Raw genomic sequence first — 219,999 nt, forward strand, 5'->3', positions numbered from 1 at the left:
ATTATAATATTAGGTAAAGGGTCTCTTGGAATGACAAGGCCATGATTTGAACTACAATTCATATCTGATGAGTTTGTACTTCAGTCCTAAATCATAGCAATATCTTGTTATAATTGTCTAGGTTTATATGTGGGAAATGTGAAAAACATAAAGGGACATTTTATCATGCATCATAGACTTGCGAAAAAATATTGGAGACAAATATGTATGATGATGCCCAGAATTTAAAATTTTAATATTCACTTGAAACCAAGACATGAAAATTACCAAGAGATGTTTTAGTTTCATTTTGTAGGAAGAACAAGAGATTACGTTTTTGACTGCCACTTCAAATCTAAATTAAGAATGGAAAATATAGATATAATTGCTTTGTAGGAAATCCCTGTCAGAATCTTAAGAAAAAAGAAAGTCTTTCCTCACAGATATCCTGAAAAGGAGAAAAATCGCTTTTTGCTGGGACAAACTTGAAGGAGTGATATTTACCTACCAAGAGCAAAGATTCAGACTGAATTCTATAGAAAAAGCCAAGTATTTCATGATTAAACATAAAATAATTTTGGAACCAACTGAAGAAATGGATACAGACAAGCGATTAGAGATAGATCAACCTCAAAAACCTGATATCAAAGAAGAAGCAGTTGAGATGGCTGCACATGGATTTGCCACATTATCTAAAAATGGAGAATAATATTATAATGTAGAATATTAATAGGGCAAATGCTCCATCTAAATGTAAAAAATACTTCATTATCTAAAGAAACTAAATGCTGATATAATCTGTCTTCAAAAAACACACATTAAGATACAAGATAAGAACCGTTTAATAAATAAAAGATTAGGGGAGGAATTTATATCAGCTGGTTTAACAAAGATTAATGGAGTCGTTTTATATATAAAACCCAAGTTAAACCCAAGTTAATTCTATCAGATGAGTATGGTAGATATGTAGCTGTGGAAATTGATCTTAATGGAACAAAATTAGTACTAGTTGGACTTTATGTGCCAAAGAATGATAAACTAAACATTTTGAATATCTTATGGATCAACTATTACCTTTTTCTTATGAAAATTAGCTTATTTTGTGAGACAGGAATGGAGTGATTTCTTCAGTTTTGGATATAACATCTACTAAAGGGATTAAACTTCTTCAGGGTAAATTACCAAAGACTTTTTTTTTGAGATGATGGACAATTTAGCGTTGACAAATTTGTGGAGGCAAAGAAATGACTCTGCTAAAGAATTTTTTTTCTCAGAACAACATAAATCCTTGTTGAGAATCTCTATGATATGGATCTCTAAAAGTGTTGCAAATAACATTTTACAATTTAATATTTTATCTAACTCTTTCTGTGATCATAACCCAGTTCTTTTGATACTTAAAAAAAGACCTTAAATTATAGATGGATATTAAATGAATCTATTTTTCAAAAAGAGATGATTGTAAAGGACTGTAAAAAGAAACCAAATGAATATTTTGATAATCACCTGGGTAAAGGGACAAATTTGATGACTATTTGTGATGCTACCAGGAGTAAAGCAGTTATGAGGGGCTATTTTACACAACATAGTCATCTAGTGAAGAAAAAAATCTCAGGAAAAGATGCAAAAGATATTGGATGAAATTAAACAGAAAGAAATTGAATTGAAGAAGACACCTACAGACTCGAAAATTTTACATCAAATTAAACTGTTACATCAACAATTATCTATGTTAACAGTTAAAGAAATAGAAATGAATTATGTGAAACAAAGACATTTTGAGTTCACAAATAAACCAGGAAGATGGTTGGCATATAGATTAAGAAAGGAAAGGGAAAAGGGAATGATCGATAAAATTTATGAAGGTGACAATGTAATAACAGATAATGATCTTATTAAAAAGATCATTTCTATTCCAATCTCTACAAGAAGCAGGAACTTGACATGCTTCTTAGACGAATAGACGAAAATCTGGTAAGACAACGCTTACCTAAACTTTCACAAGCTCAGAAACAACTTATAAGTGATCCAGTAACTACCTTTGAAATATCAGTAGCTATTAAAAAAAATGAAACCAGATAAAACTCCAAGTCCAGATGATCTTCCAAGCCAATATTATAAATGCTTTGAGGATCAATTCCTTCAGCCACTAAAGGATATAATGAATGGAGTATTATAGGGAGCAAAGATGCCTCAAACCTGAAAAGAAGCTAATATTACGTTATTACCAAAGGAGGGTCAAGGGTTTTATATCCTGAGGATATAAAACCTACAGACCAGTTTCATTATTAAATAATGACTACAAACTTTTTGCTGCAATTTTTGCAGAAAGATTGAAGAAGGTTTTACAGCGATATATTCATTAAAATCAATCTGGCTTTTTGCCAAAAAAAACAGTTAAGAGACTGTTAAGAGAAATGTAAAGACTGTTTTGAATATTATTGAATATTTCAATATCATAATGAGAAACAGGCAGCTTTAATATGTTTGGATGCAGAGAAGGCCTTTGACAACTTAGATTGGGTTTTTATGTTAAAGTATTGAAAGATACGGACTTCAGAGAGCATTTTATTCAAGGGGTCAAAGCCCTTGAATACACCCCTTATTTCTCTTGCTGTTTATATTGGTATTAGAAGTTTTGAACAGGGATATTAGACAAGATTAGAAAATAACATATGTAAATATCAAAAAGGAAGCTTACAAATTGAGAGCATTTGCTGATGACTTAGTTATATTTTTGCAAGATCCAAAAACTAATATAGAATATTTGATGAAAGAAATTAAATGAGTTTGGAGCTTTAGTGGGCTGTAAAATAAACAAACAGAAAACAACAATACTTATTAAGAATATGACATCTCAGTTTATGAAATATTGACTAAAATGTTGGGTTTTTAAGGTGGAGTAAAAGGTGAAATACCTGGGGTTATATTGACAAATACAAATGTTAAACTGTTTCAAAATAATTTCACACTCTTTGAAATGATGTTAAAAAAAACTTATTAAGGTGGAATAAACTGAAACTATTGTTACTGGGTAGAATCTCTGTAATTAAGATGAATGTTTTACTAAAGATGCTTTTTTGTTTCACACCAATACTTGTAACCAATGCTCTATTTAAACAATGGCAGATGAACATCTCTAAGTTTATACAGCAAGCGAAAAAAAAGAATTAGATACAAACTATTGCAAAGTACTAAGGAAAGACGCAATCTGGTTTTACCAGATTTGAAATTGTATTTTGAGGCTTGTTGTTTGGTCTGGCTAAAAGAGTGAGTGGGTTTCCAAAATAAGAGGTTACTCAAGCTAGAGGGCCATGAATTAAGATTTGGATGGCACGGCTGTTTATGATATGACAAGGTTAAAGTAAATGTTGATTTTAATAATTACTCTGTTAAACATGCCATCCTAAGAGTTTGAAATAAAGATAAGGATCTCTGCAAAGATGCCTCTTTGGGTCCCTCCCCAGGAAGCTTTTTTTTTAGAAAAGAAATGGTGGTGAGGCCAGACTGTTGGGGTTTATGGTAAAATAATACCTTTCAATTATTGACCCTATCCTCAAATCGAAAGAGGAGTTAGTATCAGAAGGACATGTTTGCCATTGTTTTATATATTTACAATTGAAAGAAAGATTTAAACTAGTCAAAAAAAGTTATGGATTTGATTTAGTGAAAAATAAATTGGATATCCTACTGTGTGGTAGTGATGAACACGTTGCTAAGTTTTATAAATTGTTATTGAATTTGAATTTGGAAAACGAGTATGTAAAGCATTGTATGATTCAGTGGGCAAAGAACTTTGGATATAATGTAATGCTTGAACAACAGGAGAATATGTAGACGAAAGGTCTTAAATTCACATTAAACTATAATTTAAAAGAAAAGTTTTATAAGATGATATATCGTTGGTATCTAACACTGGATAAATTGTCAAGAACGGATAAAGATATCTCAAATGATTAGTGGAAATGTAAATATAAAGAAGGAACTATTTATCATTCATGGTGGACATCAGGGGTGGCTTCTACTTACCTTTACTACCAATTCACAATGGGATCGCACGCACAATCCACAAATATCCACAATGGAGGAATGGGCTGTTAAGATAGTAGAACTTTCTGAAATGGCTAAATTGGTCTGTTTGATTAGAAAAAGAAAATATTTTGCAAAAGACCAGAAATCCTTTCTAGGCTTGTTGAAAATAGAAAAAGTGAATTGATGATTTGGAGATTTACTGATTAAAAGGTGTTGTTTATGGGAAGAAGGGAACCATATTATGTAATTTGGGAGGGAGGAAATCTGCTGCAAAGAAGATTGGAAACTGCTTCTTTAAATATTTTTCTTTTTCTCTTTTTTCTTTTTCTTTAACTTTTACTGATTTTCAGTTTTTCTTTTATTTCTGCATACTTTTTATCTATTCTAATTTTCTTTTTATGTTTTTGTAGTTTTAAACCTATACAAAATTATTTTTCAATGAAAATGTATTTAAATTAATAAGTGGATAAATGTTTAATATATGCATTTTCCCTAGACTGAATTATCCTTCAAGCAATTATGACTATTCTGACCATTATTCTGACCAACCTTCCATTCTAAAATTCTGTTTGAGCCTTGCTGGAATAAAGATCAAAATAGAAAATTTTACTCATTTTTTAAAATTTTACATTTGACTTGGGATTTCTCCCCGATATCCGGAAAACAATATTCTGCAGAGAGAAAATAATAAAGATCAGGTTACCGTTTTTTCATTGTTATCCAGGGATAGAAGTGTTCTCAAAATACATTGCAGGATTATTATCTGGCAAACTATGTGATTCTCCTGTGGCTTCAATGCCTGCTTTTATATTGCACCAAGTGCTGGGATAGTGACCAATATATAAATTCATATATTAATGTCAAGGAAGAAATTGGAAGAAACAATTTCCTTGATTGTGATGGTATTGTACAGCACCTAGCTCTATTATTCCCTTTTTAGTTGGCTCAAAAGTTATACCATAGATCAGTATTTCTCAACTTTGACAACTTCAGGATGGATGGACTTCAACTCCCATGCAGACTGGGGAATTCTGTGAATTGAAGGCAAGCCATCTTAAAGTTGCCAAGGTTGAGAAACATTGCTGTAGATATTTCCTTATTTATATATACATACGTATACATTCTTCTCACATTCTACTCACTGAGTACTCTTTAGTCCTAAAAAGAATCAAAAACTGATTTTTATTTTCACAACAATCTATAAATGGGGAACAAAAAGTTTTTAAAAATGTACTTTTACAATCCTGTTCTCAAACATGAAAGAGCAACAGTGATGCTGCCAGACAGATATTATAGTGTCAGAGAGTTTTTTTCTTAAGCATAGCTATTCCTGTTCTGCCCCTATAAAGAATTAATCTAGTGAATTGCTGGACAGTTTCTCCCCTACTAGTACACTGCCTGGAAGAGGCAGGCAGAGGAGAAACTGGCCAGCTGTTCACCAGCTCTTCACACTTGTGCACTAGCATCATTGGGCACTGTCACTGTTGAAGTCCTCTTGGATCCAACCTGGCCTGATGGCAACAATATCTGGGTCTTAACCAAATTCTGCATGGAGGATGAAAACCTGAAGATTCTGTTCTGATCTGCTTTGGAAATGATCAGGCACTTGTGGGTCTGACTTCAAAGAGAAGTAAGAACTGCTTTTATTCCTCCAATACTCTCTCTCCTTCTCTCCCCCTCCACCCCTCCTGTTTTCTTTCTTTCGTTCCCCTTTGATAATCCCTCCCTTCTCAGTAGTGCAAAGAATTTTTTCCCCTCCAGAAAGCACAGTGTCTCTGAGAAAGGGGACAGAAGGAAGAAGAAAGAGAAGGGCTGCTTTCGGGATTTGGTTCAAGTCAAGATGAGAATATAGTCCATGAAGGTTTTCAGTAAAGCTTTTCAAATGACATTAGAAGCCAAATATTTGCTGCTAAAAGAAGAAGAGGACTGCATATCTACTACCTCTTGAGATTGCACAGGAAATTGTGAGATTGTCTTCTGATGATGCTATACATTATACTGATTTCTTCTACTCTCATTCCTTTTTTTCAACTTCCAACCATACTCCCACCCATCCCACTTTTTTCTTTTTTCTTGGACTAGAGGATTTATTTTGATTGTGCCATTTGCTTTGGAGAAAAAAACAAGAGGTTAATCTCTCTCTTCTCCACTAGAAGTGACTTAAAAAGAAATGTATTACCTTTCCATTTTTGACTGGATTTTTTTTCTAAAATCCTCTTTCTTGCATTGCTAAACAAAACAAGGTCTTCTCTATTGTGGAAGTTAGTCTTGGAAAGAGAAAGCCGTTTTACTAGTGAGCTGGAGTGGCATACAGATGGAACGGTGTATTTTTGGATTCTATTGCTTAGTTCTTATGGACCCAGGACAAGTTTGGACCGGAACACTTAATCCTCAGAAACGTGAGTCAGAACTGCAGGTGGAGGTCAAAACCAATACCACTTCGGGTCCCATCTTGGAGGACACAATTGTAGCCCCCACAGAGTCCATCTCTGGGGGAGAGCGGTGCCTTGGTTATTATGATGTGATGGGCCAGTGGGATCCTCCATTTAACTGCAATTCAGGGATCTATAATTTTTGCTGTGGAACTTGTGGTTACCGCTTCTGCTGTCAATTCACAAGTGGAAAACTTGATCAAAGTGGTTGTTCAAATTATGAGACACCAGAATGGGTCAACACAGGCCAACCACCACCTCGAGTGGATGAGACTCCTCAGAATCCTACCAAGGACAAGACCAACATGATTGTATACATTATTTGTGGTGTGGTGGCCATCATGGTGCTGGTGGGTATCTTCACCAAACTGGGACTGGAGAAATCCCAGAGCCCTCAAGCTGAGATTACCATGTCCAGGTAAAGCATTATAATACATTTTCACCTGGTATTCCTTATGTTTATCTTATTTGGAATTTCCCCCCACAGCATTGGATATTCAAAAATGCTCCTCCTGTACTTTAATTTAACTTTCTGGGTGTTAAATTTTACAAAGTGAATTAAAATCTATTATTTTTCTCCACTTTCACCCTGTCCTGAGTTACCTTTTTGTTTAGGTCCAAATTCTCAGAATATAGACTAACAGAAGGGCCTTGTAAAGAACAACAGGATCATACAAATAGATGGAATGAGTCAAAAATGATATTTAGCAAAAACACATTATTTTAAAAGGGAGGGTGTATAGATAGAAAAACTCCATATTTCTATAAAATATATATATTGTGAAAAGTTTCACAGTAAAAGAGCTGAAGTATAGTGCTACCAGGACAGGTATACTCCTTAATTGATGAGATTGGAATTAAAGTTAATGCTGTCATTAAGTAAATGAAGAGGGAATCTCAATGTTTTAACATGCACCGTATTTCCCCACACAGTTTTAAAGCAAACAAATGTAGAAAACTGAGCAAGGTTTGAACGGTCCGGTGCCTGTGTTTAAAGGGACACGGTTGTTCTAAGGAAATATGCTTGCATACAGATGGTTGGTAGATTGCAAAACAGTTTCAAAACGTGGTACAAGCAATGCATTCTAAGCTGAATTTATTTGAAGGAAGGGGTGAGAAAGTTTGAAAGGCACTTTCCCAACTTCGTGGCCAGAAAGCCTTATAGGAAACTGAAGGGGATGCAATGAATGGAATTTATAATAATGGAAGCAAGAAGGGCAGGGGTTAAGAGATTGTACCTCTACCATTTAAGAAGGCAAACAACTTTACGGTCTTAAGATGCCAGCTATTTGGAGGTTGGGCGAGTTTTGCTCTGGTTCTGGCTCTACTCTACTCCCCATTATATTCTCTAGCATTCCGGCTACTGCAAACTCTTTCTGCATCATACAAACGGGTGTGTGCGTGTAGCCGTCTTCCCACGCCCTCGCCTTTAAACCTTGTTTGGTGGTGTTATTGTTGATGATGCCCCCCCCCCGCCCCGCAGCACTTTAAGGGAAAGTTGCATCTTCCGACGCCGCGAGGGCTGACGAGTCACGAGCGCGGCCTGCCTAGCAACCTGCTCTGGCGTTTTTTTTCCCCTCGGTGGTTGCGGGAGTCGAGTAGGTGGAATCGGGCGCGATGAACTACTAGAGCGCGGAAGAGAAGCGGGAGACGCCTCCCTCCCTCGCCGCATCGCAACCTTTTTCAATGCGGTTCTGGCGCCCGGATGGAGTAAGCGGCTTTTTCCTCTTCCTTCCCGGCCATCCCCCGAGGCTTCCTGCCCCCACATGCACCGCCTGCCTCTGCTGACCCCGCGGCTGCCCACGGAGCGGCTGGCAAGCGGAGGGCGGGCAGCCGCGAGTGGGGAGCTCGGCAATCCTAGTAGCGCCGGGCCCCAGCATCCCGTGAAGGGCGACCCCCGCTGGCAATGGCTCTTCTCTGTGAGGGAGCACAGCGCTTACCCAGCCTTCTGGCTCTTTTCGCGGGAGCCCTCTTCGCTAGGCTAGGGTGTAACTTCTGCTCTGTGGTAGAAATTCAAGTTGGTGGGTAATGGCTCTGTAGCTGTTTCCGGAGAGATTACTTATGTATTGCCAATCAAAAGGCAATAGGCTTCCACCCACCCGCTCCTTCCTTCCTTCCTTCCTTCCTTCCTTCCTTTCTTTTCCATTCTCTTTCTTTCTCTTTCTTTCTTTTTTCCCTCTTTCTTTCTTTCTTTCTTTTCCATTCTCTTTCTTTCTCTTTCTTTCTTTTTTCCCTCTTTCTTTCTTTCTTTCTTTTTTTCTTTCTTTTCCATTCTCTTTCTTTCTCTTTCTCTCTTTTTTCCCTCTTTCTTTCTTTCTTTCTTTTCCATTCTCTTTCTCTTTCTTTTTCTTTTTCTTTTTCTTTCTTTTCCTCTTTTTCTTTCTTTCTTTCTTTCTTTCTTTCTTTTTTCTGAATGGATTTCAATAACAACACAGGCGGAAACTTTGGGACGATTTCAAGAGGGAGTCTCTCCTATGATTTGGCAGTTCTCTCCATAAAGTATCTGCCTTTTGCTTAGAGGGGAACCAACCCCTCAAAAAAACCTTTTAAATGTATACAGAACAGAATAGAATTCTTTATTGGCCAAGTGTGATTGAACACACAAGGAATTTGTCTTTGGTGCATACGCTCTCAGGGTACATAAAAAGACAAGATATACTTGTCAAGAATCACAAGGCACAACACCCAGTGACAGTCATACGGTACAATAAGCAATCAAATCATACTAGGAAACAATCAACATCAATATAAATCGCAAGGATATAAGCAACAAAGTTACAGTCATGCAGTCACAAGTGGGAGGAGATGGGTGACAGGAACGATGAGAAGACCAATAGCAATAGTAATGCAGCCTGAGTAAATAGTTTGACAGTTTGAGGGAATTATTTGTTTAGTAGAGTGATGGCGTTTGGGAAAAAACTGTTCTTGTATCTAGTTGTCGTGGTGTATAATGCTCTATAGCGTCGTTTTGAGGGTAGGAGTTGAAACAGTTTATGTCCAGGATGTAAATATTTTCATAAAACAACTCCCTTAAAAAGCCTTCTCTGATATCATGATCCTGGTCTCTGGTCTATAGCCACTGAGAAAATACAAATAGTCCTTGACTTAACAACAGTTCATTTAGTGACCATTCAAAGTTACAACAGCATTGAAAAAAGTTGTTCACACTTACGATCTTTGCAGCATCCCCATGGTTACGTGATCAAAATCCAGATTCTTGGCAACTGATTCATATTTATGGTGCAGTGTCCCTGGGTCATGTGATCAACTTTTACAACCTTCTGACAAGCAGTCAATGGGGAAGCCAAATTCACTTTACAACTGGGTTACTAATTTAATGCCTGCAGTGATTCACTTAACAACTGTGGCAAGAAAGGTCGTAAAATGGGGCAAAACTCACTTAACAAATTTCTGACTTAACAGATATTTTGGGCTCAATGGTGGTCGTAAATCAAGGATTACCTGTAACTTTTTTTAGCTGACACCAAATGACAGCCTCTCCTAATCCAGGAGAAGTTCCAATTCTGAAAGCAGAGGCTCTGTTGTAGGGTGAGCAGCATTAGTGGTATGAAACCTAAGAGCTATCAATTGTACTATTAGATATGCAAAATATAGCTTGGGCTAGCAAATGGGTTTGGAATTAAGGTCAAGGTGATTTTGAGCACATGGCCAGCCCAGGAATTTCTGACCAGCTTAAAGAAAACACAAGCAATTCCAATTTCTTTTTTATTTTTCTCTCACACCTGGAATTCTTTTTTTCAACAACCTAATTTAAAGGGAAATTTTTCACTTGTACCTATCAGACATTTGGGGATTAAATCAGGCCAGAATCTATCAGCATACAGTATATTATTTATCACTTTCTGCTATCCCTGGCTTTTAATTCATATAAAGTTTAAGGCGTGTCCTGTTACTGAAATGTTGAGAACTGTACAGAGTAGATCAGAACTTTTAAAAGAGGGCTGAGCTTGCATGCATAATGGAGAAGAAATAGAATCTTGTTTCAATTAGATTCTGTGAGTAATTGAAGGAGCCCAAGAAGAAGGCAAGATACGGCAGTGATAGAAAAAGAGATAGCAAAGTAAGGGTAATCTAGGGATTCCCAGGTAGAGAAATGGCAGCTGCTTTTCTTGGGGGTTGGGAGTTGTTGCTCTGGAGAGAATAAAAAAGCCATGTTTTGCCAGGTAAATTTTAGATGTTTGGGGAAAAATATTGAATTGGCATAATGTACATTGAACTAAAGCATGGTTTTGTTTTAATAATGATTTGTATAACTCAGTGGTGAAATGTAAAAGCCTCTGATGATCCCAGTTGAGCTGCGTGATCATCAGAGGCTTTTTTTTTTTACTTTTAAAAGCATTTTTTCAGCTGAAGAGGTTGTAGAAAAAATGCTTTTAAAAATAATTTTAAAAAGCCTCTGATAATCGTTCGGCTCAGCTGGGCATGGGGGGGGGCAGGGATTTTTGCTACCAGTTCTCTGAACCACCTGCTGTCATCGCTACCGGATTGGGCGATCCGGTCCGAACCGGGAGCATTTCACCCCTGGTATAACTATAACAATTTGACACAAGTTACCATTGTCATTTACAAACCATAATAGCTGTATTGACACGTAACTAAATTAAAACTGAACAATATAATGCCTTAGGTTATTACCCAAATTTTGCTGCTTCAGACATATAAGGACAAATACCTGAAGATATATCAGTGCACCTAAGGATACAGTGCTAATGTACTACTGGCCAGCGAAACATACCAGTACACTTTGTTGTACTCCAAAATAAAGGCATACAAATGAAGGCATACAAATACAAATATTGTAAAGGTGTTATTTTAATGACCTAAATTAGTTCATGCAACATTTAGATACAACTGTGGCCAACATAACTTGGTTTGAATGAATGAATGAACACCTAGAACTTGAAACAAACATATTTTTCTATGCTTGGCAGAATTGCAGCCTATTTGAAAACTGTTTTAGTCTACTTTTATAATAAATGAAAAACATTTATAGATATAGTTTCTCTAATATGAAAGGAAATTGGGATCTGTGCTGAGCTATTTTTCCATATCTGACTGGAAAGTAGAAATTTAAATGAAGGTGATTTGGTCAACCTTGATGCAAAGAGCAATTGCTGAACTTTCTTGGAGTTTTGTATGGTGTAGATAATGCAGATGAAGAGAAATATTCTGCTCAACAAAGGACAAAACTAGTGTTTTATTACCTGCATTTTGCTAGGCAAGAATGAGGAAGAACCAAGCCTTTTAATTTATTCACACTTTGCATCTAATCTTCGCTAACTTGGTAGCTTCCAAGTACGTTGGACTACAGTTCCCATCATTTTCACCCAACATGGACTCTGGACATCCATCCAGGGATAATGAAGCTAAAGACCATCATTCTGATGGGTGCCAACAATGGGGATTCTTATTCTACATGGTTTACGTTTCTTAGCTTATGCTAAGAATCATTCATGTTAAATGAAGTCAGAAACTATTTGCATTTAATTCCATGCGCAAAAATATTTAGACCCAGTCTATAAAGGCTTAAAAACTGCACTTCTAAAACCATTTATTCTGGAATAATGAGTAGTTTCATTTATCTGGAGTTGTTTACAAAATACCTAGTGTAGGATAACTCATTTTGTTTACTTTTTGCAAGGCAAAGGAAGACTATTAAAGTACAGTTCTACATTGACTATTCACACATTTCTGTACGGTAGTAACATACCTATTAGCTGGTAGCTAATTTGTAATTATTTAAAAAATATAATAACCAATAAGTCTCTAAAACCTATAGAATATTGGGGAGGTCAGTTTATGAAGCTGCAATGGGAGGAAATATACTTAACATTTGACACTGCTAAGGAATTTGTCTCTGACGATATTCTGAAATATTCCAAATCAAAAAGGTATTAGAGTGAGGAATGCTGAAATTAGTCATTCACAGATATCAGATCCACATGAGAAACGAAGACCTTTGTGAATCAGTCCATGGTGTTGTTGAATGGTTTAGATCAGGGGTCAGCAACCTGCGGCTCTGGAGCCAAAGGTGGCTCTTTCACCCCTCTGCTGCGGCTCCCTGCCACTCAAAATATTTGTCACAACAACCAATGTGCGACACCCATCATCATGCTATTTCTTGAGCTTTTCAATCCCCGGTAGGCCAATAATGGATAAATCCAAGAAAATAAAAGTTTCAGAAGGAAATAAAACATTTAATTCAACTAGTTAGGCCTGGCCTAACTCTCCCTTTTAAATTTAAATTTAAATTAAATTTTTAAATCGTTTAATCTGTTTTACAAATTGGGTGTTTTAAATTTGTTTCGGCCAAAATATTTAATAATTTTAATGGACTTTTAATGTTTGTATTATCTGTATTTTATCTTGGCTGTTCACCGCCCTGAGTCCCCCGGGAGTAGGGCGGTATAGAAATTTGACAATAAATAAATAAATAAACAAATAAACAAATAAACAAATAAACAAATAAACAAATAAACAAATAAACAAACAAACTACATATGCTAGTTTTGTGGCCACTCAAGAAATAGTCAGGCACGGGAAGGGTTTTGTGGCTCCCGGTGTTTTCTTTTCTGTGGGAAACAGGTCCAAATGGCTCTTTGAGTGTTTAAGGTGGCAGACCCCCTGTTTAGATTATGTCAAGCCCTGATGTTCTCCATTTTGGGACAATGATTTCAACCAATCAGCAGGAGATTCAAGGCACTTGCTGAATGACTTTGAAAACATGTTAGGAAACCTAAATTATATTATTCTGGAAAAAATTCTCCAGTTGGTCACAGATAAGCTTTTAAAAGGGAAGGAAGCAGCTCTTTTTTGTCTTTGTCCATCACAAGAGAAGGTATTTCTTCCCATAATCTTTGATCAGATAAGAAAACTGTTCCAACCCAGAGAAGGGACAGAGAATCAGAAGGCAGTCATCATTAGGATCAATACAGCTAAATGAAGATTGAGATCTTTTTGCTGAATTATTTTATTAATTGAGCTGTGCTGTGCCTTTATATCCCAATCCCTGCTTTGTTCTGTATGGGTGTGTATTGCTGCCAGAGTCATCATGGTATTTCCTTTTTCTCCCATTGTCTTCAAGTCTCAATGGTTACTCTGCCTTAATTGGTATAATATAAGCCTTGTTGTATCTTCTTCTAGAATCAGTACTCTCATTCTGATTTAGCCTATAACATGCCCTGACCACAACAATTATAACAAATGGAAGAAGCTGATAGAGGACAGGAATTCCATTTCTTTCTTTGAAGAAATGGTACAGGAGCTGCTCTGGTATGGAATAAAAGTGAAATGATAGCAGCACGTCTAACAGGATTTTCCTAGGAACAGGCGAAGATACAAGAATGAAGGCATATCTTGTAGATGAAAATGCAGGAGTTTATCTGAGGAGTATCTAGTCTGCTATAATTGCAGGCATGCATGTACATTCAAGCAGCATAAAGTTTACACATGCCGTAAGTCAGTCACATAAGTCACATATACCCTGCGATATCTGGATTTGTGCATAACATAAGCTAAAACTAAATATATCACACTCTTAAGCTTCTTATGACATTTGAATCAGAATCAAGGCTGCTGCAGACATAAATATGAAGGTGTAGGAAGTGGTCCTACATCATAAAAAAGCAAAATAAGATATACATAAATATAATGCCTTGGGCCTAAATAATGCTGTCAAATCTGCCAATAGTGTTGTGAGAATTATGGCAACAAGCTCTGTTGCCCAAACAAGGGAAGCTTTGATTGGTAAAGGTGCACCAGTGCTTTATTTGTATGGTGACATATGTGCAGAATGAAATCTATTTAAAGGAGAGGTGACAAGTTGGTCTAAATGGCAAGAAGAGGCAAAGGAAGGATCAAAATAGCATCATTATGATTTATGCACGTTTTACAAGTTATTTTATTTCAGGTACATCTGTATTAAATTAAATGTGTAAGGGTAACATTTCCCAGAATTAGCCAAGTGCTAAGAATGATGTCAGAGTGAGAGAGTGTAGAATTGAGTGTTAAACAAGTTTCCTAAACACAGTCCTGTATTTTTTTTTAATCCAGTGGTGCAGATAATATTCTTATTTACATTAACCTTGATGTTTATCTGGGTTCCCAATATTCTCCAACAAATTTTCTTAATGAAGGTTAATATAATGAAAAAAATGACATGTTATCCGAAACCAGGAAAGCCGGGGAGCATTTCCACATGCAACATCACAAAAATAGAATAACATTTGTTATGCTTACTATATGCCTGCCTTGAAAATGTTGCTATCATAATGAATGTTTATACATTAGAATAGATATATTTCTGAGTTACAGATTTGAATTCCTGGGTGACAGGTACAGTCATTTTCAATAGAACCAGAAATGATAATACTGTACTGTCCTATTTTGCATAACTACCGAGAGATAATGATTCTCAGATAATAGTGGACTTAATTCTCAGGAATTCCTTGTTCTTCATGCAAAATTCAACTCAGCAGAAAGCAAAATAGCAAACACATGTTGTTTTCTAAGCCCATTTAAGCATCTAATTATCATTGTCCAGTTTTGGTACAACTTTCAGCTAATCTCAGAATATTCAAAATATCCAAAAACCCCATTCTTATTTCTTCCACTTTGCCTGCTTTTGAACTACTTAACCTGTTAAAGAAGAATTGTGGGGAATTCAAAAAGGTCGCATACCCTCTTCCAGCATAGAGTAGCCCCATGGTGAGTTAGGCAGAAAATAAATTTAACAAATAAATAAAAATAAATAAAAAGTATTGTTTGTTCCTAATAAAAGGAATCAGCTAACTCTGAATTTTGGAATCTCTTGTTTCTCAGAAAAAGTTGATATACAGAACCCAGGCAACGTATTTACCACAGAATTATATTTTCTGAACTAGGTTACTAAGACACACTTTTGACGGTAAAAAGAAATACATCCTTAAATTTTTGTTAATGTTAGGGACTCTCTAGGCAATGTGTGGAATTCTGTTCAGAGATGGAAATGGAGGTGGCTACTGATAATGTCTAAATAAGGACTGGATCACTGAGATGCAGCTGGGATCAAGCCAGATAGCCTAGTAATACAAGCCAAGAAGTCAACAATGAAAGGTAGTAGGACTGATAACCAATCCCCAAGCAGATGGTATGACTGTGGGGTGGATTATAATATACATGTATTTCTAAAGTGAGTAAAAGTACATTGTGGAACTGGATGAATGAAGAACAGCAACTTATAAGTAGTGATATAGGAAACACATTTCTGTTCTTTACGTATTTAATCATTCAATCACATTTCTAAATTATTGTGCAGTTAAAAAATAATTTTGAATTTATTTTTTGTGTTCACACATATTTCTCTAATACATATATAATTACACAAAACTTCCTTGAGAAACTGAAGATCTGCAGAATCAATATCTATGTTCTCTCTACAAATTAATCCGGTAAATGTTAGACATTGATTGTACCATTTGCTTAAAAATGTGGACCAACCCAAAATTTCTAACCCTATTATGACCATGTATGTCACTCACGATTTCAAAATATGATTTGATGAAAATTCAAAACTATGTATATCTAATGAAGTATAGCTGTAGTATTATTATTTATCCTTATTTACTCCCCTCTCTTATTAGCATTATATGATTATGGTGATCATTATGATTATCGTTATTATTATCCTGTTGCTTTGCATGTACACTGAGAGCTTTTGCACGGGAAACAAATTCCTTGTATGTCTAATCACACTTGGCCAAATAAAGTATTCAATTCAGTTCAATGTAATTCGACTAAATTCAGTTACAGTGTTCAGAATGGAATCAGTTTTGCCATTTTTGTGTTTTCAAAATACCATTTCCTGTAAGTCATAAAATAGAAAGAGTGAAAATAAATACCGTGTAACAAGAGAAGTACCTATATAAATAAACCTTAATGTTGTTTTCAAAAAGCATTAAAATGATATAAATTAATATTTGATTATATATTCTGAAAATACACTTCTAAATATGTTTTATAACTTTGCATATTTCTAACTAGATTTATAATCAATTACTTATTCTCGAACACCTTTAATATTTTTTACAATACATTACATTACTTTTCCTGTATCTTTATACACTGCTCAAAAAAATAAAGGGAACACAAGCAGAAGACATCCGAGATCTGAATGAATGAAATAGCCTTATTAAATACTTTGTTCGTTACATACAGTAGTTTTGTGTTCCCTTTAGTTGTTTGAGCAGTGTATAAACTACTGTATGTAAAGAACAACGTATTTAATAAGGCTATTTCATTCATTCAGATCTCGGATGTCTTCTGCTTGTGTTCCCTTTATTTTTTTGAGCAGTATATTTGTCTTAATATTATCTTTAGCTAGAACTTGGCAGTGCTGTATAGTTGCCCGAGGAAATGGCTTGATTGGTTGGTAGTGACATGATGCCTCAAAGAAATTCAATGCAAGGTGCTATGTTGTTAGAGAGGCATCACATTTAGGGAATGCTGTAAAATAAAGTGAATATAATAAGTTTCCTGTCCAACTGGAAAAGAGTGGATTCAGAAAACATAGGAATAGACAGACGAAGGAAAGTCCTTTGATCCAGTGCTTTAGATACATGTAGAGAATGTGGATTGGATTTCCATTAGAACTTTTTCCTAAAAGCACAGGATCAGGAATCAATGGCCCTCTAGTTGTAGCTGGGCTACAGTTCCCATTAAATTGTGCTGTTATCGAGGACAGATGAGATTTGGCATTCAACAACAACATAAGTGCATTAGGCTCTCTAACTCTGTTAGGGAAATTTAGTCTATTAATCCACTTCCTTCCTATGAAAGAAGAAGTCATAGGGTTCTTTACTTGCAATCTTTTTTTTAAAAACACTTTATTAAACTTTTATTAAATTAAAAACATAACAAATTATTTCACTCAACAACAGCTAATTGTGGTGTTTTTCTTGTGACAATAATTCATGCATTATTTACAAAAATTAAATTGTGCATATTTACATTCTTCTTTTATCTATTACTTATACTTAATAACTATCTATCTTCAATCTATCTACATTCTATCCAGTTATACCACTGTTCCCACACACTGTAAAATATCGATGTCTCTATCTTTTAAACTCAGTGTTAATTTGTCCATTTCTGCGCAATTCATGACCTTTTGTATGACCAGTTTCTCTGCGGGTGTACATGGCTGTTTCCAACATTGAGCATAGGCAATCCTGGCAGCAGTTAATACAGTATGTGTAGTACTAGATATTTTGTGCCCTTCACATTTTTTTTTTTTTTTAAGATCCCCAATAGGAAGAGTTCCAGTTCTAAGTCTAATTGTTTGTTAGTAATTTACTTGCAATCTTTTAATAAGCAAAACTGTGCTTAACTTTTCGGTTAAAAGAAAGGTCGCTGTGGGCAGTGCAATGATGGAAAGTGAACACGGCCAAGTTTTCTCTTTTTTCCAGGGTTTTGATTAAACAACCCTGTAATTGTAGTACACATTGATAATCAGGCTTATCAGGCTTCTATTGGGTTCTTAACATTGCAGCTTATGTTATGTCGTTGTGTTCATGCCGTTTTCCAGATAGAGCTTTTACCTAAAATCACATTGGATCAGTGATTGTGTGTGGAATTGTTCTGCAAAACGGCAGGTGTGCACGTAGCTGTCTGACAGGAGGAGGGCTATATATAAACCACAGCTGCTAACATGCAACCACTGGAAGTGAATTTGATGATTCTGGGAAGAAAATCTCTACAAGCACTGAAGATTTAATGGATGAGGCAATGCTCTTATCTGTACATTTTCTAGTGTCTCAGCATTTTTATTTTATTTTTTTGGTGATCTGGATTCCAAGTCTTACCAGAGTAGTAGAAAATGGTACTAACACTTCACATGATCTTAATACTATCTCTCTTTTGATGCAGCCTAGGACTGCATTAGGTTTTTTTTTTTTGGTATATGTATCACACTGCTGGCTCATATTTAAGTGGTTGTCCACCATCTAGATCCCTTTCACAGTTACTGCTGCTGAGACAACTACCATCTTCTATACCTGTGCATTTGGTTTTTCTTGACTTAAGTGTAAGACTTTACTTTTCTTAATATTGAATTGAATTTTGTTGAATAAGACCCTGCATTTACTTCCTATATTTATCTGACTTCCCTTCTTTCCTAGCACACTATACCACACTACACACACCACATTAGAAATGGAGAGACCTTGAATTCTACTTTTGCCTTAGTTACAAGCCAGCTTTGTGGGTTTGGGCCAGTCACTCTGCCTCAGCCTAGTAAAAGGCAGTGGCAAACTACTTCCAAAACTGTTGCCATGGAAAATGTATGGATTTGTCCAGGCAGCTTCCAGGAATCAAAATTAATTCAAAGGCAACAATAAATGTCATTAAACACAGCTGAGATATATAATGTTGTTTATAAATTGAGAACTGGAATAGAAGCTAAATGTACTGTAGTTTACTAATTCCGGACTCATTATGATCTTCTTCCAACCATCAAATTAAATCAGTTGTTCTGATATTAAGTTCCTACTCATTTTTTTTTTAATTTGATTTATATGCTGCCCTTCTCCAGAGACTCAGGGCGGCTTACAATGCGTTAAGCAATAGCCTTCATACTTTTGTATATTTATACAAAGTCAGCTTATTGCCCCCACAATCTGGGTCCTCATTTTACCTAACTTAGAAAGGATGGAAGGCTGAGTCAACCTTGAGCCTGGTGAGATTTGAACTTGCAGTAATTGCAGACAGCTTGATGTTAATAACAGTGCTTTAGTCTGCTGCGCCACCAGGCTCTTCATTTTACATTTTCCTGTTACATTTTTCTTCCTCTACCAATAGCATCTCTTGCTTGATAGTCTTGCTTCGGAATTCCTAGGACCTCTTCCATTTCTCCCATGTGTGTGATCCCAAGTAATCAGAAATAATAGGCAAATGATGAAACAAATGTTTTTTGCAGTTAATCCAAATGAGCTTCTAAGACATTGATATAATTAGCTCAATGAAAATTCAATGACCCTTAATTCATTAGCTCGTCACAGCATCACTGGTATGGTCTAGCAACTGGAATGTTATACAGTATCTTATTGCCATGATTTTGGTCATCATGTCTCATCTCCCAGCCCATGTTTTACATATAATTTAACCACTTTCTGATGTTTTCTGAATTGTCCATGCCATTTCCTTAGTGTGTTATTTGTGTCACTTCCCTTATTGTTTGGGGGGAAGTGTTTCAATTGAACAGACTAACTTTGATTGTCACTGGTAAATTCTTGTGGGTCAGAATACATTTTCACGAGCACACTTCACGAGCTTCACTTATCCTCCTGGAAGGAGGATAAGATAGAGATGCTATTGGTTAATGAATAGCCAATCGCTGCCATTAAAATATTTACCCATTCAGTCATGTGGACTTTTGTATGACAGCAATGAGAGTCAGGAGAATATGTTACTAACTGACAGGAATTTTTATCAGCATAACAAGGACTGCATTCTATTATAATTTATTGATGTGAAAAGGCTAGAAAAATAGCACATAAAATATGAAATATTATTATGAATGCTGCTTATTAAATTATGTTGACTTCTAAATGTGACTCATGTCTCTGAATTTATTGATATTTTTCTGATTTCTTCTCCTCAACCCTAGCAGAGCACTTTCCCAACCTAATAATTCAAAAGTCAGTGTGAAGCCCTCATCAGTAAACTGCTTCTCTGTGCCAGTACTGATTATGCCCTTCATTGTACCCTTGCTTGCCAACAGCCCTTCACTCATCTGGCAGTGATTCATGAGAGGTCTGTGACCAGTTTCAGCTCTAACCATGCAGGCAAGGAAGACCTGCTGAAGGCAATGTCATCTTCTGCTGTTAGATATTTACTATTTCTTTGATGGACGGTTTATCGCCGCCACAGAATTTCTTCTAGCTTTATTTCTGAGCTACACAGAGACGATACGAACTTTTCCTCCCCTATGCCAGTTTAGATCAATTCACAAGTTCAAGAGATAAACAAGCCTCATTAAAATAGGAATGCCTTTTAGGTCTAAGCTCAGAACAACAAATGCCCTAGCATTAAAACCTTTGCCAGTCGATGAGTCTTCTTCCAGGAGAAACTGGAAGAAGAAGAAGCTTTCTCCTCAATTCCCACGGGTCACAAGAGAAAGACAAGCAATACAGGTCCAGCAGTCAACACTTGTTTCGTACCAGACAGCCATGGTGTTTTTCACATCAGCTTTGCAGCTTAGCTCAGCAGAGAGCAGCGGCACTAATAAAGTCAAGGCAGGTATTGCAGCTGCCTTGGGGTCAGCTATGCCTTCAGTCTTTGGGGAGGGAGAGAACAAATATGGATAGTCCTTGAGTTATGACCACAATTGAGCTCAAAATTTCTGTTGCTAAGTGAAACACTTGTGAAGTCAATTTTGCCCCATTTTACCACATTTGCTAAGTGAATCACTGCAGTTGTTAAATTAGTAACACAATTGTTAAGTGAATCTGGCTTTCCTTGTTAGAAGGTCAGAAAAGGTGATCACATGACCTTGGCACACTTTAACTGTCATCAATATGAGTCAGTTGCCAAGTGTCTGAATTTTGATCACATGTTCATGGGGATGTTAAGGCAACCAACAAGACAACCATCCACCCTGTTGTACTGAATGCTAGACAGCAACAACAGGGACCAAAAGCTATCTCAATGCCATGGAAATGTGAATGCTCCATTGGATATTGGGCATCTCCCGTCTTGACCACATCACAAATGACACCATTCAACAACATTTTGGTGTGGCACCAAAGAAGATGAGAGAAGTCTGGCTCCACTGGTATAGACGTCTTGAGAGCAGCACCTTCCACCATTGCTAAGACTGCCTACCAACTAAAAGTTAATGGCCAGCGACCTCACGGGCGTCCAAAACAGAGATGGCAAGACACCATCAATAAAGTTATGCAAGCTGCGGGCCTGTGCCCTGGAGACACAGCTGACTGTGCAAAGTGGTATTTAATGATCCAAAAAGCGGACCCTACACTAGCGGGAACATGCTAGGAAGAAGAAGAAGATCATGGGAATGTTGCAATGGTCATAAGTATGAAAAATATAAGACATGAGAAACACATCACTTTTTTCAGCGTCATTGTAACTGTGAATAGTCACTAAATGAACTGTTATAAGTCGAAGACTACCTGCATGGTCATCTTCTGCTCATTATGGATCAGTGTGACCCATACAGGAACTAAGGCTCTTGCCTAGGACAACATGATGGGATGGGTGGGTGGGGGCTGGCCAGTGAAAGAGGGCTGCAGGCAGTGATGGGATTCAGCCAGTTCGCACCACTTCGGGAGAACCGGTTGTTAACTTTCTGAGCAGTTTGGTGAACTGGTTGTTGGAAGAAATCATTAAGGCAGAGAACCGGTTGTTAAATTATTTGAATCCCACCACTGGCTGCAGGCAAGTGTAGCAGCCTCAACATATACTGTGAAAAGCAACCACTAGAATAGTAAAGATCTGTAGAAAACTCTTTGTTGCTGTCTGGTGGTCATCTAGATTCTTGGTGTCTCAAACTGCTGACCACAAAAGTGACAGTTCTGCCAGCACCTCTTTTCCACCCAGAGACAGCCCTTGAGTGCTGCCATTGCTGTTCCTCTTTGAGACAGGCTTTTATCTCCATGCTCCAGGTATAAAAGCTTTTGAAATGAGATCTAAGATCTCCCACCTGAGAAATTTGCCATGCGACCCAGAGAGCTTTATTTTCCTCAACCCTCCGGAAGAGAGAGATTTCCTCTTTCAATATGTGCATAGATGCATCACATCTATGTGGCTGTGCAGGAAAAATATATTTAAATAAATAAAACTACAGGCAATGTGTGTGTACACACCCACTATCAAGAAAATGTACTAAGCGGGAATGGCTGGTATGGAAGCTATTTTCCCTGAAACGGGAGGATTACACACTCTGAGGGATTAATTGAGTGATTCCTTGGTTTCCCTTAGCTATTTTGCTTTGCACCTTAACACCCTGGTCCCTTCTTTTGCCTGCATCAAGGAGGTTTATTGATTTACATAGTTTGTAACAAGTTTTTGCCATTGGGTTTTTTTTTTTAATTCATGTACTGTTTTCACAAACCTATTAGCAACCCTAGGATGCCAACACCAGTGCCATCATCACTGGCACAGATGATATTGCCTACTTTGGGTAACAAAATGTCTGCAAGAAAACAACCAAGCTCAGAGACCACTAAGGACCCTTCATTTCATCCCTGAGCAACATTATTACTTTCTGGTTGGAAGGATTGTTCATGATAGTTTGGCCCTCTGTAGTGGGTCATTTTTGGAGAGCTCATAAATAAGTTGTTTAGTCAGTACACAACCTCTCATTACAATCAGCTCTACAGTAAGCCAAACACCTACATGCATGAAATTGCTTATGATTCCTAAACAGGTCTGTAAATCTAATACCGCTTGTATGTCTCTGCCACCTTTTTATGAATTCTTTAATGTACCTTTGTATGATAACTTCAGCTATTTCTTAGGAAAAAAAATAATACCATAAAGACTTCTAAAAAACAAATCTGCTGTTAGGGGAGTCACAGTGTACTTCATAACACACTCCTGCAGTAAATAAGAGAGAGCTATTTTAAATTCAGTAGAGATGTACTATGAGGTCTGCTGCTATAAAAAACCTATTGTGTATTTAGTGCAGGGAATTCACAGGAATCAATTTGAGAGTGAGGAAGTGGTGCTTGTTGCATCAGTCTCCTTTATCTGCATGAAAACGATCCATTTGCATTAAGCAAATGCGGTATGAATATATTAATTTTGTCTCAAGATCTCTTTGTGCACATGTGTGAACTAGGACAGTTAAATGCATAGTTTACAGTCACAATGGGTAAAGTTGGTTAGTTTTACCCTTAAGGAATTGGTTGGTTTATATGGCTTAACATGTCATATGTACCCAGGCCCTTTACTTTGTTTATAGTTCTTTGTTTATAATTCAGTACTCTATGAAAGCAGAAAATGGGTTAATTCAAAAGTCAGATTAAATGTGTTAGCCAAATGCAATCAATTCTTGGCTGGCATGTGGTTAGTGACAAGCTAAGATTAGCAAAAAGCCAGAACTACAGATGGTTTTTTTGAGAAGATAAGAAGTGGTCTCATGTGGTATTTCTGCAGAGACTGGGTGGTCACCCATTGGGGATGCTGCAGCTGCAAAGCCCCTATCTTGAACCAAGAATGGAGAAAATGCCCTCTATGATCCCTAAGATTTTATCTTGGGAATTTTGGGGAAATTTTAGGAATTTTGAAATGTTGCCAAGATACAAACAGTCAGATCTTCCCCCACTGTGAAACAAACACTTCTCATTTATCACAGGAACAAAGGTCCTTGCCACTTGAAAGCATGAATGTGAGTCACAGACTGATTGAATTTAATATTGTTTATTACATTTATGCCACTTGCTTGGTTGTTCCCGGGCTGTACAGACTCTCGTGTTTGTTCCCAACAATGTTATGAGGAAAGAGGGAGGGCAAAAGTTAGTGACTTCAGGGCAGGAGAGAGCTTTGAACTTTTGTCCTTCCAGTTGTAGCCTAACACTCTACAAAAATTGATTAAAATTAGGTAAATAATGAGAGATTCAACTCCCTGTAAGTACAAATTAGCACCTATTAAAAACATAAAGTCATAGAAGGGAATAAAAAATGAGAATCCAAGACAGATCCTTTAAAGACAATTTGGTATCTTTCAAATATAGAATTTCCCCCTATATGTATTCCATAGTTTATCTTATTGCTTTCAAATCATCTCTTGCAAATTGTCATCATTTTCTTGCAAGGTTGTTCTGCAGCTCATTCCCTAAGTGCCCCTGAAAAGTATGTAGCACTTGTGCTGGATTTCATCTGACAAAAGAATAACATTGTTCAGCAGCAATCATTTTAACATGGTTGGTTTGAATTGGGTTAACCCACTATTTGAACCAGACATATTTGTTTGTAAAGCAAGTTTTATAGCTCAATATATTGTATGAACCCAGTCAACTGTGGTTACTATTAAACCTTTGTTCATTGTGTGAATCTAACTGTGGAGTAGAATGTAGAGTAAATTGTGTAAAATAGTATTGGGTTGTGACTGGGAAGATCTAGATCTAGGACTATCACATTATCACACAATTTATGGCTATTGTGTTGTGGTGAAGCATATATTCTGGTTCATATCCTCCAATCCTGTCTCTTAGCTTTCTGACGCTTTCCCAACCAGTTATCAGCAAGGTATTCTGAGAGATGCCTCTTGGTTCCAAAGTAAGTTACTATTAACTTTTAAAATGGGAAATGGATCTCTCCTCTCTAGCCAAAAGGAAATTATGCACATCATACAGTATATAGGTTTCAAAAGCCACACAACTACCCGGTATCAGGAAGCCAAGAAACATTTTCTATATCTCTTTACAGTCACCTAGTGGTCAACTGGAATTTTGCAGACCATCTATAGTATTTTTTCATGTTCTCACAATGGAAAATCTTGGAAAGGGAAAATCGTACGGTTGGGCCTTGGCAGTGAAATGGTCCTCAATGCATTAGTTTTTAATAAGAAATTCAAACAAAGTTCATGCATGTTATTTTGTATTAATTTTTATTCATCCAAGAACAACATTTGGGGGAAAAATAAATGTGTAGCTGTAGTGGAAACCAAACATTTGAATAAAAAAAGATAATCTGGCATATTCCTTTCTATAATTCTTTTAATAAGATAATTGAATTTGTTCTGTTTATATATTCCATCTACTGTTAACCACTTTCAACAGCCAAGTGTCCTAAGAGACAGCTTCTTTTCCTTGGAGCCTTTCTCCTCTCATCCTTTCTGATAAGGGTAATCCTTCAGCAGCACTCAGCAATTATCATCCCAGGCTATTTCACAACATTACTATTATTATTATTATTATTATTATTATTATTATTATTATTATTATTATTATATTTGTATACTGTCCTTCTCCAGCAGGACTCAGGGCGGTGAACAGCTGAGATAAAACAGACCATACAAAATTTAAAAAACAGTTTAAAAGATAATTAAATAATTTCGGCCCATAATTTAAAACAACCCAATTAAAATCAATTTCAAAATTAAAATCTTGTCAAGATAAAAATGATGGGAGGCTGTTTTTTTTTCCTCTTTTTTTTGAGCTCCCTAAAGGAAAAGCAATGCATAAATTGAAATAAACTTGCCTGTCAATGTAGTGAGTCTGCTTTGCAACACCCTGATAGATAGTTGTCCATGTTCTGCTTAGAAGCCTCCTAGAATACTTCCAATGTTTCAAGTTCTAAGAAAATATACCATCCATAACAAGTATTTCCTGGGTGCCCAAGTAAGCAAATGAGCAGCAAGTGCAGCTGGTAATACAATTAAACAATGGTACAAAAAGTGGATACCAATAAATAAGAATCTTTTCATGAGACGGTTGGCAAGTAACTTCTTCATGCATCTTTTCTAGAACACTCACAGATCTTCTAAAGCAACCTGGACATAGCTCATCTGATCACTTGCCTGATGGCCATATCAGCAGTGTGCAGGTCCAGATTGGTGATAGCCTTTCTCGGGGATCTCCCTCAAGTAACAAAGGTAAGATAATCGGCCTCCTCACCTCCTTGCAGTCACATATACACACATCCATATCTATATCGCTTCTAGACAATAGGTAGTCTGAAAAGGGAATGCCATCCCTATGCTTATACCATGCTCTCCCTTCCTTCCACCTCACTATACCAGGTTGGTAAATGGTACTTTGTGGAACTTTAACTGTTTTTATTTAATTGATATATGACAATTTTTTCCAACCTGGCAGGCTCTGGTTATGTTTACATTGTAACATCCAGATAATAAAGCCACTCTGACTTTGAATTGTGGAAATAGCCATTTCAACATATCAAAATAAGTGGCTTAAGCTTTTATAATTCATCTACAATACATTAGTTGTACTGTTTAACTTCTTGCTGTGGTTGGCATATCTACAAGTAACTAAGTAAACTTTAGAAATACTTATCAAGGTATGTTGTTAGGGAAGACTTGGGCATAGTTGTGTCCCTTAAATCATTCCATTCTGATGTTCTGGAGCAGTAGAATATGGGTCTTTCCTGCAGAGACATGCAGCCTATTATCATGAGAGTAGGTAACCAAGTCAGTCTCCATGCATCCATAGATGACTCTTTCTGCCAGTATAAAACAGATTCTAGTCAAAAGATCCAATCTTTCCAAATAATACATGCTTAAAATTTCTATCTTGAAAATAAGTGGATGGGGATGTGTCTTCTTATTTACATTATACAAAAAGGGGTGGTATATTACTATTTCTTTGGCATTCTTACTATTGTTACTCAGTTCACTGTTGGGCAAAGCTGTCTCTTCCTTTCTCATTTGCCCATGGTATTTAAATGCCAATTTCTGATTTCCTTTCCCCTGCCCATCACCTCTGACTATGGCAAAATCTAAGAAGTACCAATGCATGTTACTTGTTTGAGGGGCTGGCAAATGTCATGTAAACTTACTTGAGGTGGGCTATCGAAATTTACACTTGCCATCCTTTTTTGCCTTCAGATCAGAAACACCTGAACAATGCTGTGATCAACTCCTCCACAGTCTCACAGATTGGGCTGTCACACTCACATAACAATCAGCTGCAAATGACAAGTGTTTTGCCTAACCAGGCTTCAGATTATGCCAAATATGCCACTCTAAAGGCTGTAGGTAGGTGCCATTGTGTTTGCATGCTCATTGAAATAGCATTGACAAGAATCGTGGTGGCGCAATGGTTAGAATGCAATACTGCAAGCTACTTTGGCTGACTGCCGGCTGCCAGCAGTTCAGCAGTTCGATTCTCATGGGCTCAAGGTTGATTCAGCCTTTACCATCCTTCCGAGGTTGGTAAAATAAAGACTCAGATTGTTGAGGGCAATATGCTGACTGTAAACCACTTAGAGAGGTCTGTAAAGCACTGTGAAGTGGTGTATAAGTCTAAGTGTTATTGCTATTGGAATATTTGGACCAAATGCAGTGAGAACTGGAACACTGCCTTAGTGTTTGGGCTGAAGCTCCCTGTTTTCCTGCTGGCTCACCCCCATTGTTGTGCACCAGATGACATCACCTCATTGTTGTTGACATTCTGGGTTGTAGCTTCTGATTTTCACTAATGTCAGAGAGGATTAGATGAGGTGGGAAGAAATAGACACCCCTGATTACAGGGGAAGAAAAAAACAACAACAGCTAGAACTAAAAATGTAACAATTTTAGAGACATGAAAAAGGCTTGAACAGGGCAAAGAGTATGTGCCTCTTAATCTTACCGCAGTGGGGGTGTTTTGAATACCCAGGAAATGACTAAGAGGTGTTCCCAATTATACTTTAATGTTTATTAGCTGCTCTTTAACACATATTAATCACTACATTATGCACCTGTACATGTGGGTTTTTCCCTCCCTCTTTGGGTAAGTTTTACACATATTAAGCAATGAGTGGCTAAGCTGTAGCATGCCTGCCATGAATAGCTCAGGCTGTAGCTGCTGTCATATTTCTGGAAATAAGTTGAAAGACTTAATTATTGGTTAAATTAATTATAACAGTCTTAACCCTCTTCTGACACTAACAAGAGAGGCAAACAAAAAAAACAGAATAGAGATGCTAGGGAGGGTAGCCATCAGGAAAGCTACTAGAATCTCTATCGACTTAATAATTGCTTTTCATCCCCTCCCCTCCCCACACCCATATATTCCCCTATAGAAAGTGCCCCAGAAGAATTCTACAAGAGGTTTCCCATGGTGGAGATGCCATCATCAGGCACCTTGTCATTTTCTCCCTTAACACTTCATCGAAATGATCTCCCACCTTTTCCAGAAGGCACTGCTCTCATTGGCTTGGGGACACCAGGACAGAAAACTAAAGTGATGAAAACCAATGCAGGCAGCCCTGTCTTCAAAGGGGGCTGGGATCACAGCCATCCTGAATTTCGACGACAAGCTTATGCCACCAGGCGTCAGTTCAGTATTGAGAAGCTGCCTGAGGTCTTCAGCCAAACCCCCACTCATTATGTGCAGCAACAACGGCTTTTTTCCACTAATAGCAAGACTGAGGTCACTGTCTAGAATGGATTTATTGTTCATTCCCATTTTCTTCCCTTTGAAGCAATTGGTGAAGTGGGGCCTGACAGCTTGGAATGAAGTTGCTTCACTCAAGTGTCACTCCTAAATTCTGGAAGGAAACATAGAAGATATAGAGAAAAGTAGAATGCTTGCCAGAGCTGATGATCGTCTACAATTGTAACAGAACTCATCTGTTCAATTAGGCCAATTTGACAAAACCTGGTTAGCGTGCTTGGTGAAATCAGTATGCCTGTACTACCCTATTGCTTGATGCACTGCTGTTGTTTCCTAATTCACTTTTTCATTATATAATGCCAGAATCATCAATACCAAGAGAAACCTTCAGGACTCTGTTACTGCATGGAACTCCATCAAAAGAGGGAATATATTTTTGCCCTTCACATTCCTATAATGCTCTAACAAAAGACAAAAATCACTCATGCAATAATTAATTGGTACCTTGTGTTTGGACATTCACTCTATATTATATTACTTCTCAAATTTCTATGTGGTTAAATTTCTGGGGGAAACAAAGACAGGATACAAATCTAATAATAAATGAATAAAAATAAACAGTCTGAAATGGAAGCATTAAGGACTGTTAGAAAATATATGCCATTTCTTTCATTTTTAGCTTCACTTTTTCTCTCTATAGCGTTTGCTTTAATCGTATTTTAATAAGTCATTTTGGGGTTTTGTATATACATATTCTATACAATGAACATGGTTTGCATTCCCTTAATGCTTTAGAGGGTTGAAAAGATCTGGGCAGATCATAAAGTATAATTCCCACAAAATTATGAGATTCATGTAAAGTATTTAATAATATCATAATGGCATCTTGTTAAATCACAAAACGCATGTGTGTGATCATGTAAACAAACATATTTGTGAACATATATTTGTAACATCGTAAGTCATTCCCCATTACCCATATATAAACATTTATTTATTAACTGTATAGTAACAAATTCAAAATATTGATATTTCAGCCACCATACTTCACTTTATATCACTCTGGCTCTTTTCATTGAGTCTTTTTTCATGATCTCTGGTCCACCAGATCAGATACAATATGATCCACCAGTTGATGTGTAATTGGAATTGTAGTCATATTCTGATGCATCTTCTAGCATGAAGAAAATCTTTTCGAGTTCCCGCTATTAAAATACAAATGCTGATTTCCCCTGAGATGCAGCCAAAGCGTACTTGTGGTAGATACCAACTAAGTGCAGCTGTGGCATGGTGATTTAAATTCAGCCACTACTCATTCACTTCTGCTTCTGAGTAGTATTCCAAGCTCTGACTGCAAACAGACACATGTCACTAGGAATTTTACTTCATGATTAAATCATTGTGGATGTCCAATTTCTTTCCAAACAACAAAAACATCACCTCATATTTTCACAATATAGCTGCTATTTTAGAATGATTGATACCTGGAATTGAAGTTTTATATTTTAGACTATACTGCTGGATATGTGTGTGTCATCTGTGTGACACAATAATGTCTTTTGATCATTATTATTATTATCCATTTTATAGTTTTGTATGTTAATAATTCCAAGGCATGTGTACAATTGTACCAAAATCCTGTTCAGCAATTAATATAAAGCCAGAATTGGCAACTCCTTCAAATAACTATCAACAAACTGAGATAAAAATTTCTAACAAATTAAACTTCCATGCAGACCAGTGGTGGGATTCAGCCAGTTTACACCTATTTGGGAGAACCGGTTGTTAACTTTCTAAGCAGTTCAGAGAACCAGTTGTTAAAAGAAATCTTATTTTGGTTTTCTTCCACTTTACTAATCCTGTAAGGAAGGCAGGAAGGAAACATTCTGGTGTTGTTTCTAGCCTAATCTTTATTGCCCTGCTTACAGAAACTGCCTCTCTGGTTAACCCTTATTACATTGTAACAGCTAAGGTGAAGCGCCCATCGACATGAGTGATGTTGAGTTGGCCATGCCCACACGGTCACATGACCACCGAGCCATGCGTATCCAGCTGGTCATTACGGCAGAGAACTGGTTGTTAAATTATTTGAATCCCACCACTGATGCAGACCAAGTGATATGGAGATCACATCATCAACATTAGCTCAATCAGCAATTGGAGGGAGGGTGGAAGCAAAGGTGGCCAAATGTCAGTTAATCACAATTTCTAATCTAGTCTGCTTTTCTTAAGAGCAGGGAAAGGCCCTGTTCTGTCATACCGGCACTGAAACACGATTCACCTGCTAGTCTAAACCGGTTCCATTCATGAAAAATGAATTGTGGGGCAGAAGTTGAGCAGAGAGATATATTGATCCCTGCCCACCCACACCCACCTGATTCAATATGGTAGAACTAACATTAAATGTAACATCAAAAATTCCAGAAAGGGGATAAATATATTTGGGGATGAATGGCAAGGGCCTGGCAGCTTACAACAGTAATAAAACATAACAGAAATAAACCACAGTAAATTCTACCACAATCTATGACAACATAATGAAATAGAAAATAAATACTAAATGTAAATTAATGTAAATTATGGTGGAAAGCAATCAATTCCCAAAGGCCCTACAGAACAGTTCATTAACTGCCTTCCAGAAGGCCCCAACCATGGGTATCACTCTAAGTTTTAGGTGGAGACTGTTCCATAGAACAAGTTCAATGGGAGAAAATCTTTTATTTCCTGGCTTCAACCAACAGCTTTTTTTGGGGAGGATCACTCTGACAGATTGGCTCATGGACTAGGTAGTCCTATACACAAATCATTATTTCAAAAATAATTATATGTACTACTGTTGTCAGTCAACAACTTTGAGAAGTCATCTGCTTAATTCTGGCTTTTGATGGATAGTTAAAAGACATTCTGATTTATCTCATAGGTTTTTGTGCAGAACCTCTTAATAGACTGAAAGGAGGGAGAGAATTAAAGTCTTTGTAGGTTCAAAAGATCTCCAACTTCGTGAAGTAATTGTTTGCAGCCAGTTTAACAACCATTACAATTTGTTTCCTGGGAAAACATTCGTTTATGGTTGAACCAAGCATTAGATGTGGGGTTTTACATTAGATATAGAAAATAATTTATAATATATATTATTTAATTTATAAGGAAGTCTCATTTTATGCCCATCGAAAGTAATTTATATTAAATTGACACCCCAAACTTTCTTCCTTTCTTGGCCTACAGTGTCCTCTCTGGATAGCCCAGCAATAAGCTTAGAAATAAAGAAGATGAAGGATTAGCTAAACACATGTGGATTTTTTTAAAAAAGTAAATTTGAAAAATTTAGGAACATTTCATTGTGGTCTCAAACCAAAATGCAAATTAAAGCACGGTTGTAAAAAAAATGCAGGTTAATAGAAATATGTAATTGAAGTGAGTATTCTGATACTTTTTTAAAGTAAAAATTACATGACTGATTCTGATCAATTCTTGTAAATATTTACAAGAATGTCACAATTTTGCAATTAAGTAGCTTTAAAATACAAAAGCCATCTGGTGGCTTGGAATTTTTTTCACAAAACCTCAGTTAGCCTTCTCCAGGAGTCTGAATAAAATGTACAAGGTAAGGAACCTATAATTTTTTAAAATCACTTACTTGATTGTATTCAAGTTCTTAAAAAATCCATTAATACTTAAGGCGGGTTAAGGATAAATGGATAGTTTTGAAATTTGGATTAGGGTATTTTGTATCCCTATATGCTCTATCTTCTATACCTACAAAGATCAGAATCATGTAAGCCATGGCATTCCTTGTGACATTCTATGGAAGTGAAAGTTGGACTTTAAGAAGCAGGCTAGGAAGAGTATTTTTATGCTTTTGAGCTTTGGTGTTGAAGACTTCTCTGTCAATGGTAACTGTTTGTTTGCCTAAAAAGTGGGGAATGTGATTAAAGGACCACGATATGAATGTTTCTTGACCTCTGAATGTAATGTATAACTCCATGCCCCACAGGTATGCAGCAAACCAGGTGGGACAAAATTAGAAGAATGACAAGTGTTTTATCAGCTACAATCAGCTGTTGCCAGAGCACTTCTTTTCTTCTTTTTCCAAAGGGTTTTGTAATCCCTTTTTCCTTAATTATGAACATCATTGTTGGTAATTGTAGATTTTATTTTGTGGCAAATAAAAGTGTCATAAATTGCTTTTTTTAGCAACTGCATAGTCCTGGACAAACCATTTCTTAAAGTTACACTAAAGCAGCTTGGTGTTCAAATGCCTGAAGTCTCAGAATAAATATTTTCATATAAATTAAATAACTTTCTAAATTGTAGTTATAGAGCTGTGAGTTATTATAACAGAATAACAGAATTGGAAGGAACCTTGGAGGTCTTCTAGTCCAAATCCCTGCTCAGGCAGGAAGCCCTATATCATTTCAGACAAATGGTTGTCCAATCTCTTCTTAAAAACCTCCTTAAACCTCCTTAAAAACCCACAATTTTTGGAGGCAAGTCATTCCACTGATTAATTCTTTTAACTGTCAGGGCATTTCTCCTTAGTTCTAGGTTGATTTTCTCCTTGATTAGTTTCCATCGTTTGTTTGAGTAGCTTTTTATACAGAGAAGTACCCTCAAACAGATATAACTAATAAAGCAACTGAAGTCCTTCCTGTTTAATTTCATTTTCATATGATTGTTGCTAATCTTCATTATAATTTCCCATGAAATATCTTCCTTAATTACACTAAAAGACTGCAATTGTTTATATTCCATTTTTGAAACTTTAAGGCACATTTTAGATACAGTATAAAGGGCATGTAATATATATAACAATCCTCACTAATAGAAATGTTCATTATTTCAAAGGTGACATTTATAATCCTTTGTCAGCCTCTATCCTTTTCCCACACCCCCATTTCTTGCCATCAAATTGACATATTTGAGGTATTATTTTTGTGAATTTATCCTCCTAAAACAGGGGTGTCTAACTCAATTTCATTGAGGGCCACATCAAGGTTCTGTTTGACCTTGGGGTGGGTGTGGCTAGGATGGGCGTGGCCAGCTTGACATCACTCATGTTGGGGGCGCCTGTGGTGACCCGAGTGCTCTGCCAGCAAAAACGGGCTCCCGAGCTCCATTTTCGGCTGCAACGGCCTCCTGCAACCCTCTGCCAGAGAAAACACAGCTCAGGAGGTCCCAAGCTCCGTTTTCACTGGCAGAGGCAATGTGGGCCAGTCCCTCTTTATTTCAAGGGTGGTCCTGCGGGCAGGATCTAAGCACCATGCGGACCAAATCTGACCCACGGGCCTTGAGTTTGACACCCATCCGAAAAGAACATAAGCCCAGCAACAAAGTGGGAAATTTATTATTAAATATGAAAGGCTACTAATAGACTAAATGGGCATTGGGCAAGAATTACAGTAAGGAATATTCTTACAGAGGAACTTTCTATATGCCATATGCCCATCATACGTTAGCAAATGTTCTCAGAGCCAACATACATTCTTAGCAGTATGTTGAGAATGTTGAATGGTGGATTCTATTGAATATATTTTGCTGTGGTATTTCTGCCCTCTGCTGGTCAATAGAGAAGTAAAATACAGAAAAAAATTGACCCTTCTATACACGATAGCTGTATATACAGAGAACAAGGAAATTAATATTACCGTTGAATTCCCAAATTCACTGAGGCTCATCTTTATAATTTCCTCTTGATCATGTTTCTGAATAAAACAAGCCATTCACTCCGTTTCCAAACTATAACTAAAACACAGCTCGGCTATCGTTGCCTAAATATGCTGAAAAATTAAATTTGACATAAAATTCCAATAACCAAGATGAAGCAATAATAAAATTGAAGTTTAATAGGCAAAGAAGGTTTTCTCTCACATTTCAACTTATTTCATTTCAAATCCAGACACTTCATAGTATGCTGTTCTACAGTATTTATAGACAGCAGGCAATATGGGGGTGGGGGGATGTTGGGAGTTTTCCTAGCACAGAATCCTTAAGAATTGTCATATATAAAGGTAAAGTTAAATCTTTCTTATTCCAGCAAGTTGGCTACAGTAAAGGCCCATTTTATATAGTATCCTGATACATAAAGGGAATACAAATACACAACTCCCAGAATTTTCCAGCCACCACACTGAATTGAAGTCCACAAATCTTATAAGTTGCTGAGTTTGAGAAACATTGCATCGAACAGTATTCCTAAGCAGTGATACACTACAGGAGAGGAAGAAAGTAACACTTGCATTATATAACTATTCTTAAACAAGTATCACATTTATCAAAAAGATAACCGATTTTAAGATAGTACCTCAACACAGACCAAAAAACGTAGAAGTGGCAGGAAAAAAAACTAGGCTCAACTCAACTACAGTGTACTTACCATATATGTCAAATTACCATTGCCAAATGGTAAAAATTATCCTAAAAATTCTCCTCCTGCCTAATAAATGTTTCCATGTGCCACACATATAAGTGTGCACGTTTATGTGTACGTTGTGTATATATCTATTTCTCTCTCTGCTAAAACCATACCTCCAAAAAGCAGGGCAGGATTAGGAAAAAATACATATTGTGAGGATTATTTTCTAAGAACTGCACTAGAAGGTAACTAGACACAATGCTTTATGACAGCCAACACCTTCCATAATAGGCTAGTGCCCTGGGTTAATTCCATCCTCCTGTTTTGCAAGAGTCACTTTGAAATGAGATGCGTGGCAAAGAAATTTAATCTATCAATAAATAAATCAATGTAGCCATGTAATTAAATCTTTGGTGCTCTATCCTCAACTGGTAAAAGTCTTAAATGGCAAGCGGCATACAATCTTTCCCTCCCTCCAAAGGTTCTTGCATTTGTGGAATTAGGTCCTGCCTCACCATGATTGTTCCTGTTCTGGTTGCAGCCAAGCTCCTAAGCCATGTTGCTATTGAGCACTACAGCAGAGGTCCCAAGCCACGCTCCAGACAGGAATCACACAACGGGTTGTTTACCATAGATTGTGTTCCTGGAAGTTGACTGACATCCCTCTTGCTTACCTGTAATGGTTATAAAAGCCTGGAGCTGGCTTTCCTCTTCCTCATCTGCTTGCTGTCTTCTCCTTATCCTATTTTCTCCTACACACCCACATTTTGTAGGTTGAAGGTCTGGATAAGATGATGCTGCCCATGGATGTCAGCATGATCCTAAAAATGCCAGGGTGTGGCTCAATTAACCAGCCAGCTGGAACCCCAATGTGGGTGCTTCTGAGTGGATTGTTTTCCAAAGCAAACTATGAATTTGTATGAGGGAGAAATGAGCCCAGCTGCTTTTCTCAAATGTAGACAGCAACTTCAGTTTCGCTCCTCTTTCTCACAATTACCTATAACTGAACTGGGTTGCTTGTTAATAAGGAACCACATTTACAAAATTAATGATTCTTATATGTACAAGCCAATCACTCTCTCATAGACACATGCAGAGAAACATATAAATATATACATATACAGCATGTATAAATAAGTTGGTTAAAATATTTAAAATCCTGGTTAAAATCCCAGCTTAAAATCTTCTAAAAATCCTTACAGAGCACTCTGCAAGGTCCTTTAAAACCTCAGCTAAAATCCTACCAGTGACTTTAAAAGTTTTTCTTAAAGCAACATTTCGACAGGCTCACAACCCTGTGATCTTCAGGCTCTGTTTCATGTAGAAGCTATGGGTTCTCTGTTGCGGGGCCGGAGCTGTCGCTTATCTATATTTGCTGCTGCTGACGTATGCTGGCTAGCCTGCAACTCTGTGTTCCAATTGGAGGACAACAGTTTTTCTTCCTGCTTCCTCCTCCTAGCTGCTTGGCTTCGTGTTACAGGCCCAGCTTTCTCAGATTCTCTATTATCTGTCTGCTGTAGAGGGGAAAGGATTCTGGTAGGCATCACAGCACCCTTGATTGTTAGTTGAAATCTCACCCTATCTTCTGGCTCGATCCTCTCTCTCCCCCTATTGCTAGCCACCCTCTGCAAAGAAGGAAGAATTCTGGCAGGCCTTATACCACCACTGGTTGCTTGTTGGAATCTCTGCCTCTCTTCTGATGTTAACACTCGAGTTTCTCTCAGTGCAGGTCCCCAAATACTCGATAACCTAGAGGTGTCGTCTCGTCTGTTCATATTCTGCGGCCTCTTTTCAATTTCGATGCCCTCCCTGATTATTCTTTTGTTGAGATGTTCCTCTTTCGCCACTGTTCTGGTTTTATTAAAAACAATATTGTGTCCCGTGGCTTTCATGTGTTGTACCAAAGAAGAAGTTTGCTCTTCTTTCCTCACTGCATTTTTATGTTCTTCTAAACGCACACTTATTTGTCTATTTGTCTGTCCAATATAAGGTGACTGACAGGAGGCACATGGCACTTCATATATCCCCTGGTTTTCCAACTCAATTTTATCCTTAGGGTTTCTCACCATTATCGATATTTTTCTATCTGTACGGAACACTGTTTTTATTTTTTGTTTCCGTAATATCTTACTAATTTTATCGGTGGTCCCTTTTATATAGGGCAGGATGGCAGTTCCCATATTCTGTTCTTCTTCTTGGATTTTGCTCTGTCCTACTGTCCCTTGCTGGATTATAGTTCTAATTCTATTTTCGTGGAACCCATTTTCCATTAATACTTCTGTGAGGGTCTTAAGCTCTGTTTGTACATGTGCCTCAAATGCTAGACATTTAGTTCTAGTGATTAAAGTTTTTGCCACTGAACTTGTGAGGGATGATGGTGTGAGTGTGCGTTCAGGTAACGATTTGTATGTGTCTTCTTTTGGTAAACACTGTGTCCTAGGGTGCCATCAGTTCTCTTATATATTAGTACATCTAGGAATGGGAGTTGATTTTCCTTCTCCATTTCCATACTGAACTTTATCTTCGGGTGCATGTTATTCAAGTGTGCTAGAAAATTGTCTAGCTTGTCTTTTCCATGAGGCCAGATGACAAATGTATCATCTATATATCTGAGCCATAATTTTGGTTTATAGATAGTTTGTTCCAACGCTTTCCCCTCTACAGCAGACAGATAATAATAGAGAATCTGAGAAAGCTGGGCCGGTAACACGAAGCCAAGCAGCTAGGAGGAGGAAGCAGGAAGAAAAACTGTTGTCCTCCAATTGGAACACAGAGTTGCAGGCTAGCCAGCATACATCAGCAGCAGCAAATATAGATAAGCGAAGCTCCGGCCCCGCAACAGAGAACCCATAGCTTCTACATGAAACAGAGCCTGAAGATCACAGGGTTGTGACCCTGTCGAAACGTTGCTTTAAGAAAAACTTTTAAAGTCACTGGTAGGATTTTAGCTGAGGTTTTAAAGGACCTTGCAGAGTGCTCTGTAAGGATTTTTAGAAGATTTTAAGCTGGGATTTTAACCAGGATTTTAAATATTTTAACCAACTTATTTATAATGACGCGGGAAAACACCCGAGATTTTAATTTTTTGCATATATATACATACATACATACGTTGAAAGATGTTAAATGGCCATGGTGGGATGAAATCTCTATTCATCACTTTCAGGCCTGTCAGACATTTTATGTTGTTTCTTCTGAGACTTATGGGAGACTGGGATAGCACTATTTCGGCCTTCTTGGGCCTCTTCAGCCAGACACACCCATATTTTATGACTCCTCTCTGTAGAGGTCAAATATTTATTTCTTTTAATTCATAGGTATAAATGTGTGATATTTTTGCAATCAGGGTTTTTTCCTATGTTGAAAGATGTTAAATGGCCATGGTGGGATGAGATTTCATCCCACCATGGCCATTTAACATCTTTCAACATAAGAAAAAAACCCTGATTGCAAAAATATCACACATTTATACCTATGAATTAAAAGAAATAAATATACATACATACATACATACATACATACATACATACATACATATATATATACATACATACACATTCATGCTGCTTTCTCCTCCTAGCAGAAACAACAAAGAATAGAAAAAAAAATGAGGTAAAAGGAAGGGAAGGAAAATTAGGAACTGAGCTAGCTGGAAATTAGGTGAAAATTAGAGCCAGAGACAACTAAGGATAAATAAGGATAAATTTTATCCTTATTTAAGGATAAAATTTATTTATTCTTAAAATAAATTAAGGAAATTTATTTCCTTAAACAAGGAAATAAATTCAACAAGTTAACATCCCCTCCACAATTAACAGCTAAGCTTCAAAGACATCCATCAAAGACATCCATTCTTTGCAGAAGTAATGCCACATGCATCTCTGATGTCTATTCATCTTAGTTAATATAAAATTACCTTTCATCTCAAACGCACATAATACTTTATAATATATTTCTATTGGCCATAAACATTTTGGCCATAGTTCTTTCAATTGTTTTTGGCTCCAAATCCTTCAGAATGGTTGAATAAACAAAGTCCATCTCTAGGCACCACAGCATTTTGATGTTGCCTAGAATCACTATTATTTATATATTGCAATCAATGAACAAATACCTTTTGTGGGAGATATATTTTTTGGACATTTTTTCTATATAACTATAAAGACAGTTTGTTGACAATAATATCAGACCCTGAGTTAAATTTTGTCTTTATTAGATAAATTACATAATGATCCATACCAAAAGGTCACAACTGAGAATAACAGACACTCTCATCTCCTGACATCACCACCCACTACATCTTCATGTATCAAAGCATCTCTATTTCTAATTTTATTGGGATAAAAAGACACTTTTCATTTCATATAAAAACAGAAAAGTTACCATTATATACACAAAACATATATAGCGCTAGATTAGGAGGAACAGTTCCATAAATACATTAAGTATATAAAACTGCCAAAAATATGCAAGAAGGTAGATTTCTTTGTAGAGATCACATCTATGCAATTGTAATTTAAACAAGACAGTAACCTCATTCTTATGGCTGTGCAATATTTATTTAATTATTCTATTTTTATAGCCACCCATCTCCATCCAATTGACTGATTAATATGAAATTTTTATATTGTAATGGCCATTTGCTCTTTTAACAAAAATAAACTACTTTCAATGTTTCAAATTCAAGAAACCATGAAATGCTCAGAAAGAGATGGGTATTTTTTTACATTTTTTTACAAATTAATTATATTGAATTATTTGCCCTGAGAGCGCCCAGATGGAAGCATTTGCAAGTTCAAGCCTACTTAATCAATCAGTTAGACTCTTTAAGAATTCACACTGTCTTTGTGTTACTCCTGGGCTGATTATTTTGTTTTATAATAAAGCAAAATGTGCATGGCTGTAACAGCAGTTGGGGGCATAAATTAGCAATGACCTCTAATCTCCTCAGTCCCAATAAGTTTATTATTTTTCCTACTTAGTTGCTACCTGCATTGAGAATGCCATCATTAAGATCTGATAGTGAATGGAATGATACTTTATTCAGCCTGCCAATTTAAATGTACCTCTGAATCAGCAGCACCCTGGGACACTTATTCTGGCTACCTACGTTTACAAGAGAAGCAGGCAGAATTGCAGTATGCATATCAGTTGTAAGAAATACAAACTTAAATACACTTCCATCAAGGAAACCAGCAATACCAAAACTTTTTTCAAATAGCATGGTCAAATATTAAATTTCACCATGTACCAGAATGGGGCAGGATATACAAACCAAACACATCCACTCACATATGTTAGGGAGAAACAGGAAAATTGCATTAAAATTTAACATTTCAATAAATGCAGGTTGACTGAGAACAGACCTTCAAGATGTCAAGGCCTTCGTGTGGAATCTGTTTCTGGTTAACTATGGAGCATTAAAACTGTATCATCAGCATGATTTGCATCTCTTATCGAGATGTATTTGAACTCTAACTATGAAATAGCAATATTTAAAATTTCTTTACCACCACAGCTTCACATTTGGGGGCATCGGAATAGAAAGTTTAAAAGACCTGTCATTATTGAGAAGTTTAAAAGACTTTTAATTATTGAGAATCCTACCTATGCAGCCAAGGATCACCAATCTCATTATTTCAAGGAATAATAATTAAAGTTGGTGAATTTCCAAATTGCTCTTCTGTATGTGCCATTAAATAGGAGCTTCTATTGAAATTTAGATCAATGCAATGAAAGACTAAAAAAAAAAAAAATAAGCAAAGAAGGAGAAAAACATGGTTTGCGGACCTTAGAGTTCCATATAATATAAAATTTGTGTGATTCTACCAGAGAACGTTGAGCTGTACTTTGTTTCCTTTAACACTAAAATACTTCATCCATTCTATACATATACGTTACAATGCTCCCAAAAATTGTGGGAAAGAACGTAAGTGTCACTTCAGTTGGTAGTATAGCTATCTTACTACCAGTTGGTGAATATGGAACTAATATTTATCACTAGGTGGTAAATCTTACGTGGATATAAACAGCTTCGGGGGGGGGGGGAATCTGTATTTTTTGAGGGTCAAACTAGATGATTATCCATATGATCTAAAAGTATGGCTAGCTTAGCTACCTCTTTGTTTATAACAAGCAGGCATCTAAATCAATGTCTTGAGGAGGATCATTTCATCCTTGTCCACATTTCATCTTGCTCAAAATCTCTTTCCAAAGTGATTGAAGGTGGGATTTCCTTCAGTAAAACAATGCTGGAAAAGATGTTAATGTTTACTTAACCATTTTTTAATTAATGCTTTTAGTTGTTTTTATTTTTCCTTGTTTTCCCTATAAGGAAGAATATATAAAAGGAAGATTCAATTCCTGGCCTTACAATGATGCTATAGACCAGTTTTCTACAACCTGCTGATTTAGATGTTAGATGTTTCTCATATCTTCTTCAACCAGTGATATACCTTAGTCACATAATTCCAAAATTTAGAAGGGCTTTATCCTTGGCCAGATTCACTGTCCTTCCAATAGTTGTTACTGAAGGGAGACACTTAAAAAATCCTCTTCAAACATAGATTTGTCCATGCTGTGAAGGAACAACTGAAATATGGAACAAGTTATTTTGTATTGTCTCCTCTACGAAATGTTCACCAGGAATTATTATGTCTATTCTTTATTAAGCTTCTGGATTGTTCTGATTTGTTTTAACTTGTTTTACTATTATCACATCAATCTGATTTTACTTCTTTACAGTTAAGTACTGTTTTATAGTTTGAACAGTACATCAGGTTTGTTTTCCTAATCCTTAAGATTTTTTTTTCTTTTTATCCTAATTAATTGCAATTTTTCTTGTTTTATTTGCTGGTCTATGACTGAATAAAAATTGATTAATTGATTGATTGAAATTACAGTTTCTATCATTCTGATCATCATCAGTTTACGAAAGACTACAGAAAGAAGAGATACAGAATGAGATGAAGAATATGAGACAAAAAGAAACTGGTATTTTTATAGTTTGCAAAGTTATAAAATATAAATAACTGTAACCCAAATAGCATAAAAACCATAATGCACTTCTCTACAGAACTGGCCTGACCTCCTAAAGCTTCTATTTTATAGGAAGGTATCAGTAAGTAGGACAAACATATACTGAGGAGAAAAGAAGTTAAACACAATCCTATCTTCTTTGAATCTATATATTACTGGACCAAGAACCATTGCAAATGCCATCAAATGAGACTTTGTAACAATTTTTTTGTTTTTTACTAACTCCTTCCCCCAAAGATGTTTTCAAAAGAGATTGTTTTGTAAAAAGGAAAAGCAAATTCCTCTTTCAAAGACATCCTAGTTAACCAGTCCAAGATATCAGTCTCTGCCAGGGGAAAAAAGAACTTTCTAGCACCAGCATGAACAATCTTTTTGCTTGGAGGCAAATAATTCGCCACTTGCTATACACCAAGTCACTGTCTCCTATTAGTATAATGAAACTTGCACAAATCTGGAAGGGTTTTTAAGAAAAAGGAAGAGAATGGGACAAGAATTCATTCAATGTCTGATGAAACTATTCCTCTAGAGTTAGGAAGCAGCAATAGCTGTGCCACCACTTAGTTTCACAATCATCTGCTGACAGTCATTGCAGGAACGCATGTCGCCAACCTTCTCCAGTGTTCGAGCTGCTTCTGCCAGCAGGACAGCACGCTGGCCCGGAGATGACAGAAAAGACAGCGGGAGGTAGCGGCAGGCTAATAGAATTGCTGTAGCTCGTTCTCTTTGTCCAGGAAGAACATCCAACTCACCTAAATATGAAAAGAAAAAACTAACAATAAAAATCTTAGTAATGAATATGTAATTAATGTTTTTAAGCAATAAATGTATTGTAGAAGTTACTGAAATAATAAATACACTGGCTCCACCTCAAATTTTCTGCTAGAATATTCCAGTTTTGTTGAATTCTGATAACAAAACTCTGAATGCTCAAGTGTTCCATTTGTTGAAACAAAACTCAATGTAGGCTGAATATTGTAGTTACTAAAAACAATGGTACTTGGCATAAGTCCCTTGTTTTTAATGTCAAAATTGGTAAAAAGGATAATATTTTAAAAGTCAAATTATAGCATCTCACCCAGCTAAAAATACTACTGCATGAAACTAATATTGGAGCTCTTCTTTTGTGGTATAATGGAATACTTGAGAACAGAGATATTTCTTTGGGCACAGAACAAAAAAAAAACACATCACAAAACAAAGCTATATATGCTTCTATCTATCCATCCATTCATCCATCCGTGGTTCTGAGTGTAAAAATACAAAAACAGTATTCTATATTATATATTATACATCCAAGAATAATTCAGGCTTCAAGCATTAGGTGCCTCTTATACATCTCTCAAAAAAAAAGCATAGGTCAACTAGAAATTAAGACCAAACTGAGATCAGCCAACTTTCCAAATGTAGCAGCCTTGTCCTTTTAATAAGCACTTTTACAATTAGGCATAACTCACAGAAACATTAATATTTGTTGTTATTGTTCTAGTATGTTTAAATATGTGAATTCCTAAAATCTACGAAGGAAGATATATTTCCCATTATCAGTTGCCACTTCTCTAAATCTTATGAGCAGTTCATCCCATTATATCTCCTTCTGTTTAGCAGGTAAGAAAGAGAATAGCACAAGAACCTACTGACCTTGCTTGGTACTCTGTGGGGTCCGACGTCTGAGACTATGCTCAAGCAGCTGATGAGTACGTGTGGGGCTGGCTCCTGCCATCAAGCGGACAGTGGCCTCATGAAGAAAAACCTAGAAAATTAGAAAAAAACTGAAATGCCATGGAGATGACTTTAGCAGGCAGACTTCAAACTATCATTTCTTAGATGTTGGCCAGATGTCCAAAACTGTGAAGGACATTTTATAGATTTTAAAGTTTGTCTTTTATCCACCTTCATCCTCTTGGAAGATTCACCTACTCTCTGTATATTTTGTCTGTTCTGTTTCTATACTCTCTCCCGCAGAATTACCATAGCAGAGCTGCAAAAATCTGGACAAACACAAAATGGTGGCAAAGTCTTTATGTTCTGTATATCTCTGCTGACATCTAGTGGCCATTAAAATTGCACAGCCAATGTATTGTCCAACTCTCCCTTGGCAGATGGCCTGATACAGGTGCAAGGCTGACTTAGCTGGCCTCTAAAAGCTCATGCTGAGAAGACAGAAGAATCTGGGTTGCAATTTATTCCCTTGGGGAGTGAGGGGAAATAAATGGTGAGCCCTACAGCAAACTTTTAAAACCACTATCTTCCTTTCTTAAGAGTATTTTAATGGCCTCTTTATCCTCTTAGCCGCTTTCTGGTTTAAACCAATGTAGAAAGAGTAGAAAGCTAGGAAATTCTCAGTTCATATCACAACTATATCACAAAAATAAGCCTTATGGGGTGGAACAAAGCATGTGCGCACACAGACACACACACACAATTATAATTATAGAATTGTTTTAAGGATGTAAAATAAAGTGAAATGTTTTAACTTTCACAAAGCATCCTAATCCTCATCATTTTGTGCACACCTAAGTATCATGAGCAAAGCTTACAATAGTAGAAGTATATCCAGAAGAAAATATGTGATAATAAATACTGCAAACAATGTTAAAATATTTATGTAAAACAGATTCTGGCAGAGCAATTTGTTCTTCTGGCTTACAATACCATGCAGGCACTCAGAAGAAAACAAATATGCAAATATGAAGAAAGCCAACATTTTCTCACCCTGAAGTTCTCTCAATACCATTCACAGATTCTTACACAAACACGTTTGTCTGCCTGCCTGCCTGCCAATCTATCTGAATTTTTTCCCAAGTTAAAAGACAAATACAAAGAAAAATAAGAAAGAAAAAGGAAAAAAGTGTTTAACACAATACAAAGACAAGAAAAAAAAGACTAGAAGAAGCGGTTTCCAATCTACTTAATATTATTTCCCCCTTTCAAGATTATATAACAGTTCCCTCTTCCCCATATACAGTTCTTTTTAATAGATAAATCCAGAAATTACCAGTTCCTTATCATCCATTTTTAGCAAAAAGTCCACAGAGGGTTTCCAATATCACAGATTCTTACCTTTCGGTAAGCGAGCCTGAAGCTATTTGCTAGTTTTCGCAGGCTGCCAAGATCACGCTGGAAGCCAGTCAGCTCAGAAGCAGAAGCATGGTGCGTGTCTCCCAAAGCTAGACTAGCATTTGTCTGTTTCTGCCACAGAGTGGTACGGAGAGACAACAGTAGATCGCAAGCTAGCAGCTGGATCATCTAAAGAGACAGAGTCTCATTCAGCAACAAGAATACAAAAGTATTCAAAGAACAATAATGGTGGGGGATGAGGACTGCAGTTAACTCTGCTTGAAAATTTCTGATGGTCACAGTCAGTTTTGAACAAGTACATATGGCCCAGGAATCCCAAAAGCCATGTTCTAGTTACCAAAATGCAGTTTTTAATAGCCATTATCATTACTATATACTGTTGCATTACAGTAAAAATATATTTATTATAAAAACTAAACAATAAACAGGAATTCAAAAGTATGTTAGATTAGAATATAAAAAAATAAACAGCCACATTAAAAACCTAGACAACTCTAAAGGAATTAGATAACCCTATTTACAAAAATAATAGATAAAATAGACCCTATAAAACCCATTAACAGTATATAACTACTTAAATCAAATAAAATTAAGCAATATGCAACATAAAAATCGAAGAGGCCTTTCACCAAGGCCAGTCCTTAAATTCCAAATCCCCAATCAAAGGAGCACCCCATTCCCCAGTCAAAAAAGATTTAAGCTCAGATTTAAAGACAGAAAACCAGTATCTTCAATTGTATTATTAAAAAAATCTAATCCATCTTACATCTAAGAAGATATCTCAAAGACATTGCCACCAAATATTAAACTTCTTTATAATACATATATCATTGCTTAATCATTTGTTAACAAATTTTTGTTTCCTGTTGCTTTGTGAAATTAGAATATAGTGAAACCACATTGTGTTCATCTTGAATTGCATTAACAAGAGACAACTGAAAAATTGATTTATTTGTGCATATATTGAAAACTTATCCTAAAGAATGTGCACTTGACCCAAGAATTCCCCAGAAACAGAAAGCAATATAATGTTGGATCAAAATAAAAATGGCATCAGTGTTCACAGAACTAAATTGTTGCACATTATCTGATGGTAAAATAAAGCTTTATAAGAAGCATACAATTTGATTAATTTCTTCTTTCAAAATACAAGCCATAAGCAAAGTGTTAAATACAGTACAACAGTTATATGTTTACCTTTTCTTTGCCTGGTATTCTTTGGGTTGCTTTCCTGAGCCCTTTCAATCTACAGTATTGACTCTACATGTTATTTCTTGCACTTGGTCTCTTTTTGGGGATACAGTAATCCATATTTCACTCATATTTAATTCACCAACCCTGCAAGAGGGTTGGTGAATTAAATACTCCTTCCTACCTTTGGATGGAGGGCTAGATTAAATGGTCCGTGAGCAGGGGGTTGGACTAATGACCTCCAAGGTCCCTTCCAACTCTGTTACTGTTACCTGTTACTTTGGCCTCTTGATCTGTGGTGGTATTCAGCCAGTTTGGACCGGTTCAGGCGAACTGGTAGCGGAGATCACGGGTAGGCCTGCCCACCCGACCCAGCGCTATGCTGTCCTATTTAGCCACGTTTTCGTGGCTGGCGCATGTGCAGAAGGCACACTTATGAGTAAAGCGCATGCACGGAAGGTGCACGCCAGCTAATCGGTGATAAAAATATGTGAAACCCACCTCTGCTCTTGATCCACTTTATATAAAGTTCCTAAGAATTTCTTCCCATACCAACAAAAACTTTGAAAACCAAGGCTCAGGAGACTTGACTTGTAGTGCAGAGATCAGGCAGGCCTCTGAACTGCACTGCAGAAACATTGCATGAGTATTTCCAGAACATGCAATGCAACTACAATGCACTACAGTTGCCACCCAACAGGTATAAACAAAGAATCTGAGTTTAACAAACCTCCATGCTTACGAAACTCAAAGTGCACTTAGTATTAAATATAAAGATAGGAAGAAAGCCAATTTCATGATGCAAAAATAGAGAATCGTTCTTAGCTATGGAAATCAGTATCCTTATCCTTTGGTGAAAATAATTCATTTAGGATGTACAATTCAAGAGAAAAAGGAATGGGTCAAGCAAGCACTTGTCCTGTTATTTGGGCAGAGCTAATGAACTGTGATCAGATGTTATCCCGACTGCCTTTCCTTTGGAAATAGGTACAATGCAGCTGTATTTGCTGCACTGGAGGAAGACAAAAGAAGGAAGAAGACTCTTCATTTTTTCATGGGTGGGTAAGAAGAAACTAGACTTTCAGTCTCAAAGACATTTAACAAAACCCATATACATTAAGAAAACGGTTTGTTACCTTAGTTCAAGTGAGTATGCACGACTTACATTGTTAAGACTTGTGCTTGAGACCCCACTTCTCACGTTGAGACTATTCCAGAGATGAGTGCTAGCTCTTTCACAATGACTAAATGAACTGTGCTGCCCATCTGCCTTGCTAGACAACAAGACATTCATGGCTTTGCATACATGGAAGATAGCTCGTACAAGGGCATTCCTAGAGGCATAGAAGGGGGAGGAGAGACAGAGCAAGGAAGATGATTAATGTCTTTTAAGTTTTATGAACAGTAGATTTGTTTGTATTCCGCCTTCATTATTTTTACAAATAATACAAGGTGGGGAAAATATCCAACATACCTACCTCCTCCTATATTCTACACAACAACAACCCTGAGATGAGTTGGACTGAGAGAAGAAACTGGTCCAAGGTTACCAAGCTGACTTTCATGGCTTCAAGCAGCCCTTTTTTAAAAATGTATTTCCAGATACTTTGCTATATAACTGCTTTGGTATATATTCTCCCCATAAAAGTGCTAAAATGAGCCCTATAAATGAATTATCACTAGATAATGATGTACAAACTAGTATAGTAGATTTCTAGACTAATATTTTGCATCCACTACTTCTAGGCAAACTTGGGATACCCAATTCTGAAAAGTTAATTTAAAAACTATTTAAAAAAAAAAAACAAGTTATAATTTAGTTTCATGGTACCCAAGAGAGATTTGTGATATGTTTATGGGAGATCAAAGTTAAAGATTAGGAAACTTTTCTATTTTATTATGTCCCTTTTAGATTTCAGATACACAATTGTACAAATAATATAAAAGACCACACACTCCATCATCTCCAAGCATTTAGGAATTCGTTCCACATTGATAAACTGAGATTTCACAGCTGTATCATCACCCTTGAGCCAGCTGATTATCATTGTGATTGTTGATGACCACCATCTGCAGACTATATCAGGACCTACAAAAAAATGAAAGATTGTTAAGGGCCTTATATCTCTTTCTCCAAAAAATTATTGCAGCCTTTCAAAACGTGAATTCAGTCCAGGGTACAAAAATAGAGCCAAGAGATAACAGGGGAAAATGTAGCTTTATTTCTTCATTCTGTTGTTCTACATTCCATTTTCAATCTTGTGGACATATTTATAATTCTGAGGTCATACTGTGGATGTTGAAGCAAAAGAGCTACTGAGGGGTTTCTCCATTCATTGATTACTGGCAAAGTTATCTGCCTCACAAAATGCTACCTATTACCCCTGCTTACTTTCATTTTCTAGGCAGATGAGTACATTTCCAAACAAAGCATAAGCAGCAACCAATCTTATTTTCTAAGAAAGCTTGTGGGGATTTATGAGGGATCAAAAAGTTATTGATTGATTGATTGATTGATTGATTTATAAAATGTGTAGGCTGCCCATTTTACCTCAAAGTAACTTTCAAGATTTCAAAGTTATCTCTGAAATTATACTAAAGACACTTTGCGGAGGAAGACAAACTGAAATAAGAAAAGTATAAACCTTCTACCGCCTTCTACCGCATAGCTCCCAGCGACCGGTAAGATCCCAGAGAGTTGGTCTCCTCCGGGTCCTGTCAGCTAAACAATGCCGGCTGGCAGGCCCGGGGGGAGGGCCTTCTCTGTGGCTGCCCCAGCTCTCTGGAACCAGTTATCTCTTGAGATCCGGACCATCCCCACCCTATTGGCCTTCCAAAAAGCGGTGAAGACCTGGCTTTTCCGGCAGGCCTGGGGCCGTTGATCTCGCTGCTGCAATCTGGCAAGATCCGGCCATGAATGATGTGAATGGGTTTTAATTGTTTTTAATGTTTTAATTTTTAATGTTTTTATATATGGCTTTTAAATGCATTGTAAGCCGCCTTGAGTCTTCGGAGAAAGGCGACATACAAGTTGAACAAACAAACAAACAAACAAACAAACACATAATCATTTCACCATTCTATTCGAAAGCTGATTTTGTATTTTAAAAAACAATATTTAGTCTCAGTTAAATATCCTGAGCCATTTAATCAATCAAATGATACCAGGACCACAAAACAAAAGATGCATAAACTTGGAAAGCAAAACCTTTGAATTACCCCATTCAAGACTTGAACAATATTCCGGTAATCTGAATAATGTGACACCATTTGTTCATATGAGAAATTGCTATAAAAGATAATTTCCAGATACTGACTAGGATTGTCCAGATCTTACTGGAAACATAAAGCATCTTATTTTTGCCATTTCTCAGTGAAGTCTTCTTTATAATAGGCTTACTATCTGATCACTGGAATAAATGGAGGGGTTGTGAGAAGTAGTCCAAGAAAATCTACCCTATTTATAACTGACAAAGTGTTTTACACCAAAGGTAACAGACTTAAAAATCTGTTCCTCTTTTTGTGTGATCAAGACATAATCTTAAACCTTGGCCTGCAGAGCTAAGAGCCAAACACCTATTGCTGTTTCTCACATATAGGATGTTTGGACCATTAGTAAGAGTGAAAACAAACATCTGGCCAAGTCAAAACAGACCTGCAAGTAATCAAGGCAAGAACACAAATCAGTACCTGCTCCTAGATCAAATATCTTCTTTATTTATCTTATATAAATGTTTTGCTCTTAAAGTTACTAACTATAATTAACAAGACACATCGAGCTCTTGGTTGAATAGGACGTTGGTCTTACCTGACACGTCTCTTCTCAGTGCACCGCAGGAGAATCCAAGCATTGGGTTATCTTCAATCCTATTGCCAGAGACTGAGTTGCTAGAACTTTCTTGGCCACACCTCCTCTGCTCGGCTGAGCTCCAGTTTTTTGACAAAGGCATGGCTGTGAAGTGCACGTGGTCTTGGTGATGATGAATTTCACCCCGGACCCCTGGACCAGGACAGTTGGCAGGGCGAGGTTGGATTCTCCCACAGTGCACGGAGAAGAGACGTGTCAGGTAAGACCAACATCCTTTCTCCAGTGCGCTGCTTGGAGAATCCAGGCATAGGGATATACCCAAGCTTAAGGAACTAAGGACAGGAGACCAGCTGGTCCCAGGCCTCCACGGTGGAATAAACTCACTGAAGTACTCTCCATACTTCAGCCGTGGCAAACATGTCGTTTGTAATGACGGATAAATGGTGATGGGGATGACCAGGTTGCCGCTCTGCAAACATCCTCGATCGGAGCTTCCTTGGCCCATGTGGCTGTAGTAGCTGCACTCCAAGTGGAATGAGCCGTGATTCGTCTAGGAACGGGTCTCGCTTTTAGTTCATAAGCCTTCGCAATACAGGCTTTCAACCAGCGAATTGTGGGATGGTGCGTGAGGGATTGCCTATTCTCACAGGATAAAACTGTGGATAAGGCTGCCACCTGTCCCCAAAGCATATTGGGAGACAGTCCTCTGTCCAATCCGTGTTGAAGGAAATCCAGTATCTCCGGAACTGATGCCACTAAGGGATCAATTTGTCCTTTGCCATACCATCTGCAGAATGCTGTCCAAGTTGCATTGTAAATTCTATTTGTTGAGAGGCGTCTAGACGCCTGGATGGTCTGAATGACTTTCTCAGATAGCTTGTCTCTCTTCAGGATGTACCTCTCAAGTGCCAAGCGGTCAACTGGAGCCCTGGGGTTCCGGATGTACCATGATCCCCTGGCTGAGATGGATCCTGTCCTGGGGAATTCTCCAGGGACGGGAGATGGAGAGACTTAGCAGATCGCCGTACCAGGGGCGTCTGGGCCAATGTGGGGCGAGAAGAATGATCTCTGCCCTCTCCTCTAACAGCCTCCTGATGACCCTTGGAATGAGGGGAATCGATGGAAAGGCGTAAAGCAGACCCTGAGGCCAGGGACTGCGGAGGGCATTGACTCCTTCCGCCCCTGGTGTCGGGAATCTAGAGAAGAATCTCGGCAACTGGGCATTCAGTTAGTAGAACAAGTCTACTATCAGGTGGCTGAATCTCTGGGATATTTCATTAAAGAGATCCGGATGCAGGCGCCACTCCAATTGGTCGATAGTTGTCCTGCTCAACCAATCCGCCTGCACATTGCTTGCTCCCGATATATGTTCTGCTCTGATGGAGAGGAGTCGCTGCTCCACCCAGAGCCCCAGCTTCTCTGATGCCATCATAAGGGACTTGGAACAAGTGCCCCCTTCTCAATTTATGTGAGCTTTGGTGGCCATGTTGTTTGTCAAGACGAGAACATGGTGTCCCGTCACTTCTTCCTGGAAGTGGCATAGGGCCAGATGTACTGCCCAAAGCTCTAACCAATTTATGTTGTTCACAAGGTCTGTCGGAAGCCATCATCCCTAGACCACCTGGGATTGAAGGTGGGCCCCCCAGCCGAAAAGGCTCGCATCCGAAGTTAAGGTGATGCGTTGGGGTTCTTTGAATGTACTCCCCTTTCCTATGGCCAGGAAGATCCACCTGTGAAGGGAGCGAAGAACCTTCACCAGGAGTCTTACTTTGGTCTTTGAGTTCCTGTTTCCGGCCCTCTGATGAGGCAACAGAAACCATTGGAGTGGCCTGGCGTGCAGCTGCGCCCAAGGCACTATCGCTATACAAGAGACCATTTTCCCTAGAAGTTGGGAGAGAAGATCCAAGGGAATCTCAGAGACCGGATTTTGGTCACTAGGTGTCTGATGCTTTCCTGTCGATCCAGAAAAAGGAACACCTCGCATGAGGTGGAATCTATCACCGCGCCCAGATGAAGAAGGTGGGTAGTGGGGACCAGATGGCTCTTTTTGGTGTTTATCAAGAAACTGTGTCAAGTGTTCTGGGCGGTGACGGTTGTACCAGACGTGCCGGGGGGGGACCAGCACCTCCCCTCCGCAGTGTGCAGGTTTCAATGGGGGATAAAAGCCTGAAACCAGCTAATATTGTTCCCCTCTCCTTCTGTGTTGGAAAATCCAAGCTGCTGATTGAATTGCTGGAGCAAACTTTTCCACATCTCTCTCAGTTGGACTGAGTCAAAAAACTGGAGTTCAGCCGAGCAGAGGAGGCGTGGCCAAGAAAGTTCTAGCAACTCAGTCTCTGGCAAGCAGCGCACTGGAGAATACTATTTTTTTATAGAATGTTCCAGAAAAATTTAGAAAACAGATTGTCATAGCATTCATCTTCAGATCATAGCAGGGAAGACTATACTGATTGTTATGCTTTATTAGAGAAAAAGTATGTGATTTACTGAATCACTAAACATTTCCCTGTGTTAAGGTGACTTAGCATGAATAGTGATAATCATAATAAATAGAGGCATTTATAAATAAAAGCAGAAAAAGGGGGATTGGCCAGGCCATTTTATTTCTTGAATTTGATTCAATAAGACTGCAGTTGTTTTTTTTTAGCATTAGAAAGAGTTATTAAGACTGAAAAAACATGTAATCTACCAATATTTCAGTATTGGCCAAATACATAATTAATCAAATACATTTAATCAAATGTATTCTGATTGTTAATATACAGTTGAACTGTTTTTAGCTGCATGTATATGGAGAGAGATTATATAATATAAATGTAAACTACATGGAAAGAGCACTCCGAGCCACCTTGAATTGTGAGATGGGCGACAAATTTAATAATAATTCAAACATCCACAACTGCTTATCCAAGTCTATGGGAAGAACTCAGTAAGTGGATAAAAATGCCAATTTCAGTCTGAATATCTGGTTGAATATGTGATGAAATAATAATAATGGAAATTGAGATAAAAGCAGAGTTACCGACATCTCTGCAAAAATATCATTTCCATCAAGCTAGTCTATCAATTATCACCTAGCAGCATGGGTGAAATAATGAAGTAGGTTACTCCATCAGCTAAGACTTAGGCTTTGTTTTTAAATGTTAATTACAGTATTAACTTATTATTATAATGCTGAATTTGCTTTCTTTCCTTCCTTCTACCTTTTTCTTGTTTTGTGTTTAGTTGTTAACTACACTGAAGGAAGGCAATGTATTATTAGTGATATATAGTGATAAATCTTGAAATTGAACAGTGGATAAAAAAGCAAAATTGATTATAAAAGATTTAACACAAGAAAAATAACAACTGAACACTGAATAAGTGCAGATATATTTAGGATGGGAGAGAAAAGAAAGACGAAGACAGAAAACCACTGAACAAGTCCTGTATCTTTCACACATACCTAGAGCAGACTTCAGCACCGAATTTCCAGAGAAAGGTGGTATCTCACTTCCCAAAGAATCCACAAAAGAACTTAGTAATGTCAAGTATTCCAAAGCATTAGCGAATTCACTGCAAGTACAAAGTCAGACTTTTAGTAGTTAGGACAATGTATCATATTTTTACAATGAATTGTAACAAACTAAAGTTGTATTTTAACACACTTTTTAAGGATGATTCTCTGCACAAAGGTATCACATTCACACCCGCATTCAGAAAGGCAAACAATGTTCACCATGGTAATCTCATTCTTGCAGCATTGTGATAATTTTTTGTATGGCTTTCTCCCAACAGAGATAATGATGAATCTTGCCATGAACATTTCAATGATAAGCGTAGGCAAGATGGTAAAATTAAATAATGTTGGGCTTCAATCCCAAATAATTTGGTCAATGGATGAGAATGATAGCAAAATGATAAAAAAAACTTCTTACTACCATGGTACAGGCTACTTTATATACTTTTTATGCTAATCCATTTTTTGCAATTTGGATAAACTGTTTAGAGAAACTGTACTATGTCGTATATCCAAATAGTACTGTGGATGGATACAATCTAAGTGATGTATTATGAGAAAAGCAGTACTCAAATAGGTGTGTCCTGTATCATATTGCTTAAAATTGGGCAGCTGAAATATATATTGCCATTCTGCCTCCAATGTTGAACTATAGGTTTTATTAGAACAGTCAAGGAGAATCCTTCAATATTTCCAAGAAAACTGCCACTAGGACATAAATATGGCTCACCAAGGTGCTTCATCATCATGGCTTGTAGCCCCTTTGGGAATCTGAGGTTTCACAATGGATTCAACAGCTCTCTCCAGTAGGTTCTCACAGAATGCCTGGTGTACCTGTGCAATGGGATCAGCTATATATGCGAAGGCAAAACAATCAGCTTATTATTTTATTCACAAGTTCAACAATGAATACTTCAGGAGTGTAAGCCTTTCTTTTTTTGTTTTTAGATAGAAAACTGTATTGCAGAAAGAATGCCAGTTTATGGAAAACTGTCCTCTTGATTGCTTTCACATATTAACATTTAACAGTTTTTAAACCAAAGCATGTATAAAGCTAGAAGAAAGAAAATGCATACACATAAGTATTGTCCACTATACTGATAACAGGCTTAAAGAAAATATCTTCTCTAGCTACTGATCTTCACCTGGGTTCCTCTGAGTGGAGTACAGACTATCCTTAGCAGCAGCTTTCACTGTCCAGCTCCGTTCCACAAAAAATTTCTGCCCCAAAGGATGGCACAACCAGCGTAAGGAGTCAGGAATGTCATTATGCTCAGAAGTACACAAGCTTTGAGCTTGACTTAAGAAATAACTCTGAGAAGAAAACATGCAATATTTGACTGAAAGTTAGCAATCTATGGATAAAATTTTTAATGTACCAACACAGAAGTCACTTTCATTTATTTTAGATGCAAATCCAGAAAAATAATTTAAATAAGCCACAGTATTTAACCTAATACAGGTAGTCCTCACTTGGGAGCCACTTGAATTTATGCCCATACTCTGTAGCGCCTTCCCATAGCACACAACCTTCATAGCATCCGCGCACACATGCCTGCCCATACTCCATAGGGCCCACACATGGCATCCACACACATGCATGTACTTCTTAATGCCCACCCATCCATTTGCCTGGGATGTAGTTTTAATAGCACAAGTAAGCACTTCTAGATTCCTGCCTCTTCCCATGTCAGTCATGGGAGTCCCTCACTTAACAACAAAAATGGAGACTAATGAGATTGCCTTCACTAAATGATGCAGTACTGTGACATCACACTTTACAACTACATTATTTAGCAGTGGAAATTCTGGTCCCAATTACTGTTAAGTGAAGACTATCTATACTGCTAAGTGGCTCAAAACAATCCACGTACCGCCAGGAAGCCCAGTTTGCCACCATAGCGAGTCTTCAGGCCAACTGCAGCAGTTAGATGAATCTCTGCCAGGGTACTTGGTGAAATCTTCTCCTCTGCACATTCTGCCAGGTTTACAGCACACAACGCCATGTGCAATCCTGAGTAAGCTGAACTGGACGGAAGTTTACCTGCACCAGAAATTTAAAAAATATTATTTGTATCCTGTTGTGAATCACCTTGTACAAGTGATGCACTGCATGGTTTCATCTGAAAAAGCTCTTTTAGCTACTGAAACTTAGTACTATTCACACATCGCAGTATTGCACAATACCCTGTTATGCAAAATCTTGCATTATCAAAAATAAGGAGCACTCTGGAGATTCTAAGATACAAAATTCATTAAAAAGTAAACTTTTATTTTGCATTAAAAAAACAAACAAAAAAACTACATGAAGTAGGCAGCCATCAGGAATCAAGCTTAACCTGAGGGAATCGTTACCTTTTAAACCACTAAGTTAATTTTTTTTCATCTACCTGTAATATGGAGTTGATGAAGTTTATGATACACTAGTGCTGCATCTCGCGCACTAGTCTTGGCTTCATCTTCAAAGCCAAGAGGTGTCTCTGTTGCTCGTCTCCGCTGTGATGTCTTCTTTAGCAGCCAACGTACTAATCCCAATTTTTGGAGACTGTAACGAATAATGTTCCAGGAAAGGCTACAGATCAAGTCAAAACGAGAAGTAGGCAACGCTCGGCCCAGAGCAGAAAGACAGATCTGTAAATTTGATGAAGCAGCAGCAAAGTCCCCCTGCAAACAAAAGAAGAAAAACATGGGATAAAGTTGAACAGGGGACATTTGAGTGTTTCATCACTTCCTAATATTCAGACTATTCTGAGTCATCATGGAAGACATAAATTTTATTCTCCATCTTCACTCATTTTTAAGCTTTAATTCTTTTTGATAATTTCATTTGTTACTCAGATTTTGGAGAGTCTAGTAAACCTACATTTGTCTCCTCAGCCACTGATAAACTAGCTAAATTGCCATCGTATTTAAATATACTATAGACTTTTTCTCAAATTTTCTTTCTTCCTCATCTGCATCAATTTACTTGAACCATGACATATCAGAAACACAAAAAATCTGGATCTGTATTACCTTGAAATCCTGTTAGATTTCATGTCCAGTTCAGTTAAACTTCAAGTCTCAGTCCAGTTAAACAAATATTCAACCACATAATGGAAAAGAAATAATTTACTCTTTCCAATTAAAATCAGCATTTAGACACAGAAGACACTGTTCTGTTCCACTCAAAAAAAACCCTTTAATTTCAATAGTAAAATACAATAGGAATTGCTTATTATGTTCATCAACTAATTATTTCAAAATTATTTTTTCAAAATATAACCTATAATCCCAGTATTAATATTGCTCCCCTTTCCCATTTACAACAACTCTATATTTACAAATGGATTGCAAATTTCACAGTACATTTTTATTTTGTTCAAATACATTATCACACATAAACAAAGGTTGAACAGTTAAACAGCATAATAAAATATTGTTCTTTTTACTGAACAGATTACCTTTAGCCTGCATGCATTTAACAAAATCTGTAGAAATCTGCTCACCTTTATCATTCATTTCAATTCTAGAATTCAACCTGATTCCCCCTTTAAAAATTACCTACCTATAGAACAGAAGCAGAGTTTAATCCAAAAATGATCTGCATGCTCTCCCAAGGGGAGGTGCTTTAAGAACCCATAGTTCAAGAATTTTGATAGCAGAATAATGAGATGTAAACCTAAATGTTTAGTAGTTCAAGAGAATTGTTCTACATTTTAAAATATTCACTCTTTAGGTTATGCAAATTTCAATTAATGCAATACAAATAAATGAGCACAATAACATTTATCCTCAAAGCAACGAACTATCTCACCTTAGCTAAGTCCAGGTCTGCCTGTTTCCGGTGCCGCCAAAAAGTCACAGAAGAACGGGAATGCAGTCGTGTTACTGGCTCTCCATGCACTAACAGTTTTATGAATACACTCAAGATAATGACACCGTTCACAAGCCACAAGATCAAAGTGGGCATCATCCAGCCAAACCAGCCACCTGATTCTAACAGAATTAATCAGAATTAATCATGTCAAAAAACATAAATCAGATAATAAATAACAGTTCACATCTTAATATAATAATTCTTGGGAGAACCTTGATTATGTAAAGATCATGCTAAGTTTAATCAACTTGCTTTCTTCTCATCCTATTTATTCTTCCCTGAAATAGAACTGTTTCCCATGCAAAACTCCCGCCCTAAGTATATAGATGCAAGAAAATATCATTTTACATAAGATAGAAATGTTCAGAAAAAATACACAACTTACATAAATCAAAAACCTTTTTCAAAATAAGAACCTAACATGATTCAGCCCATCCCTCATAACAAATACAACATGTATGCTACAATTAAAAAATCTGAAAGCTCTACCACACACAGAAACAACAATAAAATCCTCACAAATGCACAGGTAAAATATAGATTCCATACAGGTAAAATTTCAATTCATTAAAGAAACCAAGAAACATACATGTCAAAAGCTCACAATCCTTTTGTACATAAATACCCATTATCTGAGTCATGGATACTACTATCCACTACAATTACCGTATTTATAAATTATCACAATAAAATTGTAATCACCTTTTAAAACAGAATATTCCAGAATATATCATTACCCAACAAATCACCATCTATTGTTTTCTTCCCCTTTCATCATTTAGTTACTGTACTTGTCTTTAAAAAATTTGAAAGATATCAAAGGAGTACTATTGGAAATATACCTGGTTTTATTGCTTGTATATTCCTCTCAGAACCATGATGCACTGTGCTGTAAGTGTCCGATGTTTCTTTGCCATCCAAAAAAGATGTTAAAGGATTAAAGGAGAGACAGAGGAATGTGAGAGCACAAAGCAGCATCCGTGAGCGATCAACCATTCCAAGAGCAACAGGTGGAGAATCAGGTTCATCTTTAACCTAAGTCAAGGGTATGGAAGAGTTATTTCTGAAACACTTAAGACAAATAGTTGCTCTATATTGCACAAGGCTGACTTTTCAATATCTTCTTTATAGCAGATTTATTCTTCTTAGATAGCTTTATAAAAATGTTCCACCATTACAAAATCCCCCCAAAGGTCACTGAATTGGAAATAAAAGAAAGTCTGTAGATCTATTCATACTTTTCTCCAAGTGATGGATTTAAAAGACTTAAATACTGTAAACATTTACAATTTACTAAAATCACCTTTTATTTCAAATGTTATAATGAGATTGATCTTTGATATGTCTAAATATGATGCTGAAGATCATGGAGCAACCTATGAACTAATCTATGAACTAATGATACATTTTACATCATACATGCAAGTACAAGTAGTCCTCATTACATTCAAGTACAATGCATGTCTGTTACCTGACACCCACCAAAAAAAAAATCTGAAAAACTTTATCTTTGTTGTAATTTATCCATCCATTCCAGGCCATTTCAATTTGAAGTTTCAGTCTAAAATTACCCATATACCATTTCTCTTGCAGATACCTCTGTTTATTTTATTCCATCTCAAACTTGCCCCAAATATACTGTTCAATGCAATTATGGTGTATCTCCAACATTTTGGCAACTAGCAGGATACAACTAGCAGGATATTGTGAAAGCTGTACCCCTTTGAATGTTCTTGTTTATTGGGCTTTATGATTTCTTTGATATAAAGCAAAATATTGCCCTGCATGTTATTGTACTTTTAATGGACTTTGGTACAGGATTTCTTATGTATACACACACACACACACTTTATGATATTCCTTATTCATGTGTCTGATTTTAGTTGTGTTACCCATTGTGTGATTTTTTCAAAAAAAAATCAATTAATATTTGAATCTCACCTTCCTTTTAAAAACCATAATTTATTATATAAATTTAATGGGACGCAGATGACATATCTCCATCTGAATTAGCATGCATGTAACACCAATGGGATCTTGTCTATGCTTCCCAGTGCAGATTGTCTTAGGAATATTAGCTACCTTTGCATCATCCAATAATGGACTTCCCGGTTCTGAATCAATTGAATAAGGGGAAAAGCCTGCTGGTGATCCTGAGTCAGAAGCTGGTGGAGACATCAATAGAGCATTTTGATTGAATTCGTCCATCTTCAGATCCACATCATTGTCCACCAGACTGCTTAAGTCAAAACCCTTCAACAACTCTGTGAGAAAAGATCACATAGATTAATTATTCCATTCACAGTACCTTGTGTAATTAAATACATCTTCTTATCAATTCTACATCTAGCCGCTAAAAGCATAATCAATAAAAACATCAATCAATGCAAGGGGACACAAAATCATTTAATTAATAACCTTGATAGTACCTGCTTCACTTAAATTAAAACACCGGAATGTAATATTTAAAACACTTAACTGTTTTTCTGGCTAGATAGCTTAAGGATCATGTTCTCCTGTCGCAATTTATGATTAACCTGCTGTAGATATTTAATGTAGTCAATAGCCTTCCTCAATACACCAGACTTGTGCATCTGAAAAGAATGCATATGATTATTCAGCTATCTTATGATCTCTTAGCACATTTTTATTTAGTAGTAAAGGTTTTCTTAAATTTGTGTATGTATGTAGGATGCATGTAGTTACCTTGAGGTAAAGATGGGCAGCCTATAAATTTTACAAAGGAAGGAAGGAAGGAAGGAAGGAAGGAAGGAAGAAGGGATTTAGAATTAGAGAACCAGTTTGATATAGTGGTTAAGGTGCTGTTCCAGAAGCCAAGAGCCTGTAAATTCTAGGCCTCCCTTAAACATGAAAGCTGTTTGGGTGACTTTGGACCAGTCATCCTCTCTCAGATCAATCTACCTCAAAGAAGTTGTTGTTATAGGGAAAGTAGGAAGCAGAGATATTAGATATGTTCACTGCTTTGAGTCAGTGGTGGGATTCAAATAATTTAACAACTGGTTCTCTGCCCTAATGATCAGCTGGGTGGGCGTGGCTCAGTGGTCATGTGACCATGTGGGCGTGGCCAACTCAACGCCACTCACATCGATGGGCGCTTTGCCTTAGCTGTTACAATGTAATAAAGGTTAACCAGAGAGGCAGTTTCTGTAAGCAGGGCAATAAAGATTAGGCTAGAAACACCAGAATGTTTCCTTCCTGCCTTCGTTACAGGATTAGCTCTGTAAAGTGGAAAAAAACAAAATAAAATTTCTCCAAACTGCTTAGAAAATTAACAACTGGTTCTCCCAAATAGGTGTGAACTGGCTGAATCTCACCACTGCTTTGAGTGATATGTAAAAAGGGCAGGATAAAACTATAGTTCGTCACACAATCAGCAAGATATTCAGACTGGATTTGGCATTTTTAACCACTTATTGAGTCCTTTCCAAAAATTGTTGTGGTTATTTAGATATTTAATTCAATGGAAATGGACACAAACAAGAACATTAAATAGCATGTCAACTGCAAATATGACAAATAGATTTATAGCTATTGCAAATATTTTTGCTTTTCAACTAAGCAATTCTTACTTTAGCATCTGTTCCCATGACTAGATCTTTCAGTTCTATGATCTTGTCATTTATAGATGATCGATATCTCTTCTCAATAATATTATGAGTTGTTCGCCTTTCTCCTTCCTTTGGTGGTTCTGGCTGCTTGGTGTTATTAGGCACTTGTTTAATGGGCATCTTCTCCTGCCCTCCCATCATCATAGGCATAGTTGTCAAGATGGCCCCATTGCTACCAACCAAGGTCTAAAAAGTCAACAGCAGAAATCAAATAGCAATTAATTTTTCATGTAAGATCTCTGACATGGTTTTCATATGTACAGTTAAGAAAAAGATTTAAAGTAAACAATACCATATTTAGAATTGAACAATGTAAGACAGAATTTGAAACTGGATTATGGGCAAATGATGAATACAGTATGTAACTGCTAAAATGTATATAAGCTTTTACTGAAATTTGAAATGAAAACAAGTTAAACAGCATATGATAAAATGGACACTGCTTATAACGTACAGATGCAACAAAGAGAAAGCATGTGGCAGAAATGACTGAAATTCATGTTTATAAAAAGAATTTTTATAAAATGATATACCACTGTATATGAATGATACCAGAAAAACTATCTAGACTGTATATAGGTATTTCAAATCTATGTTGGAAATATGAAGGGTTGTTTTAGCATGCTTGGTGGACTTGAAAAAAGCTAGTAAATTTTGGATTCAAATGCATATAGCAATACAAAAATTTTAAAGATTAATATTCAACTGAAACCAGAACTTTCATTGCTGGAACGGTAACTACAGTGAGATTATATATAAGAAAGATGGAAAAACTCTGTAATACCCACAATGAAAGAATAGTTGGTGAAGATGACAAAAGTTGTTGAAATGGCAAAACTGACTTGTTTGATTAGGGAAAAGACAATAACTCCTTTTGTTAGTGAATGGAAACTTTATGGGTATGAAAATTGGAAAAAATAAACGTTTGATGATTAGAAAGGATAGAATATGGAAAGAAGGGAGCCACAATGTAATCTTAATGAGGATAAACTAAAAATGCACTTATAACTATTGTAAAGAATATTGGAAACCACTGCTTTACCTGTTCTTTTTCCTTCCCTCTCTTCTTTCTTTCTTTTTTACTTATCACTTTTACTTTTCTTCCTATTTTCCTTTCCTTTTTAAAATTTGTATTGTTCAGTAAAATTCTTTAATTAAAATTAATAAAAAAATATGTGACCAAAATAAAATTCCACATTTTACAAAACAACTAGGAAACAAGGCTTACAATTCAGCAGTAATACTTATGTTCTATATGAATAAGATTTCATATTCTCTATATCAAGAATCTGGGTAAAAAGTTTGGGAAACACCCATCACAAAAAACCAAGAACAATTCTTATTTACTACAAATCCAAAACAAACTAGATAAACCAGTGACAGTTATACACAATGCACTCTCCTATGTTCTTAAGAATTCATAAATATTTCTGGATCCCAGTGGAGTAACAATGCTACTATTTAGACATAGTGACAATGGCACTGCACTTTCTCATAAAAATCATGATCAGTGGCTTCCAACTGCAAAGACAGAACTATGAACAAAAAAGACTGGATTATGAGATAAGAATAAGAAAGTCTCCTAATCTAAAAAACTTTTCTTAGGTATGTAAATGTTCTTATAGTCACTTGCATACTGGGGCAAATAAAATGCTTTCAGAATATGACCAGGTTCTCACCTGTTTTGTAAATTAAACAGCTATTTGTCCAAATATTCATATTTTTCAAGCTGTAAAGAATATGTATTTTTTACAGACCATACCATAACAAAACTATTCTCAGAAAGATAAAAAAGAAATTTAAACTATACAGCACAAAATGTATCATTAATGGATAAAAACAAGAATAAGAAAATAAAGGAAATTTAAAAAGCTAATATCAAGTTATACTATACAGTAATTTAATACGCCTGTGGGGCAAGAGACATTGGCCTGGCAGAAAAGGAAATCAGAATCAAGTGCCAGGCTGATAGCTTTAGAGAAAATAGTCTATTGTTGGAAAAAAGGGGCTTTTTACAAAATGGTTATCTCTCAGAGAACTTCACTTTCTAAAATTGGTCATTTTTAAATTCTAACTCTTTGAAATTGTAACTGAAACCATGACTTTTTATTTATTTATTATTTTATTTATTTATATCCCACCTTTATTATTTGTATAAATAACTCAAGACAGCGAACATATCCAATATATCTTCCTTCTCTTAAAATAGGAGGTGAGATAGGCCAAGAGAGACTGATTTAGCCAAAGTCACCCAACTTGGCTAAGGCAGGACTTGAACTCACAGCCTCTTGCTTTCTATCCAGTTCCTTAACCACTAGACCAAACTGGTTTTTGGGAAAACAGCAATCAAAGGAAACCATGGAGATGGGGTGTTGGTCCTACCGTAAACGCCGTTTCTCCGGAGGCTGCGGAGTGGGTTAGGAATGGGTTGATACAGTTGATCTGCCTGGAGACTGAGTCATGATATTTTTGGCCATGCCTCCATATGCCTCCATCAACTCCAGTTTGTTTGACGAAGATAGGCCTGAAAGAGAAGCTCTGCCATAACATTAGTAAGGAGTCATATCCAGCTCACTAGGCGGGAGGGGCTGACCCACTCCGCAGCCCCCGGAGAAACGGCGTTTACGGTAGGACCAACGCCCCTTCTCCCAATAGGCTGCGGAGTGGGTCAGGAATGGGACATACCCAAGCTAGCCTGTCCTAAGGATGGGAAGCCGTGAGCCTGGATCCCCTGAGGCTAGGTGTACCTATTGCAAGACTCTCCTGCCGAACGAAGCCTCCGCAGAAGCAAAGACATCCAGCTGATAGTGTTTAATGAAAGGCGAAGGAGTAGTCCAGGTAGCTGCCCTGCAAATTTCCTCGAGGGAGCCCTGCATGGCCCAAGCAGCGGTGGTAGCTGCACTGTGCATTGAGTGTGCAGTAATGTGTTTGGGCGCCGGTAATGCCTATACATCATATGCCCGAGCAATGCATGCCTGGATCCAGCGGCCAATGGTGGCCGAAGATATTTTAGACCCTAACAAGGTAGGTTGGAAAGGTACAGAGAACCTCAGATTGTCTGGAAGGCGCAGTCCGAGAGTTGTAAATTATGAGTGCTCTGCGGACATCCAAGGTGTGCCACTTGTGTTCCAAGGGATGGGAAGACCTTGGGCAGAAATTAGACAAAGCAAGCTCCTGGGCCCAATGGAAACAGGAGTTGACCTTGGGAACAAACGACAGATCCAATCTAAGGATCACTATGTCCGGGTGAATGATACAGAGGTCGGGCCTGATAGAAAGAGCCGCGAGCTCCGATATACGCCGCGCCAATGTAACGGCCACCAGAAAGGCCACTTTAAGAGTGAGGTATCTGAGGCTCGAAGTACCTAAAGGTTCAAAGGGGGATTCAGTGAGAGCCCGCAGTACCCGGGGTAAATCCCAAATGGGATAGCAGTGTACAATGGGGGGGACAGAGATTGCGTGCACCGCGCAAGAACCTGTGGATGTCCAGGTGATGAGACAGCGACGCGCCGTCCCTGGGTGTCAAAACTGTTGAAAAGGCTGCAACCTGGCGCTTGAGTGTGTTGTGCGCCAGTCCTTTGTCGAGTCCAGCCTGTAGGAAATCAAGGACCTGCGGAACAGAAGCTGAGACAGGGTTAATGTCACGTGCATAGCACCATGAGATAAATACCTTCCAGGTGATGTTGTAGATTCTGATGGTTGACTTCTTCCTGTCCGCTTGCATGGTCCGGATGACCTTTTCAGAATAACACGCCTTTCTCAGGAGGAGCCCCTCAAGAGCCAGGCGGTCAGGTGGAGCCATTGGGGCTCCGGATGGTTGATGACCCCCTGGCTGAGAAACATCCTCTCTGGAGGGATCCTCCAAGGGTGCGACGCCGAAAGGGCGATCAGATCCAAAAACCATGGCCTCCGTGGCCAATGAAGAGCGATCAGAATTATTTCCGGGGCCTCTGCTATGACCTTGCGAATTACCCTCGGTATTAAGGCCAGAGGGGGGAAGGCATAGAGGAGACCGGGAGGCCAGGTGCATCGAAGGGCGTCTGTGTTTTCCGCTCCCAGAGAGGGGTACCGCATGAAGAACCGAGGGAGCTGCGCATTCAGGGGAGATGCGAACAGGTCCACCTGTGGTTGTCCGAATTGGTGACATATGTCTCAGAATAGATCGGGGTGGAGTCGCCATTCTGACGCATCCACCATGGTCCTGCTGAGGAAGTCCGCCTGTGTGTTGGACTTCCCGGCGATGTGGTCCGCCTGCAGGGAGATGACGTGGTTTTCTGCCCAGCTCCCCAGGCGGAGGGCCTCCTGCATCAAACGTTTGGACCGTGTCCCGCCCTGTCGGTTCACGTGGGTTTTCGCCGTGACGTTGTCCATGAGAATCAGGACATGGCGTCCCTGTACTGTCTGTTGGAAGTGTCTTAGGGCCAGATGGATTGCCCGAAGCTCCAATAAGTTGATGTTGGATTGTGCTTCCGTGGGAGACCAACGACCCTGCGCAACCTGAGAGCCCAGATGGGCTCCCCAGCCGTAAAGGCTGGCATCTGTTGTAATTGTGACCCTCTGGGCGTCCGCGAAAATGCACCCCTTGTCCAGGGCTGGAGAGGCCCACCAGTGTAAGAACCGGCGGACAGATAGTGGAACCCTGACCTTGGTGAGGGAATTGGATGTCCTGGTCCGTTGATGTGGGAGCAGAAACCACTGGAGACTGCGTGCATGGAGGCGGGCCCAGGGTACGATATTTATGCACGATGCCAGCTTTCTGAGCAATTTTGACAAGGTGAGGAGGGTTACCGTCGGTTACAGGAGGATTTGACGGGTGAGTAGTCTGAGATTGTCTCGTCTTTCCTGAGAGAGGAACACCCGTCCTGATCAGGTGTCGATTATGGCCCCCAGATGGGTCAATCGGGTGTGGGGAGACAACTGACTTTTGGGTAAGTTGACCAAGAACCCATGGTACTGTAAGACCCGTAAGGTGAGACGTAAGCCATCTTGAGCCCTCTGAAGGGTAGGGGCCTGGATTAAGATGTCGTCCAGGTAGGCCTGAAGCTGTACCGGGATGGATCTTAGGTGGGCTACGAGGGCTGCCAGGATCTTTGTGAAGCTGTGCGGAGGTGGCGCCCCGCGTAGCTGAACCTGAGGTATCACCGATGGGCTGGCGATATGGGGATGTGGAGATAGGCCTCAGAGAGGTCTATGGAGGCTAGAAAGTCCCCAGGACAGATCCCTTCCAAGATGGACCTGAGAGAGTTCATCTTGAATCTCCGGTAGACCAGGTGGGTGTTGAGCGATTTTAAGTCTAGGATTGCTCTCCAGCCCCCAGAGCGTTTCGGTACCACGAACAGGATTGAGTAAAATCCCTGCCTCCATTGATCGGGAGGAACCTCCTCCACCGCCTTGATGTCTAAGAGGTGCTAGATGGCAAGCTCCATGAGGCTGCGCTTGTGATAGGACTTGGAGACAGGGCATGGCACGAAGTGGGTCAGGGGGCTGGAGAGGAACTCCAGAGATAGTCCGAATTTGATGGTGTGGAGGACCCAACAATCGGTCGTGATGAGAGCCCACCGGTTTATAAAGAGGCTCAACCTGCCTCCTATGGAAGCGTTGAGGAGCGAGTCATTTCTGGCGACGGAACTGGTGGTTGCCCGTTCTGCGAAATGACCGCTTTTGGGTGCCAAAGATTTGGGTTTGTCTCAAAAGGAGCTCCTATCTTGGTGGCGAAAGGTGCTCTGAGTATAAGGGCGTTGGGCATTGCTCTCCTGTGTGGAGAAGCAGGAAGGTTGCCTGCGGTAATAGGGGGTGGCCCTGTGGTCCGCCCGCCTAGTGGTGGAAGGAAGAACCTTCCTCGTCTTTGTCTTTTACTAATAGTGGCTCAAGAGAGTCGCCAAATGATTTCAACCCCGTGTATGGGGCCATGGCTAGACGCCATTTGGCTCTGAGGTTAGCTGGCCATTGGCGCAGCCACAACAGGCGCCGTGACGTGACCGATGAGGCCAGGGCTTGGGAGGCGAATTTAGCGGCATTGAGCATGGCATCGGCTGAAAATTGGGCCGCGGCAATGATCTTATTGAGGTCCTGATGGATACGGACCTCCTGGACTGTAGTTGTTGAAGCCACAGCAGGGAGGTGTGATTAAAGAATGAGGCCGCAGTAGCGGCCTGAATCGCCCAGGCAGAGGCCTGGTGTATTTTCTTAAAGGACAGGTCAAATTTCCTGTCCTCAGGCTTAAGGCCTTCAGATGTGTCCCCTGGGAGATAAGGAGCAGGGGATGAAAGGGCAGCCACTGGGCCATCAACAGGGGGTACACCTGTAAGAGGTTGGTGAGCGCAGGCTCCATGTTGTACTTGCGACGGTCCGTCCCGCTGGGAGTAGGCAGAGAAGCTGGGTGTTCTGCCCCAGCTACGGAACCCAAGAAATTGTTCTGCCCCAGCTCTGGATTCCCAAGGATTATGACACACACCAATGGTCCTTATCAAAGTTATAACGTACCAAGAATAAACAAAGTCCGTCAAAGATTGGCAACCAGCCCAGAAAACAAGATACGATAAGACACTCACTTCTTCAAAAATGCTCTGTAATAATTACAGGTTGTTTCCAGCAAGAAATTACTAATTGCGTGCGATTTAAATAGGCTAAGGGAGTGGCCAATTATCCTCAAACCTTAATCTCGAGACCTCCTCCTCCTGAGTAGCCACTCCTGCCTTTTGGCAGCCCTGCGTGCTCGAGCATTGAGGAGAGGCTCCTCCATTTTGCTCTCTCCTCTTGAAGGAGCCTCTGGAAGTTCTGAAGGCCCAGGCTGAGTCTCTGCCTCTGGCACCATATCCTCTTTAGCCTCCTCGCTGTCCGACCCGAGCGCCAGATACGCAGGCTGCTGGCGTGACCCCACACCAGCCTCCTCATCGGGATAGCCTGATCCGCGCAGGCCGCTGGTGGGTCACAACAGAAATGTAGCACACAAAACTCCGAACAACTCCATTTACTACAAACACAGTCTTTTTCAAATGCAGGCTATTACTAAAAATGTCCTTAACAGCCTGCCAGAAATTCCGAAGATTAGATAAAGGCTTACAAGAGTTGGCAATCAGCCCAGAAACCAGGTTTGCTTCACTCTCAAATGCTCAGCGAGACGAACATGCATTGTTTCTTGCAACATTTGCCAACTGTGTGCAAACTGAAATAGGCTAAGGGAGTGGCCAATTAGCCCCAAACCTTACACTTGAGGAGACCTCCTCCTGAGTAACCACTCCTGCCTTTTGGCAGCCCTGCGTGCTCGTGCATTGAGAAGAGCTCCTCCACTTCACTCTCTTCACTTGAAGGAACCTCTGGAGGTTCTGAAGGCCCTGGCTGAATCTCTGCCTCTGGCACCACATCTTCTTCAGCTTCCTCGCTGTCCGACTCGAGCGCCGGCTGCACAGGCTGCTGGCGCAACACCACACCAGTCTCGTCATCGGGATCAGCCAAAATCCGCACAGGCCGCTGACGGGCCACAACACCGGGCTGGTCCACTGTTTCTGAACAACATCAATGAAAAGTTTGGAAGTAGGGACGAAGAGTTGTTCTGTCAACCGGCTCCAAGAAAAGACCGTGGCTGGTTCCTGGAGTAGTGGTCGAGGTGGAGGCAGCCGCTCCAGGGTCAATTAGGCCGGAGGTGAGCTTGGCCTTGTATAATAAGGATTTAAACAATCCATGTGGAAAAAAGCCGTGAAGGCTGGAATGTCAGGAAGAGCGCCTTCGTCAGAAAGGTCAGGATCCCTCCGTGCCTCCTCCTCCAGGAACATGTCAATGCTGCCCTTGAGGAGATCCTGTAAGGCTAACAGAGGGAGAGACACGGTGCTGTCGTGAAAGAAGATCTGAGGCCAGAGAGGGTGAATGGCGTTCCCGAATGCCCACGGCAATGCGTTTGGTGATGGCCCTGGTAATCAGGCTCTGGACAGTCTCAGGTAAGTCGCCCAATTCTAGGCTAGGAGGATACTGCCCAGGTTGAGGATGAGGATCGCGAGACACCACTGAGCAAGCAAAGCCCCCCCCCTTTGAGCGGCCTTTTTAAGAAGGAGTGTCGTGAGGGGAGCTCTGGTCAGCTCTCTTGGGTGACAAGGCTCTGGACAGGTCCTGGTCTTCAGCTGGTTCTGGAGCGTGGAACCATGACCTGGGGCTGATCAAGGATTGTCATCGAGAGCAGCGTGATCCTTTTCAGCCTGTGAGAACTGACGTTCCAAGGCTTTCTGCCGTCTCTGAAGGTCCTTAAGTTCTGCCTTGGATAGTTGCTGGACCTTGCGGCCTGAGGCAGACTTGGAGGTGGCCTTCCTGCCAGAAGAAGCCTGAGCCACCTTACTGATGGTGGGCTGCTCCGCCATTGTAATGAAGTAAATGGCGTACCAGTGGCAGCTGTACTGGGTACGGTGTAGCCAGCGCACACAGTGAGGTCTAATAGGGCGGCTTACTCAGGGATCCTGGGAGATGCCAGCTCCTGAAGGGCCCCCTCCCCTTTATGCGGTGCAGGATCCAATCACAGCCTCAGCCGTAGAACAGGACCTCCGCATGCGCTTAAGGCGACATTGGTAAGTGGGAAGTAGCCGGGTAAGCCGCGCTGCTGATAATAGCCACCCAAAAGGTTTGAAGTAGCTCACGGGAAATAAAATGGCTGCCCCACGAGGTTCAAATCAGCTCGTGCTGAACAAAATGGCCGCCAGCAATGCTCTATAATGGCGGCTAGCTCAGGAGAGAGGCGCGCCTTGCCTGCAGTTGGGCCGACAGTGTCCACCTCAGCGATCGCTACGCGACGGCCCTGAAGGGGTTGCTCAGCTGGCAAACGGCAAGGTATTGATATGGCTGATTGAGAATCCTGAGCTGCAATGGCTCGCTCAAGGAGCGGCACACCATATGATCATGAAAGCACCTCTCAGCTGGCAAGCGGCTATGAAGTTTGGGGGGGGCGGCGGGGCGGCAGCGTTTCCAGCCGAGACTGAAGTGGCCACCACGCAATAATCCACAGAAAGTAAATTAAATAAACCTGAAGTCAAATGTGTCAGGAATGAGTTGAAAGAGTTGAAAGTTGAAGAGAAACTGCCAATATGTCTCGTCAGATCGACTGAGTTAAATAAACTGGAGTCGACGGAGCATATGGAGGCATGGCCAAAAACATCATGACTCAGTCTCCAGGCAGATCAACTGTATCAACCCATTCCTGACCCACTCCGCAGCCTATTGGGAGAAGGTGTGGTTCCAGAAGCAAACTTAACATTTTTAACAGGGACATTAGGACTTCAATTTCTCTGATGTCTACTGGAAAGAGAAACTCTGCTATGCATGACTACATTTGCTGACAGTTTCTCCAATGACAATGGAAAAGATGGCTATCTTTGACTTTACATCACGGCATAAAACATAATAAAATGAAAATATCAGGACCACGGGGTAAAATAAATGTGTAACAATAGATTTCTTTCTTTTATGAATAATCAACTACATATTGTGGACTCCCCAAAACCATATTTTAATAAATTCAGAGTGACAATAAACAAGATTATATGGCAGGAGAACATAATATTATTGGCAGAGAAAAAGAATTTTGAGATGGATGGGAGGTCCTAAAAATATACTAAAAGCACTATTGCAAATAATTTCAGTGTGGGAAAAAACTGGAAGACCAAGAGATAATAGTACTGTGGCAACACAAAAGTCAAAATTTGAACACATAAAAGAGTACACAAATAAGAGAAGAAAAGACAAACTGGTTACCAAGAAGAGACCTTTCAATAGTTTTCAACTGTAAGCTCCTATAATTCCCTCCTCCCAATATTTACAGATATATTCTGAGGAATTACATTGAAAACAAGTATATGTGCACAATACATACACATACTGTAAATATAGATATCTTTTTTCATTCCAAGAGTGATTATATAGGCTCAATATACCATTTTTTTTTGCAAGGAGATACTACTGTATACCATATGTACTATAATGCTCACATGCAGTTTGAAGAATCTCAATAAGAAAGAACCCTAATAAATAAAAGGAAGAAAGCAACCATTTGGGAGATAACGTGTGGAGCCCTACTATGTATGATACCTGCAGAGCTGTTGTCTGTATGGGCGTGGTTATTGCTGCCAGGGCTGGATTTTGAACAGCAGCCATAACAGGATTGCCATCAGTTTTCAATGTCGTTAAGACAAGAGAATCTGTCTTGATTATCTGTGGCTGGACTAGAACCTGGAAGGAGGCAAGACAGTAAACATTTAATGAAAACAAATTCAGAAATGGAAAGTTGTTATTACTAGTCCCTATGTTACAGTAGAGTCCCACTATGCAAGAAACAGCCATAATTACTATTTCAATATACTTCTTTCCAGGCTTCCTTCTATATATACCAGAGGCCCAGATTATACAGCTACTAACCTCATATAGGTTACAAATAGCTTTCACTGTGACATTCCATCAATCAATCCAATCATTTCTCTTAATTAATAAATTGCCTTTAAAGAGTATAATCTCCACCCGATAAAAGCTTTTAGAAGTGAAGTAAGGAATGTATTCTTTGTAATGCTCACCCCATCCATTAACAAAACTGTTGTTATAAAACACCAAAACCGCCACTGCTGAAATTATTATAATAGCAGCATGGAACATGATCCATTCTTTCCAAAATTTATTTACTAATTTTTTTCCAATACCAGTACTATAATCACTTTTTCTTTTCTTATGTTTAGCCATCAATGACCTATGGGCTTTGGGTATTTCATTGCTTAAAAGCCGAACATTATATCAGTGAAGTTATTTCTTGCCTTGGAACAGAATATAAATATATACTTCTCCCTTAAGATACTAAAAGAACTCACTGGAACCTGCTGAACCTGAGGGGCAGCTACTGCCTGGACAGTCGCTGGAGTTAGTGTCTGGATGGTGCCGTTGGTACTCTGTGTCAGTACCCTCTGAGCTTGCATGGTCTGCATCTGCTGTTGAATGGCAACTGGTTGAACTTGAGAGGAAGTCACCAAGCTTTGAACCTGAGGTTGCAGCACTAGAAAGAAGATAAGAAAAGTTTGAAACTGCTCAAGGGAAATTATGACTTCCACAATAAGAATTGTAGCCTCTGATCTTTGGTGATAGGCTGTGTTTCAACAAAAACATACAGGTAATTGCTGTAGTTTTTTTTCCTAAAAGTTATCATAATCTAACAACTAAAAGCAAAATTCACCAAAAATATCTTCTATTCAGTTTTAATATTACATTAGGACAGTACTGCCTTAACCAGTGATATCATAATTCTTGATTTTTAATTACAAACTTGTCCACCAGCATGAGTTTTTATTACTTTAGTATTCAAGTTTATATTTTAAACATTATATATTTTATTGATTGTTCTGTTTAATTGTATTTCTCTGCTATTTAATTGTATGTCTTGTAAACAGTTTGAAAACAGAATATATATTTTGACCAAATAGCAAAATCTTATTGCAAAAGAATTAACATTACAGGCAGTCCTTGAATTAAGACTGTCACTGCACCTGGAATTACCGTTGTTATGATGCTCATTAAGTGCATCATTATGTGACCATGCCTGATTTTATTACCTATTACCTTATCCGATTAAGTGAATCACTGCAATTGTTAAGCAAATCCATTGTCTGAAATAAAAATGTTTCAATAGAAACAGAAGTAAATGCCAGATTTCAGCAAAAAATGTTATAAATTCCAATCATATGACTTCAGGATGCTACCACGGTGTAAATATGGAACAGTTGCTGAGTGCCCAAAATGTGGATACATGACTGCGAGGGGGTCAGCCATGGGAATTTCAAAACTGGGCTTTAAGTATCTTTTGGGGGAAGGGTCTTTTGTAACTTTGAATGGTCACCGAGCAACCAGTCTGGCAACATGGATATATAATGCTGTATTCCAGATATTCTCATCTGTGAAGATGAAGGTAAGGATATTTTACCCTAGTGCTTTATAAAATTGTGTTCCTTATTGCTTTGAAGACCATGGGAGTTACCTTGAAAACTTGTGGCTGCATTTTGGTATATTACAGGTTGCTGGATGATCCGGGTCTGGGGAGAAGAGCTGAAAGTGGGAGTGATCATCACTGTCTGTTGCTGAAGTGGGGGTTGAACTTGGGGGCGAGGTTGAAGAGGGGGTGCAGCCCGTTGTGGAGCAGGAATTGTGCCCGTTGACTGAGAGGTCTTCACTTGCACTGACTGAAGCTGTGGTGGAGAAGCTGCACTAGGAGAAGAGGATTGCAACTGTCCCTGGTTGTAAGCTTTCTGTGAAGTATCTGATATTCTGTCTCCATTACATGCATTGTTGCTCTGGAATGTGCCATATAACTGTTCAGAAAATAAATCTGGAAAATCTCCAACTTGATTGCTGACAAACTGTAGCATTTCTATTAAAAAAAAACACAAAAATGGAAACCGCAAGATTACTTTTCAAAATTAATCAATCTTAAAATGAAAAAAATATACAGCAAGGACATGCATTCTTTTAGATCTAAGAATCTAAGAAAAGATGCACTTTCCTCAAATGACTGGTTAAATTTGTTTTATGGCCTTATCACTGGATGCTTAAGTGGTATATGTAAATTCATATATCTTTTCATTTTAAATTAGGGTATGAACTATTTGTAACCATACTTTAGGAAACCAAGTTTTGCCACAATTATCTACGATTTTGTCTCGTCACAATTAAATTATCCCAATGAGTCATTTGTGAACTGCCTTTCTGGAAAATTGAAATGATTTAAAATATGATGCCTTATTATTAACCAGATGTAAAAACGTTACCAATTTCAGTTCAGCAGCTATACTTCTCCTGTAGTAGCCTATTAGAAAAGAATTGAAAATATGGACCTTTCCTTAGATATTTAAACCTGAATGTTTGGAATTCCCATCCAGAGATAAATATTAAATTTGAGTCCCTAATTATCAATTAATGGTTGTTCCTTGTTTTTAGTTGGTATTGTTTATTTTATTTTTATATTTTTTTGTTTATTGTATGCTGCCAGAGTTGCATTGTTCAAGTTCAGCAGCCATTTAATTGCTCTAAATAAATAAATAAGGGATCCCAAACTGGGATTCCACTTACCATATATACTCGAGTATAAGCCGAGTTTTTCAGCACATTTTTTATGCTGAAAAAAGTCCCCCATGGCTTATACTCAAGTGAGGAAAAAATGCCTTTTTTCCTGCAACCCATTTTGGCTTCCAGGGGCTGCAGGGAGGCTTACTAAGGCCAAAATGGGGCATGGGGGGTGTCTAGCAAGACTCCCTGCAGACCCCTGGAAGCAAAAACGGGCAGGGGGGGCTTCAAGGGAGAAAGAAACAAAGAAATCCTCACTGTTTAGGGAGATCCCCCACATGCACGGGCTGCTAGCTATCCTTGCTCAGGCTAAGCTAATCAATAGTGGAGCTCTAAGAATGCCAGATGAGAAGGAGAAAGCTATCCTTGCTCAGGATAAGCTACAAAATGTTTCAAAATGTCTGGCTTTTCTTCCTCCTACCAAAGACCTTCTGGGATTCTTCACAGAAAGGGAGAAAGGAGAAAGGGAGGGAGAAAGAAAGAGAGAGAGAGAGAAGAAAGAAAGAGACAAAGAAAGAAAGAGAAAAAAAGAAAAAGAAAAAGGAAGGGAGAGAGAGAGAGAGAGAATGCAGGTATCTCTTAACAGAGGCTTGAACTTGCCTGAAATTAGATCAAGCCCTACATCACTTAACCCAATGTATCAGATTAAATTGTTATTAAATTATTTTTGGTATACCGGTATATACTACATTCTCTTGTGTAATTTAGTTATAATGTAGTTTACACTATGCCCTTACAGAGCTAGTTTACTGTTTTTCTTTGAAATAAATATTCAAAAACATTTAACCTACTGATGCCTCAATTAATGTAATTTTATTGGTATCTATTTTTATTTTGAAATTTACCAGTAGCTGCTGCATTTTCCACCCTAGGCTTATACTTGAGTCAATAAGTTTTCCCAGTTTTTTGTGGTAAAATTAGGTGCCTCGGCTTATATTCGGGTCAAAGTACAAAAAGTACTTTGCTACCAGTTCGCAATGGGAGCGTGCGCCTGCTTGCTTCTTCTGCACATGCGCAGAAGCTTCTGTGCATGTGCAGAGTGTCCGTGATGATGTCTGGGCAGAGCCTCCCGCCACCGTTACTACTGGCTTGCAAGATCCGGACTGAACTCGTAGCAACCCACCACTGATCCCAAATCGCTAATTTCTACTAATCACAAACACTAAAAAGTTACTAATTTTCTATGCAATAAGCTTAGAAAATAAATCCTGTAATTGATGAATCATTAAGTAATAAAACTTAAAATTCTGTAATAGTATCAAGGAAATGTTTAGGGCACAAATACTCGACCATGTGCATTTTTTCTGCCTCATTTGTTATTCTGCTGTCTCCATCAATTTAAATCAATATGAGCTATTTCCAGGAAAAAGGATTGAAGATTAGATTCAATTAAATGATATATAATATATAGCAGAAACTTACTAAGCAAAAAAAATGGACCAAATGAAAACAAAAATTCTACTCACTTGACAGAGCTCAATTTAGAAGACATATCTAATTCCATAAAAGCATCATCACTCTCCATTTTTTAAAATACCATAACTATGAAAGCCAAAGAGGAAAATTCTGGATAATAGACTATTTCAGCATGGCTGGCTGGGGAATTCTGGGTGTTGGAAGTCCATATATCTTAAAATTGCTGAGGCTGAGAAACATTCTTCTAATCCTTACGACCCAAGGATTTGTTCCACATCTGACTGGGTTAAGCTTTTAAAGACTTTTAAGATTTCAAAGTTAATAGTTTCCCATTAAAGAGATTCCTTTATCTAAGTACCGGTAATGGAAATATAGGCTGCAGAGTTTGGAAACTTATCAATTTACTTCAGGAACATCCAACAATTATTACTGTTACTGTTAAAATAAAAACTCATTGCCAATTTATCACCTGAAATCAACATGATTTGATTGCTAAAAAGAAAGTTATGTTCATTTTATGGCTATCAGATCTGGGCTGCAAAAACCTAAACATTAGACAGCAGGAAAGAGTTGATTTTCTTGCTGATATTTAGCAGTCATCAGAATTTTTGCAATCCAGGTTTGACAATCTAATTGTCAACCTAATTATATTGTTTTAAAAGATATGTAAACATTTTAATTTGGCATGCAAAAACAGCTTCTCGTGATTTTAAAAACGTAAACAAAACAATAATTACATATTTAAATAAATATGCTTCTTATTTAAACAAGCTCACTTCTGTTCTAAAAAAAGGGTAGGAATATATTCTGTATTTATGCTAAAAATATTTGTTCTAAGTAGCTTTTCACCTCTAAATATGCTGCTTAATAGAAAAAATAGTAATATATAGGAAAAGGTGTTCTTCAGAAAAACAAAACCTAGGAATAAATATTTTTTCAAACAAAATCGGGAGAGAACTTCTTAAAATGTGGCACATTCTAAGAATTTGAAATATTTTTCCAGACCGGACATTGTCATGTCTTTTTGATCTAAGACTTTTTTTTTTTTAAATTTGATTTATATGCTGCCCTTCTCCGGAGACTCAAGGTGGCTTACAATGCGTTAAGCATTTGATCCATTCTCTCCTGAAAAGTAATAGCAGAGACCTATTTCCAATAAACCCATTGCTTTTGTACTTTCTCCCTTAAGACTCCCCATTTCTTGTGAAGATGTATGTTATGGAGCAAAGTAACACTCAGATAACAAATCCTAATTAATCATCTAAACAATGAGAGTTGAAGCTAGTTGAGCTCTCCCCAAAACTGAACATACAAAGAGCACAAGTTCTGCTGGTCTCCAAATGATAAGAGCCCATCACCAAAACGCTTAGAGAATCATTACATTCATAAGTAATGCTGAAACAGGATTACTCAGAAAGCACTATACTTTAGAGCAGTGTGTTTCAAACTTGCCAACTTTAAGATGTGTGGACTTTTCAACTCTGACAATTCTCCAGTCATTCCAGAATTCCCTAGCAAAATTCCCCAGCCAGCATGTTGGGGAATTCTAGGAGCTAAAGTCCACACACCCGGAATTTGCCGAATTTGAAAAACATTGCTATAGACTATCCACACCAATCATATTGTCTATGTCAAGGGCAGAGCACTTTAACAGAAACCTGAGCAAAGGCAAGAAACATTGAATACTCTCCTAGAAAGTGCTGGCAAATGATGTGGGTGGGTGCTAGAGTGCAGCGGGATGGCAGGTCCATGGGCAGGTGCTGCAAAGCATGAGATTCCCATGCTGCCTGGGGGCTTCTGGGAGAAAAAGTTGTGGGAGCAAGAGTGACTTGTAACCTCCTGCTGCTTTCCCATTGACTTTGCTTGTGGGAAGCCATCAAGGAAGGTCACAAATGACAAGTACATGATCATGGAATGCTGCAACCATCAAAACTGCAAGCCAGTTGCCAAGAGCCTGAAACACAATCACATGACTTCTGGGGCCAACTGCAACTTCAAGTTTGTACTCCATCACTGTAACTCTGAACAGTTGCTGAACAAGTGGACATAACTCAAGGACCTCATGTATTGTTGGCACCAAGTAAAAATTTTCTCAAACTCAGCAATTTATAAAACAAACACATCTAACATAATACTTGTTTTTAACACTTATTTCTATTTTCTACTCCTTTTCAGTTATTTGATTAAGTGCTTTAACTTTGAAAGCTACATTTTAAGTACAAACTTATTTTTCTTTAGCAAACAAAATATATTCTCCATTCACATAAATACATGAAAATATGTGAATAAACATAAGGGGAATCAAAAATGTGTAAAGGTGAGTCAAATCACTACAAGCAGAAATCTGTTTTTTAGCAAAAGAAAATTCAAATAATGTTAAATAATATTTTGATTCATGCTAAAACTGGGCAGAGAAAACAAATTGTACCACCTTTTTAAAGTTGGGCAAAAAAGACATGGCATTAATTGCCCAAATTGTACTTTAGGATTTTAAATTTAGATTAATTGAAATGTCACTGGAAAAAATAAGCTATAAAAATTAGGAACACAGAAGCAACATATGAATCCAAGAGAGAATAACTATATTAATGTTAATATTAGTCATCTTAATCAGGGGTTTCTTTGCCTGCCTGAAGTATTAGTTTTTATATGTTTCTTATATTCAGGCAATTTTGGTACATACGGCATTTTTTCCTGTTTAAACCTGAGACCTCATGATTATATGCAGCCTCTAAAACTATGATGGTGAACCTATGGCACACGTGCCACAGGTGGCACGCAGCGCCCTCTCTGTGGGCACGCGAGCCTTCACCCCAGTTTAGCTCTGCTACGCATGCGTGTGCGCCTCCCACCAGCCAGCCGGTCTTTGGGTCTCTGCTGTGCATGTATGGGGGGGTGCACACACATGGGGGAGGTCATGTGGTTGGGTACGTGCGTGGGGCACATGTGCGGGGGCTGCACACACATTGCATTTTGGAGGTTCAGACGCTTTGGACACTTGGCCCAGAAAAAGTTAGCCATCACTGCTCTAAAAGCTTTGGTCTATCTTTCTGTGTGTCTAAATGTTGCCATCAAATTATTATATTTAAAATAACAAATAGCTATTTTTAACAGTAATTAGGTGAGAGGATGTCACTGTTCACCAATATCTATTAAACATAAAATAGACCATCATGAGTAATTTGCATAATGCATCATTTATGTATGGTGTCATCATTCCAATTGCACAAAATATGTCATTTGTTACCAACAGAAAATAATATTTGTAACTCAGTGTTGAACTGTGGAGTCCTTGGTGCTCTCTAAGCTTGGTTGTTTTCTTGCAGACATTTTATTACCCACTCCTACAATATAACAGAGAGCAAACCCAATTCCCTTCTAGGGCTGAAAATGTTACCTAGTTAGGTAATGAAAAGAATCAAGCTCAGAGAGCATCAAGGACTCCATACATCATTTGTATGATGTCATAATGCAAATCGGCAGATTTGACTCATTGCATGTGGTCTAGGTCTGCTAAACTATGGTTTCACTGAACATACATTAACTGCAATTATTATATTACATTTAAATTAGATATCAGATTAAAATAATTGTTCATTCAGGTCATGCCCAAAGAACCCCAAATTTATCAATAAGTACAAAAATAGAAGCAATGTTAAGAGACAAAAAGCTAGTATGCATCTGACAGATTAAAATATCAATTCTATTCAGTCATGTTAAAAAATATCTTGTACACTTCTTAATTTTGACTGCCAAAATGACAAACTTTCTCCCCCCACCCCCAATTGTACCATTTTGATGTAGATAGACCAAGTGGCTTATTTGATTGATTGATGGTTGTCACTACCGGGATGGGGGGTTATTACTTTTTTATTGTTTTTATATTGGGTTTTTAATCTTTGTAAGCTGCCAGGAGTCAATGAGTGTGTGTGTGTTGGGTGGCCATATAGATGTTCTTAAATAAAATAAATTTTCATAAAACCCTCCAGTCCCAAGCACCCACAAATCATACAGGTTCACATACAAACCTGTTCTTTGTGGATGAATGCACTCAATATTTTATAAGTGTCAATAACACATGCCAAGAAATACAACTGAAACAAACTATTTCACTAATACACAAGGAAATGCCCAAGGGCTTCTGATAACACCCACAATTCTAGATATTATTTTTGTCTTCTAAGGCCATTTTGATGGGCTTAGAGCTGGCATAGATCTAAGAGAGTCCTAGGCGTGAATGTTAAATAATAAAGGCAACTGAATTTGAGGGAGCTTACTTCCAAATAAGGATACACTGTGTTGCACTATATATATAAATACACACCAATGTTCAAACAGTGTATTTATTCTGAAGCAAGGAGGCATCACAAGCATACCTGAAATTTAATGTAAACAATAACTCTCAAATTTCCTATCCTAAATGATAGGCATCTGAATTTGGATGAGTTGAAGGGGACACAGAAAGCTAACTACAGCGTTGCATGCTAAACGCACTGGGCGACACCTGCCAATTCACGTGTGAGGTTGCTGTGGGAATCCCCAGCCATTTAAACAGGGATATAGTAGTGTATCTGTGGCCAACAGGCAAATACACTTAGCGGCACTTCGCCTCTCTGGGCCGGGTCCGCCCCGAGCAGCGCCTTCCCTTTCCTCCGCGGTTGCTGTATCTGAGGGGGGCGATAGTGGGCACAGCCGAGCGGCCGCCTCGTGCGCACTCACCATCGATATCGCCCAGTGTGAGCTCGTCGCCGAGCTCCGTCAGGGTCTCCATAGTCTCCATGCCGCTCAGCTCGCCGTTTTCCATTGCCGGCGAGGCGCGCCCGACTCAGCTACAGCGAGTCACCTCGTAAGAGGGCGAGTCACCTCGTCAGAGGGAGCGGCGACACCCACCCCCCGCATTAACCCTTTCCCAGGCGGGGATTGCTGCTTCAACTCGGGTTCTCCGGGCTTAGAGCCCCAACCGGCGCCATCTTACTCTAACTTCTGTGAACTCCACCCATCCACCTGCGGGGAGCCACCGCCGCGCGCGGCTGGTTGTCCATGAGACCAGGTCTCCCCCGTCCAATCAGCGGACAGAGCGGTTCGTGGTGTGATGGCGCGTCAGCGATCAGCAGCTTTCATTTGGATGCGAGGCATCTTTCTCTTGCCTGGACCGCCCTCCCGCTTTAAATATGTATGAGAAGGCGGGAAGTTTATGAAATATTACGCCTGAAATTGAAAACGGGAGGGCGCTATTGATTTCACTTACACAGCTACGGCTTGTTTTGGGTACCGTAGAAACGAACGCAATAAAAAGAGAACATTGTGGACTCTCTTAGAGGAAAAATTGAAAAACTGGAAAGTACCTTTCTTTGGACAATCCAAACTTTGTTAAGACTGCCATGAAGTTTGATGTTAAGAAAGATGGGAGCTCTTTATAGGAAGAGAGAGTTTTGTCCATTTAACAGTGAAATCTACGTATCTGTTTCGGAAATGACATACAACCCTGTGGCACCTAGATTGTCTTTAAAATTAAATTATTGGAACGCTTTGTTGGATCACAGCCCATCTTAGCCACCAAAGGTTACGCAATAGAAAGTGTTGATCTCTGGTGATCCTAAGACTGCTTTTGCAAAAGACAGATATAGTCACTTCCCTAGAAACCTTCATAGTGTCTGGGATTTTCTTATTTGTTTAGGGAATTTTTTTTCAAAATTGTATAAACAATCTCTATTTGGCTTTACATTTTTGCTACGCATTTTGTCTCAGTAGGCATATGTTAAATCTGGTCAAACCTGTCTGGGCTTGGAAGCTAAGAATGGGATTTAGCAATACCAGGGCAAAAGGTAAAACTGGGAAGTGGCTATGGGTGTGTATTCTTCAAAAAGGAATTGAACTATGAAGATTTTACTTCTATCCAGGTAATGCACCTTCCATCTTCGAATACTGGATCATGGAACCAAGAGAACCTTTGCCATAATAAAATCTGTTAGTCATTAAACTATGTTCTCTTTAATATAAAAATAAAAATCATAGGACAAAAATGAGTTAATGCTCCATCTTCTCCCATTAAAAATACCATTGGGCATTTCTGATGTGGACATAACTTTACAGTTAAACATTTGCTCCACTTGGTGCTCCGCTTGATTCCAGGACTTTATGCTATTGAGCCACAATGTATATGAGTAACTAAAGCAATTATCATAGATTAAGGAAATAAATCTTTTCATTAACGGAAAGTTCCATATAGCAATAACAATAGCAGTTAGACATATATTGCTTCACAGTGCTTTTACAGCCATCTCTAAGCGGTTTACAGAGTCAGCATATTGCCCCCAACAATCTGGGGATTGCTTTATGAGTTTTATTGCCTGAAACTGTGTCCCATCAGGATGGATCTTCTAAATGGACAGCAGTGTGTTGGATATGTTTGCCACTGTTATGTTGTTTATAAAAAAAAGTTGAACAAAAAAGATAAATAATCATTCAATTTATTTATTTTTGTTCAAAACCCATCTTTCAGTACTCCAATGGAAAGATTACGAGAAACTAGAACAAGTGTAGAAGAGATTGATGAAAATGACTAGGGAACTAAAAATTAAGTCCTATAAAGGGAAATTCAATGAGCTGGGCATATTTAGCTTTGAAAATAAATAAAGATTAAAAAGGGATATAATAGCATTTCTTGAGGTATCTTTTCAAAGGCTCATACCATGAGTTAAGACAACCTGTCTTTTTATGAATTGCTACCAAAAAACAAATGAAAAACAGAATAATAAGAGTAAATGGGCAGTTTTCTTAGTGGAGAGAAGCAAAAAATGAATATTTTTAATGATAATTTTATAAATTTTTTAAGCAAAAAAAACTAAAATGAGCTCATAATTAGACAAAAACAGAAAAAATAAAGAGAAAATAAAACCCAAAGTGCAGATATAAAACAAAGAGGGAAGAAATGACTTGATTTTATTTTACAATAGTTACATGTATTCATTTAAATTGACCATTTATTCTAAGATTGCAACATAGCTTTAATTTTTCTATCATCTACTATTTTTTCTAATCATCAAATCAATTTATCATAATTCCATTTTTTTTGTTTCACACAAAAAGTGCAAGAGAGATTTCCAAACAGCATTAAAATTAATGCTGTCAGTTTTGACATTTCAGCAAGTTCAATCATCTTTACCATCCACTGTTCCATTGTGAGTAATATTAGATCTTTCTGCCATTATATATATAAATGTCTTGCTGCTGTTACCATATATAAAAACAAAATTCCATGGGATTTTTTTAACTTTTAGTCAATTAATCCCAAAAGAAACATCTTTAGCTTCAGCTTTATATTAATCTTTAAAATCTTCTGGATTAATTATGCATTTGAATCGTTTTTTCAGCTTGTTTACATGTCCACCAAGCGTGATAAAAAAAAATCTCTTGTTATACTTCCAGTATAAATTTGAAGCTTCTTTATACATTTGAGACAATTTTGTAAGTGACAAATGCCAACAATATATCCTTTTATAAAAGTTATCTTTAAAATTATAACTATGTGAATTTCAATTTAATTCTATGTGAATTTCAAGAACATACCATATATTCTCCCACTGTTCAATTTTTATGTTATAGCCAAAGTTTTTACACCACTTTATTATACATTCTTTCTTCTTCTGTTTCAAATTTTAATAAAATTTTATATATATATTAACAAAAACATGTTAGTTATTTATACATCATTATGTTTCAAATTCAGCCTTACAACGATCAAAACACAAAAATCCTTTTATCTAAATCTTTCCAATAATTGTAGATAACAAAGCCAGTAACATGTATATTCTTCTGATGTAAAATCTGGTATTGATATTATTTTTAAATCTCCCTGAGAAAATTCTAATATGTCACCATAGGTTAACCATTTATATTTAGTTTTCATTTCTTATACAATATGTTTATGGTGAGAGCCATCGAAGTATTTTCAGAGACAACCTGGATTTATAGCTATTCCATATTTTCAGTGATGTTGTGTTGTGGCCCGTCAGCAGCCTGTGCAGATTGTAGCTGATTCTGACAGCAAGGAGGCTGGTGTGGTGCTGTGCCAGCAGCCTGTGCAGCTGGCACCCGAATCAGACAATGAGGAGGCTGGAGAAGATGTGGTGCCAGAAGCAGGGATTCAACCAGAGCCTTCGGAACCTCCAGAAGCTCCTTTAAGTGAAGAGGACGAAGAGGAGGAGCCTCTTCTCAATGCACGGGCGTGCAGAGATGCCAAAAGGCAGGAGTGGCTCCTCAGGAGGAGATCACCTCGAGAGTAAGGCTTGGGGCTAATTGGCCACTCCCTTAGCCTATTTAAGGAGGAACGCCGACTGAAGCAATTTGTAGGGAACAACTTTAGTTCATTCTCCTTCGCGTCTGGATTCTCTGCAAATTGTTTCTGGGCTTTCTGCCAACCTTAGTAAGATTGTGATTACTTTATCTTTGTTTTCTTGTAGGCTGTTAAGGAAGTTTATTAACAGCCTTTGTTTGGAAAAGACTGAGTTATTTTAGTAAATTTAAGTTTTGTACAAACTTTGTGTGTGCTGTGTTCTTTGGGATCCGTAGTTGGGGCAGAACATGATGATGCAACTCTTAATATGGCACGTCTAATAAAATGACTTTTAAAATTGACATTAACTTTAATTATCATACCATAAATCATCATGCCACCCAAACCTCAAATTATGTCTTTCTAACTCCAATAACCTTCTATTTGTCAGCATCAACTAATCTTTCATCCACACTATAAACAAGCTGCAAAATATAATTTCAAATGTCCTCTTTCTTTTAGCATCTTGTAATACCATGTTTTCCCGAAAATAAGACAGGCCCTTATTTTCTTTTGAACCCCAAAATAAGAGCTTGGCCTTATTATCGGGGGGGGGGTATTTGGGGGATGGAGGCGGTGAGCGTGGAACTGGATGTCCCGTCGTTGCCGCCTCCCCTCCGTTCTTCCCGCCGCTGCCCTGACGTGTCCTGCCACTGCTGCTGCCTTGTGGAACAGGCAGCGCTGGCCGCCACTGCCCTGACGTGTCCCGCCACTGCCGCTGCCTCATGGAGCAGGACTCTGCAAGGCTTGTTGTGCCATTGCACGCACGAACTGCAGCACTGCAGCAAGCTTCATCATACCGGCACAGCTGGCATCCTGCCACTCATGGCTGCACCGGTATGCTTCTCGCCCGCCCCACTTGCCACCAAATTGCATCCCTAAAGGGGGCTGGTGGCTAAGCAAGGGGCAGGAGCCCTGCCATGCCTGGCAAGGGGGGGGAGAAGAGATGGCAAGGGGAGCCACGTCTCGCTCCACGCATCTCGCTTCTCCCCCATCCCACCTGCCAGAAATGAGTCTTTGTGAAACTCATCGTGCTGCCGCCTCATGGAGCAGGACTCTGCAAGGCTTGTGCCATTGCACACACGAATGGCAGCACTGCTGTGAGGTTCAACATACAGGCGCAGCCGCGAGTGGCAGGACGCCAGCTGTGCCGGTATGAAGCTCGTGGCGGTGCTGTAGTTTGTGCATGCAATAGCACAACAAGCCTTGCCAGAGTCCTGCTCCACGAGGCAGAGGCGACGGGACACGTCAAGGCAGTGGCAGCCAGTGGCTCGGGCGGTGCGAAGAACAGGGAGAGGAGGGCATGTTTCCCCCCTTTTCCTCCCCCTCTGGCTTCACCTCCTCACCTCATGTTGTTTGCGTGGCAAACTATCAGAGGAAATGGCGGGACCAACTGTGCATGCATAGTAGTTGGTCGGGGGCATATTTGGGGGGAGGGGCTTATTTTAACGCATGCGCTGAAAAGCCCGATTGGGTTTATTATCCCAAGAATATCCTAAGAACTTAGTTTTGGGGGGAAATTGTACTTTGTACGTAACTCATGTTTTTATTATTCTCCCACACAAACCTAGATATATCTTTCTGCCATTTTTAAAAATGGTACATCAATTGTCACACATAGGCAATGTTTGAAACAAAAAATAACATTCTAGGTAAAACATTCATCTTAATCATAGAGCTTCTCCCCAACAAAAACTGTAATGTTTCCCCATCTTAGCATATCTTTTTTAACTACATTTCATGTCTTAATATAATTGTTTTGAAACATACAATATGTATTTGTCAAATTACCACCCAAATATTTTACTTTTTTCTCATTTTATTCATCAATTCAGTTTGATTTTATATCTTCATATTTTTAACATTTTTGTCTTTATTAATATTAGACAAACTAAAACATCAAATTCTTTTAATTTTTCTTATTAATAATTCAATTCCCTTTACAGGATCTTCCAAAACCAGCACCCAATTGTCTACAAAACTTCTCAACTTGTCCCTTTTTAAATTTTTACATCCCAGTGTGCAGTAATAGGCAATCTTGTTCTTTTTTATATATCAAAAATTTTGTTAAATCTCCATTATTTTTTACCCATTTCATAAAATTATCTCCAAAGTTCAAATCTTCGAAAGCTTTAAATAAAAAAGGCGAAAATGATTGTTGTGCATTGCCTAGAACTTCTTTTGGTAAAATGGGCAGCTATACAAATTTGATTAATAAATAAATAAAATAAATTGTCAAAGATTGCCTCTGCGTCTTTACAAACTAGTGAACCTTGTTTTTCAGTATGCAGTTCCAAGTATTATTTAATATCCAATTCCATTCTAACATCATCTTTTCACGGCCTTTTTGGTAAAAATCAACATTGATATTTATGAATAAATTCTTGCAAAATTATTTTCAATCTCTGCTAAAATTGTTGTAAGCAATTTATAGATGATTCAATAATATTTGCCTATAATTTCATGTTAAATATTGCCCCACTTTATGTATTAATGCTATATTAGCCTGTTTCCAGGTTTCTAGCCTCTTTCCTCTCTGTAGTATAAAATTCATTATATTTTGGAGGGGTGGTAAAAGTTCATTATCAAAGCATTTGTGATAAGAACCTGGTAAGCCATTTGGTCTGTTTTCCTGGTTTACTATTTTTTATAGCTTTAGAAACCGCCCTTATTGTTATATAGTGGTACCTGGTACTCAACTGCTTCAAAACTCATCAAATCTGGTACTCAATGCATTTTGACCAAAAATGTTGTCTTGACACACAAGCAAGAACTTGTCGGTGTGACTGCCTTATGTCTGACATTATTCTTTATGGGAAAAATTTGTTTGGTAATTATCATTGACTCATCGCCCCTCCCAGAACAAATTAACAATGGGTACTGGGGTACTACTCTAGGTCCCTTTGTATCTGTCTTTGGTTCTTTGTAAGTGTTGTTAAGTTTTTTTTTAAGTAATCATCTATTTTTTCCAAGGGAATATTATGTCCTTCATACAAGTTAGAATACTGATAAAAAGTTTTTGAATTGCCACATAGTCTGTTGATACAGTAGCTCTGTCTTGAAGTTTCAAAATCATTTTCTTTTTTCTTAATGTCTGCTAACCTTTTCCTGGTTTCTTCACAAATTCAAAAATCATTTGCTTAGCATATTTCACATCTATTTCCATTTCTCTTACTGTTAATATAAATAATTGTTGCTGTAAAAGTTTAATTTGATGTGAAATGCTGATCTTTTCTGGCAAGTTCTTTCATTCTTCCTCTTTTCTTTTTCACTCATCCAAAATAGCCAGAAGACCTTGAATCTTTTTACACTCAATATTATGTTGCATGAAATAACCTCTAATAAAAGCTGTTTCCCAAACCATTCTTAAATCAGTACCTTTATTTAAGTGGTTTTCAAAATATTCTATAAATTATAAATTCTATAAAATTTATAAATTTTCCACAATTAACATTTTTTTTTGAAATATCATTTCATTTAATTGACATATGAAAGAGGTAGATTTACTTTTTAAAAAATCAAACTCACAGGATTTTGGTCAGAAAATATGTATAATCTCAAATTTAGAAATCTTAATAGCCAGGATTTTGAGTTCCAACTCATATCTATCAACTATAAAAAGAATGACTTTCTCTTACATAAACTTCTAAAAGCAGTTTCTTTTAAGATAATTATATCTGCATTATCAATCTTCAATTTTCTATTGGAATGGTGATGCAAACCTTGATCCCTTTTTTCCTCTCAAAGTGCACTAAAACAACCCCTAGAACGATTCTCTTTCTTGCAAAACACGAATTTATTCAATAACGTTGTCAATCTTTGCCTTGGTAGTCTCCTCTTCCCAGTCCAAGAAATATGCCAATGCTTCATCAGAACTCTCTGAAATAATGCTAAATCACAGAGAATTATTTTCAAGTTCCAGCAGACAGATTATTCATCTCTCTCCAAAATTTCTTATCCCTAACTTTTGATTTACTCTCCAAAATTTCCATCCTATCAATAACTTGTTTTATATCTCCAGACATTTGTTTTAAAGAATTTTCCATTTTATTAAGCCTTTCCTTTATCTTTTTTTCAAGGATTGCGAATTTGGCTTCAAGTGACGGATCTCAATTCATCAAATTTTAACTGAAGTAATCTTAAAGGAATCACTTTATCTTCTTTATCATCCTTCTCTAATGGTTGTTCTGAGAAACCTTTCTAGCCTCCATTCTTGCTATTTTTTTGTGTTGTCATTATTTGAAAGTGTATGTTAAACACATGATAAGCACAAACTTCACTCCTAGTGAAGAAGGGAGTTGTAATTGCAGGCGCATGTCACATCAGTGTTTCCATAGTTACAGCCTAATACTCAGTCTTTTCAAATTATTTTAAACTTTTGTATTTTAAATCCCACCAATTATATACAATGTTTAGTACAAAAGAAATAGCATTCCCATGGCAGGTTTGTCAATTAGAGATTCAGTTAGCATATTTAAAATGCAGTTTGTATTCTTTTTTTAAAGTCATCTTCCTCAACTGTTTTTAATTTTTATATCATTCCTTATTAAGCTTTTTGCTAAGTATACACAACATATTCTTTTAAATTTATAATCATCTCACATGAAAACAACCAAGAAGTACAGGTAGTCCTCTACCTACGACCATAACTGAGCACAAAATTTCTGTTGCTAAGTGAAACATTTGTTAAGTGAATTTTGTTCCATTTTACGACCTTTCTTGCCACAGCTGTTACGTGAATCTCTGCAGTTGTTAAGTTAATAACATGGTTAAGTGAATTTGTCTTCCCCACTGATTTTGCTAGTCAGGTCATAGAAGCTGATCACATGACCCCAAGGCACTGCAACCATCATAAATATGAGTCAGTTGCCAAATTTGAAATTTGATCACGTGACCATGGGGATGCTGCTACGCTCAAAAGTGTGAAAAATGTTCATAGGTCATTTGTTTCAGTGCCATTGTAACTTTGAACAGTCACTAACTGAACTGTTGAAAGTCAAGGACTACCTGTACTGTTGTAAAAGGAAACTTCTCTCAGGCAGGATTATATCCAAATATCATAAAGAAATGAGGATTGATGGGTTCTAGTACCAATAATGGCTGCATCACAGTTGTAAACAAAGATAGAAATCCTGCATGTCCCGGTTGCTCAACTTGTGATCAAATTACAAAAACATCCATCTTTGCAGTTAAGCCATGGGGAAAAGCTGTCTGGTGCTAATAGCTTCTTGATGCTAATCTCAACTGTGGTGCGATTTCCCCAAAATACAAACGAAATTGCAATTAATCCTCACCAAAAGTCATTAATAGAGATTCTCAAGGTTTTGTATTGGGACCAGTGTTAAAGTTTTTCAAACATGTTCTTGAATTACAGGTTTGTTAGTTAGTGATGTGGCCAAGTTTGCAAATTTTATGTAACCTCACATATCTAATCTACTCTCTTTATCTAATGAAGAAAATATATGTTGGGATCATTACAGGTAGCAAAATGAAAATGTTGATTCAGTCAACTAAGTCATGGAAATGGTATATTTCATGCTAGGAACCATTTGGAAAAGAATTGAAAACAAAATTGTCTAAATTATAATTTTATTATACAAAATTATAATATATCTGCATGCGGAATACCATCTTACATGTAGTTTTGGCCATCACACTTGAAAAAGAATATAACAGAGCTAGAAAAAGACAGTACAGGGAAACCAATATAATTCAGGGCCTTGAACAAGTTCCTATGAGAAAATTCTAAAATGTTTTGAATATTCTGTGATTAATTAGTTTGGAAATCATGAATATAGCACATTATTAATCTGTGGAAGTCATTTCCATGGGATGTGGTGATGGTTTTAAAAATGGTTTGGATAAATCTATGGAGGAAAAATGTATCATGAATTAAGATGAACTTTAACCTGGGTATTCCTGGTCCTGGTCTGATACTAACCATCCATTGACCATTGGCTTTTCACTGGATGTATTTAATCACAGCCATTTGTTGAGGGTGCTTTAATTTCGATCCCTGCACTGAACATAGGATTGGACTACACAGCCTAAATAATTGAATCCAATTTTACATTTTTGTGAAATACCAAAAGACAACACAAAAATTAATTAAAAGATTTTGCTCTTCCAGAAATTGGGCTGAAATTCTTCATAATTCTATTATTTAGGGGAAGGGAAAAACTGAAAAAGTATACTTTCATATGTTATATACTGGCAACAAAGAGCAGCTCAAAATAATCAGGTAATTCATATTGTTGAATCATGTCCATGTATTGTTGAACTGTAAAGAAAAACTATCAAAAGTAATTACGTTAATTCAAATCTCAATTTAAGATCATTTTTTTAAAAAATAAAAACATTCATAGCTGTGACCATTGAGATTGCAAAGGATGTCTATATCCCTGAACAGTAAAATTCCAAAATCTTGGTCCATGCAGCACAAGTGCCTCTTGTATTATAGAACAATAGTGAGTAACCCTGGGCATCAGCTTCTAGTACTAGATTTATTATTACTTGAGGGATTGTCTGGCTAAAAAAAAAACCTGCTTGGACTACTATGATGTGATATATGTTGAAAGTGGTCCACAAGCTCCATCTAGCATTGTGTATCTACATGGACTTTAACTGATATAGCCATGTGGAATCACATTATGCTCATTCTGAAGGAGCTGCACTTGCTATTCTAAATTTGATTCAAGACACATATCCGTACTTCTAAAGACCTACATGACTTGGTACCTAACTATCTGAAGACACGGCCCTCTCAATATTAGTTTGCCAATGCCTTAGATTCAACCACAATTTGCGAACTTAATAGTTCAGTGAATGAATTATACTCTTAGGCTTTTAAATTAAAAATGATTAGCAAGGCTACCGATTGCAACAGTTTTCAACTGCAAAGCCAATTAGAAAAAACTTTTATAAAACTAGATGTAATTGATTAAAAATATTGTTACCTCATCAGCTAAATTAACAATATTAAAGCAGCCTTTTCTGAATATAAGAACTACCTAACCTAAAAATGATAAATCCCTCTCTCCTCTTCCTGTGACACACTGACATAGCTCACAAGAATGAGAAGTCAAAGTGGTTTTTTTTAAAAAAACTTTAGTTTTATTCAAAAAAAGCAAAGTCAAATTCCAATTTAAATACATATCCTTCCCCAAACCAAGCATAGCTGGTTCTCTGTTTAGAAAATAAATTTCCAGCCTTGTCAAAATGCAGTATCCCCTGAAACCCTCCTTCTACACAAAAGAATCCCCTGCCAAGAGCAATGCCACCAGAAATGTGGGATGTATAATATTCCAGTTATTTTAATGTACAGAGAGGTCTCCTACTTCCACTCAACTTCAGTCCTAAACAAAAACTACCCATTCTGCCAAACACTGCAATGATTCTGTGCCAAATGCACATAGCTTGATTGTGTGTGGATATGTGCAAATCCATAATTTAACTCACCAGTGAAGAACTACAGATTGGGAAAAGAACAATAATCATATTTTGATCCCCAAACCAGCTGATTTCTAGTGTAAAATTAACAGTTAAGGTGAAATCTGAACTCTGCTTCAAGTGTAAGCCATCATAGAATAACAATAGCAATACCACTTAAGACTAATATACAATCCCATAGTGTATTATAGCACTCTCTGGGTGGTTTACAATAGAACGCTTGAAAATGTTGAGAAAAAAGGCAACTTCTTCCTATGAAACAATCAGACAGGCAGTAGGAGTAGCAAAAATATGCTTCCATAATTTCACTACCCATATGTTAAACTTACTGCTGGTCATTTTTTGTGGTATAATGGTAAAAACAAACAAAAAAAGAACAAAAGCCGTATGGTTAGCTTTTGCTTTTTTATAGTGTTAGACCTAAGGCCAAATAGGTATCTTATAATAATCAAGATAAAATTGATTACCAGACAATAAAGATAAATGTATATGGTTTACAACTAGATCTACATATACAATACTACAAATGAAATTCAAAAGTAGTCTTGCAAAGCTAGTAACTAAAAACTGACACTGGAATTTTGTAAGCCTTTCAGTAATTTTCATTTATGTAGTGATAGCAATACTGCATTATGAAATTATCACACAGATTCACTTTATCTTGGTACTTTATTCTCTTGTTCAAGTAAAGTTATTATTTGATGGAGCACAGCCTTATTGACTTTCTTCTCAACCAAAAGCTTTTCTTCCCTTTTAGGAGAAAATACTTTAACAGCCTTATGAAATGAAGGAAGCTTGACAACCAGATAAAACTTGATATTACCTACAGGGGCTCTGAATTATAATTATTATAATGATGATGACATTTTAAGGAACATCTTTGATGTATCCCAGCTCCCAGTCACATTTCATACAATTTAAAGAAAAAGTGTTCAAAGAGTACTTTATCGCTAATTAATATTTCCAAGTTTGTGCATCTCTAACAGAATTCAAAAGTTTCTCAAAGAAATTGTTTGCTGCCCAGGAACAAAATCTGTTGCAGCAATAATATATTACTTTTTTGATTGCATAATGATACATAGTATTACATGTCATAAATGGCAGACATGGCATATACCACAGAATTAATTTCCTCTCTTCTTACCCCATTTTCCTAAAACTCTTAGCATTACAAACTGGCAAAGCCACGAGAGATAAAAATACACATGAAGAACAGTCCCTGACATACTCTATACATTCCAGATACTTGGAAAAGTCTTTCTTCCCATAAGGAAATATGCACTGAAACTCTATCTAGGTATTTAGTAGGTACCAATGTCTTGTTGAAAGAATGTCACTTCCAAGCCCTGCCCTTTCAACAGCTTGTCATTTTCCTGAGGTCACAAAGGGGCATTGCTTTTCAGATGTTTTAACTCCCAAAGTTTCAGTGATAGGGCAAATGACATTAGAATTACAACTCAGACTGTGAGCGTGAGATGCGAGGCCCCTTACGAATTTCCTTTCGTTTCTCCTCTTTCTTTCTTCGTTTCTCTTCCTCCCGAAGAGCCTTCTGGAATGTGTTAGCACCAGGAAAAAACTAAAAAGTAAACACAATGAGTTTAGGGATTCTGGCATCAAAAGTATGGATAACACTTTTTTGGTTGCTAACTCTCTTCCTTTTAGCTGCACCAGTTTTTTTCTCTAACATTTCAATGATCTTCAGGAGATAATAGCTAGCTACTAAGCAAAACACCAGGTTCCCTGTACTTTTGCTCCAAACATTTGGAATTGGTACAAGAAAGGGAAAGTCTATGGAGATTCTCAGTCATCCAGGCCATGGTTGTCCCAAAGGTACTTTTTGAAGAGGCAACAGGATTTTCTGGTTTTTCTTTGAAGACATTTCACTTCTCATCCAAAAAGCTTCTTCAGCTCTTAATTTTTTGAGGAGTTGGAGCTGTGCTTTCTGCAGGATGTTTTCTGCTCTGTATCCCTTCAGAGGTGCAAGTTGCTGGGGATGAGTCTGTCCTGTCTGCATCTCAAACTGAAGTGCAAATGGTTCCTGCAGTCTGCAATTTTCCTGGAAATCCGTTCATATTCCCTCACCATTCAAAGGGTGTTCATCCCAAAGTGTATCGCTAAATGTCTATGTAGATTCTCAGTTGTCTAGGTCATGGTTGTCCCAAAGATGCTTTTTCAAGGGGCAACTGGACTTTCCGGTTTTTCTTTTCTTTCTTTCTTTTCTGGTTTTTCTTTCAGAGCTGAAGAAGCTTCTTGGATGAGAAGCGAAACGTCTTCAAAGAAAAATCAGAAAGTCCAGTTGCCTCTTAGAAAAACTAATATCTGAAGCAGAACCTGTAGGGGGTAATCATCTGTGCTACTTATAGGTAATATAAGCAAACATGCATTTGATTGGCTATATAGGATCACTACAGAGAAAATTTCTGATTTAAAGCTGTCGAGAAAAAATACTGCCATTAAGCAAGTGCTACCCCTTTCTTTCCTTCATAAGAAAGTTGTAATAACCAGAGAGAAAAAAGTTAGGAATAATAGATAAGATGGACTCTTACTTCAGAATTGTCTGCTTTAAAGGGATTCTGGTAGTCTGGAGATCTTTCACTAATTCCTAGCTCTTGAGCCATCTGTGGAAGAAAATATATTAAAATAATTCTCATCTACAGTATATTATTATGCCTCCTTCTCACCAACTGTTAGTCCTGGCTACAAGCACCCTTAAGGAATTATCTGCTTCAGAATTCATCAATGTTTTTTCAATTGTTTTTATGTGATGTTAATCCCCCAGGGTCACCATGGGCAAATTCATAAAATAAATTAATAAAATAAAAATACATCTCCTAGTTTTCTCATTTGGTATTTTAAGTGCAAATTCTCTCAAAGCAGCAAAATAAAGCATACTGCATGATACCAACTTTTGCATGAAACGTCTGAGTTGACCTATTAATCTGACAACTATCTATGCTACCAGCTATGCAAATTATAAAGATTTTAAACAGACTTCGTGTATTACAATGTGAAGAGGAAAAACCAATCTCCTTCTACCAATCTTCTAAGCTCAATTCCTGGTGATTTTATGCACATATCCAAGATATTTTTTTGCATAACAATACCAAAGTTGTTGATTGCTGTCTTTGTCCTGACTGCTTTTTCAACTTCCCAGTTTAGAAAGTACACACGTGCTAAATCAGTAGACCAAAATAATAGATGCTAGACCATGCAGATATGCTATTAAGATGGTATCAATATATTTCTATATGCCTATGCATATACTAAAAAAAGCAAATTATCTGTTGTAATAAGTATGCAACTTTTGTATAAACCAGTCATCTAAGTCATGGGTCCCCAACCTGTGGGCTATGAGGGGATTGCAACCAGCCACCAAAATGGCTGGCAAGCACACGCAAGCACGCACATCCTGACTTGCATGAGTAGCATGTGAATGCATGCAAGCGTGCTCCATTTGCGTGAGCGGCAGGCATATATGAATGCTGCTCACACAAATGGAGCTGTATGTGTGCGCGCGCGCTTGCTGGCTGTTTTCGTGCAACCATCCCATCCCCCCATCTGCAAAACCGGAAATATTGGGGAACTATATATAAGCATTTATTTATTATTAAACAAACTTATATACTGCCCATCTATCAGAAGAAACTCTGAGCAGTTAACTATGTGCAGTTTCTCCACAATTTTTTGCTATAAAAACATCCTGAAACATTCCAAGCAAATATTTGTTTTCCTCAAACTTTAACCCAATTTCAATGAATTACTACCAAATTCTAAAGGATAAACAAACTGAGAGGAGGTGCCAAGCAGGCATGCTGCCTTACCAATCCTAATACTTGTGAGTGGGGTCCTTGATCAAATACGCCTGTCTGGTTGCAGAAGCTTATCCCCCAGCGAATAAGGTTGTTCCAATTGGAACTGCGATCAAAGTAGTGATGCACTATTTTTGGAAAACGTAGGACTACATCCCCAAAGAAAGCAGTATTCTCCACCACATGGGAATAGGCTAAGAAAAAAGAGTTACAATGAAAAACTCAGACCAATTTGATGTTTTTGAGAACAATCTAATTATTCAACACACTTGAACCATTGCTTTGGATTAAGTATTAATTAAAAGAAAACATTTTTTCCTAATCTTTATCAAGAGAAAGAAAAGAAAGACAGAAGAGTAAGGATTCTCATCTATATTAGTGATTAAGCATAAAAATAAAGGCCTATCATTAATCCAGACTAATGAGGTGCAGCATTTGGAAATTCAAATATGTTACCTAAATGCTTAGAAAAAGAGCACTGATCTCTGGCTTAGAACATAACTTCTTTAATACCGACATGTATGAATACCTAGATACCTATTTATTTATATATATCTATACCTGGGATTAAATGGATATTTAATTGAAGAAATCCAAAATTAAATCCATCTTGTTATTGGCCATCTCCTAAAATATTATTTTCCCTTCAAACTAAAGTAAAATAATAAGACTGGTCTGTTTCAAGTTTTATACATCATGCATGTGGCTCTATTCACAACTTATAATGATCTTATGACTATTATAAATAACAATGTACAAAAACAGAAGTGACTAAGAAAGAATAGCCAATATGACAGAACTTTATTGCTTAACAACTCAAAGCTATACATTTAATGGATAAAAGATGACAAAGAAACTGTGATTAGAAAGCAAAAAGTTTGTACCATCCTTTATCTTCTCATCATGAGAAAATGGTCCATCTGGTGAAACATCTGCTGCTATAAGTACTGCTCGTGAGTCTTCAAGAACCTGCACATCATAATAGAAATTCATGTCAATTTATGCCAATTCTGCCCCAGCAAGGGTGTGTGTGCCAATAAGTCCCTTCTTAATTCCCCTTGTACAATCTTTTCTTCTAATCTATTGGATGAAGATACCTAGCTTATATAACTTTAACAGACTAGAGAGTTTAGGAAAGGTCCGTGGCAGAATAATTTGCAGAATAATAAAATAAATAACTTATCCAGCTGGCTCAAATTCAATGCCCTCTGGATAGGAAATATGGAACTTGTATTATAAGATATCTGAAGGGCACCAGGTTAGAGGCTGCCCTGGTATCTGAGGTACCGTGTACATTTTACCAGGACATTAAGACTAAAGTTCCCTCCACTATGACCAAAAAATCATTATCCCAAACTTATCAGGGTGCTGTATTTTTATAGTAAGAAAGAAATAGGTTTTGATGCTCCATACTAGGACATAGAACATAAGAGTATTAAGTGAATGAAGTCAAGATATATTGATGAAATAACTGTTGAAAATGTCCTTCTGTATTAACTTTTGCCATGGAGATGAAACTCATGAAAAGGTAGCTGATAAAAACATTTACAGGTAAATGAATAGATATATCTGATAGATATAGATATATAAAAAATTATAAATAAATAAATAAATATCACATTCACAGGTAACTACTGTAAACTCCAAACTTTCCCCATGAAATTACAACCATTTATTTAGCGATCGTTTGAAGTTACAACAGCACTGAAAAAAGTGACTTATGACCCTTTTTCACACTTACAATTGTAGCATTCCCATGGTCACATGATTAAAATTTGGATGCTTGGCAACTTACATGTATTTATGACAGTTGCAATCTCCTGAGGTCATATGATTATCTTTTGTGACCTTCTGACAAAGTCAAAGGTAAAACCAGATTCAACCAGATTACAAATTTAACAAATGCAGTGAATCACTTAACAGCCATGGCAAAAAAGGTTATAACATGGGGGATAACTCATTTAACTGTCTTTGCTTAGCAACATAAATTTTGGGCTAAATTGTGGTTGTAGATCGAGGACTACCTGTTCATCCAAGAAACATGATCTTTTCTTCCCAAACACTTGGCTGCCAAATCATAAACAAGAACTACTCAGAATGGCTGCTGATAAATTTTTCATAAGTCTACTTTGTGGGATGGTGAATGTTCTTCCTCCCCCTGTTGAATTAGCTCAAAGTCCAATTAGCCAATGACATGGGGGCTAAACTTTGCATTACTTTTCTAATACTGATTTAGGAGTATTCAAGAAACATTCTATAATAAAAAAAAACTGGGGATCAGTTAAGCAAGGCTTACCTTGAAAAGACCCTTGAGCATGATGTCTATAATTTTGTACTGCTGGTTGACATCATTGAGTTCAATCAGGTTCTTCAGTGCATTCATTTGGTCTTTGCGCTTTACTTCAAACAGTTTCTTATCTGTGTCTTGGTCAAGCGAATCATACAGAAGTCCCATATTTTGTTCTATGGCCTCATCAACATAATACACAGTATAATCCTCCAATCTATCTTTTTGCCTTTAATTATACCTCTTCAAAGATAAACATTTCACCAAGCTGTTTATTTTAACTACAGAATCTAAGCACATATCTTAACAGAAATCTACAAATGCCAACATGAAATATACTAGTCACCCAAATTCAGGTGACTGGTGCCTCTGTGTTTAGATCTTATTGGTAAATACCAGACCTATGCAGAATAAGATTGCATCCATCTATGACAAGATGGGAGACAACCCATGAACCCAATACATATCACTGAGACTTGGTTGTACAAAAATGGGTATGGTGGAAATTTGTCAGATGATTTTAGATCCTACTACAGTCACAACATCAAAACCAGAGTTTTCTGATTGTTCATGAGAACTTTGAAGTGACAAGGAGCACTTCGCCAAGGTGGCATAGTGGTTAGAGTGCAGTACTGCAATCCTAGCTGCAGTTCGGCAGTTCAAATCTCACCGGCTCAAGGTTGACTCAGCCTTCCATCCTTCCGAGGTGGGTAAAATGAGGACCCCGATTGTTGGGGGCAATATGCTGACTCTGTAAACCACTTAGAGAGGGCTGTAAAAGCACTAAGTGCTATTGCTATTCCAAAAATGATTGGTTGTGAGTGCCTACACTTTGAAATGGGCTAAGTGCTGACCACCTAGCTCAGTAATCTGTGGCTCCAGAGCCACATGCAGCTCTTTGGGCCCTCTGATGTGGCTCCCTGTCAGGTGATCCCACCATTAGCTGGCCCCGTTCCTCGCCCTCCCCTCCCAGTCAATCCTCGCCTGGCCTGAGAAGGTAAGGGCGACAGTGGGGAATGGAGAAGCGGCTGCGGTAGAGACAGAGAGATACAGAGAGAGGGTGAGAGAGAGAGAGGGGAGGGAGGGGAGAGAGAGATATGTCAAAAGGGTTTTGTGGTTCCCAGTGTTTTTTAACAACTGGTTCTCTGCTCTAATGACCAGCTGAGTAGGCGTGGCTGGGGGGGGTCATGTGACTGGTAGAAGTGAGTGACATCGAGTTGGCCATGCCCACCCAGGTTTTGTGGCTCCTGATGTTTTCTTTTCTGTGGGAAACGTGTCCAAATGGCCCTTTGAGTGCTTAAGGTTTCAGATCCTTGACCTAGCTGTTTAGAAGTGGCCCTTTATGAGCACCTGAAACTCATCTCAAGTTGATATTGGAGTTCCCAAGACTTTCAATTTGGGATGACTTCAACCTCCATGACTGGGGGATGGGATAGATTTTCCGGTGTTGATGGATTCTATGGCAACCATGGGATTGTCAGAAATAATTGCAGCTCCAACACACATGGATGAGCACACACTTGATTTGGTCTTCATTTTGGAACACATTGGGTAGGAAGACATTAATGTTTTCTTTTGTTATGGCCAGATAATTCTTCGTCAAACTGCAGATTATAGCAATCCTGGAACTCTGTAACACTGCAGACCCTTCAAAAGGGTCTCTAATGAATCCAGAGGGATTCCACATGATGCCTCAAAATTGTCCCAATTTACTAGGGAATTCCATCTTGCTCATAGTCTATCTATGAAATAAGGAGGTAGCCAATTTCAAATCCAAGACCCAAAACTGGAAGAAGGATACAGATTTCCAATCCTGAATCTGAGGTTTTCTTCTCTGTGTCAGTAGTCATACCTCTTGGTAATATCAGTGTAAAGAGGAATGTGCAAGCCACAAAATAATCCATTCTTAAAATCCTATATTGGAGGGGGGGAAAAGATAGTGATAGGGAAATAAGAGTTTTACATAATTCACATTAAAAACATATCCACCCCATAACAGACAATAGCTACTCTCTGTCAACCTAGTTAGGTCTCATTTATAATCTGTAAATAGTAGTAAAATACATCAGCAACTTGGTCTAGTATTAAGGTACCAGGCTAGAAATCAGGAGACTGTGAATTCTAGTTCTGCCTTAGGCATAAAAGCCAGGTGGGTAACTTTGGACCAGTCACTTTCTCTCAGTCCAACTCACCTCACAGGGTTGTTGTAGTGGGAAAAATAGGAGCATTAGATACATTTGCCACATTGAGTTATTTTTAAGTACAATAAAGGTGGGTTCAAAATAGATAAACAGGTTCCATATTTTAGCCATGAACTCTTCTCCAACCATTTTTACTTGCCTCAGAGAAAAAAACCTCAGAAAAGTACTGGAAAATAATACATCAATTTATTTCGAAAAATCCTTAAAATAAAATATAAACTGAAACCAAAGACACTTCAATTAGGTATATTTCCAAAAAACATAAATGAGAAAAATCGCAATGTGCTAAGATATATCTTAACAGCTGCAGGAATAAACTTTCCAAAGCAGTGGAAAAGAGAAAACTTCCTAAGGATATTACATTGGGAGTAAAAAACAATAAAAATGTTTTGGGCAACCAGAGATATACAAAATCAACACAATCTATCTTTCTGAATCTGATTCGCCAATACATCTAATCTTTAATCTAGTCTTGGCTGAAGGTACAAGAATCACTGCACAAAACCCAATGAAAGTTTTCATAAGATAGACAAGTAGAATTTGTCAATGATAACAACACAAGAGCCTCAAAAGGTGGGGGAAGCTATGAATTCAATAGTGCACTTATAGATCCTCAGGAAGAAAGTCAATATAGTAGCCACTCTATTACCTCTAAAAGTTAATGTTATTTCAATGTGGAGGTAGACAGCCCATGTTGAAGCTAAACCCAAAATGGTAAAACAAATTAAGTTGAATGCCAGTACAGGTGGTCCTCGACTTATAATAGTTCATTTATTGACTTTTCAAAGTTACAATGGCACTGAAAAAAGGGACTTATGACCTTTTTCACACTTTGTAGTATCCCTATGATCATGTGATCAAAATTCAGATGCTTGGCAACTAGTTCATACTTATAACCGATACTGTGTCCCAAAGTCATGTGATCTTTTGCAACCTTTTGACAAGCAAAATCAATGGAGAAGACAGATTCACTAATATCAACTGCATTGATTCACTTAACAACTGTGGCAAGGAAGGCTGTAAAATGTGGCAAAATTCACTTAACAAATGTCTCACTTAACAGCAGAAATTTTGGGCTCAATTGTGATGGTAAGTTGAAGACCACCTGTAGTTGTCTAAGAATTTTATAGATTCAAGAGGAGGCTCCCAACTGAATATAAAGACTGTACTTGCAAATAACTACAGCACTTAAAGCTTTTTCCACCAAGCAATCAAGCATTTTAGGTGAACAGATTTAAATACGTAGGTATTTTATTTATATTGCCTTACAAAATATATTCATATAACAAAAAATAATTTTTATCTAGTTTGTTGGCAAAATCGCTACACTGACACGTCTGTGAAGCCACCAGTAGTCAAGCTGGGCTCGAAAGTAGTTGTATTAACCTGGTGGAATCTTCGCTTTTCTAAGTCCCGCTTCAGGCAATTTAATTGTATTCCTGTTTTCCTGAGAGTGGAGTGGCGAGTCTAAAAGATGCCGATTGAATTATGGCAGTTTAGGTCCACGATTAAAAACGGAAAGGAATATAAAAGAATGGGGATTTTGGCACATGGGCTTAGAAACTGCCTAACCGTCTACTAAACAGAGAGACCCTATATCAACAGGCGGAAGAGAGGGAAGACCTTCTGTCTTCTACTTGTCGCTCCTAAGAGATTCATTAGACTCCACAATACCTCATTTAGGCCTCTCTTTCCCCAGCGCTGTCCTTTTCTACCTGCAATATTCTACGACTCAATATTTGAGTCGCGGAGAACCGGCACTGGGCAAACTATGAAGTATTTTCCCGCTTGCCCTGCAGTTCAAGATCACCTCTCAAACTCTGCAGTTCAACAGCAATATACCCTGAATATTTTCCCCGCATCAGATCGGGAGAAATGCTCGTTATCCAACCAATCGCTGCTAGACCCCTAACAAAAAATCCTTACCAGCTGCCTCAAGCAACAACCATTCGTCACTGCAGGACTTTACTCCGAGGAGACTGTCATGCTGCAACATCTCTTCCTTTTCCCAGGAGCTTTTTTTCGGCTGACTGGCCCCGCTGTTAGCAAACCACATACCCTACACTAATACGTCACTTCCTCCACCAGCTTCCCAGGGTCCCCTGTATTGTAGTTCCGCCTGTAATTTTGGCGGAGCCTTCTCTCCCCACAACTTTACTATAGTCGTTGGTTCCTTCAAATTGCAGTTTTTTGACTTGCAGTTGTAAGGCGCTGTTGGAAGATATGAGAAACTCAATATTAAAAGAGCAGGGAAATTCCCCTAAAAGAAATAAGCAGAAACTCAGGCAGAGTTTCAGCCCCCACCTTTATCAATGGGCCATTAAGAAGCTGAAGCCACCCTATTTTCCACAACAAAGGAAGGACAAAATTACAGGGGCCTGCAACATCCAAACAGATATGGGACACAGGAAAGAAAAACAAACACCCAAAAAGGAAAAAAAATCAAGCCAAAGTAATTTAAACACATGAGAAAAAGGAGAAAACACAGAAATAGCACGCTGAATAATTATAGGGAACGAACAACTACAAAGGGCTGGGAAAAACAGAGAGTGGACTATAAAACAATTATTTATTTGCCAGATCCAGGACGGAAGAACCCAATCACAAACAAAAAAAGGATTTCAACACCATAAAACAATCACACACACAAATCAAAGGATTCACACGCCAAATTAAAAGAATTTCAAAAGACTTTAAAGGGTCACATAGAAAATCAAAAGACGTTTTAGGATATAAAAAAGGGTTACTCTTACAGTTCAAACAGGCTAGCCTCAGAACGCTGTGCTTGTATTTGTTTCTTGCCTGCCTTCCTATAAACAATAAACTAATTCTGCTCTCAAGCAGCTGACCTCCAATCATTGGCGAAGTAATCTCCCAGCCGGGAGTTTTGAATTTAAGAAGGGAAAGCTCTGCCTTCCGACAATCCTTAAAGGGAAAGGCGACTTTTTCCTTCCAATAGTGCTTTTCTGAATTACAGAAGCAGAAGCAAAAGCAGAAACGTGAATTGAAACACACTAGACTATTTTCGAAAGCTTTTACGTTAAAACACCAGAAGCATTTGAAAGAATTAAACTGTGAAGAGTTAATATGGTAGCTGAAGGAGGAGGAATACAAATATTAATAAAAAACATGCCTGGTGTCAAATACTGTTTCAGTACAAATTAATATTCTTGATGGCGATGCTCTCTGTTACTTCTAGTGATTTGAATTTCACAGCTCCACTGCAGAAAGAACAAATCATTAGGAGATCAGATATGTAGGTTTGGGACTTGTATGCAGAAAAATAACATGAGATTGCACCTTGAGGTATTTCTAGAGATGCTATAAAGTGCAGTTATTCTCTATACCTAAATGGCACCTATTGTTCCAGCCTAATCATATTTTCTCAGTAATAAAATGGTAATAATTATTTACCACACTCATTGATTCTTGGATTGTGGAGAATGGTTGAGCAACTTTCAAAACTAGTGAACTATACATCATACAGATGACTCCATATTTTTTCCCCAGTCTTAAGAGACTGAGCATTTGATCTGCATAACAGAAATGGCATATTGTAATCAGCGTTCATCTTGTATGCAAAAATTATATTTGTTAAAAAAAGAGAACTAAAGATTTAATTATGATCAGTTTAAATACTAATCACTGAGCTAGAGTTAAGGATAAATTATTGGTTTGTTCAGGTTATTTTTTTCATGTTACTGCAGACAGAAAGTTGAAATTGGGTGTCCACGGGACAAATGCCAAAACACACATCAAGATGCAAACTGTGCAGCTTATACACTTTCATTAGCCTATTAGACAAAAGTATATAAGGACAGTTTCTATCCTAACATTGTCATTTGTGCATCATCATTTAGACATAATCATAGTTTGTTGCATACTATTGAAGGAAGTTAGCACTCAGCCCACTCCTAGAAGAATGAAATATTTTAGGAAATGTTGGAAAGGTAGAATATTATATTTCTTTGGATGAGAAAGGGAGAAACATGTTTTAAAGACAAAGCAGCTCCCTGCCCCCCCCTTCAGCTCCAGGGTGATGGGATTAAGACATGGCCCTCAGGACATAATAAGATTAGCCCTCTACCCATCTAGCAACAGAACTCACCACATGGCACCTTGGGAGATTGCATCACTCAGCAAGATTCAACCAAGCCTGGGACTTAATCAACCTACAAAGTTACCCCTGCATGGCCCCATGGGAGTCTGACAACCAATCAGAATACATTTCTTTCACAGGAACAGGAAGCTCTAAGACGGGGTCCAAGAGAGGGTCTCTCTCCCTCTCCCTCCCTCTCCCATGTGCTCATTTTGCCCATGACCTCAAACCATGTGGTCCTGCCCACCATTAAACCATCTTTCCAAATAGCATCTATGTTTCCAGTGTCTTTCTCCCCACTTGGAACTGAACCCAGATGGACATTTCTTCCAACACTGATGAGAATGAAAGTGATTAAAGGCAAATAGGCACCTTAGACAACTTGGACTTAATTCAAAAAAATATTAAGCAGGAACAGACCTGGTCAATACTTAGTGATCCTGAGAAATCCAGGAGCTATAGGCTAGCTAAGATTTTAAAAACAGCTGGAAGGAAATAAAAAAAAAACATATTACTTATTGCCAGGAAAACTGCCATGACCATGTAGTACCAGGAACTGAGTTAAACACGGAGATGGATGGGGGAATATTTACTAATACTGTACATGTTCTAAAAATTATTTGGAAATTTTTGACATCATGCAAGCAGAGTATCACACTGCTATTCATTAAGAAGCCTGGTTTTTTCAAGTTTCCATCACATCTTGAAAATATGCCAATGTTTTAATAGACACATAAACTTTAGGAGCAGACTTCTTGAAGTAGTGGTACCCTATATATGCTAGCCCTAGTATTGATCTTTTTTCCCTTCACAGACTTTTTGTTGCCCTTTCAGCTAATAACTTTACCCACTTTCCATCTTAAAATTTTAATATCTTATATGGATAAGATATTTTTTTATATCAAATTTATATACCGCCCTTCTCCCTGAGGACTCAGGGCAGTGTACAGCCAAAGTAAAAACATAAACCACAAACATTAAAATACAATTAAAAAGATATATATATATTTGGCCCCATAATTAAAAGCAATGACAAAACAATTAAAAACATTTAAAAAAAAGTGTTAGGCCAGCCCGGCTTGCTGAAAAAAGAAAATTTTAAGGGCACGGTGGAAGGCACCGAGATCTTGGATTCTCCTTATCTCTGGGGACAGCTGGTTCCAGAGGGTAGGTGCCCCCACAGAGAAGGCCCTCCCCCTGGGGGTCACCAGCCTACATTGTTTGGCTGATGGCACCCCGAGGAGGCCCTCTCTGTGGGAGTGCACAGGTCGATGGGAGGCCGTCGGTAGCAGCAGGCGGTCTCGAAGATATCTAGGTCCTATGCCATGGAGCGCTTTAAAGGTGATAACCAACATCTTATTACAGGCGGTCTCGAAGATATCTAGGTCTTATGCCAGTGTTTCCCAAACTTTTGACATATGTGTACCCCTTCTATAATTTTCGTAACGCTGAGTACCCCTCATAAAAAACATATGGTACCCCTGGGGGTACGCGTACCACACTTTGGGAAACACTTAGATAACCCTGCAATTCTCCGGCGTTTAAACAGCTCCGCGGCTCAACGTCAACTGTTAATGTTCCCGCAGTTTAAAAATGGCCGAACCCAAGCTGCGCGAAGGATGCGCAGAAGTTCCCGCCATAATGAGTTGCGATACGATGTACGATAGCCCCAGTTCCCGTGTAAAAACTGCGATACGCACCTATTTCTTTCCTTGTTCTGTGGGCGCAGCTAAGCACGGTGCAGTGGATATTCCCACGTGATCCCCACCAAACTCCGGTGCAACACGTATCCCCACCAAACTCTTCCCGTACCCCTGGGGGTACGCGTACCACACTTTGGGAAACACTGTCCTATGCCATGGAGCGCTTTAAAGGTGATAACCAACACCTTATTACTCTTACTCCTTGTTTTCAGTTTGTTAGTTTTATAAATCCCTTTCCTTGTTAAAATCCTTGAAGTGCAAGTGATTGTTTAGCTATAAAAAACAGTACTTCTATATTAACAAATCACTGAGTATGAACGCTATATAACATAGGTTACATAGATCAAGCACTTAAGAGAATTAGACAAGAATATACTACTTCCAAATTCTTAACAACAGCATAGAAAATAGCCTTGAAATGAAGTGTATAATTTTATTTATATCATTTCCAGAACAATGTTAAACAGATTTTAAATCTTTTTATTTATGAATTTATATTTCAACATCTAAGAAATTTCTAAATCTTTCTGCCGGGGAAAGAAATAACCTGCATTATTTTTTCTGTATGTCTATAACTGCTAAGAAAATTTAAATGCAAGGTGATTTATCAATTTATAATACTATGTTCTGTTCGTTCATTTTTTTTCTCATTTCAGTCTGTAATATGTGAGGGAGATATTGCCACATTCCCAAGATATCTGAAGTCAAACTTGAGTTAAGAACAACCAAGTTGGAAGAATTATACAATAATGAGAAAATTTATGCATTTTTTAAATCAAATAGTCTAGAACCCTTTTTCAATTTCTAAATCTACTTTGGTGCCTGAGTTCTGTTCTTTTAAACTACAATTCTATGTAAGTTTACTCAGAACTACTTGAATAAATGCTAAAAGCTTAAATAAGGAGTCTCAGACTACATCTCCCCCACAGACAACTGCAGTATGGACAAGTGAGGGGAAATGACAAAATAAGCAATATGACATACATTTTTTGACATTTTTAACATCATTGTTAAGAATTAATACCTATTATCTGATCAGAAAACCCCTATTTCTTCTACCAAGTTAACTTTTCCCTTTTTGCCCCTGAGAGGAATTTTTATACAAATGCTTAAAAGCACTATTAAAAGAACTATTAACTACTAAAGTGATCCCTGGTTTGATTATAACCTATCTTTAATGTTAATGGCACGTTGAAGTATCACAGACTATCACTTTTATTTTTAAAAAATAAAATTCTCCCAAATTAATAGTATGAATTTAGGACATAAATATTACTATAAACTTTAGAACTTATAGATCCTTCTGTTTTACCTAGTTACAATGGAAAATAGTAAAGGACAGGCATGACAAATTAGAAACTGATTTTCATTTTTCTCATTTTTTTCTATCAACAGAATGGTTTTGCTCTGTCAAGTTAGCACTGAAAGCAAAGACCGTTTTCAGCACAGAAAATTAAAATTGGATCCTAACTTTACTACTCTATGCATATAGATAAGCAAAATACTATCTTGCATGTAACATCGCGCATAAGTACAGGTTATCTTACAATAGTTCATTTAGTGATTGTTTGAAGTTACAATGGCACTGAAGAAATGATCTATGACCGTTTTTCATACTTATAACTGTTGCAGCATCCTCACAGTCACTTAATAAAAATTCAGGCACGTGGCAACTGGTTCATATTTATGACAACCGCAGTGTCCCAGAGTCATATGATTATCTGTGACCTGCTGACAAGAAAAATCAATGGGAAGCCAGATTCACTTAACAACCGTGTTACTAACTTCAGTGATTCATTTAACAACTGTGGCAAGAAAAGTCGTAAAATGGAGCAAAATTCGCTTAACCACAAAAATGTTGAGCTCAATGTGGTCGTAGGTTGAGGACTACCTCTATATTCATCTATATCTAATGCTGATATTTTACATCACTTCAAATGATAAAGAGGTCAAAAGCACAAAAAAAAATCAAGATAATAAAACTATTTCTCTTCTTGCTAGATTAGGCACAAAACTGCAAGGCTTCACATTCAACTACAAAGCAGACTGTACTTCACTCTAATATCTCTATAGATATCCTCTGAAAAAAGATACATCATGCCTTGATGGGTCCATTGAGGCCTGTTTATGGGTGGGAGGTTCTCCAACAACGATTGGATCACAGCTTTTTTGCTTGAATCCACTGCATACTTTATTTTTTGAAGCTGACATAAAAAAGAGAAATTACAGAATTTCAGTGTTGAAATTTCCTCCGATTACCACAATTGCAATAAATCAGAAAGTCTTGAAGGACTTTTTTCCAACTAGATAATGTTACTGAAAGGCATAATAAGCTTTTGTAGACTGCAGCTGCTGCACGTAATGAAGTGAGTTTCAATTCACAAAGTATGTCTTTTAACATATGTAAATCAGAAAAGGTGCTACCAAATTCCTGATTTTTTGCGCCTATAGACTAACATGGCTCTCCTTCTTCAATGCCTATAATTGCAAAAACAGTCCAAGGTCTAGCCATATAGCGGGGTTCCACGTAACTTCCTATGCACAAAAAGACTCAATGTGTTTTCCTTCTTTTGAAATGAGAAATTTCTCTTTTTGGTAGATTAGGCAAAAAATTGCAAGGCCTCATACTCAATTACAAAACAGACTGTACTGGAGGGGTGAAATTTAGCAGGTTCTGACAGGTTCTGGAGAATCGGTAGTGGAAATTTTGAGTAGTTCGGAGAACCAGCAAATACCACCTCTGGCTGGCCCCAGAGTGGGGTGGGAATGGAAGTTTTGCAGTATCCTTCCCCTGGAATGGGGTGGGAATGGAGATTTTGCAATAATCTTCCCCTGGAGTGGGGAGGGAATGGGGATTTTATTTAATTAGATATTAAATACATAAAATAAATGCAAACATGTACTTACAGCAATATTACTATGAAAAACAAACTAAGTATTTTATTGAAAGTAAAAGACAAAAAAAGAGGCTCAGATAAGCAGGCCACACTATATCTAAAGTAAAGTAAATTTTTTAAGAGTTAGCCCTTACAGAAACCAATCTGACAAGAAAATGCAGAAGCAGGAAGCACAGCCAGTTGTTTAACTTCACTTTAAGTTACATTCTATCTCTTCATTTCCAGAATTCTTACCTGAAGAAGAAACGAGCGAAGAGCACTGATTGTGTCATTAGAAAGTTCTAGCACGTTGGTATGAGCTGCTTCTTCAAGAATATGGCTAATTTCAATTTCAGAAACAGTCCTGATGTCCTGATATTTCATAAACTTAGAAAAGTTGTATTTTAGTTTTAGTGGATCTATTATTTATTGATTTATTTATTTATTGGCTCGATTTATATGTCACCCTTCTCTGGACACTCAGGGTGGCTTACAATGCGTTAAGCAATAGCCTTCATACTTTTGTATATACCTGTTTAGTAGGGCTTTCGCCCCCCCTCCCCCCGCCGTGTTCTTTTTTATTCAAAGTTATTATCCAGCAAAAACAGAGATATTAACTGCCACAAGCTTTATTGAAACAGATTCTTAAGCAATACTTAAAAATGGATGTTAGAATTAACCAAATTTTAAAAATTTGGATAAACCTTCCCTTAGTAATAGATCAATGAACCAAATTAGTATTTTTTGCCATTTAATGATATTTTGGAAATATTTCAGAATTTCCAAACTTTATGATTGCACAATTATCAAACATAGAAATCTTTACATTTTAAGTTTTGGAATATATGGTATTCTAAGTAGATGCACATAGAATTATGCAGTAAGCCTAACAAACAGGTAGAGAAGATTTATTAGTCAAAGGGCACAAGGCAGCTTTACACTACTTGTCTCCCTCAATAAATGAAGCTGGCTTAAGAAGTTGCTCTCAAGATTTCAGTCTGTTCTTTAGTTTTGATGTTCATGGGTGTTATTAATTATAGTCATTGATTGCTGCCATCCTTCTTTCTTTTTTTTTCTTTTTCTTTTCTTTGATTTATATGCCGCCCTTCTCCGGAGACTCAGGGCAGCTTACAATGCGTTAAGCAATAGCCTTCATACTTTTGTATATTTATACAAAGTCAGTTTATTGCCCCCACAAACTGGGTCCTCATTTAACCTACCTTAGAAAGGATAGAAGGCTGAGTCAACCTTGAGCCTGGTGAGATTCGAACTTACAGTAATTGCAGACAGCTGGTATTAATTACAATGCTTTTAGTCTGCTGAGCTACCAGGCCCATCATTCTTTATCCCTCCCAGCCAAGTCTTTTTGATGATATATTTCCATTGATTGTTCACATATGCTGTTTCCTCTGAGACTTGACACCTTCCATCCATGGCATCCACTATTGGATTGCTGGAGGAAAAACAGTTTAATCTTCCTAACTTTCACTTCAGCTAATAGGAGAAATTAGCAGAACTCTTTTTTATCTTGCTTTTTTAAAAAAAATACACTTTTCACTAGTTTACCAGTGAGCCTATTAAAAGAAAAAGTCCAGCCTTTTACCTTAATCTTTTCACTAATTCACTTTGGGAAGGCCTCTTCAAAATGCAACAGGTATTCCAGCAACCCAGACAAAATGATAATGTGGAAGAGTGAAGGAAATGAGTAATAAGTTACTCTTGTATAAAAGTGTATAAAAGTGTTTAATGTATTAAAAAGCTATGATGTTCTTACTGTTGGAAACTGACCACAAATTGTAATTAGTAGAGACAATGTGTTATGACTTGCTAAAAGTTCCCTTGGAGACAGAAACCTATGCCTTGGGCAAGACCATTATCAGTACAAGTAAACATGATAAGATAGTTGTTGTTAGGCAGGAAATGTCAAGATGACCCTTTAAAGTGTAAGACAACTTGAAGAATGATTTAGGAGAATAAAGGGGAGTTGGAAGGGATTCTTAGGCGGGTGTGCATTGTGTAGGAGTATAAAATGTGTAGCTTGAAAACTGCTTTTTGCGCTCTTTGACCTCAATCCATTTGGAAAGGGTCTAAGAGGCCACGCTTGCAACCGTCTTTTATTTTTCTTCATTTTATCTCCAATAAACCGTTGATTTTGTGAACCAGACTTGTTTATGAATTGTGAGGATTAAAATATTTGGGTCTTATATCTCACAAGAGCAACCAATGACAGAAGCAGAGGGGCCATTTCTGCCATGGCACAAAGTAGCCAATTGGAGTGAAGCCATTTATTTACAGAAAATGAAGTGCAGCATACAGACTATATAGCACTGCTTGACTCAGTGGAAGTCCGAAAACATAACTTTTCACATAGCACAAGAAAAGACAAATGTAGATTGCTTACATGAAGGCTCATGGCAAGATGAGGGTAATGTGTATTCCTATGCTAACTAAATGGTTACTGTAATGGCTATTCTCATACCAGGGAAGTTAGGATGTTCCTGAGCCCCAAGAATGTTGGTTTTTTTTTACTGTTGAACATCTAAACAGCTGAAACTGATGAATATGAATAAACAAATTTCCTAAATAGTTTTAATCTTTGGGGGATTTTTAATTGAACATCATCCATGGCAGTCAGATTTTGACTGAAGCAATGGAAATTGCATCCTTTCATTCAAATATGTACAACATTCCTTTGAACAAAATCATACCAATGCACAAGGGTTAGACTCACATTTTGTGCTAAATTATTATGCAGTTTGTTTGATAGTGCTTCTATGAACAGTATTATTTATAAATCATATTTTCTGGTTTAACATTATATATTAAGTCCATTAACCTTATTTAACAAATGTTTAAACAAACTTCTATTCACTTTGCTAGAGAAAAATTATAATAATTATAGAGGGAATTGTTAGCGTTTTCAAGCAAAGAAATTGAGTGTATCCTCTCTAATACACCTGCTTGGATCAAAATCAGAATTATAGTGGCTGCATTTAAGAGTTTATTTGGATTAAAGAAATACAATAAGGTTACATTCCCTGTAAGTTTATGCTTAACAAAAACATATGCATATTTAAGGCTCTTCCAAGTTTACAGCATAATCCAGTCCTCACTGTGTTATAAATGGTGTTTCACTCATGTTTTGCCAGTGATAACTAAATGGAACAATTCAGTTAAAACAGTCATAATGCAATTGAATAACACAATGGGAATTAATGGTTAACAACCATTATACTCACCAAACTAATGAGTCTAAGAATTTCTGAGTTAAGAAAGGAATTCTCATTACCATCTAAAAGTGTGATCAACAAAAATTTATTCCATGGGTGTGAGGCAATATGATATGCTGGAAGTGGAAAAATTTACCACAAATATCTTAGAAAGAAATCTAAGAAAATAATCCTCAAATAAATGTATTATTCATTCTGTACTGAGTTAAGTCTAGTTTTATACCAGCAAACAAGATTTAAAAAAAATAACAGAGGAAAAACAATGGAAGTAAAATAATTAATTTCTCTCAAAAAAGTACTCTTTATATGCTGCCCACAATTTAAACAATCTACAGGTAATCCTTGACTTAAAACAAATCTTTTAATTACCATCAAAGTTACAACAGCACTGAAAAAAGTAATTTATGATTGGTCCTTGCACTTATGTCTGCTGTAGCATCTCATATTCAAAATTTGGGTGCTTGACAATGGCATGTATTTATGAAGGTTGCACTGTCCCAGGGTCATTCAATCACCATTTATGACCTTAACTGGCTTGTGACAAGAAATGTCGATGAAGGAAGCCAGATTTTCTTAATGACAGCATGATTCATTTAAAAACTGTAGTGATTTACTTAACAATAGCAATAGCACCTAGACTTACTATATATACTGCTTTACAGTGCTTTCAGCCCTCTCTACACTGTTTATAGAGTCAGCATATTGCCCCCAACAATTTGGGTCCTCATTTTACCCACCTCAGAATCAACCTTGAGCCTGGTGAGATTTGAACTGCCAAATTGAGTCAGCCGACAGTCAGCAGAAGTAGCCTGTAGTACTGCACTCTAACTACTGCACCACCACAGCTCATGATAAAAAAGGTTGTAAATTGGGCATGACTCACTTAAGAACTGCCTTAACAACAGAAATTCTGGTCCCAAATGTGGTCATAAGTCAAGGATTACTTATAAGTCATTCAAAACAAAAATATAATAGTAGAAGAAAAGATCTATTCAGATAATATAAAATCTAGGAGAGTTGCTATATTATTCAGTAATGAAAACACATTATTCAGATTTTCTGCCATGTGTAAAATATAAAACATGGTTCAGTCGAGTTAATTCTGCTTTTATTTCACTGGAAATTATAAACTTCAATAAGCTGCCCTTATCCATGATCTTTTCCATGAAAACCAGTCCATTTCCCAAAAGACTAACATCCCAGTAAACTCGAGATAGCATGAAGAGTATGGGAATTAGGATGGTATGCATTCGTTTCTGCACTGGAGACTTATAACATCTTCATACCATCACCCAGCCATACCCAAATTGATATAATGTTTTTCTTTATAAACTCTTTATTTTTCTTTATAAAGTATTATTTTCTTGGCAACTATTAAATATCTGAAATACTGTAAATCTTCATTTCAGTAAAAAAATATTTTATATTACTAGGTTTATGTCCGCTTTAGTGATGAGATTCCAATGATTGCAAGACATTTAGGCAAAGTAAAATAATTTCAATGTAAAGCATTTTTTACTAATAAAGAATACACAAAGATATTGAAAGCTGTACCGGTGCTCTGATTTTTCAGGTGCAGATATTCCAACAAGACCTCAAAACATCCAATAACAGTCTGTGATAGCAAAAAGTCCTTCTATAAACATAAAAGAGAGGATACGTTATCAAATTCATCTAAAAGGTATCCCTGAAATTATAACAGAAGTGAGTAAAAAGATAATTCATAATCTTAAGGTTGTCTTGAGACTCATAGGACATAAAATATTTGAAAATGCTCTAACATTTAGGAAGTCCTTCACAAGCAAAGGAATTTGCCTCATTTGCCCCAGTATTATGGATTGTTCAATATGCAGAGACAATTTGGAACTATAATAGGTCTGTTCCTACTCCAAAGGAAATACAGCAAAAACAATTTTGCTGTCCTTCTTTTGTGGCACCAAGCCAATCAATTTTCTACTTAACAGAAAAGAAGTGTGAATTTACTTCTCATCCCAGCTCCTGGGATTCCTCGTCCTTCATGAACTTAAAGCAACAGCATGTCACAATCATCTGTTGCTTTTTGGCTGTTCTGTGGGATGACATTACCATATCATTGCACAGTAATATTTTAAAAACCATTTTCCTTGCTGCAGAAAAGAAAACATAGCAAAGGAATAACAAGGAAGTGGAGAAGTGATGCTTTTAGTGTTTTCCCATTGGCAGCTGGAATTAATATTGACTTGGTCAAGGGACTGGGGGAAATGCATGTACCTATGGATCCTGTTGAATGTTCCAAAATTCTTCTCACAAATAGGTGGCAGATGCAAGAGACAGTGGCTTTACAACATTGAGAATAAATCTATACCTTTATGAATAATTGTTTCTGGTAGTTTTTGCATCATTAGAAAGTTCAAAAGTGAGAAAAAGTGTACTTGATTGTATTCTCTTTACACTTCTCCATTCATTTGAAATAAATCAGCTTTGCTGAGTCCTACAATTAATATTTCAATTCCATATTAAGAGTAAAATTTACCTGGACAAGTAGGTTTTGTAATCTAGCAACCAAGGACAGTACATGCCACATAGCCAGTGGAAACAAGGAAATATTCTCTTTTGACTGTGGCAGTTCCTTTTCCTGTTCATCTGTAGATTGGACAATAAACTTCACAAAGGATGAACAGAGGTTCTGCTTAAAGAAGGCTCTCAAAAACTGAAGGATGCTAACTGGATATAAAACCAATTATTAGTATAAAATAAGTCTTTCCCTCATACACTTCAGAGATCCTAGGCTACACATAAAAATCCATGTATTTGGACAGTTCAGTATGTAGTCTCCTTACTGGAAATCCCACTAACTAGCCCAAAGTCCTAGTTTTCAGTTTTAAAAGGTAGTAAATTATTTTATTGCGGTCATTAACCAGCATAATTAAGATCTCCAGGGGGGGGGGTGCTACTGGGGCGGGGGGCTGGGCTAAATATTCTATCAATTTTATCGATCTGTTTTTTGAAAAAATGATTTGCTACTCTTTTTCAAAGAGATCAGTAAACAATGAAAATTCAACTAAAACATTGCAGAAGAATAAATTTCCTGCTTAATTTTTATGTATGTTATTTTCAATATATGTCTGCTGCCACAAAAATTGAGAAAATCACCATTTTAATATAGTATAGCATAACTAGGATTAGTCATAAGGATATTCAGTTGAAAACAATAGCTACCAGCAGGGACTTGAATTTATGCTCTCTCTTGTTCAAGTTTTAGTTCTTCGTATTGGATTTTTATCTAATATATGCACATTAAAAAATCATCCTATCAATGAAAGTAAAGTATACTAAATTCATGTGTTAAGTAGAGCATAATGAAGAAATTGCATTAAATTCATGAGGTATGAAAGAGGATGGGAAACTGTGATATTGATAAATATTGGCTATTATTACACCTGTAATATTGTTGGAGAACTCCCAAGAACTTCTATTTTTTATTGTTAAGAATATCCTTAGGATATTTTGTGTTCACATATTTATTTTTTGTGATGTTACCTACCAAAGAATAATATGCTCTTTTTTCTGTATGCAGCTGCATTGAAGACCTTGTCCACATCCAAGGAGATCATGTGATGAACCTTTCAGAAAGGAATCAAATGAATTGGTTGAGGACAGATGCACAGAAGATGTATTTTTTTTTTGTTCAGTATTTTCCCACTCAAAAAAAGAACTTCGCCAGGAGTCCTACAGCTTATTTTCTCTATATGACCAAATCACTTCACCTTATACTGTTTATGGTTATCACTATGGTCAAAGCACATTATTCATCCTTTCTGCACAGTTTCTTTTTCTTTTAACAACACTTTTTAAATAACTCTTTAGTGACCCTTTGAGAGCTGTAGGCAACGAAATTTCACTTTAATGTATGCCAATTAATGTATATTTAAAGTGATAATAGTTATTGTTCTAATTCATTCCTACAGCATTTAATTTTTATGCTTTTCCTGATATACCAAACTTTCATTTCCATATTAACAAAATAGGCAGCACTATACAATATAGTATACAATACAGTATATTTATATATATAATAATTTTCACTTTTATCAACAAGCATTCATTCTGCACAAAAACCACATTTGAATATCTAACAATATCATCTTCCATTTTCCCATCTAGTTAGTAAACATTCTGCTAAGATTCACAAATTCATTTCCATGCTCTGTGTTTTCTAACTCTATAATTTGCTACCTTACATTTATCCCACAATACAACCAAAGGAGCTTCATATTTCTCTGTCTATTCCAGGGGTGAAATCCAGCAGGTTCTGACAGGTTCTGGAGAACCGGTAGCGGAAATTTTGAGTAGTTCGGAGAACCGGCAAATACTGCCTCTAGCTGGCCCCAGAGTAGGACAGGAATGGAGATTTTGCAATATCCTTCCCCCAGGAGTGGGGAGGGCGTGGGGATTTTGCAGTATCCTTCCCCTGGAGTGGGGTGGGAATGGAGATTTTGCAGTATCCTTCCCCTGCCATGCCCACCAAGCCATGCCCACCAAGCCACACCATGCCCACCAAGCCCAGAGAACTGGTAGTAAAAAAAATTGGATTTCACCACTGGTCTACTCTCTGCTCAATGTTGAACTATACACTAAATATTACATTTATTCTCATACTTTATACACTTCTATTATATAATGCTCTTACCTATTCACCTTATTGCGTGCAATAAACTTTTCATACATTGCTCAGTTATCTCCTGAAGGGCAAAGTTAAACTTGCATACATCCTACCCAGCATAAAGTCACACTGCATTTCTCAGGTTTTGTTTATTGTTATATCTTGTACATTTTCAATCAGAATGCTGTTAAACAACTTCTCAAGAACATTTAACAAATGATTCCCTTGCAGTACTGAATACTCTTGCAATATTTTTTCTCTATATAAGGAAATAGTAATGACATTCTTCCGATTGTCAGATAAGATATAGTCTTCACACATACAGTACATTAATAAACTGCACAGACATAAACATATCCATATCACACCCAATGTTATTTTTCCACTTATACTATTTACATCATGTTAATAATGCTTCACACCTGAGGTCGGTAATAAACCACGCTGCAGTCAAGGCTCGTTAAGGCAGGAAACTTAACTTGTCCGGAGGTGCTGCAAACGCTTGCTGAGTTCAGGTAAAGATAATACAAAGTCGGCGTTGGGCGTCACCGCCACTCAGCGCAGGTTAAATAAGCACGCCCATTAGCCGTATTTCCGGGCTCCTCTCTGCCGGCGCGCCCCAGCAATTAGGAACGGCAACGCGCAGCAGCTGTTCAGCATCCTATCTCGGCCGCATTGTGACCGCCCGCCTACTCCTTCTCACACCCACCGTCACCAGATCGTGCTCAGAACTGACATCCCGAATCACACCCCACCACCCCCCCTGCTCGGTACTTCCGCTTCTACAGGAAAGATCCCATCGTCAGATTGTCGAGCATGGGGTCTCGACAGGCGGCTCCCCCTACCAGGGGTCCACCTGTAAGAGATAAGATAAGAGATTAACATGTAATTATGCAGTTGCTTGTACACTATTCCCAGGCTTGTGGGGGTATTTCTTGTGATACCGTTTAAGCAACTTTTCAGCCCGAAGATTTTCAACTGGTACCCATGAGGCATCTTCCAGAGGATAGCCCTTCCACCTCACTAGATATTTTAATGTCCCTCTACTTAATTTGGAATCCAAGATTTCTATAATTTCGTAATGGGAGCCGACTAAAGGCCCTGGACGTTGTGGAGGGTTACGCATACCAGTTGCGGGCTTTAACAGGCTGCTATGAAACACCGGATGGATCTTTCCCAGTAATGGTGGTAACCGAAGTTCAACTGTTACTGGATTTATAAGCTTTACAACAGTAAAAGGCCCGAGGTATTTGGGACCTAGCTTTTTACTGGGTATCTGTAACCTAATGTATTTAGTGGATACATATACCTGATCTCCAACCTGAAACGGTTTGTGGTCTTTCCGTTTCCTGTCTGCGAATGTTTTATACTCTTGTGCCGCTTTTTGTAACGCCTCTTTGATTTTCGGCCATTGGACTCCAATCCGTATTCCCCACTCCTTAGGAGATACCTTCTCCAGCTCACCTACGTCAAGTTCGGGGATTGCAATAAAGTCTCGTCCATACACGATTTGGAATGGAGTAGCACCAGTACTTCGGTGTACCGCGTTGTTGTAGGCTACCTCAGCGAGTGGTATGAGCTCTGACCAATCGGACTGCTGATATGATACATAACAACGTAGATATCTCTCTATCATAGCGTTCGCCCTTTCTGCAGCCCCATTGGTACTAGGGTGGTAAGCGGAGCTTAACCCTTGGGATGAACCGATCAAACCAATAAACTCACGCCAAAAGCGCGCTGTAAATTGTACCCCCCTGTCCGATATGATTCGTTGGGGCGTCCCATGCAACCGGTATATGTGTCGTATGAACAACCGAGCCAATTGTCTTGCAGTTGGCAGGCCTTTACAGGGGATGAAATGAGCCTGCTTAGAAAAAAGATCAACCACAGTCCATATAACCGTGTGGCCTTTACTATCAGGCAGGTCTACCACGAAATCCATCCCTATTTCTTCCCATGGTCTGCTGGGCCTAGCGACCGGTTGTAACAAACCGAGTGGTTTACCGGGCTTTGTTTTCATTACAGCACATACGTGACACTCTTTCACATATTTTTCTACCTCCTTCCGCATACGAGGCCACCAGAACTGTCGCCGAACGAGATGGAGTGTTTTCAGAAACCCAAAATGTCCAGCGGTTTTGGAATCATGACATTTATTCAACACTGTTGTCCGCATGGATTGTGGTATATATATCTTGGATCCCATCCACGCTAAGCCCTCACGCATGGTTACCATTGTTCTGTGCTCAACCAACCAAGGGTCGCACTGCACTGCCTTTTCCAATTCTACCTTCCACTCGAATCGGGTTGATTTATCGCCCACCCCTGCTATCGGTTGGGGTTGTGGGATTATCGCTTGCACCACATCTTCCCGTTTACTATCGAATTGAGGCATCCGGGACAATGCATCGGCTAGGAAGTTCCTGCCCCCTGGGACATATTTTAACTCGAAATTAAATCGCTGAAAGTACTGTGCCCAACGAACCTGTTTTGGCGACAGTTTCCTAGGGGTTTGCAAGGCCTCTAGGTTCTTATGGTCTGTCCAGACCTCGACCCTTCTGTCCGTTCCTTCCAACAAATGTCGCCAGGTCATTAAAGCCCATCGCACCGCAAAGGCCTCCTTCTCCCAAACAGCCCAACCCCGCTCTGTGGGTGTCAATTTGCGGGATGTGTACGCACACGGACACAGGGTTCCATCTAATGTCCGCTGCAACAGCACAGCCCCCACCGCTACGTCACTAGCATCTGCCTGTACTACAAACTCCAACGAGGGATCTGGATGTTTTAATACAGGTTCCCTAGCGAACAGACTTTTCAACCGCTCGAACGATTGTTGACATTCCATGGTCCATGGTAACAGTTGTCCTGGTTTTACCTTACCCCCTCCTAGATGCTTCGTCTTTAACAAGTTTGTCAATGGGAGGGCTACCTGTGCGAACGATGGGATAAATTGCCGATAGAAATTGGCAAAACCAAGAAAGCTTTGTAATTGCTTCCGAGTTTTGGGTGCTTGCCACTCCAGTACTGTTGACACTTTTTTTGGATCCATCTCCACCCCTCGTGCTGAAATACGATACCCAAGATAGTCTAACGTAGTGCAGTGGAATTCGCACTTCGACAATTTGACAAAGGGTTTTGCGTCCAGTAATTTAGACAGCACTTTCCTCACTAGCTGGACATGTTCCTCCATTGTATCGGAGTATATCAAAATGTCGTCCAGGTACACAAGAACGCCCCGATATAGATGCTCATGCAACACCTCGTTTATAACCTGCATAAACACGGCAGGTGCGCCTTGCAACCCAAAAGGCATGACACGGAACTTATAGCTTCCTAACGGGCAATTGAAAGTTGTTTTCCACTCATCTCCTGCTCTTATTCTTATTCTGTAGTAAGCTTCCCGTAAATCCAGTTTCGTGAACACCTTCCCAGTCGCCAGTGTGGCTAATAAATCCTTCATCAACGGCAAAGGGTAAAGGTGTTCGACACAAACAGCATTCAGGCCCCTGAAGTCAACACAGAGACGGAGACCACCGTCTTTCTTTTCGCGAAACAGAACCGGGGCTGCCATACGCGCCCGACTGGGCTGGATAAACCCCCTAGCTAGGTTTTTATCAATGTAACGCCGCAGCTCTTCTAACTCTGGTTTTGTCATGGCGTACATACGCGGTTTAGGAAACTTCGCCCCCGGTATCAGCTCTATGGCACAGTCTGTCACTCTGTGAGGCGGCAGCGTCTCACACTCACGTTCGTCGAATACAGCTGCTAAATCTTTATATACATCCGGATATCCTGACCCAGCATGTCCTAAGCCATGACACTGCTGGACCTGTGATTGGGGTTCGGGAATTGGGTCTGGCCCTAAACTGATCTGCAGCTTCCGGTAACCTCCCTCCCACCATATAGTGGGACGCCACTTATCCAACCATGCAAGGCCCAGGATAATCGACTCGACCATCCGGTCGACTACAATAAACCGGATCCGCTCCGTGTGTTCCCCGATCTCCAAGTAGACGGCCTTTGTAACGTGAGAGGCCGGTAAACCTCCTAACAATGACCCATCCATCTGTTCAAAACGGATAGGGGTCTTTAGTTTCACCCGTTGTAGTCCCAAACGATCCGCAACTGTACTGCGGATAAGACAACGAGTACACCCCGAATCTATGAGCGCTCCCTGTGGAACCCCCTTTAGAGTGCGTATATTGCGTAGCACCACTGGTATTACAAACGGACGTATAGGACCGCTTACCATAGGGTCCTCTGGTCCACTGTCATCGCTGCCATCCGTTACCGTTGGCAAAGCCCCTTCCCCCGAAGGGCTCTGCACACCGGTTAACGTGGATCGGGAACAGCTAGCGGGCATCGGTGTGGACGTGGATGTTCGCTCTGATGTTGACCGTGCCCTTTCCCGCACCTTGGCTCCAGACGGCGGGGTGCGTGCTGGTGAAGCTTGCAAGGGGGGTATGGGACACTCGGCAGCCCGGTGTCCTAGTTGGTTGCACCGGAAGCAACGGAAAGCCCCTCGTCCTCCGCCTGCTGTTGGTCTGCCGGGCGCGGGGCTCACCCCATACTCCTTTGGTTTCGGTCCGGTTGGTACAAATCGTTGGGGTTGTTGGCCCACGCGCCCCCGAAACTCCCGTAGTCCAACCTCTAACTCCACTGCGGCCTTAAACCATTCGGACAGTTTTGGGGGTAACCCACGGTATACGCAGGCTTGTTTCACCTCCCTGTCCAGGCCAGATCGAAACTGGTGTACTAGTAACCGTTCGGGCCAAGACCTAAGTCTTCCTGCCAGCGTCCGGAAGTCCTTCACGTATTCTTTGGCCGGCCGGCCTCTCTGTCGCAGCGCCAATAATTCCCCCTCGGTGACCTGGACTCTGGCGCTGTCTTCAAAACGTCCCCGCAGCGCCTCTAAAAACAGCCCCACGTCGGCCAGTTCCCTAGCATGTTCGCTATGTAAGTCTGCAACCCAATTAGCAGCCTCCCCCTGGAGAACTGCGGTTATGGCCATAATTACAGCCCACTGAGAGGGATACAGATGGCCATAGAGATCCGTGTGACTGAGCACCTGGCTTAGGAAGATAGAGACCCTATCAGGGCTCCCGTCAAACGTAGCCTGTATAGGGGGAGGACCCCACACAGCGGGGAGTTGCTGAGGCCACATTCCGGGTGGCAACATCATGGGGGGGAGATGGCTGCTGGCTCCACTGTCCTGCACCGGTGCCCCTGACCGAGGCTGTCCTCCAGCACCACTCTGGTCCATCCCCCTCCTTGCCACCCTTGGCTGCCGTTCGTGGGTAGTGTCGCGGGGCGGCTCGCTTACTGAAGAACCCCTGGGTCGGGACTGTCCCATTGGCTGGCCTCTGCTGCCTTCCCTCCGTTCTACCCGCAACTTTGGGCTTGCTAAATGGAAGCGGGACTCCCGACCCCCTCCTCCTCTCTGCCACGAGTCAGGGACTTCCGTTCCCATCCAGGGCTGCCAGGACGCTGCATCTCTGAAACTCCCTTCCCCGAATTTTTCCCTTAAGATATCCAGAGTGGATGCTCCAAGGCCAGTAGACTGACTCTCATCCCATTCTTCGTCTTCTAGCCATTTCCTCTCCCTCCAGCCACGGAAGGAAGACTCCCCCGAGTAACCCCCGGGGGTTGGGGCTTTATAGGTGCCAGAGCCCATGAGAGCGGAGCTCTGCCACCACTCTCCTGCCGAGCTCTTCAGCCGCTGCGTCTCGGTCGAGTCCTGGGTCTCGACGGCACCTTCGGCGGGTTGAAGCTTCCTCTCCTTCGCTCTAACCACTGGAAGGTCTTTGGGGCTCGGTTCCTCCGCCTGCAACACGGCGTTGTCGTCCTCCAGTCCCTCGGGAATCGCCGCCCCGGCATCCGCTCCCTCCGCCATCCCTTCGCTCTCGGCGTTACTCACGGTGAAAAAGGGGGGGCAACGCCGACTTTCTCTCAGCTCTCTCGCTTCACACCTGAGGTCGGTAATAAACCACGCTGCAGTCAAGGCTCGTTAAGGCAGGAAACAGTTTATTCAGCGTCCGGAGGTGCTGCAAACGCTTGCTGAGTTCAGGTAAAGATAATACAAAGTCGGCGTTGGGCGTCACCGCCACTCAGCGCAGGTTAAATAAGCACGCCCATTAGCCGTATTTCCGGGCTCCTCTCTGCCGGCGCGCCCCAGCAATTAGGAACGGCAACGCGCAGCAGCTGTTCAGCATCCTATCTCGGCCGCATTGTGACCGCCCGCCTACTCCTTCTCACACCCACCGTCACCAGATCGTGCTCAGAACTGACATCCCGAATCACACCCCACCACCCCTCCTGCTCGGTACTTCCGCTTCTACAGGAAAGATCCCATCGTCAGATTGTCGAGCATGGGGTCTCGACAGTTAAGTAATGCCCTTATTAGTGAACTGAGTACTTATAAAGAAAAATTAACTGGTTGTACACAGTTTTATCAGTGTTTCTAACCTCTGTATTGTAAATATTTTGTTGAGTCAAGAGTGAAGCTGTCAAAAGCCAAGCAGAACAAATAAGTGATTCAATGGATGAGGAGAAGACAGGTTCAGAGAAAGAGGTTGCCATCCAGGTGCAGTAGAGGACTTTCTCAAGGAGCTCTATCAAAGATTTATTGGAAAGTAACAATACTACCACTGTAAAAGAAGAAAGGATTCAACAAGCTATAAGTGTAACAAGTATAACTTAAATCAGTAGCAACCAGGTATAATTACAAATTAGTACTGAAATCAAAAGGAACAAAATACCATGGGTCTAAGGCTCTTGATCTATACTAAAGATCCTAGCAAATCTCAATAAATTGTATATTTTTGTCTCTGGAGATTATACACAAAAAGAGAACACTATTTTTAAAAATACTTTTGAGTGGTATGGAAAGAGTTTCCACAGATACTATAACACAATAATGCATATTCTTTAAAAAACAACAGGTGTATTTTTAAAATTAATATTTTAATTATATTATGTTCAGTAAGACAGCTGCCCCCACCACTAAATATTTGAATAGAAATAATAAATAGCATTCCTATTTTCAAACAGTTCTATATTGGTACCTATCTTTAATAGCAGAAAATAAGTCTCTGAATGTACATATTTTATTTTTTCCATCACATAACAGAGATTTTTTTAAAAAAAGATTTAATTATGATGTGCTTATTCTAGTACACAATAGAATCAAATAACCTTGGCTCAATAATTGGCTCAAGTGCAACTAGTTACTAGTTTCTACTATAAGAGTTGCTATGGATGAGGAAATTTTGCATATTTGCATATTTGTTTTAATATCAAAGCTAAACTTCAACTCGCTGAGCTAAAGACATGTAATACTTGATAATCTGAACTCAACAATATACAATTTTAGAGAAGCATTAATTATAAAGAAGAGAACTACAACTGGATAGGGTCTTTGCTGTATACAACACATCTGTCTGTCTATTTCATTTTAATGTATGCCGATTAATGTACATTCAAAGTGACAATAAAGTTATTCTATTGTATTGTATTGTATTGTATTGTATTGTATTGTATTGTATTCTATTCTATTGTATTCTATTCTATTGTATTCTATTCTATTCTATTCTATTCTATTCTATTCTCTATCTGCCCATCGCAAGAAAGCAGCCCTGTGCAGCATACAACAATCCAGTAAAAATACACGTCATTTTATAAAACTATTATATAATAATTTTTAAAAAGTATTTAGAACTATAAAAGAAAAACTAAAAGAAAAAAATAATAGGCAGAGGAACATTAATAATAAGGGAGCCATTTTACTTCTTTTCTTATACTTGCCTCAAATATGTTTTTTTCAAAAGGCAGCTGGGCTGTTTTTTATTTGAGGAAGGAGATGTTTCACTTCTCATCCAAGAAGCATCACTGATGAAGTTTCTTGAATATGAAGTGAAACATCTTCTTTCTCAAATAAAAAACAGTCTAGTAGCCTTTTGAAGGGGAAAAAAAAGCACTTTTGAAACATCCATCCTGAAAATAATTTATGACCCTAAGTCCTTATTAGGGAAAAGTATTCATTCTATCTCATACAACACAGCAATTGTTTTACTTTTTACCTATTTGTTGGCTGGAAGGAATTGTCTGCTGAAGGCTCCAATAAAGGAAGTTCAGGGATGGCTGAAGAATGTCAGTGTCTGTTGGATTACATTTCCCACACAAATTGATAACTGCATAACAGAAATACTGCAGTCAGTATAACAGTCATCCTTTACAGATTTTAATATGCGAAATCTTTGGGGATAGCTACACGAACACAGACTACCAATCAGATAAGTTTAAATGTCATCATTGTCACGAACAAGACCAACTGTTTCAAAAAAACAGAAGAGCAATCCCGTAGTGAATATAGTCACAGCTGTGCTTAGTAATTAGCACCTTTGTGGCAATTTTTCACTATCATTCGGTTTAAGCTGTTGTAGTTATCCTCAGAAAAACATTATAGAGGAATAGTGACAATCTGGCTCAAGGAGCTTGGTTTTGAAGCTAAGAAAGCAGATGCCTGGCACAAGCTAGAACAAAAAAAAAAAACCTTGTTCTTGTTGACTAAATACTTATTTCAGAAAGCACAATTTTCATCATTACTATTTTAGTGTGTTGTCTCCTGATATATGCAGATGCATCCCAAATGCACTTTTGGAAAATGCATTCCAAAAATACTGCCACTATTGAAAAAGAGATTTGCACCACTATAAAAGAAAAAAGATTGCCCTCTTTGATCTGAGGAATCTCCCTTATTATATAACTGCCTTTATAAGTTCTATAAATTTGGGGATTCAAGAAGGGTGAGCACTCTATTTGCAATCGGTAAAGGTCACCCAGAATTGGTTGGACCCTTGAAAAAAGGTTTTAAGTGATACAATAAAAAATCTCCCAAAATTGGGACCACAGAAGTTGTGGCCTTGGAGGATAGTTGTTAACATGACATACAAAGCCTAGTGCCGTGATGGTGAACCTATGTCACACGTGCCGGAAGTGGCACACAAAGCCATCTCTCCAGGCACATGAGTAATTGCCCGTTGTTCTTTCGGGTTCTGGCGCACGCATGCATGCCGGCCAGCTGGTCTTCGCGCACACGTGTGTGCCAGAAAGGAGAAGATCAGGTGGCTGGTGTGCATGCGCACGCTGGAAACCAGATCATCTTCCCAGCATGCGCATGCGCACCAGGTGGCTTCTCTTCCAGTTTCCATCATTCGTGCGTGCGCATTCTTGTTTCGGCACTCAGTGCCGAAAAGGTTAATCAACACTGGCCTAGTGTATCACTCAAAATGTCTGAAATTTCACACCTCTTTCAACTTTCCAATAAAAAGTCAGTTTTTTAATCTGTATCTACAGTTACAAGTAATCCTTGACATACAATCACAATTGAGGACAGAATTTCTATTACTAAGCAAAGCAATTGTTAAGTGAGTAATGCCTGATTTTATGACCTTTTTTGCCACGGATGTAAAGCGAATCCTTGCAGTTGTTAAGTGAATCATATGGGTGTTAAGCAAATCCAGCTTCCTCCATTGACTTGGCTTGTTGGAAACTGGTTGGGAAGGCTGCAAATGGCAATCATGTGACCATTGGTTGCTGCAACTGTCACAAATACATGCCAGGTACCAAGCACCCAAATTTCTACTGTGATTATAGGGATTCGGTAATGGTTATAAGTTATAAATGCAAAGGATAGGCTGTAAATCAGTTTTTCAACACCATTGTAACCTTGAAAGGTTGCTAAACAAATGTTGTAAGTCAAGTACACCTGTAGTTAGTTATCTGTGAAAATGGGTTGGAGTGAATAATCAAGAAAAGAAGGGGAGGAGCAAAGGAATAGTGGCTAGATGGACTAAATGAGATCCTGAGATAGATGAAGAATTTAAAGGGGAAAAAGGCAAAGATGCTTTGTAAGAATAAAAACCTGCAGTGAGAGGGTAAATGTTGATATAAATTAGATTTAATTATATACAATTATTATAAATTATACATTTTTTCTTATCCCATGACTTAATTTCTTTATTCTTATCCTTTTACTATCCTTTGTATAAGGTTGTTTATGCTGAAATAATGATGTAATGGTTATGTATCCATAAAACATCCTTTCTCTTAAGTGATACAAAGAAAAAAAAGAAAACCAATCATTCTCAAACTGCAATGCTGATGAAAAGCTGATATGATTATAACATTTAGAAAAAGTTGGGAGGAGGAATAGAGTTGGTTACACTATTACAGAAGAAAGAAATGTAATTTCTATAGGCATTGTGCACCTGAAGAAGCCCACTGTAATATGTATTTAATTTCTTTTAAAATGTAATTGCAAATGTCATTAAATTCACTAGAGAGGGAGGGAGGAAGGGAGGGAGGGAGGGAGGAAAGAAGGAAGGAAGGAAGGAAGGAAGGAAGGAAGGAAGGAAGGAAGGAAGGAAGGAAGGAAGGAAGGAAGGATCTATCTATTTTGGCTTGCAAATTCTACATTCTTGTTATCCCTACTTCAAATATCCAAAACAAATTTAGACACTCACCTAAGCGAAGCAGTCTGAAACCTGTATTATCCAACTCTTGTTCTGTTGCATATCTCAGCTGAACCAGGAAAAGGAGATTTAACAAAAGTGGCACATTCTGGCTTACTAAAACAAAACAAAAAAAAGCCCCATGAAGCAATAATTGGAAAACGCAGGAAAACATGCAAGTTCAATTGTGGTTCTCAACCACAATTGAATCTAAAATTTCTGTTATAAGCGATACATTTTTAAGTGAATTTTGCCCCATTTTACAATCTTTCTTGCTACAGTTGTTAAGTGAACCACTGCAGTTATTCAATAACATGGTTGTTAAGTAAAACTGGCTTCCCCATTGACTTTGCTTGTCAAAAAGTTGCAAAAGATAATCACATGACCTTGAGACACTGCAACTATTATAAATATGAATCAGTTGCCAAGTGTCTGAATTTTGATCATGTGACCATGGAGATACTGCAACAGTCGTGTGAAAAATGATCATGTTACTTTTTTCAGTGCCCTTGTAATGTCAAACAGTCACTAAACTGTTGTATGTTGAGTACCACCTGTATTTTAATGACATATTTGAACCAAACTCTCATACATAGTGGTGGGCTTTTTTTCACTCAAGTTAATTTAGTATAAGTGTATAGCCATTTGAGGTCAGAATGTAACTAGATTATCTCCACTAAATCCCTTTGTTACAAAGTATTGACCCAGAAAGCCAAATAAAAGCTACAATATGGTGTCAGTTGAATTAAGCATTGCTTTTATAAATGGGCATATATCTACCTTTTCATTTCAGTTTAGGTTTGTAATCATTTGACACAAAAAAGCAGCAGTGTTGTAGATTTGTAGGTTTCCCTAAATTTTACATATTTCAGTTTGCTACTCAAAAACAGTCAAATCTCCGTTGCATTAATGCAAAGTATTGTCTCATTTTATATCTGAAATGGCAGCCTATGTAGTTTACTATATAATTTTTATTATAGGAACCCAGATTTATTAGATTTATGTCTCATCTTTTCATTCAGAAGCTCAAAGCAATATATATAGCATTTTGTCATCGTCATCATCCCCCACAACAACCAAATGAGGTAGGTTAGACTGACAGAAAGAGACTGCCCTCAAAATATCCAGTGAGCTTCCAGAGCTAAAGGTGGACTCCATACTGCTTGTCCAGTACCTCAAGCACAGGGGTGGGATTCAGCCGGTTCGGACCAGTTCGGGCAAACCGGATGTTAATTTTAATCTGGTTCGCCGAACTAGTAATTACAAGGACTGTCTGACCCTGCCCACCCGCTCCCTCCCAAGAGTCTCCACGTGGCCCATTTTAGATGCGAGGTAAGCGCAGGGAGTGCGCAGACATTCTGGGAGGGTGAAAAACAGGCCTACCGGAAGTCGGGAAACGGGCCTGTTTCTGGTCTCCGGTGCCCAGGGGAGGCTGTTTTCGCCCTCCTGGAGGCTCCAGAAAAGCCTCTGGAGGGCGAAAAACGGGCCTACTGGAAGTACCGGAAGTCCAGAAACAGGCCTGTTTCCGGCTTCCAGAGGGCCTCCGGTGCCCGGGGAGGCCGTTTTCGCCCCCCTGGAAGCTTCAGGAAAGCCTCTGGAGGGCAAAAACGCCCTCCCCGCCGTGGTGCAGGAGGCCGAGTAGGCCACGCCCCCATGCCCATGCCCACCCAGCAACCGTGCAGCAGATTGGTTGTTAAATTTTTCAGTCCCACCCCTGCTCAAGTACCATACTACACTAAATCTCAAGGGTGTACAATTAATTAATAAGATTTAATATAAAAATGATCTATTTGTATGTCCTGAAAACAGAGAAAAATATTAACATTATATCAGAGTTATGAAAAGTGTCTCAGTGATAATCAAGCTGTGCCAGACCATTCCTCTCCAAAGCAGAAAGGAAGAATTACCAGTGTTTCTTCTATGTGTGCTGAATACGGAACTCATGAATAGAAGGGCATTGCTAACTATAGAAGTCAGCTGCAGACTAAAAATATTATCTTGCTCAAAAACATACCTATAGAGAATTCAATAAATCAATACATCCAATAGCATTTCACAATTATATTTCCCTGGAATAGTTGGTACTTATTTATGTTTATTCACCTTGTGAAATACTGGAATTATTTTCTACTAAAAGCTGTTGCAAAATCTGTAGAAACTGGCTTCGAAGAAGGTCACAGACATGGATATCCTCAGCTATTCTTAAGAAATTTTTCAGTGAAATTAAGACTTTTTGAGCTACTTCATTGGTGCCAAAGCAGACTAGATCCTGAGTGGGAAAACAACTCAGTCTTCAATAATGTGGATAACATTATTTACATTTATGCTACAGACATTAATATGAACATTTAATGAGAAACCAAAACCAAAATGCTGGGCAGGGGGGGGAATGGAAAATACTATCGCTAAATGTAATAAAATAAGAAATACTGAAAACATTTTCCTCACTTTAAAGTCTTTCTTATTCTGTTTTTCAAATTCTACAGAAAATGGTTAACAGAGAATAGAGAATTTATGTATAGTATAAACTATACTTCATTTTATATCCTGGAAACAGTCTAAATAATTTTAGATTATAATTTGGTTCATTTTTGTAAAATCACATACCAGTAATACAAGTATAGCACTGGGATTGGCTTTTAGCAAGCAAATCAAACTATTAAAGTTGATTGAAGAGTCAGAAAAGTCAACAGAGCCTCTTGTGGCAGCATCTTCATATTCATTTTGGGAGAAATCTTCATAGGAAAACCAGAGTTGAAGGATGCTGTGACCAAATCTTCCCATAAGATCAGGATATTGTAAAAAGAACTTAAGCAGCAGAGGATGATGAACATATACTAAACTGAGATCAGATATAACATCCAGGATTTTCCTTATAGCAGAAAGGCATGCCTGGATAGAGGAAATGGAGGGAGAGGAGAATTTTAAAAAATCAATATAAAATCAATATCATGTCTTCGGACAATCATATTTATAATTTCTTTTTGAATTAAAAAATAGTAACATAATAGATTCAGATCATTTTCACTGTAATAGTAAGCTTCTCATGGCTTTTTTTAGATATCAAAAATAAATACGGTAATATGATATCATCAATAGCTTCAATAACATGAAATAACGTTCTACCATTTTAATTCTGAAAGTGGTTTGATATTGTACACATATATATCTACACTTGGGTATTTTAGATGGTATTTGCAAGATTATCACAAGTGGTAATAAATTCTAGATTTTTCCAACAAGTATTTTATTGTGGAACTGTTCTGCCTCATTCAAGAAACTCTTCATGAAAGAAAGGTACAGGTAATACCAACTTCCATAGTTCCACCATGTTCTTCTATCATTCCTATAATTATTTTCTTACAATGAGGGGAAAAACTAGAGGGGAAAATAGAAGGACAAATATTTTTGAATAATTTAAAAGTAGTCGATGTAGAAATAATTATTTTTCTTTCTCATGCCAATATTCTTTTGCAAAGGGTTATTGTCATTCTTTGTGGGGGAGAAGGTGAAGATATTTGGGTATTTTTAGCATGCCTGGACATTTTGCCATAAATGCTATTTGAACACAACATCTAATTATGCTGTCCTGCACTACCTCACTATTCAAATTCTTTTCTTGGGAGTTTGATCTTTGTTACATAATCATTGAATTACTTTGCAAAATATAAAACATTTATTCACCAAACCCCAGTTAAATAAACCAAATGTAATGATTGCAAGATTAACTAGATGACTATGGTTGATCTCAAAAAACTAAGCATGATGGTACCTAATAAGTGCTTTGGTGGAAGGCCAAAGCACTTATAGACTAGGCTGGAAAGTTGAAAAAGTGTCACAGAAGACAATAACACCTGTTTCATACAATTTCCATAAAAACTTCTTAGACACTTCCATAAAGTTCCCAGATGTTAAGCCAGTTCAAAGAACGCCTTTATACTCTCAAAAGCTTTTTCAGACAAGAATGGGATACCAAGTTGCTGCTTGCAACAACAAAATACTGGTTCTTAATTCCTGGATATTCCTTTAATAAAAAAAGACCTTCAATGTGATGTAGTAAATTTTAAAAGCTGTTTCTGTATATAACGATTAAGCCAGTATATAATGATTAAGCCGGTGTTTACCAAGTCTAAAACTTTACTTTTGTGCTGACAAATTGCCAGAAGATACAAAATAGCTTTAACAATATATGGAGGTGGACAATCTCCCTGGTCCTCAACAGATAGAAGAAAACTTGATATAGCTGAGAACAGATCTGCTTCTGGAACAATTCTGGAAAAAAAAGATTAAAAAATGCTTAAGTTGATTCATCTTGCTTATTGACTGCTTTTCCTATTCATGCTATATCACCTACCTGTCTTCATGACTAAAAGCAAGGTAGAAAAGAAACAGAAGGCTATATTGTTGATTGCGAAGTGTTTCATTTAAACATAAGGGATCTGGGGTTTCAGATAAGAGCCTGAGACTTTCCAGTGCACTGAAGTTTAACAGGGGCAGAGTTTTCCACAGGAGTTCAGATATTTCTTGCTCTATGAAGAAAAAAACATTAACCAGAAATATCAGGAAAACCTGGACAGCACATAAACGTATTTTCTGGCTTAGAATCCTGATCCTTTACTCCTAATATAATTTTAGTAACAATGGTCACATTATTGTTTTACCCTACAAAAGAGAAGTTTTCCCTTTTTCTTCTAGGTTAATATTGCTTGGTAATCATATGGTGCCATGAGCCCTTAAAATGACCATGGCAAATTCATATAATAATTTAGACATTGAAGGGCCCAGATCATAAACAGAAGAATCTATATTTTAAAGGTATCGTTTACAGAGCCCACAAATTCTTACCAATCTCTACAAATTGGGCGTATTTTTCCAATTTCTGCCACAAGCTTTATTTTCAGATTTGAACTGTATACTGCACTTCAAAAAAACTTCACAAACAGCTCTTTTATCAAACTTACTTTGTTTTGAGGAAACCACCATTTTCTCAGAGGACAAATGAAGACTGAGGCACATGCTATGAAGAAAACTAGAACAAGCTTGATTCAAGGCAGCATTACTTTAAAAAAAAAGAAATCAAGGAAAATGAAAATTTGACAGTGCATCCATTGACAAGCATCGTTTAAGTTTAGTCGTATGGTATTCTATAAAGGTATGAAGGGCTACATTTTGAAATACATGATTTTATTAACTCATAAAGTTTTGGCATCTTTAAAACATTCAAATCAACAAATTAACCAGCTGCTTTTTAAAATTATAAAAATTTCTTCATGCTATCTAAATGAAGATGCAAAATAACAAAATCCCTAGGAATTTCTGGAGATAGATCTATTTGAGTAAAAATAATGTTTTAATAAAATGAAGCATGACATAATTTTAATGTCAAATTTAATACCTTTGTCCACTGCAGAATTTAGCTTTCAATTCCAGGTTCAGTTGGATGAAAGAAGAAGATGCTAAAGAGAAAGATAATTCTACTCATGCAAAATGTCTGAATTAAAATAAGTATATTGTGCTTATCATTCTGCTTACTTCTTGGCGCATCTTTTCTATATCAATAAAGTACTGCTCTTGTCATCATTTCAGCACCACTTTCCTAATATTTTGGTAAGCGAAATTTTAATTTTTCTAAAAATGTGCATTTAGATATACCTGTAAAAAGTGTCTTAGAGCAAATGCAATTATTTATTTAATAAATGATAGGAAAATATTTACTAAATAATAAAAAATATTCAATAAATGGTGTGCCCAAGTAAATTACCATGACTTGCCTATGAACCTCTGCAACACATTTTAAAATGGATGGCAGATAAGCAGAACATGTGCTCAAACTTAAGTGTTATAAAGTAATGTATTACTTGTGGGAGAATATAAGAAGTAAAATAAGCCAGCTATGCATATGTTGGTAACTGTTTACACCTGATGTAACTTGCAAGCTATCGATAAAGCCTACTTATGTATTGGTGTTGTCTTTCTTAATAATTTCTAGGTTCACTGAGGTAACAAACGTAACATTCAGGAACAGGAAATGCTATATTCTCCAAATTGTAGAAAGTTGCTTACAGTTCTGCCAGTAATTATAGCAGAAAAAAAAAGTTGGGCAGCACTAGGAGCCACCAATCTTTTAAGGAAGATTACCTACTGAATCATATGATTAGAAATATATTTATTTAGGATTTTTATTGTATTTCTGGCATCATTAAAGTTCAGCAATAAAAATACATATTTTAATCATACTTCCAAAAGTAGTTTGCTCTAGCTCTTCTTACCCATCTTAATGGCTAATCTCTTATGCATGTCAGGCATAACACTGAACAGGATGCTAAGTGCTGAGATGAAGACTTCCATAATACCTGGGCGGACAGCCCTTTCAGAATATTTCTGCAAGAAAATATATACATATTCTCTATTATAAAAAGTAATGAAATGCAAATCAGAAATGCAAATCAGGCCTAATAGACCTATGATGCATAATATTGTTATAGCTGAAAACTCTTCCTAAAACAACTTGTTTTCTTAATAACATTTGAGATGTCAAATACTGTATAATAAAATTAACTTGTAAATGCTCATCACTTGTTACCAATGTAATAAAAATCAGAAGCAGAGGACATTGCAGTTTTGCCTCTATTAACCAAACTTCGTCACAATTTCTTCTATATGATCTATAGATACAACTTTTTTCTTTTTTCTTTTTCTTTCCTGTACATTTATATGACTTATTTGATATTTGATGCTAAGAATATAGCAAAAATAATTACCATGACCAGGGGAATGCAAAGCGAATCAGATATCCATAGAAGAAATTCCGAAAATCTTTTCAATGTATCAATATTCTCTGAATTTGGAGCTGTAAAAGTGTTCTTCTGAGCCAGAGGATCTTTTTGGTACTGCACAGCTAAGCTAAAAAGTTATAAAACCTATTAGATACAACCTATACTATATCATGTTTGTATATCCCTTAACCCCAGTATCGTATTTAGACATGGTGACATTCTAAAATACAATACTAATAGTAATACTAAAGAACACAAGATAACCTAGAACTATGCCACCTATGGTCTGACCTAAGCTTAGTACATAAAATTGTCTGCTACAACATCCTACCTGTCAACCACTTCAACCGCAATAATACATGGGCAAACAATAGATACAAACTCAAAGTAAACTGCTTCTGCAAACTCGATTGCAGAAAATATGACTTCAGCAACAGAGTGGTCAATGCCTGGAATGTATTACCTGACTCTGTTCTTACATTCTCAAACCCCTAAAACTTTAACATTAAACTGTTTACCGTGGACCTCACCCCATTCCTAAGAGGTCTGTAAAGGGGCGTGCATAAGCGTACCAGCGTGCCTACCATCCCTGTCCTACTGTTCTCATTTATTTGTACTCATTTCTTGTGTTTATACTTTACCTGTTTATACTTATATGTTTATATGTTATGTTTATACTTATACTTGTTTTCTCCTATATGCTTGACAAACTAAATAAATAAAATAAATAAGATGTGGTGAGGAAGGAGCTTCCATGAACAGAAGGTGTAAAAGCATGCAACAACAAAGCATAATTTAAATCTTAATCAATTAATGAAATTCATATGAGTAATAGAGGCTTAGTCATTAACACTTTCATGTATAAAATTATAACAAAACTGTAACATATTACAAAAAATGTGAAATTTTGAAAGGCCCCTTCAGACTATGAAGAATTTATGATATAGCTTGCTAATCTTACAGTATGCTGAAATCTAGCTCTGCTTAATCCTAAAGAACCTGACTCTAATGTTGTAGCTAGAACACAAGATTTGGTATTTGTATTTGTGTGTGTGTGTGCGTGCACACACATGCCCACACATTTTTTGAGTGAAAAACTGCATTGTCATTATAAATCAACTTACCACTTCAAAATATTTAATTGCATAGTATGATATGTCAGACCTAATTAGATACTGTAGATTTAGCTGGAATATCAGTAGAATGGTACACATAAAATTACTTTTTCATACAAACACTATCTTTGCTCAGAGTTGTACACAGATATAGTTTGTTCACTTTCTCTCCAACAGAAATCAGGAGGTATGACCCTATTTCTATTTTGAAGATGTGAACAGAATTTAAACTGTTAGTCCAGTCTATTTTACAAGGTAGCTGTCAGCATAATATTAGGTAAACTAAGTTGGACTTCCAGGAAGAAAGGCAGAATATAAGCATATCAGGCCAAACAAATGAATAGGACTCCATTCATATCTGGCAAGATTAAGGACAGCTGAATAAAATAAGCTTCATTTCTTGTTATTATATAACAATTAAATATACCATAAATAAATCAAATCACGTTATCAGGTTTTTAATTTTTTTAAAAAAACTTCTTGATAGACTGCAATTATATCAGCTAAATATATGTGCATAAAATAGGAATTCTAACTGGAACCATTTCAATCATTTTATTGATTGATTTTATTGAATGTATTCATCTCAATCAAAACAGTCTCTAGCCAATTTTCAAAAATTAGTATTTGGATGATAGTATCACAGGTATAAGCAGGACTGAGAAGATTAAACAAAAATCCCAGAAGTCACTGGCAAAACATTTCTGTATCGTTGCTAACAAAACTACATGGACATATCCATCAAAGATCAAGTTTGATTGAGGGTCATGTTCAGATATAAAAATGAGCTCAGTACTTTTCTGCTGTAAATTCATGTAAGAGTGAATGAAATGTGTATTAAATATTTGTATATTTAGTATAACATCTCAGTTTCTAGTTGATTTTTCTTACCACTTCTACCATCAGTAAAATTGAGCAACATCTTTTCTTACCTACAAGCATTTCTGAAGCTTTCTAAGGCACTCTGCAAAAACTGTGCCTGTTGTGAAATTGCTCTATTGTTACATCTACCCCCTTGATGATCCTGTGATATTGAAAGAAGAAAAATCAGTAAGAATATTTTATGCCACTATAGCCCAATGTTTAGATTAATAATTACTTTAATAAAATAATAGTGTGCAAATATAGTCCAAAGTACATTTAACAGAGGCAAAGAATCGTCTTTAAAAGAAAGGAGGACTCAACTTTCAATATATGGGGATGGGAATACTTTCAGCAAATGTTCTGTTAAATTTTTTTTTAAGTTTGTATTTATATATATTACACATTGCTGGTCTTAAATCAGAACAAAAAAAAGGAGCTTTGAAGGACTAACCATCACCCTCTTACTAAAAGGTGCCAGTGGGAGATCATTACATCGCATCAATATAGTTTCAATCAATTTCTGTAGTTGCCCATATTGTATAGGTGGAAAGCTCACATGATCCTTTCTGTGCTGAGAAAAACAGAAAAATGTTAAGCAAAGATAATAATATAAATGAGTGTCAATAGAAATATCGTGGTAAAAGAACAAATCAACTATGAATAAAAGGAGGATATTCACTTACCTTTTTTCTACTAAAATCACACTTGTCCAAATGAGCATTTTGGTATACTTTGGTCAAGTATATTATTAAAAAACATATATAGAATATCCAGATCCTAATAAACTAATGCTTAAAGAATTTTACCAATAAGGGACAAATTGGAAGAAAGTTATAAAAGAAGATGCAGAGGTAAGGAATTATCTATATTTTCCAGATAGTACTTAAATTAAATTAAATTAAATTAAATTAAATTAAATTAAATTAAATTAAATTAAATTAAATTAAATTAAATTAAATTAAATTAAATTAAATTAAATTAAATTAAATTAAATTAAATTATTAAATTAAATTAAATTAAATTAAATTACACTTTTCATTTACCTTAAAATTGCAGTAACAGCTTTCACTGCTTCAGATGCTACTTCAATAACAGGGCATTTCACAGCTTCCATTAGAACACTAACAGCATCTTTAAATGTAGCAATATTTGTAAATAATTTAATTTCTTCTGGTTGCCTGAAATTAAATAAAATATTCAAAAATTTTACCCAACAAAAGAATTATTATAACAGTATATATCACTTTGAATTTCAGGATAACAAAAATTAAAAGCTAACTCCTTAACATATTCCTAAAGTACAATATGATATTTTCAAATTCAGGTTCAAGGCAGTCTACTTCAACAGAACCAGAATTTATCTGAACTCAAAACACTTTCAGTACGGATTGTAACCCTTTCCTAAGAACTGCCCATTTGAACTCAAGCTATTTCAAATCGAAATATACAAATGCCTAATCTAACATTATTGTACATAATTACTTAGGTTTTATAGTTTATTTATGAAATGTATAAATCACTTCAGTCTTCAAGGACTGTAAACAGTTATTATGTTAAATTAAAAATTAGTAATCGACCTATAAAACCTATGTATATATATTAAATATACCTATTTTAAGGTTCTCCACTGAAATCCATTGGAAAAAATAAATTTGTAACTACAAAATATAAACATTCCATACACTGACCAGTAAAAAGCTAGAAGAATTTCATATAATATGCAAGATTCCCCATCATCCCTCCCAAATCTTATATAAACTATTTTTCATGATTTAAAAAATAAGGGTAAACAGTTTTTCAAATTTCAAGTTCATAGATAACTGGTAAAAACATCATTATATTATATTATATCATGCTTATTTATATATACATATTTTTCCTCTGAAACATTTATTCTCTCAGATATAACTTTGGTGAAAGCTGTTTCCTCTGCTCAAATTTTCCAAACTAAAGCCAGATGAAGAGTTGATATCTCTTACTTTTTCAAAATTTCAGTAAAAAGTAAAAGTCCTTGTTTTTGCAATTCTATATTATTAAGATGTAAAGTTTCTTTCACACTCTTTATAAAAGGTTCGATGCCTAGGATAAAGAAGATATTAAAAGATTGGTGAAGATAGTTTATATAGGTAGTAAATAGTGCCTAACATAACAGCAGTTTTATCCTATAAGAAAAGTGATGGTTTACCATAGACAGTGTGGCATTTGGAAAAGAAAAGCTGTTCTTCAGTAAGGAGCAACAGGCAGCAATAAACTGACCAGATGAGACTTTCACTCATGCAGAAGAGACATTCAAATAGAAATTCTGCAAGCAAAAAGACCAACAACCTATTACCAGTTCAACCAATAAAACTAAGAGATTGGATTAGGAAAAACAAGGCTAGACTACATCCAACCATTTGTGACCTTTTGACAAGCAAAGTCAATGAGGAAGCCAACTTTACTTAACAACTGTGTTACTAACTTAACAATTGCAATAATTCACTTAACTGTGGCATGAAAGGTCATAAAATGGGGCAAAACTCACATAACAAATGTCTCACTTAGCAACAGAAATTTTGGGCTCAATTAAGGTCGTAAGTTGAGGACTACCTGTACATATATCAAATGCTGACACACCATATACGGCATTTTTCTAATAGAATTACAGTGTTGTCAGTTTTATATTTCATCTCTTTTTAAATGATTCATTGCATGGAATTTGCCTATTTCAGAGCTGCCATACGCTTATACATTTTTACTGTACAGTCCACTATGAGCTCAGGATTATAGTCAGTTTTCAGGTATCTGAAATTAGATATTAACCTTTATACTATCATTAAGATTTCACTCATTAATAGTGATTCAGCAAAAGTTCTTTGAAACATAGCTTTGAAATCAAATACCATGGCATTCCAGAGTATCAGACCAATAGAATGTCTAATTACTCTTGTTACCTGGAATATCTGCATGGATAAAAGCAGGAGCATATTTAGCTGGAGAGTGCACCAATATAGCAGCCATGCATTGTGTACTTGCCACCTGTAATATCTCATCTCTTGATAATAGCAACTGCAGGAAACATCAGAATTTTATACTAATTACCATGAGTTCATTAGAAAATACATTTATTAAATATGAATATTTAACTATTTTTAAAAATGTTTGGAGTTTATAATAACAATGCAATATTATTAAAAGTTCACTAAGATCTTATAAACAAGCTATATTATGGGAAGTGCACTGACATAATTCCCTGCGTTAAAAAATACTATATACAATATGAAAACAAAATTCCTATCACTCTTCTCATTCAGGCACGCTACATGTAGACATAATACAGAAGCTATTAATTTCTTTTGCAGCAAAAAATATTAATTCAATTATAGCGATTAGAGAAACCTAATAAAAGCAGTTTGAAGTAGAACACTGGGTGGATTATTTGAGAAAATGGGCTGCATTTTATTATAGACCTGGTTGGGCCCAGAGGGAGGGGTCCCCCTGGTTGAGATATGCCCACCAGGCTTCAAAGCATTCCATCAGCCGAGGGCCCAGGGGAGGGGAGGGGGGGGTGGCGGTTATTATTAATGAAGGTCTTGGTCCAAGGGAGACCACTGTGCCACAGATTGCCGGATGTGAATCCCTCTTTGTGAGATGGGGTCATGGGGTTCAGATGGGCTTGTTGCTTGCGTACCTGGCTCCCTACCATGCAGCAATGGCTCTGCCCGAGCTCCTCGACGTGATAGCCATGGTGGCAGTTGATACACCCAGGCTTATGGTCATGGGTGATTTCAACTTGCCGTCCATTGGTGAAACGTCCGAGATGGCTCGGGAGTTCATGGCTTCCATGACGGCCATGGACCTGACCCAGCTAGTTCATGGCCCCACCCACAGGGCGGGTCACACTCTGGACTTGATTTTTGTCCCTGGCCAGTGGTTGAGTGGTCTTGTTATAGGGGATATAGACATGGAACCCTTGTCATGGTCAGATCACTCGCTCCTTCGCCTGGACCTTCGAACCGCTACACCCCGCCGCAGGGAGGCGGAGCCAATAAGATGGGTCCGCCCCAGGTGCCTGATGGATCCTGAGAGTTCCAGATGGAGCTTGGGCCACCTCCTGAAGATCTGGCATATGATTCGGCCGAGGACCTGGTGGCTGCCTGGGATCGAGCGGCTGGTGGGGCCTTGGATCGAGTCGTGCCTCTGCAGCCTCTGACCCGGTGCCGATCCCTCGCGGCTCCTTGGTTTACTGAGGAGCTGAGGGAGATGAAGCGCCGGAAAAGACGCCTGGAGAGCGGTTGGAGGGCCAGTCTCGCTGAATCTGACCGAACACTAGTAAGGTTGCATATTAAGACCTACTTAGTGGCGATAAAAACGGCAAAGTTTAATTACTTTTCCGCTCTTATTGCGTCATCAGAGAATCGTCCGGCCGCCCTGTTCAGGGTGACCCGCTCCCTGCTTCAACTGGGAGCACAGGAGGACCCCCTGGAAGGCAGGGCTGAGGATTTCGGACAATATCTATATGACAAAATCGCTCAGATCCGGGGGGATTTGGACTCTGACTGGGTAGATTCGGGCAGGGTGGCGAGGTATAGTCTTGAGAACATTATCTGGGAAGAGTTTGACTCTGTGACCCCTGATGACGTGGACAGGATTTTGGGGAGACTTAGTGCGGCCACATGTTTACTGGATCCGTGTCCCTCCTGGTTAGTACTGGCTTCCCGGGAGGTTACACGAGGCTGGCTCCAGGGAATTATTAACGCTTCGTTGAGTGAGGGTTACTTCCCCACAGCCTTGAAAGAGGCTGTGGTGAGGCCTCTCCTCAAGAAGCCCTCCCTGGACCCAGCAGTATTGGCCAACTACTGTCCTGTCTCCAACCTTTGCTTCGTGGCGAAGGTTGTTGAAAGTGTAGTCGCGCGACAGTTTCCACAATTCCTGGAGGAAACGTCTTATCTAGATCCGTTCCAGTCGGGTTTCAGGCCTGGGCACAGCACGGAAACGGCATTGGTCACGTTGGTAGATGATCTCTGGAGGGCTCGGGACAGGGGTTGCTCCTCTGTTCTAGCCCTGTTAGACCTCTCAGCGGCTTTTGATACCATCGACCATGGTATCATGCTGCACCGGTTGGAAGAGTTGGGGATGGGGGGCACCGTGTTACAGTGGTTCTCCTCCTTTCTCTCTGACCGGTCGCAGTTTGTGTTGGCAGGGGGGCAGAGGTCGACCTCGAGGCCTCTCATCTGTGGAGTGCCTCAGGGGTCGATTCTCTCGCCCCTTTTGTTCAACATTTATGTGACGCCCTGGGTGAGATCATCCGTGGCTTTGGGGTGAAGTACCACCAGTACGCTGATGCCACCCAGCTGTACATCTCCACCCCAGGCCACCCCAACGATGCCCTTGAAGTGATGTCTCAGTGCCTGGAGGCTGTGCGGATCTGGATGGGGAGGAACAGGCTCAAGCTCATCCCTTCCAAAACTGAGTGGTTCCCGGCATCCCGATATAGTCAGCTGATTCCATCGCTGACTATTGAAGGCAAGTCTTTGGCCCCCTCGGAGAGGGCGCGCAATCTGGGAGTCCTCCTGGATATGCAGCTGTCCTTGGAGGAACATCTGACGGCTGTAGCCAAGGGGACCTTTTGTCAGGTTCACCTGATTCGCCAGTTGCGACCCTTTCTTGATCGGGATTCCATGTGCACAGTCACTCATGCCCTCGTCACCTCTCGCCTGGACTACTGCAATGCTCTCTACATGGGGCTCCCCTTGAAGAGCACCCAGAGGCTCCAACTGGTCCAGAATGCGGCCGCGTGGGAAATTACGGGAGCTGCATGGTGCTCCCACATAACACCGCTCCTGCACGAGCTGCACTGGCTCCCAGTGGTCTTCCGGGTGCGCTTCAAGGTGTTGGTTACCACCTTTAAAGCGCTCCATGGCATAGGACCTAGTTATCTTCGAGACCGCCTGCTGCTACCGACAACCTCCCATCGACCCGTGCGCTCCCACAGAGGGCCTCCTCGGGGTGCCATCAGCCAAACAATGTAGGCTGGTGACCCCCAGGGGGAGGGCCTTCTCTGTGGGGGCACCTACCCTATGGAACCAGCTGCCCCCTGAGATAAGGAGAATCCAAGACCTTGGTGCCTTCCGCCGTGCGCTTAAAACTTTCTTTTTTCATCAAGCCGGGTTGGCTTAACATATTTTTTAATTTTTAATTGGTTTGTCATTTTAAACTGGGGCCAAATTAATATATGTTCTTTTAATTGTTCTTGTTTGTATTGTATGTTTTTATCTGGCCTGAGTCCCTTGGGAGAAGGTGCGGTATATAAATTTGAAATAAAATAAAATAAAATTAAAATAAATATCAGATCTCCTCCTCTGAGATAGTTATGTCCTAGCTTCTGATGTTTATATTTTAAATTATTGGGTGCATTGACATCCAGTTGCTGTTAGAAAATGCTAAATCAAATGTATGAATAAAGTGGCCAACTGTGGATTATTAAAACTTGGCTGGATAAGAATGTGGATATAGCCCCACCTGAAATTGGCTTAGATGGGTATCTGGTCTTGTATCAGCTGCTACATCAATATTAGGGAAGAGGAGTTGCTATGATTGTGCATAAGATTTTCATGGTAATACAGGACATTGTTTTGGAAATGAAGGATTGCAAATATTATGTAACATTGAGATACTGTTGTGGCCCGCCAGCAGAGCTGGCAGCAGATTCGGACAGTGAGGAGGTTGGGGAGGAATGTGGGCCAGTCCTGGAATCTGGGGAAGGCTCAGACGATGGCTCTGAGTTAGAGGCAGAGAGGGGGCCAAGGCCATCTGGTAGTTCTTTGCTGCCTCCGGAGTCTGACATCAGCGAGGCAGAAGAACAGCGTGAGCCTGTTCCCAGTGTGCGCATTCGCAGAGCTGTCAGGAGACAGGAGCAATTAAAGAAACAGGGTTGACTTGGGAGTAAGGCTTGGAGATGATTTCCCCTCCCATAAGACATAAAAGAAAAGCAAACAGGATGTGAGCTTTTGCAGGAAGCAATTAGTTCATCTGGCCGATTCAAGATTTGAAAATTCTGCCACGTTTGGCCTTGTCCTGCGTCTGGAAATTAGCTCTTTGGCACCGTTCCACATGAGATAGGTGGGTGTTGATAATCTTCCTCTGAAACACTGTTTATCAAGCCTTGCGGACTGTAAATGAAAGTAATTTACAGCCATATGAATTAGAGAGGTTTGCTGGGACTAAGTTTGTGCTGTTTACTTTCTAAGGAAGCCTAGGTCAGAAGAGATACTCTGTCAAGCTTAGGCTGCTGCTTGTGTACTGACCACCCAGTTGCCCAGCAGTGGCCCTCCAGAAGTTCCTTAATTTCATTTTGGGGCTGATGTTTGGGTTCCAAAAGTTGTAAGTCTTCACGGATTAATCTTAATGCCTGGAAATGGGAATTTTTGACTTCATGGCCTTTATGACTGCAACCTCAACTCACATGGGAGGACACACATTTGATCTGATCTTTGTTTTTGAAAAAATTAGATGTGTTGTGAAGATATAGGAGTTGTCATTTTGTTCTGGTCAGATCACTTCGTTAAACTGAGGACATGCGGCACAGGACGAATTAGAACCACCAACACCTAATACCTAATGGACTCAGGTTTCCAGAAGGTTTGGGGTGTCTTCCCAATTCTTTGGCAGGCAATTATATCTCTTCTCTAATTAGTCTGGTATACAAAGATGGAGTCAGGTGAGGTTATTCCAGGAAGATCTCTGTACAATTGACAAACATAAGCAGTTCCCTGATTTCCTTAAGCCCAATTTAAGATGCTGGTTATCACCTTTAAAGTTCTATACATTAGGTACTACCCTATCATAATATAATCTGCCCATCCAAATGATACTACCTCCTCATTTTGAGATATATGAAATATGGATAAGGTATTAGGCTTCTCAATAATAGTTCCCACTTTATGGAACTCTTTCCCTTCCACTGGAAGGGCATTCCAATGCTCCTAGCTTTTGACAAATACATTAAAATTGCATTATTCCATTGTGTCTTTGGCCCAAGATGAACAATCATATCAATCAATGATATGAACTTTTCTTCAATCAGAATTTTATTAGTTTGTTTTAATTGTGTTTTTAATTATTTCTAATGCGGGTTGCCCAGAGTCCACTGGGAGTGAAGTAGCCTAAAAATGATATAAAATCAATGAACAAAAATAGGTTTATTATTCATCTTGACAATTACATTTATAATATTGACAAATTTATTTTGCTTTCATCAACTGATATTAGTATTAAGTACATTTCTATAAAGTTACCTTCTTAAGAATTAAAGGTAATAGACTATCTCCTTCAAATAAATCAGGACTTGCAGAATCTGCTGCTTTTCCTGTAAAACTCATAATAACCAAAACAAAATTATCATATTTCAGCAGTTGCTTTAATAAACCTGAAGAGAAGAAAGAAAATGGACAATAGGAAACTGAACAATATTGAACTATGTCACCATTAGATTCCATAATATATTTGTACGTTCATATAATTAGCATTATATGATAAGAGCTATAATTATTCACTCACGTTCATGGCAGAAGCATCTAAAATGCTTCCAGATTGAAAGGATTAGCCAGTGACATGACCGTTGCCCAGGGAATGTCCTGTTGGGGGCTCCTTTCATGTCCCCGTTAATGTGCCCACCAAAATGGTACATATCTACCAACTTGCTATTACACGCTTTCAAATTGCTTGGGTCTCTGCAGCTAACAACACAATGTTTCATAATATTGTTGTTTAAAAATATTTTTTCATTTGGGGAATTAAAATCAAGCTGCTTTCTCTGGAAGTTATTGCAGCTTTTTCTTCAGATGTCTGAACTTAATCTGGATGTGTGTAACACTAGCCCGGTTTTTTTTTAAGTAAAATCCCCAGGTCAGGTGTTTGTTGGTATGTGCTCAATATTCAAAAAACAAGTAAAATCCTTACATTGACAATAATTTATGTTATATTTTAAAAATATTTTCCATTTTTTTCAAACATTCAGCATTCCCAAAAAAAGGATTGTTATTGTACATAACAATTATGAAAATTGTTATCATCCCTAACAATTATGAAAAATCCTTCTTGTAACCTTCTGACTTACCTACGGAGTTAAGTTGCAGTTCCATGGTCTGAGCATCCTTCAAAGTAGTCAGAACCAGACTATTAAGTTTATCTTTGAAATGAATAGTCAACTGCTTTGCAGCACTGGGGACAGCATACAGTTTGCCATAAAGATAACATACAGCAGCTTTTATCCTCTCACTGGGGTATATCAAGCCTGCAGCCAGATGCTCAATCAGGTTACATGTTAAAGAAAATAGAAAAGTAGGTGTAATGAGAAAACAGAAGTTTTGTTAGAAAAGTTCAGAAAAAACAATCACTGAAACCAAGTTCTGAAAAGTCACATAATTTCGCATATTGTGTAAACCACTCAAATCTTAAGAAAAAACATTGGTTCTCTTTCAACAATTAATTGGAGGTGGATAGGAGATCTTAAAGGTGAGACCTTAAGACTTTTGCTTTCAACAGATCAACTTAGAATATATTGTGCTAATAATATAGATAGTGTGAAATACTGTACAGCTAAATCTATTGGCAGACAATGAATCTTCTTGGGAAAAAGAAACTGAGCCTCTATAGTTTCTCCAGTGATGCAATCTTAACTTTAGAATCAGATCAAGCTAGAGTAACACTAAGGTAAAGGCTCTTTGGTATAGCAGGTCAAACAGAAATTGCTGCTTCCTCTCACAATTGTAAATAACCAAATGTTAGTATTTAAACCAATCTCCTATTTATATCACAGTTCCTCAATTTTGGACAGCCTTATCTTTAGCTCAGTTTAATATGCTTCCCACAGCTGTCCTAGAATGGAAATATAGGAAAATCCCATATGAAACCCAATTCTGCTCTTATCATATGGATACTGTAGAAACCACAGCCCATGTTCTCATTTATTGCCAGTTCTACGGGGACATTCACCACCAGTTGATTACCAAGTTATCAAGAACAAGTTATCTTGCTAATAGTTTCTTAGAGGTTGAAATTATGTTTTTAATCCTCCTTTTTACTGCTAAAATTATTCTGTGGGACATCAAGAAAATTGTTTTTATCATCTATTGAGTTCATAATATAATCACTGCATAGTTAAAATTCACCTGTAATACTTACTATGTTCAGTCACTAAAGTATCAGCAAACAATGGAATAGCATCTGCCAACTTTCCAAGAAGAATAAATACAGGCAAACTATTTCTTGTTGTGGCTATCTTGCATAACTATTGTGGTTGGGGGAAGCAAATTAGATAATTTACAAGATGCAGTATGGAAATCATTGCAATTTGCTTCTTTCTCTTTAATCAACTATTTTCTTCTGCTGCCATTGTTCTAAAAGGCTACTTGACACATGCAATCATCCTTGGTGCAATTCTCTTGATCAGAATGCAAAGATATATTGTGTCAACAAGCATTCCACAAATACATTCCCACAATCCTAAGTAAGCTTTTAAACTCATTTTATTCTAAACCAGGAGTCTCTAAATCTGGCAACTTTAAGACTTGTGGACTTCAAGCTGGCTAGACAATTCTGGGAGTTGAAGTCCACAACTGCCCTAGACCATCCCTCTCAAGACAAATTGAGGAAAGTTCTGCCTGCAAATGACAAAAAAGGTGCAAATTTGTGGTTACATGATCCTGGGATGCAGCAGGTTCCAGTAAACACAAACACGTAAGTGGTGTCAGGACGAATTACATAAATGACATTTATATATGTTTCTGTGGAAATTGGGATCGTAGAAAACACCCAGGAGCATAGAAGAGTCCAAAGGCAGATGCATGAATAAATGTGATAAGTGTATTTATTCATATCTTAATATCCATTAGGATAGGGGGCACACAGCGTGTGTGACCACCCCTATCAAAGATATACTCAGTGTAAGCCCCTCCTCTCCACATAGGGGTGGGGGCACTTTCTGCCTCCACTAGTGTCTGTATGATATATGTGCCAATGGCTTGCAAATACTTGACAGTTCCCCTCCTTGCGAGCCAATGGCATGCAAACATACAAATGCAATGCACAACAGTTTTTACCCTGTGAGACATAACTTTTTACACAGATCTTTGTGCCTATCTGCTGGTAGAGGTTTTGTGAAAATATCAGCTGTTTGATATTTGGTCTGACAATGTGATAAAGATATAAACCCCATCTCTACTAGTTGCCTAACATTTTGATAGCGGATATCAATATGTCTGGACCTTTTTCCCACCGCATAGGCTTTGGCAATGCCTATGGCCCCGGTGTTGTCTTCTATAATTTGGATGGGCAAAGTCGGTGGTGTCCAGATGCTAGAAATTAAGGCATCAAACCATATCAGATCGTTCCCTGCCTCTGATAAGCATGCATATTCGGCCTCAGCGGTGGAGCACGAAACAAATTTCTGTTGCCCCACATGCCAATGGATGGGTGCCTCATTTAATAGTACCAAGAAGCCCGAAGTACTCCTACGTGTCTTGGTATCTCCGGCCCAGTCCGCATCTGCGAAGCATTTTAATTGGGCCTTGTCTCTATTCTCAGGTTCCAAGCGAAGCACGTAATCTGCTGTGGTCTTGAGATACCTTAATAGCTTTTTAATGGCTAACCAGTGGAACTGGGTAGGATGTTCCACTTGTCTAGATAGCAGGTTTACGGCCAGGGCAATATCTGGACGGCTCCAGTTACTTATATATAGTAATGAGCCAATCACTGACCTAAATAGAGTATTATTTTGGAACTCTGGGCTATCCTTGTGTGCCAATCCATAATAGTCGGTCTGCATTGGGATAGCCGTTGGCTTGCTATCTTCCATTTTACATTTCACCAAGAGTTCCTCTATCTTTTCCTTTTGTGAGAGAGCAAAACCTTTTGGTGTAGTGATGATTTGTACGCCTAGGTACTTGTCCACATATCCTAAAGACTTTAGAGTGAACTTTTTTTTGTAGGGTCCTGGCAAATATAATACTTCCCCCCTTGTCAGGCCCTATATATAAAAGATCATCGACATACACTAGGACTTTCTCCAGCCCCCCTTTGGTATCCCTTGTGAAGGTACATTTATCAGCTGGAGATGGATGGAAACCCAGTGATTTGAGAGTTTTAGTCAGGCATTTGTACCACAGTCTGCCTGATTGTTTGAGGCCGTACAAACTTTTCTTCAGAAGCCAGGTGTGGCCTTCCTGCCGTTGAAATCCGGGGGCACCTCTGACGTAAATTTCTTGTTTTAGATGTGCGTGTAAATAAGCAGTTTGCACATCAAATTGAAAAATGTGTTCCCCATGTGCTGCTGCGGTGACCAAAGCAGCCCTCACACTTTCCGCTCTCACGGTGGGGGAGTATGTTTCATCAAAGTCCTGCAAGTAGCGCTGTGCGTAGCCTTGTGCTACCAGCCGGGCCTTATAGAGGAGTTTGTTGTTGGGCATTGGCTTGACCTTGTAGACCCAACGGGTGCCAATTGCTTTCCTCTTTTTGGGGACTTCCATGGGGATGAAGACTTTCAATTTTTTGAGACTGTCCATTTCCCGCTCCATTGCCACCCTCCACCTGCGCTGTTCTTCCTCGGGAAGTTGGAGGACATCTGAGTACGTTTTAGGGGCCATGGTAACGCTGTTGACCGAGGCAACACAGCCAATGTCCAATCTTTTGGGTGGCACCCCTTTATTGGAGCGTTTTGATCGTCTGGGAAATTGCCACTCACCATCATCATTGTCATCCGGAGCATCGGTGTCAGAATTGGAGCTGCCGGAGGTATCTTTCCAATCAAAATGGGGCGGGCCTCTGTCCCAGGCGCTGCGAAGATATGGTCGTTTAGGTGAGGCAGGAGGTGTGAAGTCACCCAGGGATTCCTTGTCTGAATCGTCAGAGTCAGGTAGGGATTCATCACCATCTGGATCTTCGCTGGTCAGTTGCTTGGAGTTTGTTGGTTCATCCTCTTCAGGTGGTGCTGCTTGTTCAGTGTCGCTTCTAATAGGGGAATAACCGGGTTCATTGGAATGAATTTTTGACCAATTTGACCCCTCCTCAAAGGAAGCTGATCTAGAGACAATGACAAAGTTATTTTTGTCTACAAACCTAGAGGCCTTGCTGCCGGTTGCATAACCTATAAATCTGAGCCTCCTTGATGCCTTGCCCCCCTTTCTTCTGAGGTGCTTGGGAATATGGACCCAGGCATAGGAACCAAAAATTCTCAAGTGTGAGAGACTAGGTTTCCTTCCATGGACCAGGAAGTATGGGGTTTGGTTAATGGCACTACTCCACGTCCTGTTGACTAGATAATTAGCCATTTTGACCGCTTCTGCCCAAAAAACTTGGCTCATGTCAGCATCTGCAAGTAGGCAGTTCATGACATTCTGCAGCACTCCATTTCTCCTTTCTGAAATACCATTCTCGGACGGAGTTCGAGGGGATGATTTAAAATGGAGGATACCTCTCTCCTTCATCCACTTTTCAAAAATCTTGGATGTAAACTCAGTCCCCCTATCACTCTGCACCTGAGCGATGCACACCTTGTGTTGCGTTTGGATCTGGTTGTAAAGATATTTGAAGTTGGTAAAGACTTCAGTTTTGTCCTTTAAAATAAATACATGGCCATAACGAGAGTAATCATCTACTACCGTTAAAAAATAACGCCCCCTACCAAGGGAGGGTCTAAAAGGACCAACCAAATCCATGTGTACCAGCTGATAAGGGTACCTTGCACGACGGGAAGAGACCTTAGGTATAGCAGCAGTTTTAGATTTTGCTGCTTTACAGATGGCACATTCCAAATAGGTATTACAATTCTTTATCTTAAGCCCATCAGAAAAATCTTGCATTTTCTTAATAACCGGGAAGCTGGCATGGCCAAGCCTGCGGTGTAATATATGAGCACAATCCAAATGTAAAGGTTTACCCATGCATACTTTGTCAACCTTATGTATCTTACCATTACAAGCTTTGGTTTGTTCAGTAATGAGAGTAGGCACTGGATTAAAGGTCACCTTAGAGTTCCTCAGGATTGGCTGAGGAGTTGTGACCTTAATGGGCTCAGCCTTAATGGCTTTGGATGTCCTAGGAGCTGGTTTAAAAGCTTCATTGGTTTTAGGTCCAGGGTCCTTGAGTTTGGACAACCTGGGGGCTGGCACAGAAGCTTTCTGCTCTATCTGGGCGTTAGCTCCCTGAGCCCTCTTGTTAGGTTTCTTGTGCCTTTTGACCTGTGCTTTTGGGGAAAAATAAGGCAAATTGTTGATTTTTACAATATCGCCAACAACACTCCCATTTTCGGAAACATAACCTCCACCCTTCTCAAAAACCAGTTTTACATTTTTATCCTCAGTCAATTTTAAGATGCTTAAAAGGTTGTTCTTGATTGAGGGAACATACAGTGCCCCAGTGACATCTCCTATACCAGGCACATTGATCACGCCTTCCCCAGTTACCTCTGCCTTGTCCCCAGTGGCAACTTTTACTGAGGACTTGAGTGGGTGTAAAACCTTAAATTGTTGGTTTGTGTTGGCTATATGCGTTGATGCACCTGAATCAAGAAGCCACAGCCCCTCAGCATCCTTTACCTGGGAGGTGTGATTGTCACTAGTGACACTACAATATTGGTATCCTTTATGACCACCTCCCCCTCTTCCACGGCCTCTTTTATTTTTATTGTGCTTAAGTCCAGCCGTGTTGGCCCTAGAGCGAGGGCACTCCCTTTTAAAGTGACCTTGTATACCACAGTCAAAGCAGGTGGGAAGGGTATTAATCCTTTCACTTGTGTCCTGGCGCCTCCTCTGAGGCCTAGGCCTGTGATATGCCTCCTTCATTTCTTGTTGTTCCTCATCTCTGCGCCTTAAATCTTCCTCAATAAAGCGGCCAGAAAAGTATTCTATATTTCTTTGTTCCCTAGAAACCCCTTCTAGAGAAATAATAAAGGGACTCCAGGATTTGTCTAGGGAGTTCAACATCACACTAATTAAAGTGGATTCAGAAACAGGCTCCCCCCTCTGTATAAGCTCATCCCTCATGGCTTTAAGCGTTGCCAAATGTTCCCCCATTTTGACACCAGGTCTGAGTTTATAGTTGTGGAACATTCTTGACAATCTGCTGGTTGCAGCCATATTGTCACTATGGAACAAATTATATAGGGCAGTCCAAACTTCCTGAGCTGTGAGGCCATCTGAAAGACTGGCATACAGAGCTGTGTCTATAGAACTTAACAGGGTTGTGTAAGCTCTTTTATGCAGGAACTCAATTTCAGGGCTCCAAGGTAAAGGGGGTGGTCTTTTGATCATGTCCAGAGTATTTTCTCTTAAGAGAATTATCTGAATCTCTTTACACCATTTTTTAAAATTCTGACCACTTAAATGTAATTTTTCAAAATTATTTGGCAAAGTTACAAAATTATTGCCATTAAACTGCATGGGGAGTTGTTCAAATGGCTGAAAAGATCCTGATGTGAATGGCATTGGGATCCCTAAGCCTGGGATCGATTGCTTAGGTCTGGCTCCTTTTTGTAGTCCTTCTGTAGTTTGAAGCAACTGGGCACGTGCAGGAAATGGAGCATGCTCCAAAACCTTTTCTTGTTGGAGCTCCGATCTCCCTCTCTGAGCTCTGAAGTCAGGTCTGGCTGGAGCCTCAGAATAGGCCCGGACATCAGCGATGTGGTGGGGAAGCCTTGGAGGAGTGGGAAGAAGGCCTGGAGGTCTTTCTGGAGACTGGAGGCCCATCAGATGAGGTCCATGGGCTGGGTAGGCCTGGAAATGTCTCTGGATCTCCTCTTCTCCATCAGAGGAGCAGGATTGCAGCTCCGGGTCATCCCAGCAGGGCCGGAAAGGTGCGGAGGCCTCAGCCTGGGCCTCCCTGGAGCATTCAGTGAATGGTGAGCGCCTCTGCAGTGGGGGGTGGGAGGCTGCAGGTCCATCTGGGTTCCTCCGGGGGTGGGAGGTTGGATTTGGGGCCCTCCTTGAGTGGGCAGCTGGGTCTGGGACCTCGGGAGGGCCAGTGGGTGGTTGCTCCATAAGTTGCAGGGCAGCGACCAGGGCCTCTATGGCCTCTTTGATGTTTGCCATGGTAGGCGGGGCCTGGCAAGGGCCTTGTGGGCTCGGAGTGGTCTTCTGGGCCCCTGGAAGGCTGAACTGGCTGGCTGGCGTTGTAGGCCTGGGCTGTGGGGCTGGGGAGGGCCTGGCTCGTGGTTCTGGCAAAGTGCCCAGGGGAGCAGCCATCTTGGAGGAAGTTGCCTCCGGAAGTGGCCTGGCGGCCATTTTGTTTGGCGGGAAACTGGGTGGGGGGGCAGTCTCTCTGGCGGCAGGCGCCATCTTGGAGAGATCAGGCAGGGGAGTCCTTACCGGGATGGCAGGCATCTCTGGTGCTGCCTCCTCAGGCCTCTTTCTGGCTGCTGCCCTTGTCTTCAGGAGGGAGGCGAGCGCTGCTCTGCACTCCTCTTCTGACATCTCAGCCACTTGCCTGTCCAGGCTTTCATCTGGTCCTTCTGCCCCCTCTTCGTCAGTGCTGAAGAAGCCTTCTCCAGCATCGCTTGGCTCGGCCCCTGGGATCTCTTGCTGCATCTGGGTGGCCTCTGGCTGCCAGGGTGTAGCAGGATGGAAACCCCCTTCAATGTTTTCCATCGTTGATTCAGTCTGGGGCTGCTGTGAAGTTCTCCTCCGTTGAAGGCCTCTGGTCACAACAGGGGAGCTTCTCTCACAGGTTATTTTGGAGGGCATCTCGCCTTTTCAACAGCTCCTGGAATGGAGTTCTGCTACCATTCCCTCTGCTACCATTCTGTGGAAATTGGGATCGTAGAAAACACCCAGGAGCATAGAAGAGTCCAAAGGCAGATGCATGAATAAATGTGATAAGTGTATTTATTCATATCTTAATATCCATTAGGATAGGGGGCACACAGCGTGTGTGACCACCCCTATCAAAGATATACTCAGTGTAAGCCCCTCCTCTCCACATAGGGGTGGGGGCACTTTCTGCCTCCACTAGTGTCTGTATGATATATGTGCCAATGGCTTGCAAATACTTGACAGTTTCCATCCCTAAATAAATGCAGCAACAGTGACAGTACTGGAGGCCCCTAGGGTGGCACTTTGTTATGCGAACTGCAAACCTGCTTCCCAGTCCAATTCAAGGTGTTGGCCATTACCTTTAAAGCCCTGTATGGCATGGATCCAGAATATCTGAGGAACTATCTAGCCCCAATTAAATCGGCCTAGCCCACTTGTTCCGGCAGAAGGGGCGTACTGCAGACCCCATTAATCAAGGAATTTTCTGCCACGACCCTCACTCTTTGGAACATCTTGCTGTGAGAGGAGAGAGCCATCCCCCCCTCTTCTGGTCTTCAGGAAGAGTCTCCAATCCTGGCTATGTTGCTTAGTGTGGGGCCCTAAAGGAAAAACTGTAGGTGGAGGTGGTTGGTACAGTGCAGTAACGAAGAGGACATCACCAATCACCTGCTCCAAATCTGTGGCCTTTTTAGTCTGTCCTTAATATTTTGTAATTTTAATCTGTTTTTATATTTATAATTGTTTTTATATCTCATTTTATTACATTGTAAGCTGCCCAGAATTGCCTTGAACTATGAGATGGGTGCATATAAATTCAATAAATAAATAAACAGGTTAATACCACAATACCATTGATTTTATCATTGGTATCATTGATCTTCTATTCATCCTTCATAGAAATCAATATTTTTATAAACTAGAAAAATCACTTATTTTTCAACTTACTTCAGTTAATGAAAAGCACATTACTCCAAAATGGAAAATACAAACCTCTTTTTGACATTCATCCAATAGATAATGAAGATACCTCTCCAATTTCAGCTCTACTACCAACTGTACTAATACTGTTCACAGCAAGAAAAAATACTCAGTTTATTCACAGTAATTGACAAATATATAACAATCAATTTTGCTAACATTTTTACATATGACATTTAATTTTCTTTACTGTAGTTTTTCCAGAATTATATTTACACATTAAAGTAAATATGCTTAATAATAATATATCATATACCTAATGATAGGGATTGTATAAGACACTGAGCTTGTCGATCAGAAAGGTCGGCAGTTCAGCGGTTCAAATCCGTAGTATAGGTCTCCTGCATGAGCAGGGGATTGGACTATATGACCTCCAAGGTCCCTTCCAACTCTGTTACTATTACCTGCTTTACCAGCAGTGGCTGAGGGACAAAAATTTTTGTATGTACAGTAATGCATCTGTGTAATCTGTTTTTGTGTTTCTGTTCTTCCCTCACATCTGTGTTTGTGCCCTAGGAAGAACAGAACATTTGCACACATTCCAGTCTGTGTTACATGACCAGAGATAAGAGGGGCTTATAATAAAATAATACACAAATTTACTAGCCACTGCCCAACTGTGTCTCCCACAGGGACGCAGTGTAGGATTTTTTTCTGGCCAGTTTTCTTCCATAGCCCTCATCATTATGTTGCTCATTTTTAACTCAATTTTTTGTTTTGCTGGTTTCTCCTTGCATATTAGATTTGGTTCAGTTCTATTCAATTTTCTAGAAATCCCAAAAGAAATATGGCATGCTCAAAACTGACCTCCTTGATGTATAAATGTTAACTATCAAATTTCAGAAGATAAAGAATTTGGTTTTATGTATCCTTTTACATATCACTCAAGAAAAACTAGCAGTGTTTTAGGCTATGTATGTGTTACAGAAAGCAAGATTGAGCTATTTTCAGACATCCAAGTCCCTGTGAGAAAGGCATCTTAAACATGGAATCCAGATTCTTACCCCTGGTTAAGGACCTCTATTCAAATATACTTTCTATACTTGAAAGTATGTGTGGAAGTAAATATTTTCTGAGTATGTCTACCCATAAAGATTTTAGACGGGGTTGTATTCTAGCCCCAATGCTTTTTATGCTCTATATCTATTCCAGGATTCTTGTATGCTCCAGACACTCATATGCCGAAGATCCTTGGTAAATGTATTCTTTTATAAGCTGACAATATGGTTCTAAAAGCGCATTCTCAAATGGGCCGGAGAAAACTGTTGGAAAGCTACCTGTAGTAGTATAGTCTCAATTCTTTAAATATCAATAAAATCAAATCTAAAATGATGCTATTTAGCAAAAAAAAAAAAAAAAAAAAAAGTGAGAAATATAACTGGCCATTTGATGGGAAGCCTACTGAACAAGTGTGTTATTTCACCTATTTAGGAGTGGCCTTTACTATAATAAGGCCATGGGCAAACCATTCTAAAAGAATGATAAGGGCTGATGCAAGTACCAAAAAATTATATACATTATTTAATTAAAATTACCCAGGCATCTTAAACCCCATATTGAAAGTATTTAGGACAATGCTGACCTATGGCACACAACTGTGGGGCCATATAGAACCTATCTTACCTGAACAAGTTCAGATTTGTTTATTAAGAATAGACAAGAACCCATCAGCTGCCACAGAGTTTATTGAGAATTAGAAATGTTTTTATATAATTTAAGCTGAATGTTGTGCTGAAAAACAAAATATAACCCAAATCTAAACCTCAAAAGAAATTTACTGGCATTTGCATAGCACCTCCTGATACAACTTTGATCATTAACTGCTCTTATTATCACACAGATAATAAAGTTATTCAAGCTCCCCATTTTATATATACCTTCCATGAGTAAATCCAGGATACTGCTGTCTTCTACAATTTGTAAGATCCCTATAGAAGTATATAAAGTAAGAATCATCTTTTGGAAAAAAAATAATTATCATTCTTAAACAAATATTTGGGCTGCAATCTTCACTGCACTTACTAAAGAGGAAATATACATATATAATTGTGATGCTATTGCTAAATCTAATTTGCATTGCATCAACCTAATTTACTATATCTCTCCATACCTTTTAATTCTTGAAAAGCACCTCAGCTTCTGTCATAGCCATACACTAATAATACACATAGCCTTTTGTTTTTTTTTAAGCTTGTCAACGTCTCTCTATTTAGGAGCTTATAAATTGTAAATTGTCATTTACAATAATTTATTACTTTCTTTCTGTTCTTTGGTACTTTAATTTTCAGATCCATTCTCCTCATTGCATTAAGTAATTTATCTAATCTTTGCTGTAAATAATTCATATTCTCAGCTACTATGATGTAATCTTCTGCATATACATTCCTGTTGCTATATGTATCTCCATAAATACATTGAAGAACCACCCTTGTCTTACTCATTGCTCAGTATTAAAGAACCATTCATCAGGAATTCCATGTATTTTCATGCAAGATTACTTCCATCTTTTATCACTTTTATCTCATTCAGCAAACAGCCTTCACATTCCATAAATCAAGACTATTGACTTTTTATTACACTTTCTCTCAATCAGCACATTTACAATTAGCTTTCTTTCCTATATTTATATATTTTTCAATAACCTGCTAAAGAATGAAGTCTTGTCTGAATATCCTATTAATAATTCTTAGAAAGGGTTGAACAAAGAATAAAGGAAATTAGAGGCCTGTTAACTTGGATGTTCTTGAATAGCAGAAGGTATGAGGTTTCTCAGATCCAATTTGCCACCTTTAGAACATGCTAAAATAAAGATTGCCACATATGATTTAACACCAGATTCAGGAAACATCTTGCATTGTTTCTTATAGAACTATAACCTATTTCTTATAGAACTATTACAATATGTGGGAATGGTATCTTTTTAAAATCAGATTTAAACACACTTTATGTGTTCAAAATAACACAACAGAAGTAAATATATTGATTGTGGATTACTAAAAATAAACACATACAAATATAGCAGGATATATATAGTTCATTCTAAGGATTCAAATGATTTAACATAAATTAAGAATTTTTAAAATGGCCCTAAAAATTAAACCTACATTATTAACAGCACTTAGATTTATATACTGCTTCACAATGCTTTACAGCCTTCTCTAAGTGGTTTATAGAATCAGCATATTGCCCCCAACAATCTGGGTTCTCATTTTACCAACCTCGGAAGGGTGGAACACTGACTCAACTTTGAGCCAGTGGGAATTGAACTTTGGTGGTCAGTAGAATTACTGACTGCATTTTACTGCATTTTAATCACTGGAGCCTGAGTGGCGTAGGAGGCTAATGCCTCCTAAGGCAGCATTTAACATCCAGCTGCCTGCAATTACTGCGAGTTCAATTCTCACCAGGCTCAAGGTCGACTCAGCCTTCCATCCTTTCTAAGGTGGGTAAATTGAGGACCCAGTTTGTGGGGGCAATAAGCTGACTTTGTATAAATATACAAAAGTATGAAGGCTATTGCATAATGCATTGTAAGCCGCCCTGAGTCTCCGGAGAAGGGCGGCATATAAATCAAATTTAAAAAAAAAAAAAAAAAAACCTGTGCCACCACGGCTTTTGATTAATACAGTCTCCTCAAAGGCCACATCCTTTATTATTATTCTTTTCTCTGTGATATTTTTCATCGCAGAAGAAAAAAAACTAATTATGTAATAGAAAATCAACTATGGTATTTAAAATGTCTATTTTGGCCAAACACCTCATTTTAGTCACTCTGATTCACAAAATAGAGCCTTGGAAGTACAGTGGTTTAATGCACCCTGTTATTAACACAGCTGCCTGCAATTTCTGTAGGTTCGAATCTTACCAGGCTCATGGTTGACTCAGCCTTCCATCCTTTCTAAGGTAGGTTAAATGAGGATCCAGTTTGTGGGGGCAATAAGCTGACTTTGTATAAATATACAAAAGTATGAAGGCTATTGCTTAACGCATTGTAAGCCGCCCTGAGTCTCCGGAGAAGGGCGGCATATAAATCAAATTAAAAAATAAATAAATAAATTGTGTTGAAAAAATTAAAATATTCTTGCAGAAGAACATGTTGAATGTGTCTAATGTTCTCTTACCAAACAAAGTTGCTATAAAATAAGCACATATTCTTTCATTCTGAAAGAACAATGGGATAACTCTTGTTGCATGCTGAGTCAGAACATCTCGGAGACAAGAGACCACATGCTTCTTGCGTATTAGCTAAATGTTAGCAAGAGAAAATTACAAAAATGGTTAAGAGGAAATATAAGAAATTTAATTCTCCTGTAACCCTATATTCTTACTTTTTGAGCCCAAAAACTGTTGATTTCCTTTGAAAGGATAGAAGTAGTGAAAACTTCAGAATTTTTCTCCTATCTTCTGCCTTACTTACCTATTTTATATCCAACACATCCTTGCACATAACAATCAATCGTATAATCTAGTAATCTCAATTGAAAAGATTTTATATACTTTAGATGGCTGTTTGATAAAGAATGTCCTAACTTCTCTCACAAGGCCTAGGGCTGAAATGAAGGCAAAGTCATGGAGACATGCAGAAAAAAGATATTTTCAAGTCAAATTTGTACCATGATAGTTTTAAATGGGGAAACTCTCAATGAATGTCATAAAAAGCAAAAAGAAAGCTACATTTGAAAACAAATAATCTTAACGACCATAGCAGCATTCCCATAATCACGTGATCAAAATTCAGACACTTGGCAGCAGACTCATATTTATGACGATTGTAGTGTCCTGAGGTCATGTAATCACATTTTGCCAGTTTCACTTAACAACTGTGTTACTAACTTAACAACTGCAGTGATTCACTTAACTGTGACAAGAAAAGTCATAAAATGAGATAAACCTCACTTAACAACTGTCTTGCTTAGCAACAGAAATTTTGGGCTCAATTGTAGGTGTAAGTTGAGGACTACCTGTGTTCATTTTAATTTCTAAAATAACTGTATTCTAAACTCCCCTTTTTTAATCCAATTGAGGAAAACAACTAAGAGCAAAAGTCCATCAATTGTACAAAAGATCAACTGTAGCTGTATTAATTGTTTCTAACTACTGTTTATTTATAAACTGTTAGTTATTGTTAACTATTTATTAAACCGTTGTGTAGTATTTGTATTAAACACAGTAGCAGATTCAGGCAAGTTTAAGGAACAGAGAGCATACAAACTTAAAAGCTGGATCACACATAATGCAAAATATAACATACTCTCATATTTAGTGCAAGTGAATCCTAAGGAAAATAGTAGTACTTAAGAAGTACCAGTAAACATGATTAGGACTGTGCTGTAAAAAGTATCTGGGTATATTTGAGAATAGTTTGGGCTTTTTAATTTCTCATAGTATGAAAACTATATTAACATTACCGATATTGTTCGCATTGTTTTATTCTTTGTTGTTAGCTGCCCAGAGTCCCTCGGGAGTTGGGCAGCATAAAAATGCGACTAATAAATAAATAATAAATAAATAAATAAAATTACCACCTGCCATTTCGAGCTGGAACTAGAACTCAGAAATGGGCTAGAACTCAGAAATACACAATCCATGGAGGCCAAATAATTTCCATACTCCAAGACTGCCAGGGTTATGTTACTACCATTACCATACCATACAATGTCTTCTCTCTCATCCCATTTAAAAAGGATCATTTTATAGCCCAGAGTTAGTAGTGAGCAAGTAAATAGTTACAAATGCTGGTTTTATGTAATGTTGCTATTCCAAAGAGAATATATTTGTTTCCGAATTTATGGATTTAACTAAAAAAAAAAATGACAAAAAAAAATGACTATTCAAACACACACACACACACACATCTAAACCAGCCCACTGCTTGCGTGTGAAGCTGTTCTTTGAGCTTAGAACGGGAAAGAGGAATTGTGAACTAACGCGGGGCAATGACGAGTGAAGGCACGAAGAGGAACATGGGGAACGTTATTCAGCCTCCCAAAGAGAGCCGCATCTCAAAGCAAGCGCACCGGCGCACATACCGAGACCCCGTCCTCCTTCAGCGTCTCAATGGCGCAAGCCAAGCAGAGCGGCGAAGGCAAAAACTCCAGCAGCCAGTGAGGGTCGTGCCGCGAGTGAAACCGCTCGCACACTAAGGGCTCTGAGATGAAGCCTGCCATCTCGCCGCCTCACATACTCTTCCATACACAGTGGCAACTGCAAAGAAGATGCGACAAATTTGGCGGGATAGTTTAACGCAAGCGCGTTGCAAAACCACCGTCTGTTGCTATGGCGATCCCGACGAAGGGCTCGAGGCCAGGGGAATCTTGCTTTCCACACTACCTTTTTATTGCGGTGGCTGTTTCTCCATCAGTAGCTCAGCCTGATGTTTGATTGGGTTTGTGTTGATTTCTTAGATGTTAAGGGACCGCCCCCTGTACGAAGTGATACTATTATCCACCAATCCTTGAATCCGTTAAAAAAAATGCAGCATGCATAATGAAATTTGCTGTCACATTGCAAATCCTTCTTACTGCTTCTGTTTCAAGTCAAAACAGTCATACCTGGTTTCCAAGATGAGAGATAATAAAGCCTAAATACACATTGAGGATGCTTTTGACCTGGGTTTAGAATAGAATAGAATAGAATAGAATAGAATAGAATAGAATAGAATAGAATAGAATAGAATAGAATAGAATAGAATAGAATAATTTATTGGCCAAGTGTGATTGGACACACAAGGAATTTGTCTTGGTGCATACGCTCTCAGTGTACATAAAAGAAGATACATTTGTCAAGAATCATAAGGTACAACACTTAATGATAGTCATAGGGAAACAGTCAATATAAATCTTAAGGATACCAGCAACAAGGTTACAATCATACAGTCATAAGTGGGAGGAGATGGGTGATAGGCATGATGAGAAGATTAATAGTAATGCAGACTTAATAACTAGTTTGACAGTGTTGAGGGAATTATTTGTTTAGCAAAGTGATAACATTGGGGAAAAACTGTTCTTGTGTCTAGTTGTTCTGGTGTGCAGTGCTCTATAGCGTTGTTTTGAGGGTAGGAGTTGAAACAGTTTATGTCCAGGATGCAAGGGGTCTGTAAATATTTTCACAGCTTTCTTTTTGACTCATGCAGTATACCGGTCCTCAATGGAAGGCAGGTTGGTAGCAATTGTTTATTCTGCAGTTCTAATTATTCTCTGAAGTCTGTGTCTGCCTTATTGGGTTGCAGAACCAAACCCAACAATACAGACACAAACTTCAGAGAATCATAAGGACCATAGCAGGAAAAAAAAATGGTATCAGAGCATATTTGTACTTTGGGTACAAAGACACAACAGGATTATAACTAAAAGCTTCATTTTAACCCAATATATAGGATTTAATTTAAGAGGTACATTTTTAATGTTTTTATTTTTCAATATATGCATTAATTAAATACCAAAGGGTTACATAATATACAATATTTTAAAGCATATTTACTCAGAAATCCATGGTGCTTCCCTTGTTCCACAAGCATCTCTAAATGCCTTGTGCTGCAATTCTAATAACAGATACAATTGTATATAGTTGACTATTACTTTTATCAAATATTCTTTTTTGTTTCAGCCAATGAGCACTGTTTGTAGAGGTAAGAAAAGTGTGCTATAAATTAAAATCTCATGCCAGGTTTCGTAACTTTGGTAATTTCAGGTATGTGGAACTTCAATTTCCAGGTGGCCCAATATACACTTAGGCAATAATACATTATCCAGGACTCATTCACTGTATAATACATGCACAAAACTATTTTGTCAAAGAACTAAAGATTATGCTACTTGTATAATCAGATGGTAGATATATCACATTATGGGACATATGCTTTTTAATTGCTTCAAGTATTTAATGACTGTAGATTTTCTCAATCATCCAGCTCATGGTTGTCCCAAAGGTGCTTTTTCAGGAGGCAACTGGATTTTCTTGTTTTTTCTTTTGAAGACATTTTGCTTCTCATCCAAGAAGCTTCTTCAGCTGACTTCTCCATTATCCTGTCAGAGCTGAAGAAGCTTCTTGGATGAGAAGCGAAACATCTTCAAAAGAAAAAACAAGACAGTCCAGTTGCCCCCTGAAAAAGCACCTTTGGCACAAGGATTTAATGAGTTACCCTCAGTACACTGTACCTGTTTAATTTTTGCCAGTTGCAAAGAACTGAGAGGCTAAAAAAAACTATAATTGCTATCAGAATATGTCATGGATAATTTCTCAGTTTGTCACATACAGAAAATTTTGATGAATGGATTTAGAATTTTCTTTTTAAGTCCAACCTCCCGCAGCATGGAAGAACTGCTAAGCGTGTCACCTTTAACAGTGGTGAAATCCATTTTTTTTTACTACAAGGTTCTGTGGGCGTGGCTTGATGGGTGTGGTGTGGCTTGGTGGGCGTGGCAGGGGAAGGATACTGCAAAATCTCCATTCCCACCCCACTCTGGGGCCAGCCAGAGGTGGTATTTGCTGGTTCTCCAAACTCTCAAAATTTCCACTACCGGTTCTCCAGAATTGTCAGAACCTGCTGGATTTCACCCCTGCCTATTCACCTATTAAAAAAAAAAACCCACCGCATATTTTTATTGCTGCTGAAACTAGATGCTACATTAATCAAATCATGTACCTGTAAATGTAAATAATAATTGTGTATAAATGACAATTGTTAATGAGTGAACGTGGAAACATGGCCCATTAAGTTCAGTAAACGCCACCGTGAGGAAATCTGAACACGATCACTATTTTAGGTCGAAGCTCCTTCTCTACACAAGTTTTCTGCAATAACCAGCCAAAGGTAGAGGTCGCACTTGCGGGAGCTGAGAAATCTTCGAGGTCTGCCTCATATTTCCTGCAGGAGGGCCGCTCCTTTCCAACGTCACTTCCGGGAGCGCCTCTATCTTACGTATTGGCGCATTTCACTTTTTTCCTCCGTGAAGCTTTCGGGCCGAGGGGATCCAGAGCAGAATCTCCGGCTGAAGTTTGTACTTAGCAGAAATGGTGAGTGGGCCAGATCCAGACGTTGCGGAAAGCGAAGGCGCTAATTGTCGGTGAAAATGCCGAAAGGAATAGCGCTTCGGCAGCGTGGTGGAGAGCGCGAGCCCAAGAGACCACGCGGAGGACGCTTATCCGGCCACGCTCAGCCTCAGTTTCCATACAGGCACCGATGAAATCACGTGCTGAGCAAGACGCCTTGCGTGCAGCACCCGGCGCCTTCCTCTGTTGCTTTTATAATTGCTGTGCTCGTTGCCGTAATCGGTCTATTTTTGCTATCATGCTGAGGTTGCAATATTAAACGTCATGCCACGAGTATCAGTGCTTTTGTGATGGATTTCTTTTATTTTTATCCGGTCCTTGTGCTATTGAATATGAAATGCATTAATAGGTTGGCCTACCTTGTTCTCCTAACAGCTTTCTCTGGAAATAGCCAAGTATTTGTAGCGGGACTCCGAGAAATCGGTTTCCTTCATGGTTATGTAAATATTTAAATTCAGCCCTTTTCACTCCAAAACAGCCGTTTTGTTTTTGTCTATCTGTAAATACTAGATCAAACTCAAGACTGGGAGCTGTCGGTAGTACATTTTGGTAGTATGTATTCATGTTTATGAGATTTGTCTACTGCTTGAAATAAAAAGGACTTTAGGGAACTTGCAGAATTTAAATATAAATGCAAGTCAATATATTAAAATGGCAATCCAATTAAGGTTTGATTTAAATTTTGTTGAAAGTAATATAATAAACTTATTAAATAAGATGCCTTTGGTACAATTAATCCTTGGAAGATCTGAAACAGCTGTGTTTTCACCTGCTTTTGGAAAACCATGATGAGGGGGGTTTCTTCCTTTTCTCAAGAGGTGAGGAACTGTAATGGAAAATGTCTGCTGCTTGGCCCTCTCTTGGAGGGGGGGGTAGAGATTCTTAGCAGATCCTCCCTAGTGATTCTGATAGAATCAGAAGAAACTGCTGAGAGGCGATCCCTAAGGCCCAAAGCTGTCATAACTGCCACTTGTATTGCATTTGGAAACATTTAATAAGTGCAGGTTCCGTAATAAAGTATAACATGACACTCATGACTGATCACTGACCAATATCATTCTGACAAGCTGAAGCTTGGGGAGATCTTCAAGGGTATCCTATGTTCAGTGAATGGTAGTATTCTAAATCTAGAGATGACAAGCATGAGTGACTATTTTCAGGATATCTTACCATTGTCTCTACCTACTCCTTGAATATGTTATAGTGAAAAAAATGGAAAGAGTTTTTCAAAATGACTTGGATTGCTAATGAAAGGGAATTAGCAAATACAACAGTTCTGGTAACGGAAAGATAATTACTTCACCTGGCACCAATACAGTTATATTCCTTAAAACAGATAACAGGCCGTTGAGGAAGAAATACTGTTTTCTGAAACTCAATTTCTGATATTTTTCTACAGGCTGAGGCAGAAGTAAATCCAAAAGCTTACCCTCTTGCTGATGCTCAGCTCACCAAGACACTACTGGATCTTGTACAGCAGTCTTGTAATTACAAACAGTTACGCAAAGGAGCCAATGAAGGTGAAATCTGATTGAACTTTTTTATCAAAATGTTCTTATTATATGGATGTTGGGGGGGAGTGTTATCTCCTTTCAAATACTTTGCCCAAAGTAATAGAAACTTTTTAAATAATTTGCCCAAGGGCAAAAGAAACTTAATTAAGGATTCAGTATGTTTGAAGATAGTCATAAGAATTCAACAAGCTTCAAGAATTTAACAGCTAAACCAAATAAAAGTTGATAATGGATTAGATCAGGCCTGTCAAACTGGCGGCCTGCAGGCCAGATGTGTCATACGCAGGCCACACCCACCCCAGCTTCGCAAGGCCAAAAACTGTCATACGTCACGTGATATGATCAAATTTGCAACGCATGGATTAGATAATATATTGCACTTAATAAGCGGAAGGAAACTAGAAGAGGGACATCTCTACCAGATATTACCAGAGGCAGGTTGAGAAGATGGTTACAGGAAGTCAGTCTGACCTTTAGCTAAATATATCCTTAAACATATTGATTCTCTTTCTTAGTGGTAGCCTATTACTGGTATTTCCTCAAATGTGCTGAACAGAAATAATTGGCATCAGACAGACACACTGAAAATAAGTAAAAATAAAATGAATAAATCAAATTTGAAGACAAAGAGCTTTTACAATAATATCCGTGTTTGCTTTCATTGTTAAAGAATATTTCCCAGATGGGAAATATTTGGAATGCTGCATAATATACTGATTTTTATTTCTAAGGTAAGTTAATTCCCAAAAGGCATTTAACTTGCCATGTATCTGGGTGAGAATGTGTACTCATACACTGAAGCCTTCAGAAAGAGATGCAGTCAGATATCCAATTCATTGATTTGCAAGTGGTAAGCTTATTTCTTCAGTGTTATAACTTTAGTGTCCACCAGACAAATCCCACCAATGTGAAAAGATAGTTGAAAGTATATTTAAGATGAACACAAATCTTGAAGCAAGAATTTGATGAAGGACATAGAATACTATTGCATGTGGCAAGGTGCTCTTTATCATCTTGCAGCTCCAGCAAAAGAAGCTAGCTCTTGAATTTAATGAGTGCCTGGTTGTAATAATAATGATTTCCTTTTCCACAGCCACTAAAACTTTGAATAGAGGAATTGCGGAATTCATTGTGATGGCTGCAGATGCTGAACCTCTTGAAATTATCCTTCATCTCCCACTACTTTGTGAAGACAAGAATGTGCCCTATGTGTTTGTGCGTTCCAAGCAAGCCTTAGGACGGGCATGTGGTGTTTCTCGGCCCGTTATTGCCTGTTCCATTACTATCAAAGAAGGCTCACAACTCAAGCCTCAAATTAATTCTGTCCAACTATCTATTGAAAGACTGTTGGTCTAATTCTGACAGAAGTAACTCTAAAAAACCAAGACTTTATATGAATATTTTGTTTAACAGCTATTGTTTTACAATGTAAGTCATGGTCTTATAAGATGGATGGCCATATAAATGATTGATTAATAAATGTTTATTAGGTTTTTGAATCTAGTAATTACTTTCTTCAGTCATGGGTTGTTTAGGCCTATAATTGGAGATTGCTTGTTCTTTTAAGTAGAGATAAATTCATACTCTCATAATATTTAGGACAATAATTTGCAGTAATGATGCTAACCATAACCCTAACCCAAATTGCTGAAGTTGGTGAGCAGCTTTCTGATTTTAAGGAGTGGAAATACTGCTGCATGCTCAAATGTTTTCAACTTGCTTTTTTATGGATTTTGAGGGTGGGAATTGGAGGCTTTCTAGAGAACCTGCCTGAAATTGTATCCTAAAAGCATCCTAATGTTCAGAAAATGGGCAGCTTGCTGTTAGAATTCAGCAAGTTTACCAGTGTATTTCAGTGGCATGAGCTCAGGATGTTTGGGGACCAAATGGGGACTGCACATTGTTCACCTCTACTTGACAGTGTATTTAGATTGTGTATCCCTGCTTTAAATCTCTGATGCAAAAATTCTTCAATGAGATTTAAGCGAATTATTTGATAATAACTAGCTTCATCTGAAGATGAGTTTGTATATAAGTTAATGTTTAATACAATAATACAAAACATAATAACCAATGACCTGTTGAAGATTATTTGGTTTATGGAACTACCCTAAAAAGAAATCAAAGTTTCCTCCCCAATCTGATGCAGTTTGATAGGACAGAAATGTAAGATTTTTTTTTTCATTTGATTTTTGTTGCTGTAGCCATTTTTTTTTTTTTTTTTTTGGAGAAATAAATTACAATAAATAAGTACCATGCCCAGTGTCTTCTCTGAAACTGAGGTGCAGCACTGATTCTGATAGGCATAGTCTTCCAAATTTTACCTAGTCAATGGTGCTTTCTAGAAAGTTAGATGTGTCAGGATGCTGGCCTCTAGCCTACCACTGCAACTGCACAAGAATGAGATAACGGCAAACTGTTGGCACTATTTTATTAGCAAGACCTTTAAACATTTGTCTTTTCTGGATGAAAAAGAACACATCAAATATATTTTGCATGATATAAAGTTTTAAGATACATAAATGGGATTATACAAAGGAACAAGACAACTCATGACCAGATGAGTCATCATTTCAGAGATAATTCCCTGTGTAAACAAACAGAATAACCATGGGCAGCAAAAAATGAGTGAGACCAGAGTGACAGCTTCACTAATGAGTTTCCTTCTGGGAAGCTGACAGAGCGCATTGGGGGAAAAACCCTTTCCCTCCCCAAACTTGTAAGTTTGCCTGCCAGTTTTCTTATTACCTTTTGAAAACTATAACCTGTCTGCAGCAGTGCAGCAGCATTGAAGAATCTAACTTACCAAATTTCATTCTTATAGGAATCATAGATGCCAGATTTGGGTGTATTCTGTAAGTTAACCCATTTGAGGTATGCAAATTCCAAAGTTGTTGCTGTCTGATGCAGCATTTTGCCCAAACGAAGATTACAAACATACATAGAAGTTTTAGTTGTATGTAGGTTGCACATATTAAATGTGCTCAACTATGCAAGAATGTCTGTCATACTCAATAGGTTGACTGGGTGTTGTTAATAAAATGATGTCTATTTTCTGCATTTTATTTTTATAATTAATTTTTTTGTCTCTCAAATTTGTTCCAGGAGCTAACAATGGCATGTATAGGAATCCTTTTCCCATAATTTACCCCATAGTAATAATTAAGGTAAACTGAAAAAGTATGACTGATCCAAAGTCAAAAGTAGTGAGTTTTCATTATCGAAGATAAGATTTGAGTCAGAGCTTTCCAATATTTTAATCTCTAGATAGGTTCAGCCATATGTTCAGTATTGCTACTAAATCACAGTAAAGCAAACTCAGCTGACTAACAGAGATTATCGAATCCCAGCCTATGCCACCATACTTAGGCTATCAGGCTTGGGCTGCAAAAATCCTAGTGACGCTAAATGGTAACAGATGTAGAAAACCTTTTTCTTCACAATTTAGATCAGAGTGCCCCAGCTACATTGGAAGTAAACTTAGTAAAACTTCAGCCACTTGAAATAGAATAACCATAGAAGAACATGGTTTAGTTAAAAAAAAAAAAAAGCCCCTTTAAAACCATACTTTTCTGCAGGATTCCAACTTTTCTGCACATGGATAGCACTTTTTCAACCAGTTCAGTGAATAACTTACTGTCAACTGGATGAGCTGTGTCCTAAAGTACAGTAAGGTTTCTCTCTTCCCCAAAAAACCTACTTTCCCACTTTACAGTGCAACTCATCCAGCTGCCAATTAGCTGTTCCATCAAATGGAAGGAAAATGGCAGCTAAGAATGTTCTAATTCACAAGAGAGAACTCCAGCCTAGTAATGAATGCTGGCCTGTGGGTCATTGTGGACCCCCTTTGGATCACTGTCTATCACAAAATAGGCAAATTGCATTCAGTTTTAAATATTTTTGTTAAAGTACAGGGTGCCTCCTGAAGAGAAAAAACCTCTGTAAAATCTGAATAGCTAACTTGTTTCTATCATGGACTGGAAAGAAGAAACATGGTTGGAAAAAAAAAGATTGCCAGGGCACGTTTGCTATATGCTTGAGGCATGCATACAAACCAAATTTGTACAGTACTATTCTTTCAATAATAAGCTATTTTCCTAAATAATACTACGGTAGTTTGTGCATTATGTTATATGTGAAATGAAAAAGCTGACATCGCTAAACCAAGCTCATTTATTAAAGACAGATGAAAATTGTACAATCAAATCTAGAACCAGAAGTGGAAAGGAGGTGGGGATTTTTCTATTAATTTCACAAAAATAAAACCCTGATTCCCACTCCCTTTTATCAAATATCTAAGATGTCTTGTCAAAATCTCAACATTTAGGAAATTTTCAACATTAAAATGTTTGAAGCAGTTGGGGGTGTAAACTCAGTGCTTATTGAAATGCGCAGTTATCACATCTAAAAGTTCTTGCTTCTTTCCACCACCTGTTAGCTTATAAATCCTGCATATATCCTTTAGAATTGGCATAGTAAGTTTACCCAAAGTGCCTTTATCAACATGATTCCTCACTTCCTTTTCAGAGAGTTCCATTCTTGCTTTCTTTTCTGATTGTTCAGTACCACTACCTGCTGGAGAAAAGAAAATTGGGTGTAGTTATTTGTCACTCATTTGAAATAATTGAAATGTTTCATGTATATATCCATCATGGTAGAAAATCCTACAAAGCTTCACATTCTGATCTCTTTAAAAGATTTTGAGTCTCCTTCAGATCAAGCTCAACTGTTAGTGATTTCATAGAGATGTCCAGGTAGCTTTCTTAGCAATATTAAGATCGTTTGCCATTACCTCACTCCAGGATACAGATGGTATCGATTTATGACAATTGTTCAGCAGCATTTTGAAGTTACTATGTATTGAACAAAGGGACATACGACCGATCCCCAAAGTTATAGTCATTTAGCATCCCCACAGGATCACAATCTAGGCATTTGACAACCCATTTGCACTTACGACTAGTTGCCAAGACTGCATTAATATGACTAGTTGCCAAGACTGCATTAATATGTCATTGCCATCTGCAAATGTCCTCAGAAATCAAGAACCTTGGGTCAAGATCCTACTTATATTCTGAGAAAAAGGTATACTTAGATCCTATATTACAATGTTGGCAAACTTAAAAAGGGCATATGCATTTAAGGACACAATTGTCTTCTCTCTCTATTCTTTCATCCCACCTTGTTTTCGTTTTACAGTTTTCCCATCAGGATCATAGCCTGGTGGATAAACAAGTTGTTTAAACTCTTCTGCAAGGCTACCCAGTCGGCCATCCATTATCTCAACCTTGGGCACTGAAAAAGAAGGAAGACGACCTTAGAACTGGTACTTAAAAATACAGAAATAATGGATATTTAATATGCACAATATATTTTTGAACTTTAAAGCAACAGGGACCATGAACAGACCCATAAAATCTGACTGAATAGGAACAAGTACCAATTACCGTATTTTTCAGAGTTTAAGACACACTTCATAAGTGTTTTCAGGCAGGAAGGTCTGCCACATGCCCCGTTTTTGGAATTGGGGAGGAAAGTGTTTTTGGGCAACAGTGCAGGGAGCGTAAGTCAAGGCGCTGCTGCCCGAAAACACTTTCTTCCCCGATTGCAAAAACAGGGCATGAAGAAGCAAAAAAAGAGCATCACATTTTTGGGCAGTTCCAGGCAGTGGAGATTGTGGCAACAGTGTTTTCGGGTGGCAGCACCTTGCCTTACATTGTCTGCGAAGCGCCCGAAAGCACAATGCTCTTTTTGCTCCCCGATTCCAAAAACGGGGCGTGTGGAGGCAAAAAAGAATCATCACATTTTCAGGCAATTCCAGGCGGCGGAGATCGCCAACAACAGTGTTTTCGGGTGGCAGCACCTTGCCTTATGCCCCTTGCGCAGCGCCCGCTTTGCCAACCGAGCCCCGACCACCGTGCTTCCCTGGGCTGCTTCCAGAATCAGGCTCCGACTGAGGCAGCAAAGATGCAGGGGGCTTGCCAGGAAGCCCAGCACCATGTTTATGAGATGGCGGCGTCCAGGAGGACTGAAGTGCTGCGTGTCTATTGGGCCTTGCTGCGAGAAAGCCAGGCTTTCAACGCCTACAGCTATAGGTAGGAAGACAGGGGCATCTCGCGAGTGGAGTCTTTGGTGCCAAGTCCCTCTTCTGCCCCCATGAAAATCATACCCCACCCCACCCCCTCCAGTTAAATGCGCGTAGGGTGATAGGGTTTGTTTTAAACGGATAAAAAGATCTGTGCTGCTTGTTATCAAAATCTGAATGGAAGTGAGGACACCGCTGATCCTGATGCTGGTAGGCAGAGGCAGAATTCTTTTTTTCTTGTTTTCCTCCCCCAAAATTAAGGTGTGTCTTATAGTCCGATGCGTCTTATAGTCCGAAAAATACAGTATTAATGTTAATTACTGAAATATTTTGCTTTGTAAAATAACATATCAAAAACAAAGTAAATAACTGCTTTAAAGAATTAGAAAGTAACTAATACACTATAACTCAACAGGGTTATTTTTTTTCCTCAGCCTTCATTAACTAACAGAAATGACAAGATAATATAGATACTAGGCAGAAAACAGAAGGTAAGAATATTTAGCTAACTTAAATACATCAACTGATGAAGGAAAACTGCTATAAAGCTCCCACTATGTCTCAAAACCCGTAGTACAGATTGGAAATTGTAATCTAGGCTCTTTTTTAAAAAACTCACTGAAAAATGAATTCTACTTTTATATTTTATACTTTATTCATTTTAAAAACAATCCCTACATTCAGGGTTGACTTTCAAGTGCCTGGTAAACATTTAAGCATTACAAATAATGTATAACTCTATCAAATATTTTTACTACTTCTGTAAAAATATACAGTTCTATAACAATTGCTTGCTGCATTCTTAAATGTTTATGACATACCAAAGACCATATTAAAGGAAAATTATATTATACTAAATTATTCTTGCCTGTCAGATCCTCAGCTTTTTCAGGCTCCATCAAATCCAGTGCCAGTGCTTCCAAATTCATATAATGTTGTTGTAGTACTGGATTTTCAAAGCTCTCACTTCTGACAAAATCCAGCAAAAAGTGCAAATAATGTCATCATGATATAGAAATGAAAATTCAAACACACATTGGCAGACTTATTATACTAAAAAATAATAGTATCTTTCTGTGGGAGATTATCCAGTTTTGAATGCAAGTGTGTCTGTCATAAAATGGAGTAACTTTGCTATATAGATCTCAAAAAAGAGAAATGGCAGAATGTTTTGCTATTATCACTTTGGTGCTCTTTAAGAGAAATCTTTGGTTTTTCCTTGCATTATGAAGCAGCACATATCAGTTACCATTGCCAAAAGAGATGTTGTTTAATGAAAACCCGAAGGTTACTTTAAATATAAAAAAATGTACAATTACCGATAGTACATGCATTTGAAATCTATAGCAAGACATATCTCTAATGAAGTTAACAAACTGCTTTCTAAGTTATAATTTTGTCAAAATTGATGCAGTTCCTACTTATAGATATTTTGAATTCATATTTTCCCTCTCTAGGATGAATGCTTAAGTATTATACTGTAAGCTTAAATTTGTCCCTTCTCTACAGAAGCAATTTGGTTTTCTATTCAAAAGTAGGTCGTTGTAATAGCAGAAACTATTTGTTGCACATATACATCTTAGATATATTGGATACCAAATTAAAATTTAATTCATTAAAAAGTTGCCTTGTTTGGGAAGCTAGTCTCAGTGCAAATTAATTTCTGCATTCTGCATCCTGCATTGAGCAAGCAATGACAGATGCAGATAGGATGAGATAAAGGAGACTGACTGGTTCAAAGTCACCCCATGAACAGTACAGTTAACTTCTACCACAATACACAGGCAAAATAGAGAATTGCAAAAGATATTGAAGTTTGAAGATTTGTCTAGTTACTATTTGCTATGTATATACTGTATTTTCCGGCGTATAAGACGACTGGGCGTATAAGACGACCCCCGAATTTTCCTGTTAAAATATAGGGTTTGGGCTATACTCGCTGTATAAGACTACCCCTCTTCCAACGCACACCAAATAAAAATTAATAAACATAAACTGGCTCACCCACAATGTAAAAGCAGCTGTGCTAGACCCAAAATGGCCCCTGCAACAAGCAGGAACCTCAACACAGCCACAAAAAGCCCCAAAACCCAACTTTCACACTTTACACACACAAAATTCCACATACACCTTTGTAAGATTTTGTGTGTTTGTGTAGTTAGAGTGAAACACTACAAAAACATAATAAATCTCAGAAAGCTGCACAAATATTATATTTTATTTTATTTTTATTTTTATATGAAAGCTAAATTTAAAACTTCCTAAACTTTAAATGGCTAGGTCTAAAAAAGAACAACTAAAAAAAACCCCAATTAACTATTTTTTTTAAAGCTCCCAAAGGGGAAAAAAACTTACCCAATAGAACAGGGGTCTCCAACCTTGGCAACTTTAAGACTTGTAGACTTCAACTCCCAGAATTCCTCAGCCAGCTTTGTTTTGCTGGCTGAGGAATTCTGGGAGTTGAAGTCCACAACTCCCTGCCTGCTTGATTGCAGGCAGGGAGAGGCTTGCTGATGGAATGGATTCAGGCAAGCGAAGCAAGGCAGGCGTTGCAACTAGCAGCTAAGGTAAGCAAGCTGGAGGGGGAAAACTTTTTTTACAAAACTTTTACATGGCTCTGGCGATCCCAGCTGCGTTTCCTGCTTAGCAGGCAAAGCTGGGATCGTCAGAGCTTGGATTGCCAGAGCCATTTAAGGCTTGTCAGAGCCTTTCGGGCTGGTCTGCCTGGTTACAGGAGAATGACACCCGGCGTATAAGACGACACCCGACTTTTGAGAAGATTTTCATGTGTTAAAAAGTCATCTTATACGCCGGAAAATACGGTATCTTAATTTTTATCTCTATATTCACCTGTACTTGAATCGAAGCTTCTGTATTATTTCCTTCATTTTGTTCACTTGTTGTTGATTAGCTGGTACCTTCTCAGTAAAGTCAATATTTCGTTTGTCATCAGCATAAGGTAGAAAAATGAGATGAAAACCTAAGCAGAAGGAAAGGAAGAACAGACAATAGAAAGCCAAGTGATTTGAAAGCACAATTTGACATTTATTCCGTCAGCATATGCAGTATTTTGATAAATAATCTACTAAACTAAGTTGGCATTATCACAAACTTTGCCTGAATGCTTCAATTATTTTAAACTCCTTCAAATATTAAATTGATTATTAAAATATTGATTCATTGAAATTGTTTAAGTGCCAATAAGAGTGATTGCTTTTAAAGAGATAATCAATGTAGAAAAGTCATTAAAAAGGCAGAGTAGAAATAATTTATTCATGTTTACATTAATTTAATTATATATAATTCAGAAGGGGACATATATGTAAACACCCTCTATAGTTGGAGCAATAAGCTCAGAAATAGGTAGTGAAGGATTAACAGAAAAAAAAATCTCACAGGCAATCAAGGAACAATTTTCTTGTTAATGAAATATGCAATTTATTATAATCAGAAATGGCCTAAGTATGTCCACATTCAATTAATGTACATAACATACTAGATTTTTAAGAAATAAAAAAACATTTAGTTGGAGGCAGCATTTAAACAATTTTAATTTGATATTACACACACACATGCATTTGTATACAGATGCCTATACACACATACAGATACACTTTATTACATAATATTTTTATTAAATTATTTATAAGCCACATTCATTGGTTATGATTAGAAATAATGCCAAATATGGAATTTGAAGATCCTAATTGTTCTGGAAGTTTTACAAATGTTTTTATCAGTTAATACAAAAACAGGAAAGGAATAAAATTCAGGAGGAGAAATACCTGCGCATAAATTATTTTACCACACTGTCTTATTATTGTTGGATATATCAGATATCTTTTTTCTAGTATTATTAAAGAATAAGTTTCTTTCAAGTTATACTTGTTCCATGCTGCTTATAATGGCATAAGCAAACTATCTTATTTTGATACTGTTTTGAAAAAAAATAGCAAATAGAGCAACACCTTTAAGCCAACCACAAAACTAAAATATGACATTTAAATTACCTGCAGGGACTATCTGTACATTCTGCTCATCTAGTTGTTCTTCTTGTGGGACCAGAACTATAAACCTGGGAGGATTGTTTTGACGTGGTATGTATCTACATATGGCCATCACTCCTTTCTCCAAACACTTTGTTAACAAGGCATTGAACAAAGTAGTACTTCCTGTAAACAAATGGCCATTTTTTGTTGAATTATTATTTTCCCCTATAATTTTATTAGGGGTTATATAATACAAATAAAGCATACAGAACTACAAAAGAAAGTAATACATTAAAGAAAATAACAAATGAAAGATGTAGAGAAGAAAAAGATAAAAATAGAAATGTCAAAAAAATGACAAAAGAAACTTCCCCCTTTATCCCGAGCAAGTATAACCAATATCAAGAATGTGTCACTTAAAATAAAACGTATCTTCATTCCACATCTTCCCTCACTTTCTAGAAACCCATCTCTAAAACCTCACCCCTCCCTATTTAAACTGATCCATGTGAAACTTTCCAAAACCAAAAAATAATCATCCTCTTGCTATATATTCCAAATAATACAAATATTTAATCTTATAATTAAATTGTTTTGTTTTAAAAAAGGATCAAAGGACGTCCACTAATTTCAATAAAACTTGCTAGTCCGAAGGTTCTTAATTTTTAAAGTAAACCAAATAAATAAATGCATAAAATCCAAACTGATCAAGAGATGACCTAGTCAAATTTAGAATCCATATAGGTGAGATTAGCAGCTATGAGCAGGATGGAATCTCATGACTCCCAACTGATTGAAAACTGACCACAAAAACAGTTCCTACTGTTTGCTCTCCCCCCCAAAAAAGCAGTTTTATGGAGCACGTGTGGGTAATCTTATAATCTTTCTTTAACTCCCAAGAGATTTGCCGCCTAATTTTTGCAATTGGGTGTTTTTTCAGCCACAACATGTTCCTCTCTTTTAGAAGAACATCAATTTGCCAATAGGCTCCCCGATATTTGGTTAAATTATTCTAATGCTTTGGAACTCTTCAAAATAATCAAGAAGTTATAGCACATTTTCCCAAAATACAGTACATGTGAAGGTTATTTTTGTTTTTTATTTGACCTGGGACCTTTTTAAAATGAAGATGTCAATAGTCTTTTCCCACATTTCCTTTTACAAATCTCCATCATATAGAATTTCATCACCAATATTAAACCAGACTTCTGATGAATTATATCAGAATCTGGATGGTGGGAGTACAGTTCTTTTCATTCTGTTAGATCTCTCAGCTGCATTTAATACTATCAATCATGTTATCCTTCTGGTCTAGGTGGGACACTGCACTGAAGTAGTACCATATCTGCTATAGGCAGAATCAGTCAACAGTTGTAGAGATAAAAGGTCAAATGCTTTTTATATGAAGTCCCACAGCACTCAACACTCTCCCCCATTCTATTCAATATTTACATGAATCTAGTGGGGGAACTCATACATGGATTCTGAGTAATTTATGATCAATAAGGTGATGATACAGAGTTATACCTCTGTATTCAGGGCCTAAGATGAAATGTCTTAGAGGACCTTACCCAATATCAAAAGGCTATAAGATCCTGACAACACAGTTCAGTATGAATCTAGCAAAACTAAGTGGCTATTTGTTCAGCAATTGCATGATGGTTGGTGCCTTCTTGCTGGCTGGGACAGGATAGCACCCACTCCAAAGGAGAAGGTCCACAACTGGAAGATAGGGAGGAGAGGGTTGGACTGCCTTAGGGGTAACATTTTTCCATCCTTGCATCAATCCAATACCAGTATTATGGAACAAGTTACACCCCAGCATTAAGATGATCCTATTTTATTTTTCAGATGGTATTGAGATTGGTTATTCTGCTAAACCAGATGTTTGTGTTGCACGTTGCTTAATCGTCACTGTTATTTGACTGGTTGTGCTTATGTTTACAGTTAACATGGATGTTTCTTCAGTTTTTATTACATTGTATGTTAATTTTATAAGATGACTTGGGTTAAATAAGTTAGCAACAGATAATGATGGAAAAAATAAAATTAAAAACTTGTTTTGCTAATGACATTTTTTTGGATTTATTTCTGAAGCCTAGAAATTAATCCTTTCTGATTATGCCAATAAAATTTATCTCATTCAGGAATTCCACTGCTGTTGTTTTGTTCCTGCTAATATGTTCTGGAACTGAGTAACCCTAAAGATAAATGGTAGAGTATAATTTTCAGTTATAATTACCATTCATTAAGAACTCATCAGGGTAGATGAACTGTGCAGGCCTGATATAGTGATATGGCTTCAGCATTACCAAGGGTTTAAACCCAATCAGATACAAGCCTGGTGAATCAAATCTTTTTATTTCTTCTGTCTCTTCCTTCTCTAGCACAATCTGACGATTCCCATAAATCTAAGGAAGAAAATCAGGAAAAAGCAGCTGCTGAAAAAATGCAGCAAAAATTATCATAGTTGTAAATAAAGAAGCCCATTAGAATCCTCATAACAAGAAAGTACCACAAAAATCAAATTCCATACTGACTGTGTAAGAAATAAAGAGAAGAGCAGGAAATATTTCCCGAGTTCATACTCTACTCCTGAAGGTTACAAATTCATCTAAAGCAATGATAGCTAACCTTTTTACCATCGCATGCCAAAACTGGGGGGAGCGCGGGGGGGTTGCTTGTGCACATGCCCACGCCCATAATTCTGTGCGCCCCGTCCCCCCCGCATGTGCATGTGATCCACCTACACTTCCCCCACTTTTGGCACACAATGGCACAGTGGGTCCGGTAGGCCCATTTTTCGCCCTCCCCAGGCTCCAGAGCCTTTCTAGGAGCCTGGGGAGGGTGAAAACGGCCTTCCCCACCCCCCTCCAGAGGCCGGAAACAGCCTGTTTCCCTACTTCTGGTGGGCCCAGGAGATCCGAAAATTGGCTGACCGGCACACACATGTGCACCGGAACTGAGCTCGCGTGCTGACTGATATGGCTCCGCGTGCCACCTGTGGCACACATGCCATAGGTTCGCCATCACGGATCCAAAGCATCCATTTCTCCCTAGCTTTAAGGACAGAGTGGGATTGGGGCTCATTTTCAATAAAATAAATGCATTTATTGTTATCAGATTTTTTCTATGTTCCTTGAGTTCCTTTACATCCTATCTTTTTTTTCAATAAATTCTAACATGGGAACATAGTCAGTTACATAACAATTTAAAAATACTTTCAATTTATCTACAACATTTGTGAGAGAACAAATGATGTGTGATAAATAAAATAAACAAATAAAGCAGCTGACTGAGTGTGGACACTCTCAGTCAGTCAAAGTTTCTATGATTGAGATTACATCCCCAATAAAGGCTTTTAGACCACATAGTGGTACAAGCCCAACAAATGTTACAAGAGGTGCAACTACTCTGAAGCAGTGCAGAAAGGTGCTATGTTCATGTTCTTGCATACTCCAAAGCATATTTCTGAATTATTTCTGAAGCACTGGACAGTCTTAGTGGATACTGCAACAAAAGTATACTAAAGAATCCCTATTTTGTCCCAGCCCTTAGTACCACACATACAAGAATGATTATATTTAAAATATATAGAACTAAAATGGGCTCAAGCCCCTTTAACAGTTAACTGGTTTTTGGCTTTTGGGGTAATGGTTTCATTAGCTGTCTTCTTTTTCCTCTTGATGTATTGCACAGAGTCATTTAAAGTTGGACAGCCTCAATATTGAAATAATGATAAACAATAAATCATATTTACTCAATTTTCAACTAAGACATACTCAAACAAAAATAAATATTGCCATGAAAGTGATGCATAAAAATGATCCCCTTTAAACTACAGTTAAACTAAAATCAATGGTTGCCAAATATTTAGTAAGATCTGATCTATACTAGGCTTAGCTTCCTACATGTAAACTTGCCTTAGTGACTGAAAGTGTCTGATTCCTAGCAGTTTTATGAAAGTTGTGCTTGAAGAAAATATATATATACTGTAATACAAATTCCAGTATGGCCCAAGAGATGCTAAGGCATGAATTCATCACCTTTTGCAAAGCATCACAGCAAGGAAGCTCAGATACATAAATCAGGATATAATGCCTTCTACACCATACTGCCGCTCAAAATTCTTTTAACATGGAAAACAGAAAGTTGAAAACGTTACCTGAGCTCTCTTGGTGTCACTTGGAAGAAGCAAACTACCTGTCTCTCGATTAAAGGTTCGTGTTTTTGTTTTCAGTGGCTCATTAGTTTCTCTGTAAAGTTTCACTGGAGGCTGCTTGACAGCCTTCTGGACTAAGTTGAAAATGCCTACAGTAAGAATTACATCTTTTCCCAAATATAAATTCAGCCTAAAGAATGAATAAAAACAAATTTAAGTCTTTGAAACCTTGTACAATATTTTAATTTCTATTTTAAAGAGATGAAAAGCACATTACAATTTCTCATCTAAAAACACAATAAAGAAACTTTCCACAATTTAATATTATGTACTATTTAATGTAACTCTCTGTTATTATGATTCCTCCAAAGTCTCCCAGATTACCCTGCAAGAGGAAGATGATACTCACCGACTTAAAGCTCGCTTCCTTGTTTCTTTTGCTCGTACTTTCTTCATAAGATCCTCCAATTTGCAAGACTCTTCAAACTGGATTCCTAAGTCCTCATCATCTGCTGTATTAATGATGTCTCTGTAGAATAAGGAAATATCAAACCCTCCAGGCTTCTTTAGGTTCATTAAGTCAAGGTAAATTCCTGCAATCACAGAATTGTGGGGGGAAAAGAGGTTGTTTCTTATATGAGAACATGGATACCATTACTTCATTTCTTATGGTGATCTCCAGGTATGCACAAGATAACATTTACTAGGTAAAGAAACCTCCAAGAATTAAACAAGGAAAAAAGCTTTGTTTTAAAAGCACCTAAATGAGGGCAGGAGAGGCATCAGAAACTATAAGATGCAAGATGAGCATACACATAAAATGGAAATCTTTCTCAAGTTTAGTGTACAGAACTGGTGTTCCCTAGTAGTTTCCCATACATTTAGAAAGTCAGGTTTAATTGGTTTACCCTTCTTTTCCTGCAATACCCAGGACATGCTGAAATACACATTTCTGGACTGTAGAAAACAGAAGCATTCAATCAAATTGGTGACCAAAATTTAGTCCATCAGCAAGATGATCTAATCATGTGGATGTGAGCCTAGGACTTAAACAACATGCATTCAACTCTTCATTCAACCACAGAAGTCTTCCTAAATTACTTTGCACCACTGATAATCTCTCATTTTAAAGTACCTCACATGTCTCCTTGTAGCGATCAAATAGAGGAAATGTTGTTTGCTTCTTTGAAATGAGATATCACTTTTATTCTAAACTAGCTGTGGCCCAGTCTTGTGAGTATACAATATTTTTTGACCGAGTGCCAATGATGTCCCTCTGTAGCTCAATTCACGCCTACTTTGCCTCCGTCCCAGTTTGCCGCGGGTGTAAGAGCTGGTTTCCCGGCTTGCCAGTATAACCGCCTTCACCTTCGCAGCTCTCCGCACCAAAGGCGGCATCGTGGTCCCTGCCAAAGGTACGACATACTCCGTTAGTCGGGAGGATGCTTGGCGGCGGTTGACATTTCCCGCCATTTTGCCTGTGGGTTTGGCGGTGGCGGCGCTGAGGGGAAAACACCCAGCTCGCGCCTGCCATTGTGGTGCTGTGACGTTAAAGTCCAAAAAGATAGTATAGCGCAGTGATGGCTAACCTTTTTGCCATCGCGTGCCAGGAAAGGGGGGGCAGGGGGGAGGGTCGCGCATGCATGTGCCCACGCGCATGCGCACGCAACCCCACCCACCCCCGCTCCTGGCACATGATGGCCTGGTAGGCCCATTTTTCTTTCTTACCTGATTCCAGATCCTTTCTATGGATCTGGGAAGGTCGAAAACAGCCTTTCCCACTCCCTTGGAGGCCCTACGGAGGCTGAAAGGGCCCATTTCCCAACTCTCAGTGGGACAGGAAGTGATGTTTTTTGCTGTCCCCAGCCTTCAGAACCTGTCTAGGAGTCTCTAGGAGCCTCTCTAGGAGTCTGTAGGAACCTCTCTAGGAGTCTCTGGAGGCTGGGGACAGAAAAAAACGTCACTTCCTGTCCCACCGGGAGTCAGGAAATGGGCCCTTTCAGCCTCCGTAGGGCCTCCGAGGGAGTGGGAAAGGCTGTTTTCGCCCTTCCCAGATCCATAGAAAGGATCTGGAGCCAGGTAAGAAAGAAAAACGGGCCTTCCCCCGCCCCCCAGGCCCTCCAGAGGCAGGAAACAGCCTGTTTCCCTACTTCTGGTGGACCCAGAAGGCCCGAAAATCAGCTGTTCGGCGCGCACATGCGCCCCAGAGCTGAGCTGGCGTGCCCACTAATATGGCTCCACGTGCCACCTGTGGCACACGTGCCATAGGTTCACCATCACAGGTATAGCGTGTGTTGCTTTTATGTCCAACAGTTGGCGCTGTTTTTCAAAAAAGCATGTTTTTACCTGTCACAGGTGTGAGATCTATATAATATAGGTATATAAAAACACGCACGTATTCGAATGCAACATTGTGTCAAAATTTCAAAGCAATCGGTGAAGAACTTTCGGAGATTTACGATTTTGAACAAACAAACATTTACATTTTTATTTATATAGAAAGATTATGCTTCACTTATAATTTGAAATACTAACCTGTTTCTCGTAGGTCAGCAGCTTTAGTCCTAGCAAATTTGATTTTAGTACTATCTTGGCCATGTGGGTCATCTTCATTGGTGAACAGCATGATTCTCTTATGGCTCATCTTGACAGAGACATGACTGAAGAGACTACTACAAACCCAGAGTGCCTCGCCTAATGAGTAGTTGTCACTATGGCCAAAGGACTTTTGGAAGAGAGCTCTTCCCTGTTCTCCTTCATAGCTAGCCAGCTCTAATACCTTTTTTGCCCCTGGTAGGAAAAAAAATATTCTCAGTTCTCACAAAACCAAAGCAATGAATGATAGTGCTATGGCTCTAGAAATGATAGGCCAGTATTTGCAAACCATTCAACAGTTTGTCTATTGTATTTCATTTCCAAATCAGGAAAGTAATGTTGTTCAACATGGCAAGATTGTTAGATCATCAATTATTTTTTCAGTTGCTAAATACATTTATTTTAAAATAGGAAAAGGGCTGCAAGTAATATTTACAGATTAATAAAATAATCTAAGTAGGAGGCTTTAAGTAGAGAACAGCAATTTGGGGGAAAATAGCATTATCTAACTGGGTAATCCAATTAGTTATTTGCATTGTTTACCTAAATATTGTTTTAATTAATTTTGACATTAAATTGTATAACTTGTCAGCCTTCTTCTTTAACCTATTAAGAATGTTTGAATTGCATTTCTGTCAAGTATTATATTCAGTTTTGTGTCATCTGATAAGCATCCTCTCACTTTTGCTTGCAAATCATTAATAGAAAATGCTAAGGAATAGAGGACCCAGAACCAAACCTTATGGCATTCTGGTGAAAAACCCAATGAAGATGATCTCTCCTTTTCCCAGGTTAATGATTCTCAAAGTTTGTATTACCATACCCTCCTATATAATAAATGAATTTGTGTGAACCAATCACTCCCATGAATAAACATAAAGCTTCCATTGATAGTATGGCTAAATAATAAATATGCCATTTATTTTTAATAATCAACTCTTAATTTATGTGTCACAGAGTTTCTCACACTCTGAATTATATCACACCAATCTCCCACTGCAGGATTTTGCAGACAAAATAAGGAGCAAAGCCTAGAATGAATTTTGACAGTATTCCCACTACAATTAGTTTTTTTTTTTTAATGCAACTGAGTTTATAATGGTTTCTCAGATATCCTCACTCGCAATTTGAAGATTCCTGCATAATGTATCCCTGAATTCTTTCATCACAGATATATTCCACATAGTTCCTGCTTTACCTGGATTGTTCAAATCGTGGAGAACATATATGTGTTTAAAATTCATTTTATTATCATGCTGCTCTGTTCCATAAAACACAACACCAACATAATCCCTCTCATGGCTGATGATTTTGTTTCTGTATACATTCTGAATGCACTGGTAAGAAAATACAAATCAGCAGGGATGAGAGAAAATAACATTAATACATCTAATCATACTTTTGACAGATGTGGGGTTATAATACTCTATAGTATAAATACTTCTAAGTATGGCCACATTTTCTAACACTTGATCTTTAGAACATTTATAACTGAAAACAATCTTATCAGGGAGGTAACTTGTACCAGAAGCCACTGGTCATCTACTTCAGATTGGTGAACAAGTTTCCACATCTTTGGTTCCCAATGTTTCAAACAGGAATGCTCCTCGGAGTTATTAGAGGACCTTTCAAGGACATTTGCATATAGAGCATATGCTCTGTCTCTGAATAATATACTAATCAAGAAAATAAGAAAATACTGGATTGCAATTTAATTTCTACCCTCTCAATAAAGAATTTTGTCTTACCCCATGTTTCAGTACTATCACTACAATGCATTTCAGAATCTTTCAAATTTCCAGATGTAGAAAAACAGTGATCTTACCTGAATTGTCATATCAAAAGATGTCAAATTACTACCATCAAAAGACTCAAACATGGTTCTTGAGCCATCCACTAAGAAAAGCAAAGTGTCTCGACCTCCATATTTATATAATCCTAGAGGTAGAAAATGTTGCATTTAATGTGGATCATCCTATGTATCCAATCCAACTATTCTATATTCTTTAATTATAACTATCACAGTGATCCTTATGATTTATACTGATATTGTTTCCTGATTGCTTATTTGTATCCTATGACTATCATTAATTGTTGTACCTTATGATTCTTCATGAATGTATCTTTTATTTTATGTACACTGAGAGCATATGCACCAAGACAAATTCCTTGTGTGTCCAATCACACTTGGCCAATAAAAATTGTATTCTATTCTGGGACAAAGGATATACATTCCTATACAGCACAGAAATTTGATGTAGCTTTGGGGGGAGGGGGGTTAACTCAACAGTTTGCTCACATTGCAACACACCATAAGACTAACAGCATTAGTGTTATTTAAAAGCAATTTAAAGCAGCCTGTTCTATTTCTCTGATTTTTGAGCAATAATTATAGTAGATAAAAAGTTACCAAGGATCCTCATATTACACTACACCTCTACTTAGGAAAGCATACTCTCTTTGAATTAACATTGTGTGCTTCCTATAGGCATTAGGGTGGCTACTGTAGAAAAGCCTTTTGTTTTATCCAGTATGCACCAGTATATGTTTTAGTTCTTCAGGACTCTGCACCAACATAAAAGAGGCACTTCACATAAAAAAGGCAAAATATTACTTTTGCCACTTATCACATTTCACATTAATGTGATAAGATGCCTGGTTCCACCATACCATTGTAATTTAGTTGCAAATTTCCCTCAATGCAGCATTTCTATCCAGCAAATTAACAGCATATGCATGCCCCAAAAATGAACCTTACCAACGTTTTCAGCTGCTTCTTCCTCTTCTTCCTCTTCTTCCTCTCCCTCATTTCTGTAGTAAGATACCCAGTTTGACATGGTTCTCCTGTGTTACTACAAAGAATGAGTGATATAAATAACTTTTAAGGAAACTGTTCCTATATTCAGACTGGTTTCCATAGACAGAAGTCCACATATGCAACCATGAAGATGTTCATGTATTCTACTTTTGCTTCAACTCGGTCTCCCAGCTCTTAAATATATCCATCAGATCATTATTTTTTCAGTAAACAGCAACACATTGCAGAATTTGCTAAAACATTACATGGGCAGCAGAAATAGATGATATAATAACTGTGTACAAGGCCTCTGAAATATAAAGTTTTAAAAATAAATAAATAACAATAATAAAATAGCCACAGACTGACAACATCTTACTCGTTTCTCTACTCATTTCATTTTTGGAAAGAGATGCTCAGTGTCCTGCACCAAAGAGATTAATAACTTTGCCAAACTCCAAATTACTGTAAACAGAATATCCCATAGAATATTGTTAGAGGAACAATAAGTGAAATAAGACAATAATAAATCTATCAATAAATTGTTATAATTACAATTCCTAACATCCATACTGATTATCTTAAGATAGCTCATTCCAAGTTTGCAAAATATTAATAGTACCTAGTAATAAGAACTACCTTCATCATACAAGAAGAAATGCAAGCTATTTAAATACTTATCCAGTCAGCAAACTGCTGTTAAATGTTATGATAGCATGAAAAATAAATTGGATTTTTAATTTTTATCAACTTTTATTTTTATCAAATTTCTACATCACCCATCTGAACTGACTCGGGGTGCTTTATATACAATCATATAAACATATAATCATATAAAAAAGACAGTTTAAAATAGTTAAAACAGAATTAAAACAGTGAAGTTTAAAAAAAAACAGAGAGCTTCTTCAAGCCACTAGCTACTTAAGAGGATTTGATGCCAATTTTAGACATACCCACACCCACACACCCCGATATTATTTGGCAAAACTACATCTTAAGGCTCTTCTGGAAGGCCAGAGGAGTGGGAGCCCATCTCACCTTAGGGGGTAAGATGTCCTGTGAAGAAACAACTATTTTGCTTTACATTCATCTACAATCAAGATTAGCTGTTATTTTCACATTAAATTACACAGCTTTCAAAAGCAAAAACTATTAGACAAGAAAACAGAGACTAACAAACTGGAATCTAATTTCAAATGTACTGAGCTCCTGAAGGATAAAGACATTGACAAAAATCAATATTTTCAATAGTTTATATCCTAGACCTAGATAATACAGCATGCATTTTTATCCAGCTGTTTCCTAAGCATTTGAACAGGAATACTGTAGTAACACTTTTGCAATAAAGTAACCACGTGACCACATGAAAAAACCTGCCCTAGAGGAGAGCCTTCTGTCGGCATTCTCATCACCCAGCATACTAGCTTATCCAAATGACCACACATTTCTTGACAACCGTATAAAATTCATCTGACATTGTTTTGGTATTTGATTTTGAAGTTCCTCCTAATGAAGTACATTTACTATATGCCTGCTTTCAAAACAATATGGATTATTCTTAGCTTTTTCCATTCTTTTTTCACTAGTTCAGCAAGGTTGAATCTGTCAGAGGCTCTCAGGTCCTTGAAACTATTGAGCCTTCCCCATCATATCAAGTTATTTTATTTATTTGTATCCCAGCTTTATTATTTTTTACAAATAACTTAAGGCAACAAACATATCCAACACAACTTCTTCCTCCTATTTTCCCCACAACAACCACCCTGTGAGGCAAGTTCGGCTGAGGGAAACTGGCCCAAGGTCATGCAGCTGGCTTTCCTGTTTAAAGCAGAACTAGAACCTACAGTTTCCTGTTTTCTATCCTGGTGCCTTAGCCACAATAATTTTAGCACTATTGCGGGCCAGGCCATTGTTTGAAACTACATTCGAACTGTATGATTCAATCTGATGTATGAATATTTTGAAACAACTTGTAAGGCTTGGTGTGGGTGTGTGGGTGTGGGTGTGTGTAGGATTGTGAGCCTGACTGCTTTGTATATCTTTACTGAAGAACATTTGAATTCAATATGTCCATCCACTTAAGAAACTGCACACAAACATAACTTCCAGAAGCGTGTGATGCTCTGCCATCCTTCAAGTCCCCAAATTTCTCTTTTTGAAGAAGGGCCATGTGAGAGAGACTAACTGGATCTTCCAAACGCTCTCAACAACTCCTGGGTGCATCTTTGTGTGCCTGAAAACAGGCGGGAGGGATGGGTGCAGCCATGCTCTGCTCTCCAAAACTCTTCTTCTCTACCTGAAAAGACCGGCCTTTATTTTCTTACTTACTCACTTCGATGTTGGTAGCATTGCTTTGCCTTAATATTTTCAAACCAGAAACCGCTATTACAACACCGCATCAAGGAATAAACAGAAACAGCGTGAGCCCCAACTATTTACAACTCCCTTTCAGTCCTTTCAGGCCCTGCCTCGTTTGCTGCCGAGGCGGACAGAACCTGCGACGGAAAATCTTTACTGTGGTCCCACGAACCCCACCCCTCCCCCACTCCCGATTCGGACTTACCGCCGATTAAAAGACGGCGTTCACGAACGGGCCTTTTGCAGAGAGGTTATTGTTTCCTCCCCCGATGGATTCCAGCATAGGAACCTGTCAGTCACAACAAATCTCCGCCCCGAGGGGGGTAAAAAAAAGACAATTAAAGCGGCGAAGGAAAAGCAGGAACGGCCGTACACAAACAAGTTCCAAAAGCCTCAGTACAAGTACATCGTGTACTCCGATTAACCGCAGATATAAAACGAAGAATCGCAGAGGCGTCCGAAATTCCGATTGCCTGGACTGTAGAGGATTTGCCCTTCCGCTGTTTAAGCCGAATCCTTATTTTTGCCTTACTTGCTATAATTTAGTAGTACAGCAATGCAAAATCTTTTTTTTTTTTTTGAGTCTTGGTGCGACTGCAGAGAAATCAAAGAAGCCCGAGACGTCTTGAAAGAAGTTGGTGAGGGGAGATGATGTGATGCAGCTGTGAGAGTTCCCTACCTTCCCCCCCCCCCTGCAATCTTTAAAGCGTCTCAGATGGACGGTTTAAGGGTGAAAACAACTGCTTGTATTTAAATTCGGAGAAATTAAAAACACAAAGCACACACAAAAAACCACATTTTTCTTGTGGATATTTGATCAAAAGAGCATATATTATCTTTGGCGCCAACCTTTATTGAGAAATTGGGAGAATAACATACCCAATCATAATTATCCTAAAAGCCTTTTTTTTTTTTGCCGATTTACTGCTTCAAAAGATAGCACCTGGCTCACCTAAGCTGAAAAGCCGAGTAAGACCACGCTCAATTAGTACATGGAAAATAGACCGCCAGGAAATCCCTATTAACAGAATAGACTGGAAAATCGAAAGAACAACTTGGAAGGAGGCAACAACAATCCATTCCTTTTCCCCAATATTATCGATGCATTCCGGAGCCTATAAAGATACCAAGAGTCGACTTCGACTTCGAAGGGATTTTACCCGTTTTAACGCAGGCACATTTTAGCGGGCAAGAGGATTCAAGGTCTAAAAACTCACCTGGCAAACAGAACGCGTCACTCTTATCTATTTCTATTGAAAGGGAATGAAGCCCGATAGTGATTTCAATTCTGAAGCCTTCAACGGCGCACTAACCCCCGGGGGAGAAACCGAACTCAACTCGCATCACCCGCCAACTTCCTAAATTGTTACTCCCCGTTAACGTCTCGATGTCCCACCCCTTCCGCACGTTCTAACCAATAGCACGCGACAAAGACAGGCTGGCATTGTCCTCAATGATGCCGTCCACATGGAACAATTGCGTAAACTCTTTGGTCCCGCCTTTCTACTGTTCAGCGCCGCTCCCTCACAAGAGGCCCAGTGACAAGCGGTTTCTCTCACCTTATGGGGCGACGCGTGCGTGAAACGAGCCTTCCCCTCGCCGCCCTCCCTCCGCCCCTTTTCAGTCACCTTCTGTCAGTCGGTTAGTCCCGCAATAGCGGTCGCTGCCCGGAGCCGCACCGACTAGGCCAGCTGTGCTCCCCTTGGGCTTCTCTCTTCTCCAGCGGCCTCGCCAGAGAAGGGCGAAATTGGTCTGGAAGTTTCTTTTTTTTTTCCCTGCAAGCTCCCCTTCCTCGGCCAATGTCATGGACTCGCCTCCGATGCTGCACTCGGTGAAGCTCTACGTGTACGACCTGTCCAAGGGCATGGCTCGCCGCCTCAGTCCTATCATGCTCGGTAAGAGCGGCGAGTAAGACAGGGAAACCCGCCGCCTCCTCAATCTGTGTGATAGGCGGAGGAGGAAAGCGGACGGGGATGGCTATCCGGTCAATGCTGCCTTTAACGGGGGAAGAAGCGCCTGCTCCAGTTATGCAGGTCTGCGGGAGCGAACGAGCTCTTCCGCCTCTCTCCAGACTCCTAGACTCCTAGGACCTTAGAGAGAAACGGTGAGAAGATGCGGGGTTGTATTTCCCTTCCCTTCCCTTCATCCGCCCGATCCAGGCGATGCGCGGATCTTTAACCTGCCCGGCCTCTTCCCTGAGCCGGCTATGTACCGTATTAAGGGGGCGACTTTAAGAGCTTAGAGTCACAACTTATCCCGCCGACACAAAGGGAGAGGAGGAAAGGCTAAGGTCGACGCTGGAGACCAGCTGTTTCTCAGGGTCGTTTAAGGTGCTTAAGGTGGTTAGATGGGAGTTCAAAAAGCCAGAGACACAAGGCATCTTTTTTTTGGGGGGGAGGGAGGTTGAAAATGGAACCTCTAAAAAGAAAAACTTTAACTTTTATAGGCGACTTACAGAGACAACTAAAAAAAAAAATCCTCCAGGTAAACAGAATAGTCACTATTGTATTATGATATCCCTAAGCCATTGAAAGTGACAATTGAATAAGACACTTGTGATTTATTATTTTATTAATCAAATTTATATAGCTGCCCATCTCTTCCCAAAGAGGACTTACACAATAAATAACAATAAATAAAACATCCAATATAAAGCAGATTAAAAACATAAAAAGTAACATGTGTGCTCGTTATGAATAATCAAGCTACTATTTCATCAACTCCTGTTAACATTTTTCATTGAACTATTTAAATTTTCCAAAATGTGGCTCTTGTTCATTGATCATGTCCACAAATTACATAAATAAATAAATATGTATCGATTATTTGGGGTTCTTTTCTGTAACTACACTTACCTTTATCTCTTGCTTTTTCACTAGATGTTTGTCTTTTTATTTTTTATTATGACCATCTTTGTGTAAAAGCTCTGATTTCTCTTGTTCTCCCATTTGATTATTATCCTTCATTTGTTTGCTTCACTTATTTAGGTATAACTTCTTGCCCTTCTCAGGAATTTGTGCTTAGGTAGGGGTTTTTTTTCCTGTTGCTGTCACCTTTTCTTTTTGCCAGTTTTCACCAATTTTCAGTCATCTTCTTTTGTTTCTGACAGCATGAAATATTTTAATTGCTTCATCTGTATGAATTTGACATATAGTACAACAATATGGCAGATTTCTATTAGAGACTCTGTTGAATTTAGTTCATTCAAATATATTTATGTACTCAATTTATATCCCACCTTTTCCAAAGTGCATCCTTACCCAACTTTTCTCTATAACAACCTTGTGAGATAGATTGGGCTAAGAGAAAGTGAGTGGCCTAAAGTCACTCAGTGTGCTTCAATACTAAAACCTGGGTTCCTCTTTCTAATTCAACACCTTAGTCCATAAATACACAGACTCTGATATGAATCTCTTCTCTGATCATCACAGCCCATTCCAATGGCATATTGCTGAGATTCATCTTCTTGGCTTGATCAGTTTGTTTCCTTTCTTAGTTGAAGTTGGAAGTTCATGATCTGAGCCACAGTCAGCATCATGTCTTCTTTTTACTGGCTGAACAGAACTTCTTCATCTGTACTTGCAAAATATGTGGCCAATTTTATTCCATCTGGTAACATTCAGTTGTTAGATTGTTGTACAAGTTGTTTAGATTAGTGAAAAAAGTACTGTATTTCTTGTGAACATCAAATTATCATGGTAGAATTATGTTAGTCTGTCATCTGCCTCATTTTATATACCAAGGCCTAATTTTCCTCATGAGTAGGCTTTTGTATTCCAGTAGCCTTTGAAGAGATCACATCTTTTTTGTTGTATTGACAAGTTATTGCATATCAGGATACAACTATTCATTATCAGTCTCTTCTTCATCTGTGGGATGCAGGGATCACCTTAACATTGAACTTCTTAATTGGAACTAAAATCCTCCAGTCATTTTTTGAGTTGTATCTTGAATTTTGTTTGCACTGGGTTTAACACTTTTTTTTGCTAATACCCTGTTTCCCCCAAAATAAGACATCTCCTGATAATAAGACCAATCCAGCTTTTGAGCGCATGGCAATAAGGCCAAGCGCTTATTTCAGGGTTCCAAAAAATATAAGACAGGGTCTTATTTTCGGGGAAACACGATAATTATAACTGCTTTATTTCTTGTCTGATGTTCTTGTTCACTGTAGAATATCTGTAGAATATTTTTATGTGAAGTGACTTATTCCAACTTTATAGTTTTATAAGTCCCAAAATGTTTGCGTATAGACTTGATACTTCTGCTCTGATAACATCCAGTTGCTTTGGTTCATGATTCTAACATTTTTTGTATCAACTTGTTTGTGTGTATATATGTGTGTATACATACACACAGACACACACAAATGTATCTTTGCAGGATAAAACTTGTCTTTTGTCTCTGGGCATACAAGCAGCTGAACATTCTATCAGCCTTAGTCCAGTCACATGATTATCATCAGTGCTACACATAATTGTCCTCTACTGTTATTGTCCTGGTAGCTGTGAATTTTACTTTGTTTTCTTGGTAGAATAGTGGAGTGAGTTGCCATTTCTTTCTCCAGTGGATTGTGCTTAATCTGATCACTCGGCTGTGATTTACTGACTGTTACAAGTGCCCTTTTGGGAGTATGCGCTCCCAACTGAATAGTAATAGTTCATGACATAATGGGAATGTACAACTTTGTTTACTGCTACAAAGTGATGATTCTTGAAGGGTTAAATAATTTAATTTCATATATGTATTTTAAATACATAAGATTTAATCAAACTAGATACTTTAACTACTGGCCTATAATCAGTAACTTTGTTTTTGATGTAGCATAGTAGAACTTTTATTCTTAAAATTAATTTCTGATCAGTAAAAGTGGCAACCAGAATAGCATATGATTTTATATGATCATATAAAATTACTTTATATCACTGTCATAATAAAATCATGAAACTGAGAAGAAGCAAACTAAGTCACCTTATTTACTATTCCCACACTATTTATGGAAGATTATTTTAATCCATAATATATATCCATTCCCTATATCTGCAAAGCAGCACTGAACTTATTCATGTTGAGTTTTTATGTATCCTCAACATATAGATGTGTATTTGCAAAGTAAATGTTTAGCAGTTGAGGGATTCCACAATACTGAAGTCCAAAAAGGATAATTTTTCTTTAAAATGCTACAGAATCATTTACTGTTTATCAAAGTGCTGTATTTGGTTTTGAAAGCAAGATTCAATCAATGATGTATTGTGTGCTGCTTACTACTTTTGAATACTTTTAGTAAAGAACAAGGCATAAACCTTAAACCATTTCATAATTTTTTAATGTTCATTTTCTTACTTTCATTTCTGAACTTGCACTGTCATCGTGATGAAGAAAAGTTAATCATAAGCAAGTCATTTGAGTTTCAACAGAATTGCAAGTACTTCCCACATGGTACTCTGTATTAATTAACAACAGTCAGAAAACATGATGAAAACTGCTTAGTTTTACAACACATGGATAGGCTTAACCATAGTTTCAACTGGGAAACTCTGAGTATCCTAAACCAGTGGTCGGCAAACCACAGCTCGCGAGCCACATGCGGCTCTTTGGCCCTTTGAGTGTCTTCCACAAAATACCGAAAAGTCCACAAAGTGCCAAAAAGTCCTTCAGCCGGTGAGAAGAAAGCTGTGCGCGAAGATGGCGGCAGTGACAGGAGGTCTTTTCGGTGCTGTACGCCAGTGGCTGGGTAGAAAGATCAAAAGGCGCGGAGCAGCCTTTAATTTGGTAAAGGAAAACAAACCACTGAGGGAAGGAGCCCACTGAAGCTGGCGGCATTGCAGCCGCCCCGCCCCCCGCAGCTTGGAGCTCCAAGCGGAAGAAGTCCTCAGCTGTTGCAAAGAAGCGGCAGCTCTGGGTGAGCCATGCCCGCTTCTTTCTCTTTGAGAGCCGCTTTGCAAACAAGGTGCAAAGCAGCTCTCAAAGAGAATGAAGCGGGTGTGGCGCACCCAGAGCTGCCGCTTCTGTGCAACAGCCGAGGACAGAAGAGTTCGCTCAGGAGTGACGCCAGCAAGGAAGGTAGCTGGGTCGGAGGGAGGCGTAGCCTGAGCTCTCTGGGACAGGTAAACAAGTGTGGGGAGGTGAATGGGAGCGGACTTGGCCTTCCGCATGTTGCATCCCCCTCCCCCTACTTTTTAATTGTAATTTAAAAAAACTAAGTTAATGTACCTACCTATATAGTTTAAGTTTAAAAAATTTGGCTCTCAAAAGAAATTTCAATCGTTGTACTGTTGATATTTGGCTCTTTTGACTAATGAGTTTGCCGACCACTGTCCTAAACCAAGCCAAAAATGCTAGAGAATTCCTGGAAACCTGACACTCAGATAAATTCGCCATTAGCAGGCAGATAGACATAAACAAAATCTGCATACAATTCAAAAGAGACAAAAAGCCAAAAAGGAAACAAAAAACATCTCACTAGCAATCAGCATCCAGATGGGCAGAGATTAACACCAAGATTAACTTTAAGCTAAGAATCAAGAAACAAACGATACCCCAATCAAGGAACTGCCAAACAAGCTAATAACAGTCTAATCAAGGAACCACCAAGACCATTCCCACCAATACGGATAGGGCAAGCCAGTATATATAAAATGAGAGAAGTGTTGTGGCCCACCAGCGGCCAGCAGAGCTGGCAGCAGATTCGGACAGTGAGGAGGTTGGGGAGAAACATGGGCAAGTCCTGGAGTCTGGGGAAGACAATGACTCTGAATCAGAGGCAGAGAGGGGGCCAAGGCCATCTGGTAGTTCTTTGCTGCCTCCAGAGTCTCCGGAGTCTGACATTAACAAGGCAGAAGAACAGCGTGAGCCTGTTCCCAGTGTGCGCATGCGCAGAGCTGCCAGGAGACAGGAACAGTTAAGGAAACAGGGTCGACTTGGGAGTAAGGCTTGGAGATGATTGGCGCCTCCCATAAGACATAAAAGAGAAGCAAACGGGATGTGAGCTTTTGCAGGAAGCAATTAGTTCATCTGGCCGATTCAAGATTTGAAACTTCTGTTTGTGACTCTGCCAAGTTTGGCCTTGCCCTGCATCTGGAAATTAGCTCTGTGGCACCATTCCACGTGAGATAGGTGGGTGTTGATAACCTTCCTCTGAAAGACTGTTTATCAAGCCTTGCGGACTGTAAATGAAAGTAATTTACAGCCATATGAATTAAAGAGGTTTGCCGGGACTAAGTTTGTGCTGTTTAATTTCTAGGTCAGAACATGAAAACCCCATTCCCTAGTAGCACTGATGATGTTACCTAGTTTGGTAGTGAAATGTCTGCAAGAAAACATCCAAGCTCAGAGTGCACCAAGGACTCCACAGTACTAGTTAAAGCTAGGTTTTGCTTTTATTGGGCATGCTTTGGAAAGTTTATCCTAAAAGCTTTAATTTCCAAATGGAGATGAAAGGAAAGAGAGTAGAGTTTTAAAAATCATCTTCCCACTTAAAAGCAACTAAACAGAAAATTCAAATACCACTTAGATTTATGAAGAATCTGTAAAATCAAATTTCATATATGATTCATCAAAAGCAAATATCAATATATTCAATAAAATCTGCTTCCAGTTGTGTAGAGATAGTATTGAAATGTTCATAGTATACTGAGACTTGAGCACAGGGGCAATATTTACTTGATGTAATATGTTGCACTGATGATACATCATTTCTAACATATTAGGTCAGATGTAAATAAAAAGTAATTCAATATGTTTTATTTGATCTAAGAGAAAAATTATTCTGAATTATATTAACATATTATTAATATAGATATTATGAATCAACTTTACATATTACATCACATATCCTTTATCAGCCTGCCATACTTTAAGAATCATCAAGAAAAAGAAAAAAGGTGTTTCACAGGTTTTTGAGAAAATGAGGTAGTTAAGTCTCACCTTCTGAGCTCTTTCTAAGAGAAACTAATTTAGAAAATTATATGAAGATGATACTTATTGCTTCTTCTTCTTTTGTATACAGGTAAGCAACTAGAGGGTATCTGGTAAGTAACTAGTCTTAAAATTAATTGGAATGTTTGTACTACGGAAGCTCCCTACTGCTATGCCTACATAATTTAGATAGTGTTGTCAAGGGATTAAAAATTAACAGAGAAATCTAATTATTTTGATGTAGCTAAAGTCAGTGCAAAAAAAAATAATAATTCAAAATGAAGTAGGGCCAGTGGGGGAACAAAAAAAAGTCCCTGTGCTCAGTCATTCAAGCCCTGGTCTTCTCACATCTGGACTACTGTAATGCACTTCTCATGGATCTAGCCTTGAAGAGCATTCAGAATCATCAACTGGTGCAGAGTGCGGAGGCACAAACAGTTCTTGGGGCCTCTAGGATGGTCCATGTTACACCACTACTCCTTGAGCTGAACTGGCTGCCAGTTTGCTTCTGGGTGCAGTACATGGTGTTATCACGTTTAAAGCCCTGCATAGTATGGGTCCATGTTACTTGAGAAACTGTCTCACTCCCTAGGTCTGGCCCACCAGACTCAACAATCAAGGAATTCTAAAGCTGGCGGGGTCCAGGAGAAGGGCCTTCTGTGCCATGGCTCCTGCCCTTTGGAACATCTTACCCCTGAGGTGAGATCGGCTCCCACCCCTCTGACCTTCCATAAGGGCCTAAGACCTGGCTCTGCCAGATAGCTTGGAGCCCCAAAGGGAAGCATCACACTGAAGGTGTTTGATGAATTAAGAGGCAATCCCGCCTCCTTCTCTTGGTGCATCCTGTTCCCTCCCTCCCTAACTTTTAACTATAATTTTAACTACAAATATTTTATTGTCATTTCCACGTTTATTATTTTAGAAATATTTATCTTTTATTATTTTAATTGGTTTTAATTTTGTAAGCTGCTCAGAATCAATTTGAAATGAGATGAATGGCAAAATAAATACATACACACACACACACACACGAAACACATTACTAGGAGCAAGTATTTGTCATAAAATGCTGATTGACTGCTGGAGATAAGAGGTAAAAGCTAAGGGAAGAAGAATGAATTGGGAATGTCTGAAAATCTGAATATACTACAGTGTTATACAAGACAAAATATGTCTAAAGACAGATGAGACTAATCTGTTTGCATTTGCATTACCCTTGATAAACTGTTAGGCAACATACTGGGTGGAGATTTACTCTTTAACCTGCTTTTTATTTATTCTCAGGCACACCTCCATAGTTGCCCACAGGGATGAATTCTTCTATGGTAGTGGGGGAATTTCAAGTTGTCCACCTGTAAGTTTACAGACATCTGAGAAGCTATTCTGTTTTTTTTCTCTTTTGCTCAGTTGATTTCAATTTATTTTGTATTTCTTGAAATTAGTACCATGTTTCCCTGAAAATAAGACCCAACTGGAAAATAAGCCCTAGCATGATTTTTCAGGATGCTTGTAATATAAGCCCTACCCCAAAAATAAGCCCCAGTTAAGATTGTCTTTAATTTAGCCATATACAATGGGTTTTTATTTAACACACTTATCTGAGTTATCTTGACTGGCAAACTGAAGTCCTGGTCCTTCCTCTAAAGCCACTCTTCTGTAAAGCAAGATGTGGGGGATCCACATCTCTGTCAAAAGCAAACAAGTTTTCCTGCTATTCCAAGTCTCCAGATTAAGAGGTTATATGACAATCCTATGAAATATTTACTAGTGATAGCAGATGTGAGTAAATTCTGGAAGTTTCCAATTGATGTGAACAAATTGTGAAAGTTTGCAGAAAGTTTTCGTCTTAAATTATTCTATAAAAGATACTGAGAAATTTTCGTGGTGACTTGGTAACCTAATGAATGCAAATTTTGTAGGGTGGAACACTGCTTGGGCCTCCAGATTCTATTGTAGATCTGGGATATACTGAAGTTTCAGAAGACCTCTTCTTAGAATATTTGTCCTCGTTGGGGGAATCTATATTCCGGTGAGACTCTGCTGTTTAGTTTCCATTTTAATATTCTGTGAAGGGAATAATGTATTAGAATTCTTTTAAAATTTTATGTAAATTTTATGTAAAATTCTGAAATTATATGCACACTTAGGCTGAAATCACCTAAGATATTAGAATATAAGGATAAACTAGGAAGAGTCAGTATTACTATGCTGCTTACATTTGCTGCTGATTGCTATAATGATGTCACTTCTGCATTGATTTACTGTATAAAATAAAATATAATTAACGTTCTTGTCTCCCTTCAGAAGACTGCTTATTCAGTCATTGATTACCTCATATCAAAACACTGAAGTATTTAATTGCCTTTTTGATGAGAAATAGAATGTCTTCGATCATTTTCCTTCACATATTTCAATCTCATGCTTTATTGAGCAGTAAAGTGTACAAAGGATTACTGATATATGATTATTAACACAATAAAAATACTACCATGTAGGCAGCAGAGAAGGGAAATTGAGATTGACCAACTACAGGTGGTCCTTTTTTACTTATTGTCTTGTTTAGCAACTATTTGCACTTACAATGGTGATGAAAAAGTAACTTTACGATCAATGCTCATATTTATGACCTTCACAAAACCAAAGTAAAGTTTAAGTAAAATCATAAGTACAATTTTACTTAGTGACTGTTTCACTTAATGTCCAAGTTGTGTGTCACAATTTTAGTTGCTAAATGAGGACTATTGTGGTCTGTTGGGATTAAGTTAGAACATGAATGTCCACATTTTTATAACAATTGCTTTTCAAAATAATATAATTTATTTTTTTAGAAATAAAATCTGCAGTGGCACTTCTATTATCTCTCAGTATTTCACCCAATGTTATACAGTATTATAGTGTATATTGTAGAACAGTTGCAAACTAATCAAGCCTTGATAGTACAGTGGTCTACGCACCCTGTTATTAACACAGCTGCCTGCAATTTACTGCTGGTTCGAATCTCTCCAAGGCTCAAGGTTGACTCAGCCTTCCATCCTTTCTAAGGTAGGTGAAATGAGGACCCAGTTTGTGGGGGCAATAAGCTGACTTTGTATAAATATACAAAAGAATGAAGGCTATTGCTTAACACATTGTAAGCCGCCCTGAGTCTCCGGAGAAGGGCGGCATATAAATCAAATTAAAAAAAAAAAAATTAGCATAGATTTGCTACATTAACTGTGATATGTTGTTTCTGTCTTCCAACATACAAAAAAAGCACATCAGGCATGTATGGAAGCTGCATACTTGTTATATTTAAGTGGGACACCAACAGAGTGAGGGTGATTAATCCATTTCTTGCCCTTAGTTTCTTTATTTTAAATGCCAATAAAATATGTATTTTCTTCAATATAGTTTGAATAAAATCAGTAGAAGGTAAGGCTGACTAAGAGAAATTATAGGCAGAAAAGAGTTAATAATTCCATTCTAGCTTTTGTATTTGAAATTTCTGTCTGAACACTGGCTTTTTGAAACAGTATTGACTGTACTCTGTACCCATAGACATAGTAAGTACAATATAGCAATTCTTCCTATGCATTCTTTCTCGATGTTTTCAATTGCATGTGAAAGGAAATGGCATCAAATTTGCTGTTTGTTGCATTCGTATCATCACTTTGCAATGTTATGCATTGGGGGGGGAGGGAATGTGTCAAGCTGTGCTTATATAGTTTCACTATATGATTTAAACTTTGGTCACATAGTTTCTTGAGCTGCAGAGGGAGCCTATACACGTAGTCCTTGACTTATGACCACAATAGCGCCCAAAATTTCTGTTGCTAGCAAAATAGTTGTTAATTTTGCTCCATTTTACAACCTTTCTTGCCACAGTTGTTAAATGAATCACTGCAGTTGTGAAGTTAATAACACGGTTGCTAAATGAATCTGGCTTCCCAGTTGCCTTTGCTTGTCAGGTTGCAAAAGGTAATCATGTGACCCAGGGAGGCTGCAACTGTCATAAATATGAATCAGTTGCCAAGCATCCAAAGTTTGAGCATATGACCATAGGGATGCTGCAATGGTCATAAGTGTGAAAAATGGTGATAAGTCATTTTTTCAGCGATTTAACTTTGAATGGTCATTAAATGAACTGTTGTAAGTCGAGGACTACCTGTACATATAAAGGCAACAATCCACTTCATATCATTTAGAAAGTAGCAGACCTAGGTGTGCTAGAAAAAGAACAATCAAGAAACATGATCCTGGTGTCCTCACTGTATCAATAGATCGGATAAAATCCAGTTAGCTTTTGATCTGGATGCTGTAATTATGAATTGTCTTTATATGCTTGAACCCTTGAGACTTTTTCTGCTTTACATCTTACTCATGTTCATTCTTCTTGATTTTTTGGTGGATAACAGAGGAGATTCCTATAATCTTTTTGATCATAATTGTAATACATTCAGCAATGAAGTGGCACAATTTTTGACAGGGAGAAAGATCCCTTCCTACATTACAGATCTTCCATCTGAAGTCCTTGCAACGTAAGTACAATCTTTTTTTATATAGTATACCATGTTTACACTGCCACATTGCATGCTAACTTTAACAACCGTGCCTTCTCAGTTCATGATGGCACTAAGGTTTGCCAGAATTTCCATCGCTAAACAATGTGCTCATGTCATGTCATGCTTTACAGCCATATTGCTTAGGAACACAAATTCTAGTCCCAATTATTATTGTTAACCAAGGACCACCTGTATGCAAAAAAAAAAAAGAACTCAATGGACAGCTTATACCTTCCCTAATACATTTAATATATTCTAAGGGCACACCTCTTCAATGTGCTTAGCAGTTCACTGTCAAAGTATGACGTTAATTGCAGAACAATTCAGTATCTAATGCTATGGAGCTATGAAGCAAAGAAACACAAAGCCCTCAAAAAAGAAGACAAAAATGAAAATAAATTCCATGTCTAGGTTCTTTGCTATTATAGACAAGGTTTTGGATTGGCTTCCCTTTTCTTCATCCTGATTAGATATTATCATAGGTTCATTTCTCCATATGTCTCTTAAGGATTGTATTGACTGTGAATAGCCAATTTCTCCCCAAGGTTCTTAGGTGTCTTGTTTTTAAGTTTAATATTTTTAGTTACAAAGTATTTTGAAAGCTTAAACATACTCTTCTCCCATGCTTCTTACTGTCACAGACCATTTGGACAAGCATTACGACCACTTCTTGACTCCATCCAGATCCAGCCACCTGGAGGAAATACTTTTAGCAGACATAATGGACAGAGCTAGCAAACACAGTGAAAAATATCTCAATTCATAAGGGCATTTCCTTTTAAAACTCCACTGTATTAGATACCTGTCTTATAAGTTTATGCCATGGTTCAAAAGTGGCATTTCGGACTTGATAGGAAGAATATTTATTGAATTGCATGTCATGTGGTGATATCAGAAGAAATATGGTCATAAAATCAAATAATGTATTTACTTATTAAAGCTGTTTTTTGTCTTGGTTCACTTTTTTACTATTCCCTACTAAGAAAGTGGAAATTAGGATATCCACCTGCACAGTCTAAAATAACAGGGATATCCTTAGCCATCTCTTCCCAAATATACTAATTTCATTACCATTGTTGCAGTATTTTGTAACCTCAAAGTTGTAAATTTAACGATATTATACAATATGCTTGAATATGCTTTTAATTTTTATAGGAGAAAAAAACTAAAAACATTCACTGTGAAATTATTTTGAGAAATACAGAAAATACAGAAAATATAAGCCAGTCTGCAGTAGAAATAAATATATACAGTAATAGATTTTTAAGTGTGGATTGTTGATGCCAAAAAAAACCCTCTATCACTTATTTTGAAAATCTGACCTTTTCAATACCAGAAAGAATAGCCCTAACCCTTGTGCTATGTTAATCTTTTGTATGTTAAAAAAATGTACACTGGGTAGAAATGAATGTCTTACTGTAAGTAGTAACACCATATTTTAAGGAAGGCTAAATGAATTTGACTAATACAATAAATAACATAATTTTCACAAAACTTATGCAATGTACAATTTTCAGATAAGAGTGTAGACTAATAAGTTTCAATTCTGGAAACATATCCAAAATCAATTTTAAGACCTATTATTTAAGTCTGAGTTTTAAATATATAAATATGGTTACATTGGTTATATCCATCCCTATAAACACCCTCTTCTCCACATGCTAACATCCAGTTTGAATCAGGAGAATCTTGTAGCTGTTTCTTTTTAAATCAACAAAAAATATCTATTTAACCAGGTTTGGGGCCCACTTCATTTTTTCCTGTAAATAATTGTAACAGAACACTAGAATCAGTTTGAGGAGCAAACAGATATAATATGCCTTTCTTTCTTCTCTACTGAGCATGATTAAGAAAGCATTATATGGCAATGACAACTACTCTGAGAAAACACACATACACCTACATTTCCCTCAATATCAGGCTATTTCATTATATCAATTTTTTATTAATTAAATTGGATTTTTTTCAGAAACTAGAAGATTTTCCTTTGAGAGGCTATTTATTTGTCTCCATTTTCTCCTAATACTTGGGAAGAACATTAGAAAATCTGCTTTACTCAGAGATAATATTCACTTGTACAATGTATTGACTATAAAATACAAATCTAATAAAGTAACTAGATTGCAGTACAGATGTTTTTGTCCCCTTTTTAAAAGGTTAACTTTTGAAAGATTTATGTGATGGGCCACAAACCTCATTATCTATAAACATTACAGGATTGCTTGCTGGAATTTGTTGGCCAAAGATATAGTATTGGTGATTCCAGATGAGAAAGGCTGTTTTAAGTCTGAGGCTCAGAAAAATTCTTGGTAGGGAAAACAAGTTTTCCTTCCTTAGGAAAAATAGAAAATTCTGAATGAATAGAACAGTAGAGAAATGAGAAAGAATGCTTCATTAATGCATGCTTTTGAAATGCCTCAGAACTTTTGTGCTGAATTTTCAGATTGCAATCTGATAAAGTATTTTTCTATTACAAAAGTATTTTATACCTATATTGATTATTGCAACACAGAAAGAATTGGAGTGACAGTGAATATAGTTCTGAATGTTCTTTCTATATGACATACTGTACCTACTTTTAGACATCTCTTCTCTATCACAATCATTGTGGATGTATAATAGAGGAGAAGAACTGCTGATATAACCTTTCTAAAATTTATTCCATAACATATTGGAAGCATTGGTTGATTAAAATATCTTGATTTCTTAAAAGCTACATCCAAAATACACATACTTTCTTCTATACTCCAAAAGGTCATGCTTTCTAGTAAACCTGTTTTGAATTGTAGTTTTAATAATGTAATTGATTGCTTTTTCATGTGTAACTTTTCATCACTCCTTCTGTCAAATTTAATGTACATTTCTCCATTTAACTAGTTCATATGAGCATATGGAGAAATGAAGAAATTCCTGCTACTTATTTAATCATATTTTTGGAACTTTCCTTCCTATAACTTTAGAAAATGCAAAGTAGACTCATGTTTACTCAGAAACAGGTACCACTTTTTCCTACAGGATTTATTCCCAAGTAAATTTGCAACCCTAGGTAGTTTTCTTCACTAAGAGTAAAAAGAATATTCTACTTTTTGCATTATGATTATGTCCTCTCTACTGCTTCCAGTAAAGAAAGGATTCTTTTGCTTTCTAGAATACACTGTTGGCTCTATTTTCAGTGATGTGCAATAATATTTAGAACTTCACTGAACAGAGACCTAAAAGAGGCTGCATTTCAAACTGGGGTCTCAATTCTAGGATCTGAATGATTATTTATATGTTATGTTCCACATCAGTTGACACTAGTGACTAAGGTCAGTTCACAGACAGCAGACCTGCTTTATACTTGTGGAAAAATAAGTAGCTACATTCATATCTTAACATTTTTCCCATCCTTATATTTATAAGTCTATATAAAGTATGAAATGTGCATGTATTTAAATTGATATACTTTTAACCTGTCAATGGGCATGGAAAGCTGAGCAGCCTGTATATGACAGCAAAGATCTGGCTTAATTAACAGGTCTGTCATTTCCAGGAATTCCATATTGTTCTTGTTTTATAATTAAAATAAAGCCTTTGTCGGAACCCACTTGAGTTTGCTTGTTTTATTTTGGCATATTTGCCTCCCTATTTATCTTGATATTATAATCAAAAATATGACCCTATGATATTTTAGATTATATTGATACAATCAAAGGCCTTTCTATAATCAATGAAGCACATAGTGCTTCTTTTGATAGTTCTTGGCTTTCTCAATTTTCCAACATGCATCAATAATAATGTCTCATGTTCCTCAGCCTTTTTCAAAGCAAACTTGAACATCTGGCATTTCTTTTTCTATGTATGGCTTTAATTTGTATTACACTACTAGTCCATCTTTAAAGTATTTTGCAAGGGTTGGGTGGGGAAATGCACCTGATGCATTAGTGATATGGTTATGACTTAAACCAAGGTCAGGTGAATGGCTCTGGCTCTGGATTTTCCTGCCTCTGAAAGCATACTTGGCATTTTCAGTACAAATTTTTAAATTCTCAAGATGTACCTCTTCACATAAGCCTTGGGGTCATGCTTCACTACTGAATGATAAATATGGTTTGCATTATTTACATTAGTACATGTGTCAGCAAAGAATACAGTAGTGGCCCAAACTATTTAGAGCAGTTTCAGAATATATGAGCTATATTCAGTGGGTGAAAATATTTTCATGATTCTGTACAACAAATGGAAGCTGCAGAGTCACCCAGACTTCTATAACTTATCTAATGCTCAGAATTGAATCCCTATATACCTGTATATACCTATATAATTCCCATGGTCAATTAAATCCATTTTCTTTAAGACCAGAATATCAAACGTACTTCTAATTTGGAATAACTCAGCTGGAAAGTATTTTATGGCCAGGAAACTATAAATTCTAGTCCCCCTTTAGGCATGAAACCTGGGTGATTTTGGGCCTGTCATTCTCAGCTCAACAGAGTTGTGGGGAAAATGAGAAAACATTTGTATGTTTTTCATCTTAAATTATTTATAAAAACAATAAAAGCAGTGTTTAAAAATCTAATGTGTTCAGTCAAGTTAAGCTTTCTTTTGCCAATATCTTAGATAATACCCTTGCCCATTCATCCACTCAACTGACTTAAAATCTGGGTTGCTGCAGCAGCTACGTTTTCCAGGAAAATGTTTGGGAGCAATTAATTTGTCTACTTTCTAGTTGATTGCCCATTTGGACATAGGCCAAAACTTCAAGCAAGGTAACTTGTGATCTATTTTTATTTCTCAATTTCTGGAGTTGGATCATTCTAACAGAAATGCCTCAGAAAAAATCTTTCCATTCCTGAAGCCATTCATTACCAGAGCTATTCGGTAGGCAGAAGGTCACATATGTGTGTAAACTTACAAACATGCATACCCACATGCAGTTGCATACACATTCTAGCAGTTAGTAGGTGAACCGTTGCAGCTATGCCGTCACCTTACATGAGCTCTATGTATAAGGTAACAGCACTGATAAATCCCAATGAATAGAACCAGTTCATCCTGCAAAGGATCAAATTTCTCCTGCCTATCACAACTCATTTGTGATTGTGATCTCAAATGATGATATCTCATTTAAGAGGGATAGAGTTTATTGTGGAAACCAGCCAAACCTGTAAGCTCAGGTAAAGAGATGCTAGTATGGCTGGCTTTGTAACCCATTATTTTTCCCTATTCAGTTGCGGTAGGATATAAATGCAATAAATGAATAAAATTATAATCCTGCTTTTACAGCCCACAGGGACTAATCAAGAACCCTAACGCATAGCAATAAATTAAGTTCATCTCATCTCCCTGCTCAGTCTAGACCTGAGCAATAAATGTGAGGTTGTGCTCAGAACATTGCAGTCACTTGCCTCAGAAAAAATCAATACAAGTCAGTTTTTCCCATCTTACATAAGGGGAATTTCCATATCAAAACGAGCAGAATTGTATCTAGAAAATAAAGATTTGTTTCAGAAACCACAGACTCTTGCATCTTCTCTGACTTTTCAAATCTACTATTCTTCCTTGTAATAATTTCACCCCATCTTCTGCTTTCACAGCTGGTGAATACATATTAAACTTACCTTTCAGATTCTGTTCTGTCTTTTGTATCACAAAATGATAGCTGTTGCCCAAGATAGCTGGGAGTAAAGTTAGGAAATAGATCTTTATATAATCTTGGGTCTTCCACATTAAAGTGATAAAACTGGTTTGTTGTTTGTTTCTCCTAGGTTACAGAGGAGCAAAGGGACCAGGGCGTGTCTTTAAGTTGCTGGTTGCCACACACATTCAGATTCATGGGGACTGTTTTGCCTATCTGTCAAACACATACCTTAATTAAAGATGGATAAATATTCACTGTTAGGTTTAAAACAGTCATAAAGCAGCCTTGCTATAGATAAAGCTTATACTTGTTTTTTTAGGGGTCAGCCAAAAAGATTTAACGCTCCAGATTTTAAGATGTTTGCAGGTTAGATGAACTGGTCTTTTAAATAAAAAGTTAGGTAAAGGTAAAGGTTCCCCTCACACATATGTGCTAGTTGTTGCTGACTCTAGGGGACGGTGCTCATCTCTGTTTCAAAGCCGAAGAGCCAGCGCTGACCAAAGATGTCTCCATGGTCATGTGGCCGGCATGACTCAATGCCAAAGGAGGACGGAACGCTGTTACCTTCCCACCAAAGGTGGTGCCTATTTTTCTACTTGCATTTTTTATGTTAGAACTTCCTAATATTATTTTCATCAAAGAAAATAATATTATGCCAATTTTCTGCCTTTGCTCAAAGAAATGATTAAACAGGAAATTTAGTATAAAGACTTGCTATGCTCCAGATGACATAGATCTTGCCTAATATTGAAAACAAAGCAACTGCATTGATCAACAATCCATTTACCAAGATCTGAGTTCAACTCTGTATCTTTAACTTTATTGGTTGGAATCTTTATCTTTAAGCTGTTGGAAGAAATGTCCATCTGGGTTCAGTTCCAAGTGGGGAGAAAGACACTGGAAACATGGAAGCTGTTTGGAAAGATGGTTTGATGGTGGACAGGACCATATGGTTTGAGGTCCTGGGCAATTGAGCATATGGGTGAGAGAGAGAGATTTATACCCTCTCTTGGGCTTTGAATTTCAGCTTATTCTATTGGTTGCAGTCAGACTCCCATGGGGCTAGGCAGTCATAGATGAGGTTGTCTGTGTCTCAGGCTTGGTTGAATCTTGCTGAGTGATTCAATGAAGGGCAATTTCCTATTGTGGCTCAATGGCTTTGCCCTGAAGGATAATCCCATCATCCTGGAGCTGAGGCCCTTTGTTTTATAGATAGACTGGCCCAGTTTTTTGTCTCGTAGATAGGTTGGCACCAGTTTTTTGGGGGCTATTAACAAAGGTGGGGGCTGCTTTCCAAGAGCATGTTTCTCCTTTTCTCATCCAAGGAGGTATATAATATTCAGCCTTTTTAATATTTCCTAGAATATTTCATTTTTCTAGGAGAAGGGTGGGTGCTAACTTTCTACAATGCCATCTGTGAATATGCTTCATTTTAAAAAAAATCCTGCAGTTCACCATTTCTCAAGACAAAATGAAGAGAAAATTCTTAAATAACAGCATCCAGTAATGTAGAATATTAATGTAGTGAACTTCCTTCACAAATGCTTTTTAAAATTGGAATTTTAATTCTAAGGCACCACTATTGTCTTCTATGTTCTACAGCAGGGGTCACCAAATTTTCGGACCTCAGGGACCACCAAATTCATAATTTTAAGTCTCGCGGACGACTAATATGATCTGCCTAATGACTGGCTGGGTGGGTGTGGCTAGGTGGTCATGTGACTGGGTGGGCATGGCCAACTCGATGTCATTCGTGTCAAGGGCACCTCGCCGACCACTACTTGCCCCTCCCCTCCCAGCCACTTCTCCCCTGCCTGCCCAGGCTCCTTAGGGCCCCAACAGGAAGCAGTTGCTGGAGCTAAGCAGCCACCACAAGAAAGAGTCGGCAAAACAGCTGGCTCAGTTCAAATTGGATCTGGCCGAGAAGGAGGCTCAGCAGAAGCATCTCACTGAGGACTACGAGCATAGGCTTTCCAAGCAAAGGGAAGACCTGCAGGAGTGCAAGGCCAGTTCCAGGTCATGAGGCAGTCCCATTGGAACAAGGCCCTCCGGCTCTTCACCACCAGCGGCACTTGCATATATCTGGCCGTAAGTTTGAGGACCCCTGATTTAGTGCAATATAAAAAATGCAAGCAATTTTTCTGAGGACCACCAAAATTTTCTTGTTGACCACCAGTTGGTGACCGCTGTTCTACAGTGCAACATTTTGCCAAAAAGGATTCACATATTGGAAGAAAAAAATCCAAACATATATAGTGGGACCAATAAGAATGTAACACTAGTTTGTCATCTTTTTTTGGATCCTAACAGATATTATCCCACTGTATAGTTTGGATTTTTCTTCCATGGATCAACAATGTTATAATTTTATTTTGTATATTGAAAGATACAGAACCCAATGGTTCTGCAAGGACAGCATTTGTGCCAAATATTGCTGACTGACCAATTTCAGGGCTTTGATCTACAGTGATGTTGTATTACAGCTTACTAGTATTGATGATCTGATTAGTAACTGAAAATGAAATGCTCTAAGGAGGTCACTAATTAAATCAGCATAAATGGATTATTCTTGTAAACAATACACAACCCTGAAAGCTCTAGGCATTCCAATTTTTATGTTGCTTATTATTTATTTGTATTAGATCACATGGAATTAGTAACTGCACGTCGCTGTGGGGCATCGGTAATAGACTTGGCTGGAGCCGAAACTGGGCAGGACCTGTAGATCGCAATAGGCGTGGTCAAGCTGTCCCTCCCCCCCCCCCCGGCACCTAAGAACTCTCACGCATAGCCTTTCATTCATTTATATGCAGGAGTGCGTACATATTTGTAAACAACGGTCAATGTAAACTCGCACGTGACTATCCCACGCATATAGATAGATACGTGGTCACTCATTTCAAGAAGGCGTTAAAGGAGAGGACATATGGAGAGAGTGGCCAGCCCCTTTCTTACGCCTGCGAAGACCGGAAGAATCTTGGCTTACGCCACTCATTCCTCTCCGGTTTTGAGACTCCGGCCTGAGATTTCCTAAGAGTCCGGATCAGCCAAGCTGCCCTGGGAATCCTCCGCAACCCTCCGCCAGGCCCGGACGGGCTGCCAGCCCGGTTTCCAAGGATCACATGAGCAGCTCTTATCTTCCTAATTGGTTCCTTCGTGGGCCGACGCCTCCGGCGGATCGCAGCCTTGTCGCCGCTGAGGAGTTACGGCCGCCGAGTAAAGCGGGGTCGACGCGCAATGGCCGATACCTCCGGGAGTCCGCCGCGCATTCTCTGCCTCTTTGACGTGGATGGGACCCTCACCCCGCCCCGGCAGGTAACGCGATCGGGAACCTTCGCCTTCACCCCTCCCGCATTCGCGATCGTCCTCAGCTTGTCCTTCAACGCCTTTGCGGAATGAATGGGGACCGGGGGGGGGGGGATCCCGGGAGCCTAGGCAGGCGGGCGGGCGGGCGGCCGGGACCCTGGAGCGTGCCGCAGAGCAGTGGCGCCTGAACCCGGGAACGCCGGGCGAGCCCAGCGGGGGGAAAAAAGCGACGCTTCTCCTGTCTTCTCCTCTTCTGCCTCGTTCCCGCCCTTTGAAGCTCTGGATGAGAGGCGGTTGCGACAGACGCGATGTGGGAGTTCAGTTGCCCTCATACACCGGGGGGGGGGGAGGGGGGGAAGCTGCAGGTTGCCCAGAGTGGGCTTTTCAAAACGTTTCCATTCGTCACCGATTATGTAAGAAATGTGAAGGGGACAAGCGACTCGGGTTGGTTGGGAAGATTAAATTTGGAATGTTTTGCAGGACTAGAGAGTAACTTTAACTTGAAGCGAACTCAACCCCCCACTGAGCCTAGGGATCGCTTACCACAGGATTGGCATATATATACGATCAATAGCGCTGTTGTCTTCCAAAATTGATCAGCCAAATATATCCAGAAGTGCCCCTATCAAACCAGTGTTATCTAGAAACAATGTAACCTAGGATATAATAGCAGTCCTCAAACTTACAAGTGCAATTGGGCCCAACATTTCTGTTGCTAAGGAAGACAGTTAAGTGAGTTTTGTCTCACTTTATGAACTTTCTTGCTACAGTTGTTAAGTGAATCACTGCAGTTGTTAAATTAGTAACCCGGTTGTTTAGTGAATCTGTCTTCCCCATTGACTTTGCTTATCAGAAAGTCACAAAAGGTGATCACATGACCTTAGAACACTGTAATAGTCATAAATATGAAGCAGTTGCCAAGCATCCAAATTTTGATCAAGTGACCTGGGATGCTGCAACGGCTGTGTGAAAACAGTCATAAGTCACTTTTTTCTGTGCTGTTGTAATTTCATACAGTCACTAAACAAAAAACTGTAAGTCGACTACCTGTAGTGCAAGTGCAACACATTTGGTGGTACTACAATGGGCTGTCCGTTTAGGTTCATTCATTGCAAGTATTGCATGGGGGAACAGCTTGCAATTTCCTGTCAGCCTCCCTATTGAGTTTCCTGTGGGAAGCTTGCAGTGAGCATTGGAACTGTTCCTTCCTTCTCCCTCTCTCTCTGTTCCTTACTTCCTTCCCCCTTTCTCCCTTTATTCCCTTTCCTCCTCTTGCATTCCTTCCTTTCTCTCTGTTCCTCCCTTCCTCCCTCCCTCTCCTTTCCAGCAGGCAGATAAGTGGCTGCTGCCAGGTGGGGTAGGGAACAAGGAGTGCAGTGCAAGTGCAGAAGGATTTATGGGAAGCTGCCAGGGAATGTTGAAAATGAAGACCAGGAGGCCATCACTGACCATGGCAGCACTGATGCAGCAACAGCCATACCATTCTGAAGCAGACACAACCCCCCCAAATTTCATTCATTTGGAAGTCATATGCCCATAGGAGTCATTCTATAAATGAGCCCATTTCAGGTACCTTAGTTGAAAATATTTTTCCCTGTGATGCACTGTTTTGCCCAGATAAAGGTTACAGACATGGGAGTTTTTGTAATATATAAATGGTTCCATTCTAGATTTGTATTCCATTAACTAGTAGCTGGACCAGTTAATGAGTTTCATATAAATCTGCATTTCATGAAAACTTAATTCTCTGTCCGTTTTGAAGCTACTGCAAATACCATTCCTCCAGTGACTTTTTTCTTCAAATATATGATAGTTAGAACTTTAATCCATTCACCTGTACAGCAGAGCTAGCAGTACCTGTAACCAATTTTAGTATGATGATTGAAAGCTGGAAGGGACTATCAAGCTTTATTCAGTGCGTGATTCTTCATCCATTTCTTTGCTGGACTGATATCCTGATTAAAATACCAAGAAGGTCATTTTGTTGCATTCAGTCTAAATGTAATTTTCCAATTAGGTCAAATTCTGAAAAACAAAACACTTGGACAAATAAAGTAGTATCTTGCCCTTTATCAAGGTGATCAGCACATCACTACACCAAGCATCATTTAGAAAAAAAATAATGCTCACCACTAAACTTATTATTCCCTAATCTCTCTAAAGTCTGAAAAGCCAACATCATTGCCCTGAAGCAACAAAAACCATGATAGAATAGTAAATGAGACATAGGTAAGACAGCAATGTCTGTTATTGTTTATAAATGAAAGACCAAGTAGTTCTGACTGGTTAAGAATGAGATAGAAGAGATATGAGCAGAAGGAAAAATTGTCCATACATTTCCAATTTCCCTTCCCTGGACTGTCCAAAGCTCTTAGATTTTATTGCTCTCCACCATTTCTAGACAAGGGTTTTCTAACGGTTTGGGTTGGGTTTTTATCTACTGATTACAATTTATCTGGTGATTTTAAACATCAGTTGCCCTGGTTTATGATGTTTATTCTGTCATGATGGATTGATTCGATTTTAACACACACAGGATCCATGTGTATGTGTCCGTTGCATAATATCAGCATGGTGCTATCTATAGCTTTTCCATAAGAATCTCATTTTCTGTTTCCTTCAGAAAATTGAGCCTGAAATAGCAAAATTTCTTCAAGAGCTGCGTAAAAGAGTGATGATTGGGGTGGTTGGAGGCTCAGACTACTCTAAAATAGCAGAACAGCTTGGAGAAGGGGATGAAGGTAAGTAAGGTGTCTTTTCTTTTGTCTCACTTAATTTTTATATTACAGAATTTTTATTATTGTTTGGACATTGTTGAATGGCTGTATATTAGTGTCAGATCATGTTAGTGAACCATAATTCAAACAAAATGGAAACTTTTGGCAAATTCTCCTATAGCAAGGCTGCTCTAAGTATCCTGGACAAGTTATTACTTTTAATGTAAAGATTATTTAAGAGTTTCAGCCAAGACACTGGCCATTCTTTCCTATACAAATGCTTTAAAGTCATAGAACAGAATAGGAACATCGAGTTTTAAGACTATCGGGCACAGGAGCAGCCTTGCAAGAGGTATTCCTATACTCTTTCCTTGAACTTATGTGGCAAGCTCTAAGTTTAAATGTACAGTTCTACATACATAACCAAGAAACTCAGGTGAAAAAAATCAAGGATAGAAACCCTCCAGAATGCAGGGAACAACAGAAATTTGCAATGTAAATTTTTAGAGACTAAAGTAGCTTTCAGAACAGAGAAAGAAATCATGACTTTTATTTTTGTAACAATCCCCCACCTGTAGCCTGCAACAATCTAAGTGAGGTTGAAAAATGTTAATATTCCATGCTTACATAAATTTGCATGAAAATGGCAAATTGCTTTCCAGTCCAATTTCCAGATACACCATTAAGTTAATGGAATTTCACTGTATGCTTTCAGTTTAAGCTAGATCCAGTGCAGTAAAAAAATGGAACAGTTATTATGTATCCCTGTGTTCTCTGTGTTAGTCATCATGTTTTGTCAGTAACAAAAACAGTACAATATCATATTCTGAATCCTTCCTTCCAAGGAAAGGTGAGAACTCAGGTTTAGCGCTCCTAAAATTATAAATGAGCATCACTGTTTACACAGCTTTTTTAGAGAAGCAGCGCAAATAGAATTCAACTAATTCATCCATCTTGGCCCCTAGCCATCTGAATGATGAAAAGAGTTGCATTAATATTTGACTGATTTCTCTTCCATTGATTTTTTTTTCTCAATTTCTCTACTCTTCCAACAACCATTTCCAACAGTCATAAACAAGTTTGATTACGTCTTTGCAGAAAATGGCACTGTGCAATACAAGAATGGGCAACTAGTCTCAAAGCAGGTAGGGGTAGCCTCTTTGTGTTTCTCCATTGACATTACAAATATTTTCCTGCCATTGCTTTTCACCTGAAATCACTCATAGGGAGAAGGTTATATTCAAAACCCATTCAACTCATCTGGCTTCACATAGGAATTGAAATAAAGAATAACCTTATTTTAAAAAAAGAGGATGGATAATTTTTGTTGCCTAACTATTGTTTGCACCAACCCTCACTGGTGCTTATAGTGACTTAGTTTGCCAGGAATTGAAACTCAATTAACTCTGGAGGACCACTGATTGCATAACCTTTTAATAAACCTCCAAAGAGAAAGCAAAATCTCAAAGAGTGATGCCTGAAAAACATTATTTCATAATGTAACATACCAGATACATGGTTGAACATTATAAGTTATTTTCTTTTTGACACAAAATACAAGATAATAAGAGACATTAAGATTTATATTTAATAAGACAACATTTTCTGATCCAACATCCGCTAAATGTGTTGTAATTCTTAGAAATGGCTGGGATTGCTGAAAATTACGGCCCTAATTGGATTTTGAGGAGACCAAGTCAAACGAGGCTGTTTTTTAAGATTATTATTTTCCTTTCAGTCCTCTTCATCCAGATATGACAATCTAGAAATGTCGTTGATTTTAGTACTACTGCAGAAGGTAAAATTGTTTCTTGCATCTTACATCATAAAGTAAAATTTGTTAAGCAACATTTTAAGATTTCACCTACCTTGATTTCTACTCCTGTTGGCAAAGGCCTCCTTTGTTTCTAATTAACATATTGTGTGGTGAAAGCATCTGCTGTCTTCTGCAAGAATCATTTTTATCAATTGTATCCTTTGTTCAATAGGCTATCCAGAACCATCTTGGAGAGGAACTTTTGCAAGAGCTGATCAACTTTTGCCTTAATTACATGGCACTTCTAAAGTTGCCCAAGAAACGGTAATGTACTTTCCTTATATCAATATATGAGGATATTTTACCATATAATGTTTGGAATTTGGATCACAGATAAACAAAGAAATTATCCATCTTTCTTTTCCTAGGCAAGGAACAATTTTGTCCAAGTATAAAGTTTTCCCCATTTTCTTATTATTTAACCATTTTGTTAGAATTTTTAACTAATTAGATGATATATTGAGAAGAAAGTCCTTAATCTTCCACCCTAATTTGAAAATAGTCAGAATATTTTCTCAAAATTAAGCCATTTCAGTTAATTGTTTGGGGTGTATGTGTCATATTCAGCCTTCTACAGGAGGCTGCTGAGAGACACGAAGGCATGATTTTAAAGGTAGGTGTTGAGATAGTTCAGCTTGCATTCATAGGCAATTGCTTTTTAAGTATGGGAATAGGAACAGAAGAACCTTCAATCTGCTTGGGTCCTAAAAAAACAGCCGAAAGTCTATTTTTTTAGGCAATTTTGAACTGTGTTTGAGATTGGGGATTGGGATTAAGAGTAAATTTGAAGTAGTGGGAGGATGACAGAATGAGAATAGAAATAGGAGTAGTTGGCTTTCCAGAAATTTCGTGCTCCTATTCCTATGCTTAATTTGTCTTTTAAAAATTCAGTATCACTGAAATAAAATCACTCAATTAAAAAGTCAGTATCATTGAAATGGAATTATTTTAACACTGAATTTTAGCAACCCAAATTGAAATACTGGAGATCTTCAAATAGGGTGCTGGTAGAGGATACATGCCCTCTTTAAGATAGAAGTTGCATACCTTTGTTTCAATCCCACGGATTTTGAGCATTTGTAACAGTACAGTGCTACCTTCCTACCTTATATTCTTCTTTCTTCTCCAAATATACAAAGGGGAACATTCATAGAATTTCGCAATGGAATGTTGAACATCTCTCCCATTGGTCGAAGCTGCAGTTTGGAAGAACGAATAGAATTTTCTGAACTGGACAAGGTAAATACAAGCATTAGGCTGCCCAATGCATTATCAGTGGGGATGTTTTTATTATGATATATAATTACTTTAGGATTCCAGTGATATTTTAGGTAAGGGTGTATGTAAATCTTTTATTTAGTTTTTATGAACAGGACGTACTATGTGAGGAAGCTGAAATTATACAAGAAGATTAACCTAACAGTTTGCGGAAGATCTCTTTGCACTGGTTTCTGTGGAGGAAAAAGTGGACTCTGATAAATAAAAATAACTGAAGTGTCTCTTTTCACACTTCTGGTTGCCTCCACTATAGAAAGAAAAGATACGAGAGAAGTTTGTAGCAGCTCTGCAGAGGGAGTTTGCAGGCAAGGGACTGCGATTTTCCCGAGGTGAGTATAAGAAATTTCTCACAGTCATTTTGGATGCTTTTTAGTGCATTTTATTTTGAGTGGGATTTGGCAAATAAAAATCAAATTCTATTTAAAGCAGGCATGTGGGGAATATAAAGTGATATGTGACTGCAAGGAAGTTAAGTACAATTTTAGTTTGTATCAATTGAAGTTTCCAAATCACAGGAAATAATGCCTATATTTTGTTCAGACTCCATTCCTGTATTGCTTTGGCACCACATTTTAAAAACACTTTAAAAACACTGGAGAAGGCCAGTGGAGATGTTGAAGGCCAGTGGAGATAATTGATAAATGGAGATGATGGACATAGAGTCTTATGAAGAGAGATTGAAATAGCAGGACATATATAGCCTTGAGCAGGAAAGACTCCGAGGAAATACGACAGCATTCTTCAAAAAGCTGAAAGAATATCACAAAGAATGCCAAGACATTCTTGGAATGAAGGAAGGGTTATACTCAGGTAGATTTCTCATATAAGTGGAGTTTTTCACAGCTTGAACTTCTGAATATCATTTTTTCAGTTGGCCAAATTTCTTCCCGTGGTTCTAGCAGGACCCACTATTCCTTATGGTGATGATGGCGGCTCCTGGCATTTCTGCCACCAACATGCCAGACTTATTTAGGAAAAAGTATTAGGCTACCAATCTGTCAGAGATGATATTCATAGCACTCATGAAGAAGGTCCCTGTAGTGTTAGGGTTAAACTGAATTACATGAGGCACCTGCTAGGTCCATCCATGTTAATTAACTTCAAGCCACCCAGAGTTATCATGTGGCTAATAAATTTTACAAATAAATGATAAACATTGGGTTTATGATAAACATGAGTGTTTCTTGTAGTCCAGTTACACGAGAACATGATAAAAGAATCCTTTCCCCCATTAGCCATATTATTAAGCACATTTTCACATATTTTTCTGAAATGTATTTGAACTCTGCACATCATGTGTACTCAAACCAACTGTTTCTTGTTTGTATCTTCAGCTGAGAGCCCACCACTAATGCCAATTAATCTCATTGCTATGGAAACATCAACTGTAATATTATAATGTGTCTGGGAATCAGGCCGGCACAGTAGCGCAGATCCATGAGTCATGTTAAAAAAAATGTTTGCACAAAGACACAGTGTCTTATGCCGGAGATAGCAAAGGAAAGATTTTACTCCCAAAAACTCTCATCTCATTTTCACTAAATTTTCTCTAAATCTGACAGGTGGTATGATTAGTTTTGATGTTTTTCCGGAGGGCTGGGACAAACGCTATTGCCTCAACATCCTTGAGGATGAGAAATTTGATGTCATACATTTCTTTGGAAATGAGACAACCCCTGTAAGTATATGATAAGAAACCATTTTGAGGACTGAGGAGAAAGCTTCCCATGTTCTTCTCAGAATGAGCTCTTCTCAGAGCCCAGTTACCACTATGGGTCAAAGACATCTTCTTTGTGATCTTCAAACAGTAATTTCAATGTTTGAAAATATCAGTAGGCATATTTGGGAGCCTCAGATATTGCCCGTTTACAAATTGAAGGGTCCTACAAATGCTTCTCTGATCAGAATTTTCAGTGGGCAAGGCCGTATTTGTACAACAAAACCAGCTTGTATCAAGATCTTGCAAGTCATGCAGACCCACAGCCCAAGATACGTTCTGGCAGTCAAGTCATTCTTTTCCATGGACTGTTTCATCCACACATGAAAGAGGGAGTACTTTGAGACTAACCTGCTTTTTTTGGAGGAGAGATTACAGTCGCTGTAAAAAGGCTTCTTCAGTAGTTCTCCCCCCCTCCCCATTTTTGTTAGCTCTTTCATAGGCTTGCATAAAAAGAAGACAGAAGAGCTGCCCAATAGGAGACAGCAAACTTTTCCTGGCTCTTGCTAGGTTTTGAGGAAGCCAGGCATGTGCAGGCAGTTGGCTTCCCAAAAGCCAAGCAGGAGCCAAGGGAGGCTTGCAGTCTTCTGACTGAGGCAGGAGGTTTGTTCTGAAGCTGCTGTCTTTGCATGTAGGCAGCAGGTTTCCCAGAAGCCTAGCAAGAGCCAAGAGAGGTTTGCAGTCTCCTAACGGCAAGCTGATTGGGCAGAAAGTTCTGAAAGCAGCTGTCATTTCTGCGAGGAATTGGTGTGCTGAAAGTAGCAGCTCTTTCAGGATGCATGGGGAGCAAGGCCATGCACTGCAGGAACCCAGTGGGGCGGCACAGGGGGAGGGGTAGAGAGATGGGAAGGTGTTACAGTGTACATGTGGTCATTCTGAGAGCGAATGACATGGGGATGTTGCAGCTGCCATAACTTAAAAACAGGGTTGTATGTAGCTTTTGGGGGGAAGGGATCTGTCGTAACTTCCAATAGATGTTACATGACCAGTCACATAGTGAGAACTGTCTGTATGCATTTTTAAAAAGAATCGTTAACTTTGAGATGCGAGTAAGGCCCTTTTTCCATCTATGAAGACTTCCTTGTTGCAAATTTTATTCTTCCTTAAACCAGTTCATAAGGCCCTTTGTATTCTTTCTCAATTATGAATTTTTAGAGGGACTATAATTTCCCTGGGAATTGGCACATCCAGATTGTCTTGAGCTAATCTAAGTGGAGCCAGGTACCCTATCTCAGTGGAGGCAGGAGGATTGGATGCATGTTTTTTCCATAATTGCTGTCACAGCACTTCCAGCCTCATGAATTTAAAAATCATAAAGCAGAAGGAATAATCTTCTTTATGTCCTTAGGGTGGGAATGATTATGAAATCTATGATGATCCTCGGACAGTAGGACACAGTATCCATTCTCCCCAGGACACAGTTCGGCGATGTCGACAGATATTCTTTCCCGAGACAGTGAACAAATCTTGACCCACGGATCTTCTGCTGCTATTCTTCTTGTTCACTTCATAAAAGCACCTTTTGAATTATAATCAAGGCTTGCTGAAGCCCAAGGTTGAAATGCACTTTGGAAATGGAGGTGAAGTATGAAAAGAGAAAGAGAGTTGAAGTGCCATCACCAGTTTGTAGTAGTAAGAATCTACAGAACGATGACTGCCATATTTCATCCTCCCAGCCCCTAAAACAAAAAGTTTCATTTTAAAGGGAGCTGTGTCCTTTTTCTAAAACTTTGAGAGAGAAGGAGAGAAATAGAAAGCTGGTAATCTCTTTATATTCACCCAAATCAATTTCTGTGATTAAAATAATAGTATTAATAGGTTAAAGGGAAAACAATCTGATCTTTCAAAGTATTTTCATATTCTTGAAACCCTTAAGATGGCCTGCCATTTTTAAAAAATTAGAATCAGGTCTTTTTTCAAGCTAATAATGAATAGGGAAAACACCCCTAATCTATTATTAGCCATGCAGAATGCGGAGAGAGGTAGAAAGTAAACTTTGAAACATAGATCCTATTGAAAATGATTAGTCATAAACATCACCATTCTACTCAGCTTTCAGTATCCATTAAAATATTATGTGGCTTCTGATCTAATATGTGAAACCATCTGTTTAAAATATGACTTTGGTGCTCAGGTTTATTTTATCATAGATAATATATTTTTAGTCCAATAAAAGTACAGTTTGTGTGTTGAGGTCCACACATCTTAGTAGCCTTGCATATTGCAACTGTGCCTTCCCACAACTAGGTCTGGGGAGCAGCCTTTGCTTTAGCTTCAGTTATTAGAATATTGTCTACTTGCACTTTCTTCCCATTGCACACTCTAACTCTTCAAGCTGGATTGTACTTTATCACCTTAATTATCCAACTTAACTATAGAAGTGCTGGCAATAGCATTTAGATCTAATAATTAGATTAATGGAATAAAAATGGGAGGTAAATACATCTTTTAAATCTATTTACATATTATTTTGACTCTCTCAAATGCTTTTTATTCAGCTAGGTATATTAAGGAGTGAAAGAAATTTGCAGAAATGTCAGGACTATCAGTTAATTTTCATAAATTATACATATATACATATATATATATGCATTATAATTAAAAATATTAATAAAATCTTTACATATAATTATTTACAACTTTAAAGAAATTAAATAAAGACCTAAAGACATGGCTCTTTCAGCAACTTCCCTGATCTGCCGTGGATTTTAACTTGGAGATTTGGGGATTTTAATTGGTTTTTAATATTATTTAATTTGTATCTATTGTCGGGTTGTTTTATTGTTGTGAGCCGCCCCGAGTCCTACGGGAGAAGGGCGGCATATAAATCTGACAAATAAAATAAATAAATAAATGAAAAACTAGGCTTCAAAACATTTCAATATTTTAGGATGAATTACAGTGGTTAAAATGAAAATGCTTGCACAGTTGAATTTTTTATTTCAGTGCCTCCTAGTGGTAACTTCTAAATAGGCTTTAAGACATTGGCAAAAAAAAAAAAAAAAAGCTTCTATTTTAATCTACAAAAACTAAGAGTAAATAAAATTATTTATATACTGATAGATCTCAAAAACAGGGAGGTTGGGTCATGCCCAATTCGTTAATACATTATCGAGGATTGCAGCTAGGGCATATGATTCCATGTATTCTGGGAGACTCATCTAAAAAATTCATTTTGAAGCTATGTTAGAACCAGATAAATTTATAAATCAATGGCTTTTAATCCAAAATGTTTTTCTAGAATAAAACAGATTGAAAATATTTTTACTAAAACAATGCTTCAAATTTGAAAGAGTAGATATGCAGTTTTGATAAAGCTTATTCCTCCTTTTTCTGTCAACATAAATTGATCAGGATGATTATGGTTTGGCTAAAATGAAATCTTTGAGAAAAAAATATTTATAGATTTTTATAGTAATAGAGAACCTTTCAATATAAATCAGATTGAGCAACAAATAGGTGACAAATTACCATCTGATATCAACTTAAATTTCTTTTGGGCAATAGAAATATTAGAGATTCAACAACATGATCTGATATCCATTTTGAGAATTTAATACTTTATCATTTAAAACAACCAAAAACAATTTTAAAAATTTATTGGTTGTGATTGCAATCAGAAATTGAAGATCCGTTATGTATTTTAAAGGAAACTTGGAATACTGATTTTAGTAATCCTGTACAGGAGACAATTGGCAGAAGTTCTGGAAAGAGCTTTGGCTTCAATTTAAGAATGCAATGGAAGATAATTGGATTGTTGTACAATGCCCAGAGTCATTTTCCATGAGATAGGTGACATGTGAATTTGATTGATTGGCTGATAAATAAATGAAACAAAACATACCATTGTTGGTACTTTACTCCTGTTAGGCTGGCTCATACTGGATATATCAAAATTATTCCAAATTTTGGAGGTGTTAAGTCATTTTTTTCATTTGTTGTGATCATGCAATAAAGATATGAAATGGATGCCTTCAGCTATAATACTTTCATATAACCATGGCACTAATTCAGAGTTGAAAGCAGGTATTTCATTACTTGCTTCCTTCTTCATAAATAGTGCTATGATGCAATTAGAGGCATCTAAAGATATAAAAGGATGATGAGAAGCTGGTATTATTAATGAAATGAAATTAACCCATTCTTTTCTGAGATGCTGACGCTTTTGCTTTAAGATAAATATTGCCAGCTCTTCTTAGGTTAGTTTCCATTCCTTTTCCAGGAAGGTTATGAAGTACTTAATACAGGGACCTACTTATTACTGTGAAAGCCACAAGGTGGTCTATTTCTCAGATGGATCAAAAAACAGAACCCAACTTTATTAAGCAGGAATGTTTATTTTGATGTCATGTATGTTAAAGAAACCCAACTATTTTGCTGTAGCTACAGATTTGTGGGGCTTTGTTGACAGGCAGCTTTTATATCATTATAAAAGTATGACATTAATAAAATTGAATTAAAATATGGTCAAGTGTCTGTTTTGTAGTTCACATTTGTAACTTGATATAAAATTAAAAGTCAAGACATAGTTAGAAATCAATAAACAATATGACTTCACACTGGTTCATTAAAATTTAAACTAAAAATTCTATCTTTGGAACTGAATGGTTTGCAATATGTTAAAGCATATATGATTTACTATCCTCAGCTTAGAAATGATAGATACTTCCAGATAAAAATCATAAGATTCATAAAAATCACTGGTAAAATCCATTAACAGGAACATGTACAAACTTAGAAGTAGCAGTAGAGAAAATGCCTCATTTAAACCTAGGAAAGCTACTACTAATACTGGGCTAGATGGTTCAGTGATCTGACTTCACTACAAAGTAATCTGAATTCATTGCTAAGTAAAACTGCAACATTCCAGAAGTTGTTCAGTGCCAACTCATTACTTTTAAACAGCACAGCCAAAAGCATACAGTGATAGGAGCTGCAGTGAATCCGCGTGCAAATACTGCTCACCCTAAATGGACTGCATGCATTTGCTGCTAATCAAATAGCTGTTTCCAGTAGACTAGTATACTTCATCTCTGCATCACAAACTCTAGGAACAGCTACCCCGTTCCCTTTACCCAATAACCTTAGATTCTCATCTCAAAAGACCATTGTGAAATGAAAAAATTTCAGAACGGAAGACTCTTGGAAAGTCACTTTAATGATTTATTGCCAGTGTTACAAAGATCAACATGGGATTAAAGAGGCAAGAACAACACAAAAAGTTGTTAGAACACAGACACATTATAGATAACAAGGTTATTTCAGAAAGAATTAAAAGCATTCTCAGAAAGAAGTCACAGTTTTGTGGCACTCCCACTGGTATTGCACCATGAAGGAGGGAGATAGGCTAGAAGCTGCTGGTGGTACGTGTGTGCAGGAAGTTCCTCCAACTGTCACAGGAAGGATGTCTCATA

General features: G+C 38.2%; 7 protein-coding genes across 14 annotated transcripts; 4 read left to right on the top strand and 3 right to left on the bottom strand.

Annotated features, from left to right (window-relative positions):
• The first annotated feature begins 6,325 nt into the window (after nucleotides 1–6,325).
• On the top strand, nucleotides 6,326–28,918 carry SHISA8 (shisa family member 8). Its single transcript, XM_070947663.1, has 4 exons — nucleotides 6,326–6,861; nucleotides 25,931–26,058; nucleotides 27,031–27,180; nucleotides 28,209–28,918. Exons 1-4 carry the CDS (start codon nucleotides 6,326–6,328, stop codon nucleotides 28,568–28,570), a joined length of 1,176 nt encoding a protein of 391 aa, XP_070803764.1. The 3' UTR covers nucleotides 28,571–28,918.
• A 12,814-nt stretch (nucleotides 28,919–41,732) lies between these two features.
• Nucleotides 41,733–80,321, bottom strand: SREBF2 (sterol regulatory element binding transcription factor 2). Of its 2 annotated transcripts, none has more exons than XM_070947992.1 (19): nucleotides 80,183–80,321; nucleotides 72,966–73,355; nucleotides 71,809–71,990; nucleotides 71,042–71,182; nucleotides 60,938–61,162; nucleotides 59,827–59,941; nucleotides 59,430–59,611; nucleotides 58,190–58,382; nucleotides 57,285–57,466; nucleotides 55,879–56,152; nucleotides 55,363–55,532; nucleotides 54,634–54,802; nucleotides 54,219–54,339; nucleotides 53,435–53,544; nucleotides 48,138–48,270; nucleotides 47,347–47,515; nucleotides 44,973–45,158; nucleotides 43,551–43,662; nucleotides 41,733–42,661 (listed from the first exon to the last, which is right to left on the bottom strand). In XM_070947992.1, exons 1-19 carry the CDS (start codon nucleotides 80,265–80,267, stop codon nucleotides 42,441–42,443), a joined length of 3,360 nt encoding a protein of 1,119 aa, XP_070804093.1. In that variant the 5' UTR covers nucleotides 80,268–80,321; the 3' UTR covers nucleotides 41,733–42,440. The 2 variants fall into 2 exon arrangements, with proteins under 2 accessions (XP_070804093.1, XP_070804094.1); XM_070947993.1 differs by having other exon boundaries at nucleotides 71,030–71,182.
• Nucleotides 80,322–91,897: 11,576 nt separating this feature from the next.
• Nucleotides 91,898–159,289, bottom strand: LOC139319634 (coiled-coil domain-containing protein 134-like). 3 transcript variants are annotated; one of them, XM_070947561.1, is made up of 37 exons: nucleotides 159,152–159,289; nucleotides 157,244–157,367; nucleotides 155,000–155,050; nucleotides 153,135–153,208; nucleotides 145,525–145,630; nucleotides 144,458–144,661; nucleotides 143,637–143,767; nucleotides 138,294–138,408; nucleotides 137,546–137,662; nucleotides 137,340–137,439; nucleotides 136,404–136,538; nucleotides 135,812–135,926; nucleotides 135,429–135,520; nucleotides 133,367–133,508; nucleotides 132,875–132,986; nucleotides 132,001–132,061; nucleotides 131,567–131,664; nucleotides 130,960–131,134; nucleotides 130,730–130,877; nucleotides 129,213–129,497; nucleotides 128,709–128,874; nucleotides 126,618–126,722; nucleotides 124,173–124,283; nucleotides 122,560–122,741; nucleotides 114,976–115,054; nucleotides 113,965–114,155; nucleotides 113,007–113,088; nucleotides 111,462–111,568; nucleotides 108,478–108,609; nucleotides 107,997–108,137; nucleotides 107,441–107,550; nucleotides 99,145–99,257; nucleotides 97,353–97,474; nucleotides 95,941–96,025; nucleotides 95,069–95,250; nucleotides 93,794–93,865; nucleotides 91,898–92,823 (listed from the first exon to the last, which is right to left on the bottom strand). In XM_070947561.1, exons 1-37 carry the CDS (start codon nucleotides 159,287–159,289, stop codon nucleotides 92,698–92,700), a joined length of 4,629 nt encoding a protein of 1,542 aa, XP_070803662.1. In that variant the 3' UTR covers nucleotides 91,898–92,697. The 3 variants fall into 3 exon arrangements, with proteins under 3 accessions (XP_070803662.1, XP_070803664.1, XP_070803663.1); XM_070947563.1 differs by lacking the exons at nucleotides 107,441–107,550; nucleotides 107,997–108,137; nucleotides 108,478–108,609; ... (26 more) ...; nucleotides 157,244–157,367; nucleotides 159,152–159,289 and adding an exon at nucleotides 102,298–102,391; XM_070947562.1 differs by lacking the exons at nucleotides 107,441–107,550; nucleotides 107,997–108,137; nucleotides 108,478–108,609; ... (26 more) ...; nucleotides 157,244–157,367; nucleotides 159,152–159,289 and adding an exon at nucleotides 101,471–101,556.
• Nucleotides 159,290–162,019: 2,730 nt separating this feature from the next.
• Nucleotides 162,020–165,186, top strand: SNU13 (small nuclear ribonucleoprotein 13). Its single transcript, XM_070947863.1, has 3 exons — nucleotides 162,020–162,137; nucleotides 163,573–163,693; nucleotides 164,781–165,186. Exons 1-3 carry the CDS (start codon nucleotides 162,135–162,137, stop codon nucleotides 165,041–165,043), a joined length of 387 nt encoding a protein of 128 aa, XP_070803964.1. The 5' UTR covers nucleotides 162,020–162,134; the 3' UTR covers nucleotides 165,044–165,186.
• Nucleotides 165,187–167,842: 2,656 nt separating this feature from the next.
• Nucleotides 167,843–187,382, bottom strand: XRCC6 (X-ray repair cross complementing 6). Of its 5 annotated transcripts, none has more exons than XM_070947858.1 (13): nucleotides 187,302–187,382; nucleotides 183,277–183,370; nucleotides 182,344–182,456; nucleotides 181,717–181,855; nucleotides 180,459–180,713; nucleotides 178,333–178,516; nucleotides 177,927–178,113; nucleotides 176,004–176,172; nucleotides 173,783–173,944; nucleotides 172,623–172,752; nucleotides 170,641–170,741; nucleotides 168,869–168,982; nucleotides 167,843–168,262 (listed from the first exon to the last, which is right to left on the bottom strand). In XM_070947858.1, the coding sequence occupies exons 2-13, from the start codon at nucleotides 183,353–183,355 to the stop codon at nucleotides 168,060–168,062; spliced, it is 1,836 nt and encodes a 611-aa protein (XP_070803959.1). In that variant the 5' UTR covers nucleotides 183,356–183,370; nucleotides 187,302–187,382; the 3' UTR covers nucleotides 167,843–168,059. The 5 variants fall into 5 exon arrangements, with proteins under 5 accessions (XP_070803959.1, XP_070803960.1, XP_070803958.1 ...); XM_070947859.1 differs by lacking the exon at nucleotides 187,302–187,382 and adding an exon at nucleotides 186,891–187,038 and having other exon boundaries at nucleotides 183,277–183,362; XM_070947857.1 differs by lacking the exon at nucleotides 187,302–187,382 and adding an exon at nucleotides 186,891–187,038.
• A 31-nt stretch (nucleotides 187,383–187,413) lies between these two features.
• On the top strand, nucleotides 187,414–200,903 carry DESI1 (desumoylating isopeptidase 1). The gene is made up of 6 exons (XM_070947862.1): nucleotides 187,414–187,568; nucleotides 193,682–193,703; nucleotides 194,875–194,944; nucleotides 195,510–195,619; nucleotides 197,985–198,107; nucleotides 198,773–200,903. The coding sequence occupies exons 1-6, from the start codon at nucleotides 187,478–187,480 to the stop codon at nucleotides 198,864–198,866; spliced, it is 510 nt and encodes a 169-aa protein (XP_070803963.1). The 5' UTR covers nucleotides 187,414–187,477; the 3' UTR covers nucleotides 198,867–200,903.
• Nucleotides 200,904–206,988: 6,085 nt separating this feature from the next.
• On the top strand, nucleotides 206,989–216,068 carry PMM1 (phosphomannomutase 1). The gene is made up of 8 exons (XM_070947166.1): nucleotides 206,989–207,066; nucleotides 209,681–209,798; nucleotides 210,843–210,919; nucleotides 211,763–211,854; nucleotides 212,730–212,829; nucleotides 213,122–213,197; nucleotides 214,431–214,546; nucleotides 215,934–216,068. Exons 1-8 carry the CDS (start codon nucleotides 206,989–206,991, stop codon nucleotides 216,054–216,056), a joined length of 780 nt encoding a protein of 259 aa, XP_070803267.1. The 3' UTR covers nucleotides 216,057–216,068.
• The last annotated feature ends 3,931 nt before the right edge of the window (nucleotides 216,069–219,999 follow it).

This window comes from Pituophis catenifer, unplaced genomic scaffold, assembly GCF_029215685.1.
Source record: "Pituophis catenifer annectens isolate HBS135680 unplaced genomic scaffold, rPitCat1.0.hap2 SCAF_7, whole genome shotgun sequence".
Classification (NCBI taxonomy): Eukaryota; Metazoa; Chordata; class Lepidosauria; order Squamata; family Colubridae; genus Pituophis; species Pituophis catenifer.

Excerpts from the sequence above, each read along its gene's own strand:
- SHISA8 (XM_070947663.1), top strand. The coding sequence starts at position 6,326 with ATGGAACGGTGTATTTTTGGATTCTATTGCTTAGTTCTTATGGACCCA. Across the intron at positions 6,862-25,930 it reads GCTGAGATTACCATGTCCAG|AACACTCACAGATCTTCTAA; the intron begins GTAAAGCATTAT and ends CATCTTTTCTAG. Across the intron at positions 26,059-27,030 it reads ATCTCCCTCAAGTAACAAAG|ATCAGAAACACCTGAACAAT; the intron begins GTAAGATAATCG and ends TTTTGCCTTCAG.
- SREBF2 (XM_070947993.1), bottom strand. The coding sequence starts at position 80,267 with ATGGAAAACGGCGAGCTGAGCGGCATGGAGACTATGGAGACCCTGACG. Across the intron at positions 71,991-72,965 it reads TGCAGCCACAAGTTTTCAAG|TGCTGCAACCTCAGGTTCAA; the intron begins GTAACTCCCATG and ends TCTTCTTTCTAG. Across the intron at positions 48,271-53,434 it reads GGTGCTGAAGTCTGCTCTAG|GTCCTGATATAGTCTGCAGA; the intron begins GTATGTGTGAAA and ends ATTTTTTTGTAG.
- LOC139319634 (XM_070947561.1), bottom strand. The coding sequence starts at position 159,289 with ATGGCAGGCTTCATCTCAGAGCCCTTAGTGTGCGAGCGGTTTCACTCG. Across the intron at positions 115,055-122,559 it reads AAAATATTTACAATACAGAG|GTTCATCACATGATCTCCTT; the intron begins GTTAGAAACACT and ends CCTTTCTGAAAG. Across the intron at positions 114,156-114,975 it reads AAAGAGCATATTATTCTTTG|TTAGCATCCTTCAGTTTTTG; the intron begins GTAGGTAACATC and ends TTTTATATCCAG.
- SNU13 (XM_070947863.1), top strand. Across the intron at positions 163,694-164,780 it reads ACGCAAAGGAGCCAATGAAG|CCACTAAAACTTTGAATAGA; the intron begins GTGAAATCTGAT and ends CCTTTTCCACAG.
- XRCC6 (XM_070947858.1), bottom strand. The coding sequence starts at position 183,355 with ATGTCAAACTGGGTATCTTACTACAGAAATGAGGGAGAGGAAGAAGAG. Across the intron at positions 170,742-172,622 it reads AAGCTTCGATTCAAGTACAG|AAGTGAGAGCTTTGAAAATC; the intron begins GTGAATATAGAG and ends GGATTTTGTCAG. Across the intron at positions 168,263-168,868 it reads AACTGTAAAACGAAAACAAG|CAGGTAGTGGTACTGAACAA; the intron begins GTGGGATGAAAG and ends TCTTTTCTCCAG.
- DESI1 (XM_070947862.1), top strand. The coding sequence starts at position 187,478 with ATGGACTCGCCTCCGATGCTGCACTCGGTGAAGCTCTACGTGTACGAC. Across the intron at positions 193,704-194,874 it reads AAGCAACTAGAGGGTATCTG|GCACACCTCCATAGTTGCCC; the intron begins GTAAGTAACTAG and ends ATTTATTCTCAG. Across the intron at positions 195,620-197,984 it reads TTGGGGGAATCTATATTCCG|AGGAGATTCCTATAATCTTT; the intron begins GTGAGACTCTGC and ends GGTGGATAACAG.
- PMM1 (XM_070947166.1), top strand. The coding sequence starts at position 206,989 with ATGGCCGATACCTCCGGGAGTCCGCCGCGCATTCTCTGCCTCTTTGAC. Across the intron at positions 213,198-214,430 it reads GGGACTGCGATTTTCCCGAG|GTGGTATGATTAGTTTTGAT; the intron begins GTGAGTATAAGA and ends TAAATCTGACAG. Across the intron at positions 214,547-215,933 it reads TTGGAAATGAGACAACCCCT|GGTGGGAATGATTATGAAAT; the intron begins GTAAGTATATGA and ends TTATGTCCTTAG.